Source organism: Echeneis naucrates, chromosome 18 (assembly GCF_900963305.1).
Source record: "Echeneis naucrates chromosome 18, fEcheNa1.1, whole genome shotgun sequence".
NCBI classification, from domain to species: Eukaryota; Metazoa; Chordata; class Actinopteri; order Carangiformes; family Echeneidae; genus Echeneis; species Echeneis naucrates.
This window is the reverse complement of record NC_042528.1, coordinates 5,142,505-5,422,249: the sequence shown is the minus strand read 5'-3', so window position 1 is coordinate 5,422,249 and position 279,745 is coordinate 5,142,505. Positions and strand designations below refer to the sequence as shown.

Below are 279,745 nucleotides of genomic sequence, written 5' to 3'. Positions count from 1 at the left end.
TTTACAAACACATCTCCATTTATAAACAGTGAAAAGATCATTTGGGAAAAGCATGTATGATTGGCTGAAGTTGGGTTAATGATGTTGTTGGCCCCCTCACCTCTGAATCCCTGACCAGGTTTGGGATCCTCCTGGGGCAGCATGTGCTGGGGTCAGTGTAGAAGACCTCAGCTGGGCAGATGGCATGGACTGGACAGAAGACAGGACAGCGTCAGTGAAGATGCACAGCAGGATGAGGCTGTAACACACGTGTGACAGGGATTTACCTGTCTGGCTGCTGTGTGCGTGCTGCAGCTCGGAGTCTGCAGCCAAGTACAGAGGCATGAAGGAGGGGTGCTGCAGGGTCCTGGTGGAGAGGGGGGGCCGGACCGCCTGCCTGGGTCTCTGTTCGAGCACAAACATGGGAGTTTTTCCCGACGACCACCACCACAGCTCGTTGTCAAAGGACAGTTTGAACCAAGAAACGAAAGTAAAAACTCACGGATAAATGTCCGCCCAGGTGGCTCATGGTCGACTTTTCCTTTCAGTTCTGCGGGTCGTTGGAGGTCAAAGGTTACTTCTAACCCACGTCGGTGTCAAAAACAAAAACAAAGGAAATCAGTAAAATCTGATGAAAAAATGTTGGACTTTACCTAAATGGACAAACGCGCTGACCAGCGCCGCCTGTTGGTTGACTTTCATTTCACTGAACTAAAAAACAAACAAAAACAACGTACATCCCCAACATCGAGGCATTTTAATGTAAACTCATTTAAACTCACCCATAATAGACCAGCTACCGATAATTAATACTAATTCAGAGTTTGGCCATGCAGGCAAACCACAAGTCTTCTAAAAATCCATTCAAAATAAAATACCGTCATATAGACAATAGGTCTCCCTCGAAAGATGAATATTTATGACTGTTGGACATAAAATGTGACATCTTTGGTTTTAAATCTAGTAAAGGATTGATTATCAAGCCTATAAAATTGTCTAATCTGGGGTTATGGAACATTTTATGAAAGCATATAAAGTTATCCAATATTCAAATACACTCAGATTAAGAGGATTTTGTTAAAAATCTCTAAAGTTGTCATCCCAACAGTAAAATGCAGTCACCACAGACAGGACACAGTCTCCCCTCACTAATGTTTGGCAGTGAAAACCTCAAAATGTCACCATCTCTTCCATTTGTCTGCATTTAGGCTTCAACATCAAATAGGTTTATCCTTCATATGAAGCACTTTGGGCCAAGACTAAAAGCTGGCCAGTTTAAAGCAGTTTGTTTTATGCATACTTTAGTTTTGCACAACAATGCACCTTCAGTGCTCAGTTTGGAAATTGGGATTAATATCTTGTTGCCTCTGGAACAGTCAAATAGCCTTTAAGCTTGTCAGACAAGTAAATGTGGACATTAGGTCCAAAAATAAATAAGTAAAATAGACCAACACTGAGCAGGCAGACTGATAAGCAGTACATTGACCCTTAAATCAGAGCAGATTTGATGTATAGTTAAATATGTTGCTATAAAGTCAACTACCAATTATAGTCATTCAGTGAAGCCATTTAAAAAAAAAAAATAAAAAAAAAGTAGAACATGTTGACAAATCAGTGAGACAAAATGTTAAAACAAGGTTTATTAAATTCTTTTTTTTTTCCCTCCCCTATAAAAATAATTCCTGGTCTTCACAGTTTGGCAGCATTTAGTTTGCTTTGAAATGTTCCTGCAGGTCCTGTGAAGAGATGCCAGAAGGTAAGACAAGACCTCACTTGCAGTAATTCTAATTTGACATTCTCACCTTCTTTCACACCATAACGGTTATAAACCCGTGTCACCCTTATGTAGCGGACTGGGGGGTGGACAGCAGTTGGGGAAGGTACAAGTTCTCTGGTAGTAGGTATGGTTTGAAGTGTTGTAGTAGGTTTAGTGGTGGGGATGATTGGCTCTACAGTACAGAAAAACCAATGCTCAGAAATGAAATAGAGTTACTGACCAAAGGAGGCCAACAGGTTAACCTTCCACTGTACCTGCTGTGGACACATTATGGATGATGTTTCCATAGCCGACTAAGTCAGACTCAAACCTATACTCTGAGAAGAGACTGAAGAGACCAGCGATGGGATATGTACACTGTACGGTCACCCTGCAAGACAAAAGCCAGTTTACTCAGTTGGAAAAGCAACTGCGATTGGAGGCTTAAGGAGATTATTTGAAGGACAATGGTAATACCTAGTGTGAGAATCAGAGGCTGCTTTGCTCACACCAAGGTACCTCTTGCTGTAGAAAATCTTGTTTTCATATGTCACATTTTCTTTGCCAAGCTACAGATTCAAAGAGGTTAAAAATAAATTAACCACCGACTTCAGCAACAGTCAGAATGAAAGGATTGTCCTGTGTTGTTAAATGGGAATCAGTCATACCTTCACTGTGGATCCACAGCTGTTGAGTGAGAAAGAGAAGAGAGCTCTGGTCTCGTCTACTTTTTTAGGTCTACAGGATTTGTCTATGAGGGTCGTTCTTGCAGGGATCCCTCCAGACACGTCAGCCACCACAGTCACCTTCCCATCTGTTGAACACACTGCAGAGCAAGTTTCAACTTCATATCCATTTAAAGTAGAAAAATCTGTCCACACAGTAAAGAAAAGGATGTTCTTACTGATCAGTTCAGTGCTGGTGAACGGACAGGTCTTGACAGTTGAGCTCTGGACCTCTGATGTCTCATGATCTCTCACAAGGATCTCAAAAGTACCAAGGAAGCCCTTCAGAGTAATGTCCTGCAAAAAAAAAAAAAAAAAAAAAAAAAAAAAAAAAAAACACCCACATGCTCTCATTTCCCATATTCAGACATGAGGCATCTACAGCTTAAGTTCACTTAGTGATTTTCTTCATCCTGCCTTGTATTTGTATCCATTAGTGTAGAGCGGCACGTCAAGCAGCAGACTCTGGCTGTCGTTGCTCATGATGTAGCCGTGCTGGGCAGCCAGCTCTGGTGTCAGCAGGTCAGAGCCGATAGTGATGTACCACAGGTAGTCAAAAGGCCGGTGGTCCAGTTTGAAGCTGATGCCAGACTCAGAGCAGACAGCAGCAAAGACTGGAGGAGCTGTTAGAGACGGTATAATTAATGATAGCTGCTCCAGGCAGAGCTGGCTTGACCAAGAACAAGCCAGCTAGTAGACATTTTGATGTCTTGAACTTACAAACATCAGCAAATGATGCAACAACAGTTGTGAGGTGGTGAAAAGTTGAATTTTCAGGGATAACCACCAATGTGTAATTGATGTTCAGCTTGTGGTGAAGAACTGCATCTGCTTTGGAGTACTACAACACAGAACATGATTAGGTCACTGATCCCATCTGGTAGAAAGGACGCTGTTAAAGTATGTATAAACCAAAAAACCTCAAACCTTTACCTGCTGTATGACTACTGGGTCATCAAAAGGAACTTTCAGAGTGTAGCCATGGGTGTTGTTGGGATGAACAACTGTAGTGATCATGTGGCTGCTTGTATTTGTAAATGGCACTTGACATTTATGTCCATTTAAATCAACAGCAGTCAGCTGAACATCTTCAGGGACGTTTCCCAGGTAGATGGTGAACAGTCGCTCTTCCAGGGCTGTTTGGTTAGCAGTGAAAATGTGGTGGGGCAGCAGAGGAGAGGCCAGTGTCCTGTGAAACCTGAGCCTCGTCTCAACATGGCCCGCATCCACCAAGATTTGCTCCAAGTACAAGTTAAAGCTGTAAAATTCATAGAGGCCATCCATCACAGAGCTCTGTTGGACACATTCAACTGCAGTCAGATTACAAGACATCTCACATGTTGACCAATACTTCAAAACCAACCAGCTTGTACTTTACAAGTCATCTAAAACGATAAGACAGCTTCCACCAGTGCTTTCTGACCTTCCTATAGCCTCCTTCAGCATTATAGGGGATGCTGATCTGGATTGTGGTGTTGTGATTTTCCACAGTGTAGCCTCTCTTCTCTGCAACTGGTTGCTCCATGAGTTCTCCATCCACACCAATTTGGACCCTCACATCATGCAGACCAGACAACAGCCGGTGCAGCACCTCAGGAGTCTCCCACACTATGGCTCCATTGTCATATGAGCCTTCATCTGTTTAGAAAATGGCCAGTATTACAAGTCCACCTGGTCATAAATGAAAGGTTAGTAGTAAAAAATAAAACTGACCCATGGAACAAGCAGTCACCAAGTCGACCATGACGACAACCCAGCGTTGTCTGGAGAACAGAGTCGCATGGACAACCTCTACTGGAACACCATTCACCTACACAAAGACAAGGAAACGAAAAAACCAAAGACATCAAGACATGTTTTGGACTAAATGCCGTGCCAACATTATGGATGAGCCCTTTACCTCAGTGCTGAATGAGTCAGGTTGTCCATACGGCATACGAAAAACAAGCCGCCCATGCGTGATGTCAAATATGTAACCCTGCTTACGAGCCTCAGAGAGCTTCATGGGCATCAGCTGCTCCTCTGCTCTCTGAAACATTACCTGCCAGTCTGATGTGGTGGAGCCATGTGCCTGGAAATCAATCAATCAAAAAGTGGCTACAGGATTGGACATTCAACATCCGTGTCTTTCAATTGACTGAGAACCTACATGTTTAACAACATCCCAGTCCTCTTCCTCAGTCCCAGATGGACATGGGATTTCACTCCTTACAGACACCTACAGAGAAATCATAGTTTAACATTCAAATGTCTCCTATGCATAAAATAATCCGAGATGTAACAAAGTTTACCTCCATGTAGTTCTCCTCACATGTGATCTCTCTCAGAGACCAGGGGAGAGCTATAGAACAGGTCTTGTTCAAGGCATAGGTCACCTCCTTTCCTTCATGCGTCACAATCAGTTTGAAGTTGAATGTGAACAATTCATCATCCTGAGATACAGACAAAATAACACAACTGCCGCTGTACCACAGAAAGCCTATAAACATTGTGCATTTGCATCTTCGTGCATACTTTGTTGTCAGTGTGACAGCTGAAGTAAGAGGCTCGGAGCACCACGAGGCCCTGAAGAGGGAGAACACTGACAGTGTAGCCACACTTTGCTGCATACGGCTCAGTGATGGGGTACACACCTGTTTCATCTGGGAGACAAATATCACATAACATTATGTACAAGTGCATTTCCTCAATTCAGACCAATGTAGGTGATTAAGTTGGTTATTCATTTTGGAGATGCTGCAGGTAAATGTACTCACCAACAGCCTCAAAGTGAGGTTCCTCTCCGATGAAGGAGAGATCAACGGCCATCATGAAGAAACGATCCCGACACGCCATATGAAGAACTCCTGTGTGACCAAGTTAAGCGCTCAATAACGATCACCTACAATTTACTGTCAGCCAATAAACAAAGAACATGTATTCACCATCGGGAATGTGTTCAGACTCTCCCGATAAGCACACTGACAGCAGCAGGGCCACACTGGAAGACAAAAGTAAAATCATTTGAAAGCAGATATGTTTAGTAGCCTGTTAATTTACCAGATGAACACCTCACCTAAGGGGAATCCCCAAAGCCATAAGCACTGATGTGTTGGCAGTGTCTAAAGCTAACTTAGCTGCTAGCAAACTACACCTGCGAACCAAAAAAAAAAAAAAAGAAGCATGAACCAAGCACTTGGGATATTGTGGCCACACTAATGCCATGTGCTGTGGGCTCCGGCAGCTTTTATAACATTTCTTCCTGAGCCATGAGGTTGGTGAAGGAGGGGGTGTCAAACCAAACCTCAGCAGGTGCAGCTAATTGAAAGCTTTGATTGCTAAAAAGCAACACATGTGGCTGAAGCGCCCGAAGGCCTCTGATCTGGCAGGGAATAAACTGCCTTATAAAAACTGGCGGAGGAACCCACACCACAGGGTATCAGTGTGAGCAGGATAGATTAAGCACAGAGGTGCGTCAGTGTGTCAGTCAGCAGGTGTCGTTTGCTAGAAGCCAGGCTAGCTTTAGACACTGCCAGCATATCAGTGACTATGGCTCATGTGTGTTGCCTTGGGTAAGGTGTTTTATGGCTCATTTAGTTTCAGCCTGTTGCTGGAGATTCTGGCTGATCCTTGGTCTTGTCTTGCAGTTTAGCCTTGCTCCTGTTTGTGTGGCCCACTGGAAACTGTGATCCTATTCCTGATGGTGAGAAACAAAAGTGGGCTGAAACAACAGTCTGCAGCTGCAAACAGGTTCATGACTAACTGGCTTGTTCATGCAGGAGTTCTTCATATGGAGTGTCGTGAGCGTTACTTCATGATAGCTGTTGATCTCTCATTCATTGGGAATGAGTCTCACTTCATGGCTGTGGGTGAGTGCTGCATCCTGTAATGGCTGCCTACAGTAGGAGTGGTGAGGAAAGTGCTGCACAAACAGAGCGCTCAGTTATAGTCAGCTGGGTCCTAAAGCTAGCTCCAACTGTGTAGGCTTGTAAATTTTGGCCACGATAACTGGTGTTTGTCTCCCAGATGGAACAGGTGTGTACCCCATCACTGAGCAGTATGCTGCTGAGTGTGGCTACACCGTCAGTGTTCTCCCTCTACGGGGCCAAATGGAGCTCAGAGCCTCTTACTTCAGCTGCCACACTGATAATAAAGTGCGTACTTTTTTTTTTTTTTTTTTTTTTTGTGTAACTTTATCCAGCAACTGGATTACTGAAGAGGTGACTCTCACTGCAGTTTAAACTGTAGCATTCTCTATTATTTCAGGATGATGACTTGTTCACATTCAAGTTTCAACTCATCGCAAACAATGGCGGGAATGAGGTTATCTATACCTTCAATGAGACCTGTACTCCCGCTCTACCGTGGTCTTACAGAGAGGTTACCTGTGAGGAGAATTATATGGAAGTAAGCTTGATTAGGGTTTTATAAATAAGTGATTACTTTAGTGCTGCTTGCTAACCCTGTTTTCTCTCTAGGTGTCTGTAAGCAGTGATGTTTCTTGCCCAAGTGGGATGGAGAGTGATGACTGGGATGCTGCTGTGGAAACTGTATGTTGGCTGGCTCTTGGGAGTGGGGTGGCTTAACCACTTGCATGTTTATGATGCATGTCTTTTTCTCTCTAGTCATACAAAGCAGCCACCTCAGACTGGCAGGTGATGTTCCAGAGGATGGAGCAAGCGTTGGTGCCCATGAACCTCTCTGAGGCTCAAAGGCAGGGCTACATATTTGACCTGACGACTGGAAGGCTTGTATTTCGTACTCCCTATGGACAGCCTGACTCCTTCACTACTGAGGTAACTGGCTGACTAGTATGTCTAGTTGAGCTCTCAATCCAGAGCATGTTTAATTGGAGTCTCTCTCCAGGTGAATGGTGTTCCAGTAGAGGTTGTCCATGCAACTCTGTTCTCCAGACAAAGCTGGGTTGTCCTCATGGTCGACTTGGTGACTGCTTGCTCAATCCGTTAGTATCTCAATTGCTTAATGCTATGACTGCCTTTTTTAAAAAAAAAAAAAACCCGAATAATCTTGTGGTGTAAAATCCACAGATGATGGTTCATATGATGATGGATACATAATGTGGGAGACTCCTGAAGTGCCCTTCCTGCTGGTGTCTGGATTACAAGACGTGCAGGTCAACATTGGTGTGAATGGTGAACTTCTGGAGCAGCCAGTGGCAGAGGAGAGAGGCTACACTGTGGAGAGGCACAACACCACAGTCCAGATCAGCATCCCTTACAATGCTGAAGGAGGATACAGGAAGGTTGGCTGACAAGACCCATAAGTCACTGGTCAGGTTTAGACAGGATGGCTTAACTTTTTCTCCCCTCCCCAGAGCTATGTGCTTGACGGTGAGCTGCTTGAGTCCTATGTCTTTCATCTCTACTTGGAGCAAATCTTGGCGGGTGAGGATCATATTGACACCAGGCTTCGTCTCCAGAGGACACTGTCCACTCCTCCACTCCTGCGCCCTGTTTTCACTGAAGACAGTAAGTCCAGTAAGACCCAGTTGCTGCCTTTTTTGTCTCAAACATCATAATGTAATGGCTCTTTATTTCAGGAACAGCTCAGGAGGAACTTGTGTTCACTGTCTATCTGGGAGACGTCCCTGCAGATGTTGAACTAGCTGCTGTTGAGTTGAATGGACACAAATTTCCAGTGCCATTTCCCAATGCTAGCAGCTTCACAATCACTAAAGCTGATCATCCCAACAACACCCATAGCTACACTCTGACGGTGCCCTTTAACAGCCCAGTTGTTGTCCAGCAGGTACTGTAAAGGTGTTGTAGCAGATGCCTTTAAATGTTCACCTGGTTTATCGCTCATCTTGGCTCAGTCAGAATCCCCCTCTTCTGTCTCCTAGTTCTCCAGTGAAGATGCTGTTATGCAGCACAGGCTGGACATTAACTACACACTGACAGTTCTGCCTGAAAATGAGCTGCACTACCACCCAACATCAGTCATGGCAGTAACAGATGTCTGTAAGTCAACAAGCCAGTATTTAGACTGGGTCAAGCCAGCTCTGCCTGGAGCAGCTATCATTAATTATACCATCTCTAACAGCTCCTCCAGTCTTTGCTGCTGTCTGCTCTGAGTCTGGCATCAGCTTCAAACTGGACCACCGGCCTTTTGACTACCTGTGGTACATCACTATCGGCTCTGACCTGCTGACACCAGAGCTGGCTGCCCAGCACGGCTACATCATGAGCAACGACAGCCAGAGTCTGCTGCTTGACGTGCCGCTCTACACTAATGGATACAAATACAAGGCAGGATGAAGAAAATCACTAAGTGAACTTAAGCTGTAGATGTGTCATGTCTGAATATGTGAATGAGAGCATGTGGGGTTTTTTGCAGGACATTACTCTGAAGGGCTTCCTTGGTACTTTTGAGATCCTTGTGAGGGATCATGAGACATCAGAGGTCCGGAGCTCAACTGTCAAGACCTGTCCGTTCACCAGCACTGAACTGATCAGTAAGAACATCCTTTTCTTTATTGTATGGATGATTGTTTCGAACATGTAGCTGACAAGTGACTTGTCCCTGCAGTGTGTTCAACTGATGGGAAGATGACTGTGGTGGCTGACTTGTCTCTGGCTGCCAAAAGTGGCTTGATCCCAGCTAGAGCCAACCTCGTAGACAAATACTGTGGCCCCAAAGAAGCAGATGACACCAGGGCTCTCTTCTCGTTCCCCTTCAACAGCTGTGGCTCCCTAGTCAAGGTAATGCTGCTCAACATACACACACATCCTTAGATTCACCTGTAACAACCAACTGCCACAAAAACAAATCCTTATTTTCCAGCTTGGCAAGGAGTATGTGACCTACGAAAATGAGATTATCTTCAGCAAGAAGTCACGCTCTTGGAAGAATCCAGGCTACAGCCAAGTGACTGAGCGGTAAAACACTTCAGCCTGCAAGTGTTTAGGTTACTTACCCTTTAACATTGTGATGGCTCAAGGTGTTTGTAATGTCTCACAGGGTCGTCATACAGTGCACATATCCTCTGGCTGGCCTCCACCGTCTGTTCTCAGCATACATGTTTGAGTCTGACACAGTTGGTGTGGGCCGGATCATCCATTCAGCAAACTCATCTCAAGGTATGAGTCTCACTGATCAGTCTCAACACTTGGTGAGTTGCTTGCTGATTTACTGTCTGTCCTTTAGATGTGCTGGGTCCCACTGTTGAGCCCCTCAAAGTACTTCAGACTCCAGTGCCAACCACCAGACTTGCTGTCAGACCTGGTTACCGTCCTCCAGTTCAGCTTATCAAAGTATCAAGCTATCTGAAGGATCTCTCCAAGAAGGGTTAGTATCTGTAAATCAAAGGTGGTGAAATTTCAAGATGTCCTTACATCCTTTTTCTCTTCACAGGAGCAAGAGCATCTTCACAAATCAAAATGAATCCTGCCATGCTTTGAGGGAATGTGACCTTGGTTTCATTTTAATGTCAAATCTCATTAAACTGTGTTTTTACCCAAAAAAAAAAACTTGGGCTTTTACTCAAACAATGACAAGTTGACCTCATTCAGGGTTAGTTGGACAGCAATTTGGGAGAAATGCTAAACATGTTATAGCATACCACTTGAGTGCTTTTTATTTTTTCAAATAGATATTCAACTTGACAAGTGTGGTGACATGACATGCTGAACTTGTAGATTGTTCCAGTTGACTCTTCCTGACTATGCATGGGCTTTGTGAGACACTCTCACCAGTAAAGGTGGTGATGACCACATGCTCAAGCTGGTGGGGCTCTAACATTTACCAGTGCAGTCACTAGGTATCTGCTTTGCAGCCACTGAGCCCCTCCTTGTCCTTAACTGTTCTGGAAAATGTAAAGCAACTCAACCCCTAGTACTCAGGTTTGCCATTAAGTGCTTTTGGGCGCACACAGCAAATGAAACTACAAAGTTTCAGTGCTGAGTGACCCCATGGAGTCAGAAGCTACTCAGTGATGCTTTGCTCTGAATAATCAAGGACTGAGGGGCCTCCTGTGCAGTCTGAGTCATGGAAGATTAACCTTGTATTTGTGAAGGTAATGACATGAAACAGCTGTTACCATTGACTACTGGGTCAGTTACATCTGGGGTTAGGTATATTGCAAGTTTAAATGTCATGGGGATTTAGGAGTTGTAACTTGAATTGTTGGCTGCAGAGATTAAGTTTAATAGAGCCCAGAACCAACAATGACTAGTTTTGATACATGTGAAATAAAGGAAGCAGAAGAGGGACCTGGTGTGTGCTGGCTCAGTGGTCTCAAGTGCACCTTGACTTTGTCATATAGCAAACTTCCAACATTAGACCTTTCCTGTTTATAGAAATATCCTTACATAGCTCATCCAGAGTCAGTTGCTGATATTAAGTCAGTTTCACACAACCAGATGCATCTTTTATAAGTCTGCCTGTCACCATTAAGGGCATAATTACAGCTACTCTGGCCCTGGACTGCAGTACAAATGGTTTAGGTACCTGCTCTAAATTTGGGGGGGGGTGCAACTTTAAAGGGGTGGTCTCCACATTATGAGTCCTACATTTGTTACATAGAAAACAGTATTTAAGTACACATAAGCTGATTTAAAATAATTCAAATTGAAAGGCAGTTAAATGTAACCTATTACACAGGTTGCAATTTTATGGTTGAGACATGAATGCTTGCCTCAACTAAGCATCACCTCAGCCATTAAGACATTTAGTGTCCACATAAGGGAGAGCTTGGAGTAGTAACATTAAGTTGCTGCATCCCTTGGTACAGTCTGAACTGTTCATCTAATGTTTTAAGAGAAAGTGATATTAAACTGCTGAAGTTGATTAAAGGAGCAGAGTCAAGTCATGTTCCAGAAGTTAAGATCACCATCCACAAGATCCAAAGAAGACTTAGTATTTGAAGAAACCAGTTTAATAAGATTGTTTTAAAATAAACAAGGGTCAAATCCATCAAGATAAGATAGCATTCATTTTGACTTGTGAAGAACCTCGAGCACCTGTGAAGAGAAAAAGGATGTAAGGACATCTTGAAATTTCACCACCTTTGATTTACGGATACTAACCCTTCTTGGAGAGATCCTTCAGATAGCTTGATACTTTGATAAGCTGAACTGGAGGACGGTAACCAGGTCTGACAGCAAGTCTGGTGGTTGGCACTGGAGTCTGAAGTACTTTAAGGGGCTCAACAGTGGGACCCAGCACATCTAAAGGACAGACAGTAAATCAGCAAGCAACTCACCAAGTGCTGAGACTGATCAGTGAGACTCATACCTTGAGACGAGTGTGCTGAATGGATGAGCCGGCCCACACCAACTGTGTCAGACTCAAACATGTATGCTGAGAACAGACGGTAGAGGCCAGCCAGAGGATATGTGCACTGTATGACGACCCTGTGAGACATTACAAACACCTTGAGCCTCACAATGTTAAAGGGTAAGTAACCTAAACACTTGCAGGCTGAAGTGTTTTACCGCTCAGTGACTTGGCTGTAGCCTGGATTCTTCCAAGAGCGTGACTTCTTGCTGAAGAAAATCTCATTTTCGTAGGTCACATACTCCTTGCCAAGCTGGAAAATAAGGATTTGTTTTTGTGGCAGTTGGTTGTTACAGGTGAATCTAAGGATGTGTGTGTATGTTGAGCAGCATTACCTTGACTAGGGAGCCACAGCTGTTGAGGGGGAACGAGAAGAGAGCCCTGGTGTCATCTGCTTCTTTGGGGCCACAGTATTTGTCTACAAGGTTGGCTCTAGCTGGGATCAAGCCACTTTTGGCAGCCAGAGACAAGTCAGCCACCACAGTCATCTTCCCATCAGTTGAACACACTGCAGGGACAAGTCACTTGTCAGCTACATGTTCGAAACAATCATCCATACAATAAAGAAAAGGATGTTCTTACTGATCAGTTCAGTGCTGGTGAACGGACAGGTCTTGACAGTTGAGCTCCGGACCTCTGATGTCTCATGATCCCTCACAAGGATCTCAAAAGTACCAAGGAAGCCCTTCAGAGTAATGTCCTGCAAAAAAAAAAAAAAAAAAAAAAACCCACATGCTCTCATTCAGACATGAGGCATCTACAGCTTAAGTTCACTTAGTGATTTTCTTCATCCTGCCTTGTATTTGTATCCATTAGTGTAGAGCGGCACATCGAGCAGCAGACTCTGGCTGTCGTTGCTCATGATGTAGCCGTGCTGGGCAGCCAGCTCTGGCGTCAGCAGGTCAGAGCCGATAGTGATGTACCACAGGTAGTCAAAAGGCCGGTGGTCCAGTTTAAAGCTGATGCCAGACTCAGAGCAGACAGCAGCAAAGACTGGAGGAGCTGTTAGAGACGGTATAATTAATGATAGCTGCTCCAGGCAAGCTGACTTGACCCAGTCTAAATACTGGCTTGTTGACTTACAGACATCTGTTACTGCCATGACTGATGTTGGGTGGTAGTGCAGCTCATTTTCAGGCAGAACTGTCAGTGTGTAGTTAATGTCCAGCCTGTGCTGCATAACAGCATCTTCACTGGAGAACTAGGAGACAGAAAAGGGGGATTCTGACTGAGCCAAGATGAGCGATAAACCAGGTGAACATTTAAAGGCATCTGCTACAACACCTTTACAGTACCTGCTGGACAACAACTGGGCTGTTAAAGGGCACCGTCAGAGTGTAGCTATGGGTGTTGTTGGGATGATCAGCTTTAGTGATTGTGAAGCTGCTAGCATTGGGAAATGGCACTGGAAATTTGTGTCCATTCAACTCAACAGCAGCTAGTTCAACATCTGCAGGGACGTCTCCCAGATAGACAGTGAACACAAGTTCCTCCTGAGCTGTTCCTGAAATAAAGAGCCATTACATGATGTTTGAGACAAAAAAGGCGGCAACTGGGTCTTACTGGACTTACTGTCTTCAGTGAAAACAGGGCGCAGGAGTGGAGGAGTGGACAGTGTCCTCTGGAGACGAAGCCTGGTGTCAATATGATCCTCACCCGCCAAGATTTGCTCCAAGTAGAGATGAAAGACATAGGACTCAAGCAGCTCACCGTCAAGCACATAGCTCTGGGGAGGGGAGAAAAAGTTAAGCCATCCTGTCTAAACCTGAACAGTGACTTATGGGTCTTGTCAGCCAACCTTCCTGTATCCTCCTTCAGCATTGTAAGGGATGCTGATCTGGACTGTGGTGTTGTGCCTCTCCACAGTGTAGCCTCTCTCCTCTGCCACTGGCTGCTCCAGAAGTTCACCATTCACACCAATGTTGACCTGCACGTCTTGTAATCCAGACACCAGCAGGAAGGGCACTTCAGGAGTCTCCCACATTATGTATCCATCATCATATGAAGCTTCATCTGTTGATTTTATGCCAAGTTACTCATTTGTCAAGGTCTTTTTAAAAAAAAAAAAAAAAAAAAAGTTATAGCATTAAAACAATTGATACTAACGCATGGAGCAAGCAGTCACCAAGTCGACCATGAGGACAACCCAGCTTTGTCTGGAGAACAGAGTTGCATGGACAACCTCTACTGGAACACCATTCACCTGGAGAGAGACTCCAATTAAACATGCTCTGCAAAAATGTTTTATTTAAAAAAAAAATAAAAACCAACATCTTTCTGCTGCCTAAAGCCACTCAGCCCTTACAGTTCTTGCAGATGCTGCCATGGTTTACCTCAGTGCTGAGTGAGTCAGGTTGTCCATATGGAGTACGAAAGACCAGCCTCCCATCTGTCACATCAAACACGTAGCCATGTTCACGAGCCTCAGAGAGGCTCACGGGCATCAATTGCACCTCGTCTCTCTGGAACACCACCTGCCAGTCTGAAGTGGCAGAGGAGTAGGCCTGAAAGAAAGTCGAATACTGCATTTTAACTTGTGCATTCTGTTAATGCAGCCACAGTAACAAGAATCAGTCACACTTACAGGCTTTAGAGCACTACCCCAGTCATCTTTCATTGTCTGCGATGGACAAGTGACTTCACTCTTCAGAGACACCTGAACAAGCCACAATTAGCAAGAACCTAAAACTGAACCATCATTACGAGATGTGACAAATCTTACCTCCATGTAGTTCTCCTCACAGGTAACCTCTCTGGGAGACCAGGGGAGAGCAGGAGAACAGGTCTTGTTCAAGGCATAGACAACCATGTCTTCATGGTTCACAATCAGGTTGAAGTTGAATGTAAACACGTCCGCATCCTGAGAGACCCAGAACGAGGCACAATTTAGAAAAAAATTAAAAATGCATCAAGTTCAAACTTAAGAAAACCTCTTTATGCCATTTGTACATACTTTGTCAGTGTGGCAGCTGAAGTAAGAGGCTCTGAGCTCCATTTGGCCCCGTAGAGGGAGAATACTGACGGTGTAGCCACACTCAGCAGCATACTGCTCAGTGATGGGGTACACACCTGTTTCATCTGAAAGACGATCATATTGACTGAGGCAAAACAGAGCAACTACATTGATTTGACACTTCAATTCATGCTTGGCAGTTTACAATGAAGCTCAGCAGGACTCACCAACAGCCTCAAAGTGAGGTTCCTCTCCCGCAAAGGAGAGATCAACAGCCATCATGAAGAAACGATCCCGACACTCCATATGAAGAACTCCTGTATGAACGAACAACAAGTCAGAATGGACCAAATATATCTGCAAGCCTGGAAGTTAAGATTTACTTTTTACCATGGGGAATGTCTTCACAGGTCACAGTTGCCAACACAGACAGCAGCAAGGCCACACTGAAAGACAAAAAAAAAAAAAAACACATAATTCAAGCAAAACGGCTGCATCAGGAGCAACAAACCACTGATGGAGCTTACCTGAAGCAAAACCCTAAAGCCATATTCACCAATGTGTTGGCAGTGTCTAAAGCTAGCCTAGCTGCTAGCAAACTACACCTGCAACCCAACACAAGCTATGAGCCACGACTTTGACCTATTGTCACACCAGCACCATGTGCTTTGGGGCCGCCCTGCCAGCTCTTATATTCCTGCCGAAGAAGCCAATACAGCCACATGTGCTGCTCATCAGCAATCAGAGCAAAGTGACGAGGAGCATGTATACCACTAAACCAGTGAAGATGACCCAGAATGCTCACTATGCAGGACCGGGACCGGGAATTAGACATTATTAATGCTACCAGTGATTTCTCCCGTGGTGTTTGATGAGTCGTGTGATTATGTTTATATTCATACAAAGTATTATGCATACATACATAATTTAATGATATCTGTAATAATATAAGCTATTTTCTTATGTCTTGGTATGTGATACGACTTCATTTGTCTACATCTTGCTTAAAATAAAACAAAAAGGACTGTACGTCTAAGTATTTTATCATAACAGTCTTAAATGAATGGAACACGAGAAAAGCTTTTTTTTCCCCCATTTCTTAAACATCATTGAAATAAAACTGATAAATAAAAATTATAGTGATATACTGAAGACATAAAATAATTTAAAACAAATAATGACAATAAAATTGTGTTCATTTGTTTAATTTACAGGTCCAATATGGCCAAATATGCAGGGCATGAGTCACAGCAGGTTGGAAATGTGTTCTTGTGATTCACACTGAAACTCCAGAAAAGAAGAGACAACAGATTAAAAACATTTTTTTCCTTCCTTAGATAAGTAAATATGCAATTATTCCTGATGTAACTTATTACCAATATTAGAAAAATCCATCCACCTTAGTTTGAAGAATGGACACAATTTTATAATGTTACTATAAGGATATTCTTGTGTTTCAAGAACCATCCATTTTGTTTAACCTGGGCATGACATATTTTTTATTTTCGCAGAAAACTATCACAACTTAGACGCAGTTTCAGCACACATACCTGTGTTTGCATCATCTCTGCGTGTGCGTTGAACTGGCATCGTGGGTGAAAGGTCAAGAGATGAGTACACAGGATGCTGGATACTAAGAATACTCGTGCCATTTGAAGGATAGCGACACCGGATTGTCAGTCTAAAAGAGACAAGACTTGTGTAGCTGCAGTTTGACTTTATTAAACGCAGTGCGAGTTCAGTGCAGTTCTCTGACCTGTACGGAGAATCCCTGTGTATAACAGGATCGTCCAAGGGCAGAAAATTCTGATTGTAGCTGATCTGGTTTTCATAAACAAGGAAATTTCCCTCAGCCTAAAGAAGTATGAGGAAATCAGACGATCAGAGCTGAATGTTTACTTTGTGTGTGGATTCTGGATAATCAAAGTTCCTCACAGTAACAACTGTCCCACAGGAGTCGACACTGAAGCTGAACAGAGCTCTGGCACTGTCTGTCTCAGTGGGAACACAGCTGGGGTCCAGCAGAGCAGTTTGGTTGGGGTGGGTGGGTGGGACAGTGTGTGTGGTGTCGACCACCACCACCATCCTCCCTTCTGGCGAACACACTGTCGCAGAAACACAAGGTCGTGAAGCACAACTAAAATATGGCAGTTGAAAATAACTATTACAGAATTTGAAGCTTTCACTGTTACCTAAGAGTTCTCTTGCAGGAAAGGTGCATTTATGGACAAGAGTGTCCTGTACTTTCAGAGACTCTGCTTCCACAACAGACACTTCGACTCCAGCAACAAGACCCTGCAATGTCAGCTCCTTCATAGGAAAAGTATGTATGTGTCAGTAGATACTGATGAGGTGTGATTTTAATTAGAGAGACATCAGGCTTTAGCTGAGTAAATTAACAATTTAAAGGAAAGCTACTAAAAACAGTTTAAATAAAATGATGCTGGTGATTGAGACAAAGACAATTGTGTGGATATTTTTAATTGACAGGTTCAAGAAAAGAAGAAGGGAAGATTGATCCACCTCATACTTCATCCCAGCGCTGTAGAGCGGGATCTCCACTGTTAAGTAATCCTCCTGAGCCTCCACCACAAAGTCAACCATCCCCACCAGGTCCCACTCCAGTTTACGGGCTCCGAGGAAGAGCTCCCACTGCAGCTCGCCCTGGTCCCCATTGGCCCCGTGGTACAGCAGCACCAGCACACTGCTCTCTGTGCACTTGCCCTCCAGCCTGGGGGAACGTGGAGCTGCAGCAGCATAGATGAAAACTCAAACAGATGAGTCAGTGGAAGTCTGATGTTTTCACTGTGCAGTGGAAACAAGTCAGCATTTCTTTATATTTATTTTCCACCATGTTTCAATGTTGATTAATTTGTTCTTCAATTACAACCACCATAACTAATTCTGTATCCAATGAGCTATTTATTAGAAATAGTCTATGTTAAAGATATATTTTATTGATCAATGAATTAGCCGCTGTTCATATCACAACAAAGTGAAATGAAAACAAACTGGAAAAACTGAACCAGTAACTCACCTGTGTACTCAGCACTATGCTCTATGGTGACTCGATGATAAAACTCCTCTTCGTTGGGTGAGATGTTCAGAGTAAAGGTGAAAGTGAGGCTGTACGTCACATAGCCAGCACCTATATACTGCAATTAGACAGCAGGTAGTCTCATATTTCTGCTCTTCTACACATGACGAGGCTGCTTAATAATTCCAATGCTCACCTTGGGGATTATTTTCGGGTGCGACAACAAAAAACTGAGCTGGTAGGAGAAGCTCCCATTAATGTGGGAGAGCCTGGACACCGCAAGATCTGTGTCAGTCTGCGTTTGGCGTCCTGGGGTCCAGGTTAAGAGGTCACCACCACCGTCTATTGTCACCTTCTTGAGGTGGACATCAGATGCAAAGGGGCCCAAAGTGACAGAAATTACTTCACCGGATGGGACCGTGTCTGTGGAGGGACATGGAAACATGGATGCTCCTTTTCAATGATTTTTGATTCTACGAAGTGAGGGATTGACATAAATCATTTTAATAAACCTCACTCTTGGTCAGGATAAGAGTTTGACGGATGGCAGGAGTCTTCAGCATCCGGAGGGAGCGATACTGTGTGAGAGGCCAGCGGTCATCACCCCACTGACTCATGAAGAACAGATCCACCGACATGGACTGGACGTACTGTCCCCTGACCACACCACTCTGGAGGAATAAAAATCAAACAGTCATATCGAAAATAAAAACGGATCCACGGCAGTTACAAATGCTCTTTGTTTTAATTATTTATTGCATTGTATTGTTTCTCAGATTTTTATTGCGAAGCACTTTGTGACATCTGATCTAGAAAACTGCTGTAAAATTTTACTTTAAATGAAGTTCAATTACATATCCACACTGCAGAATTAAGAAGAAGGGCTTAGTTATAAACCTTTATGTGTCCGCCGGGGGCTCCTGTAGGAATCCTGACCTCCACTTGCCCCTCCTGCAGTCTGATCTTGTAACGTCTCTTTTTAATCTCAGAATCAGCCAGAGCTTTACCGTTAACGCCGACCCACATGCCTCTGTCCCTGAACTTCCCATGAATTAGAGGGGAGAGAACAAACGGGACTGTCCACAGCAGGTCAGGCCCATCTGTTGTAGCCTTATCTGGGGGTAAGGGAGAGAAATTTCAGACATTTCACTCAGGTGCTTCTTAAATGGCTTAGTACCTTTAAACTGCACTAACTCTGGGCACAGGCAACAGTGGTGTCAACAGCTAGTAGGACGCTCTGGAGTCGGTACAGGACAGTTGCACTGACGACCTCCAAATCCATTCCACTTACCTGAGAAAAACAGAAACACTCACACACAGCACATTTTTATACAATTGAAACATGCAAGTCTAATCCTGAGTAAACAATGTTGCCTGTGCTTACCTTCATGAAGTATGAGAAAGGGGAGGAGTAGGGACAGCGGAGAATGAGACGCGAGTCACTCAGTGAGATGTGGAAGTGCAGAGCAGCAGCCTCTGCGAGGGACAACACCACCACATTTTCTCCCGTTTGATTGCCTCTCTGAAACATCACAGCCATGTCTGCACGACGGGATTCCTGCTAAATGACAAAAGGCATCGAATCAACCTATTTGACAAATATCTGTAAAGCCACGCAGCTGAACACTGGATAGAAACATCCCAATACCTTCTTGTCATTTTTGGATTTCACTGTTAGGAAAGGCAGCTGGATGGAGACCTAAAGAGGAAAGAAAATATACACATTGACAATCTCACACATTCCTGCAAATCCTCTTCTTGAGAACACAATGCTTCATTCATTATTACAAAATATATATTATTATTTTTACTTCTCAAGTTATTGTTCAGGAAATGTATTCTTTTACTTTATATTATGGGAAGAATTGGCATACCTCATAACTAGGCAGTAAGTTACACCAATGTCTTCCTGTTGTAATATCCACATATATTAATGGATAATCCAATCGACTTTGACATATACCATTTTTCAAAACAAGCGTTTTTTGTGGAACAAATAAAATCCAGGAAAGTCAAAAATAGCACTGAGTCAAATACCAAATTTAGGGCAATAAATCTCAAAGTTAGAAAGAGGAAAAGCTCATGTAAAAAGAGTCAGAGAATACACGTGATGAAGCATGCAGGTCAGTGATGCACCTCCATGTAGTTTTCCTCACACACAATCTCCCTGGTGCTCCATCGGCCCTGGAAAGAGCAGAAGAGCTGGAAAGGATACAGTCCCACCTTCCCATCTGCCTGCAGGTTCACTAACCACACACGCAGGTGATAGTCTGTGCCCATCTGCAGAGAACATGCGCAAAGTGAGCAGGGCACAAGTCCGCAGCATCTCAGAGCACAATGTGTCGGCCGGTCATACCTGAGTGTGGACATGACAGGCCAGAAAGGAGGCACGAAGCACCAGGTCTCCGACAGCACTGATCAGCACGGTGTAGCCACAGAGTACAGTCTCCTGGTCCGACAGGATGTGGTATCCATGCTGGTCTAGTCAAACAGAAAGCTACCATTAGAAAGAAAGGCATCGCCGGCATCAACGACAAAGAGGACTAAAAATTTTCTTTCCAAAATTAGGAAAAATACCTTCAAAGTCAAAACGAATCACTGAGCCCAAGAAGCTGGACTTGACAGAAAGCCAGAAATGACGCTCAAGGCATCTGGTCTGAAAAGCTGCTGAAGTTATCAATAAGAGCAACCAAGAGTGGCATCACAACACATTATGTGAAGGGCTTAGTGAACTGTAATGTGCATGAAACTGAGACTGTCTACACCAGGATTTACTGCTCAAATCAAATTTAATGTCCTGCCAAGATTTACATTACAATCAAAAATACACACACATATATATATATATATATATATATTGTAATGAGTTATCAAAATGAAGTTAAGCAAAATATAACATGAATATCTGCTGGTTTTATCTTACATATTTCCAATCCAAATATGGTGGGAGGGAAAAGTTTTCAGAGTAAACATATAAAGGTGTAGCATATTAACATTTGTCATCATGATAATGATCCAGGAGTGTTCTCCTCTTACCTGTGCAGGTGATACAGGGAGAAAAGGCGAGCAGCAACAACACACTGAAGCAAACACAGATTACAGACTTTCCTTGGGTCCACATGGAAATCACAATAACACTCACTGTCCAACCTACCTGCAAGAAACATGGGAGCGTGTTAAATTCATTCTGAAGGAGAAAACGCCAGTCGTGTTTACCTTCCAAACCGACGCCATTTTGTCTCACCTGTAAACAGAGAAGCCAATCAGCGCGTTTTCTTTGTGCGAGTCGTCTTTTTCTATTCACCGTCATAAACAGCTGCATTTTTATTTGAATGAGTGAAAGTTTGGTGTTGAATTAAAATGCGATCTCACAGTGACATCTACTGCTCAGTCTCAGTCTGGTATAAATTTACCTCTCAGTTTAATTTATTCGGTTAGCGAGAAACAAAAACCTAAAAGTTTATGACTTCAACCTATATATTCATCAAAATGACTCCAATTTGTAATCTAATTTTACGTGTTGTTAAAATGACATTCACTGTGCTAATCCAACTATTATGACTATTTTCAGTCATATATTTTAAATATACATTCTTTCACCTTTTCATTTCAAACTCTTGACACATGCAAACACTTTAGGAGCAAACTAGAATAGCATTTAGTTTTTTGTTTTTTTTTGGGGGGGGGGGATAAATAATCATTCAAACAGTAATGTAAGAAGATTGCCAGTATACATGACATGGCAGAGAAATGTGCATCTCAGTAAGACTGTATTTGCTGGATTATAGAAAGAAGGATCCTCTGAACTGCTGCCTCGTAATCCAAAATTGGAGACTTTTAATTATCCCTGACAAGCTGCTGACATTATTTTATATCATGTAGCAGCAGGTGTGAAATGTGTCATCATCACAGAGTTGGAGCCCTCTCCTCCAACATGGCTGGATGCCTGCAGTCACGACATCCTCATCCTCTTTGGTCCACTATGAAATGTTACTCCAAGTCCTGTGGAGAGGAAACAGGGAAACGCTGCTGCAGAGAAGGTCACTGTCTATTTAAAGGCTTAGTTAAAAATGTGATTGCTTAATGCCACTTTTTGGCACATTGCTTGGTGTGAAAAACACAGTTTTGAAAATGAATGTGGCTGATCGTATTATTTCCATTTATGATTTTATTTTAGATTAAAGTTCAAATTTGTGAGCAGAAACAGAAAATGAAGCGGAAAAATACGATCAAAATTGATGTTGCAGGTATTTTATATGCCACACATACTGCATCGAGGAGTGAGGAGAGATCTGATCAGGCCACTTCAAGTATATGAAGTACAAGCTCCTTCTGCAGAGACGTTTTCCCACAGATTATCATGTGCCCCACAGTTATTTTCTTCTGGACTAGTATAGTACCATTTCAAAGGTCCGAATCTGGCCCATGAACAACAGGATAGTCAGCTACATCCATATCTGGAACAATTCTGGCACCCAAACAGAAAATTTTATGTATTTCAATCTTGTGACCACCAGAATGTTCCCAGATGTGGAAGTACACAGACCAAACACGGGCCGAGCAAGAACCTGGGAATGTTTTGGACCGGAAGTTTAATTTTGCTATTGGACTTCCTGAGAGTAAAATTGACTTCCCCTTAGACTATATCAACCTTTCAAGTTGATCGATGGACCTCTTGGTGTTCCAAAGCTCATGGTGAAAACCACTGAGCTAAGTTTAATTGGTGTCCTGGTGGTGACCTGTGACCCTCCCCCCTTTTTCCACCTGCTTCTGAAGTGAAAAGTCTAAATAAAAGGATTAAAAACTACAATGTTCAATTAGAAATTGTTCTTGCTGAACGGACACAGCATCTATGTCAAGACTGCAAACAAAATACTTGGATCAAATATTTTATTTGCAGTCTAATATTCAGGTTCAAATGTTCCCTTTTTGTTTTGCATTGCCTCTAAGTGACAGCTTCCATGAAGCCTCATTAACATTTGAGTCACATTGTGTTATTAATAAAGCTGCACAGCGTGTAGGAACTCATGTGGTGCATGACACCTATAAGGCTGCTGCTGTTTGGTTATCAGATCATCAGCGCTGATTGGCCTAAAAGTCAGGTCTTGGAGGTTTATTTGATGTGTGAGGGAAGCTGTTTCATCCATGCTGTCATGGCTAATGATGTATTTATTCTTTCCAATGACACACCTTTTCACTCCCCTGCTGCTATTCTTCATCTCCACCAATCACATCCTCTGGTTGGTTTGGAAATGAGGAGGATTTGAGGATGAAGAGACTTATATATCAGCTCAACACCTCCAGCTCAGTGATAACAAACAGCTCATGCACTGCTGGTTGGTTGGTGGCTGTGTTATTTGAGCTTTTTTTTTTTTTGCCACCTTGCACATCATCTGTGTTGCAGCGAGAACCAGGAAACATCAGAGGAGGACTCTTTAGTTTGCTGTTTGAGGTGGAGATGCTCGGCTTTGAGGTGCAGGTTCTTCTGGTGGCTTTATTTTCCTCCGCCCTGCTGGTGCCGATCAGCGGTGCTCCAGGCAGAGACACGCAGACAGAATTAATGAGAGCAGACTTCGCAAACAACGAGGTAACTCACTGCTTTATTTCACATTGAAGACTGAACTGGTTCGAATAACAGAAATGTCTGATTATCAAATATGACCAAATTTGTTTAGGATCTGGTGATTTTTAATTTTCAGATTGAGTTAAAAGTTTCTTTGCTCCTTTAGGACTTTGATCACTCTCTCTTGTTGAAGTTCATGTCTGAACTGATGACAACACGAGCAGACCAGATGCTCCCCGAGCTGGAGGAGGAAGAGGTGGGAGTCAGAGCGCAGATGATGCGGCGACATCTTCCCCTTTCCCAAAGGGAGCGCAAAGCAGGCTGCCGTAACTTCTTTTGGAAGACATTTACTTCGTGTTAACACAAGACAAGACAAGCTTCAGTGTTTAATTTCAGGCTGTACATTAACCCATGTTTGCTTCACTTTGTTCTAACTGTGTCAATTACTGCAAGATGCCACATATATCCTAATTTCCGGTAAATAGGGCTGTATAATTTAAGGTTGGTGGCTGATGTAAAGTTTTTTGATTTAAATGAAGTTTATATGAAGACATCCAAGAAACAATTTCACACCAAATAGCAAAATGGTTCATTTAGTTGTCATGAAGCAACACAATGGGATCCACTCTGCATGCTGATTATCCAGCGATAACAGTGTATAGAAAATGACAAACACACCGATGAACTTGTTGACATTTTAATAATCAAATTATGCTTCTACAACCCATCTCATTACAATCCATCCCTGGGTTCACATGCTCTCACATTCCTGTAACTAAACATCATTTCTACTTCAATTATCTGTCTCTTCAGTACAAAACAGCCTGCTCCTCCTCAGTGTAAATCCATCAGCAGAATTAAGTCTGCTGCAGTACCGTGGGTTTTGACCTTAAGCTTCAATTCACATTATTTCACACTGTAAAGATGAAGAATTGATTGGAGATGACATGATTCGGGATAATAAAAATGGCAGCAAAAAAACAAAAACTGAATAGTGCTAACGCAGTATATACAATGGCAGATAAATTAGCAAGAGATGAAAACTGAACGATTTTAGCATGAGCACTAAAGAATTCACAGACAAATGCAGCTTCAAAAAAAAAAAAAGAAAAAAAAAAGAGAAAGATTATGAGACTGAATGACATCCTTGAGGTAAGGCTTTCAAATGTCTAGCCCTTGACGTTGCACATATACAAAATAAGCAAAATGAGGACGGAAAGACAACGGCTAAACACAATCATAACAAATACTGTAGCTCGAACGTCTCAGATAATGACAACTGTGCCCACGAGTGCAAAGAAGAACAAATACAAAATCCACATGTGAGGACTTGCAATGCAAAAAAAAAAAAATTACATTCCAATTTCATTGTAAAGGGAAAAGCATCAAATTAAACTCCACTTATTTCATCTAATGTAAAGTATAAACAATATGCAATATCCTTTAAATTTACCACAACTTTAGTTTCATAATTTCACCACATTTACAGATTCTTCACATGAGGCTCAAGATTAATTTAATAGGATGGTTTCAAGCCACAAACATAACCAACCCTGTTTTCCTTTAGACAGAGGAAATTATTTGACTTCATTGCACCATCGTCTTCAATGTAACAGTCAAGTATAAGCCAAACAAAAAATAAACAAAACCAAAGCAAAATTCTGTAAAGTAGACATTCCAAAATGTTATTCTGGGTTATGGCAAAAAAAACAAAACAAAACAACAACAACAACAACCCTGTAATGAGTTATAACTTATCAGCCTAACAACTTGGTATCATAATGTTTAAATGATGATATCTGTTCAAATATTGTACTAGCATTGAGAAAGTTGAAGAGAATTTTAAAAATGGTTTGTGGTTTGAAAAGTTACCTACACATTCCTTTCGTCTACATTTCTTGTCCTACAAGGCTACGCATCACAAAGATTTACTGCACTAAAGCCTACACGCTGTTCAAATCAGTTTCACTGTCAAACCAACACAGTCTCTCCTGTGCAGTCACAGTTGCTGCTTCTGAAATGTTTGTTTTGAGGCAGTTCTGCACTTCTAGACATCTACTGTACATGCCCCCACATTTAGACAGGTCTGCATGAGCTGCATTATCGTTTCTGCTGCTTCTCTACAAAAATATGCATTTTTAGGCATAAATCTGTCAAATCTCCACACTTGCATTGTCTTTATCAGTTCACAATTCATGTGATTATGTACAAGCTACTAGGTGGGAAGTACCGCTGTAAATAAACGGGAAGTGGAGCCCAAGCTGCCTGCAGGTCAGGCTACTGTCATACTAATATTGAGCTTAACGCAAAAAGCAGGGCAGCTCTTGAGAGTAACATTTGAGATTGGAAATTCTGTGGGACATCTAAATGAAATAAAATTAATGAGGTGGTGGCTCTAGTGCAACTCTCATTTAAACCAGTAACCTTAAAGAAATGTTCCTCGACAGATGAAATTATAGTTTCAGACCAAAGGGGGGAGCTAGACCAATGTTTGTCATGGTCAACTAATGATCAGAGCAACCACATAGAAAAACGTAAAATGTGATTCACTCGACAGAACGAAGCCGGGACGTATCTTGTCTGTGATGTTAGTCACATGTTTGTGAGCGTGCAGAAAAGGTGGCGTCGACACAGGAGCTGTTAGCAGTCGGTGGAGATTTTGGCTGACAGGTCCTGGATGCGTCGGGCACTACAGCTCTTACACAAGATGTGGCCGTCCAGCGGGTAACAGCCACGACCCTCTCCTTCAGACGACAGCAGAAGACCACATTCCTGACGAATACAGACACTTCAGTCAGTTCATCCGAACACTCATTTGGTCTTGCACAGCAAATATTTGTAGTAAGCACCACACTAAATCTTTACTTCTTACTGTGGAGAATATGCTAATATATGGTAATTTAATCCAACATTTTCCAGGCAAGTTCAGAATGTTTCCATAAATTAGTTTGAATCTTATGAACTTCTGAGGTACCTAAATAGTTTAAAAGAAGCTTCAACTAAAACTGAACATGTGCATGTTCAAATTGGCCCTTACAAAGCCTCACAAACACACGCTGGTGTTTCTGGTATTTTGTGACTAACCTCACAGACGTAACAATTGACATGGAAGCTGCGGTCCAGAGCCACTATCCTGACAGTCTCCTCCTGGCCTGGCTCAGGCATGATGGGCTCACTACACACTGAGCAGCGGGGTGCATATTTTCTGGAAGGGACAGCAAGTATCAAGGTTTTCACTTAGTGAAAGAAGAGTGGCCTGTGCTTTTGCTTTAAAGAAAATAAAAGGCATAGCATCAAAAACTATGTGAAGATTAGTGTACTGAATTTGCTTATACCTATGAAAGTCCTCTATGCAGTGTATCTGAGAGGTGGCGTCCACAGTGAAGGGCACTCCGTCCAAGCAGCAGTTACACACCACACATGTGAAACAGCGAGGATGGTAGGCTTTTCCCATGGCCCTCAGGATACGGTCCAGGATGGGCTTGGAGCACTTTGAACAGCGTTCCAGAGTACTCTGTACATAAAAATAAAAGTAAGAGCAGGATAACTGCAGCACTGATACAGCTACACTTAAACAAGTAGATTATACATTACTGTTGATAAGGAAAATGTATAATATAAAGCAACCAAATTTTTGATCAAGAAAGTGGAGCTGTGTGCAGTGCATGGGAATAAAATTCAATTCAGTTTAAATTTATGGGAAGCTCTCCAATTCTAGCAGCCAAAGCTTAAATATAATAATCTATAAATAAAATTAGGCCTTTGTCATACTGTAGCCTTTACACTTACAATGTAACAACTTTCACAGTAGCTCCTCTTATCTAGAGCGTAGAAGGGTTGCCCTCGGAGACGGGCGTGGCAAGTGATGCATGTGAAACACTCCACATGAAACACCTGCTCCATGGCGATGCAGCCACTTCCATCGCCGACCACGTTGTCACCACAGCGGGCACAGCGGCCTGAGAAAGGTATTTTTTGGTTAGCGCAGATTTTGCGTCGTCATAGGTCATTAATGTTATGAGATGGGACTTACTTACCAAAATACTCCTCTGTAGGTGGGTGGTTCATATCATACACCAACTTCTTGGTGAGTCGATCCAACTCCTCCTCAGGCCTTGTTGCTGTTATTCCCTGTGTAATACAGAGCGAATGGAAAATAAACATTCTCTTAAATAGAAGTGCACCTGTGGAAAGATCATAAGCCGTTTAAAATTAGCTCTTTCAAGTGTATTATTATTTTAATATTTGTCATACATAGGGATATGGTTTGACTAAAACGCACCAATACAGAGTAGGAAAGCCCTTTCAAAAATGTTTAAATCTCATTTAAAGCTCTCTTTTTATTTTAAAACAGACTATAGATGCAGGTTTGCACCCCTACCTTGCTGGACAGATAAGCAGGACTCTGTGAAGCTCCCGATTCAGGATTATTATTTTCCATTCCTCTCTTTGATATGGGACCCTGGTTGACTCTTCCTCCAGACCCTGAGCCACTCCCCTTGTATCCCATCTCAGAGTGCAAATCTTGAGCTTGTGAACTGGGGTGTGGAGTGTACCAGCCCTGAGGACTTGCCTGAGTCTGGGGTGGGGGGCGTGACACATGCTGGCGAGGAGGGGGGGGGGGTGTAGGCCTGTTCAGCCTGCCTCCCAGTCTGTGAGTAGGTGACAGGTTGTGCAGTCTTGACCTGGACGCTGAACCTTGGACCAGTGGGAGTTGATGCGGTGGTGTAGGAGGCTGGAACAGGTTGAGGGTAGGGTTTAGGGGTTGAAGAGGAAGAGTAGTAGTCCTGCTGGTGGGAGGTGGAGTACTGAGGTGTCTGGTGCTCGCTGGGATAAGGGGGAGCCGGGTGGTATTGGCTCTGCAGGTGAGGGGGGTAACCCATGGATGAACGACCCTGAGGAGGGACTGCGCTCTGGTGTGCAGGCTTATAGTGATCCGCTGTGAGGTATTTGTTGTAAGGCACATTGTCGTACAGCTGTGGGAAGAGAGTTTAATAATATAAGGATGTACAGCATAAAAAAAAATGACTTGTAAGCATGCAGTTTCTGCATTTTCCTACTTGCGTGCTGGAATCCTGTGGGTGGCTGTCCAGATCAGCGAGCATACTGGTTAGGGAGTCGATTTCAGCATCGATTTTAGAGTGATAGCTGACTGGCTTATCAGGTCCACGATGCTAACATCAAAACACCAGTAGAAACATGTTAGTACAGTGTGGTGAAATGTAAAAAAAAAACAAAAAACAAAAAAAATGTTCCAATGCTTCCCCCATTTCTCCACCATAGCTCACATGTGTACCTACCATCAGCTCATAGCTGTCCATGTGAGGGCTCCAGTTACGCTCTTCCTTGGGACCATGGGGAGGGGAGTAATAGCGCTCACCAGACGGATGATGGATGGGCCCACCTATTGATTAAAGGAAAAGACACTGCAAATATTTATCAAAAAGCATTGTAATCTTTTACAGAGACAACTACTGTCTAAAAAGACAACATCAGAAGGTAGGTCTTGTTTAAAATAATAGGATCACATTCTTTTAAGTCTGTCCTAAAGCAATATTGACATGCCTGCATGTGTATTTAAAGTATTATCAGTTACTGAACTCCTCCTGCTCACAAAGAGGTCTATTCTTAACACGTGTCCTGTTGATGTGATCCTCAGTTCTCATTCTGTGTATAAATAACTCCAAGTATCAGCCCAATCTAATAACAGCAGTCAGATAAAGAGGGTTTAATACGGACTCAATAACTAACATTTTAGGAAGTATGTGACAGAAGATAGACATTGCGCCGTTTTTTCTTTAGAATGATGATGTTTGAGGCTTACTGCTAAACTTTGTATATAGATTTACATTTCAGGCAGCGATTAGTAACTACATGATTTTCCAAATGTGTGTATTTCTGTGCAGTTTGAATAAGGCGGAGTGAATCCTACTAAGAGTGGGACTTCACCAAACGCTAAACATGTCAATTCTACAGTGATTCATTTGTATATTCAGAACAGTAAGTGCAATTCTGAAATATGAAATAATCCAAAAGTGATCTCAACAGATCCAAAGTTCCTGACTTCATGGAGCTATTATTTTGGACATACCTGTCGGCCCAGTAGCCATGTACCGATTGGCCATCTCTCCGCCTCCGCACCCTCCTCCTCCACCATTCTGGTCGTAGGGACTATATTTTGGCCTGAAGTCGGACACGCCCTTCTTGTTGGGGGCTCGGTAGATTGCTGACCCAGCAGAATGGGACATCTGGGGGATGGCTCGCTCCGGGCTGTCCAGAGTCCTCGGAGGAAGCCAGGTGGGACCAGACATAACAGGCTTCTGATATGAGAAGGAGGAATAAAGAGTTTGTATTATGTTCTGATCATAAGGTTTATTTTGTAAAATAACTGCTTATTGTAGTTCATTTGTAATCATAAAATACTATCTGATGGCCAATTAGTACTTCTGCATGTTGTCTCTTTTTTACTGAGAAACGGTTTCTGGAGTTTACACAACTTTGTTTTCAGCTTTCAGCCATAATTTACATAAACACAGCTGTATCTTTTGTGATATGTAACCAATAGAAACCAGGGGATGCCTCAGAGTATGTTTCCGATGGCAACAGGGTCACGCAGATTGAACAATAGGTTCCTAGTTGAGGAGCAGGAAGAGAGTGGCCACTCTGAAAGACATGGGGATTTCCAGCAGGCTCACACATTGCCCCAAAACGTTTGTGTGTGTTTGTCTGCTGTGAGCCACAAACACTCATGCAAAAAAAAAAAAAAAAATTAATCCAGAGAACACACACTACACACTCTCATATACAGATACACAAACAGGTGCAAGTTGCTGTCCTTTGCCTGATATCCTCCACAATGGTTATTGTCTTTGAGTATTTACACACCAGTATTATTGATTTCCAAATAAAGCGGCGACAAAAACAAGGCAGGAAATGTTGTGTAATGATATGCGTCTGTACACTTGTGAACACCTGGCTCATAACAATATAGTCTGTATTCTCAGTGGGATAAATAATAACACTGGACAACAGCTGAGCTTGAAAAGTGCTGACTTGTGCCTGAGAGGATAAATCCAACCAAAAAAAAAAGCATCTAATATATTGCATTGCATTTTATAAATGTTGAACCTTGAATAACAACGAGTTGGGGTCTTTGTGAATGGAAACAAAAAGGTCTTGAGTGTTTGGCAGCCAAATCCTTTTGATCATGGATTCTTCAGCGTACACATTTTTGAGAGGAAAACAAACACTGCCGTTATTGTAAGCAAGATGCCCTAGGAAGGCTTGGCGTTCTAGTTATCACTTCAAGAGTGACGGACTATACATGAATTGCGAATCCATGTACAAAGGAATCAAGTTTCATCAGAAACTTTGTGATTGAGACAATAACCAAGTGACAACAAACACAGAGACAGATAGAGTAAATCGGCATTGTCAGGGAGGAGAAATTAATAGCCCATTCCCATTTATTGTATGTGGTTTTATGGCAGACTTAAATCCTTGTTGATAAGAGGATTATAATGACGGATGAGAGGATGATGCAGCCAAACTGAAACACAGTGCTTGATCATGGGATTTAAGCTTTAGGCTTCTTTTAGACCTTTTATTCCTTTTTGAATTCTGTTCATTGGGTTCATTGCCAGTACCATTACACATTGACATGCCAGGATGGGCCTCAGTGACATACACACTCACTGTGTAGAGGAAAGAGTGGCCACCACCTCCACTGTCGACCTGAACTAAGCCTCTATCTGAATCCGGATAAGCACACACTCAAATCCGAGGATGTCTGGGCCAGGAAATGTATCTCAACTGCTTGTGTTCAAAGCCAATTGTGAGGTTTCTATGTGATTAAAAACACAAAGCTGAACCATTTGGGCAATTTATTATTCCAGCTGGATGCAAAGGAGGCGTAGCAACCCATGAAATGTCAAAGTTGATGAAGGCGACGAGACTCAAGCAAGAGGGTGTAAACAAAGAGGACATCCGGTGTTTTTTCTCATTTAAAAATAAAATGTCTCAACCCCACACGTATCAGGAATGAGGAAATCTGATCAAAATACACAAAGTATTTCCAAAATCTTGCCTCAACGGGAACATTGATGTCGGTCACCCTGTGTAATGACTATTTCCAATTTTAATCACAATATTTCTTATTCTGTAACAACCGGGCTTTTATTTTGAAGGCGAAAGACTATTATTAGCATTACACATTTGACATAATGAGGCTTAGAGTGGCAGTTAAAATAGACAAAACGACAAATATACAACATGCTTTGGGTCGATATGTGTGAGGAAATAATAAAGAAAAGGGATGTGACATTATCCCCGAACAGGATCTTTAACCGACATTAGCAACACATTAGCATCACATTAGCATTTCTTACCGTTTTACAGTAACCTACCTTTACAGTGACTCCCCTCTTCTCTGCGGTCTCATCTGGGGTTTGAGAACGACATAACAGGGGTCAAAATTAACACACCAAGACAAAAACAACAACAACAACAACTACAACAACAACAAAGAGTTACTTCATTTCCCTGATTTTAACGTTGGTTCCGCACAGCAAACAACGGACCGACAGAGACCGATTGTCCGGTGAGCTCGTCCAAATGTGTCCTTTTAGCACTCCCACACCTCTGTGCAGAAATATCGGGCCGTGATGGACGATAGTCACCGATAATCACCTTTAAATATCAGGCCGTGATGGACGACAGTCACCGATAATCAACTTTCAATAACGGCTTTGTTTACTTGTTTGTTAGCCTGTTCGGAGCTCGCGCACAGCTCGTGCCCCGGCTCGGGGCTAACTTCCCCCGCAGCCTCGGGAGGAACCGGACGAATAAAAACCGACACCTACCGCCTGAAACCGGCCGCACAAAGACAACCCGCAGCCCCGCATGGAAGTCCCAAGGTGGCCCGGAGTTTCTCCCAAATAACTTTCTCCCAGCTGCGCCGGCGTTCGCCGACTTTGTCACGGATCCGGAGGCCTCGACAGCAGCGGCTGCTCCTCAGCGCATTCCCGACGCCTGACGTAGCAGTTGGGGGGAGGGGGGGCGAGGTGTGTGTGTGTGTGTGTGTGTGTGTGTGTGTGTGGGGGGGGGGGGGGGGGGGGGGGGGGGGTTATCATTTAAGAATAATAATAATAAGAATAATAATTTAATAATTTAATCATGATATATCGTTTAGTAATAAAACCATTTCATATCATGCACATGCTGCCCTGTTGGGTTGTATTTGGAAAACTCAAATCCACAACTGTGGTAAAACTCACCCAATGAATAAATCAAAGTGGCACACAGAGGGAATTCCTCTCAGATCCTCAGTGCAGTGAAATAAACACTATCTAGACATAAAATGTTGACAAATAGTACAAAAGACAGAAAAGGCACAATAGCAGCAACTCAATGTAAAGTCAAGCCTACAAAAAGTTTATGCAGAAGCAAGCTGTCCCACAATTGTTTGTTTGTTTGTTTTTATTGTGTGTACCATTAGAATAACTTTTCTATTCTGTGCATTAAGAAAGAAAATAAAAATAAGCATCAAATCTAAGCCTAATAAAAATCTGATTATATTCAGAGGTGTACGGACTTATCCTAAGAAGGACAATAGATATATATTAAACATAACATAACAACATAACTTGAGCTGTTTATATGGATAACATTTAACTGTACTAAACCATAAACAATATGAAACTTTAAAAAGTTTATCAAGGTCAATATATATTATTGAAATTTTATGCAGGACCGAAGAAGCCCATTGTAGTTTTACGGTTAGGGTTTTGGGGAAAAATGCCACAAAAATAAATAGTCTCAGGAAACTAAGGATGCTGTCAAAATTTAATTCCTGTTATATGCGTTCATAAAACACAAATCAAATTTATACTTAGGGTTGTTTTAGTTGGGGATTTGGTTGTAAAAGTAACTTTTCACTGAACATGTAGGATTTCCATAAACCCACTTGTTTACCTCTCTTCCAGCAGCTTGATTATTTTGCGGTTCATGAGATTTGGGTCAACTGTTACCCCCACTCTGTCTCTCCTTCCTCCCATTCCTCCAAATACGATGTTGAATGACCACTGCATTCCCCAAAGTATGCCTTCACAGGAAGGGTTTGATAACTATCATTTATCTTTTTATTTCCTACTCTGTCTTTGCCAACAAGTGAACAAACAAACAAGGCTGCTCACTGGGATATCCCCACTTCCTCTTCCTGTTCCTCCTTCCAGTAGCTCTGTGCCGTTTGCCCTTATATGTCCTGAGTCCTCTGCAATTGCAGGAAGAAGCAGTTTAGGCAGATCTGTTATTGTAGCAGGAACCATCAACACTTTGGCACCAACGAGGGGATTTGAAGTCAAAGCATGGCTTCAGTCCATATATTATCAGATGAATGATATAGTTCTGTCTAGGCAACCAGGAACCCAAAAAACAAGGGGGAATCCCTGTCTTTGTTCTGTCACACGAGTGACAGCTATTAAATACATGTCGAGAATGTTACACATGCAATTTCCACCCTCAAAAAAGTCCAAGCTCATTAGTTTTCAATTTGACAGTTAAAAGGTTAATGTAATCTCAAACAAGGCCAGTGGGTCATTGATGGGCACTGACAGACAGGGTAAGAAGCAGGAAATCACAATGAGCATTGCCCAGCTTTGCCAGCGTGTTAGACTCAATGGTTTCCGTCCATTGCTGAACCTGTTTAGTAATGTTCTCACTTTTCCTCAACCGCCCCCCCCATCCGTTCTTCTCACAATGCCTGGAAGTAGCCGAGACCTACATCTCCCTCTCTGTTTTGTTAATTGTTGTTTTCCTTTATGGTTTTTCCTTTTTTTTTTGTCTTTTAACAAAGCACACACAGTTGAGCCAACCTCCATCCAAACAAATCAAAGCACAAGGACAAGCACGCGAGCGTTACACTCCATGCACTTCAACACTTCACTTCCGATTCACATTTTCAAAGGATTCACATCAAAATAAAAGCATGTTTGATTTTCACTTCACATTTTACGCATTAGCTGTTCAAAAAAACATACTGTTTCATAAAAGATAATTTAGTCTTTTACAAGTTGTTCGTTTTTTTTTTTTTTGATTACACAAAAATTATGGATTTTTTTAATTTTAATATTTTGAGGAAGATCCAGATCATTTGATCAGAATGTAATTTTTTTCTTCTGAAGTCTGGTGTATGTTGTTTGTCGTTGGCATTGGCACACGTTTATACTCTCTGAGAGCATTTTATAATTGGCATATTTTCATTCATTTGTTTTTAAACTTTTAATAATTCACTATTGGTATGCAGTTTTTTATAATCCACCTAAATTCTGAAATAAGACAAATCTAATTTGATATAGTATATTATTTTTCAGGGTCACCAGACACTGTTGCAAATAGAAGCACCATAAGTTGCAGCCCAAAATGAAATAAGGAACATTTATCTCAGAGTAAATATGAATGGCACGTACTCCTCGGTCTTATGAGGGACAATATTAGTGTGTTTGTTCATCAAGTGAGCACATTGGCCAGCTCCTCTGTGCATGAAGCACTTATCTAACCTCAGTCAACCTTGGATATTTCTCTCCTCCTTGTGCAAGGTTTTCTTCTGTGAAACACTTTGATGTGAAGGAAACACAGTTCATAGTTCACATTTGCAGTGCCTCAATTAACTGTCCCGTGCCGGCATGTCGATGAACCCAAGGCTGCTGAGGATGAGGTAACTTTCCGCTTGTTTTTGGTTCATTCATGACCTTTGGGTCCTTGTCCCTTCGCTCCGTAGACCCCTCCATCTCCATTTCTCCTCCCTCGCTTTATTGTTGACGGATGTCCTGCGCAGGCGTTTTCATCCATGTCTCTGAGCAGCTTTGCAGGATGCATTCAGAAAAGTGTGTGTGTGTGGAAAGAGGAGGGGGGTGGGGGGGGTTTAAGGGCAGTTCCTGCACATCTGTCGGTTACATTTCTCAGTCAGGGCGGGGTAAAGGTTGTTTTTCAGCACCACAAGAAGGTGTCTCCCATCTAGAACCATCGATTTTGTCTTGCTTCCTTCCTCTTCGTCCTCATAACACAACGCCTCTGCTCTCAGGCAGCAAGCCAGTAGCTTCCGGACACTGTTGTGGAGCATTCATTAATCCCCATTTACTTCAACTAGTTAACTCTGCAATGAAACAGTTTGTCTTTGAATACCACCGTTGTCTATATCTGAATAAAACTCAAGCAAATCCCAATTAAAAGTAAAGTCATGCACCAACATTTTCAAATATTCATTATATTTTCACAATGTTTTAGGGAGACAGAATCTCAGTGATGACACTGGCATAAGTTGTTTATCTAACAGTATGTTGGTCTTCCAGTTTCCTCTCCATTGGAGAGGGTTGTGAAGGGTAGGAAAGCGTTGGTGGGGGAAGCCTGATGTCCTCTGGCTTGCCCCTGGATAGCAGGCACGTACTGCAGCTCCCCAAGGGTCCTCATATGTATTTTTTCAATGTGGCACACAAACACACCATGCTTTCCTGCCATTACTTTGCTCAGAGCTATGGGGGTTTAGAAAAACTAATAGCCCACTAAAAATACTTGGAGTCCGGAGCCTGGGCCGGGACTTTTTTCCTGCACTGTTTCCAGTGTGAGCGTGGGCCATTGAGGAAGGAGGAAACAAGCAGCTCTGGTTGTACGGGGGCTTCCTGCACAACATTATAAAGAGTTCCCTCCCTTCAGCCACCCCTCACACTGTTAGTCAGAGCCGGTGGAAGCTGTGGGTGAGCCCCCTCTTCACGTCTTTGATTGTAGACTGAACACCAAGCCGAGGGAGTTTGACATCAGCGTGGTGCACGTTAGTTCTCGTCCCTGCTGGTCGGGGTGAGTTGGGAAAGATTTAGGAGATTTTTTTATGTGCTTTTGGTTAACAGCTTGCTTTGCTTGACTAATTAATTCTTTTAGATATATTTCTTGATTAAAGCTGCTAAATTATACATTTTCCGCTTTTAGTGTTTCAACAAGCTTAGTTTGCTGCCATTTGCAACTCCCTTCAATTGTGAATTCATATCAAAGTTAAATATTCATCTTTAAAATCAAATGGAGTAAACTGAAGTTTCTTCTGTTTCACCTTTTGCAGGTACGAGTAGGGAGCTGGTCTCACCTAACAGATGTGTCTGGGACATTCCAGTCTATTTATTCTATCAGTTATATATAGGTGGGTTCTGATTGTGGATCTTGTCATGCAAAGATATTCAATTTCAATTCATGCATTCTCACTGAATCATGCAGTGCATCGTTACTTATGTTGTCTAATTCCCTTTGATGAACACAGATAAACACAATGGAGTTATTGGGAGGATTCAGGGTCAACAGGGAGCAGGAGCTGAGGGCTGAGGGATACGTGAAGGAGTTCACGCGCCACTCCAACGATGTGCTGCTGAACCTGAACGAGCTCCGGCACCGCAACATCTTGACTGACACCACCCTGGTCGTTGGCAACGTGCACCTACAGGCGCACTATGCTGTGCTTGTGGCCTGCAGGTCAGCGCACAGACTGGGACATTACACAAAATAGTTCTTCTGCTTTCTTATGCTAGACAGGAGTTGGGCTCTTCTGCAATTGCTGCAATTTTCCTTGATGATGCTGCCTATTGTGTTTGGTGTAAATTAACAGTGTTTCCTCTTTGTTCCCTTGATGACACAGTCCTCTGTGATGTTGACTCATGTTGTTTGTCCAAATTCTATATTGTCTCCTTCACTTTTCCTGTTTTCTACTTAGGAGATATCCTTCCCTTGATCTCTATTTTTACCCCCCTTCAAAAACACATGTTGTCACTATTCTCAGATCATTCACAAATCTTACATAAAATATTGTTGCGTTCCTGTCTCTCCTTTCAGTGGGTTCTTCTACTCGCTGTATTCCCGCCGTGTGCTGCTTCAGGGGCGTGGTGGCAGCAGCGAGCAGCTGATGACTGTGTCTCTACCCAACACCTTAGACCCATCCAGTGTCTCCCTGTTGCTGGACTTCATGTACACCTCCCGTCTCCCTCTGACACCAAGTGTTGTCCCAGGCGTGCTCACTGCTGCAGCCTACCTGCAGATGGACCACGTGGCTGATACCTGCCGGGATTTCATGCACCTTCACTGGTGAGAGCCTGGAGAGAGCATTTTTAGTCAAACCAGGACAGATGCAGCTCAATGCTGTATGAGGCATCCACTGTATTTCAATTGGATGTTAAATATTCTTTAATCTTACACGACCTGAGTGATTTGATAGGTTATTTGTTTTTCAGCAGGGAGAATATGAGTGCAAGACACCTACAATTGGAGCTGGACTCCAGAGTGTCTGTAGCCTCTGTCGCCGCCAAAGGAGGTGACCTACCCTATCCAGGACCGATGACAGGGGCAACAAGGTAATAAAACAAAAGCAGCAACTTTCTCGTGCATTCAAAAGTTGATCTTGGCAAGTGGAGTATATCAACGTGTGTGAGGGTATGTTTACAGAATGCCACAAGTGTGTCTGCTGACGGTGTGTGTTTGTGTGCCTTTGTCTGTTGACAGATTTTAGCTCATTACAGCACTTCCTTTGTTTCTCCAGCAGGGTCCCTGGAGAGGGTGGAGGCTCTCTCAAGCAAGGGGCTTTCCCTTCCAGCCAGCCCAGGTCAAAGGAGCTAAAAGGAGAGCCTGAGTCTCCACTCACAGGCACCCCGACCCCATCTCCAGACAGCCCCGCCCGCTCCAGCTGCCAACCAAACTCACCAGCCGAGTCCAACACTTGTAACAAAAACCTTGTGGTAGGTAGATGTTGTTGATCACGCTGTTGAAAACTAATACCAGAAGGCATTAAAAATGTAATGTAATGTAATGTGAATGTCATCTGTCTTTTTTATTTCTCTAGAGTGACAGCAAAGCCACACCAGACCCAAAAGCCTGCAACTGGAAAAAATACAAGTATATTGTCCTCAACCCTCTCTGTGCTGTGACTACTGTGAAGGAAGAGGAGATGGAGGAACCCCAAACTCAAGCTTCGCCCATCATGGACAGGATGGATTTGACACCCAAAGCCCCAACAGAGGCGTGGTCTGGAGAAGTGCCTGGTCAGATTATTAGGTAAGAGCCTGGTATAAACTGGGATAGTATGGAATCTGAACCCTGGAGGCTCCAGGAGAAATAAAAACACATCTAAATTCATGAATGTCTCCATCAGACAGGGGCAGGCCTCCTGCTACGAGGGTTCTGGCCGAGCCCCTCCCCTCGGGCCACCCCCCTCTGTGCATCCCCTTACAGTGCACCCCGATCACAAGGAGGGAAGAGGTATAAAACAAATCACCTACACGCATCAGAAACTGAATATTTAAACACCTTATTCACATAATTTCTGCCAAAACATAGAATCCCAGTCAGTGCACAGGTGTGTTAAATGTCTTCTGGTTATATTCTGTGTCCCTCTCCAGCTTCACCCTGCACCATTTTCCCAAAACTGGATCCCACTGATAGAGAAGCTGCCAATAACAACAAGCATCCAATCAAGCATGAGAACTACTGCGTGCCCTACTGTTATTCTGGCAACCTTCAAGGAACCAAGACTGCCTGCTCAGGTAAGGTTTTGGAAAGAATCACCCCCCCTCCCATTCACTCTGTCTTTGTCCTGAGAAATTTAGAGCCGCTAACAGTAAGAATGACCTTTTGTCCTGACAGGTGAGAAGCCGTACCGCTGTAATGTGTGTGGTGCCCAATTTAACCGACCAGCCAACCTGAAGACTCACTCCCGCATCCACTCAGGGGAGAAACCGTACCGCTGTGACACCTGTGGCGCACGATTTGTTCAGGTGAAGGCTAACTCCTAATAACACAGATGTCATGTGAGCAAACATAATCATCTTCTCTCATACGACAATGCACGATGTGTTGTCTTGTAGAAATAACTGTAATTACAGGATTAGATAATAGATTCATTTCAAGATGTTACTTTCTCTGTGTGCAGAAAACATGTCATACCTGAAACCAAAGTGGGACTGTGGCATGATAATATTTTAAGATAGAAATCTTTCTTTAACCAGTTTGTGTGTGATTTGTCCATGTGCCATAGGTTGCCCACCTCAGGGCCCATGTCCTGATTCACACAGGTGAGAAGCCTTACCCCTGCCACACCTGTGGCACCCGCTTCCGCCACTTGCAGACCCTTAAGAGCCATCTGCGCATCCACACCGGAGAGAAGCCGTACACTGTGAGTCTGAACGCCGCCTGTTTCGGCAACGGCACCACATCATCGGAAGTTGTTCTGTCATAAATAACCTCTATCTACCCTGCTGATTGTTCCTCAGTGTGAGAAGTGTGACCTTCATTTCCGCCACAAGAGCCAGCTGCGTCTTCACCTGCGGCAGAAACATGGGGCCGTCACCAACACCAAGATCCGCTACAAGGTCCTGACTGAGCCCTATCAGCCAATACTGCAGGCCTGCTGAAGGCTCATCTGTCAGGACAAGCAGAATAACATCTACATTCTGTTTGAAATTGTGAAATTTGGTAATTGAATTGGCTCCTGCGTTTTCAGTACATTGTGATGATTTATACATTTGAATAATGCACTAGTTGGATGAGACCAAAATTGATTACAATCTCAAATAACGTTCAGCATAAGCATGTTGGTGGATGAGGTCTAAAGTTTGGAGCAAACATAGCACACCAAAATATTATTAGTGTGAAAATTATCAGTCCATTTGGAATCCTGGGTGGCTTTTGTGAAATTGAGATGATGTTATGAAAAGTGTTTTCGAAGGTTTGCGAAGGGAAAGAAAGAAGGGAGTGAGATATGGAAAGAAAGGATTTATGCTTCAGGTTGTGTGCACTGAATTTTGCAGAATTGTGGGTTTGTGAACAGTTTGAAAGAAGGATAAATAAAGTATTAAGAAGATTATGAGGAAGGAAGAGGCGGTGGATGTGGGAGTAAAGAGAAGCACTTACAGCAGTGTCAAGATACTGAGGTTTTCTTTTTAAACATGTATTTAACTCAGATATATCTTATCCTTGAGGCCTGGGGCCTGCGAGTTCTGCAGTGATATCTGATTTATGGTCCAAGCAGGCAAAGGACTTAGCTGTTAGTGAGAATAAAGTTTAGCAATGAAAAGATATGTGGTTCTTTTTTGTTTGTTTGTTTTGTTTTTTTTTTATGAGAAAGGAAAAATAAGGAAAGGATTATTAACAGTAATGCTAAATTTGTATGCATGTGAGCTCATTTGCTGGACAAAGATGGTTAAATTAAATCATTTTTATACCAATTGGACTTTTGGTGTTTGTGTCCCATTTATTTATTGTATACGGACATATGCGTATATGTATTGCATATATATGTATAGGAACAACAGAATATCCAGAAACAAAAAAAGATTCCAGATTGCTGATCAGACTGCTTGTATTTTCAGACTCTTGAAGCAAAACAATTTGCAGCAAAGCTCTCTTGTTTTAGTGTGCTTCCCCTCTTCAGCCCTTCTCCTCCCTGAACTTCCTTCCTCTCATTAACACAGTCTTTCTACCGATGAATCACATATTCTGTCCCGCCATATTTCTCAATTTAGTTTTTTTTTTAATGCTGGTGTGGAAACAATAAAGTACAAGGCACCTGTTTCCTTCAGGGTCCTAATACCCAGTACACATACTACCAGCCGGCAACACGTGTCCAACTCACTGGTGCTTCCTGAAGGTGAAGGGGGCGATTGTGGACGGGCTTCAGACTCCTGAACTCTCCCACCCTCTGTCATCCCAGTTTCCTGCTGCCTGATGAGTTGTGGCTAGTGGGGTTTTTTGTCCATGCTCGGCAGACAAATGTTGGAAGTTTGACGGGACTTTCCAACCTTCATCCCCCATTGGCTGCTAAAAAAAAGAAGAAAGAGAGCTTTGACATATATTTTTTTTATTAAATTGGGAACAATCACACCCTGTTAGACCTCAAATCGGTTCGCACAAGTTAGAGAGAGTTTGCCATAAATTAGGAAAAATCAGGAGGTGATTATTAGCTTGGAATTGAGTGCAACTCATTTCAACTTTGAGGGATTTTATTCAAACTAAATTAAAATATTAATCAGTTGTTTCCTCGGGGCACAGGAACAGGAATGAACTCCAACGGGCCAACAGCATTTCTGCAGTCAGCGTTTGTGTTTGTTTGTTTGTTTGTTTGTGTGTTTGCACAGAATTGAGTCCACCTACAATAAGCATGCCTACTTATGTCTGCGAGGTTGACATCTTTTGAGCTTGTGGCTGCCTCCCTCTAGTGTTTCTCTCCTGAACACTTCTGTTCTTGTTTCATGTCAGCTCGCTCTGTCTCAACTCATCTCCACCTCCACCCTCCAACATGAGTTATGAGGTTCATTTTCAAATAGCTGAGCAGGCTGGTAGAACTTGACTTGTTGTACGATCACCGTGGTTTTTTAAAACATGCATGTTTACGTGCGCACCAAAAACCTGTCTGACGCGTCAGAGTAGTTCATGGATAACTTTTATTTGTCTATTTCACTTTGTAAACTTGCAACTTGCCTGTCCCGTCCCTGCAGGTTGGCAGGGTTGGATCCTTAGGTATGTGGCATATCTGTTTTCATGAGCCTTCCATTGGCTCACTGCAGTTGAAGGTGGAAATGAACAGCCATGAGATTTCTATCAATAAAAGCATGCATATATAGATATACAAAAAGAATGTCATAAGAAAATATTAAGAATAATACATTTGAATAAAAAGAAGAAAACTCCACAAATACTTGTAGATGTTTGAGTTATTATTATCCAGTCCCATGTGCGCGTGACCATGGAGCTCGCGCATGCTTCCGGTTGAACTTAGCACTTTATTTCTGCGGGGAAGGCGCTTCACGTCCGGCAGCTCCTACCCGGTGAAGCCGCTGCCGATGGATCATGAGCCGACACACCGACCCGGGGCTGACGGTGAGTGGAGTCCGCACCGGGGTCGGAGTCTGCCGGTCTGGACTTTCACTTGGTCCCAACATGTGAATGAGTTCAGCTCGCACAGAAACTTAACCGGCCTCACTCACGCGCTTTCAGTAAAATACTCATTATAGAGAGAATCAGACTAAATTGTTGTGACCTACATTTGAGTTGTTGACTTATTATCGTGATAGACTCAGTCATATATTTCATTTTTGTTTTGTTTTCACAGCGTCCCCCTCAGGGTAGCAGCCAGTGCGCATGCGCCTTCTGGAGCGACGTCGATTCGCTGGAACTCGCAGCACAGTTTCCGGTGCGCGTTCACGATAGTCAGCTTATCCATGAGGTTCGGCTGTAATAAATTCACATGAGTGAAGGTCTATCCAGGTGAGTGGTCAATCCTACTGCTTTTGAAACAGTCGTTGATTCGCCAATGAACTGAAACATAATGACCTGTTTAGTTCATTAGTTAATTTATTGAGAATTTAAACGTTGTGGAAAGGTTACAGTTTTACTGAAAAACTGCTTAGACTAACTTATTTATGAATGACAGAATTTCGCTGGAATTTTTTAGGTCTCTTTAATAACTCAATGGGTTTGGGCTAGACCTTTGACCTCTTTATGTGAAGTACCACTACTATGATTTGGTGCTACATAGATAAATTTGATTTGAATTGCCCACATGACCACATTTATTCAATTTTTTTTTTTTTTTTTGGCGTCTGTGTGCAAGTACACTGACGTGAATGAAACATTGCCATAGCTTAAATTAACAACTGCCTTGATATCTCCACTGTATCGGTCTGATAAATGTCCTAATTGGAGGTTTCTGTATTGGAATGGGTGACAAAACACACTTCACCATCTTCAACTTAAGTGGTGAGGAGTTAGCTGCAGTTCCCGTATTGGTTTCTCAGAAAACAAAGATTTTCAGAGCATATGATAAACTGAATATGAAACATCACGTTCCACTGAAATTTGGTGTTAGAGAAGCTCCTTCATTTCTCGTGCTGTAACATTTTGGTTTCGCAATCAGCAGTCACGTTATTAACTGCACAGCCCACACAAATTTAGATATATACGCAATCTGGTATCAAACTTTTTTTTTTTTTTTACTACTAGTTTTTCTGATTGATGCACATCAAATTTAGAGAGCATGTTCATTCTTGTAGCATTGAGCAGGGTGACATTTCTCAGGAAAGGATTGGTTCACTGCTGTGCAAGCTACGAAGCAAACTTATGAAATAAAGAAATGGACAGGAATATTCTGTTCAATGAGCAGTGCAAGTAATCTTAGTTATTATTTTAACTTTACATAAATAACTGGGGCTCCAGCTCCCCCCGCAACTCGGAAACGGAAAAGCGGTAGAAGATGGATGAGATGGATTAATACCTAGTAATGAAAAATGAATTGTAAATGTTATAACTGCTTACAGTATGATACAATCTTTTTTTACTTTTTGCAGTGAAGTTTTTGACACTTCAACCACGACCACCAAAGTTAGCCAAAGTGGGAATAAGGCTCACAGAGTTGTTACTTTGTTACTTCTTAGAAACCAGCAAATGCATGTGAGTGGATGGATAAATGAGCCGTGCATTAGATTTCTCTTTTATTAGCCCAAATCCGTATGTCAACAGACTGACGAATCTAGCAAACCATAACCTGAGATATTTAGTCTTGTGATACTTTTAGATGTCATCATCAAACCAAATACAGAAGCTTTTGCTGTGGGGAAGGGCACATCTGCTGAAAATCCCTAAAGATTTGTGCTAACACTGTTCATTCACTCCCACCAACCTTCATTTCTTCCTCCAATATCAGTGACCTTCTGATCCCAGTAACACTTCTCTAACTTAGAGTACACAGCTGTCACACCGTACGAATTCCCAGTTAACTGAAACACATAAAAATGCTAACGGACCTCATAAATCATTAATTAACCTTGTGTCAAAGGCTGAAAGACAGATGTGTGCTTGCTTAGTGAACTACATGTGACAAATTCTGCACAATGTGGTTATCCTCATATGTGAAAAGAAGCATATTGTGTCATTACTGGATTGAATTCTACGTTCATACAGAGGACTTTGACAATGTGAACTGACCAGTGACGAGAAACCTTCAGCAGAAAACTGCGGAAGTAACTCTGGTCATGTATCCCTGTTTTCTGTGGCATTGCCTGTTCTAAGGCAAAAAAAAGTGTAGTGAAAGTTGACTACTTTTTTTTTTCCTCTATCAGTAGTTATCCATGCACTCTCACAAGAGTCACACTTATATGACACCACCAGGAAACGTATTGGCCTGTGTGAAGTTAATGACGGTGGCTTTTGGCAGCCATTGAGGGGCTCTAAGAGCACTATTGCTAAAGGTGATCTCACTCTCTGCTGGTCTACTCCACCTTCCACCGGCCTGGATTTTACGTTACCTTCACAGGTCCTGTCTCAGACATGACTGACCACAAGCCCAAAGCAGAGAGCAGGAGCGATGAGGCTAAGGGCCAAGATAAAGCCTGGGGCTGGGTGCTGGTCGCCGCTTTGTTCATCAGTACAAGCCTTGTGTTCGGCCTGATGCGGAGCCTGGGGGTCTTCTTTGTGGAGTTTGTCCACTACTTTGAGGAAAGCGCTCAGGCCATCTCCTGGATCTCTTCAACGGGCCTGGCAGCGCAGCAGTTCTTTAGTGAGTACAAAAGAGTTTGTGCAAACAGAGTCACACTCTGAAGTCAGACTTTATTTTTTTTTATTCCAGGGTGGATTACAAACCTGGTAAAGTGCAGCGCAGCCATAAAACATGGACTGTGTCACCCAGTATCAATGTCATTTGCTTTTGTTAGAGCCAAAATAAGCTCATACAGTTATATATGACGGCAACTTTATTGCCACTCCTGGTGAAACAAGCAGAGAGCTCGTCATTAGGGATGAAAATGTCACAGGCTCAGTACAACAATGAGCATCAACAGAAGACTAAAGCAAAACTCACTGTATTTTGTGGGTTTGCTGCAATTGTTTATTTGTGTCTTTCTGCAGGTCCTCTGGGCGCAGCACTGTGTAATGCCTATGATACCCGGGCTGTGGTGATGACGGGGGGCTTTCTCGCTGGACTCGGTCTCATACTTGCCTCACAGGCTACCTGCCTTGTCCATCTCTACCTCACCATGGGGGTCATTTCAGGTTAACTATTTTAAAGTCTGACACCAACAACGTCTTTCGTTTAGAATAAATCAACCTCCCACCTTCCCTCTGTTATCCTCCAGGTTTAGGCTGGGGGCTCATCTTCACTCCCATGGTGGCCACTGTTATGGCTAACTTCACACAGCGGCGCACTCTGGCCTTGGGAGTGGCGTTCTCCAGCATTGGCATCTCCTCCTTTGCTTTCAACCCGCTCTTCCAGCTTCTGGTGGAGATATACACTTGGCGCGGGGCCCTGTTAATTCTGGGGGCCCTCAGCCTCAACATTGTGGCCTGCGGGGCTCTCGTCCGTCCACAGAAACGTGTCAAAGTCAAACAAAAGGTCACTGCTCACATTTCAAAATCTTTCAGTAATCACATAACTCTGATCATGTGCTCAGGATTTATAGTTTGGTTATGATTTCCTCACTTTTTTTAAACCCCAGACGGATTCAGAGGGCAGGACGTCATGTGCTGCCATGCTGCAGCGAGTCTCCTCCTACTTGGAGCTGCCGCTGCTCTTGGAGAGGCCATATCTCACCTACACCGCAGCCATCACTCTAATTAACGTCGGCTACTTTGTTCCGTATTTCCACCTGGTGGCCCACAGCCGCCAAGTCGGCTTCTCAGAGTACCAGTCTGCTTTTGTCATGTCTGCTGCTGGAGCCACAGACATCCTGGGCCGCGTAGCATCGGGCTGGTTTGCCGACCTGGGACACTTCCGTCTGATCCACCTGCTGAGTTTATGGACAACTCTGGCGGGAACGTTCATAATTCTGCTGCCAGTGAGCTCTTTGTCTGGCTCTTATGCTGCACTGATGGTCATCAGCCTGCTCTATGGCTTCTGCTCCGGAGCTTTGACCTCTTTGGTTTTTGCGGTGGTGCCCTTGATTGTGGGTGTCAAGCGGATGATGGGTGGCCTGGGGCTGCTGCAGCTCATCGAGAGTGGTGCAGGACTGCTGGGGACACCTCTGTCAGGTAGGAACACACTGAGAGCCAGAGGGATCAAGTCTTAAAGGAGTTACAGGATTTTACAGGCTTTCTTTGCAGCCTCATGAAAAATGTTATTTCCTACACTTGCCACACAACGTTTGCTTTACCGTATTTATTTTATTGTCTCTCTTGCCCAAAGGGTTTCTGAAGGACGTCACGGGTAACTATATGGCCTCGTTCATGGTAGCTGGCAGTTTCCCCATCCTTGGTACGTTGACCTTGGCCACTCTTCCTCACTACTTCTCATGCACAGAACCATCAACTTTCCAAAGATGCGCACATGATGACAAAGATAAAAATCTACATTCAGAGTTGGAACAGATCAGTAGTTCACCTTCTGATGCAAATCTTGGAGGAGCTCGGTAATGGATGGATTTGCTCTTGCATATCTTAACATTATATATTTAGTTAGTGCTTAAATATTGCCATATTCACTGTGAAGGGACAATGTGAGGAATACCACTGAGTTTGCACGTAACTGACTTGACTTCAGAAATGGAGATGGATCTGTTGAATTTTATTGCTGACTTATTCCGCACTGCTCATAGTTAACACTGATTTGTTCAGAGCACACCAATATTTCCAAAAGTGCCATAGACCAGCTCTTCTTCTCTGCCTAGGGAGTTTCCCTTCCCATATTTGCTGTGCAGAAACAATAGACTGTTATTTTCTCAAGTGTGTTTTTTGGTGGCACATGACTGAGCATAACAACTTTACACTTCAAAATAAGAACAGCTGACTCAGCTTTTGGAGGCAAGCCATGACTGGGTCATTATGACCTGCCGGTTAGTAGCCTGCTCTTATCGCGGCTCTCTCAGTGCAAAAAAAAACTAAGCCAGGCCATACTTCATCCTGCTGGCAGCTATTGAGCATTGGAGCTTCAGTAATTGTTGACTTTACCCTCAAATCAAAACTCATAAATGTTATCTTGGCCTTGTTTTGATTAAAAAACATTTTATTTTTTGTTAATGGACTGTCTTCACTTTGAGTTATTTTTCATGTGTCTCCTGTTTTCGGTGATAATATCAATAACCAGCCACAGAAGCTCATCATAAAATAATGGCTCCCTCTTCTGGGGATTTCTACAATCACATCTAAACTGTGACTGTTCCTAATCTGTCCAATCAACTGTTTAGTTAATGAATTGCAAAAAAAAATAAAATAAAATCAAAGACAGTGACATTCGATAACCTTAAAGGAATGTTGCAAAAACAATGTTCAAGAAAGATTACTAAAGGTTGCAAAAAATTTAACTTAAACATCAACTAAATTGTATGAATGTGTTAATGAAATGAAATGAAAAGTGACCATTTTCAGCTGAGCATATACAACTAACTTGTCTCTTACAACATAAAACAGGAAGAAGATAAGAATAACAATTATATTGAGAGTGTGTCAAGAGTATTTAAGGCCTTTAATACTGAAACTCACCTCATCATAAATTTTGTATCGTGTTTTATTGGATCCTGATACAAATTTAAAGTACCTCAAAGAATAGATTTGAAACACTGTGTGAAAATGTTCCAGTAGTAAAAAAACAAAACAAAAACAACTCAACTGATGTTAGATTTCATTTTTTTTTTTTGCCAAAAATATATCCATTTCCAACTGACATCTTTATTTTCATGTACCAGGTCAGTGAAAATGTCTGGGGAAGATAAAAACAGCCCCCTTTTAGGTAAAAAAAAAAAAAAAAAAAGAAACATAAAAATAAAAAACAATAGATTTGCTGGATTTAATTAGGAAATCTTGGCAGAGTGATGGCGTTACCCTCTGCTAGACATAAAGACACCCCATGCTGGTCTCATAAAACTGTTCCAGTGTTTCCACTTGGACACAATTGTTCTGCTCTGACGTGTTTTCACAAAGAATTCACTGTGGGGAGCGTTCATCCCTCTGAAGTCAACACCAGCTGATCTATGACTTAACATGTGGCAGGTAGCCAGAGAAAGTGTGTGTGTGTGTGTGTGCGTGTGAGAAGAGAGAGTTGATTACTAGGATATATGTGTTTCTAAGTATGTCTGGCTGAAGTGTGAAATGTAGCACAACAGTTAGAGGAGCGGCTGGTTAAGATTTGGGGTCTGCACTGCGCCGTTTGAGTTTCTCTGGGTTGTTGGACGCCATGTGTGAAAAGTCTCTGAAGATGTCCTGGTAGGTTTCATCACCTGGAAAAGACCACAGAAAAAGACATGAGTCTTGAAGCCTGACATTTTCTGACATTCTTAAAAGCTGTTGATTTTCATAGCCCACTCTCACATTAATACTATTGTCCTTGCTTAATTTGCGGCTCAGTGTCCCTTTCTCTCTGGACACATCCTTTATTTTAATGAGGCACAGATGTGTTTGAAACAACATCTTTCCTCAAGAGTTACAGTTTTCACAGCGACATGTTCAATTTTAATGACTAACTCCTAACTATTTCCTGAGCACATTTAGCTGAAGCCCTAAAGCGACGAGCATGCAACTGGACAAACAAACACACATGGGGGCATGCACATGCACTTTACCTCTTAGGTTTCAGTAGGTGGCACACTGCACAAGCAGTTGAGACCAGCTTGACATCTCAGCAGGCAGAAGGCAAAGGCACATGAGTGCACACAACAAAGACACACAACAATAAAGCACAGCACGTCAAATACTGACCAGCAGTCATTTCAGGCAGACAAAGGCTTCACATTTCCATTCATTCATCAGTGGAAAACTGAATACAGTTCACACTGGAAACTTCACAAAAGCCTTGAGGACATTCATGAAAAGAATGGACTTTGCAGCTTGAAAAGGAGCTTGGTGACAAAATGCAAAGAAAACCCACTGTTGACCTTAAGCTCAAAGCTACAGCATAGAATTTTTTCAGATCATATATACAAACAGTTTAAAAGCTCAAACTGCGTCACTATTCACAGAATAGCAGGAGAAATTTGTCCTAGAGAACCAAACCCAACTCTGAATTCACCTTACAAAACTGGAAATAAAAGCCCGAAAGAAATTAGGATATAAAAGAGGACATCTGATGAAGTCAGCACATGTACATGGTGTTTGTCAAAATAATACATATTTACAATATCTAAAAAAAAATAATAATAATAAAAAAAAAAAAACAGTCTGACATAAGTGTATTATATATACACATTTCCTTGAACCCCAGTTACATAACAGCAACATCGGAAGCACCCACATGAGACTCTATTGACGAGCTATTTGGAGATTTTGTGCGTTTCAAAGTGCAGGATGATGTGTAATTCAAAGTGCATGTGGACTCGGGGATGAATGTTTCACAGTGACTGTCACTGGGCGAAAAATCCGTTTTCTTTTATGCCCTGTGTACTTCATACTGTCGTACCCAGTGATCTGGCTTTTTCTCGGGCTAAAAGACCTGGAAATTATGATTTCTGAGTGAATGCATATTTAATTTAAGACATGAGTAGCACCGATGATTAGATCGGCAATACTTCATAAAAACATTTTGAAAATGTTCCTTTACTTTTTAGCTTACGCCTAAAAACAAGCCCAAACCAGGACTGACTTTAATCCCCACTAATCATTCTGCTGCCCTCCCAGAGCCCAGCCACTTATATGGTTCTTTATAGCCTGCAGACTCTTCCTGGTGTGGGCCAGCCCACCTCCACTCCCGCCCAATATCCACCCAGATCCCTGACCCCCTGAGAGACCTGATTGGCCAAATGCTCCGTCCATCTCCCGCATCTCCTTGTTCATTTTGGCAATCCGCAGCCTGAAAGAGACACAAGCAGTTAGAGGAGCCTCTGTTGTTAACCGTTTCCACGTCAAAGCAGAGATTTCTCTTCACGAAAACCACTCACAAAGTCACGATGTCGGCGTTGGCATTGTCCACAGCGATTGTGATTGGGTCTTTCTGGTTCTTGTCTCTGGCGTTGTAGTCCGCGCCTCGCTTCAGGAACAGACACACCAACCTGGGGAAAGAATGCAAACACATTAAATGCCAAGCAATCTCAGTAAATAGTCAAAACAACACAATGTGCATGCTGTGTCATTTGCTGATGCGTGAATATTGCATTTCTTGCAATTGAGTTGTCTCGGTCAGTACTGTTTCTTTTTTTTCTTGAATGCACAGTCATGTTCAAAGCATGTTTTCCACCTCAGCAGCACTGAGCACTCTGAGAAGGTCAGAGTAGATTGGAGCCAGATTTAGCCATAACCTTCTGATAACAAATCAAATCCTCGACTCTGTTACCTACGCTCATTAAAGATTTGGAGAAATGTTGCTGTAAAAATTACAAAGAATGCCGCTTTGAAATGAAACTGATACAGCATAAATCGTGAACTTCTCAGTTCTGCCGTGCTTTAAGAGAAAGAATAGATTAGAAAGCTCAATTAAAAGTCTCAAATTAGTGCATGTGAGCTCTGTAAGAGCTTCTTTTAACTCACCACCATATACACAGATGTATATCGTCTGGTAAAACAGGGTGAATCTCTTTCACACTGTTAGTGGCTTTGGGCACTAATAAAGTAATCTGTTTATTTGCCTGGACTCATGTTTCTGTCTGATAAACCAAACTGTCTCTGAGCTTAAGAGATAAAAATGTTGTTCACATTGGATGAGTAATTTTGTTTTGACTTATTTTCAGGTATGTGATTATCCCTCATTCTCAGTCTGATGAGCCTCCTGAATTACATGTTTTGTGAATTGAACCGAAACATTCACTTTTTGTTGTTGTTCACTTGCACCTGAGGAGCCTCCTCTGACTTTAGTGTTTCTTCAGTTTTAAATGTGAATTTAACACGACACGTATGTCTGTGAGTGTGTCCACCCGTCGTACCCCGTGTGACCCAGGATGGTGGCGTGGTGCAGCGGCCCTCTCCCGTTGCTGTCCACCTGGTTGACGTTGGCACCATTCTGCAGCAGGAACTCACAGGCAGCCAGAGCGTTCTGGTCCAAACACGAGCACAGAGACGATAATTGGATTTCTATTCACACAAAACCTACAAGATGCTTTCTAAACATCTTCTTACCATCATCTTATCCAAACAAATCAACACGAAGAGACCGCAATGATAAAACTCTCTTAGTGGCACTCAACCAACATCAACAGAATTCATCTTCTGGAGACGTTAAATATTCACAACAAATGTCATATTTTGTTGTCAATTTTGTAAGAAAGCTTTTCATGCACATTGACGTTAAAGCAAAGACTGGCCTGCAGCTGTTACTGGTGAAAAGGTCACGGGGTGGCACTCTGCATACTATAAATACTCTCGTAATATCTGATGTGCTCTGGCTCACCGCTGTGACGGCTTGTATCAGCGGAGTGCTGGTCTCCTCAGCCATATTGACCCAGTTGACATCTGCGCCATGAGCCAGAGCGTCAGCCATGACAGGGAAGTTCTGCAGCGCAGCTGATCGGTATAATAACGCACCAGGGTGAAGTGTGCTTAGATCCTCTTCCTCCTCTGCTACATCTGAGGGAGGAAGACAGTTAATTTTTCTTCTTTTCAAAAGGAAAATTATATTAAAGCCCATATTGCAGCCTTTTTTAACATTTATTCTCCTTTTACAACATAGTTTGATACTTTTAATGACATTCTATGTTTACAGGCCATAATAAGCACCTTTCCCCAGTGCATTATTGCATGTGTGTGTTTTATCTTACCTTTGTAAGAGCTTGTATTGTTCTTTTGGACAAGGTCACTGGGGCTCAGCCCTGAGGAAAGAGAGCAAGAGAGATTGTGCGTGTTTAGGAGAGAGAGCCATGATTACTGGTTTATTCTGCTGACTGCTGCAACAACCGCAAACACAGCCACACACACACACAAATACAGCTGATGGACTTTCAGCTTTTGCTGGATCACCAAGTTTGGGTGTGAGTGCCTGTGTGTTCCTGTTTTGTTATCATCAGCAGGTTTAAGTGAGTGAACAACTAGACAACCGGCTGAGTTATGAAATTTTGAACAGGGTTTCTAGCTCTCTCTCGTCTTTCCTGTCTTCCAAGGTTCACCTGTGACCCGAGGCAGAGTGGCTCGGTTTGGTTTGGGTTTGAGGGGCGGCCGCTTGATGGTCTGGTCCTGGGTCCCTGAACGGTTCCTCCTGGCGCTGGACCGCCTCAGCGGGGGGTTTCGTCCCGTCTCTGGCAGCTTGTGGATGAACTTCTTTTCAACATACTTTGATCGAATCCATGACTCTTTGTCTCCCCTGAGTTACAGGAATGACAGAGAGAGAGAGAAATGTATGCAAATTACTGATGACGGCACATTTCTCCAGAAACCTGTCACATCCTAAAGGACACTGTTTGTCAGAGTGCTTCTGAAGCCACTTGCTCTTGGTTTGACTCCATAACCCGCTTAAACAGCTGTGCATCATAAAAGCTGAACAGATGCCTCATAAGCAATTGGTGGTTTTCAATTTAGTGATTAATTAGGTAAAAATATTTACGGCATTCTTTTATCCCAGCACAAACTTTATAGAGCTTAAAATACATCCAAGTCCATATTTATCAGTATTTGTCCTGTCCTTATGTGTCGAAAAAAAAAACAAAACAAAACAAAACAAAACAAAACATTAACAGCGCAAAAAAATTCACATTTGAGCATGGCGCTAAAACTACCAAACAAGGACAAATGACAAGACTTCAAGCTCATGCTGCAGAAAGCATGCATCCGGACATTTTCGTCACAATGTTAACCATCTGTACCTGGGGCACTTCCTGTCTGCTGTGACACAAGAGAGGAGAGAAGAGGAAGTCAAAAAATAAGTCGAAAGAGAGTTGTTGGCTGCTGCTCCAATCATTTGGAAACCACACAGATCTTTGCAGAGAGAGCTTTTTCTTCTTTTTTTTTTTTTTTAAGTCGGCCATGGAGTCACTGAGTCGTGCAGAGTTGAAACGGTCTGCTCACGATATGCCGTGCAGAGCCACATTCATGTGACGCAGGAAGGGATGATGAGCGTGTTGTAACAGCATCGTAAATTACACTGAATCAATCGAAAAATACTTTTTTATAGTACAAGTTTATTTTATATGAAATAAATACCTCATTATATGTTGGATCATTCATAATTAAATTAATCATTTATGTGTGTAATTTAACACATTATTTCCGTTTGTTTTCAACATTAGGATTTCATTTCCTAGGACAGCAGATTTGAGTTTTCAATTCATTGTCATCTTTTCCTTGAGACTGGTATTGGTCAAACCACCATGTTTTTTTTTTTTTTTTTACAACTGTGGTCTGCCATACTGGGGAGACCATCACATCGGATTTAGCACTTGTTCTCTTCACAACATCATTGTGATGTGCACTTCTTTCACCGAGGCCTGACAACCCTACTGCTAATATTTCAACTGCAATTAGCATTTGGATGAAATAAATTGTAAATTCAGGCATTGTGCATGGAAACACTAAGTCTGTCTCTCATGCTTGACATTGGAGAGTATTAATTATTGTTACCTGGGACTGGAGGGATGTGGCTTCTTGATGGTGATCTCATCAATCCGGGCCTCATAGATTCTATTGATCACTGTGTTTCCTAGTTCACACATCAACTACAGAAACAGAAACAAACAAACAAACAAATTATTTATTTCAGTGCAAATGATTCTATTAGAAGAGTTTAGTATCAGCGGGCTGTTACATTGTGCATGGTTATCCACATACTCCAGAAAAGGAAATAATGAGGCTGTGTAGCTGTTGTAGCTAAACAGTTGAATTACCTTAATGAGCTCTGGCTCCCAGGAGTCGAGTGTGAGGGAGCGGACTTTGGAGAAATGGACTCCCAAGCTCCTGTTAGAAGGAAAATTATTCAAGCCAAGTGTGTGTGTGTGAAAGTATTTGTGTGTGTGTGTGTGTGTGTGTGTGTGTATACCTGTGTATCCCCGAGCAGACAATACAAAGCGTAATGCCCAGGTTAATGGAGGCCCAATCAGGACCGGGTTCTCCACAGTCACAGCACTGCCGGTTTCCCGGGATAGCCTGAACCTCCTCCAGAGCCTTGCAGCCCTCGTTCTCCTGATCCGCGCTGCCTCCTCCTCCCCCGCTTGCCAAACTGCTCGTCGACACCGAGCTACAGCGTTGTCTCTAAGAAAAACACACGCACAAATGCAGGAATGTGGAAACATGCAAAGGAACAACTTTTTCTCCTCCTTGTAAAGGTTATAAAAGTGTGTGTGTGTGGAGGTGTGTATTCTCACTGGACTATGTGTGTCCTCTCTGCGCTCCTGAAAAGCTGAAGCGATGCTGTTTTGAACAGCACTGATCCATGCCTGCTGCTGCCTTTCTGAGTCCGCCTGCAACAGACAAGACCTACACACACACACACACACTGATCACCTATTTTCTTACTATGTGATTAATAAAAATAGACAACTTTTCACAAACCCACTTTGCAGGATATACCACCCCTGCAAAACACATTCATGCACATAACTCACTTAGACGGAGACACCACTTCAAAGCAGAATCGTCTCTCGTTATCAGTGCTGGGCTTGACTGTGCAAAGACGCAAATCCTCCACGACAACTGTTGGCTGGTCCTGAGAGTGACACAGACAGGAAAAACATGCAGGTCACACCAAATACGTGTCTATGAGCACATCTGTGTTAGAACAATAAAAATCATTGCTCAATGCCTGGTTAGCATCCTTTAAAGATATCATTCGTTTAAAACTGGTGCCTGTTTTTGAAAGTATACCTTGAATTTCTTTTGATAAACCAGCTGATTTTTCTGGATTGAAAACCAGCGTCTAGAGAGGAGAAAGAAAATGAAAACGCACATAAAGTCAAGGAATTCTTTGTTGCTCAAGCACTGAAAGAAAAGACAAACAGTGGGCACACAGATAGATTACACAACGTAGCTTCCAAACTGCTTTTCATTACAGTGGACTTCAGAGCAATGAAACCAAGTGAGGGAGAAAAGTGAGTGAGCTTGTACCTGCTCCAGGTCTTAAAGGCATTGCTGGCTCTCTTATAGAGATATCCTTCCATGGCAATCCCATTAGCCGCATCAGCATTGAAATCCATGATGGAGTCATCGTAGGACACATCCTAGAAGTATTTCAGAAAGGCAACTTATTATGTGTTGGTGAAATTACAAGGAAGGAACTGGTGGACTTTAGCTTTACAGCAGAATCTTTATCAAGGTTAAGAAATGTAATTTCTTTTTATTTTTATTTTTGGTCTTTATTTGAAAGGACAGCTTGAAGAGTGACAGGAAATTGGAGAGCGAGAGAGCTGGGAATGTTTATTGGGTGCACACGATTCCACTACTCCACCAGCACCCCAAAAATTTAAAATGAATCAGTGGGCTATATCCAAAGGTGCACCTTTAAATGTGAAGCAATCCAAATTGATTACCTTTTTCTTGATTGCAGCATGTCTTTGCTCCATATCCCTCTTCTCTCTGGCTGAGTTTAGGACAAATTGAGTGTGCTGTGGACAGAAAGGAAGAGGTCACCTTCCAGGCGCTGCTACTGAAATGATATATATATATATATTATATTACTGAACTCATATGAATCCTCATAATGCTTTCGAGATGTAAGCATGGAGAGTTTTAAAGAGCTCTTCTGTTTAACTGTTTTAAAAGTTTTATGTTACATTTACTGAACTGCACTTTCAGTCACATCAGCAAATAATTCAGTTCTGAGTCAGTGCTTTGCCGAGAGACGCATCTGTTGGCTGAATACAAACAGAAGGGTAAAAACCAAGATAGAAAAAATTAGAAGAGTCTTAGAAGAGTTTTATTTGTGCCTGATTGTTCTGAGAAGCTGTAAAATCTGTATTGAATTAATTGCATGAACCCTTTTCCGTGAGAAAATCAGAAACGGAGAGAGATCGGCAGGTTTTTTTGGCCGGTTATCACTCCCGCTTTCTCTTCAGGAAACAGGAATTAGGAAGTGTTGAACATCCTGTTCCAAAGTGAGGAACAAACCTTGTGATTTCTCTTGTGAGAAACCTATTTATTCTAGTAGCTTTGCCTGTCTTTTCATCTCATCTGCTGCTTCCCGTCATTTCCTGTTTCTAATTCTTTTCATGGAAAAAACCCTCAATCATAATAATAATCATCATCACCACCGTCATCACTGGTCCAACTTTTTAACTTTTCAGTCCCCCAAAAAAAGGTCAAACCGTCAAATACAAGTAAAACAAGCCCATACATATACACTCAGACACACAGACATGTGAAATATTTCCTGTTGTTGCTCTCTTTTTCCTGTCGCTAGACAAGTGTGATGTCAACTTGTGACTCCTCTGCCTCGCGGCCTGAGAAAGATGCCAAAAGCCGTCTGACGTAGCATAACAACAATTTGGAGTCCAGCAGTAAAGATAGCATGTTTGTTGTACAGAAACATAGTTTTGTTGTATTCAACTTGTTTTACCGATAAGTTTTATATTTCTCAGCCAAAATAAGCATTTCGAGTCCATTTCCTGCCTCACGAACCAGCTGCAAAGGATTTTTTTTATAAATCTACAATCAATTAATCAGATTGTAGCGACTGAGACTGTTTCATTTGAATAATTGCTGGGAGGCACACAAACATTTCACAGGAAACGGCAAAGCTGAGAGAAATATGAAAAGAGAAAGAATTGCGTGCTGCAGAGTTTTTGTTTTTCCATGCTGGTGTATCCCATAATTATCTGAGTGGACCTTGAATTTATCTTGCAATCCATCAGGTGGGTCCAAAATCCCAAGTTGAGAGCTGCAGATGTAAAACTCGGCAGTCTCAGCCAGGTATTATTCTGATCTGTGCATAAACATCTCTTCTACAAGATGAGAGATCACCTACTCTGCTTCTGCGATGTTCATAGCACTTCGCACAACGAGTAACATATTTTTTGCGTAGAGACAGCTTCTGCGCGCGATCATCACGTCGGCACGCAACACAACATGAGCTCGAAGGAAATGATCAATTATCAAGAAAGTAAATCTATATCAGCTGGGCTCTAGACAAGCACTTACCTCTTTGTTCAGCTTTTCTCGATAGTCTTCCAGTTCTGACAGAGACTGATGGCCTATTTGGAAGAACTGGGCCTGGGCCTCCATCAGGGACAGCATCTTAAAGGAAGCACAAGAAAGAATTTGCAAGATTTACTTTCCCTTTCTTTTTTTTTTTCCTCCTCAAACTCAACAAAAACAGATGCATGAAATACATGTACAGGAAAAAAAAACATGTTTAAAGACAGAGAAGCAATATGACAACAAAAAAACAAAACAAAACACAAGATGGACTTAAAATGGGTCAACGTGAACTCACTGCCATCAGAATGTCCATCTTCTTCTTGGCCTCAATGACATTAATCTGAAACAGAAGGAAGACTTGGGTTGGTAAACTTCATGTTTCCATAACCAAAAACTCAGCAGCCAGTGAAACCACAGGGAGCAACAACCACAAGCCTGGAGGAAAGCCCTGAGGTGAACTTGTTATGATCACTGAAAACAACTAAAGACATGTAATTGTGTATTTTTTAGGCTGTTATTTGGGATCCTGCATATTTACACACACAAACAGTAATGAGAGATGAAACGGAATAATTGTGATAAAACAAGCAGATTTTCTTTCATCCATTCTTTCTCACCTCTAGGACGTAGTCCAAGGCTCCAGCACGAAAGGCCCTGCGTGCGTTAAGCAGAGCGTTACTTGCCTCCTCCACTTCATGCTGCTTCCCCCGAGGGGCCTGAGCGTTCCTCACCAGCGCCCCCTCCAGGGTTTCACTGTTGCGCTCAAACTCTTTGCGCACATCTTTAAACCGGCGAACATCTCTGGTGGACAAGAAGGGGGAAAAGAGAGAAATTGAGCTGTTACGGAAATTGCAGTTGAGCTTTCCCCTTTAAAGTTTGTTCTCTTCGGTGCTGCAAGTCTGGACCGAAAAGTGAACTACTGGGACTCTCAGTTTTGAGGGGAGTGGTGAAGGATGCTTTACAAGTCATATCAGATTTAAAAGCTATTTTGAGAGGAAGGTTTGTCTCTGTTTTCCAGAATATCTGTCTGCAGATTTGAATAGCAAGACCCCTAATATTACACAGTTTTCACATTTGACTTTGTTTTTTCTGGATTGTTTCATTTCTACATAAACATTTGGTGTGCTTTTTTAACGGCCACAATATTTTATTGTATAATATTGTGCCAAATTATATTGGCATTGCAACTTTCATCAAGCATTCACAGACTGAGTGTGCGGGAATTGGTGATAAATGCAGCGATGTGATGTGTTTTTTTTTTAAATGCTTTTATTGTTTCATTTCAATAAAGTGTATGTGAAGAAAGCATTTGATTGAAATTGGATGAAATTAGAGACCTGCTAATAGCTCAAGTGTGATTGACTAAAACATTCAGATCGTGCTCTATCGTCGCATCCACACACTGTATCATTTCCACTAAAGACCAAGTATGAGTAGAAGGGAATTTAAGCATCATAAGCCTCAAATATTCTTCTCATACAGTGAAGTAATAGTTAAACAGGGGAGTGACTCAGCCCGAAAAAAGAAATTAAATTAAACAAACAGAAAATGATGCTGAAGCAGCCCACTCACTCTTTCACAAAGTTCTGCAGCTTTGTCTTGACTGACTTCTGTGTGGTCTCAATCACTTCCTAGTAAGAAAAAGGAGACAGAGTGTCATCTACCACAGAGACTCTTGAATGTAAAATGTAACGCCGGGCGCTGCAGCCTTGCTTGACCACATACTGAAGCTGATAAGCATTGTGACTGCAGTGGAAAGCCTAGACAGACACACTCACCCCCTGTGCGTCCAAAATAACATGCAGCTTTTTGGAGAACGTGTCCAAACATTCCTGGAGGGCAGAAATCTTCTATTAGATGCTGCATTTCAGCGTCACTTAACACAGTTGTGCATTTTGGTAATTTAAGAACCCAAATGTCACAGTCTTAGTGGGATACTGACAGTTTAACACCACATAAGAGATAACAGGAGCGTATAAATAGCTTCCTGATGACTGGTACGATATGCTGGTATGCTCCTCTCACCGCCATCATCTTGTCCCCAGAGCACTGGGGTCCCAGCTCCCGCAGGCCGTTTATAAAGCTCTTGCTGGTTTGGCAGTAGACTTTGCCTGCCTCCAGCATGGCCTGGCATTGTTTGACAAGCTGCAGGACACAGATACACAGCACCACAGTCAAATATCACACTCATCCTGGATAGAAGCACTTGAGGTGACTCGCAGCCAGTCATGATCAGTATGAATAATTCACTGATAATGAGGACTTGTTCCAGGAGATCACACATTAAAACAATGAAACAGTCAGAGTGAGAAGCTACTCTAGTTTAGTTGAATCACTGTGAATACTGAATATTAAGACCCAGAGCCAGCACAGGCTGGAATTTAGCCACGTTTGCTGAATATTCAGGTCAAGATTTCTATTTGTTTCATTATAATTTTTTTTTTTTTTCATATGAAGAAATACAAAATGACTGCACATATCGATGCAGAGTAGGCTTACAATAAAATTCCATATTATATTAAGGAATTCACTTTTGAGGCCAAAAAAACAGAAAACACAACACAATGTAAGCATGCCTCCTAAAGTCATTGCTAACATGTTAGCTAACATCCACCAGGCATAGGGCAATGTCAGCTTTTATTTGTTCAGTGGTGCAAACAGGAAAAGTTAACTGAATATTATTATTAGCTCCCCTTGGTCTCCACCAACTCCTGAGGAAAAAAACTGACTGTGACACTGCTTTTAAGGTTACGCTGTCTATTTTGAAAGGGCCAATTACACACCCTTCCTATTGCATATGTTAAACTGACTCATTATGTCATAAAATGGATGCACTCGGCCTGCCATTGGTTAAGGATGCTTATGTTAGCAAACTGTAGATATTGCTCTGTGACTGACATTTCTCAGTCATTACAGTCCACTTCTTGTGCTTTTGTTATGCTACCTTATCCTTAAAGTGCCTCTGTCTTCCTCCAGTCACATTTACCATTTTTTTTTTAATATAACTTAAACATTTATAACATCTCTCGCTACGCTGAGCTCCAGAATCAATTGGAAATAACAGGAGGTGTCAGTATTTTGTCTTATACTGGCATGAGTCAGTATATAACACGTCAGTCACTCTCTTTTAGCCACATCAAGCTAAAACTATTTGACTTTGATACAGCAGCCCTCTGACAAAACCTGCCTTTGATTATAATGTTCAGTTTCTAAAAAGGTTGGCTCATCGGAGGTGTCGTACCAAAGTTAACAGCTGCAAACAGGATAAAAGTTTCAGATAAAAGTTTTACATGCTCAGGGTGAGACGTGCTTAGAAAATATGACAACTTGTTGAAGTTAAACACTTCAGCGGCTCACTAGCTCAACCTAGAACTCGATATATTCTTATAATAGTCAAAATATCTTAAACAAAACTTTGTGGTGAGTGTTATTTTGAATATTTTGAATGCAATTTCTCTCCTAACTAGTCAGTTTTTACATTTCCGTCAACAGGAATAACTTTATTCAAACGTTATGTTTTTATCTGTCGTGAGATCAGACCGTTCACAGCATGATATGTGATTTTAGCTAATCTCACAATAATAACGTCTGGCTCTCATTCAAGTGGGGAAATTCTTCTCACTGTTTCTTGGACAGTAAGGTCAGTGTTCAGCTTTATAATAACAAGAGTGGAGCCAATATAATTAGGTTTTTTTTTTTTTTTTTTTTTTTGCTCAGGAGATAAAATTTGCTTGAGGGGCTTAAACCCAGTTAGTCTAGTTTTTTTAAATGACCCTGCTGAGACACATCATTCAGTCACGACACGTATGAAGGTTTGTAGTGAAACTTAGAAAAGAAAAAAACAAAACAAATACTTTGCTTAGGACTTTATTCTCTTTATGTTCCTGAATTGTCTATTCAGTATATTCAGGGAACAGAAACGCTGCATGTGACCTCTGAATATATTAGATATGAAACTATAACATGGTTGAGCATAAATAAGACAAAAGGGAATATGTCCATTTGTGTCAAAGCAGAACAAGCTGTAGTTCTCTCTGCTGCAGGACAATATGATGGGGAACCCACACCTGGAGTTACTTCCTGCTCCATGCCAGGTAAATGACACTGAAACCACTGCAGCCCACCGCTCACTTCACTGCCTCTTCGGTGTGTGTGTGTGTGTTGGAGAGAAGTAGCAGTGTGTAGGTGTAATGGAGGATGTATCTCACCTTGTCCAAACGCGTCTCAAGTTCGCTCACATCACTTTGGACGACTTCGATATCCGCTCTGAAACAGAAGAATACGCTGTCACACACAGGATCTTTGTTTCAAAGGTCACAATAAATTCACTTTCCTGAGCACAGCAGCGCTAATACTCTAACTGTTGAGCACATATATACACAATAAATACACACATAAATTGATTGCTTGCATTTTTTTTTCTGCTAAAAGATACTGTAGTAGTCATACAACCCTGATTGTGTTGTTGGTTTTATGCTTGAATGAAGCTTACAGCTTTGATTCAGTATTCAGTGCTGTGATTCTGGACGCCACCTTCAAGTCATGTGCATATTTTTATACTAACTTCATTTTAACTTGGCTTGACATATCTGGTATTTTTCGCAACTTTGTGACTTTAAGCAGAGTTTAATTGGGCTTGCCAGCAGACAAAACCTCCAATCTTTATTACTCCGGAGCATCCAATTGTAAAAGTTTGGTTTTGAATACAAAGCTAGCCTCCTTCGGCAGCTTACATCTACACAAAAGTGCCTCAGACGTCTTGTGTGTGGTTAGTTTGTCGGTTATTGCTGTGACAGTCAGTATCTCCTTCTGCCTCTTGTCTCTACACATACCAGCAGCTCAACCATGTGGTTTCCGCTGCCTTCCACCAACAGTACAGAGACACAGAGAAAGAGAGAGATCGAGTAAGAAAAAAAAAAAAAAACTGAGTGGAGCAAGAAGAGAGAGGAGGGCCGAGGAACACAGTAACTGTTTGTGTTTCTGTGTTTGTTCGTGCAGGGATATTTGAATCAACGCCTGATGTCATGCCTTCTTGTAATATGACCAAATGACGAGTCAGCTAAGGAAAGAGGGAAGGATGAAAACAGGCCAGGAAGAGGAGGAGGGTGAAAAGATTCCTTCCTCAAAGAGACGCCTCCTTTTCTTTCCTCCCTTAATTAGTGTCACAGTTTTTGGAGACAGATGGTAACAGAGAAAAATGAAGACAGAGGTGAGGCAGAGTTTCCGCCGTGGCTCTCCCCACAGAAAACACATTTCCTGTCTCTCCTGTTGATCACCTCAGCACATCTCGCCTCACTTCCTGTTGCCCTCCCACCGCGCCGTTACCAAGCAACAGGAAGCAGAACATGTAAGTGGCCGTCCCGCAGTGTCGGTGCCGCTTTCTGTCCTCTGTTCTCCCTCATTCCAGGCTGTTTATCTTGTTTGACTGACTGTGTTTACATGTGTGATAAGTTGGGCCTCCTCTTTGCCACTTTCCCTTTCTGCTGTTCCTTCCCCCTGCTTCTCGGCCCTGACACGACACCTCACCACTGCAGCTGCCACAGCTAAAACTTTCCACCACTTTGCATGCAAGCATCAGGAATTTAAAAAAGGGGCAACAAAGAGAGAGTGAAGCCGGGGCCAGGACTAAAATATACCAAATCAGCCGGAGGAGACGACACAAGCCACTGTGCCTCAGGCAGGATGCCAGAAACTATAAGGGCACACCCAAATACTGTCAAATTCTCTCAAGCTGCTTGCAAAACCAAAAGAGTGGCACTTCCCTTTCACCTACAGTAGAAGCTGATTCTGTGTTGAAAGAGCTCTGATAGACGATGGCTGACGTGCTGTCCTCTCAGTTAGGAACTTTCATGAGCTGAACACAGACAATTGCATCTCTACGACTTTACGCGGTTCTACTTAAATATACTGAATTTCATTGCATTTCCGGGGTAAACACGAGCTGCCTGTGGTCCACTGACACATCAGACCTTATTAGAGATCAGCGTTTTCAGATCTGCCATCTTACATTTCTCATTCCTCTCATTTGACGGCCGAGCCATGACCTGACCTCAGACCCTGAGGGGCTGATGATGTTGAGCATCAGGGCATCAAAATAAAGTCAAAGCTTTTGGGCCACTGAAGCCAAATCACTGGAGACTTTTGAGCATGTTAAAGTGTCGAACATGAAACAGAGAGACTTTAGTGGGATGTCTGTTACTCAGCTGAGTGAGTGAAGTGAAAAGGGTGAAACTCTTACCTGAAGCGTGGGGAGTCTTTCAAACACTCCTCAAAGTCCAGCTTGACTGTCATCCCTCCGTTTGACCACACACACACTGCTGAAACTCTTCAAATCGGCTGGAAAGACTAAAAGTTCTCGGGTTGGACGTCGGCAGCCTGGATCGTCCTTCTTACACCGGTGTCTCTGGTAATCCCGCACATCTCCGTTTATGAATGAACGCAGATGCCAGATTGCTTTATGCCCATCCTGTCCGTCAAATCGAGCTCGAGACAGGATGCGGCTGAGAGCACGAGGCTTGCGATGAAGGAAAAATCTCAGAGTTGTCCGGTAATCCCGGAGGAATCAGACGAAATAAAGAGTCGGCCAGAGGATCGGATGTGAAGTTATTCCCACTGGTCTCTGCTGGAGTGATACTCTGTGTCTCTCTCTCTCTCTCTCTCTCTCTCTCTCCGCTCACAAGGTCCAACCCCCCCTACACACACACACACACACGCACGCACACTACTTCCGGGTTTCGAACTACAGCAGAGTGTGCTTATTTCTATGATAATATTAGTCAATAATAACCTGCAGGGAAGCTGCCTACCCGGTCTCGTCGTGTAGAAATGAGACGTGAATGACCTTTAATTTGATATCAGCTGTCCATGTGGAGACAGTTCGGTCCCTCCAGCTGCTGTTGGTGTATTCCACTCATCCGTGAGCTTCACATGCTCAGGACTGGGTGTGTATTCTTGTCTGACAACATTGGCTGTTTTGTTTTTTCTTGCCCTTTTCTCTTTGGATGCCACTGTCAGACCTCCACTGCAAACAAATACCGCGTATGAAATATTAGGTTAAAGAAAGAAAAGAGTAAACGACAGTAGATGAACTTCTAAATAATAAAAACAATCCAGAATTGTCTGAAGCAGTCTAAATTATATAACAGAATCGAAATAATTTTATTAAAATAAATGTAAAAATTGGTGTGTTAAAATACAAATTAGAAAACTCTTTCAGAGTCTATAAAGTTATAAAATAACAGTTAAAATGTTAAAATATGCTGAAATATAGGGTCAAACTGTGGCTAAGTGTGATATATCAAGTCAAAATTACCCCTTACTTGGTACAAATGTCAAATTCCTCACTTATTTTGTTAAAAAATATCAGATATTACAGTATGAGACACAAAACTCTGAAGCCAACTTTATATTTTTCTCAGGCACTGCGAGCTTTCTATACTTCACAGGTGTCACAAAAACAAACTATTTGAGCCTGTTGGGCAACTGCAAATAAGCAACTACACTTTACTTTATCAGCAGCACAACAAGCTGGTGTAATCAGACAAGACTGAAGCCTGTGGTTGGACAGCCAGACAAAAAACAGACACGTTTAATTACAGTGGGGCAACACGGCTCTTTTTTTTTTCCTTGTTGGAATGCACAACAATAAAGCCCGCAGATCAATGAATGAATGAATGAATGAATCCATCCATCCATCTAATTATCTATTATCTATCTATCTGTCTGATGGTGTGTGCGGCCCCCCCTGCTGATCACACACAGTCACTACGGCCTTAAAGAAATACCTGCTGTGAAAGCAGCATGCCTGATGTGATGTCTGTCTTCCTTTATTTCGCTTCATGTTACATATGAGCCCAGAGCCGTGGTGCCTTCACTGACCTCTGCTGCTCTGACTGTTTCTGTGTCGTCCAGTGAGAGAAAACCTCACATATGTCTTCAGACGTCACGGAAAGGACGTAGGTGGGTCCCTGGTGTTGCTAAGTTGCCTCTTCAAAATAAATAGTCCGGAGATGTTCTCTCTCTGCCATTCAGTGATTCATAGTGTTATTTCACAGAAAAAAAAACAGGTTTAAAAAATGATATTATTAATTCAAGGGGTTGGCAAACAACTTTTTTATGAATTTTAATTTAAAAAAGAAACATGCTTTGCTGTTTCTTTTCCTTCTTCAGCTGTCATTAAACGAGTCCCTTCAAATTATAATGATGATGATGATGATGATGATGATGATGGTAATAATATAAAGAATATATATAAGATATCATATATAATATATATATATTCTTATATATAAAGAAGAAATCAAACGGTTATCGGACGATGTCAAACTTGGCTGGTCGACAGGTTCTTATTTGTCTCTGACAGGAGATCCCCTACGAATCTGTCCAATTGTCAAGTCAGACAATGTTCACTATATCACATCCGGTGGTTTTTAAGAGTAATAGCCCTGCTTGTATAATTGGCCTGTTTAAAATCCAGTGGAGCTGTTTAAATAAAATAAGTCCCTTTTGTTACCACTTAGATAAGAGACACATTTGTTTAGGAATGTGCACCAAACGGACTGGAGTGCTTCTACAATAGTAAAGGTATCAGAGGCAGAGTGTGGTGATAATCTGGTGATGTAGGGGTTAAAGTGCTGAATAAATAGTTCAGGTCCAGCCAAAGACCTTTGATAAATGTTATTATTTACCCTTCCCCCCTCCGTTCCTGACATCTCTCCACCGTCAGGTTGTATTGTTTATTTAAAAGAAATAGATTTTAACACAGTTATTCTCCTGACAGTGATTGTAAGAGCAATTTGGGCTTATTTTATTGAAATTAAAAAGTGTGACAGATGATATGGGTTCTTTAATATTTCTTTACCTTGACCATCCTTTAAAGTAAAACTGCACAATGCACAAAGATAGAGTTCATTTGAAAACCCCAAACACATATTCTCTTTCATCTGGGTCAGGTCTGTAGAAATCATGAGTCGTTAGTAAGAGACTTTATTTCAGATTTGATATAGCATAAATTAGGTTCCTCTGATTACAAACAGCCCTGTATTTCAGTAAATGCATCGATCCAACCACCATATTATCTCAACACAGGCTCTATCATCAGCAGGTGAAAGTTTATGTTTAAAAACTTTAAAACCAAACGACATAAAGGCCTCAAAATGCTCCAAGTGTGGAAATACAAACACCTGCAACCTCCAACAGAACTGAGCAAGTCCACCTGAAGATTATAGGACATCATCAGAAATAAAGAAATAAAGAGTCACTGTGCAGAGATTGTTGAGTAAACAGCTTTATTTTTCTGATGAATTCAGCATCAGACTGAGATGACATGAAATGACACACAGAGAATAACCTGAAAGCAGCTGAATCACAGAATACACATGGAAAATACCTTGACCTACTAACAGTTTTGATGAAATAACCAGCAGTTATATGGCAGCATTTTTTTTTTTTTTTAAAGAAACAGGCAAATGAGAAGTGGAGTTGTTGTTGTTGCGCTAGGGCGTGGCTTTTACTGTGAAGGGAACCTGCGGCGGTTCCGGTTCGGCAGCAGCTGGCTGGGTCTGCCTTGACGCGCCTCTCCTCTGTGTGCGGCCGTGCGTCGGAGCGGAGCCGCATAAAAGCGCTTCCATGACGCGGGCGTGAGCGGCGCGTTACCGGCCTCACACCGAGCCCCGTCGGCCGGTCGCACCGGAGAGAGAGAGAGAGTAAAATGTCGAACCGAAAACACCGGGACAACCAGGAGATCTGCGCCCGCAAGGTCCGGGAGCTGGCCCAGTCCGGAGTAAACAAACACTGCTTCGAGTGCAACCAGCCCGGGGTGACTTACACCGACATCACGGTGGGCAGCTTCGTCTGCACGTCGTGCTCCGGAATGCTGTGAGTAACAAACAAACCCTCCCCCCTCCACAGGCCGGCCCTGCGGGGCTTATTTATTTGTTTACCGCACATTTTGGCACCAGCGTGGAGCAGTCGGACGGACCGTGATGGAGTTAAAAAAAAAAAAAAAAAAAAAAGAAAAAGTAAAGGCCTGAGATTAGACCGGGGCCAGACTGACAGCGTGTTGTGTTATTTTTCCGCCTATAAAGGGGGTGTTGGCGTGGTGCAACAGCCCCGGTTGTGTACACACATTAATTTACGCAGTGTCTGTCTACCTCTCTCTCCCCTCTCTCCCTCTCATGCGTGTCTCCCAGCAGCTCCATAAGCGACAGACCTCTAGTTGGTCATTTTCCAGCTCTGAGTTACGTTTCATTTCGTCATGGTGCAGGTTTGACACTACCTCTCTCTCTCTCTCTCTCTCTCTCTCTCTCTCTCTCTCTCTCTCTCTCTCTCTCTCTCTCCGTCCAGGCTCCTCTCCGGTGTGTGGGCGTGGACATGTGTGTGTGTGTGTGCGTGTGCTGTCACATTTTGTTCTGCATGTTCAGCCTAGTCCCAACACTCCCCCGGAAGACCGTTTCAGCACTTTAAGTGAGCGTTATTGGGCAATCTGGCACACCTAGACCCGTTTCCCACTTTGTGTCCCCAGCATGAATCGGAAACAATAACCCCCCCCCCTCTCTCCAAAAACCCAAAGCAGATTGGTTCTGGTTGCTCCAAACATCACTCAGCGGAGTGTGGCACCTTTTTTCACAACACAGTCACGTGTGTAGTACTTCCTCCTCCACCTGTTCTGCCCCACTGTTGTCTCAGAGACCAGAAGAGACGCAGCTTTCATCTTTTTTCTCTGTGTGGTTTTTGCTCTGAATCTCGCTCTCTCCATCTCTCCTTCCGTGTCCCAGGAGAGGCCTCAACCCGCCTCATAGAGTCAAGTCTATCTCCATGACAACCTTCTCCCAACAGGAAGTTGAATTCCTCCAGAACCATGGCAACGAGGTGAGTGATGTCCCACCTGGGGCTTTAGGTGGACGGAGGACTTATTCACAAGTAAGAGGTCGTCCAAGGTCACGGTGTTTACCAGTCTGAGTCCAATCTTAAAACCAACGTGTCTCTTGATATGAAATATGAAATGTCCGTCATGATGACCCGTTGAACCAGCCTCTGTGGTCGAGCTGTTTTTGGGAGGAATGTTAGTTCTGGACTCGCAGACTTCCAAGAAGCAAAATGACCTGCAGTGTTTGTTCTGACCAAACCACAGTCTATTTCTCTGCTGGGTGTTTGTGGGTCCAAACTTTGTTTTGTTTTTTTTTTTTTTTTAAAGTAGTACACCCATTAAGATTTGTTTTCTGTTCAAGTACACATTTTAATTCAGATAAGTAAATCTTGTTTAAAGGATCCTTATCAGATTATCTCCCCTTTGATTAAATAATGTGTTGATGTATAAAAATAACGACAGGCAGACGAAAGCTTACAGTGAAATTTCAGTACTGGTTAACTAAGTGGTTGTTGTTTTTCAAGTAAGAGTTTGGTCATAAAATATGAGATTACGCAAGATTGAGATAAAAAAAACAAAAACAAAACAACTACCATAACCATGCAGCAAAATCCAGAAATCCTGCTCAATAAATCCATTATAACTCAAACTAAATTTACGTTGGCATGACAACCAGTAACACTTGGTCTTCATGTGGAACATTTGTCACCCTTTGTAATATTCACATTTTTATTTTTATCGAGTATTTCTTCAGTTTGAAAGCTTAAATGTAAAATATACTAAAGTGTGAGCTGCCTTAATGTGGTGATATGGTGAAACTGAGGCCCCAATACCCCCCCCCCCCATTCTGGGAGCCACTGGTGTGGGCAGCTTATATCACACATGTAAAAGGTGAAGTGTTTCAGGCTGTTGAGAGCTGTCTGTTTTTATTAGCTCGCTGTTGGCCAGGATATGCGCCTTTGTGAGTCAAGTATAATGTGAGGCGAGGTAGAGGTGTGTATCATCCAGCATTGACTCCTTGTCCTCCTCTGAGGAGCGATCCAGCCAATCATTTGCAGGCAGTAATATTTGCAGGGCTGTAAATTGAATCACCGATGACAATAAAAAAAAAGTTATTGTGGTTTGATTTTACGCTCCAGCAATTAGACACAGTCGGGCCCTTCTCATGCTGCATGACCTGCCAAAGCCGTCTGATTTTGAGTGTTTGTTTGTTTGTTTGTTTTCTGCAAAATGTGTGTGTTCAGGTTGGGAGGAGGACTTGGCTGTGTGTGTTTGACCCAAAGACAGACGGCTGCTCCGACATGAAGGACTCCCAGAAGTTCAAAGAGTTCCTCCAGGACAAATACGAAAAGAAAAAATGGTGAGGATTTTTCATTTCAAGTACTTCAGATTAACTTTCTGTCTGTTGATTAAGGGATTGCATGTAATGCTTTCAGGTCTTGAAGTGAAAGGGTATGAAAGGGCAAAATTAGATTCCAACATCCAACAGTGATGTTTGTTCCAAAATTAGACACCCACAGATGGAGATGGAGACTCCTACTCAAGAAAATTTCTTTCAGCGCGTGGATGAAAAAAATAGATCCTGTTTTGGTTTAGCTTCGAGCTGTTGAAATGTTCTTAGCAGAGATATTTGTTAAACAGAGTATTTATTGTGCCATGTCTATTTGCAGGCATTTTTCCAAAAGTAAGAACAGGAGGGATGTGGAGGGTCCTTGGAGCCCAGGGGTCCAGGCTGTGCCCCCGTCCCACGGTCCCCTAGCGAGCCAGGCCCCCACTCATAACATGCCTCCCAACGCCAGATCTGCAAGGCCACTGGTAAGAGGCCTAACGTAGGCGGGTGTGGTTGAGAAATAGGATGTGAAAGATACAGGTAGTTCAAAAAGTGCCAGAAAAGAAAACAATAGCAGGTAAAGGAACAACCTGGTTTCACTTCCACACTGCAGCAGAGACACAGACTGACGGGTTGGACATTGAGAGGACCAGGTAATCCCGACATCAAAGCTGCTGCTTATAAATTATTGAGAAAGCATGAAACAGAGTCATTTCGTCATCCTTTGTATCTCTCTTTCCACCTGTCATCTTTTTCTTCTTCTCTCCTTATCCCGTGTCATCTAGTCTCAGTCCCAGCTGCCGTCGTGGGACCGAGCGCCTGTGATCTCGCCTGCTGACATGCGGACTGACGTGTTCACCGCTCGGCCATCGCGCTCCCAGAGCTTCAGAGACCCCCCACTGAAAGGTCAGCGGCTGGTCTTTGTTTGATGGGTGGATATATTTTTGGATGAATGCGATCGATTTCTTCACTTTTTTGTCCTCTGTCTCTGCGATACAGATCCCACCCTGTGTGGGATAGAACGTCAGCGGCCAGGCTCTCTGTCGTCAGCCATAGGAGCTCAGAGCCACGCCCCTTCGTTCCCCGCCCTCCCACGACCATCAGGTGTGTCCGCCGCTGGATAATTTGGCTTCTTTCCTCTCTGACTCCAGTAAAACAATATATTTATGATTAATTTCAGCTCAGACAGACCTTCACACTGCCACATTAACCAATAAATATTCTTAAATAAATGATACAATTATATATCAATACACATCCAGATTTCCACAGAATCTTGATTAGCTCTCCGGTCGGGGTCTGGGTGGTGTGTGTGAGTTTGGACAGGCCTCAGCCTCAGCAGGACAAGTGATAAGTCAATATATGTCCTCTTAGATTATATACATTTATATATAATATAAATAATCTGCTGACAAAACACTGTTAATCTCCGGTTTAAGTAGTTGTTTGAAATAGAAATAATTGAGCAGGACAGTTTTATAGCGGTGTTCGATTTTATGCGGTGATGATTCAACTTGTTGGATTAAAAAAAAAAAAAAAACAGACTTGATGTTCTGGTTATTTTAACCTTAAAGCCACTCTGATGTATGTAGAGTAAACATGAAGTCACATCCAGCAGCTGGTTATGTTTAGTTTAACAGGAAGCCCTGGCACGGGGAAATAACCAGCACGGTAAGAAAACCTGCATTGGCTATGAAACATTATAAACAGCAGTTTGTACTTTTAGTGTCCACAACATCACATAATATGTGACAAAAAACATAAATTGTCATGAAAATATTAGTTACGTAATCCACTTAAATCGTGGACTAACATGTAGTTTAGCTCTGCACCGTCATTATAACACTAAACGTGTATTAATCCCAACTGAAAATAGTCCCCAGCAAATGCACCCTTTCTGCTCTGTTAGAGTATTACTTGGTGGAAACTACCTTGACACACACTGTTTTCAGGATATGAAAATGAAACTAAATACTGATGATAAGATTTCCACTCTCTGTGACACAAAGCCCTTTGTTTTTACTGAGTATACAGACCACAAAGTACACAGACCACCACTGTGATGGCTTTGTTTTGGCCGTGGGATTTATTAATAACAGAAGCCAAATGTCTTTAAGCAGCTTTCATCCATTCTCTGGCAGTAAACGGGAAAATGACAGTTAGACGAGGCCTCAACTGTAGTAGCCTGACTGATGCATGTTAATGATGAAGCTTTAGTTCTATTTTTAAATCCGGTTCTTCTACCTATTTTATCTTGATATGGTCGAAGAGTGACGATATGATCATACGGATTATTTTATCAATGTGCACTTCACGCCCTTTACTGCTCTTTTCTTTGAGCCGTACTCCAAAATAAATTGCCAAAGAGAAGTGTCAGTGTGTTGTGCGGTAGGATATTTTCATCGCCCTTCTGTGATGATGGGGTCCACGCAGGACCAATGTGGGGAAAATAGAAGAGTCGTCGTTTTCAGCATGACAGGGTGATTCACCACATTAGTTGGGTTTAATATAGAGCATGCCATCATCTTAATATACTGGTTTGCCTTTTGCAATTACCAAAATTCAACAGACTGCTGAGCTGGCCACAGCTGGCAGCAAGTATATCAGTTTCAAAATGATGTCAGTGACACTTTCTCCCCCCTTTTTGTTCCCTGCTCCCTCTATTTAACCCTCTTTCTTTTCTGTCTCTGTCTATCTTCTCTCACTCTCCTCTCTCCCCCAACCTCATAGCCAGTAGCTCTTTCAAAAACCACTTCACTTTAGGTAAGACACAGCATCTGAGTGTGCGCTGAATGCCTGCGATCAATAACTTTCTTCACGCTCTGTCATTTAGAATAGCTGGCCGAGCTGTGCTGTGCTGATGCCAACAATGCCTGGCATGCGTGTATATATGACTTTATTTCAGAGCAGTTTGAGAGGAGAGAGGACTCCACATTCATTTAGCCATCCAAGTCACGGCCGGCCAGCGTCACATGCTGCAACCGGGCCTGATACTTTTCTTCAGCAGTCAGGCTTCTCACTTGGAAGCTCAGATCTGAAGGCTGAGAGGGTCAAGGAGACACACGCACACACACGCTTCCCCAGAGGAAGAAGAACAAGTTTAAAGTAACGCTATTTTTGGGACATAGCTGCTTCTGCCCCCGGTCTGCACAGGGATGCTGATATTTCGCTCTAGGTTGGTGTTGAAGCACTTAAAAACTATGTAGGACACAGCTGGAGCCTCACAACATGTGCTGTTTTAACATCACAAACAGGTATTTTAGGAAGCTCAGGTATGTCCCCAGAGACGGGCAGTTATCTCCAGACTCTCCTGGAGTGTGTCATAGTTTCCCAGAAACATGCAGCTTTGCTCTTGCATGCTTTACATCTGCAGATAATCTGTATAATGTCAAGTCTAGTCTGGTCTGTGTCTCTGGTTTGTTTCCTGACAGAGGAAAACATGCTGTGTTTGTATTTGAGTCCCCATGCTAACATTACTAACATGCCTGTGGCTAATGTTTGTGGAAAGCTTGCTACATAGACAGATGTTAATCATAATTTCCTGCCTTTGTTGCTGTCGAACAATTGTACTTTTTCCTTTTGTTTGAAGCTTTGAAAATTTTCCAAGACCTTGTTGGCTCACTGCTCTGCCTTGTTACTGTTTGTCGAAGCTGAACTGTGATGACAGTAAATGCTACTTGATGTCAAGCTTGTCTTTCACAAGCCTCAGCATGTGAACGCAGCATGAGATCGTTTGCTCTTACAGGTTGTTTTATGTGGCCTGATTCTCTTTTTAACATACGGTATGTGTATATATAATATATTTTCAAAATTAGTAAAAAAGTGCAGATCGCACTGATTTCCAGGAATTGACGAGGAACTTCTATATCTTCAACAATATCCCTCACTTTGTTTATACCTTTTAAAAAAAACTAAACAAAAATGAACAACAGTTAGTGGCTGCTCTGGAGCTTTTGATTTTATCCCAGCAACCCTCTCGGCCATTTGGAGTTTAGTTGTACAAATATGGCGGGCCAAGGCTCCAGGTTAAAAACTCAATGGAGCCTGTTGTGCAATTGTTATGTTGACTGTTGTGAGTGAACTTTAAACCTCAGATATTTTGCCAAATAAAAGAAATGTCACTAAAAGGCTCGGTGAAAATATAGGAGCAAATATAAAAGTGAAAAGTCAGTAAGCTGGTGAAGATCATGTGACGGAGCAGCCACTAAACTCAGCCTCCAGGAGGATTTTTGTGATAAGGCTCTTATTGAGATGGTTGATCCATTTAGTCGCCGTTCTGGAGCTTTTGACCATATGCCATGATCATCTTTAGCAGATGGAGTTGTTACATTTTCTTACATTTTCTTGGCAAACTGTCCACTGGTGATGGAAAGTTGCAGAGACTGTTACTAAATGGACCTTTATTGTACATTTGCCTCTTTGGATTGGTATCAATGCAAATGCAGTGAAAGGTGAAAATGTTCGCCTTTTCAACATTTGAAATATGATCAAGTGAATTTTCATTCAACTGCTCAGTCACAGGCATTTGTAAGCCTGCTCTTTCTCTTTTTGCTCAGCCCTTTTAAATGCAGCTGTAAAGCCTGTCAGTGTCGATCTGCTGCTTTGTACTGAGTCTCAGTCTTGCTCTCTTGCTTTCAGGTCGCACAGTATCGGCCTCGGGGGCCGCCGGTCCCTTTAGAGCCTTTCCTAAGTCTCTAAGCGTGGACTTTGGAGGTCTAAGCCATCCTCAGCCACAGCCCCTACCCCAGTCTCTGTCACAGCAGCAGCAGCAGCAGCAGCAGCGGTCTGCCAGCGTCGGACAGACAACACCCCCGGTGAGCAGCTCCAACGCCCAGGACAGGTATGCTGCTGTGTCACAGCTTGACAGCGTCTTCTCTGAAACATCATCGGCGACAGGTAGGAAACTGTAACATGATGTGTTTAATGTTCATGTTACCAAATGTGAAAGTGTGTCTGCCTAAACCAGCTACAGCAGTAAAATGCTTTATTACTACATTTGATTGTCTGTTTCAACAATTTCACAACACATTAAATATTGTTAGATCAGCCATAAGGCCCATTATCTGCAGCTACTCAACTGGATTTAATGGCACAGTTGTTTCGTATAGTTTGATCATTTTTACATGTATTGCTACTTTTGCTTAACTGAAGTACCTGAATGGCACCATGGTGCAATAGACAGATATAGAGGCAGAGGCAGTGTTCCAGTGTGCATGTGATATAGATTGTAATGGCCGGCTCAGCTACGTTGCATAACACACTTACTCCAAATGCCAAGTCTTTTAGCAGCTGAATTATCCCCATTGTGTTTGCTCTGGATCCTGCAGAACCCTACTCAAGACAAAGTGTTGACTCCTTTTAAAATCAGCGTTATTTGTCTAATAACCAAGATGCATAGGGTTCATGTGAGAGCGCCTCAAGCTTTCTACAAGAAGCTTTGTTGTGTTCCTCCTTCATCACATCCTCCCCTGCCTGGCAGAGCCAGGAGGTTATTGATTTTCTGCCCCAGCTCCCCTTGATTCATACCAAGCCGAACACAGACCATATTTTATTCAGTGTGTTTGTAGCGCTTTTGTTTTCTGATGACTTACACACATCAGTTTAACAGTTTGAATTTTTTTGTGAGATATTTACTCCCACTTCAACACATTAGCAGCACCTGATTTCTTAAATTAGTGCTCATTAGAGCCGGGGCTGATGTCTGGTCTGTGTGAAATGCTTGTTTGCAGCGCCCCCTGGTGGCCCTCCACAGTACAGTGCCCTCTTTGGCAGCAGGCTTTCATCCAGCTCAACTCCTGCCAGGTTGGGAAAAAAAAATCTCATCTTGTCAAATCAGCTTTTGTTTCACTTGGCAGCGCTTTAAATTTCCTGTGTGTGGAGCCCTTTACGGGTCATTTTCTGATCGATCTTCCATTTTTCTACTTTTCCCCCAGTTCCCCTGGTGTCGATACAGTTTCCAGCTCTCAAACCTTTGCAAGTAGGTACCAAGCTTGCACATCATTGATCCTTCTTGCTGGCCTGCACTGTATTGATACGCAGCTCCTTCATCTTTTAGAGCCACCTAACACCCGTAATTAGGATGCATCTGTGTGACTCAGAGCAGTGTTGGTTTGAATAGTCAGGAATTTACCCTGTTAACCTCACACACTGTGAATTATCTCCCCCTCTGTGTCTCAGATTTCCCCAACCCGTTCAGTTCCAGTTCCAGTTCCAGCTCTGCCTCCCAGCAGCCTGTTGCCCTCTCCCCCAGTAACCCCTTCAGCAATGCCTCAGGAGGTGAGTCTTGCCCCTTCAGACTGTTTTAAGTCAGAAGAATAATGTACATTCTGTTATGTTTATTTGGTCTTCAAGTAGGAATTTTTGGGACGAGTTCCAAAGAAACTGCTTCAAAATAGTTCATTAATTCCTATAGCCGATTGTCATTGTTTTTCTAGTTCATTCATTCATTCGTTGATCTTTTACCACCTATCCGTTTCTGGGTCCGGGTGCTTGAGCCAGTCCCAGTTTATTATGGGCCAGCATGGGGTACGCCCTGGACAGATCAGACAGACAGACTCACACTCATACTCAGACCTATGAACAATTTAGAGTCACCAGTTAACCCAAACATGCATGTCTCTGGACACAAGCACGGAGAGAACATGAAAACTTGACACAGAAAGGGTATCAAACCTGGGAACAGAACCTGCGACCTTCTTGTTGTGGGGCAACAGCGCTAACCACTACACCACAATGCTTCCCCTCAGTGTCCAGCCAATTTAGTTTAATTATTCAGCTATGTTATATGTGGCTGTATTCGTCAGGTAGCTCATTATTCCTCTGCAGAATATGTAAGAGCCACTTTTCTGTCAGTTTCATTTTTGAAATACAGCCAACAACAGTTTCATTGTCTGTCTGTCTGTCTGCCGTTCTTTCTTTTTCTTTCTTTCGTCAGGTGACTCCAGTCCGTTTGTCACCTCACCCACCTCTGTGTTCCCGCCGTCTGCCTCCTTCCCAGCACCTTCCAACCAGAATGCATTTACTCACGAGTCAGCCAGCAGCCAGGAAGCCAACGGTAATGTTTATTTTATTTTGTGTTGTATATATTTTTGTTATAGTGGGGCTTTATCATTTGTCATGCATATATGGCCGTTCACGACGTCAAAAAGATGTCAAAATAATCATCCATCCACAAGGACCCACCATAGTTTATTAAGAAATAAGAATATGAAAAATATGACCCATAATTCATTGCCTGATCCAAAATAAACTTCTGTCACACAACAAGGGACGCGTTTGATCTTCAAGGAAATAATTAACAGGAAACAGTCTACCTGTAGCTGCTACAGCTGAAGAAAACGCATAGAGATCTGATTGTATGTGTAATTATTATTTTTTTTATGAGAAAACATTTTAAATACTTTGGTTTGTAACAAAAAATCATTGCGGATGTTGAACAGAAGGAAGAGTTTGTACTGAGCCGCACAGACATTACACTGGAATCTGCTCTGAAGGATGAAAAATAAAGAGAATTGTGTTCATAGATTGAAGGTGAAAATGAAAACCTGCACACGTTCTGTAGCATTGGCTGCCTCTGTGACACCGACTGTATGTGCGTTGACTGCAGATCAAACACAGAGAGGCTGCAAATGTTTCATTATTTCAAAAGTGACCCGCAGCAACAGTCCAGGAATACCAATTCATACAGCCAGTGCTGAGCTGCTGCTGCTGCTGCTGCTGCTGGCGCTTGTTCTTATCCGGGGTTTCTGGTTTCAGTGCCGTCTCTGCGCCACATGTTATTTTCTGTCATGTCATGTGTGCATCACGTTGCAGGTTTTGCCTCCTTCCCTGTGTCCGACTCTCAGCCCAAAGTCCCTCGGCCAATGTCGGTGAATCCATTTACTGTGAGTTCACGTTCACTGCCTGGCAATTGAGTGCACTAGAGGGGATAAAGAGAAAAGGGGTGGGGGGCTAATTGGTATTTTTTCCAAGTTCTCCTTTTCTGCTACAGGAAGTGTAGTAAAAGGCCTTGCTGCTCATTCTCACCCCGTGTCTCTTGTCTTTCAGGGAAATGTTTACCCCAGTCGAGGGACATCGCGAAATCCTTTCATCTGATACCCCCCCACCTTCTCGCTCTCCTTGCTTCTCCCACCCATCCATCTCTGGGAACTGAGGGAGAAGTGAACTTGAGGAGTTGCTGCCATTTGAAAGCCTCCGAAGTATTTTCACCCTCTGAGGGAGGGTGTGTGTGTCTCTGTGGAACACCCCCCCTCCCCCTCCCCTCTCCCTTTTCTGTGTTTACGTGTTTGTGGAGGAAAAAAAAATGTGTGAATGTAATTATGAAATTTGTGTATGTATGAGAGTTTTGGCTTGCTGTCTTTGTACCACAAGACAAATGTCAAATGGTGTTTGTGTGCCAGTAGACGCCACCTCAGGGCTCTGTGGGAGTCACGAGTAAAAGACACCTCTATGATTTTTGCAGAAACACACACTTACTTACACACACACATATTACAGAAATGTTACTGCTGCTGCTATTAAGCTTTCATCTCCTGCTGAAAAGTGCAAAAAAAAAAAAAAGAAAAGGATAAAAAAATCTCAGCCCACCAGTGAACACCTCAGTGTTGTCTTCTGCTTTAAAAAATTTTTCAAGTCTCTCATTCGTCCAGAGGAAAGGCCTGCTGGGACTCTGACGCTGCATTATGAGTTTCTGCAGATGGTTAAAGACGCCTTAACAGTCTCCTGATGCATGTGAATAGCATCGAAAAATAAGACAGGCTTTCCTCTATAATGGGTGCGTGGAAAATGTCTGCATTCGTCACTGTTTTGTGTCAGGTTCCCTTTGAAGGATAATCTATGTTTCCCACTCTCAGGCTGCATGCGCTTAGAGGGCTAAAAGGAGATGCTACTGAATGTAAAAGCAATTTCAGAATAACTTGCGTATGTAAATGTGTATGATGACTTCATTGCTTCATGTACCGGACCAAAATGTTCTCTCACAGTTTTTTCGGTTGACATTGGAAATTTAATTTCCCTTATTTTGCCCAAAAAAGAAAGGCAGAAAAAAGATTCATGTAACAACGTCTTTGTAATTACCAGTATTCATGTTCATAAAATCAGTTTGTTGCTTCTTAAGTCAGCTTGTGTCTGGGTGTTCCTTTCTCATTTATATGGAAATATGTTGAAATAATCTCATAAACAAATACAAGCGTAAAATGGAATTGAGAGTAATAATAGAAACTTGTTTTTAAAGGCTGTAATGCGCAATTGTAACAGGAGGGGGCACCTGGCATCCACTTTTCTTTGACCTCATGCACAAGGTTACTTTTGGATGCATGTTGCATAACTGCATCCATACTGCATAAGCATACAGGGCAAACATAGAATCCCCTAAAAGCCAGAATGACTAATATCAGACCAGTGTGAATCATTTATTGTGGTCTTAATCTCAGCACATTAGTAATCCCTGTTTCTCTTTTGAGATTTATCACAGTGAGGGATCGAGGTTTTCTCAGCCAGTCTAGACAGATAAAAACACTGTGTACCGACAGTCTGAGTGGGAGCAATAACATGTCTCAAAATAGATTGTCCAATTATAGAAAAATTAATCTGCTGTTTTTCAGATATTTGCCCGAAAACACAATTGAAGTAACTGATCTTTGATTGTTTTTTATACATACATATGTTAATATAACATATCACTGTATTGATTAATGATAGCATTTAGTGAATGTATCGGTTGCATAATGCCCAGAGTGTTGGAAGAAAAAAAAAAAAAAAATCGCGTTTATATGAGCACATTACTACGGGACTGAAGGGGATTTTCACAATAAATAGAACAGGATGGACTCATGGAAGCGCCAACACTGAAATCTTACTCCAAGCAAACTGGAGCTGCCGCTGCGTTCAGGTGCTGTGGGAAGTCCTAAAGTTAGAGTGGAATGAACCACGGACAAACTGATCCTCTGTTATTTTATTCTTAAACTTGAATTTTGCTCTCTGCAGTGATCAAGTATTCCTGCAGAAAAAAATGGCAGTTTTCATTCTGCAGCTCTGTCACTGTGTACTAACAAATGCTAACGTTGCAAATATGCAGACTATTTACAGTGTTCTCGTAATCCAGATCAATTTCTAGTTCGGATTTAAGGCATTTGTTTTGTTTGTTTTATATTAACTTGTATCAATAAAATGGTCTATCACGACAAAGCAGCGTGGGGATGCGCACACACACACACACACACACACAAAAAGTTGACTTGCATGTCGGGATGTCCGATGTCCGAGCTATGTCCGGGTCATGAACGCACCTTGCTCCTAGTACTAGTACCCCGGTGAGTGACAGTCCCGGTCCACGGTAGCTGCTCCGCTGCTCTCCGCGCCGCAGCCACAGACCAGGGCAGGGTGGGGGCCACGGAGGGGGGGGCACCGGGACTCTGTGATGTGCGGTGGACTGGATTAAACCGCTCAGCATCAGCCGCGGTCGTGTGGAGTGGACGGAGCTCCGCGCTGAGCTCCGCCGCATGTGCTCGTCCGTGTGCGCCTGGGAAACAACAACCGAGGGGAGAGAGGCGGAAACTTCACCGGAGCCGCAGCCGCCAATAAAAACCCCGGGCTCGGGTTTTACCTCCGGGACTCGCAGTCGCCTGCAAGCCGACCTCTGCCTCCCCTCTCACATGCCTGCGTTGATGGGGGAGAGAGAGAGAGAGGGGAGCGGAGCCGGGGGATGTTTGAATTGAACCTCGCCAAACTTGCAGAAATACAAGAGAAATTGGAAAGTTGAGTGGGTGTTGCTTTTTTTTTTTTTGTTGTTGTTGTTGTTGTTTTGTTTTTGTTGAGGGAGTTAAGAGGACATAGCGGGTGTCATGGACAGCCAAGCTGGAGAGCCCCACAGCTGCGAGGACGTGCGGAAGAGCGGCTACCTCCGCAAGCAGAAGTCCATGCACCGGCGGTACTTCGTGCTCCGGGCCGCCTCGGAGCGCGGCCCGGCCCGCCTGGAGTACTATGAGAGCGAGAAGAAATTCCGCGGAAAGGCCCCCGTCCCGAAGAAAGCGGTGGCGCTGGAGACCTGCTTCAACATCAACAAGCGGGCCGACTCCAAGAACAAGCACATGATCGTGCTCTACACCCGAGCCGAGAGTTTCGCCATCGCCGCGGACAACGAGTCGGACCAGGACGACTGGTACCAGGCCATGGTGGACCTGCAGTGCAAAAGTAAGCAAAAGTCCGACACGCTCACATGCATGCACACACACACACACACACACTAGTTGGTGCACGAGGCTCCGCTCGCGAGGAGAAACGTGGCAGCGTCAAACGCACGGGGCATGTTCGAGCCCAGTGTTTTGGACGCTGTGCGGAGATTATTTAAAAACCATCACAGCCTGCCAAGAAGTTTACACAGCTGCTGTCTGGTTAGCTGCTTGTAACGATCGGGATTTCAGTCTCGGTGGTGTCCGCTTTTTTTTTTTTTTTTCTTTCCTTTTCTTAACTTTTAAAGCAGGTCGGGGTTATTTACAAACGTCCTCTGACAGGAGTGTCTGTGTGTAAACAGCAGCGCGGAGGAGCTCATCCTCCTCTCCGCTCCCTCTCACACTGCTGTCAGGATTTGGTCTGTGTGGGGCTTCAAGCTGTTGTATACTTCTCCTTCCCGAGTCGACTGCTCAAACACACCCTGGCCTCTTGTTTACTTTGCCTGCTCTGCTTTTTTCTGCTGACACTGCGATATTACATCAGGCATTGATCCCATAAGAGGAGAAGAAAGTGATGCAAAAGTAGTCAGGGGGAGAAGCCATTGATGTGTGTCTGAAGTCACTGAGCTTGCACAGGATTTGCTGCCTTATTGTGCAAATTGTCTCAAATGCCCCCCCACCCTCTCAAAAAAAAAATCACCCTTGTAGCTTTTTTTTTTTTTTTTCTTATATGGTGTCTATCAGCCACAGTGTAAACACAGCTGTTAGAGCAATAAGTGGTGAGCACAGCAACATCAAATCACCTGCTCACCCCCCCCACACCCACCGACCTACCTCCCTGAGAGAGGCCAGACGGGCCACAAGGGACACATGACGCAATCTTAGCAAACTAAGACTGGAGTTCAAGGCGCTTCTCTTACACATGACCTGCTGCTCTGTTACATAAAGCCAGCTGAAGGGTGATGGTGCAGACGTAAAGCACCTGAGGACAGAGAATGATGCCAGTCTGCGCTGATGCTGATACATCGTCTTTAATATTCCAGTTTTCATTTGGAACCACAGAGAGAAAGTTGTTTCAACAGATCTGTCTGATTTATAAGCCCCAGAAAGGTTGCAGGCTGCCAGTAGGTGCATTAGGGGAATCTAGCGTAACCCCCGCAGATTTGGAGTTGGTGTCAACATTCTGGCTCACACACACCCTTCTGTTGCCTTAGCACAACTGTGGCTGTGTGTTTGTGCGTGTGTGTGTACGAACACACTCTTCTTAAGTATTTCACGAGCTTCTGCGAGACAAGAAACTGAATAGACAGATGTTGGAGCAGACTCTCCAGCTCCGGGTCTAATAAGATGCTGACTTCGCCACCTTTTCCATGCTGACTTTTTTTTTTTTTTTTTTTTCTTCCCAAGCACACTTCCAACCAAAGGACACCTCAAGAGTGCAAACAAGCAGCTCTACAGTTGTTAAGTGTGTGTCTGTGAAGGTCAGATGTAGACAAGTCCTTGTTTGTCAGAGGCAGCAGCTCTGCAGGTGAAGGAACGCGATCTTCCAAAGGAATCTGCCATGCAGCCGCGTCCACCATTGTCGAAATTACAGGTCCTGCTTTGCAGAGCCGTGCTGCACTTTCTTGTCTCCTCTCCCTTTGTTGCTTCAAGTGTAGGGTTTCTACTGTAGATCACCATCACTGGCAATGACAAAAACAAACCCAACAACACACACACACAAAAACAGGGCAGCGGCTGCACTGCTGTGTAAACTCGCATGCTGGCAGGCATTTCCTTGTGGTATGTGCTGCAGTTCTCAGTTACTACTTGAACATAAAGGAAAAATGAGGCCACATAGACCCCCCCCCCCAAACACACACACACACACAGGGTCATGGGGGGTGGGGATTATGTGACAGAAAGAACAGGGGGGTTGTCAGGTTGTGGGGTAACAGCCAATTGCGATCTAAACCATCATGTGTGAAAGTTTGAAATCTCCACTGTGTGTCCACCTTGGACACACACATTGCCACTCCTCTGCGACTGTCAGCACACTGAAGTATGTGTCTTCCACTCGTCCCTGCGGACTGAGAGCAGGGCAGCACCGGGGGGGGGCACAGAGCCAAGAGATGCTGCACTATCCATCTCACATAGCTTACTTGGGACCACTCCCTGGATGTGATACCTGTGTAGCTGCTCACATCGCCGCTTTCATGCTCTGTCAGTTGCCGCGGGCGGTAGGCTTCTCAGCAGCATGCCTCAGCTGGAGGCTGTATCAAAGCTTTTTTCTTTTTTCTTTTTTACAGGTTGACTCTTTTTTAAATAATTTGAATCTGCAAAGCCAGACGTTCCCCAACCTACGGGATGGCAAACATGCATACAGTGCTGCTGTAAAGCACAGCTCGCTCCATCCTGTGCTTCAGGCCTGGGAAACTCACCTAAAGCAGCCCAGGACCAGTCCACTATCGCACAGCTTCCCGCTGGAGCCGGCAGTAATTGCACTAACACGAGCCAGCTGCCGTGCAGGGAGATATTAGGATCCTAGTTATTTATTCAGCTGAGTCCAGTAAGACCCTTTCGGCCAGCGAGTACAGTATCAGGCTTGAGGGCAGCTATTTGCTCAACTATTAGGAGTCAGTGGAGTGTGTAAAGGCTTAACCTAGATGAAACGGGTGGAGAAACGGCCCACGACTGCTAGTTTGCCAGGAATGGTGTCCTTCAGTTCAGACACCACCTCAGGAATTGTTGTTGACCTCAATAAAACAACACGGCAGAATCAAAAATTGGGCAAGGCGGCACCAAACAAGAGAGATGCATAATCTACAAACACACACAATGAATACGTAAATATACACAATGTGGATCAGCTACATGTTTAACAGCAGCAAAATAAAAACAAAATCAAGGATCAGATAAAGACTAACAAAGTCAAAATTGCCAACCGATCAAAAGCTTTTGTTTTTTTTAAAGGGGCCATTCATCCAAAATCATAATGATGTAACTTTTATTCTGGAAAAAAATAACTCAAGGTGATTCCAGCCAAACTTTCTCCCTGATGAAGGCCTTTTTAAGATGTGGTTAAAAGCTGAAGGAAAAAAGCCAGTTAGAGTTCCTTGAGTTCACTTCAGTTTTATTTTCGTGAGTTCAAGGTTTAGAATGACTCACATTTTTCCAATTCTTATATGTATTGATCAGTCATTTTATCACTACTCATCAGTTTGATGAGTAGTTTCAATTCAGTTCAATCCAAATTCATCCATCCAGCATATTTTAGTCAAGTTCTGATTTTCCCCGCTCTGTCATTTATGAATCCAGCTGAATATCTTTGGGTTGTGGGCTGTCAGTCGGACATTTTAAGGCCGCTACTGTTTACTGTACGTACAAGTTTCAACGAAGGTTTTGTTGTGACCTGAAAGGGGTGTAGACTTCTGTGCTGCACAGTAAATTGCCGTGGAATTCTGTTTTCCATGTTTAAAGCTCTGACATACAAAAAAAAAAAAGTGAATCACTGAAAAGCAACATCTGTTTTCAGATTTGATGACATGGTTATTGATGCTAATCCACAGACGTAGATGTGAACAGTTTTTCTTTCATTGTAAATCTGTTTTCAGTTGTGCCTGTGGATAATTGTGATGTTAATTTTGACGCTTAAAGTACCACAAAACACATGTATGATTGAAAACCAGACTCACTCTAAGCAGTGGCTAATATTTCCAGATCACTTTGAAGGGAAAATGTTGTATTTTTTCATTTTGTGTCTGTGTCTGTGTGAACTAGAAAGACTGTTGGTCTGGCTTCTCTGGCCAATGAGATGTTGATCACACCAGCGGCTCTTTGAGCAGGCCGATTAAATGCTAAGCCGCACTTAAGCACTGCTCATCTCCCTAATTAGGCAGTAATTGTTGTCTCGAGGGTCGGCCGCCGGTAGCACAGTAGATGCTGTGTGCCATTGAAGTCAGAGGATGCGGGTTGAAAGCTGTCGTCGGCTGAAGATAGATTTTTGAATAAAAAAAGTCCATCAGCCATTTGTGCTACCAGGTCCACCTTTTCTCCTGTTTCCTCCCCTGCAGTGGAGCAAGGACTGAGCTCCAGCCTAAAACTGAAGAGCGGTGAGCTGCCACTGGGTATTTCCTCTGCATAAATAGTTTGTGCATGTTAACACCCTGTAATTTAATTTAACACGACAAGCTGGACAGCCTGGCCAGCTCTGGCCCATTGCATCACAGTTACAGCGAAGCACTGTAGGCTGTCCACGAGTCCGAAATGGCCCAGAGCTCACCTCTAATGTCTCTCCCATCTTGCACCAGGAGGGCGGGGTGCGGTAGGGGTGTGACGGCCTCGCTGCTGAAGCAGACTGTCAATTAAGTGCTGGGTTTGATCGACAGGGGAAGCAAGGCTAGAGGGCGACATGATGAGCAGCCATGTGGGCTTTAAGTGCATAGTAACCTTTAACATTACGCTGTATTGATCACTGCAGGTTGATACTAGCACATCGTTGCAGTCATGATGGGGTCAGGAAGTTCAGGAGTTATCCGCCGGATGCTCAGTACATTAGATGGCAGCGAGGAATTACTGAAAAAAACCTTCCACCACAACTGGTGTGCTTTCCCTTAATGTATGATCCTACATTGTTTGGGTGCACTATTTTATGTGCTCTTATTCTCAAAAAGCCACAAATGTGAAAAACATGCTACACAAAGAATGTAAAGAAAAAAAAATCTCTTGTATGTTACTTTTGGGAATGTAATAAAATCCGGGAATTCTTAGGTAAGAGTGGGATGAAATATTTGGTTGAGCATGTTGGCTTAGAGATGTGAAAACAAAATACTGGAGGAATGGCGAGTTTCCCCGTTTTCTTTCTTTTCTGTACATAACTCTGTTAGCTGTATGTTGTGAGTGAAGACAGGAAAATGCTTCTTCAGCATTAATAGTTGAAGTAAACGGACATACACTCGGGTGCCTGCATGTTTCTAAGGAATAAATAGACAATGGACTGTATGATATGTGAACCAACCTTGATCTTCTTGTCGTATAGCTTTTTTATTTTTGTTTTCATATTTACTATCTGTCTGTTGTTGGTGTCAATTGATCTGCACTTATTTTTTTTTCCCCCTCTTTCTTTCATTTCATGGAGAATAAAAGAAACCTGGAGTAAGAACCTGTATAGATGGCCAGAAAGAATTCCTGTAAGCTTCAATCCCAAAAATTATCCACATTGGAACATTTGCACAAGTTCAGTTTCTGTTTTGTTAAGCAGCTTAATAGTTTGGATTTAAGGCCTTAAAATGACACTGGATTGTTATAGTAGCTCATATGTACAGTTAACTCTCTCCAAAAGCTTCCCGTCTGACTTGATATAACAGACAGTATGTTTACTAACTGCGAGCCAGGCTGTGCCGCAAAGTCCAAGATGGTTGCCAATTTTTTTGAGGGCGTCTGAGGTGGTTTTGTGAGATCTTCAGCTCCAACAGAGCCTTTTTTATTTTTATTTTTTTATTTTCTTTTTTCATGTCTTGTCAGGGGACAACAAGTTTTGGATGCATCACCAGAAATTTCATGCACTTGTGTATGTGTGCGCACGTGCACTTCTGGTTAACACAAACCACATGTGAAATTAACCTTAGGCAGATGCTGGTGTTGGGGAAGCATTGTGTCCCTGAGTGTGGGCCCAGATAGGGGGATTTCAGATGGTAGAGATGGATGCAGAGATAGGAAACAGAGTTGAAAAATGGGGAAATGGTACACATGGCAGCCAGCGATTAGACCTGAAGTGTTTCTAGTTCTGGGCGGCTCACTCTTCTGTCGCTTTTAGATACATGCTGGGACAGAATGTCACAGCTGCATCCTATATGTCCTCGCTGGTAACTTGGTATGGCGAAGGGGGTGGTGTATGAGCACAGTAGCTGGGGTAGTGTGTAGAAAATGGGGCTCAGTCCTCAGAAGTTTCTGCACAGTTTTTTTTTTTTTTTTTTTGTGCAGCACGGCATGCTGGGGCAATGAGGTCAGAAACTTGAAACAGAATCTAGTGAAAGCCAGCCGGTTCATTGCCAGAGTAGTTTTCCCTGATTTACAGGCTGCATTAGCTAACGAAGACCGAGGATTTTATTCTGATTTCACTATAAATTTCAGTCTTTTTCTTTTAGTTTTCAAAGAAAACGTTTAATGAAGGTTGTTGCTTGACTGATACTGAAAGCTGGGACATTGCAATGCATATTGTAGGTCACAGGTTGTAGGTCTGTGTGTTGTTTAGTGTGCACCTTATGCATTTTAAAACTCAATTTCACATAGAATCCCAGGAATCCTAGCCAGTGTCATTGTGTCTCAATCACAGCCCCCCCCCCCCCCCATTCTGGCTCAGGACCCTTACAGAAGACCTACTTCCTGAGTAATGTAATAACCATAACAATAATCAGCCTGTCACTCAGTGAAGAGCTGTCAGTATCCCAGCAGGCATCTGGTGGCCCCAGGGGTAAATATTGCACTTTACCCACCAGAGCCCCCCCACCCCACCCCAAGCACACACTCGTTTATAGCACCATGGCAATAAGAAAGTGTAGGACACAGCGCAGGCTCAGTGCCAATCACACAGCTCGTATTTAAAATCTCAGTTTGAGAAAATTGGGTTATATTTGGTCTCGTTATGTACAGTTTATGATCTCAGGGGAGGCATTTCAGCCATAGCAAATAAATTGGTATGAATAGACGATAGTGTTGCCCATGTAGGTTGCCATTCTCCAGCCACACGTCAAGGCTGCGAGGCTCATGTGTGGTCATGGCAGATATGAAGTAAACAGTTGGCGCGTCAATAAGCCAGTGTAAGTTGTTTTTTTTTGTTTTTGTTTTTTTTTCAGGTTGGTTAAACGGGGAACACTATGCTGCAACTTTTAGATAAAACCAGTCCCCTCATAGAAACTCTTTGACCCCTGTGTGCGCACGCTCTGTAAAGGTTGTAGTGATGGCGGCTGAATGTTGTTTGGTATGCTTTGCCCTCATTCAGCCAGCAGGCCTAAGCCAGGTGCTTCATTAACCCCAGGTGTAGTTTGCTTTCATGTCCATCCGGCTTTAGTCCTGAGGTTCATCTCTTGCTGAGGGCCATTTTTTTTTGTGTTTCTCTGAAGGATCATTATGGTGTATAGGGGTTAGATTGTGCTGCACAGAAGCTGACCGGCTGATAACCTCTCTGTAAAAAGTGTGGTTTTTTTGGGTGGGGGGGGAACCTGTACTCTCAATACTGAGCACCACACACTACCATGAAGGGTCCCCCAGAGGGAAGCCAGGAGCGATCTATAATTGATACTACTCCATGTAGCAGCAATCCCAACTTTATGTAACCGCGGAGAAAGGTCTGTGATGTTGGATGGGGTTGGATCTTTCTGCGCCTGTGCAGGATGCTGACAAAACCTCTTAAAGGTTTTTAGTGCTTTTAAGAGTTGTCGATAAGAGTACGCAGCTGGAGTGGCCCTGAGATCAAGGGTGTTTTGTGTGTGTAAGTGCTGTTGAGGGCACAGCTGAGGTTTAAGGCTGCACTGTACTCAAAACAAACAACACACTTGTGTGCTCTCCTCAAGACATGTTTAAATGGACTCTTGAAAGGGTACAGATACTCTTTGAGGAATATGCAGTACTGCAAGCTGAGATGATCTCAACAAGTTGATGATCTCAACAAGCAGCCAAATGAAAAGTTAAATGTTTGAACAAATAAAGCCACTAATTACATTTTTTTTTTCTTAATCCAAGCAATCTCAAAATATTTTCCTCCTTTGCAAAAAGTCTTTATTTCCGTCTGTAATGGCTCCCTGATATCTCTTTGCAATCTCTCACAGTCCCACAGTCCCTCATTCCCTTAGTCCCCACTGAAAAATCCCCAAACCACCTCTTCCTGTTGTAAATCTAAATCGAGGAGGCAAACAGCTCCTCGCACATGGAGAGGAAAGCAGTACATGAAACAGCCATGCATGGCCTTGAATGAGTCATCTAATGTAGGGGGAGTGCCTTCACACACACACACACACACACACACACATACACAGCCACGAAGCCACAGCCTCCATGCCTTTCAACAAAACATCTATTCTGAGTTTCTTTCAAGTTCAGAGGAATTGTCCAACTTTAGGGAAATGATCCGATAGAGGACACAGGATTGCAAACTTCTTTTGCAATCACGTTTTGGGGAAGAGGATCGGGGTAAAATTTGTCATAACGGGAGCTCGGTTTACACGGCATCCACTGTGCACGCCGGGCCTTCTTGTCTACATATGGTTGTCATTGTAGGATTTGCAGGAGGCGGCATGGGAAAAGAAGAACAAACACATGCAGACATACAATCATACATTTGTGGTCAGGATGCACTGTGTTTAGCCAGACTGAGCCAAAATCATTGCTTAAAGTAGAATACCACACAGGCTTTTGTGAAAATTTGATGTTTCACTCAGTTACTTGTCACAAAAATCGCTTGTCACATCAGGGCATTAATGTATCAGGTGTGGAAGGCTAATAAGGCAGGTGCCTGTGGCCCCTGTTACTGTACAAAGAACATCCTGTTCCCGTGAAGGGAACAGGTGAACGTCTTCGTGGAGTTTGTTGCATCAACTTTGTCATGAAGTTCATTGGCTGTGTTGTAGATGGCTGGTTGTCATGCTCAGGCATATCCCACCTGGCACTTCAACAGAGAGAATGAAGAAATATGGGGGGGGGGTGGGTAGGCGTGTTTAAGGAACATTTAAGGGCGGATCCTTAAAGTAGAACAAGAATCCACCACAAAACATGAGTCACATCATGGTGTCCCTGTAATCCCAGGCTTTTTAGTCAACAGATGTGAGGTCCCTTTTTGGCTGGGAAAAAAAAAAACACAGCTTAGAGGTAAATCTGTGATACATTCAAGGGCAGTTTTTAGTTGCTGACAATAAGCTGCACAGAATAATTTTTTTTTTTTTTTGCGATAATGAGTACATTTCCTGCTTCAGAACTTTGAAACACCAAACAGGTGGCCAAATATTAAGTGCTTAAATCTCCCTGCGTCGACCTTACCGTCACAAATCTCACCAACAGCTTTCCCTCCTGTGTTTCATCGCCTCAGTAATTCCTTACTGTCCAAATACAAAACACATAACACAAAGGGTGAATGGACTGCCTGTTCTCCAGATAAGAGACTGTGTTTTATTAGTTTACAAAGCCAGTTTAATTGTCATGAGAGCAGCACCAGAGGGGTGTTCTTAAGCAGTGTATTGTAAGCTGTGTCTTGGGTTTCCGTTGGTATCTGTTGGCATCATTTGCTTAGGTTTTGGAGAAGATTCACTTCTTAAGCACTTTCCATGTGTGTTAGCTTATGTCTTTCCATGACAGTTGCTTAACTTTCATAGTCATCATTCTTGTGCAAGGCTTCAGTTGTCAACTGTTTTTAATTTTTTCCATACTGGTGTGTGTGTGTGTGTGTGTGTGTGTGCGCGCGTGCGTGTGTGTGTGTGTGTGTGTGTGTGTGTGTGGGTGTGCGCGCATGTGTCAGAATATCTGTGTGCTTGACAAATGAGACCCGAGTGTATGGAGCCTGCAGGTATAGTGAGCTGGTCTCACAAGCTGCTGCATGCACTATTTCAACCCAAATCTGGTTTAAAAATCAGCTAAAAGACTAATATCAGCACAGCTAGCATAATAAAAGCACTCTGCTCTCCAATAACAGGTAAATAGTGGTGGTTTCACCTGGCGTTCTCTTTGTTCACAGATGCATGAAGGTCATATCAGTGCTTCGTTGCAGCACTTAGCGCTGCTTCATAAATCATCCTCTGTAAAACTGAATAACCTCTTCCAATCTTACTGTCACATCGTTTTACTTTTCACTCCAGTAATATTAAAACTCTCTGTGCTTCTCCTGTCATTAAAGGTAAGAATCCCACTGATAGTGGGGCTTCGGGGGACTATGGCATTCCCAATCCTGGGCCCGCGTTCAAAGAGGTTTGGCAGGTGAAGGTGTGGCCCAAAGGCCTGGGTCAGGCCAAGAACTTGGTGGGCATCTACCGGCTTTGCCTGACTGACAAGACGGTCAATTTTGTCAAGCTCAACTCTGACGCTGCTGCCGTGGTGCTACAGCTGATGAATGTCCGACGCTGCGGCCATTCAGAAAACTTCTTCTTCGTGGAGGTTGGACGGTCTGCCGTGACAGGCCCAGGCGAGTTCTGGATGCAGGTGAGCCTATAATCTGCAACCCCCTTTATGGTGACAGTTTTACCCTACAATCCCTCATAAATGCAAAGAACCTATAATCAACTGAGTGAAAGAAACTGCACGGTTAACCATGGATAAGGTTAGTGTTTATGTAACCATACATTATGGTCCTATTCAGGTTTTTGCAGATGTAGTTGTCACAAATAAAAGGCAAGAAGCCAGCAACAGTATTTTAACTGTCCCAATGGAAAGATAAATACATCTAAAATAGATAAGATGAAATCCAAAGGTATTTTTCATTAGAATTAGAAATTTAAAATAAGTATATACAGCTTAAAGTCTTAGACAAATTAATGTAGAAATATATTGAGAACCTCCCAGAATTGGGATTTGCTAGAGTGAGTTTTTGTGTTGCACCTAGGTGGATGATTCGGTGGTGGCCCAGAACATGCATGAAACCTTGCTTGAGGCCATGAAAGCACTGAGTGAGGAGTTCCGCCAGCGCAGCAAATCTCAGTCAAACTCCGGGCCTGGGGGCGGTGCCACTGCCTCCAACCCCATCAGTGTTCCCTCTCGCCGCCACCACCCAAACCCCCCTCCCAGTCAGGTGGGCTTCACACGCCGCCCGCGAACTGAACCCCCTGGAGGTGCCAATGGTGCAGCAGGGGGCAGCAGTGCCAATGCCTCTCCCACCCCACGACACAGTTTCCCAAGATCCCGCACTGCCAGCGATGGAGGGAAAGGTGAGGATGGGATAGCAGGCACCACCCTACTCCAAGGGCCAAGTTCCAGCCCCTCCACCAACGGTTCCTGCTCCACCACCCCAATCCTCAGGTCAAAGTCTGTTCGTTCCACCCCCACCACAACTGCTAAAACTCCTCTTGGGTTGATGCGCTCCGTCTCAACCCCAGCACCATCCCCATCCCCAGCCCCAAGCCTATCTTCTAGCTCTGGTCATGGCTCTGAGTTTGGAGGTGTAGCATCTTCTGTTGGTGCTGGTCCAGGCTCTGGTACCTACAGTCGTGTCCCCTCACATCGCGCCTCTGTCTCAGGCTCTCCAAGTGACTATGGCTCCTCGGACGAGTATGGCTCTAGTCCTGGGGATCAGACACTTCTACCCTCCCCGAGCCTCCCTGGAAGCTCTGTTGGTAGTGTCAGCAGCCAGTCTCTTAGTGAGGAGGGAGCTAATTACATCCTGATGAGCCAGCGCAGTGGTGATAGCGCTGGAGGTAATCAAGGAAGCTTGACTTCCAGCTCCCTGCCAACACCAGGAACATCAACCTGCGGCTCCCAGCTCCAGACCAGGAGAGTCCTACGTCGCTCCTCAAGCCGTGAATGTGAAGCCGAGCGTAGGCTGCTGAGCAAGCGAGCTTCTTTGCCTCCGATGACCCTGGAAAGGCTGGCCCCACGTCAGCGTAGAGCTGAGGAACCAGCAGACGATGATTCGGCTGATTATGCCATCATGTCCAGGAGCACCAGCCGAGAGTCGTTTGCTTCAATTTCCTCATCCACTCAGAGGGATGCTGGCATGGGTGCTGGGTCAGCTGGTGGAGGAGGAGGATACTTGGATGTGGCAGGGGAGTTCAAAAGTGAAGGGAGTGGAGGGGCAGGTTGTAGTGTAGATTTAGGCGTGGACAATGGGTACATGTCCATGCTCCCTGGTGTCACTCAGCCCCCGGTGTCACTGGCCCAGTCATTGGCCGTCTCTGTCCCAGACTCAGATTCCAAACCTACTGATGATTATATGGCCATGACTCCGAACAACAGCGTGTCTCCTCCACAGCAGATCCGCCCTCCACCAACTTCTGATGGATATATGATAATGTCCCCCAATAGCAGCTGCTCCCCTGACCAGCGTGGCGGTCTCTCTGGAGGGGCTTGGGTGGACAGTGGCAGTGCAGATAGCAGGCCAGGCAGTGACTATATGAACATGTCACCAATCAGTGCACGTTCTGTAAATGGCAGCCCCCCTCCACCTGACCATACTAGTCATTTGGAGACCAGCTCCCAACAGCAAACTCCAAAAATGGTGTATTCTTATTATTCTCTTCCGCGTTCATACAAACATAATCCATCTTCTGGACACTTTGATGATGGGCCTGGACGAGGCAGAAGGCCCAACGGGAGTTGTAGTCGAGGTGGAGGTAGGGCTATTGGAGGGCGCCAGGAGCAAGCAGCTGGATGCAACACAGTGGTTGGACGCCACCTGTCACTCTCTTCTTCCTCATACTCCTCCAGTTCAGCCAGCAGTGAAAGCCTTGGGGAGACTGAAGATCGAGCTACTCCGACTGTCAGCACCACAGCTGGGGGCACTCAGTCCAAAGACGGGAGTAAGCTCCATCAGAGACGGGGGTCAGGCGGGTTGTCCAAGCAAGGTAGCCATACTAGAAGTAGACCAGTGAGCTTGTTTGTTGATGTATCCAAAGCTAATACACTTCCTCGAGTCCGTGAGAACCCCCTGCCCCCAGAGCCTAAAAGCCCTGGGGAGTACGTAAGCATTGAGTTTAAGGGGGAGAAGTGCAGCCAGGCTCTAGTTGGAGGAGGCCGTGGCAGGGGTCTCAGGCATGGCTTATCCCTGCCTCACTGCTCAAGTAGCCAGCATCCTCAGCACAGGCCAACTTTTTGCTTAAGTAATTTTGTCGCTCTCTCCTGTAGCCCTTCTGCCCCCATCACCCCCCCAGCTGCCTCTGAGTATGTCAACATGGACCTGGGCCCTTCTCCGTCCCCATCACCGCTTTCCCTTACCCCACTGGTTTTTCCATCTTTCCACACCCCTCCCACGCCTCCAACTCTTGCTCATGCCCCAAAAACTTGTGATGAAGTTACCACTAGCCCTCGTGAAGACAGGGCCGAAGTGGCAGAGGGCCCACTTAGGCAAAACAGAGAAATTGCTCCATCGGTTACGGAGTCTGAGTCTCCCACAGAATACACAGAGATGGCCTACAGCTTGAATAACAACACCGTCCCTAGTGTCTCCCCCAAAGCCCCTTCCCCCACCCGGACTGATCCTTCTGTTCCAGTACATTCACGGGGTCTGGACTTTCCCTTACCCAAACCAGGACTCAACCCCGACCACGGGGCTAAAGTTATCCGGGCTGACCTCCAAGGACGTAGACGGCATTGCTCAGAAACCTTCCTTGCTTCGCCCTCCCTCCCCGCATCTACCTCTACTTCCTCTTCCTCCACTGCATCACTATTTCCGGAGCACGCCCAAGCTGTGGCCCGTCGGCTGGGCTTTGAAAGCATGCTGTGGGGAAATGGTGCTGTGACTGATACCCCAACTCAGTGCCCCCTCCCTCTACAGCAGTCCCTTCCAACAAACACTCAGACATCATCCACAGAGCAAGGTCTCAACTACATTGACTTGGACTTGGTCAACAAAGAGAGTCCCCACTTGGGCCTGGATGGACCCTCCAGCAGCCAGGCCCCGTCTCGCCTCTTCTCTGTCCTGGGGGGAGGTTCTGGGATTGGGGGAGGGGGCGCAGCTGTCAGCAGCAGCAGCACTAGCGGTAGCTCCAACCTCAACACTTATGCCAGCATTGACTTCTACAAATCAGAAGAGCTGCGGACACATCAAAATGGAAACAAAGAGGGAACAGGTAAGAGCAGCCTTTTTTTTTTCTTAGAAAAAACACACACTGTGATTTTTCTAGAAACGACTGCTTTTCAATGTGTGCTGTCCTCCCCCTCTTATCTTCCTGCTTGTGCTCTGTCACATTTTTCAGATGTTAAAAGAATACTATTTCAGGCTAATCCAATGGAGCAGAGCCTCCTTTTCCATCTATGCTAGTAATCAAACGTCACCTGGCGCCATATTAGGTCGGCCTCAGTCTGATGTGCACCACTGTCCACATAATTTACAATGTGAGAGGTGGAATGGCTGCAGTAACAATTCAGAAATTGATTTCCTTGTCTGGGGGTTAAAGGCGTGTGCACAGTTTTTAGTTGAAGACAACCTATTGCAATATCAATGGATGTCAATATTTCTGGAAATAGCTATTGATCCTGTCAAGGGCTCTTGGATGTTAGGCTGGCATTTTTACTCCTGTACCTCCTCGATTCAGGTTTGGCTTCAGATTCAGGAGGGGTTTTGTACATGTATTTGTCAAGAAGAATTCCACTGCTGCAGTGCTGCCGTTAGCAAAGGAAACCAATCAGCCTTACTGAAGAAATTTTCTACATCAAGTTCAATAAAATTGGACTTTGACCCCCTTCTCTATTGACCAGTAAAATCAGGGTCCTCCAGTTTGATATCACAAAAGAGATAAATTATACTTCTATCGATCACGTTTAAGATTTTATTTAATAACAATGGTGTTATGAAGGACAGTGTATAAAATGTGCTTGCCCGATTTTTAGATGTGCTTAAATGAATATCGTTTATCATGTTTAAAATGATATAGTAAAAGAAGAAAGAAAATTTTGTAATGTACCCCACTACAATGTTTCATGATTATGTTAACAATGGATTTATTAGTGTGGTGGTAACAGTGAGCCACATGTGTACAATATGCATTATATACTGTGTCCACAGCGCTGTAACTGCTGTGTTATCACACTCTTTTGTGCTTGAAGGGGAGGTCATTGAGGGCAGATGATGAATTTTCATTGTATTTACATTTCTTCCTCCTGTGGGGGGCAATTTTCTGGCTGTGGGGTACCACCACGGGTAAACAATGCCTCAACTAGGTCACTGTGAGACGTCTCCTCATAGAAAAACGTTCTCTTTGAGCCACTGTCTGCACCAAATTGGCCCGTTAAGAAATAGACGCCTGCCGTTTAAGCAGATAGAGCAGTATTTAAATGGAGATGTGGATTTATATGCATCAGTAAAACACTCAGTAGTCTTACTTAACCTTCCACAGTGGGGTCCTTGTGATGAATGCATGCTGCCAAGCATTGCTGTTTATGCAGTGCTGCTTTCCTCCACATGATTTGTGCCGTAAACTGTGTTAGACTGAAAGCTCTTGTTTTTTTTTTTTATTATTATTTAATTAATGATTTAATGAAGAATTCAAGACATTTGCAAAAAAAAAAAAAAAAAAAAAACCCTCATCATGGGATTTTGCAGTCAGTGTGGGGTGGCTGAGCTCAACAGTTGGTTTTTGTGGATTCCACGGATGGAAATGAACCATCAGCCTACATCCATATGTCGCTGTGTTAGTTTTATGGGGAAGTGGAGGCCGTGCTGGTGGAACCAGCGCTGATGTTGGCTGTTTTTTAAATAGGAGTGCTAGCAGGCTACCACAGTGGGACCATATGGGCTCTGGCTGCTGAGTACGTCAGCGGGGCAGCATGGGGGAGAAAGTTACACATTGGCTGTGAATGTTGAGATGGGGCCAGTGCTTCATTCACACAGCTCTCAAATGCCTCTGTACAGTGTCCCCCTCCTTTCATCCCTCCATTTCGCCTCCCCCTCTTTCCTCCTTCAATAAATGATCCTTTTGTTTGAGTGTTTTTACCACGGTGGGCTGGCGGGCCTCAGCAGGGCCAGGCCCAGGACTACTGGACTCTCCTGAAACTGTTTTTCCCTGTAGTCTATAATTTCTATGCTGCTGTTTTTATTTTCTCGTACATTATTTTCCTCTTTATTGCCTTGTCTTTGTATCTTTTTCAGTTGTATGTGTTCCAGTTTGATTAACTCTCCCCACACTTGTTCATTCTTCACAATCTTTATCCTCATTCGACATCTAGGCAGATGGATATTTGAAATTCCTTTCCTCCCTTCTGTTCATGGCACATACTATTGTTCAGCTTTTCTTCCCCACCAAAACCTCTCTTTCGTCTTCCTCCCTTTGCACATTGTCTTTCCCGCCATCCTGAATGTTTGCAGTGGCGCTTAAATAGCTTTTAGTGTTGCACTGAGACGTAGCTGTAGCTGTAGAGCGGTCAGAAAACAAAGAGAGAGGTTAAAACCAAAATGGAAAGTGACTATACCGAAATTGCACATGACAATAAATTTACCCATTACTACCAACAAAAATACAATTTAGAAACAATTAATTAGCTTGTCTCCATAGATCCTGTTTGCTTTATTTTCTTCTGATTTGCTGTAATTACAGGGGATTTTTTTTCCCAAACGGCAGCAGCAAGTATAGGAAAGGAGTGTGAATGTCTCAGGGGTATGTAGTTTTGGCACAGGGGGTGGCAAAGGCTAAACTGGAACATCAGTTGTGGGACATGTGCCAGAAACAGGCCTGTAGGACAGTGGTTATGTAATATGTAATGTGTAAAAATAACCTCATTATTTAGATAATGAGGGAAAGCAGGGCGAACTATTTCCTCCAAATAACCTCTTTTAGAGACAAAATCAAATTAAAAGGAATGAACTCCAACAAATGTGTCTCTGTGTGTGTCCTTTTCTCCCCCCTCAGGACACATTTTAAACACTGTGTGTGAGGCTGTATGGAGCAAATGTAAGTGTCTGCTTTTTATGTGCATCTAGTTCAGCTAAAGAGTCGGCAACAGTGACTGAAACGAGTGTATTTCAGAAAAGAGTCATGACCTCCAGCAGAGCACATCCCATTTATGAAGTGCAAAGTTATTCTCAGGACAAAATGTTAATTCAAATTAAATCAGACCACACTGCTCCAATCTCCCCCAAGGAAACCACATGAGACAATTTCATTCCAGCTCTGCCGTCCCAGTCAATTATTTACCACCTCCCTCATCAGGAGAGCTGCACACATGTATCTATATAATTTAGTCCAGATGCATAAAATGTAAAGTCAGTAATAGAAAGCCAGACTTATTTAATCTCTAAATATTATGGTCATAATACAGTATACGCCATACGTTTCTGAATCACATTAACGTTCTTGCTGTTCTTATTGACAGTAGACAGAGACCCTTTACATTTGTTTATTGTTGCGCAATTGGGCCAAATTGTCTCCATGTGTCTAGATGTTAGCATTTATCACAGATAACCATTAGAGACTTTATGGAGTCCTCCTTTCGTGTGAGGAAATAAGTAAACCATTGTGTAGTTGTGAGGATGTGATTGTTTGGTGATTAGTTGGGTTTTAGAGTTTAGAGTTGTAGAGACATGTTTTATGGTGTAGTTTTTACACAGTGATTTCCTCATGATAGTCACTATCAAATAAATCTGTCAAATCAAGATATTTGAGTTGATTGATGCAACGGTACTGAAAATATGACAATATTTCTAACATAATTCGTGAAATGCTGTAACTCTGTGAACAAAGTCAGGAATTAAACCCCTCCCCGTCCCTATACATGTCATTTTTGCTTAGCTGAGCATTTCTCTCTGTGGTGAACGGGACGACAAGAAGCATGAGCTGTCAGCTGATCAGACAAACTGCAAAGGAGCCAACACCTTATCTCAGACATGTTATTTGGAAGCAACATTGGAAATGTCAATAAAAACCATCATTGCCCCGCAAACCTGTGATAAGTGTTGCAGGTCCAAGTTAAGGCAGGAAGACACACGACCAGCTTTACACCTTATTTCCTTTCACCCCTCCAGGATGAATTTGCCCTGGCTGTTTTGTTTAGTTTTTTTTACTTGCTTGTGTTTCCTTTAGGAGCTTCCAAGCTATCAGAAATCTCAAAATCCTTAAATTATTAATCATTAAGCCATTAAACTGATTAACATTAAATACTCTTCTGCACACTACACACTTCTGATGGCAGACTGAGGGTGTAATCCAGGCCAGCACTATGTGAGACTAACAGCACTAGTAGTGTTATGTAAAACACAACCACGTGGCCGGGACATGACCCCCAAAGAGGGTGAGGCTCAGGGCACATGAGTATGTGTGTGTGTGTGTGGGGGGGGGTGTATGTGTAATGTGTGTGCACTCAGTTGTTTATCTGTTGTGTTTCTTTAACCTCATTTGTTCTTTGTGCTGCAGGCGGGCCAAGCTCCCGTCTGTTAGGGTTGACACACGTTTCTGCTCACATTTTTCTGAAAGGTGTGTAGAAGAAGATTGTGAAAGTCTAAATAGCAGGAGGGGACAAAACCAAGATTGATATTTGACTGAAATAAAATACTCCTATACCTTGCCAGTCACATTTGCAGTTTTTCCAGATTTCATTTGTATTTTAACATTTTCAGCAGCCTTTACATATTTAATGTGCCACTTTTTATCATCGAGGTGAAGACCAAAGGCAGAGCGTTTTGTTCCAGCAATTTAAAAATATCAGATTTTTTTCTCCTAATTTGCCTCCCAGGCTTTTGGTTCTTCCATATTTGAATGTTGTGTAACTGTTCGTATGAATATGAAAAACAGGATGAGGTGGGAGGGACACCCCTGGATGCATAATATTAAGCTTAAATTTCTCTGCAGCGAAATTCTGCTTTCCTTCATTAGTCTAATTACATCATTGCACCACTGATTTGCCCCCCTTGGAAGATGCAGAGCAACCTGCATGGTTACATGTGGGCGGCAGAAAAGCCGTTCATTTGCCTTTCTGGTTGACTAAACAAAAGTTATGTCGTATTTGTTTAAAATTTGCCCAAATGTTTTTTGATTAATATGAAATTGAATTTTTTCAGGGGGAGGGGGCTGTTTTTGTTAAAATCAAGGACATTTAGTGGCCTGAAGTCCAGTTGGTTTTGTTTGGGTTTCCTTGAAGGTTGTGTGTCCGTCTAAATGTGTGCACAGTGTATTTGAGCGCAGCGTTTTCTTTTTTCTTTTTTTTAACTCCTCCGCAGACCATGTGTGTTGTCATCTGCACCCCAGCAGCAGCAGCGTCTCATTACAGGCCCTCATCTTTGTCCAATTTGCCAAATCAGAGGGTTAGGGGACTAATCCAAGTTGAATACACACACACACAATCACAGACATTTACACCTTTGTGATGGATGATCACACCTTGACAATCACACCACTGCACACAGTGCAGAGGTCAGCAGTCCGGAGTCTGAGTTTAGATATGCAAATGTCTACAAGTAACAATCTGCGTCACACATCAGGCATCACAAATCTTTTTGCCATTACATCTGGAGCCATCATGGAGTTTCTGGAGTGCGCAAAAAAAGTGCTAAATATATAACAGCCACTGAACAACAGCACTGACACCTGGAGACCAGGTGCTGCAGGGTAAGTTCAGGTCAGCCCGTAATGATACGAGCCAGAATGTACCAGCATGTTTTCTTCAGGAGATTAAACAAAGGGCCATAAGGAATTTCATGAGAATTTATTTTGACTAGAAGGAATAGAGGGAACAAAGGGATCTTCTGATTGGAGGCTTTGATTGGAGATGGTCAGGCATCCATGGTTGAAGTGGTGAAGGCTTGTGCTGAAAAGCAGCAGAGATTATCTAACTGTTGTGATCAGACGGAGGCGTCCGTTAGCCTGTGGAGCTCAGAGATGGTGGGACTCCATTTTCCTAACTTTTTGCAGGTGTGCGTTTCTCCTGCCTTTGATATTGTATAGATGCTGATAGGCGTTTGGGCAGTTTCTCATGCATTCTCACTTTGACCTAGTCTTACGGTCAGCCGTACTAACAGGTCAGCTGAGATGTAATGTAATTGTACCACCTACTTTAAAAACACTGATGTTGGCAGCCAGTACCACTCCTGAAAGTGCGGTTAGAAATTTGTGACGACACCCACTGTGATGTCACAAGAGTGCTGCAGGAAAGTGAGAAGCGAAACAGCATCTAAAGATTTTCCGCTGGTGAGTTTCCAGTTAAATGGCTCATATGGAAAACGCTGGCGCTGCATTGGTGCTGCAGGTGAAATGTTTCATGATAATTTAGCTAAAAACGAAACGCTGCAGAGAAGGCAGAGCTGCAGGTGAAGAGAAGAAACTTTGAACGTCACCACACAAAGTTTCCCAGCAGGAGGGTGTCAGAAGGGTGCCACTTAAATATGACAGTCAGTGACGGATGACACCACCTCAGCCTTCAACACAAAATCAATCAGCTGTGTATCTGGGGGATATCAGTGTCCCGATGCCAGACGGACCGGCTTTATGTTTAGTAACACAATCGGCTGCTCACTTCAGCTGAGGTCCCCCAGTCGACTAAAAAAGAACAGAACAATTTAATCAATCTTCTTGATAGCTTATTGATTATGGGGCATTAATTGTGCCATTGAAAGGAAAGGGATCTCTAGACTTTTATTTCCGTACGACAGGGAAGGTTGGACAAGTCTCTTCACTAATCTTCCATTGACTTCAGAGTCGAGGAAATGAGGGGATTTAGCTCTGTAGGATGAATAGATGCTAAATCTCTCCTCTGCCGGTTGGATATTTCAGTCACCTCACGCCTCCCACCCTCCACTGAGCACTTGTTGTACCAACAGACGGCCTGCCCCTTCAGTATCATATCGCTTCGTCACGTCTTTGTCACAGCTGTAAATTGGAATGGAAAATTTTCTGGTTTCGCAGATTGCGCAAGTGCATCGCTGCTATTTACTATTCCTGCAACATATTTGCTTTCATACGTTGACCATTTACCTCGTTTGACAAGACATCAAAAGGCCTTTTCACGCAGCGCTGTTGATTCTCAGGAAGGCAAAGAGAATGGATGAGGATGCTTTTCACAGCTCTTTCAAGAGGAGAGTGAGAGCGAGGGTAGATGGATTTTTTTGAGAATAAAAGAGCATAGGAAGGTATTGAAAGAAAAGATTGGAAAACATTTGAGATTGATAGATGCAGAAAAAAGAGCTGAGGTAAATTTACATAAAGGAACCAGTTACTCATTGTCCCACTCATTTTCTGCATAAACAAAGCAGATGACTAACGTTTCCAAAGCTTAGAAAAGTCAATATTACACGTGATTTTACATTCAAGTAAGGGAAAAAGTAAGTCTAAAGCAAAGCATGAAGTTCCCTTTTATGAGCTGCAGAAATTAAACATCTTCATCATCTTTCAGCTTCACATGCTGATAAAATAAATTCAGCTTCTTCAATCAGTCTTTGTTTTCTGGGTCTGTTTGTTTAGGCTACAAGTGCTCTAATTCCGATTTTCATCTCTGACCGGCTTCTTGTCCGCAGCAGCGATGGTTTTAGGCTCCTGAGTGTCTACCATGCCAAAGAGAAGGCTTTACCATAAAATCAGTTTAAATGATCCAAACTGGTGGTTTCAATATAAACGTGGTAGTATGCAGTCATCAGAAGACTCCTGTGTTTATATGTTTAGGAACATCAATAAAGTAGTTGGTAAAATCTATGAACTGTAAAATACAAAAAGGCTCATACCATTCTATTTTTTTTGTCAGGTGTGCAGGGGATTGAATGCTGAATGGTTCTTTATGTAATGAAGAGAAATTCATATTAAAAGAGTGAACAGAGCAAAGGTGTGATTCATGCGCTTGTTGCCTTGGTGATTACCGGTGAAGAAAACTCATTCATCCGTCGGCTGTGACGTGAATCAGTCTTATTCACTCCCTCGCTGTGCTTTGCTCCCACCCAGTTTTGTTTTCAGTCGCTCATCTTCCCAAGACCTTGACCAGGCTGTGATGTCCCCCCAGTCATGTTATTTTTTTTCTAATACACGTGTACACACACACACACACACATGCACTAAGCTCTTTCTGCTTGGTGAGAGCTTGCTGATAGCGACAGGAAAGTAATGTGTGTGAGTGACTTTGAAGGCATATTTACGAGATCAGGGTGAGGCCATCAGACCTGAGGGGCTTCATTCTTCTTTCTTATCACACGAAGCTTGAAAAGAGGCAGATCAGCTCATAGGGCGAGTTGTGTGCGTTTCAGACATGTTTGTGTATGATTCCAGTGATTCCACTCATCCATTGAGGGTCAGATCACGTTTCCAGGCCTTGAGTTAACGCACATCCATTGCGCTGCTTTTTGGCAGTGGCTAGCCATCAAGAGAAACGAGGTAAGGAGTTTTTAAAACATACCAATCAGAACAATCCCACAATCGCAGTGATATCTACTAACTGACTTCTGTCCCATAAATGATCCGATTCTGCTTGTTTCCACTCATCTTATAATTTATTGCTGCAGTGGGATATTATCTCTGAAGGTGAGCTTGACTTCCAGCTGCTATATAGTTTTTCAAGAGATTTTCAGACACTTTGGGCGTCCAAAAAGCTGAATCTAGCAACTAGTAAAATCTGTCTCAGGGTAAGTGCGACTGTGCTTGCACACAAGAAAATGACTTCACCAGTCTTTTCTACATGTGGAAAAAGGAGGAGCTGGAGTCTGTGGTGGAGTGGCTTTTGATGAAGAGGAGCCTTGACAGATATTGAATTTAATTTAAGGTTGAGGCAACAAGAAAATACAGGATTCAGTCATTTCCAGTCAATGGCGAATATAATATTAACATAAAAGTAACTTTTGAATATTTTTCCTGTAAACTGCACATTTTTGCTGTCAGTTCAAACTATAACATTTGTTAAGCCAGGAAGGAGTGACTTAAGATGGTGTTCAGTCCTCAAGAAGTGTCTGACTTTTGATTCATGCGCGCATCAATCTGACCAGACGTGCACAATAACACACGATTCACTTAAAAAAAAAAAAACAAAAAAAAAAAAAAGTAAACTTCTGGAGGATAAAATTCTCAAGTTCATGCCCTTTTAGAATATGCTGAATGTTACAGGAGAAAAAGAAAAGAATCAATTTTTAAGACTTGCTTTTGTTAGAGGCACAAGTTTGAGACACATTTCACTCTACTGCAATGTAAAAAAAATCTAACATGAAAAATGTCATAGTTTTTATTAGATATTATTGTAGTTATTATACTTTTTTGAGCCAATTTATACACTGAGGCACTGCTGTTTCTCAGCAACACCCACGTGCACTGAAATGTCTAGTTCAGGGTTAAACACATTGCTTAAAGGCAGGAACTCAGTTGTGGCTCTTTCTGTGTGTGTGTGCATGTGTGTGTATTTCTGGTGAGCTGCCTGGCTGACCGAATGTTAATTAGGTAGTAAAACCTCTGCTAATGTTTCAGTACTCTAGTCATGTTTTGACTGACTAGTGCCTTATTCACATGTATTTGGCACACACACACGCTCACACGCATATACAACAACACAGCGGCAGGGGAATGAATTGTATTGGCAGCCTGGTCAGTCAAACAGGCGCCGCTGGACAGACCAAGTGTGTGAGTGAGAAAGTGTTGGTGTGTATTCGTGTCCTAAGGACTTGCCATTAGATGTGACGGAAAAGCTTTTGAAATGCCACACCTGTATATGCTAGCTTTGCTATTCACAGCTTTTTAGTTACTATGCAAAGTCCTGATTTGTTTGGCTTGCACACACATACACACACTGTCTGAACTGAACTGCTTCTCTTAATAGGAGAAGCTGAGACAGATCATCTAAGCCAATCACCTTTCAGGAAGCAGGGATCAGCCAAAAGCTCCTCAGCTAATGGCCACAGTGACCTTCACTGACCTGCCCCTGGCCTACCCCAGCAACACACACATACACACCTCCTGTCTCTTTTGTCCATACTGTTTTTGCTCATTCTGTTTTGAACAAAGCCTCCGTGCCCCACCATGCCTGCCTCCTCCACTCTCCAGACCTCTCCTCTTCCTGTTTTTTCTTCTTTTTCCCTGTGGACTCTTTGTTTTCTCTTTTTATTATTTTCACATCAGAGTTTTTTTTTTTTTTTTCTTTCCCACACAAGTTCCACAGATTGAGGAGATTTAAGATGGGTGTGTGTGAGATGTTTGGCTTGAATGAATGAATTATGTACTGTACATTGTTGACTAGAGGCCATCCATCTAATAGAATATACACAACATGATTTGATTTACTCAGATCAGAGGAAAGAGTCCAGAAATTCCCAGAGCCTGCCTGCATTGGGAAAGCGCTGCCCAATATCTTATTTTATCTTTTTTTTGTTTTTTTTTTGGGCGCCTCAGTTAAGGTGAGGCACCTGCCAAAGCACATTCTCTTTGTGTCTATATCTGAATGCAACCAACATTATGACTCCACTCTGTTGCATAATACGCACTTGATGTGCTCATGTCACAGTTCAAATGCTTGTTCATGCGTCTGTGCATTTATCTTATGTGCATTCTCTCTGAGCGTTCATTTGGCGGTAAAATATGATGCTACGACAGAAAGCTTAGCTTAGCTTGGATACTACTCATAAACTGATCTTCTCATCTAAATAAAGCATGTTTTCCAAAATGCTGCTCCAATCTTCTTAAAGGTTGGTAATTTCGTTTGATAAACCCGAAAAACAATCAAACAAAAATTGAAACTTCTCTGACCTCTGTTGCTTGGATTAACTTGGACTTACCTGCACCTCTATTTTAATGTGGGACTGTACAAAAAAGCTGTTTTTTGCAAGATTGCACACTTTATTCAAACTATATTCTGCTCTTTAGACTGAAAAACCAATCAACTTTCAGAACATTTGTAGTTGAACGCTTCTATTGAGGTGTTACATAGACACTTCCGTGTATGTGTATGTGTATATGTAAATGCCTTTGAGTGTGAGTTTGTGTGTGTTTGCTTGGCAGCCTGCCAGCTCCCTGTACAACCGTGATCCTGGCTACAGAGCGCTGATTGTGCGCTGTGGTATGGGATGTATGCCGGGTCTAGAGAGCGTTGGGTGCTGCCTAAAAGAGCCGAGCTGCCACCCACCAACCCACTGAGGTTACTGAGTGCACTGGCGGAGGAGGAGTAGAAGGAGGGAGTGTTTCCCTCCTTTCACACTCCTTATTTGTCTCCCTCCCTTCTCACACTCTCCCAGGAAAATGTTTCAGCTTTGAGTTTTGTGCTTTCTTCTCACCAAGCTTGGTCCGTGGCCCCCCCCCCCCGCCCCTTTTTTTCCCCTCCGTCTGTCTCCTTCTGCCATATAAATTTCTTTTTTCCCTACACACACTCGTCACAGGTGATTGTCTTGATGTCAACACCGCTGCAGTGTTTCTCCCCATGTCTCCACAATGATCTGTGTGTGTTTGTGCGTCTCGCTGGATCCAGAGCCATGGCATCTATCAGCTCCTACTTCTCTAACTGGGTTCGTCTGTAAAGAGCTTAGTGCCGGTGGGCGTTTGGAGAGCACTAAGCTGATTACCGTCAGCTAACGAGACACTTCTCACATGGAGCCAGTGTGTGCGTTCGGTTGCCCGTGTGTACATACTTCTGGCTGGCAATATAATTATTTGTTTATGTGGCTGTGTGTGTGGTTTTAGCGCATTTGTTAGTGTGTATGTGTTGTATCCTGAGCTGTGCCGGGGCCGGAAGGATCAGGTGCAGGAGGTTCGGGGGATGAGAGGAGGTCAGAGTTGATCACAGGGTGAGCTGAGGTGCTGACGGAGACAACAGGGTGGGACTCCCAGTTCAGACTCCTGCGGTGGGGGTCAAGTTGTTCGCAGAGGAGCTGCCACTTGAGCTTTGCCAGTGAAGTCTTGATCTGCCTAGACTGTTTGACTTGGGTCCAACTAAGGCCTTTTAGACAACAGTTTTAGAGTCACAGCTGGCAGAGGGGGGCACCACGCTGGGACTTTTTCCTTCAAATGTGCAGCAGCTCCTTCATTTTGTTAACTGTTGTTTTTTTTCCTGTGCTGCTGTTGTATCATTAGAATGATATTCATGGCTTCTGCCTGTCAACCCCCTCCAGACCTTTAAAGGCCCACATTATACTGTTGTCTTATATTATGTGGAATTTTTTTGATTTGCACTTTAAAAGAAAAAACATAATTTGTCAGAATTGGAGCAGCTCAAAATCAAATCATGAATATTTTCTCACCTTTTGTACTTCTGCTTCTAACAGTTCCAAATTTTTCAAAGCACACAGTTTGTTGTGATGTTGTGGTGCAAATGTTATTTATATTAGTTTTACATTTGGTGTGAATTCAGCTCACAAACTTTCTTGTTACTGGAGAAAATTTCAACTTGAAGACTGATTAACTTCACTTTGTTAAGACTTTGTCAACAAATGTATAAATATTTCAAAAAAGCTGCCTTTTACAGAGAGTTCACTTGCAGACAATCATAATTACTAGTCGTGGTGGTTGAAGGTCAGATGTTGAAGGTTTTATGACAGCAGTAAGTCAGAGCGAAAATGCAGATTCCTTTGTTGAGTTTAAAAATATCAAGTATAACTTGAAGATGCAAATGTGCTTTTATGCATTCCTACAAAATGGCCTGTGGATGGTTTTTCAAAAGTTGAGGTTTAGTGTTCCACCTAGCTGAGAGCTGATGATCATGGGACCAGCGAGGCCATCTTTCAGTTTCATACCGGTTGCCCAACTCTGACTGCCTGGAGGGAAACCATAGGCTAAACACACATAGCCTGCATTTCAGTTACCTAATCCTGAAACATCGACCAGGGTCCAAGTTCTCTGCAGTCCTGTTCAAATTGATAAAGAGTAAAAAATGTGCTTTCGTGTCAGTGAATCAGAACATTCTCCAATCTGGACACATGGACAGAGAGTTTTTAGATCTACCCCCCAGCTGTGCCCCTCACACACACAAGCACACACTTCTTCTTCCCATCTACATGTATGAACAGAACTCAGCATTCACCCCCCAACGCCTCCCTCCCTCTGAGCATTTTCCTCTGCTATGATCATTGAATTTGTCTATAAGGTGATTGAGAGAAAGAACAAACAGTCCCTCACACAGCCTTATGTAACTCATCAGTGTAGATCGAATGAAGGATTGTTTGCTCACCGATGCCATTATTGGCCTGGGAACGGTCATTAACCTTTAGAGTGCCGCCTCACCCCCACGTCACCTCAGCGTCAGCACCACAGCTAGGCCTCAGTGGCAGAACTAACAGCTCCCTCTGTTCTGCACAGTTTTATTTATTAAATTACACCGATTGCTGGGGGGCACATAGTGTGTGTGTCTGTGTGTTACACATGGATTTTCTGACTGGGAGTAGTGTTTTTAAGATGCTGAAGTTAAAGTGATTTCTTGCATTTGGAAACAAGTCTGTTCTTTGAAGTGCTGAAACATGTAGTCAATACCTGATTAACATACTATCAATTATTAAGAAATCAAGTCAGACATTTGAAGAAGTGAATTTTATTTTTTCTTGATATCAGGATTTTGAGTCTAAAGACAACTAGAGACTAAATTATTATCCAAAGAATTTCTGATATGGATATTATAGTTTGTTATCATTCACAGTATAACGTATGCATGCAGATTTACAAATATCACACTTATTAGAGGTGCATGTCATACACACCGTCAACACCTTAATTACTAAGAGCTGGTGACAATTTTTGCATGCAAACCAATTATGTACAACTTTGGAAGGCATTTCAGCAATTAATTTTCAAAACATCTCAGCACATAAAGAACAGGCAAAACAGAGCAAAATAAATTATTGGATGAATCTGTGTTTCATGAATTAAAACAGAGTTAATGGTTGGTTGAGATGGAAGAGCACGCTCTACTTTGTCTTTGCAAACATTCTGAAGTAGCAGCTGAGTGCTGCAGCAGAGATTAACTTTGAATCCTGATCAGTTGATAATCAAACCCTTGCAGGTAGTGCAGGTAAATCTGTGGTGATAGTCATAGCGGAGGATACAAAAGGTTATTTATGCCTTTTACACTGTTTGTATTTAATTAAGGACACATTTGGATTGTATCTTAGAACAACCTTCAGGTGTTGGTTCCAAGAAAACACTTTTTTTTTTTTTTTTTTTTTTTGCCAAGGCCATCATGTATTCCAGGATTTGTTTCCTTGCCACTCGCTGTGTGATTGTCTGCTCCCCCATATGAGCATCATCCACATCTTTCCAGGTGTGTTTGGCTGCAGTGAGGACTCCTGGAGTGTGTGCTGTCGTCGGCTGGTGTCTCTGTGCAGCATTCATGTGCATCTAAAACATCCTTATCTTTTCACGCCTTGCAGGAACTCAGTGTTCTGCTTCTGTTTCCCAGACAGAAACCATCTCAGGAATCTACAATTAAAGCATCGATCACCTTCCTCCGCCCCCATACACCTCTCTCCACAGCCGCTAACACAATGTTCTCCGCTGCGGACGTCACAGTACCTGCCCAGTGCATTAAAAGCCTTAAATCGGCGGCGGAGAGGAAATTACATGTGCTCAACTTGCCTGTTTACTCATTAGTCATACCTGGTCAAGAACAAACAAGTAGAAATTGCACATGGAAGAGCTGGAGGGTCAGGAAGGTGTGAGGAAAGTGGATGAGCGAGGGATGATTGAGAGGTGGCACACTGTTTATGTTCTTGCTGAATTTCATTTACCATTAATGAAATTGTTTGTATTCATGACCAGTTGTCATCCAGGGGAGCTGAGAGAAACGTGACATGAGCTTTGGTTTGCACATGCACGTCTGGGCGATTGCATCTCTAGTAAGCGCGTCCGAGCGATGTGGTGACGGCGTGTTTCTTTCCACTGCTGCGACTCAATGGTGGTAGACCTGAACAGCTTTTTGGAGTCCGGCAGAATCTGAATATGAATCATCACCTCCAGTCGAAAACAACACATCAACACATCAACACACACAGAACTTGTGGCAGAGCGTGCGTCATCACACTGCTCATTTATATGATGTGGTGACTTCATGTCCGCAGGGATATCATTGATATGTGTGTGTGAGAGAAAGAGTATGGTTATGGTTTAAAAAATACCATCTTGCTGTACTTAAGTTCTTTTGTATGATGTGTCTGTTTGTTGATCTGCTGTGTGTGTGTTTGTGTGTATATAATTCATGTTCAGACTTAAGCTGTAGCAATATGCTTGTGCAACCTTGGCCCAGGCAGTCACCATCGTCACATTGCTGCCCAACACAACTCTCCACACACAAACACACACACACACACATATTGCTCATATACTCATTTCCAAATAGCTTGCGGTCACTGACTCACACATTACACACATGACCTGCGTGTGCTACACATATGTCCATGTCGCCATTTGTATTGCTTTAGCTACTGTTTCTTCTTTTTTTCCCCACCCGTGAGGTTTTTGTTTTATTTAACTTGCCATTATTCACTTCCAGCTAAAACGGACGACAAACTCTATTTACTACCAACCTCAGTGTAAACCATGTTTGTCCTTCTTAAGGATTTGGTTTTTTCTTTCTTTCTTTTGGTCATTCCAATGAGCCATTGACTCCCATTCATTTCTACACAAAAAACCAGTTTGCTGACTTTTGACGGGTTTGCTTTAGTGTCCAGGTCATATAATCTCTGAGCTGTGGATTCATTTGAACTGGCGGCAGTGCATCGCTGCTGATTTCACTTTTTGTGCTGTCTGGAAATGACTGGAAACCAATGGCTACCTGAAACCAGTCGGAAAATTGGCACCGTTCTTTGAGTTGGATTGGAAATGAAATGACTGTGAGGGTTCAGTGGGGACTTTCGGCTTTAATTTTAGGGTGTTTACATCCATTTTGGTTTAACAGTGCGGCCGTGTGGAAGCCCTGTCATTTTCTTGCTGCGATGATCCAAATCTGACATAAATGGACTGTGACTCCTACAGCACCTACAGCACACTGTCCATCTGAAGTGCTGTAGATGTGAACAAACAGCATTAAAGCTACTCTAATTAATTTCTTCAGCTACCCGGGGACTCAGAGACTCTAGAGCAAACTAATTGACAGACAGCACTGCCATATTATCACCTTATAAATATTTTAGGCAAGCAGTTGCCTGTTTGCACACTCAGCAGAAATAGTGGGTTATGTTTCTGCTCATCTGATGCATATTCATCCTCCTTTTAGCTCTGGCCTCCTCTCCAGCTATAGGATTTTGCTGGAGTTTCATTCCTACGGGCAGCTTCTGTCACATTACATCTGGTCAGTTTTGACACAAAAATATTGATTAGCATAATTTTTCACTGTCATCCAATCTGCTGGAGCAGAGCCAGAACAGTATAAAATGTTAAGTCCCGAGCCAATGTGAAAAAGTAAATGTACTAAATGCTGTGGACAGATGAAGTATATAGCGGGGCGAGAAGAAAAGATTTTTGTACCCCCCCCTCCCTGTGGAGACGAGGAGAAGGCAAGAAGCATGTGAGTGCTGCGGCCTCCAGAAGGTTCGTAAATAAATATTTGCAGTGTGTGCTAGCCAAGTCTGGCTGTTGACTCACAGTCAAACCCAACACACACACACCAACTCCTGTACGTGTACATACAGATGCTCATCCACGCCGAAACACAAATGTGTCTGCACAGTCAGCCACAGGCACCGTTTGCACACTTTGATGTATACAAACATAGTTCTATTTACTAAATGCAAATAATGGCTGCCTTTAATATAATGGCATGTAGAAACTTAATACCGGAGGAAGAGTTTCTCTTGTGTGTGTTTGTACTGTTGCACTATGAAGCAGCTCTATTAATAATTACACAATTCATAATCAGACTGGAACAGAGTCCTTCAGATGGCATGTGGACACACACACACACACACACAGTGAAACACAGATGGGCATCAGTTTCTAAACACAGGGGACAGGAGCTTACTACACAATCCAGATTCCACATTGTCAGCCCCTCATCATTTTAATGAACCAAAGGTTTTTCATTTATTCCCTCTGTTTTCTGGAACTGTAAAAGTAGAGACAGTCGGTAGGAAGCTTTGGTTTCATGAGGTCTGACTGTAATTGTATCAATCTGTTTGGAGGTCTGTCCTGTTGTATAATATCCCCTGTTGATGTGAGGCGACAGTTTTGTTTTTTGTTCCTCTTTATTATGTTGGATCACATGGTGAGATTTTAACGTTCACAATATTATCTTAAAAGCCAACTACATTAGACTATATTTGATCCTGCACAGTTATCTCAAAAGTGTTTGTTTTTCTTAAAAACAGCTGTTGATGTCCAACTCGTTATTTGTTTCTATTAATAATCCTTTTTGCACCTTTGTGTGCAGTTCATTGAAAAATTCCATAATAATATCTGGACTATTGGTTTTCACTTTTTTTTACTTTTTTAGTCTCATTTACAACAAGAGAGTTTCAGTGTTTTACCAAGAGGGAGGTCATGCATCGCATTTCAGATGAACCAGCAGAGAATCCTGTCATGTCAAGGTCTTCCATAAAATGTTTACCTTCACGTTTGCAAACTGCTCTGATAAGACAGACAGAGCAATTATTCTGCTGACTGTTATTTTAATTGTGCTGATGTGGCAGAGCTCACAGTGAGGCAAGAAAAGACACAAATATCTCAACAGCAGCCCCGTCTCCTTTCTTAGAGATGGTGCAAGAGCGTCTTGTGTTTCACTTCAGTTGTCGGCCCACGTCAGAGAGCCAGAGCAAGCCGGCCACTGACATCCTGGGGAAAGCCATACGACTCAAGAGAGTGAAGACCCCACCTGCTTATGCTATCACACTATATATCACTCCCACACCGCCGCCAAGTGTGTGTCAGTGTGAGTTTGTACGAGTGTTGGCAGAAAGTAGCAGAACTGGTGGAGTGACATGACGTGCACAGACAGAGAAACTGGTGGTCCGAGTCAGCAAACAGTAAAAATGTTTCTAAGTGTGAGGGCGAGAGTGAATGAGATAACAATCCCCACAACCCTTTAGTCCTGTTGGCTTTCACTCTGTGTGTCCTGTCCAGGGACAGGACGTCCCATGTCAGATTTCAATACAGATGCCAGTTTCTGTTACACAAGGACAACCACATTTTAAACGCTGCTTTAACAACCACAAAAGGAAGCTTTTGCTGAGGATTCAACTTTAAAGAATTTAGTTTTTTAAACCATTCAGTCCTCAATTACAAAACCCCGAACCAAATATTTGAAGTTTGGTCTTAAAGTTGAATCATTTACCCAGTTTATACGTTTCTACTCTGGCGCAGCTACCATTGGGCTTCATTTCTGATTCATTTGCAGCCAAATTTTCAGTAAGAAGACAACAGAAGCACTTAAAAATAGACCAATATAGATTCCCAGAGTCCAAGCTGACATGTTGAAATGACTTGTTTTCCACCAACAGTCTAACACACAGATGTTCTGCTTTATAATAATGAAAACAGAAAATATCTCCTCAGGAACTGAGCGTGTTGCTGTTTTTCTTTTCTGAACTCTCTCCGCTGACTGACAAAAACTTGCTGATGATACCTGCAGACAACACTTCACTGTACTCTGTAGGCTGTCCACTGCAAACATCCCAGTGCGCGCACATTCTCTCTTCAGCCAATGTGGAATTCAGTCAAGTGGTGTCAAGCAGCTTCCTTTAATGTTCCTCAAAATTGCACAACCCCTCATCTCTTATTATTTAGAACTTCCATCCAGCTAAAGGCTGACATGTTAATGCAATGCCCTGGAAGTTCAGATATTGTTTAAGAATGATCCAAATAAGCTGCACATGGGCCAGCAAATGTGGTTCCCTCACCACAAATGCAACCCCCCCCCCACTCACCACCGCTGCTCTGTCTGTCTCTTCCTGTCCCCACACATTCCAGCTCTTCTGTGTGCCATAACACACCCACTCAGTCTCTCCCACTGTGTATAACGAAAAACAAAACCTGAGCCCTTGTCCTGTTTTTATTATTATTATTATTATTATTATTATTTAATCATCACACAATCATGTAAAAAAAAAAAAACTAAAAAAATTATTGACAAAACACAAATGGAAAGTGCATTTAATGAGTCAAAGCCATTTCATACATAATGGAAGAAAATTGGCCGTTCTCCACCTCTCCATATTTCATAACACATTGTCATATACACTTGATGAAAAGCTTGTTACATAGCCGATGTGTCTGATGTGGGTGTGATTGTCAGCAGCAGAGTTAAAGGCAGTGTAGTGTGTGTGTGTGTGTGTGTGTGAGAGAGAGAGAGAGAGAGGGTCTGAATGTGCAATAAGCACACACAGCAATAGTCTTTCAACACACACCCTGCTCTCTGCCGCCAATTGCGTAGTGTAACCTATAGAAATTTACAGCTGAACATGAGGGGAAATGTGCTGCGTTCACTGTTCTCATAATGGGCTGTTTTAAAAACAATCAAAAGCTTCCATTGGGATAATTGATTGCTGGCATTTGGGTACTTTGTTGTGTAGTTAGCAAGGGCATTTTTAATAAAAGACAACATTACTGAAGTGGTGATGTTGTCACTCAAGCGTTGGGAGCTTTACTGTGACGACTTTATTGTTTTTGGCTCTGGTGAAGATAGATCCTCGTCTCTTTTTGTATTCATGTGCTGCTGGTGTTTCTGCAAATACAAAAGCCCTCCCTGGTCGAAGACTTTTCCAGACAGAGGCGTGTCCAATGCAGCAAATCCAAGAAATCTTAAAGCTTGGAAGAATTGTAGTATTTTTTGTAGCAATTATAGGAAAAAGTGTTTTGCAAATTTGTATGTAGGTATGTATTAATCCTCTCCACTACAACTACAGATCATTGACTATCAATGTGGACATATAATCCAAAAAAATCGCAGCAATTTTTCTATTGCTCCTCCTGATCTTAACATTTCCAACCTAACAGCAGAAATAAACATGTTTTGTGGCAGAAATTGTTTCAGCAACTCTATTTTATAATCTCCATTCATGGCAAATACACGGCCGGCATTTTTTATATATTCCAAGGTGGCTTCAAAGCGCTTTAGAAACCTTTTTTTTTTCTTTTTACAGTAGATTGTAATAATCAAGTTTCACAGCAAAAGAAACTCACACATGACTCTTTCAATTGGTTGGTAACAGAGTAAAAAGGACTTCAATGTCTTGCTCAGGCACTTTTTTTTTTTCTTTTTGAATTCCATCACATTTCATTCTGTTGAAACACTATACAAGCATTTGACAGAATTCTCGAGAACTGTAGTCTGTGTAAAACATTATTGAGTCTTAATGCTTCAGTTATGACCCTTGGGGTACTTTTACATTTATACAACACGCTGTTTGTTGAACTAGTTCATATCAGTCATACCCCAGCCTTTTACTTCCCCTGACCCATGAATGAGCTTGGTTTAATGCCCAAGACCAGTGGAAGAGTCTTGGGGGTTGCTGATGTTTGCATAAATGAAGTTACATGCTTGCTCACGAGCTATAGAAGTTTATGAATGAGTGTAAGATTGGAGCTGGCATCTTTGAAGACACGACGGAGGTAATGTATGGACAACCAAGAAGGGGATTATGTTGCAAGGGCTGTTTACAAGTTCCTACTTTTTGTTTCACCATGAAATTGGGTTGCCATAGCAATCTGCTGCAACCAAGTACAGCGGATTACCCTTCCCCAACTCTGAAGAAGCCATATCGAAGTCTTTAAAATCACTTTTGAACCCCACAGGTGGAATGTATTCAGTAGTATTCAGGCAGATTTTAGATTCCAGTATCACTTCTACCCCATCGTCGTCCAGCGATGTGATGGATTCATGTCTAACGAATAAGAACTGTGAAATCAGACACACTGTGGTCAGGGAGCGAACATTATAGCTTCATAACTGGCAGACTTTCTGGCGTCATTGGAAGAAATTAAATGAGGTGACACAGGAGCTATCCTGCTGCCTCCGTCTGCCAGTGTTCATTCCTTGTACTTGCAGCTGTCTTGACGCTGGATCCCAGCTCATGTTGCGCCGTTGTAACTCTTACCCACTTTGCCCACTTGCATGGTAGATGATTTAATGGAAGTATAATAACAGTACTGAAGAATTGCGAGAGCTAAGAACACTGGCGCAAGAAATTGCTGCCATTGTGGAAAAACAGTTTGAGTGGGATTGTGGGGATTTTCACATCCTTATATTAATGTAATTCCTAAATGATTTCCAGCAGAAGGCTCTTAGTTCTCCTTAGGGTGTAGGTTAAAGGTCAGGGGCTGGCTACACTTGGGAGTTGGAAGGAATTTTATATCTTGAATGAGGATATCGCTGCAGTTTGAACGCTTGCTGAGATGGAACTAGAACAATGGTAGAGATGGAGGTGAAATGGGGAGATAAACCCTTCAAACCACAGAATTTTTTTGTTTCGCTTGAATGCAAGGCACAGACTGACGCATCCAAGACGTTGCCCTTGTAAAAAGATGAGACAGAGTAATAAACCAAATGGGGATTTCCAGTGATTCTCATTCATCTTTTGCCATATGAAGTTCATAGAGCTTACCATAGACTCATGCTTCTCTGCTCAGTGTTGTTTTTGATGGCCAATGACATCCAACAATACTGATGTTTCCTGCTGTTTTAGTATTTTTTCCTTCCTTTTGTCTCCCTCTGTTTTCATTTATCACAACCATATGATGGTCTCCAGCAGCTCTAATGTACATCTGTGTGCTTTCCTTGTATATAAGATATGATTTAATCCAAACCGACTGAGTGACCCGTGAACTCGGTGACTCACATCACGTTGCAAAGACTGGCTCCGCATCTTGTGGGAGCCGGGGCAGCATGAAAATGACAGACTGACACACTCAATTTACGACCAGAGAACAGGGTGGCTTTTCAATTTTAGGCAGCCCTCGATTGAGACATCACATAGACCCAGACTCTCCTAATTACACACACAGAAACGCACTCACACACACACACACAGGCAGCTAGAGTAAAGTTACTGGCTAGACACAAACTGCGGAGGCAGATAGCCTTGTCTAACCTCTTGATTTAAACAGTCTGGCAGCGGAAGGGAAAAAGAAACACGCACACGCTCACACAATCGCTACCACAGTCATTATTAGATCGATTTTCCCACAAATGGGGAAACGATGCAAGGAAATGAACGAGATCAATAGACAAACCACCAGGGGAGCGTCAAATCAGCTCAGGGAAAGTAAGAAGACAATATTTGATTCGTGTGGCCAGAAGAAGGAAACATTTCCTTGTAGTTGCACATAAGTATCTGTGTACACTCATGAGGCAGTGGACTGTTGTTAGGCATGTTTCTGTGTATAATTTTCCGTGTCTGTGTTTGGAGAAAGGTCATCATTAAGTGAATGTCATCCGCATTATTATAGTATCTTCCTCCGGTGTTGCTTTGTGCGCCTTGTTTCTTGACAGTTTGCATGTGTGTGTTCATGGCAGTGCACCAGTGCGTGTCTGGCCTGTCTCCTCTAGTCCCCTTGGTTGGCTGGTTTGATTGTTTGTGTTGCTGTTTTCGAACTGGCTGCCTGAATGAGGGAGCTGCTCCTCTATGCTCTGCTCTGCTTCAGGCCACCATGGCTTGGCTGGCTGGCAGGCACTGTCTGTGCTGAGGGAGACTAAATATAGCTCACTGCACCAGGAAGAAGACAAACTAGAGAAAGAGAAGGAGGGGGAGTAAGTGTAGAGTACCCTCCTGCAATTAGAAAGTCGAGCTCTGTTGGGAAATTTTAGAGAAAGAGACAGAGGGAACTCTCTCTGAGGCTGTTCTCTTTACGAGCTTGTGGAGTTGTTATTTTGGCTGATGGCTGCTCGAGTGCCTTTTGTGTGAGTCATCAGATTTGACAGAAAGTAACCCAGTTTAAAGGGCACTCACTAATCTTTATAGTAGCTCATTGCAATCTCAAGCACCCAGTGTTTAGCATTGTACATTCACTCTTTAATTAAATCGTTGTGGCATACATGTGGCATTGTGGCCAAATGAGTCACAGAGCAATTACAATTCATGCTTTGAACCATAATTATTCTCCAATATATTAATCCAAACTACAACATAAGGCTGTCATTGATTTAAGGGTCATGCGCACTGTGATAACAGCAGTAGGTTAATTGCAAGTCAAATTGGGTTTAACAGGTCTATAAACATCTGTGTCAGAGATTATGATATCAGGTGTGGTAGTCCAGTCAGCCAGTGCTTATGTGTTTTCATTATGTTTCACTCCACATTGTGGTTCATTAGTGTCAAAGCTGGGGATCATAGCAATAATCACACTGTGACAATTTGGTGCTGAATCTTTGATTGGTTGTGTTTCTGAATTTGGCCTGGGTCAGATTGAGTGATCAAAGACGGACCTCCTCCTGCATTGCTCATATCTATACCGTTGTGTGCGTACTGGTGGGCCTCAGGCTTTTTGTTGAGACAATGTCCGTTGTTATTATCATTAGTTTACTGCACATATATCAGTGTGCCGCAAATACAGACATTTGAAAGCATCCCTTTTTTTCACCAAAGAGCACTGCCATGGTTATTTCTCAATCAAAAAAGAGCCTGTTCAGGAACCTTAAAGCAAACAGATGGCTGTGTGGCGCCAGGCGATTCTTTTCCACTTTGGATCATAGTTATCATCAAGTCTTTTTATCCTATCAACTGTGCAAACAAGGCCAGGTCAGTGTCATATGTGTTGGTGTGATGTGAGATTTTGAAGCACTGCAGTCCTGACATTTTCTTGATGCCGCCTACCTGTGCTTTCATTTGTCTAATGTCATGTGAAGGACTAAAGCTGCCAGTAAAATCTTAAATGTTTTCTGTATCTCTTTTTTTTTACTCATGCTGGCACACACACACACACACACACACACACACGGCCCTGTGCCTGCAGCAATCAGTGCCCTCCCTCTCTCCTTCCCCGCTGGTCTTTTTATCATTTTCATCCTGTCTGAGTCTTTTTCAGGGGTGTTTGGCTGTATTGTATATTTCTGTTCGCTGTAGGGTCACTGTGTTCCAAGGCCGATAAGCAGACGCTGATATCTTATGCTGGATATTATAATTAACCAGATAAGCAACAGACACTGTATATACATGTCATAATATTTATTTCACCTTCATATCAGAGTTATTGTTTACCCTGCATCTAACCAAACCATTTCCCCTTCTTTGTGTGACTTTTTTTCTTCTTCCAGAGTGCTGATGTCAATGCGGCGTCCTTGGGGAAACAATCTGGTATCGCTCAAAGAGCTTCAAAGTCCCGCCTGCTTCTTCTTGTGACTACCAATCACATCTAGAGAAAAGCTGCATTGGACACACCCCTGAAGCACTTTCACAGAGACTGACAGAAAAAGTTTCTCTCCCCCCCCCTCCCGCCCCCCGCTTTCATCTTGTTGGTTGTGGAAACCAACAGGGATGTGCCAAATGACATTCTTGAAAAGATATTTGCTGCTCTCATTCCTTGAGTGAAAGCCAATCAGAGAAGCGTAGAAAAAGATGGAGAATGATGAGTTTTGTTTTGTTTTTTTTTTCTTTCTTTCTCTTGTTGTTGTTGTTATTTTTGTTTGTTTGTTTTGTTTTCTTCCAAGTGAAAAACTTTTATCATTAAGAGTACAGTGGTGGCTGACTATTAAGTGTATGAAAAAGAAAACAGATAGAAATGTATGTCTGCTCAAAAAGTGCCTCATTTTCAAACTGTAGCTGTTTTACAAAGAACTTTAACTCAGCCCGGACTGACTGAAGCTTTGGGTTCTTTTATTTTTATTTTATTTTCGCCATTAATTTGATGTAGTTACATAAAAAAAAAAAATTGCAGCAGAAGATATCAATTAAAGTGGGTAGCACTGGCGTGAGCTTTCGCCGCTTTCATGTCATACGGGATGGATGGTAGAGACTGGGCAGGTTGTCGTGTGAAGGTTTAAAACAACTTTGCATGGTCAATTTGATACAGTAAATTTTGTTGAATGGGGAAATGTGGCTGATGAGAGGCATTTATTTTTTATAAATTATAGGCACCTCTGTGCAATTCAGAGCCAAATTATTTATAAAAATATCATTCCTCATTAACAATTAGGACTTAAAAGTCAACGTGAATGTTACAGTAAATAATAAATCCATTATGACGTGAACGCGGCATTGTGGCTAACATAAATGAGGATGATGGTACTGGCGATCTGCTGGCCTTCCTGTCTACTGTGAGAAATATTAGCATAGCTGCTGTTGACTTACTGCTCATTATAACTCATGGATGTCTCTTTTACTCTATCGATTTCTCGTTTTCTTTTTCCCTCCTAACCTTTTTAACAGAGCCATACACCGGAAGTATTGAAACACACAGGCCTGAAACAAAAGGCACTTACAGCAGGGGAAATAGCAGCTCGCTACCTGGCTACAGCCAGCTAGGTCAGATTAACATATTAGCATCATGCCAGGACATAAATTGACCATCCTGCTGACTGCGGCTCAGGGAGAGACCCCTGACAAAGTGATAAGCAATCCCATTAGTGCTATTAGCTCCAGACACTTGTGTCTCACTTAATCCCCCTTCATCTCAGGATCCTAAACAACATACGGTACATACAGCTGAGGATAGAGTCTCTATCAATAGCCAAGCTAATGCTAGCTTTGTAGCGGTCAGCATACTGCTTTTAGCACCAGAAAGGGGGTCAAAGGTTATTCAAACACTTTCACTATGAAAACTGCTCATTTTTTTGTCACTTATTTCATATATTAAGGTACCAAACATTTTAAGGGTAAAGTTTTTACACTTTTAAACTGGTTAAAATGAAAGTGCTTTGACCTTAAATCCGTGATTAAGACTCTCTTTCTATCTCCTTCCCTCCCTCGTCTAAGTCTTTTGCTTAGCTCTTACTTTAATCTCTGCTATGCATCAGCACTTAAGTGCCTGTCTGTCTCTCTGCCCCATTTTAGCAGCTAGCACTCATAGGGCTGTCCTAGCAGAATATATCAAGTCTATTTTATGGGTGTCTTTTTTCTTTGTCTCTTTTGGCTGTACAGTTCTCATGAAATAACTTGTTCATGTTTGCTTGGTGTGACATTGATCTATCAGACGACTTGACCGACAGCCATGGTCCTATTTGGAGGAGTTTTGGACTGTTTCATATTGTTGGAAATGGAGGACAACCATTGCAGGGCCATCAGTGCCAAATGACATCAACGACAGACTAAGCTGTTCTCCTCACCAACAGCACCTCAAGAAACAACCTTTTAGCTCTCAAGTCTGGGCGTATTGCTTTGTTTTCCTTAATAATGTAACCTTTTTGTGTTTCGCCGTTGTTTTCTTTTGCAGCGGGGGGGACGAACTGTGACATATCTCGCCTCGCAGTCTGCTGATGTGACTCCTGGAGATAAAGGTCATTGTGTAGACTTGCGTATGCTTTAACCTTGAATTTTCCTATGACTTTGACCCGAGCATTATGAAGAAATGCATGAAGAGAAAGAAAAGGCCACCGTGAAAAACAGCAACAAGAAAATATATAAATGTCTGAATACATGTTCATCTACATAACACCAAATTGTACTCATGTGTTTGCCTGTCTGCTTTGGGAAGTTCATGAACTTTCTCACTCTGGTCACATGACTGTTGGGGGTAAGGGGGGACGAGAGTCTAACAATGCAGCTTTAGTATGAGCAGATTGGGATCTGTGGTTGGAATTGCCCCTAATATCAGTTACTAACTGGGGAAAAACCATTTAGACTTCGAAGCAGGTTGGACACATGAAGCCAAGGCATTTGCATCCAAGCAGACTCTCAGGCAAGCACATGAGGGCAAGTTGAAATGTCTCGTATATTTTGGAGGTGTTCTTGTACTGACATTGAGCAATTTTCCGCCACAACAGATATGCTTGAAGGTACATGTAGTGTAGAAAGAAAGCGTACAGACTTGCTTTCAGTCCTGACTAGCAGACATTATTATCCTGCCATTTAGAGTCCCCTTCCAGCTCTGAGCATCTCATGAACTTTTCCGTGAACCACATTTTTACTGTCAAACTGCCTACAGTCCTGAAAATGTTTTGCAGTGACGGCCTGTAGCTAAGTCCTCAATGGTCGCAGTCACATATCGTGATTAAAGTTCCTTTGGGAGAGCTCAGACGAATGGGGGGTTCAACGATTTAAGTGGCTGCATGATTTCATTCATTGCTTTGTTGGGTGTTTGAGGTATTCATAAAACGTGCAGGAAAAGTGCTGCTGCTGATCTAAATTGTTTTATCCCTTACTCCTGTTCCCCTAAGGGATGGTACTGAATGGAAATATTGTGAGATTTGCCATTGATGTAGGCAGTTTTACTTCTGTTGCTTGAGGAAAAAAAATCTGACTAAAAGTCAAAACAAGAAAAGGACTTCTGGCTTCTTTTGTTTCTGTGAGCAGCTGCTGAGTTTCCTATTCACTGATGTAATAGGGACGATTGTTCAAAAGTGGCAGGCAGAAACGCAGAAAAACAACAGTGCTACTGATCTACGGCGGGGAAGAAGAGAAGCAGAGGATGTGACAATTTACTGGCTGAGGCGAGTGTGAACATCTGCACGAAATGCCACAGACACAAGCTGGCTCATGCCCCTCACACACACACTCACTCTTTGACTCACACACAGTCGCTCATAGAGGCTGCGACCACAGCGCAGATGTCACACTTTATTGTGGAAAAGAAAACAGCCTGATTGTTAATCCACAAAGCCTTTTTAGCCACACTAGACACACTCACAGTTCCCATTGATAAGATCATTTGCACTCAAGTTTGGCAGGTTGCCAGCTGAGTCAATCACTCGTCTTACCGGTAATTTGACCAACGTCTTGTTTAGTAAGTGAGCTGTCAAACCTCCTTTTCTCTCCTTTGAAATTGCAGTTCTCTGATCACTTAGTTTAATGAAGTAAGCTTCTTTTAGCCATCGTGAATCTGTGCCTTTCTCTTGTTATTGTTAACATGTATGGGGTCTTGTATCATCCTTGTCCACAGATGGCCGAGCAATTTGACTACAGCCGGGTGTGACTGGGGCTCCGTAGGAATTAATAGAATGGGAACACACACATACAGATCACACTAGCACCTGCAAAAGCTCTCAATTTTTTTACTGAGGAAAAATGGTGTTCGACAATAACTGTCTCGGTAATACCTGCATGAAAAGATAAGCTCTCGCACTCACATTGAGAGCATGACTGAAACTGACACTGTGGCCTATGTCCTATTGGTTCTCTTTACAGCTCCTGTTCCCCCTTTTGTTCACTTGCATCTGAAGTAGTGATGCCCACAGGGGGTATTCCTACCTCAGCTTTGCTAGCTTGAAAGATATTTCGCCTTTCCCATGATGCACTTGCACAAGCATTGTTTCTGTTCAGTATTAATTTTTTTCACCATGACAAGAGAATGTTCCCCATGATGCACTTTCTCAAAAAAGCCAGGGCTTTCATGAATGAATGGTCACCGTTCTTTTGACAGAAAGCCAAGGAGAGCATCACTCAGAAAGTTTTCACTCTCCTTCAGTTCTTAGGTCGATGTGAGGAGACAGATGAGTTCAGTTCTGACCCACATTCTTATTCCCAGGGATGTTTGTGTGGATAAACAGAGCAAGATGAAAATGTAGAGCACTATCAGCACAGCTCGGATAAGGAGGAGTTGAGGCGGGCAAATGGGCACAGCTGCCATCTGGTTGTCGTGGCGACAAGCAATCAATTCCTCCCGCCGCTACAGTGGCAAACCTCTCTGGCCATGACGAGAGAGGAGGAGGGATACTGGACGCTAGCCAAGTGAAGAGGACACTGAGTTCAGTCACAAAGAGGTGCTCTGGCCAGAAGCCAACAGGTAGACCTGTTGAGTCTGAGCGGGCGATGTATCATGTCTTCTTTGTGTGCATGTGTGTGATGTTTGTGATCATCTTCCAGCGCAGCTTACAGTTACATTAGATGGGCCTATCAGACAACAACAGCAGAAATAGACCCGCTAAGCGTTGAGCATTGATTACAGTGCTTGCTTACACACTGCAGGATGTTACAGGAATGTTTGTACTGTGTCAGAAAATCTCTCACACAAAAACCACAAGACCTATTTGGTTGCTGTTCTGGGGCTTTTAATTACCTCACGTGAAATTTTAAAGAGCAAACTTCCATCTGTTGATGAAGGTTGTGTGAATTTGGAGAAATTGCTTTGAAGCTTAGGTCAGTGTCCCAATAATTCACAGACTTTTAAGACCATCTCATTTAACTTGGGCGTGATGTGAAGATGCTGTTGACTATTTTCAGGGCCCCATCGTGATTAAATTCTTATGAAATAGTCGGTAACCATCTCTCCAATGTCTTTCAAATTAAACAGTGAGCTTTACAATACTTTTTGTAACTCATGTCCAGACTTGCGACACGCTTTAATATTCACCACAGCAGAGGTGGCTGCCTGCCCCACTCCTGATGCTTTGTGTCTCATGATAAATTTGGTTAGTCAAGCCCAGAGCAACAATCACACTCATTAAAAATGTCCCAATTTCTATGTGAAGCAGGCCTTTGTCCTCCTTCCCAGACAGTGTCATATGTTGATGTGACTGTTTATGTAACCAGTTACTAATGTTTACACCAAAAGCAATCTAAAATATAAATTAAGCATGTGAAAAATACATAAATGAGGAACCCTCCCTCACAAAAAAAGTCTGACTACCTTGTTGTAGGCTGAAAGACAACTTGATATAACTCAATGTCTGATCCCTTCTCCCCTTCAATGGTTCTCCCATAATCCTGAAGTGGATGTGTTCTACTTCAGTCAAAAGTCACTGTATAAATCTGCTCAGCACTTTCTCAAACCTGTCAGCAGTCTGATATAAAGGAGGGGCACAAACCTCCACTCTGATGTATGTCCAGGCCTCTTTAATAGAGCCGAGATTGCTATTTTTATGGTGTTTACATCATTGGTACTTGGCCTTGTGGATCACATTCAGTCCATACTGCTGTATGTTGGCAACAATACAGGAAGTCTTCCTGTCTTTATGACTTCCTCCACAGGAACCACGCTGGATAAAGGACACGGAAATGGCTTTTGCCCCCATAGCAGATGTGGGAATGTTCATGTCAGCACAGTTTCATGATCCCAGGGGTGTATCTGTAGATATTTATGTTTTTTTGTTATATAATTCCACCACACAAGTTCTATCATAGGTAAACCGACTGTATGTATGTTGACCCAGCCCATAAAGCCCTGGATTATAATCAGTGCACTGCAAGATGCTTCCCTTAATCCCTCCTCAACTTTCCTCTCCACGGCACTTCATATAGGTTTTAGGGCAAAGTGAATCACTGTATACTCAATAAAGTTAGCTTACAGACACAGTCATGGTCAAACTCAGTGGCTCCGATGGTCGGGTCCATCTGCTGCATGGCATGTGAGGTAATCTGATCCACAAATGCCACAGCCGACGCCACCATTTTCTAATGTATTTCCAGCTCTCTTTTCGTTGCCGCCCCCTCTTTCACATAGTGTACTTAGCCAAACAAAAAGCCTTTCTCTGTCTTTCTCTCCCTCCCTTCCCCTTCCCTGCCTCTTCACCACCACCATCGAACGCTCACCCACTCTATCCATCGCCCTCTCTCGCTTCACGAGGGAGTGTTTGCCCTGGTCATGGATTTATCTTTATCACGGGATGCATAAGAAATTACCTTTGTCACTACATAGCTGCTGGCTGAGAAAAGGGAAGTTGACTAAGAAAAAGTGCCACATGGAGTGAGAGTTCGGGAGGGAAAAGGAGTAGCGGAAGAAAGAGGAGGGCGTTTTGGGGGGAGTGGTGGTGACTGTGCGGCCCCTGTGCTATATTTTCCTTGAAAGCTCCCTGAAAACCACAGACACATGGTACAGAATTCCCATCACAGTAGGAGAGGGGGGTGGGATGGAGGTGGGGGGCAGCTTTTGCAAGAGAACACCACACTGTGATCAACACACACACACACACACACAGCACTTTTATACATGAGTAGACACACTAGGAAAAGAAGGGAGTGTGTGAACCAGATCCACAAACACTCAGCTGCACAAAAGGCAGCGGAGAAAAAGGGGCAGACTTTGAAGGTGCCGGCAGGCCAACGCCTTGACATGCCAGCACACAGAAACCTCAAAACATCATCTCACCTTAATACCTTTCGGCTCTGTGGGAAGATGGACGGGCTCACTTTCCACGGGTATTGGGAGGTGGTGGTCGGTGGGGGTGGCATTAATCCAATGTACAATGTATTTAACTTTGACTGGCAGATCCCTCCACCCTCTCCTCACTTTGGGGCCCCTTCTAGCAGCAGATTGGGTACAAGAGTAGAGCTGGTATTTAGGTGGAGCTGGCTGACTGGGAAAAGGTGAAGGGTTGGGTGGTGTGAATGGGCCTGTTAGGAGCTGTGATCTTGACTTAGCGTGGACCCAATGCCCCCTGAAGGCTGAACACCCAATGGGCTGATTGATAATGATGTAAGTGTAAACATCAATTTTGCTTCTAACTGTTCGTTTGTTTTATTTTAATCTTAGACAAACCAGAATCCATAACAGTAATTGTGTGATTTATCTTGTCTTCTTCAGCTTGTTTTGTAAATTCCTCTTGCTTTAAAGTTATGAACAGCCACCGCAGCACAAGGACCGCAACAACCTCAACTTCAGGTCACATGTTGGATTGTTAAATGGGCGAATGTTGCCATCTCGTGGAAGATTTGAAACTTCCAAACTGATTAACCGTGCAAGTTATTTAACCATCTGCATCCATAGGGGTGTTTCCTCAAACCCAATCGGCTCATCTTAAATGGGCAGTTAGTATTAACAACATAGATAGCATTAGAAAAAGCACCTTTGTGTGAAAACAGCCAAAAATATTTGTCTTGAAGCCAAAATCTACTGGAACAAATCAAATAATGACTCACTCTTTGTATTAATGGTTTGGCTGAGCAACGGAAAGACCCTCTTATAATACGAAGGCTAAATTTTTCCATCTAGTAGTATGTTAAACGAGTTGTTAGAGACCAGCATGCTGAAACAAAGCTGAGATGGAAAATCTGTGTCAGCAGCACAGTGAGTAGCTGCTGCCTGCCTGGGAATGAGGACAAAGGGATTGGGAATACAATCAATTTATAAAAAGCCTTGAGTATGACCTCCCTGTGCTTTCCCTCTTCATACTTCAAATTACATGATGCAAAATATTTGACAAATGAGGCAAATGTAATTTTTTTTTTAAATTCAGTATTTTCAAATAATTCACAGCATTCCCTGTTTTCTTTTCGTCAGGCTGAGTGAAATAATGAACGAAACAGGAAGCAGTTGGTTTGGTGATTGATAAAAAATGAACCACAGAGCTGTAGAAATTGACTTTCATCAGTGAATAACCTCCCAATCAAACTATTATCACTCATTATTTTTTTGCACCGCAACCTTGTGGGTTATATTATGCTGCTGAGAGCACCATCTGTTACAATTTTTAATGCCTTCTGTTTTTTCAGTATGGTAAGTCTTTCAATATTTTTTCTTTTACCCACTGGGCCCTTTTCCCTGTGTCCTGTCACTTAAATCAACCTTGTATGACAAAAAAATGTATTTTAAAAAAGCCATCTTTTTCTTGGCCACTCACCGCTAGACTATAAAAAGGTCCCTCTCTAAAGGGAATGCTCTCCCATATAATGGATTAATAAAATATTTTTAACTACTTTGACTATTTGTCCATTTTTAGCACAAACCACCACATACTTCAGACTTTTCTGACATTTTCTAAATAGCCAAGAACCAAAAAAAAGAGACTTTTCCTGCTTTTATTGGACCTTCTGGTGCACATAACATCATTTCTCATTATGAGCCAGCTGCATTGACTTGAAACAGATATTCCCAGTTGATATTCGTAAATAATCTAGCTCTAACAAATCCTTGTTTAGTCCCTGACTCCTTATGGTATCGGTTGACAAAACATCAGACAGATTAAAAATACCACTGCCACTTTCTTGGTTATCCAGCAAAGCATCAAATGTTTTCATTTCACTGGCGTTTGCTCTGATTTTAAAATCCAGCGTTTTTTTCTCAGCGCTGCTGAAATCCACCACTTCATCCTCAGCGTTCGCATCAGGACTTCTGCTTGTATTTCCCCTGCTATCCACTCCATCATCAGGGTTTAAGGTCCAGTGCCCCGGCTCTTCCTCCGGCTTGGTCACGGCTGTAGTATTCAGAAAATAATCTTTTTCAGTCAGTGCAGTTGGTGTCTGGGGTGTAGCTCTGACACTGTTGAATGAAGCACTTCCAAGAATATCATCATATAGGACAGCTTTGAACCTGGACAGCCGTGTGGGCAGCCTGACAATGGCTGCATTTACAGTACCATTAATCAGAGGAGTAAAGTCCTTGAACTTTCTGCTGTTAATGTATGTTGTTTTCACAAGTTTCCCTCTCAGTGGGCTGCTGGTGGAGGTGTTGGACAGACTCTCCCTCATCACAGCTTTGGATCTGTTGGCCGGTCTTAGCTCAGATGTTGGTCTGGATTCAACCTTGAGGATCCCTGCTGATCTGAGATGAGCTGAAGAGACCCTGGGGGTCGGTGATGTAGCAGTTGGATTTTGTTCAATGTGTTTCCCGTTTGTTTTCACAGGTGCATTTCCAATTCTGTCTTGAGCGGACTGAAGTCCCAGAAAAGGGAAGAGTTTCCTGTCCTTTCTGTACACGTCTGGTATGAGCGGGCCGGTTTTCACTGATTTGGGACCTCCTGTGCTCTGTAGAAGAGGTCCAGTATCTTTTTTGCTTGGCTCATTTAGCTCGTTTCTCCTCTGTGCTGCTCTGTCTGTGGTTTCTGTTTGTTTTTCAGCTGTTTGGTTGTACCTTCTGATGATCATGCTGCCTTTGGGTTGGAAGATCTGTGAGCTCCCAAGTTGAATGCCTTGCTGACCTGTAGCGGACATGTGTGGGTTTCTAACTAAAGTTTTGGCTCCCTCACGTGGTTGAAAACCTTTGAGACCATCTGTTTTTTCATAGACTGGGACTTGTCTGTGATCTCGCCTGCTGTCTTTTCTGGCATCAGCCGGCAGAGTGTGGGCATCCTTGAATCCTGATGAGAACAGCCTTGACGTAGAAACAGTTTGGATTAGAGCTGAAGAGTCAGAATAAGAAGTGGAATAATCTGTAGATGTGCTCTGACGTTTTGCTGGCACTAAAGAAGGTGGTCTTCTCTGGCCAAAACTATATTTTGATGACAAAGGGGACTGTAAATTTGCTGTTTTAAAGTTATAGTTCTTTCCTTTGTCAAAGCTGTGTCGTTGAGAGTTTTCACTGGAGGAGGAAATAGATTGCCTTTTAATAGCTGGTGACGGAAATTCTTCAAACCTGATACTGTGACTGCTTTGCATGGACTGTCCTGGTTTGTAAACATGAGATGAACCTCCCGTTGTTATATTTCCAAGAGATTTCTCGCTGCTAGTAGCAAAGCTATCCTGTCGAACTACATGAGAAATGGGACTAAAGCCTTCGTTAGTCCTGCCTTTCCCAGAGGCAAAATGGAGTTGAGTGGCAGGATGCATGCCAGGGACAAGTTGTTCTGTGGTGAAAGTATTAAGATACCGTGGCTTGGCAACATCTTCCTTGGTTGGATCTTCTTTGTGCAATTGTTGGAAATTTGAAGTAAATCCCCTGTAAATTTGTGCATTAGAGGTTTTCTGCCTGTGTGGCACTGTGGTGAAACCATTTGAAGCTTGTTGCACACCATCTGTTGCTTTATCAGCTGAGGTCTGGGAGTCCTTGAAGAGATAGGACTGCACCTTTCCGTGTCTCAATGCCTCACCACTGGTCATTAAGCTTGGCCTCTGAGAGAAATCTGTAATGAATGGTGTCAGTTTTTCTGGTCTGTGCTTGTCTTTGATAACAGATGCTTCTATGCTATCGCTGATTGATGGTCCAGGAGAGACTGTTTTACCTGCAAAGCTGAGAAATTTTCTTGATTGAATCCCACCCGATGTACTCCGTGCTCGAACCGCAGGGAGCTCATTTGTCCCTTTATAGCCACTGTTATGTCCTCTAGGAGTCGGCACTGAAGCACTCCAGTATTCACCAGCCCTTAATGGCCAGGCTGTTTTAAATGTAGACAACTTTGGAGAAACATTTTTCGGGGCTTGTCCTATGCTGTGGGATTTCTCAACATCTTTGTGGTCCCAAACTTGTGATAAACCAAGGCTCTGTTTAAAGAGGCCACCACCTTCTTTTTGAGATGGTTTTCCATTAATCAGTGGGTGTGAATTTAGTCTGGATGTTAGCTTTTCAAACCTCTGTCCCTCCTGCTGAGAATGACGAGTGAAAGTGCTGCCTGCTGGCTTGACTCCACTAGTGCTGCGACCTCTCTGTATTCGGACCAGTGTGTTATCTGGGCTGTTTTCACTGTAATTCAAACTCCCTCCTTGAAACCATAAATTGTTTGACCGATGATCATTGATTGACAGCACAGCTCTAGATTTCCCAATCCTCTCCATTTCACTCCCTTTAAGAGTTTGGAGTCCAGTTTCAGTTGACAGAGTTCCAGCAGAGAGGGGACGGTGTGAGCTGAATGGAGTAAACGGTGATCTCAGGACAACGTACTTGACTCCAGTGTCCACTTGGTTTGTCATGGGACTGGCTACAAGTAGAAAAGAATAAGTAAATAACAAAACCCAGTAAACAGGGATTCATACATCACAAGATAGTGTTAGCTACAAAGACACCCCAATCAACTAAATGTTCTTATATTCACCAACTTTTTTAATGTTTATTCATATTCATTTATATCATGTTTAGCACTTTTAGTTTAAAAAGATCTAATGGGCTTTCAAACTTGTTTACTAAAGCGATTTCCCCCACAACCAATACAGCTTTGCATCTTGACATTATTCAGAGAGCCACCAGAATAAAATACTAGATCACTGAAACTACAGACTGTGCAGCGTTGCCCTACAGACACCCACCTCTTGCAGCACCTGAACACATGAAAATCAACAGGACGGCTACATGGATGGGCAGGGAGAGAAACATGACTCTGCAGAGGGAGTAAGCAAAAACGCTCAAAGAAGTATTGGTGCCATTTATGCAAATCCTGTTTGTGCGCATTCCGAAAAAACACCACACTCAAACTTCAGCTTACCTCAAGCAGAGAGTAAATTTATCTGACATGGCAGAGATCTTCTTCCCAGGTTTGTAGGATAGTCAAAAGATAAACCCAAAGTATGTTGTGCTGGTGTTGGCAATCCCAATATTTACCTTTTGAAACACACAAGAGGAACATTGAGGAGATTTGCTGCTCTGCTGCAGGTTGAGACTAATTGGAAGCAATAAAGTTCACCTGGTTCATGAAAGGTCACTTCCTGGAACTGTCTGAGTGGCCGTTTCCCTACTGAAGCCCATTCTTACTCACTGCCAGTGATGTGTCTTTAGTGAACGATTTGGTCATTTTGAACTAATCTTTTGTATGAGTCGGGAGTAACAATCATCTCAGCGGGTGATTTGTTCTTTTTTCCCTGGTCCGCACATGAACGCAGGCGCAGATTTGTCTTTCTGCCGCATATTCTCTGTGAAGGAATGAGTGATTCGTTCACAACTCATACCTAGAGGTTTTCTGGTCTTTCCTTCATTATTCACGTGGTTACAGCAGTAACATGACCAATGCTGCTGTGAGGAGAGCTATCTGACCTTTGCGTGAAAGTTAGTGTTAGCTATGTAGCTATGGCCTTCCCGTTGGAACTAATTCATACGCTACGGATCTTCAGGTTGACTAAAGTGAATAGCCATCATAGAATGTGAACTTTTGAATAGGCAGAGCGCTCTCCTACCAGCAAATGAAGTAATCAGTAATTTCAACTTCAGTAGGCTATGTGTATGTGTATTGTATGCCAAGTGAAGCAAAATGTTGCTCTTCAGTGTTTGAAATCTGTGCTTTTTCTGTCATTACTCAAATGACAGCTACAGCGCCACACTGGTTCCGATGAACGAAATGAACAAAAGACTTAAAAAAAGATTAATTCATTTTACTGGATGAGATTAAAAGACCTGAGTCAGTAAAAAGATCCGAACTTCTCATCACTCCTCACTGCAGTTTCTTCTATCTCTTCCTCAATTTCTGTAGTTGCTCTTCCCTCTCTTTGAAAATTTGCTTCTCACGTGAATTTCACGTTCATTTTAACGAGGTACACCCAAATTCCTGTCCCAACACTGAACAAAAGAAGCCACAGGAAGTCTCAAAGTAAAGAAAAGGCAGAATTCTTTTATTTTGCCTTAAATATGTAAAAGCCATTAAAAAAATAAATACATTCACAGAAAAGAATAAATATCAAATACTTTTGTGCATTAGTGCATCCATAAAAAGGAGCGCTCTTATACAGTAGCTCACTATTGGTCTCTTTTTGTTTTCCCTCTTATTTCAGCTTCTTAGTGATGGTCCTCTTCCTCATCATCATCATGTTGGGGGGGCTTTGTCAATAAATACAGTAGCACATTATCCAGGGTCTCTGGGGCTGGTGGCAGCTCAAAACATGTAGCAGGCCATCAGGGTGAAGTTCCTCAGGTCATCCCGGTCCATACAGTCTGTTGAAGGAAAAACAAGACACATTAGAAAAATGAAAAAGTTTGGTTCACTAGTTTAAAAAATGGCTTATTTAAGTCTTCTAGAAATCAGCAGTAAAAAATAAAATGGGGCACAATTTACACAGAAGATAAGCCTGAGACTGAAATGAGCCATGTCATTTGTGGCCTACCATCTGTAATTTATTGATATTTACTTATTTATATTCATAGGTTTATTTATTTATTGGCATTTCATAAAAATAAAAGCCGTAGTTAGGACCCCCCCAAATACAAACCCATCCCTTCTTTGTTTACTCAGACTTGTAAGAACTTGCCCGTATTTATGAGACAAACACAATCTACTCACTTTCTCTGTTGTTTGAGCTCTTCCCGCTGATGATCCGCCAAATTTTCTTCCATGACAGCCCGAGCTTCCGAGCAGCGGATCGCCCGGAGGGGTCCCGGTCCCGGTCCCGGTCCCGGTCCTGGGCCTGAGTATCGGGAAGCGCCTCCTCCCGATCGAGCAACCCAGCGGCCCAAAGCCGCTCCAGGACCGTCTCATCCACCCTGAGCTCGGCTCTCATCTTCCCCTCTGCGGAGATGGGTGTGATCTGCCGGCACAGCGGGCAGACGATGGCCAGCCCCGCTCCGGGACTCGGCTCCTCGGCTCCCGGGGCCCGGGACAGGGCCAGCAGGCAGCTCTCACAGAAGCTGTGCTCGCAGAGCAGCTCCCTCGGACACCGCCGACCGGCGTCGTAGGTCCAGTAGCAAATCCCGCACTCGAACTCTGAACACATGTTGCTGCGTGTCGACGGCACTGGGCTCCTGGTCTGGATGGCTCCAGCGGAGGGCTGCCCTGATTTATACCGACGCTGAGGAAGTGCGTAGGACGAGGAGGAACTCTGATCAGCTGGCAGCAGCGGAGGTTGGAGCTAAATAAACACACAAAAAAATGACTCACCCAGCTGTCCCGAAACCAGAGGACTGTCACACACACACACCCACACACAGATGTGTGGGATGTTGAACATATGCGTGTTGTTGGTTTACACTTGTTAATCCATACACACACAGTGTAGTCACCAATTATAGTCAGGTAAAAACGGATCCAACTCATTCAACATGTTCTGGTTGTGAATACACTGAACGCAGATTTGGGTGTTTTATTCAAAATGAAGGGTGTCCATTGTTCTTTTGGCCATAAAATGCCATTATCTCAGTCGGTTTCACTCCACTTTATCAGGGTGTGTGTGTGCTTGCCTGTGTGACGTGAAGTCAGCTTTCCCTCTCCATGGTAATTCCCAAACATATCACCTCCTATCAGATGTTCCTCCCTCAAGTCCTTTCATGGTGATTTCCGCTGAAATCTTGGCCAGCACTCAAATGCTCTGTCACTCGCTCTCTCTCTCTCCCTCCACCTTAGTTGTCTTTTCTGCTTGTTTGTTTAACAATCTCTTGATCATCTTTTTAGGGCCTCCCTGCTTTTTTTTCCCCTGCCTGCTTACTGTAAGGATGTTTGGTCTTGCCAAATCACACATTTTAACCCAAATTACAGTAAAATGAAGCATTTTGTGAAGTCAAATGAGGACAACCAAAGCAGCTTCAGTAAAAACTCACATTAATGATTTACTTAACTGTTAGACAATGGCTAATTTTGTGTTTGTTTTTTTTCTTTTTAAAGCAAGGCTTTGTAGTTGTTAATTTAGTTTCAGCAGGCTATTCGTTGTTACTGAAGATAATTCATTCAATCATTCCCAGTAGTGTTTGTTTTTGTTCAGCGCTGTGGTGAATCAAATGCAGTTGGTGTGTTTTACGGTAGCCTGCTGCAGCTCTGGCTTATAATAGACCTCTGAATTGATGTGTCACAACAGTGAACAACATGTCATTATCACTCAACAGGATGAAATAAAGTTCAGAGGTCATGTTGCCATCTTTGGCATTTTTTCCTAGTAATTAGTGATTCTAGTAATTTAATAAAATCGAAAGTAAAAATGAAGCAATAGGTCAATTTTTTTATTATTATTATTCAACCTTCAGGGATTTTTCACTGAGTTTTATTTGTTACCAGCAGGCCTTTTTCAAACAAAAGCTTGTACATGTCAGAGCAGGAAAGTTTTGGGCGAAAATAAAACTGCCTTGGCTCACTGAGAGCCATTTGCAGAAACATCTTCAGTGCTTTCAGTAACGTGGACTTTTTCTGTGATGACAAGTTCAAAGTCTGTTGCTGTCCCGTAAAACCAAAAACCAAAAGACCTGCCTTTGTTTTGGCTCTGCGAAAATGTATTTTTCATATATCCCTTTTATCCAATGGTTTTGACACCCTGCTGGTCAGTGGCTTAGGGCCATCCATTTTGACTAAGAATGGAAAATCCCTAAACGTGTCCAGACATTCACAGTCCCCAGAGGATGATTCTCAACATTTTGTGGATACATTACTGTAAATGTTAGTTCAGATATCCGTGAACAACACAACTTCTGTATTAAGTAACAGTTCTCCTTTCTCAGAATATAGTGGTCAAATTTAGGTGTCACAAAAGTCAATCCCGTAGCATAACAAATAATTTTATCTAAAATTACAGAAGAAGTTGCATAACATGTCTGCACAAGTCTCAGATAGATACATAAAAATAATCCAGGGTGTGACTTTGACAGGTGAGTAATGTGACTATTTATGTCAATAATTCACCTGTTGCCACTTCAACAGAACATGAAAAGCACTTATGCATTAATTATCCTGTCCCTGTGGCTCATTTACTGGCACCCACTAAACTTAAAAACATGTACTCATGATAATTTTTATTTATTATAAATGAATTGTTTTTGTAGATATTTCCAATGAAAACCCCACCTTAAACCAAAAAAAATATACACAAATTCACACTTTGCAGTTTTACAGTTCAAACACGCTGAATGTGCAACAGCATAATGACATAAAATACAAGCAGACTATGATTTAAAGGAATTGAGACTCTAATCTGTCATTTTCTGTCTCTTGTGCCCTGGTTACCATCCCATCGCCAAGGGTTTCATTACTGCTCAGCAAACCACAGAGAGGCATCAGGGGAGAAGAGACAGGGAGACCAGGATGAGCAGAACCAGGTGAGACAGCACAAAAAACAAAAGGCTGCTGGAGAGCCAAGCTGAGACATGCAGGTACAGACTATAAAGACGAATATTTGAGTGGCTAATGTGTACACCGAAGAAGGAGGAAGACACTGTGCCAGGATCAGATGTGTGCCAACACGCCAAGAAGTATGAATTGTGTGTGCGGCAGCTCTGGGGTTGGAGCTGGGTATTAAAGTGTGCTCTGATCAAAGGGCTTTGTGTGGTTGGTAAGTGGCTTTCTTATATATGTCTTAGTTTGTAATGATGGTACACTGTCAGTTGGTAATAATGGGGCAATTCCAGTTTTTCCTTTGGTACAATCATAGTGAAACTGGTTGCAGGCATATATCACCATTGTTTCCTTTCTGCATTTTGTTGGCCATTGTGTTGCGTTTTTTTTTTTTTTTTCCCCTGAAACAAAATACTTATTGTTGATGGCAATCCTATTTTACCCACTATTTTAATTCTGATTGCCTGAATATGAAGTTTACTTTTAAAAGAAAAGGTTTCAGGCAGTGTGTTTCTATGGACAAATTCAGATGAGACCTCACCTGCTAAGCAACTATTCCCCAGCTGCCTTCTTGTTGCTCCCTGTGAGCAACAAACAGGAACAAAAGAGTGTTGGCAAAGTAAAGCAAAATCAAGTTGAGGTTCGTATGAAGTTCAAATGTGTTTCATGTGGCTATGGAAAAGCTGACGCACCAAAACAACATTAGACCAGAGGACTGTACTTAGTGAAACAGTTGAGAATCAGATGAGAGTATTGACACCGTTGTCATGTGTGTTTTTCAGTGGTGCACAATAAAGAAATTACATCTCCCTGCAGTTTACGCTCATTCAATGAACCAGGTCCCTGCTGGTGTCATTTTAAATGCTTCTTAATGTTAAATGTGTTTTTGCTGACATCAGCGTGGCGCTGTGGAGTGACTTATTACTTCCATTCACAGCTCTTCTGTTGTTTTCCTTGTATTTTGTTCCCCAACATCCCGGACACACTCTGGGTGTGTCATGCAAGCCCGCACGCAGCTCTATCGAGCAGGGGTGATTGTGAGTTCAGGGGGGTGAGCGGTTAGATGTCTGAGTAGTTCAGTGCGTGAATGCTATGACTCATGGGCTGTGGAATCTGTTCATAAAACTCAGAGGGAACAAAGCAGCATCCCTGTGGGAGCAGATGCTTGTCTTTAAATGCTTCATAACCTTCTGGATTTCTTTTTGTCTCACAGAAGTAGACTTGAGTTTGATCTTGTTTCCCCTTTACAGATTTGACTGTCTTCTGTTAAGGATTCACAGACATCTTGTTCCCACACCAGCTCCAGCACCCCTCCCTCCCACTATGTCAGGTGATGTTGTCCCAGCTCCGCAGCAGGGAGACTCAGATGCTGCAGCACTCACCCCCGGGGAGCCCATGGATGTGGAGTGTCCCGTCTGTTACCAGGAGTACGACCAGTCCAACAAATGCCCCCGGATGCTGGAGTGCCTCCATGTTTTTTGTTCTGAGTGCCTCCAGAAAATCCAACTGTGCAGCTTTGAGCCGCCCGACCCCCACAGCCCACCAGCCATCCCCTGCCCCCTGTGCCGCCACCTCACACCCTTAGAAACAGGGGATGCCCTTTCCTTACCATGTAACTCCCGCATCCTGGCCAGGCTGCCCCCCATGGCCTTCCGCCTCCCTGTGACCATGGCAACACGCCTGGCTACAGTCACTCAGAGAGTGGTTCTCTCCCTGGAGGGCGACAACAGGGACACCCGCTTCATCATCTTGCCCACTGTCAGCCTACGTGTGCAGCAGATGCACCCGAACAGGCCTTATGGTGCGGCGCCGGGCCTTGTGGGCGAAGAGGAAGTTATACAGCAGAGCAAGAAGACACTGTTCTATGTGCAGCTGCTGGCTGTCATATTTTGGGTTCTGTTTGTGATCATCTGTGTGGTTGGAGTTGTGTTTGGGCCACATATTTTGAACAAAAGAATTTTATAGAACAGAGGTAGTGCCCCCCCTCCACTTTTTTTTTTACAGCAGATATAGTTCTTGACATGGAGTCATGTAAAAAAAACTGTTTTTAGCGCACATAAGAAGAAATAGTTTTTCTTCCTATTTTTATGAATATATTTTTTCCACTGTGGTTGCTAGGACCAGCATATATTAGCACCGATCCTTCTTCACTGTTCTGCGTAGCGGCCCTTCTTTTATTAATAATAGACTGATGAAGAGTTCCCTCTAGTGGTTTGTGTGAAGCTGGATGAACTGACCTCACATCTCGAATATTTAATCATGTTAAATATTTAAAAACATACTCCTCTGAGGTATTGTCATTTATCATTCATATCTATGCTGTTTCCAGTTTTTCCCTGCCCATCTTTGTGCATGCATATATGTGTGTTCAGCATTTTAAAAAGATCAGTGCGTCCACAGTTGTTCTGTATATCTTATCTGTGTGCTATCTATTGTAGTATTATCTTTAATAATGGAATTCAACAGTGATTGCAGGGCTAATGTTTTTTACTCTGTCGGTATTAGTGTACATTTTTCAGATTGTGTTTGATGGATTCAATTATACCACCCTGTTGGTGATTTTTTTAAGATGATATGACTCAGATGATAATGTTTGGATATCATTGTGAATCTGATTTGTCATGAATATTAGCGTTACTGAACGTGAGTAGACCTCATGGAGCACAACTCGATGATGAAATTACAATTACAGATGAGGACATGTTAGAAAAAGAAAAAAAAAAGATGATATTTTCTGCGAATGAGCTCCATGTAAGTTTTAATACAGGAGACCTTACCAAGACAGTTAAGATTGTTGTTAACTATTTACCACCTGTGACCTTTATTATTTTAAATGAAATTATGATTTGGTTGCGTATAAACCCAGTTAAATGTTCCGTTCATCAGAGTAAAGTGACCTTTGGGGCCTCAGTTTGCTTGGTTGTTGATCCATCCCTGCAGTCAAAAAGAATTTAAATAAATCATGTTTTAACCTGTCAGTTATTGTTTTTACTCCAATTGTCAGAATTAACAGCCACATAACGTGAATGAAAACAACACAAACACTTATCCAACTTTATGCTGCAAACACAGGACTTCATTTCATTCCTACTTATTAATGATTTAGTGTTATTAGCTTGTGTTTCAACAAACTCAGAATGAAAACAGTTCATAGATGTAGATAAGTTTTTTTTTTTTTTTAATTATTATGTTTTTCTGTAATAATAAAATGTTGGAGGGGTGGGGGGGGGTGGGGGTGCAGAGGACGTAAAAGAAAGGGGGGGGGGGGTGCGTGTTTACGTCACACGCCGCGTTGGCTCGCTCAAAGTGGAGAAAAGTTTTCGGACCCCCTCCCCTGGATGTTTTTGTTGGGGGAAAAGTTGTTGGTCGTCAGGTCGTGTGAATGTAGCCTGTCCGTCGTTTTTATTTTGTGTTTTTTCTTCGCCTCCTCTCTTCTTCCCCCCCCCCCCCTCCGCCCCCAACTGTAGGAGGGGGAATGTGAGTGTTTAGCCGTGTAAAGTCGGAGTTTTTCAGCAGGTTTTTGAAGGCTTTACGTCCTCCGGCTCGGACTGAAAATCTCAGTGGCCATCATCGTTTCACCTCTGCCGTCTCGTTAGCCACCTAGCTAGCTCCACCGCTAGCTAACTCCCCTACAAAGTTAACGCTACCTCGGCTCTTTAGTGTGTGTTTCTTTTTCTTTTTGTTGTGGTAACTTCCAGCTTTGGAGGGAGGAAAAAGAAAAAGCCACCGCAGAGATGGCGGAAACCAAAATAATTTATCATATCGACGAAGAGGAGACGCCGTATTTAGTGAAGATACCCATCGCTGCCGAAAATATCACTTTGCTGGATTTTAAACAGGTCTTGAACAAGCCGAACTACAAATTCTTCTTCAAGTCCATGGACCAGGACTTCGGGTGAGTCTCTTTTGTCTTTAGCAGAGAGGAGCTGTGTGGTTTTTGCATGCAAAATGAGGGGGTGATAAAAGCTTGAACACGTTAAGTAAACACCCCATGCAAGGTAAATGTGACAAAAGGTGGAGAACGATGCGTTCATGTGCCGTTGTTTTCTACGTGGTTTTCATTTCTCCCAGTGCACGGACAGCCTGGCGAGAAGAAAGAGAAAATGCATGTTTGTTTGCGTGTGTAAAAGGCATGCAATCTTATCTTATGACCGGCTGTAGCATATTTCCCTAATAACCTTTGGAAATAACACGAGGTATAGGCAGAGTGAACTTGAATAAAGCCAGCCAGGTCACCATTCAACCAACACATCCCTAATCAGAAACTGCCAAGTTATAATGACTGCTGATGAATATCTAAGTGCTTCTATAAATACTAAGGGTATGTAGGCAGGGACATTTCTCAGAAAACATCATCATTACAATGGGAGGCATTCCCTGTCCCTGCTGCTTTTCTTTACCATAATCCTCATCCCTCCCTCCCTCCTCCAGTCCATCATCTTGTGAAATCCTCGCCTTTTCTTTCTTTCGGGACTGAAGCCAAGGTTTTGTCTCCCCTCTTTAACACTTTGGCCTGCCAGCCATCCTTTCATTCCCCTGCTTCCTCCCGTCCGCTCCCCTTTCTCTCAACTCAATCCTCTAGAAAGAGCTGTCTCCTCTCCTCTATCAATTAATCTTTTTTTTTCTGTGTGGCTGCTGTGCATTTTCCTGCAGAGGAATGCATGTTTGTGGTTTATTCACCCAGTGAGACCCTTAGGGCTCCTGTTAAATGCATTGTAGTCTTGGATGAGCGTTAAGGCTGGGCTATTTGCCTCTTTTCCTCTTTGGATGGCATCACCACAGCATGTGCCAGGGGAGCTGCAATATCAAGTCCAGCAACAAGATAAAATGCCTTTTCATTAGGTCTTGCTGAGCTGAATATTAATAGCAGCAACATCAATAACTGACTATTAGAGATTTTAGTTTCAGAACCTCAGTGGTAAGTACCTTTTTGAATACAGATCTGCTTTTGCATCCTTGAAATTCATAACTAGAATGTGCTGACAACCATTTAAATCATTTTAGTTATATTTCAAGTAAAAACACAGTTTCCCAAATGAGCTGCATCATTATAAATGATGCTTTGTCTCTTTTGGCTCTGGGGAGCTGTGGTCGGCATCTACATTAATTGTGGAAAATTACAGATTCAGTTACTATTTCATTCTGGAAAATGGGTGATAGATAGTAAAAGTAATCCGTTCTCTTGTCTATATTGAGTTCTTTTGCATAAACTGTTTACAGAGGATCTTGTGTAAGTGAATAAAAAATTGAATTTTTTTGTGCTTGCACAAAACTGCAAATGGAGATATTGATGATCTGCAGATTATTTTATGAATTTGTTGTTTGTCTTAACTTTTAGACAATTATAGAAAATATACATTTTAAGTTTTATGATAAAATAACATTGGTTCAATCAACAGTGGAAATCTTGAGATTAAGTCTAAGTCAGATTTTTTTCAATGCCCTCACTTGTCAAAATAATTGCCTTTTCATTAAATTCTAATAGTTTTGATTATTTTAACTTGACAAGCCTTACCACAATCCTTGGGGTAATTTCTCAGCTAGCCATCGGAAATGGTCCCTGTGTAACAGTACAGGACATTATTAAGTTTAGGCCTTGTGTAGTTGCAAGTGAACACACAATGTTAGTAGTTTTCCAAAGGCAAAATGTCCTCATCTGAAAAGAACTGCCCATGACAAACCCTGTCCGCAGAGTGAGGATAGTCATGGCCAAAAATATTCCCCATCATTAAGCTTAAATTGCACACCGTAGCATCACACGCATTCGTTCGAATATCTCCAACTGAGTTTGGATAAAAAATTTCAAACAGCTCTAAGTCAGCTGTCCAATCGAAGCGGGGATACCCCCCCTCCTCTCCAGCCTAGGAGAGGAGTGCGTAACAGTATGTTTTCATTTGCCCTGGTACGAGGCCAGCTGTCGACCAGCGCTCTGTGTGTGTGTGGCAGTGGGGGAGATCCATGGAGCAGAGCAGGCCAGGCCCGGTGCTGGGAACCTGGGGCTGGACGGAGGCCATTTGCTGGGTTTCTGTTGTCCACAGGGAGAAGGAAGGGGAGAAAGAGTGGGGTGGAGTTATTGGATATTCTGCTACGTTCGTGGGCAGTAAAAGGGATCAGGGAGCTGTTTCAGCAAGATTAATTGTTAGAAAAAAGATGCCGTGTAGAGTGTGAGGAATTTAATGGTAACAAGGGACTGAAGAAAATAGCGAAGCGGGGATGAAAATCTTGGAAAAAAAATCAGAGACCCAACATATTTCAGTGTTGTCTGTGCATTATTCAAAGTATTTTAGAGTGTGTGTGACATGACTTGACTGTGGTTGCTTGTTTGTTTGTATGGCAGAGGAATGAGGACAATTACACTCTCAGCAGAAGAATGCTGCATCAGTTCATCGGCTGTGTGGAGGCAGTTGCTCACAGAACATGAGGAGGAAATGTTAAATAAATCAGACAGAGGAAATATTTGTCAACTAACATTGAGTAACCATACATACAGCTCTCAAAACCAAAGGCTTCTTGCAACAGCTCCTCACCAGTACCCACAACAATCTGGCCGTATGCTAACACCCACAAAACCAGCTCTCAACAGCTGCTTACGAAAGCCCAGTGGAGCCTGACCAAGTCTCACATAAGAGGAGGCAAACTGGCAGATAAAGTTGGAAAAAGGAAACTTTTGATGAGGTTTGATGTAGACAAGTGTCCCTCCCTGTGTCACATGCAGCCAGCCCCTGTCCCGGCCAACTACTTTAATAATGTAATGGCATTCTGCTGGGGGGGAAATTACACAGCTGAAGCCGAATGTTTGCATTTCTGACAAACATGGAGGAACAGTATGGAGGAGGGAGCCAGATGGATGTGTTGCCTTTGAGGAGCTTTGGCTATGTGGAGTCTGAGCTCTGACACTGGCTGTTTGAGACAGCACTGTTGTTCTGTTTACATGCAAATATAGTGACCGTGTTGTGCAATTTGCAAGGAGGCACAAAAGCAGCAAGAGTGTGTGTTTAACTCATCACTGTGACAGAAGAAATTCCACGGTGTCTCTCACTTGCAGGAGAAAGGGAGTTTGTTTCATTTGCTTTTTTCTTTATATCTGTTGTACTGCATCGTAGTTTAAGGCATGGGGGTATTTGGTAGCAATATTAGATCTGAGTAATAGTTGTATGGACAATTAATGATTACTTTTGTATGTACATTTTATTCAGAAAGGTGAATTTCCTTTTAATCAAAAATATTACAGAATAATATGGGAAAATGTAAAAAAATAATGTCCATCTCTGGCATGGACTAAAGTATACAAACACTTCAAATCAACTGTCCTTTTTAGTGCCGCTTTGCTTTTTGGTGATATTATGTGATTTGAGCTGAAACGCTTCTCTATTAGAGCTGCTGCAGTCTTTTGTGTCAGCCGCAGACTAGTCCCAAAAACAATTGGTGCCATGGAATAAAGATATAAAGCGAACAGGCCTGTTGTGTGATTAAGTTCAGCCATGTCGTTATTGTAGCCTAATAATTCTTATGCAATTTGTCAGTGCTGTAAACTATTGCATGCTGTCTCCCTGTCTTTATGACTAGACTTAAGCCATGCCATGATTTTCATTCTGGTGTACCGTCCAGGTGCCACATACCATCCTATGAGGATCAGAACAATTTATATCTCCCCTTGATTCTTACTCTCTGTGTTTTTCAGGGTGGTGAAAGAAGAGATTTCTGATGACAGTGCCAAGTTACCATGTTTCAATGGCAGAGTGGTGTCCTGGGTAAGAAATAATGAACATGTTACATATTTCTAATCCAAGTTGGGTTGGGAGCTGTTCATATTTCACTGCTAACCATTGTTCCAAGATATTAAGTGACCTAATTCTAACAATTTCCTACTGAGGTTTGTCTGAAAATGTGAAGACTTCTGTTTTATCTCAGAAGTAAGCCAAGATTTTCAGCCAGAGGCTCTTTTCAGAAACCATTGTTTCCTTTCCTGTGCTTTCCCCCTGACCTCCCACAGACTAACAATCTTGTCGCACAGTCAGCAATAAAATTGGTGATTAAAGTTTAGATTTCAGACATTACATTTGCATAGCTGTGTATCTTATTGGCACATACTTTTCCACTGTAGTTAAGGCCTGTGCTTGTGAGGCTGGTGCAAAATATTTATCTGCTTGATTTTACATATACATGTATATGTAATTTTTTTTTATAGCTTTTTGTATTTATTCCCATACAAATGGCTGTCAGTTATTTCCATTATCATGCCCGTCCACTTCATTAACCCATGGAAGTTTATTTATAAGCTGGTTTTTGGTAATTGTGTTTTCGCAGAAAGGCAGGTGAAGTCAAATATTTAGACCACATTTACAACTGAACTATGACTGCACTGCCATAGAAATAAAATTTTCATCTCTCATCATCTAAATTTTAGACGTTATTTTTGTTACTCTCATTGAGGGTTTTTAATTGAATGACTGCATTATATTCAGGCTTTTCTAATATTTTCATTGATGTGACTAGGGAAGATTGAAAGTAGAAGCACAGCTGAATACCGTACAGCTAAACACAGTTCACATATGTGTTGATGCCACCACAAAACAGATGTTATAAACATGGTAAAAGTAGAATTTATGGCAGAGCAGAAATGTTGAATTGTAATAGGTTTTACAGTTGTTTCCTATAAAAATACTCACTGTACATTCAACCTAATGCCAGAGGGTTTTTTGATAGATGACAGAATGCAGTAAATCGGGACATTATTAATAATCATTATGATAATTTGAAGATGCAATGTGCAAAGTCAAGTGTCTTTTCAGTTTGAGGAAATCTTTAGGAAAGCATAATTTTTCTCTCAATCAGTTTTTAAGCTTGCTAGTTACAAACTGCACAGCTTGTTACCATATAGAAAATAGTGCTGGGTCCAGTTTTCATGCTTTCCATTTCTCCAGCAGAGAAGGCCCAGTCGTTGTACCCCACCCAGCAGGTTGCATTAGAATACAGACAAAACATGGGGACTTGGCCCAGATAAGCAGGTTTTAGGCCACAGCATCTGTTAAGTGCATAAGAAGGAGGGAAGGCATTAAAAGAGAGGGGAACAAAGCTCATAGACCAGAGGGACTGATATGCGATCTGCATGCCAAGAAGGATGAAGGGATCTCAGAAAACTAGTGCTTCATAGTCACATAGTCATTAGTAGGAAAGGAAAAGAAGGGAGGGAATCAGTAAAGAGGTTGAACGTCAGTCTTTTGGGGCTGATAGGCCTCATTTGGTTAAATTGTTTTGAGGGGGAATGCTAAGCTTGCTTATCTGAACTCCATAAATGCATCAAGCCTCCAAAGGAATGGATGAAGAGTTTATATGCAGACACGTGCTCTGCAGTGATTTTTTTTTTTTTTTTTTTTTTTTTTTTGGTGCTGAAATCCATCATTATCATCTCCAACATCAGCAGACAATATATATATATATTTATATTTTCTTTAATTTATTTTGGTCAACTGGACCTATCTACATTTTATTCCCATCTGTAATTGGATGCTGTATGACATTTATCCTAACAGGAGATGTGCCTTATAATGTGTGTGTATGTGTGTGTATGCATTTGTGGGCACTTTTGTAGTATAATGAAGAGAGACAGCTTAAGTGTAGGATAGCATTTCAGTATGCCCCTGAGACACCAAACTGAAAAGAGTACAGTGTCTGTGTGTCAAAGTAATTGACATTTTACCCATTATCCCTCCCTGTGCTCCACCTCCTCTTTACTTCTCCTTTGTTTCCTCATTTTCTTACTTTCTTCTCACTGCCCTTTCTCAATTTCTATAATGTATTTAGTGCCAATTTCACAACATGCACATGCTTCTTTTTTCCACATTTTATTCTGTTTCTCTTTACTTTGTATACTTTTTTTCTCTCTTAGTCTCTGAATATTGTTTTTCTTTCTATTAGTTGGTATCTTCAGATACTCCAGCAGCAGAGCCTCCAGTGGCTGTGGTTCCTCCCGTGGAAACAATTACGCAGCCTTCGCCACCTCCACCGCCCTTGCCACCTCCACCTGCAGAGAGGACTGGGGGTATTGGGGACTCCAGACCACCCTCTTTTCAGTAAGCTTACGTACTATACTTTATGTTTACCCAGGGAGGAGGGGTTTGCAAGTCCAAAAGCCTTCTCAAACCCAGTACATTTAACCTGCACTTAAGAACATAAACATTTGTGCTTCTCACTCAGCTACAATGATCATACTGTATTTGTTCCTGAATATCTCACACACTCCCAGTCTCAGGTTACAACAAGAATAGCAAGAACAGTACAGCTCACTTGAACCTGATCTTAGCTGAAGCAGCCTTATTGATGTTAAAAGCTCTTAAAAAAAACTGAATACAAGCACTGTGATTTTAAAATGTTCTTAGCTTAAGTTTAAACCTGTTTTATTTGCTGAATTTTAAATCAAAAGTGTATATATATTAGAATATTTGAGAGCCCATGCAAATTTGGTTAACCTCTCTAATCAAGGTTGAAACAGGCCTTGAGTTTGTTTTAAATTAGCATTAAACCTGTAATAGTAGATTTAGTTTTCCAATAAGATGTACACACAGCATTGACTTATTGTTCTGACTTCATTAAATAAAGCTGGACAATGTTTGGGTCATCATTGGGCCATCACTTTACATATAATGTAAAGAAACCATTAATGTAAATTACACAGAACAAAACAGTCATTTTAATGCCTTGCTGTAGAACTTCCTAAAGAATATGTCTCGAATACTTTGTGTTTGGCTGAGGGGTCAAGTGGAGCTCAGACCAGACCATCAGCACAAACTCTCATTATGGCTGCCCTGCACTCATTTAGTATGTTTGGTCTTGTCTATCTGCTTTGGGTTGGTTCAGGTCGGTAGCCTGATGGTTTTTTTTAATCCAATTTCAAATTAAGCAATAACTTTACCAAACATTCGGTTGCAGACAGTGGTGGATTAACCTTGTTAGTTATGTCTTTCCATGCTGTCTTTGGACCAGGATCAACCCCATTGCCAACATTTTTTTTACATTGTGGGTTCTCTGGGAATGAAAAAATCTCTTCAACTTGCTACTGTCATGACCAAATATTTTCTCAATCTGTATGTTTGATGTGTGCATATGCTGGTATGTACAATAAGTTCACTTTATAGAGAAGCCATCACATGTGTGGTCCCAGAGTGTGAAGGCAAAATTGTTAAAAAGGAAAAAAACAATCTGGAGCTGCATTTCATCTTCCTCTGTTGCAATCCGCTTGAGGTCAGCAATTTAAGGCTGTATTAACCGCTGGTAACATAACAGACCTGAATCATGGACTGAAAGTCTGTGGTCTAGTTGTAATGTAAAAAAAATAAAGCAGGTTTTGAGAAGGGAAAAGAATATGTGGAATATAATGGTATCTCTGGTTATATTTTTGAAACTGAATTGGACAATGTCAATGGGTTATTATGTATTATAATTATAATGATAATATTAGATTAGGAAAACCAGCTTCGCTGATCACATTGGCAATTTTTTACGGCAAACTGGTAAATATTGAAATCTCTAAAGCTCTAAAGCTCTAATACCCACTGTGCTTGTTCTTATTTTACAGTCCCAATGCAACAGGCAGTGTGGAGACGTTGGATGACCAGACTGAGACAGAGTCTGTAGTTTCTTTTAGGAGAGAGCGACCTCGTCACAGAGAGAGCATGGAGCAACACGGTAAGGCACAACATCACAGTGCTGATGAAAAACGGTCCTTTTTGGATGGTGTGCCATCAAGACCTGGCACGCTCTCAGCATCCAAACACTAAATAGGGTGTGATATAATCAAGGAATGCTGGGAAGTGAGGAATCTTTTCTCTATAGAAAAAATGGTAAACACTGACTTGAGTAAACATGAAAGCTCACAGAGTCTGCTGTCTTGTATTTCGTGTTTTGTCTGTGGTGTCCCAGGGCCTCGTATGAATGGCCAGAGTCGACTGGAGCGCCACCTAGCAGGCTATGAGAGCTCCAGCACAGTAATGAGCAGTGAGCTAGAAACAACAAGCTTTTGTGATTCTGAGGACGATGACACCATGAGCAGGTGAGGCTGTTGAAAGAAGGCTTCAGTCTCCTGAAAGTTTGTGCAACACAAGGGGGTGTTATGTTTTTAATCAAAAGTGGATGAGTTAGATAATTGATCATGGTAAATTAATAAATAATAAGCTTCCCCGTTATTCTGGTGGGTTTCAGACATAATGAATGATACAAAAAAAAGATGGGTACAAACCTATAAAAAGTTTGTCTGACCTTTGAACTTGTAGGTTCAGCAGTGCAACAGAGCAAAGCACAGCCTCCAGGCTTTTGAAACGGCACCGTCGACGTAGGAAACAGCGCCCCCCACGTCTAGAGAGGGTATGCCAAGATCTCTTTGACAACTCTTTACATAGTTTAACTTCAGCATTTGCAGGATTGCCCCTGCAGAACCTTCATAACATGGACCCAGCTCTGTATGACAAATAATTTGTAAGCAAACATCATCAATAAATGTTGTGATTTTTCAACTCTAGGCATCCTCCTTCAGCAGTGTGACAGACTCCACGATGTCCCTGAACATTATCACCGTCACCCTCAACATGGGTTTGTAAAGCCATTTTCTTTGAACATCAGCGCTACAATACATGCCACAGTACAGCCATGTATGCCAGGTGCTGCATCACATTCTCCTGGCAAATGGGATTAGTGTTCACAGTATTCCTATTTCTTGACAATGCAGAGAAGTACAATTTTCTGGGCATCAGCATTGTTGGTCAGAGCAACGAAAGGGGTGATGGGGGCATCTACATTGGCTCCATCATGAAAGGAGGAGCTGTGGCTGCAGATGGACGCATCGAACCTGGTGACATGCTGCTGCAGGTGAGCAGGGATAAAGGCTTACTCTGAAATCTAAGCCAGGGTATTTATCCTTTTCTGTTCCTTGACTGTATCCTTGACTGTTTTGATGAGTGTTGGTTTGAGACAGAGGCTTTTTTCAGGGTTTCATGTTTTATTCATTTCACACGTCTGTTTTTAAACACAAATAGAAAACGGACGCTTTTGTGTTTGAGTATAATCTTGTTCTACTTATATATTTATCAAGGTGAACGACATCAACTTTGAGAACATGAGTAATGATGATGCAGTGAGAGTACTGAGGGAGATTGTACACAAGCCAGGGTGAGTCACTGTTCCCCTTTTATTTTAAATATTACCAGACACCAGTGATTATAGCAAAGGTTTTTTGTAAACAGATTTTCAATAATAATGCTTTCTCCTTCTTTTGGTGTTTGGCAGGCCCATCATCCTAACAGTGGCCAAGTGCTGGGACCCCTCTCCTCAGGGCTATTTCACTCTTCCTCGCAGTCAGTGATCAGACTGCCTCACACCCACTCATAGACCAGTTTGTCTGTTATTGATGTCGAACTTAATCATAATTTCTTTTCAACTTGTGCAGATGAACCGATCCGACCCATCGACCCAGCGGCATGGGTCAGCCACTCTGTGGCTATGACCGGGGCGTACCCTCCCTACCCTGGCAGCTCCTCTCTCAGCACCATCACCTCTTCCTCCTCCGTCACTGAGACCGAACGTGAGAGCTTGTTTCCTTATGCATCTCACTTTCCGTAACTGACCTCTCGTCTTTATTCTCAGCTCATTCATATCCACAAGATCGTCTCATAAAACTGTATCCACTAAACCTTAAACCTTAGCCAGTGTCTTTGTCTGTTGATATTTTATCATAAAATATGACTTTTCTGTGACAGTTTTTGTCTGACTTTCTTTTCTAATGACACTGGCACTGGAATCATATTTCCCATCTGACTGTGCCTTTTCCTCTGCTGTTGTTATATTCTGTGATAAATGATGTCTGCAACTTTGCTGTCTTTGATCTCCTCTTCAAAGTTCTTCTCTCGCTCTTTTTTTTTTTTTTTTTTTTTTTTTTTTTTGAGCCAGTTGTGATTTAATCTCACAATCATTCATTCTTTGCATGTCTCCACTTCTTCCACTTCAGATTTCCTAAAGTGCTCCTCTGTGTTTCTTTTTCCAGGTTTTGATGACTTCAATTTATCACTACACTCTGACATGGCATCAGTTGCAAAGGCCATGGCTTCACCGGAGTCTGGTCTGGAAGTCAGGGACCGTATGTGGCTTAAAATTACCATCCCCAACGCTTTCCTTGGTAAGACAAAAAAGGAGATGAAACTAGGCACAAGAACAAAAAGTTAGTAGTTTCATGAACTTTCTTTACCTCCACAGGATTTTACAGGGCAGCCATTATGTTCACAGAATTAAAACCGTGTGACTTGCGGGAGGGAAAAAAAAATCTTAGAGCACGAGTGTGCCTGTTTTGACTAGAAACATCTGTTTAATTGGAATCATCTGCAACAGAATCACAAGGAGTAATTACATAAACTATATGTTTTCCCATTTTATTAAAAATGAAACGCTTATGCAGTTTTTGTTCTTAGTTTTTTGTTGTTTTTTTTTTTTTTTTTTTTTTTTTACTTTAATTTTCATTGTTAATATGGTAAAGATCCAGGCTATCACATGGGCACCATTTTGGTGGCGCTTTTGTTTGATGTCAGAGTTGTTAATTCAGTTTGGTCATTTGAGGCAATGTTTAGTTGTGTTCCTTTTTACAATTACAGTTTATTGGTATAGAGTAATGTGTATATGGGCTGCATAGGAAATATTTGTCAAATCTAACTTGTACTGTTACTTATTGATGAATTACGTCAATGGTCCTGCTTACCACAAACCACTAGCTATGATAACAACCATTATGATTGTTCCTTTGGATATTAACATTTGCTGTTGTAATTTATCTATTTCTTGTAATTCTGATTGAATGTGTCTACCGAAGGCAGTCTACTGCTATCCAGTGCTGTACCTTTTTGGGTGTGTGGGGGGGCTCATCTGCTAGTTGTAGTGCCAGTAGATGTTTTTCCTTATTAATGTGGAATTTTATTTTGTCAGAAAAATATTGAAATATTGATTTTTTTTTTTTTTTTTTATTGCAAATATTGCACATCACATTGTGGCTTATCTTCTCGTCGAAACATCCAACTCCAGGCTCAGATGTAGTGGAGTGGCTGTTCCACCACATTGAGGGATTCCAGGACCGTCGTGAAGCCAGGAAGTATGCAAGCAATCTGCTGAAGGCTGGCTTCATTCGACACACTGTCAATAAGATCACCTTCTCTGAGCAGTGCTACTATGTATTCGGGGACTTGAGCGACTGTGAGAACTGTAAGTTACTGGTAAACACTTGAAATATAAGACTGACTTAGATCTGGTATAATCTGTTATAATCACAGTTTACACACTGGTCTTTTGTGGACACGCTTGATGTTTCATGAGTAAACGTAAGATTTCAGTCATAGAAGGATTTCTTGAATGTCACTGCTAAACTTAGAATCTATAAAAAGAACATGTACAAGGAAAAACGGTCCACAACTGCAGCAGCTACTGTAAGTCTTGTTATTGCAACATGTCTTTTTAAAGGTTAACATTGTAGAAAAACAAATCTGATAAACAAGTGTAACCCTGTCATCTAAGCACATACAGAAGTAACATGATTTGTTGAAGTTATCCAGTTTGTTGAAATTCTTCCTCATCTCCCACCCAGACATGGCCAATCTGTCCTTGAATGACAACGATGGCTCCAGTGGGGCCTCAGACCAAGACACTTTGGCCCCACTGCCTCTCCCTGGGGCCTCGCCGTGGCCCATGATGCACACCTTCCCTTATCAGCCCTACCCTACACATCCCTACTCCAGCCAGCCACCTCCGTACCACGAGCTCACCAGCTACAGTTACGCCCCCGGCAGCACCGGCAGCCAGCACAGTGAAGGTGAGCAGTCAGTGATCAAACATTGCCCTCCTAAAGATTCAAATCACCTTATCACCATGTTGGTGTTCTTACATTTATGAGCTCCTTAACCATGTATACCACTGCCAATCTGTTATCTGTGTAGTTTTTGGATTCTATTGAGGTTACTTCTCTCTAATGATGTCTTCTATGGCTGTGGATGATGACATGCAGTTTATAAATAAGGACTAAAGACCTTCTTTATAGAAATGATAGGTTCATATTCCACACTAAAAAGTAAAGTTAACATATTTCAGTGTCTGATTTTTATCTCTCTATTACTTGTTTACTTATTTTTTTCATCCAAACAAATTTGTCTCTTGTTCGTCTCTGTGAAAGTTGAATCTAGGGCAGCTGGACTAAGTTGTAGATTCTTGAATACATTTCACCTCATCCAAGAGCCTTCTTAAATTCAGAACTGATTTAGGACTCTTGGATGAGGTGAAACGTCTTCAATAATCTCCAGCTAAATCAGAGTGAACTTTCTTTGTGATCTGTGACTTGGATGACTGGGAACCTACCCAGACCTCCTGTTTGTCATCCATCTTTAGAGGAATGCACTATTAATTTCCTATAATGCACCTTTAAGGGTGCTCAAACATCTTTGAATAACAGCTTCCAAGAGTGTTGCATTTTTGAAGCATTACAAAAGGTGGTTTATTTATATATATATATATATAGATATAGATATATAGAAAGTTGCAGCTGTCTGGAAAGTAGAGGGTTAGTGTAAACTGTATTTTCTCTCTGACTGCAGGGAGCCGAAGCAGCGGATCAACGAGAAGCGAGGGTGAGCGAAGACGCAGCAGTAAAGGTCCTGGCAGCACTGTGGGTGGAGGGGAGAAGTCCCCCTCTGGTGGGGGTGGAGAGGGAGGCGGGGCTGACTCGCGCTCCGGTAGCGGCAGCGAATCAGAATACTCCACCCGCAGCAGCCTGCGGCGTGGTCACGGTTCTGCTGCCCCCAGTGAGCACAGCCACGCCTCCTCCCAGCGCTCTCATCATCACCGCATGCCACAACCACCCCATATGTCTCCCTACCCACCAGGTATCCTGCCGTACAACCCCATGATGGTGATGATGGTGCCTCAGCACCCACACCCGGCCATGGCAGCTGCCCATGGTCTTCCTCACACGCAGCAGCTTCCCACAGCCCCCATGCACCCAGCTTTACCTCCACCCCCTTCTTCCACTCCGGGGGGACCTCCTGGCGCCCCACCCACCCGTGACCTGGGCTCGGTTCCCCCAGAGCTGACTGCATCTCGCCAGTCATTCCATCTGGCCATGGGCAACCCCAGCGAGTTCTTTGTGGATGTCATGTAGTTTTCCAGCCTTGGTGTTGAGTGACCATTCATGTGAAGTTAGTGTACGGTTCCCATGTTTTGACGAGAATCTGGGGGTAGCTTGTTGAGCTCAAGTGCCTATTGGATTGAGGGCACTTGTTACAAATTTGGTGAGAACAGGGTTTAACATTGACAAAGAAAATATGACAAAACTAAAACATAATCAATGTGGAATATAGGTCTGACCAAATGTGTCCACAGTCTAGTTTATTCCAATTAAAATTCTTTTATAGCTCATTGTTGAAGCCTAAATCCTTATCTCTAGAAAACGTGTTTGTTTTTCTCAAAAGACAAACTGTTACGTTTTGAGTACCTATCAGAGTTTCTCAGAGGTGTACTCAAAATAAAAACAATATTTCCGCAAGTCAGCCATTTATCTCAGAGCTGCCCACCCAGGAAGCACACAGACCACAGTTTAACACTAGAGGGTACCAGGTACACTGTGTACTTGAAAAGGATACAATCCTGTACATGTATCTGGATCATCATGCCAGATTTGTTGGCGGCACAGGAATATATCAAGTGCCTTACTCTTTGCATTTTTAGAGACATTTTCACACTCCAAAGTACCTAATAAAAATAATAATAATAATAATATTAATAATAAAACAAATCTCATCTTTTTCCAGCATTGTTTGACAATGAACGTTTCTGTATATATCTACTATTCCTATGTAAATGCAATAATACAGAATCTCAAACTCTAATGTGAAAAGAAAATAGGTCCAAATATATCAGGTGAACTTGTGTTTAGTAATCACTGTCTAGGCCTAGTTGTCACACAAACTCGTGAGGAGTACCATGGTTTTGGTATGGGACTGTAGAGGCTGAGCGGTACTTGTCCGTGGAAATCAAAAATTGAAAGCGGTACTTATTGATTACATGCAGTGTATATCTTAAGTTACTGTGAGCCCCAGCTCCCCATGCTTATTTTTATGTTACTGACTCGCATTATTCACCTATTTCATTTTTGTATGAGTGACTATATAAATCATGTGTAACCCAACTGTTAAGGTGCTAAATGAAGAGTCAACATTTCAAAAAGAATGACTGACAGTGTCACATTTTTTGATTTCATATTGCCACCTTTTGTTTGTGTACTTGAGAATAAATTTGATACTTAAATACTTTTCAGACTTGATTATGTTAGTGATGGACAAAAGTTCTTGAATGCCAACCTGCCTCTGGTGAAGCTATTTTCCAAAGACACATTGCTTTTAAAAAGGAAATTGCTGTTGTTTTTTTTTAATTCATTCAAAAATTAAAATAAGTAAATTTTACAACCCAAGGTATTGAAATTATCAATTTTAACTGGTATTGTAATTTATGCCAATTAAAATTGGAGGTTAGGGTCTATATACATACAGAAAGACCTGTACTCTAGTATCTAGGATCTGGCCTTTCTCAAACAGCTTCAGTTAGTCATCTCATGGATTCCACAAGATGTTGGAAACTTTCCTTTGAATCCTCTTCTTTGTTTATATTTTCTCTCACAATCTCTGCAAGCTTTTCAGTCGCAAATCTCCAATTCTAGGAGATACTCCAAGGAAACCAGCTTGGTGTGTGCACATTCACATTTTCATGACTATATATATGTAGATGTGTGTGGATAGATTTCAAGTTTTACCCCTTTTTATAAGCTAAGCATTTCCAGGGACTTTCTTCTCATTTCCTCTTTGGAAAGCCTTCACCCTGATAGAATAGAACCACATGTCCCATGATGCACCGCGGCAAGGAAAACAAGAGAAGGGGAAAAAAATTGTGCTCAGTGGGAGACTCGTCTCACAGCCGCTCTCCGGACGTTTGGGACGTATTTCAAGACAACTTGCACAGGTATTTGAGAAATATTTCAGTTTTTTTCGACACAAGAACTAAAAAAAAAATAATTAAAGTGCAGTTTGTTAGGTTTTTTTTCCCCCGTGAGGAAGTAAAAAACCGTGACGTAGCGATAGGTGCCTGCTATAGCATAACCGTTAGCATAACCTCCGAGCAGAGCAACTGTATGTATTTACCATTTTTCTGTTAACTCTGTTTTTTCCCCTCCATTTTAGATCAAAATATAACCATGCTGCTTCGCAAAGTGAGCCAATCTTCAGCTCTATGTAGCGCCATTCTCAGGTTTCCTCCCGTCCTGTCTGGGTAGGTCACTTTTAGAGCTCCACAAAAATGAAATGTTATGAAATCCTAATTACTCTTTCAGCATAAAAAAAAAACGAAACAAACAATGTTGAAATGTCACACGGGTTCTTGTCTGTCCCACAGAGGTCAGCTGCATACCAGGGCTGTAATTGCTGCGCCAAGCTCTCGTCTCTACGCAAGTCAAGCAGCACAGGTAAAATAAAATATAATATAATAACCCTCAATATGATTCACGTTTCCTCTGATTTGGCAGTAAGGTTTTGTTGCATTTTAGAGGGTCAGGCTATGATTACGAAGATCGCTGTACAATTGCCTGATGACATAACATCGGCATCTCCGCCACTGGAAGTGGGTGAAGGTTCACCGGTCACATGACCGACTGATAAAGGTGACAGTTAATGTGATAGGAACTGCAGCTATCCAGGTCCCAGCTGTCAGCAGGCCTGCCATGACAATGCAACACATTATTATTTATTTAAAAACCACTGTCAAATGTCACACTCCTTACAGCAGAATCATAGCATTTTCTAAGTGAGGACAATGTGACAGGAGCTCTAAATGATAGAAGCAATGGATTTGATTTGTTTTGGCAAAATGTAAACAGGAATTTATACACATTTAAGACAATAATCTAAACTGCTCTAATGACTGAATAAATCTGTGCGCTCTGTTTTTATTGGGGTTTTTTTTTTTTTTTTTAGATCCAAATACAAATTGAGCTTAACTTTCCTATAGAGGCAGTTTAGCTTGTTTGCTTTTACCAGTTAAATATTTTATGCTCTTTTTGTGTTTTCTTCTGTCTGTGACTTTTTCCTCTTCAGGCGGTGCTGGAGAAGCCAGCAGCAGTCAGCAGTGATGCCGCCAGTAAAGTGGAGAAGAAGGCTGTTGTTGAGGTATGTCCACGCAAAAATCTGCAGTGCCAATTACCATCATGGCTACACCCAAGTTACACAGCCATTTGAAGGTTAAATGTAATCTTAAACTCAGTTGTGGGATATTCTGTGTTGTCATAGACTTAACTATGTTTATTCAAATTTTTCACAGGAATCCAAATCATTTGCTGTCAACATTTTCAAAGGGAAAATTGCGACTTCCCAAGTATTTCCCTACCCATCAGGTAAATCAGAGTTCATTCAACTGTTTTAAAAGAAATTCTTTTTACCACTCTAGTACTTGGAAAAAAAAAAAGTTCATTCTTCTCTGTGCCATAGTCCTCAATGAGGAGCAGGAACAATTCCTGCGAGAGCTTGTGGGTCCTGTAAGCAAATTTTTTGAGGTAATTTGAAACTTCTTGAAGCTCATTGATAAATTTGCCAGATCTCATCCTAACGGTTCCTTATTACCAACTTAATCAACCCTCATCTTTAGTGTTTCTGTGTCCTGTAAACAGGAAGTGAATGATTCTGCCAAGAATGATGTCCTAGAGAAGGTGGAGGATCACACCATGGAGGGCCTGAAGGAAATGGGTGCCTTTGGCCTACAGGTACCGGCTGACCTGGGTGGCCTCGGACTCTCAAACACACAGGTACATCTACTTGATTGCACTACCTCCAGTATACACAAAGTAGTGAGCAATGCTAAGTTGCTAATTGTCATATACAGCTATGTGAACATGTGGGTGAGGCAAGGGTATCGTGATATTATGTCTTTCTTACAGTACGCTCGGTTGGTTGAGATCGTGGGCAGTCATGACCTGGGAGTTGGCATCACCCTTGGTGCACATCAGTCCATTGGCTTTAAGGGCATCTTGCTTTTTGGGAATGCAGCTCAGAAGGAGAAGTACCTGCCAAAGCTTGCCTCAGGTATAATGACCAACTTTTGACATTGCACTAGTAGGATCTTTGTTTGGATAAATACTTAGTTGTAGGATGAGGCCAGTGATGATCCTACTTTTGTTATTGTCAGCAAATCCAACGAATAGCTCAAAATCATTAATATGTTAGTTTGTTCAAAGTTTTTAATGATTTAGTCCACTTTTCAAAACTGGCTAATCATTTCCTAAAATAAAATTAAGCTGTATCTTTTAGGTTACTCGCAGTGGACTAAAGTCAAATATCAACATTAATCCAGTATAATTTGGGCTGTGCATGTGTTTGTCCCTGTAGGTGAACATATAGCTGCTTTCTGTCTGACTGAACCGGCCAGTGGCTCTGATGCTGCCTCTATCAAGACTACAGCTGTTTTGTCCCCCTGTGGCCAGTATTACACTCTTAATGGAAGCAAGATCTGGATCAGGTAAGGACACAGCACAAATGTATTTTCATTTGTTATTGTTTCCACAAGGAGGCAGCACTGTATAGTATATCCAGTAACAGTGTTATGATGAGAAGCTGCTTGGATGATTTACTAAGTCTCTATCCTTTCAGCAATGGAGGTCTTGCAGAGATCTTCACAGTATTTGCCAAGACACCCATGAAGGATCCTAAGACTGGGGAGATAAAGGACAAGATCACAGCCTTTGTGGTGGAGAGGAGCTTTGGAGGAGTGACACAGTGAGCCCCCTTTCTCCTTTATACTGAGTGTTTGTTACTAAACTGTAATGTTTTTCAGCATTACTTAAGCATTTTTGTTAAATTTCAAAGCCTGTTTCAGGTTGAATTTTTTTTCTTTATGGGCTTGTTAAATTCCTTTTGCACAATGTTCTTACTTGCAGTGGCCCTCCAGAGAAGAAGATGGGCATCAAGGCATCCAACACGGCTGAGGTCTACTTTGATAATGTTCGTGTGCCAGCAGATTGTGTGCTGGGAGAAGTGGGTGGAGGCTTCAAAGTTGCCATGAACATCCTGAACAACGGTCGCTTTGGTATGGCGGCCGCCCTTTCTGGCACCATGAAGGGAGTCATCACCAAAGCTGTGAGTGAATCACCTACTGGACAAAGAAATTGCATATCAAGCTGGTATGAATAGTGACAGTTTCAGATGAGTTCTCGTCAAATAAACCTTTATCTACATTTCCAAATTTCACATAACTTTTTGAATTGTTATGTTTCCCACCTGTTGAGAGGGCCGGTATATCTATTGTTTAGGTAAAATGTCTGTCAGCGCTATATTTCTTTCATTGTGGGTTTGTGGGAAATTCCCCATTTAGTATTTCTGCACGGTCTGTTTCTGTAATGCAACTTCCTGCTTAAGAGACAGTCGCTGTTGAATGAAATAGGCTCTGGTCATGTGTGTTATTTTTCTCAAGCATGGTTCTAGGTGGAGTGGGTTTACACAAAGAGTCTAAATGTGATAACTTTTCTCTTCACATCTATTACTGTACTGCACAGACAGCATTTTAATATATGATAGAAACAAAAGATGAAAACACTCCTTTCTGTGTTGTGGATGGCACAGAAGGTAAAGATGCACTGATAAATGGATCATTGGAGCATAGTTACTGCTTCAATGCCAATTTTTGTTTGTTCATGTGCAGTTAATGGAAAATGCTCAACAAGAGCATTTTAGAGAACAGTTAGTCATCACTAGACTTGTTTTTGGGGTGCGCAATATTTTAAAAAGACTCTGATTTGGAGTTTGGAGTTATTTTTTATGTTTAGAATATTTATATATATATAAATAAATCTGAGGGAGGGAGAGACAGAGATATGTTATAGCTTACAATGTATAATTATTTTGCTTATAAATCTGCTGTCATGTTCTCTATTGTAAGAGGAATGAGTAATTCAGACAATTAATACTCCTTCTATAACTCTGGATTAACATGAGACAATGATCTTAATTTCTTCTTTTTATCAGGTGGATCACGCAACCAACAGAACTCAGTTTGGGAGCAAAATCCACAACTATGGAGTAATCCAGGAGAAGATGGCACGTATGGCGATGATGCAATATGTCACTGAGGTGAGGACTATTTATTCCACCTGTACCCCAGTCTGATTCATATTTATCTCAGCAGTTTTGAAACTTTCTTTTATGCCTTCAAAAAGTAAGTTAAACCAATTATTGCCACTGTTTCTCAGCATCAGGTGTCATTTCCTGTTTTACCCACAAAAATTTCCCTGCATATGCATAATCCACACATTGAAAATCTATTGTTGTGGCACATAGGTAGTTTATATTTACCATAAAGCATGTGTTTGTAAAGCATCAAAAACCCTGCGAAACCCTTCTCATTTGCTTAGCAAAAATATTTCAAGCATGAATGTTCATACAGTCTTGTATACTGGTGTTCTACAGTTCTTCTGTAAAGAATATATATATATATATATATATATATATATATATATATATATATATATATATGTGTGTGTGTGTGTGTGTGTGTGTGTGTGAGATGATTTTAAATGTGTCAGAGACTTTGCATCTCTTGTGTACTTTCTTAGTCAATGGCCTACATGATCAGTGGAAACATGGACAGCGGTGCGACAGAGTTCCAGATAGAAGCTGCCATCAGCAAAATTTTCGCCTCAGTAAGAACACAACCATCTAACAGACAAACCATAGGTGCTAATAGTTCCCATAGTCCATGGAAACTGCATAATGTCTTACTTTGTGTGTACTCTGTTGACAATTTTTTCACAAGCTAATGCTTACTATCACTACGATGTTTATGATGTTCCTTATTCTGTGGAAAGCTGAGTACACATTGGTTTGAGGGAAGTAGATTTCTCAAGACTCATGACTTATTTTAAATGATTGTTGATTGTTTGTTGTCTTCTGCCTTCCAAATTGTGACAGGAAGCGGCGTGGAGCGTGACCGATGAGTGTATACAGGTTATGGGCGGCATGGGTTTCATGAAAGTGAGTACTCAGTCAACATCCTGTACAAACCAGATGATGGTCGATATGCTATCTGTGAGAAATATGGGCGAGGAGTTAGTTTTCTCTTGCTGATAACTGCTTTCTATCCTGGTGAAAGCGTATGTTACAATCAACTATTTTAACAATGCAAATTCGGATTATCCAGAACCAGTGATAATGAGTCAACCGCTGAATTTGAGGCCTTTTTTTTTTTTAACAAAATCCTGGAATTCCTGTAGGAGCTCAAAAACCTGACCAGGGTCTTTGCTGCACCAGCCACGGTCAGAATATTCTGCATTGCTGTTTATATTGGTGCCAGTTTAGAATCCTGGTAACTTTAAAACAGATTAACCATGTCTGGGATTCACCTGTGTTTTGTTAACAATTTGGAAATAGCAGGAAAGTTTCCAGACGCTGTTGAGAAATTTGGAAACATAACTTGCATTTCCTATTCTAGTTCCTCACTGCAAAGAAAACTGCTGTAGGGAAAGAATTCTTGCCAACTTCTAAACTATTAGATAGTAGTTCAGATGCTGCTCTACCTTGTACACGTGTCATTCTACAACTTGTTAATACTGCCAGGAACAACGCACCAGCACTGTCAACATTGAAGTCCTTGGTGGATTCATTGACTCTTTATTAATATAGATTGATGAAGGAGTAGACATCTTGAATGAGAAGTACGACCACACTTAGTAGTTGTTACAAGGCTGTAATGTTTCTCTTGTTTTAAACAATGCCTGGATTTCTTTATTTTTTGTTGGTCTATTTGCTTAATTGTTTGCTGTCACTTCTTCAGCAACAGTGGAAAGACAAACAGGGATGTTTAATAAGTTGTCCTGATGTTCCTCACTTACTTTCACTGTTGACTGTAGAAGGAACTCTTGCTGCTGCTTTTTTGCAAAACGTTGTGTACTAAGTTGACTTTCAGAACATTATTGTTCCTTAATTTGCAGGAGTGCAAAAATGTTTTGTGTTTGCAATATTCAGTCAATCACAGTGCCAACACACAAAGACACACAGAGACAAACAACCACTCACACTCGCATTCAGACCTACAGTCCATTAAGAGTCAGCAGTTAACCTAGACATGCATGTCTTTGGACCCGAGACCTTCTTATTGTGGGGTGACAGTGCTAACCACTATGCTGCCATGCTGCAAACCTTGTCCAGTACAAGCCAATTGAGAAAATGGGGGATGAACAATTTGCTAATCATGTTTCTATTCTTAAAATAAATCATCTAAGGCCACAGATGGTGCAAAATTTGCTCTGCAAGCACTTACATGGAGTGGTCAAAATAACTTGTACAATTTCATGCAGTTTACAATTCCAGATGATCCCACTGCATTCACCAAAAAAGAAATTGCATATATAAAAGGTGAGGAAATGTAAGAAGTTACTATTTTGTTTTGGTACATTGTACACTGTGTCATTTTTTACATTTCCTTCAGGTTTCTTCAATTTGAGGGGGAATACACTGAAATAACAGGCTTTGGTTAATTTTGTGCACAGTGTGCATTTTGACACAGTGTTTCAATTCATTGAGGAAGTTAAAGGAGAAGTGGTCCATGCCCCATTTTCATTTCTTCTCCTCTGCCCAGAATGTTTAAACTGCACCTACTTATTTTACCAAGGCTCTAACTGTGTTGCAGGTGTACGTGCAAAATAAAATGTGAAGATAAACATCCTAGCTCATCAGAGCTATTCTGAATAAAAATTATATTCAGTGCATTGTTTGCAGGAAAGAATATTTTCTATGTGATTTAGATGTGAAAGTCCTCATTTGCCTTTATCTGTTTTTGCAGGACTCTGGAGTGGAGAGGGTAATGAGGGATCTGAGGATTTTCCGAATCTTTGAGGGCACCAATGACATCCTGAGGCTCTTTGTGGCCCTCAATGGTTTCCAGGTATAATCAACACCCTTTGACTTGTTCCTCAGAATCAACTGTGGTGATCTGATAATGGAAAAGTACAAATGTTCTGTGAAGAGGAAGTGATCTTTGCTTGCTTTTTGAAACTTGTAACAGTACTTTCTAAGCAGCTTTCACGGCTATATTTTTTATGTTTTTAAAAATGGAAAATCAAGAACCAACTTTTATTTCTCAATGTTCTGTTCCTAACACTTGCCAATCTTTTGTTTTCTGTTCAGTAAAGACTTGATACAGAAATTCTTTATTATTTGAAGGAGATGAATGGCCAGATCAAGAAAATTGTGGTGGTGTGCAACTCTCCAAAAAGATGATTTGATAAATATCAGCAACAAAGTAACAGCAGAAAAATAAAACTGATTCATAATTTTATATTCGGGCCATTGGCTGGTTCATGTTCATTCAGACCAATCCAGGGGTCCATGTACTAATGCACATGCATTATTTTAATCAAAACCGATTTTTCAATTCAATTTGGTTGTTTGTTACACCCCTAGTTTTTAGTTGTCCTTATCATTGATGCATCATGTTCATCTCTCTGGTCTCCATCCAGAATGCTGGCAACCAGTTGAAGGGTTTGCAGAAGGCCCTGAAGAACCCACTCGGAAATGCTGGGCTGCTTGCAGGAGAAATCACGAAGAGAGCCAAAAGGTTTCATCAGATACACACACCCACACAGTTTCCCTTATAGGGTACAATGAAAAGCCATTTTAACTAAGAGTGGTGGATGGAGACTTCCCCTACATTACTTGATGGATGCAGTTACTTCACTTGGTTTCACAATCAGTTGCATCTTTCATCAAGTATCTTTCATCAAGTTATCTTGTGTATGAACAAGGATTCCAGGATTTAGTTACATTTTATAGTCACCTATAGTTTACAGTCGCCTCTTTCTTTCTCAGAAAGAGGCGACTTCCAAAGTGCTGCTGTTTTTGTTTTGCCTTCTCGTCAAACACCAGCATGTCTGGGTTTCCTTTCAAGTAACTCTAAGAATTTCATACATGAAAAACTGCTGCCATCCTCATACAGCCTTCTGTCATACTGTTAAAATCTAAGCTTCCCCCACTTTTTAACTCTTTAACTTGTTGAACTTCTGACATCACCACTATTTACCCATATTCCTATATGTTGATAATTTCAACCCCGATTGCTGACTTTCAATCTCTTAATTGTATATTTTCAGATCTGGTATGAACAACTTTGCTCTTTACTGTCTGCAACACTGTGCATCGAATAGGCTGTATGAATCATGGGGTGCCTTGTGCTTCACTTGCTTCCCTTTCACTTATATCAACAACAAAGCCACTCATTAGGCTCTATATGTTTCTATGAGGTTGAATGGCCACATAAGTGTGTTGTTATATTTGTGGGCATTTTTTTAAGTGCCCAGTAGTACAGTGGCTGCACAGATTATGGGTAGAAGCTAATACAAAGGTTACTGTTGATGAGCAGTGTTCATGCCTGTCACTTCCAGTGGGTATTTTATTTTCCCTTCCTCAGCCATGTTGAAGTAACAATGTCCTTTTGTTGGCTTTGTAGGAAGGCAGGTCTGGGCACAGGGCTGTCACTGCAGGGATCTGTACATCCTGAGCTGGCACATAGTGGTGAACTGGTATGTTACTTTCTCAGGCTTTTATTTAAAGGGCTTCCCCAAAGAAAATTGGCTGAGTGATTGGGTGTGTAAATGACATCTTGACAGGGCACATTTTTTAAGATGTTTTCCTTCAATAATTGGCCAAGTAACCTCAAGTCATCCAATTTTTATGTATTTATTTTTTCTATGTTAGACAGTTAAAGCTATCGAACAGTTCGGAGCAGTCATTGAGGAACTGCTGATAAAACATGGCAAGAAGATCATTGGTAAGTGTGTGTAAGTTTGTGAACAAATGTCTGATGAGAAAATCCCCAATTGGACTTTTTTAGGCTAGTCATTTCACACATTTGTGTTTCGCTCATTGAAGCCTTAAATAGAGAAGAATCATGATTTATCCCAATGTCGTACCCAATTTTTTCAGATTTATTGGTAAAAAGGACAAATCCTAATGTCCTACAGTTTAAGAAGTTTATGTTAAGTCTTCTTCATGAGCACTGTTGTGTTTCAGATGAACAGTTTGTGCTGAAGAGAGTTGCAGACTGTGCCATTGACATCTATGCCATGGTGGTTGTCCTGTCCAGGTATGCAAACTGCCAAATTAGGGTTAAAGTCAGTCGTAAAGTCAGTTTTTGTGTATATAACACCTTTCACTAAGTCTCCGTTTCATTCTTTCACTCGTCTTCTTTTGCTATGAATGTATGTTCTCTCTGGCCCTTGTTTCCACATACACTCCTACACCACCTCAAGATACATTTCTTATTTCATTTTCCTCTTCTCTGTAGGGCTTCACGCTCTCTGACTCAGGGCCTTGCCTCAGCTCACCACGAAAAGATTCTGTGTGAGACCTGGTGTGTGGAGGTGAGACACACAATAGCCTGAATTTATTTATCCTATATGCATTTAAATGAGTATTGTTTAATAAAATTGAATTTATTATTACTTATATATTAATGGGGCTTAATTTGTTTAGGCCTATGAAAGGGTTACAAATGATATCAAGACTCTGCACTCCAGTGACTCCAGAAAGCTCTTCAAGAACCTGCGCTCCATATCCACAGCCATGGTGGATAACGGAGGAGTGGTCGCCCCTCACCCTCTGGGTTTCTGAATGCTCTATTTTTAAAGGTTTTGGGGGTTTTTTTTTTTGTTTGTTTGCTTTTCCTTTCTATCCATCTTCCACCATATTCTGTGTCACCTCAGCCCCTCAGATTTGAGATTTTATTATCATTATTGCTCCATCATATAACAGGGGTAAGTGGTTAAATGGTTGCATTTTGTAGTGCTGTTATCTGAAGCACTTTGCAAATTGCCTCTCAAACACCTGTTTCCACACATGCACACTCACTCACTCACACACACATACACACACACAACAAAGTTGCACAAAAATCTCATGCAAATAGGCTCTTGAAATTTGGGGTTCACTGTCTTTCCCGAGGACACTGTGACAGGTTTAAGATGGTCCATATAGCCCCTTTTAGTCGAGACAAAAAACTTGCTCACACATCTGGCCTTTGTTGTCAAGTGTAAAATGGTTCACTCAGCATTTACAATTCAGTGTTCACAGCTATTCTTGGCGCCAGCTCTGATAAACAGCGATATAATCATGAGACACAGGAAATGCACAACATTTTCATCCCTTTTTCTGCACAGTGGTGTCTTTTGGGGATTTAAAGTTAGGCATTTGTGCAGTAAGTTGCATTTTCAACCTTATGCAAGAGTCTTAATTTAAAGGAAATTGGTTTATAATAATGTGTTTTCTTGATTATTAGCAGCTTCAATTTCCTTTTCTCTTATTAAGTTATTAGATTTTGATTAATTACCTCAAAAAATTGGACTGATTTCAGTTTAATGAAAAATAATGACTGAGTTGATAAAAAAACAAAACAAACAAACAAACCAACCATAACTCAAGATTTGCACCTGCAGATGTTAATCACTGATGAACAAATGTGTGCATGGAGCTTTTGAATGCACCATTTCCTTTTAAATCTGCTATCATAGATGACGAGTGAAATCTGCCAAGACGAGAATATGGTGTTCCCTTTACCTGATGACTAAAAATCTGTACTAGAACAGCAATGCAACTTTATGATTAGAGAACAGTTAATAGAAGAGGTTTCAAAACGAACTGGTTTTACGCTGTTTAATTTATATGGAAGTGATTGAAAGGACAGATGTTGCCTTTGAATTTTTACACTTATCTGCATTGTGCTCAGCTGTATATATAATGGTGTGGAGTAAATGTACTTCAATGTTTTTCTGTGTGTCAGTTCAGCTCACTTGGTGCTTATCACAGAAGCATTAATGTCAGGAGCAAAGCCTTTGCCTTACAAACGAGTCCACAGATGCTGTCTCAAGTTCCTGGTGCGTCTTGAGTCAAAAAAAAAAAAAAGTTTCGTTCTTTCCTGTTTACTAATGACCATCACATTAGTCATGAAAGGGTGAACGTTGACTTCTCAACTAGTTGTAGCTGGTGCCATTAACTGTAAATAGATGTTTGCTGCGGTGTGAACTGTGGCTTGAAAACTGACTGCACAACATTAATAAAATGTCTAAAGATCGCAGATACTTTTGCCTTCTTTTAGTGTGATTGAGACAAACTGCTGCTGTTGAATTTGATGACATTCTCTGGTGCTCTGGCGGCGTTGCAATGTTTGATCTACTTTGGGCTTTTTGGTTTAACACATCTCTATTTGGCTGGGTGTTAATCTAATGAGATGTCCTTATCAGTTTGTTCTGCTTCCATTAGGGCTTTGCTTGAACAGAAGTGTTGTAAACAGTTATTGTTGTGAAGTATAATGTCCAGGTTCTTGTTCCATTTTTTTTTCAGTTAATGTTTTAAACAAGCCAAACTTTTTTTATATGATCTTTTGTAACCGATTGAATATTGAAGCTCAGCAGAAAAGAAAAACATCCGATCAAAGCAATATTTTAACCGCTTTCCTGCCAGACTTACTTCCTATTCCTGTTTTATTATTATAATCTGCAAAGTTGCTTTCACTTCTGCCGCCCTTACTCTTCAAGTGTAGCTGCTGTTTACAGAAATTCCAATAAGCACTTTGCCACCACATGGCTTGTCAGGCAGCGGTGCTGTTGTATAATAAAAACAGGAACCATTTCCTGTTCTTAGATGCTGCCTTGACAAGTGTAACTACTGTGGGGGTGAATCTAGAAATGATGAGGGCTGTAGCACCGCTTCATGAGCCATGTGGTTAAAAACGTTGAGAATTCCCCTGGCGTGTGTGCCTCCATTTGGGTTGACAAAAAAAAAAAAACCTGACAAATTGAGCCCGCCCAGAACTCTACCAAGAATGCTGTCTTTTCTCTCCTGTAGATCCCCGCTGATTATGTAGCTCCAAAATGAGGAAGAATTTGAAGTTGCTTTGAGAAAGTTTTGAGTTTTCGATCTATTCTTCCTTAAAGACCTGTTTCCTAATTTAGGGTAATGCCAAATTAAATCCTAAACTTATATTTAAACTTTACTGGCTTTGCTCTGCTGTGGATAATTGGGTAAGATGTAATGCATTTAGAGATGCCAACAATCTAATGGTTTCAGGCTTTGGTCCAATACCACGTAACACCATGGCCAGGATCAATACTCATGATAATACCGTTTCATTATTAAATGATTTATGACATCTTACTAATTACTGCTAAAGTAATAATGACATTTCTTTATACACTATCAATAGTGAAATAACATCAATGTTAAAAAAAGTTAGGCTATTTAATCACAAAGGGTTATTGTGTTGAGAGCAGCAAAGAGTGCAGGAGGTGGGCTAAAAAAGAACAGCTTATACATCTAGTGGGAGAACTCACTTGAAAAAGGTCATTATTCTTAGTATTGATTGTTTTGCCATTAGATTTGATATTCAAATCAACATAGTCTCTACTAAAACTGCTGGAAGTAAATTTCCCCAAATATGAGCTGACAGACTGATACTTAAAACAATGACACTATGATGTTGAATGTATGTGAGCTTTCCTCTTCCTTTTTTTGTTTTCATGGCGCTGGAAACATTCAAGCGGATCAAGACCATTAAATTTACATTTTTTTTATATCCAACACGTAAACGTGAACACACGTAAGGCACATCAACCAGACGATATCTGGGGTTGTATCCACCATAGCAGTTATTTTAATCCCAAATGATGCAGCCATGTTTGTAGTCAACAGCTCAGAGAAGTTGGCTTGCAATTTTAGGAGAAATAGCTTAAATCCCTGGAGCAGAAAAACCTACAGTCAAAGACCTCCCACCTCTTCTGAGGCGGCTGTTTGTCCGTCACTGACCAGCTTTACTGTCAATCTGTATGACTGAGAAAAGAGGACAAATGAAATCCAAGGAGATCCCTCAAGTTCCTCTGAAGCCTGAGTTATATATCCCCCACTGTGTCACGACGAGTCACCAGCATTTTTTTTTCCAGTCAGACATCACTTGCATCACTTTGACATGACTGTGAGTTCTGTGAGGGACTCCGAGCTTCCTCTTCCTGTGCTGGGACTTGTGAGACCTCTAGAGAGATGATGGTCTGGGCTGTGAGTGTTCGCTCCCTGAGGGGGGGAAAGAGAAAACCAGAAAATGACGACAGAGTTTCAGAATTTAACTTGACCTTTTCTGTGGTGTTTTTTTTTTTTGGCCCACAAAATCAAAAAAGAGAAATGCTTAATTTATTTTACTTACTCATTCAGTCATTACACTGACAACGGTGGTCAGACTGATACCCTTATGTAAATTAGTTCGCTTTGCACGTTTCTTTCAATCAAGTGACTATTCATAATGAACCCACAATATTTAAATTTTAACATTTGAATGTAGAATTTCTATGGCCCAAAAAGAAAACCCCTCAAATTTAAATTTCTTTTTATTTTCTTTTAATATATTTCTCTTTTAATTTCTTTTTATTTTAAGATTTACAAACCAAATTGGATGTTGAAGAAATTGTTTTTGGAACTAACTCTTATTTATAGAGAGTGACTCACAGATTGCTTCGTGTCTGTGTTAGAAGGGTTAATGGTTTAATGACTGGGCTTTAGAAATGCATAGGAGTTTACTATCTTCAAACAGATCTACGCCAGTCTACCTCTTTCCCTGTGTTTGTTCCGTTGTCAATGCCAAGCTAAGCTACGTCTGGTTGGTGCTTCATTTTATCATACTGTCACGAAAGGGGTTTCTTTCCTGTTCTCTAATTTTCAGTGTGGTAAATAAATGAAAAAAAAAAATCCCCTTAGCAATTCTTGATATGGCCATGAAACATTCCATCTCTCAAAGTGGGAGCCCAAAATGAATAATGTACTGCTACAGCCCTGCTTCTCTATTAGACATATTGCTAAAAAACAAACAAATAAAGGCTGTAGATCATATTTACTAAGGGTGAGTGTTTCTTATATGTATTATAAAAACTCATGTGACTTCATGTGACAGGGCTTACTTTAGGGTTGGAAACAGCATACACCCACCTCCATCCACAGTGGTTTTTTCCATCTACAAATGTAAACTAATTATAAAAAAATGATGGAGGGGAGGAATATTTTTCTAAATTTAAGTCACACTCTGGCATAGTTAAGTAAAGGCTTATTTAATAGTTAACATGATGCAGCATACTGAAGCGTCATTGATCAGATATAACTGAGCTGTCACAACTCTACCTCGTGCCTTATTTCCTCCATCAGCACACAGGCTTTGTCATTTAGGGCCTGTGACCTCTGACCTCTGGAGCAGCTTCAGCTCAAAACTTAATTCACGTAAATGAAGGAGATGTCCACCTCTAAGGGGGACACACCTGTGAAGGCAGTGGAGCTGCCTCACCGGGTGACTACTCTGAATGAGATCACAACCTGGAAGCCCTGATGTCTGCGGTCTTTTAGGGGGGGGGGGGGTGAGCAAATGAGCTCATCCCTGGGACATACCGTGTTCTGTGATGGGGCCTGGGCCAGCGGGCTCTCACAGTCCAGCCGAGGATGCTCTTCAAGTATCTGGAACAGCAGGGGAATCTGTGACTCAGCTGCTCCTTCAGTTCCTCTTTGCGCAATCCGTAAATAACCGGCGCAACGCACTGCGCCAAGCTGAAGAAGGCGAAGATAACCACTGCGGACAGCTCTTTGGTTTCCGCCAGGATGAACCCGTGATCGTACATCTTCGTCAGCACGAAGCTCACAAAGTTTGGGAGGATGTAAACGGCCAGCTGGGTGCCGTGGAGGGCGATCGTCCGACACCCGGCCTTGTTGCGCCGATTGAGCACCCCCAACCTCCGGCCCTCCATCAGTATCCTCACATAACTGTACAGAATCAGCGCCGTGCACAAAATGATGAAGAGCACCTTCGGCAGCCTGCCGATCCTCAGCTGCTCCGAGCCGCACTCTCCGTGATACTGGGCCGTGCTGGCCGGGGAGTCCGGCTGGAGGAGGAGGGTGAGCGGGATGACCAGGGCCACCAGCCAGGTGAGCACCCCCACCAGCCAGGGCCAGTGGCCCGCCGTGCAGGTGGCGCTGTAGCGCATCGGGTGGCACACGGCGCAGTACCGGTCCAGCGCCATGACGGTGAGCGTCAGGAGGATGTTGGACGCGCTGCTGATCAGGACGGTGATCATGACCATGCAGCCGCTGCGCCCCGGCCGTGCGTCCAGGTGGATCTGGTAGTAGAAGACGCTGCTCATGCCCAGGTGGACCAGCGCCGACACCAGCAGGTGGAAGACCAGCACGAAGCGGGCGTGAGTCCGGAGCCGCTCCTCACGGACGATGGTCCAGTTGATGAAGAGGTTGAAGAGGAAGAGCACCGAGAAGGACACGGTGGACACGTAGAAGCGCACACAGTGGTAGTCCCTCAACTCCGTGCTGTTGGCCGCTGACATCTTTCCTCAGCTGGGCTTGGCTGGATTTAATGGGCGATGATGAAGATGATGAAAGTAAAGTTGGTGAGAGAAAGCTTAGACGCTGCATGATCCTCTCTCATCGCTGTCTGACTGGGGAATGACTCAGTAACACAGCAGCTCGAGTTTCTCTCTCTCTCTCTCTCTCTCTCTCTCTCTCTCTCTCTCTCTCTCTCTCTCTCTCTCTCTCTCTCTCTCTCTCTCTCTTCCTCTGATACAGACGTACACAGTCATTTTACAAAGTGCTTGTGAGGACCTTAATATATTCCTCACCTTTGACCCCAAATCTAAAAATCTGATTTTAATAATATTTGTTGTTAAACCAACATTTTTCATTGCAAAATGTATATTATGAAAACTGGCCATGTATTTACTGTTGAGTTCGCACCCTGGTAAATGTTGAATGTGAGGCGTTAGGAGTCAGCAAAGCAGCCAGGGCTGCACCTCAGCAGAAGTGGGTGAAAGCAAAGTGCAAATCACCCTGCAGCAATGGCTGAGGAAAGGAAGGTGAACTGATGGTGAGAAGATAAACTGATAGTCAATCCACCAAATGCACCTTAGACTCCTCTATGGCTCCTACAGTACCTAAATCGTAAAGTCAGCTTTTCAGTGAAACTGGCATTGACTGAGGTTGTAGGTGGGTCACAGGATTCCCACTGACTACAAATCAAAAAGGTGAAAGTGGGGGCATCAGGTTTAGATTTCAAATGTTCATCAGCTTCCCCACTATCTAAACTCTGGTGCCCTCTTGTTGAAGTTTACAGAAGTTCCGTTGCAATAACAAATTCCTCGCTTTGAATGTCACTCCAGCAGTTGATACTGGCCTTGAAAGTTTCTTAGTCCCGGTTTGTCTTCTTGTTACACATTCATGACAATGTTTTCTCAGTAATGTGTTATTTTCCCTTTTTTGTGCATGATAACATAGACATAGAGAGTAAAGTTTGGACTTAACCTCAAGGTGAGTGAAAATTCATGCTGCTCTTTAGGTTCCAGGTTTCTTGCAAAGTCTAGAGTAAAGATAATGAAACTCCTCCATCTGATATTAACATTAAGCGTTTCCCTCATATTGATTTTTCTATCTAAAGCTTAAAAAACAGAAATATTATTTTGTTCTTGTTAACTATCGTGATTAAATGTATACATTCACAAATATTATCTGTTTAATTACTGAAAAATGCAACAAATGTATTCCCCTCAGCATAAACTTATTTTATAGTACAGTAATTGTGTTCTTTATTCTCTATATACACAAACCTGCAGGTGGTGCTGTTATACTGTACTAAAGAACAGCCAGCTACATATTATGATTATTTTACAATGACTGCGAATTCTCATTTACAAACATCACCTGGCCAAGAGGCCCCAGTAGGAAAAAAAACATAAACAGAGATAAAAACATACTCAGCACGCAAAAAAAGAGGATGAGAAAAAAAAAAAACACAGTTGCAAGGATGTAAAATAATAAGAACGATATAAGGGAGCGAGCAATAACAGGAAAGAGAGGAGAAGTGATGTGTATATGTGACTGAGGAAATGGGATGAAGTAGAGGAGAGAACAGACTAGATTTCACGTGATCAGCAACAGAAACAGTCAGCTGTTATCTGATGGAGTTTGAACTGATTATTTAAACCAGACATTACTTGAATGCAGCATTTACACTTGAGTTTCACTTTGTGTTAGTGTTACAGCGCATGCGTGTTTTCATTCAGCTCCATATCAAAGGTCACGTTTAACAAAATTTATTCCCTTCTGCTTTCTGTTGGCCTGGCCGGTTTGCACACGGTAGTCTAATCATCAGTACACTTTTTTTTAAATGCTACTTCCATTTTTTTATTAATTTTTTTTGTTGTTGAGTTGTTGCGGCTGTGCCATTTGTTATTACTTTCCCAAAGTACAGCCGCAGAACCGGCTGTGCTCTGTGGGAAAGTGGGCTGGTTTTACCGAGAAACAGAAAGTAGTGTTTTTGTGTGTGTGTGGTTTGTGTGTGTGGTTTGTGTTTGCATAGGCAGGCTGCTGTTGGAGCAGACACACACACACACACACTGTTGGCACCACACCTGGTCACCGAGCACACGGCGTGTTCAGAAAAAAAAAAAACCCCAAAAAGACCTAATTTAACCCAAAACTAAAAAGAGCAAAAGAAAAGGTAAGCTAATGTTTTTGTTTTGTTTTTCTTTGGAAAAGTGGGACCTGCAGTCTAAACGTGAGGAGGTTAAAATCAGCCTTTAAAAAAATAGTTCATTGCCGTTAACGTGATGAAGAAAAAGATGCAGTGAGCTTTAGCACGTGTCCTGATAACTCCTGCAGAAAAAAATTCAACTAAAATGTGTTCAATCCAACCCTCAAACTTCATGTTTATCACTGAATGAGATTCATTTTGACAAAAGTTGGCTCTTCGGTCAAATTCAATTAATGACAAGGCTAAATCTCAAACACATGTGTTACTGATGCTAATGCTAATACCGGCTCAAAATTAGCTGCATCCTAATTAACTTGATGGCTAATTACAACTTTAATTAATTACTGTTGAACTTAAAACATATTTATGTTGTGTGGTAAGATGTGTAATTACACAGTAGATTTGTAAAAAAAAACAAACAAACAAACAAAAAAAACCTTCCAGTATCTTACACATATCTGCTGGTTTTGTACTTATCTTGCAAAGTGTTTGGTTGATATATTTATTTCTATGTTTTTGTAATGCCTCTTGCTGTATTCTTTCTCTCATGTGTTGGATGCTGCTGTAGCATGCAAATTTCCCCATTGCCGGAAAATAAAGGATTATCTTATCTGATCTTATTTAGAATTTACATTTTTTTTATTCAAATGAGCAAAACAAAAAGTCAGGACAGCTCATGAAGATGATTGCATCACTTTTGATAGAGAAATTTAAAAGTTGCCAGTAGGAAGTGCTGCTCAGACATCCGCCATATAACACTCAGTGGCTTTATGTACCCACAAAGACCTAAACGGAAAATTGTAAAAGTTGCAATGGTCCAACATTGGAAGCCAAGTCCTCGTGCATAAGGTAGATTAATATTGTGTAACACCTGCGTCTTGTGCCAGTTCTCACTATAATCACCATATAATTGTCAGGAAGGTTCAGATCACGTGATTTTCCTGTTTATGCAGAGCGTTCTGATTGTGGTTGAAGTTAGTAGCATTGATATGATTTGACAAAGTGAAATGTGAAAGTGGGGTTTTAATAGCCATTGGGACTGCGTGTAGAGAAGCTACCAGCCCCTCACAAGTATGGCTTTAATATAACAAGTTATCTTACATGAACATAAAAACACTCAGCTACAGTAAATGTTTCATAGCAGTACTGTAATAATAATAGCTTTAAACCAGTTCTTGAATTTCTTTCACATCTGTGTGGAACAAATCATTCACTTCCTCCCTTAATTTCCATCTTGTATCCGTCAGGCATGACTGACCACCAGCCACCACCATATGCGCCCGGCTTCCAGCAGCCACCCAACGCCCCCGTGTACCAGCAGCCTGGCTACCAGCCTGGCTACCAGCCTGGCTATCAGCCTGGCTATCAGCCCGGCATGCCCGTCCAACAGCAGCCACCACGGGTGATGACAGTGACTACTACCACCAACCAAACCATTGGTTCTTGGAGCACTGACCTTTGTGATTGCTTCTCTGATATGGAAACCTGTAAGTCTCCCTAACAAAGACCAATAACCACCTTTTCTGTTCTTCACAAACGTGCAGCATTCATCACTGTAGACTTGGATTCCAGGCTACAGTGTATAAAAAATGTTCCCTCATGAAGGGAGCGACAGTGCTCGAAAAATATTGATGTTTATAAGTTGATAATAGAAAGATTTCGATTTCCATTCTGAAAGGGACTATTTCGCACTATGTACACCAGCAGACCGAGTTTAGCCACTTGACATAAAAATGTAGATGTTTAAATTTACATTTTGGCAATGGTTGGTAGAAAAGCTGAGGCTCAAAGTTCATTATTGATTTAGGAAACAGAGAAAACAAGAAAAATAAATAAGCTGATAGTGATTTTTGTTGAACACTGATGCATAACTAGCTGAGACTGAAATGCACACCTTTCCCTGTCTGTGACTACATTTGCCTAATCATTTGACTGAAAAGCTTCTAGTGTGTAGCAGTCAAAACTTTTTATCTAACCTTTGCCTCTCAGGTAGCAAGGCACTGACTACAGCAAAGGAAGACCTGTAAAAACTACTAAACACTACTTAAGTTTTTACTTACCAAGTGTCAGTTATCTGTAAAGAAATTAAAAGGGACAAAGCATTAATGAATCATTTTCTGCTATACCACACTTAGACTCTCATCAGGGTTTTATCATCAGACCTGACAGAGCTCCTCTATATCCAAACTGCTTTCACGGGATGAGATCTGACACACCTAGCTCACATTTTCTATTTTCTCCCATTTTCTCCCAGGTTGCTGTGGTCTTTGGTGTTTCCCCTGCATGCAGTGTCAGACAGCTAGCATGAATGGCTGGTGTTGCTGCCTGCCGTGCTTGGACGTCTGCTGTGTGGTGTCCTGCCTACTGCGATCCAGCATTAGAGAGCGCCATGGCATCCCTGTAAGGCTGGTTTGGGGAGGGAGGGGGGCATCCCTGGGTATTATGTGTACATTAGTTTTTTCCTTTGTATATTTTTATTTAATAAGATTTATATTTAAGATAAGATTGATGTTATATGAGCTGCAAAGTACAGCCAGAGACCACCATAAGGTAAAAGTTGTACTTTAGTTGCGTTTCCCCTTGGGAAACCTACTAAGTATTATTTTTAAGATTGGCGTGCAGCTGTGAGAAGCAACATTTCCTCAATTTTCTCAATCAAAACATTACAAAGCAATACAAGCTATTCTGAAAATGCTATAGTAGAGAAAATCTTTAAGGATGTACTAATGTAGCACTTTTCATTAATTGATGATATTTCTAAAAAGTGTGTTTTGGTCATCTTAATTGAATCATATAATGATGACAGACAAACTTTTCAAAGCACAATGTGACAGTAAATTCTTGGCCTACACTCACTTCTTGTTAGCACGAACAGCTGTTTAGTTACCAGTTTAGAAGCAAGGCGGTAAGCTCAAACTTACTTTCTTTACTCCTCAACAGCTGTGTCTTTGACTGAAGTTAGTGTGCCAACCAGCACTTAATGTCGTCACTTTATACTAACCTTTTTCAACAGACTTGCCACTGGAAAGAACAACTTAGAATATACAATTTAGAAATGTATTCATGGTTCTCAATGTGCGATAGGTGACCATTGAAAATGCCACTCTTGAGATTTCTTTGAAAGATGATCTTATTGAACAGATATGATCCATCATACATGAACTATGGAGAAGTTTTCTTTTACAGTGACAGATTCCTCATGTTGCTCAAAACTCTTAAAATGATCTACTTAATTTCACACCTATCTGTATTGACTGCCAAGTTCTTGAGTCTTGGGAATAATGCAGCATAAATGTGCTTCACTAATGACCCCAGCTATTTTTTAATGTGTACAATAGCTAATAGTAGTAGCCATGGCTTAATGGAAATAAATGAAGCTGCTACCCATTAGTTCAAGCAGTCTTGTCTCGAGGCCTACTGAAATACAGGAGATGGCTGATAATGGAGATTGATAGTTTAGTTAACTGCTTGTGATTGCTCCAAGAAGCAATGGTCTGTGGAAACAGTATTTTTGAGTTCAGCAGTTTTTCTCTCAGCAAAGAAGTCTGTCATCAACTGACCGCAGCAGCGGTGGAAGATGCAGCTTTCCCACCGATCACTGCTTTGGTTGAGGCAATAAACGTAACTGTTGGTTCATTCTCATTGAGTCATTGGTCATCTGTGCAAAGCCTTTCCATAACCAGCAGAAAGTTAGCAACTAGCTGATGAGCACAGTGGAGCACCTTTGATAGTTGAGGGTAAGAAATCAGTGAAGTCAGTTTAGTTGCAACCATGTTTACTCATTGACAAAATTTCCTTTCGCTGCCAAATATCCTGCAAGATACTGAATTATTTTCTGTTGCAGATATTCTTATTAGATAAGTCTACTTCCATTATTCATCCGATGGAGTCATTCCTTCTCTCCCTCTGCCCTCTCCCCGTCCTGCAGGGTTCAGGATGTGAAGACTGCTGCATGTTTTACTGGTGTTTTGTGTGCGCCTGGTGCCAGATGAATCGCGAGCTGAAGATCAGGCGCAGAGCAGTGTCCACTACTGCAGTGGTCACACAGGTTGTCACTAGTTAGTAGGCAACCATTTTGCTTGAGAGAGTCTAACTTGCTTGACAATAATAGCTTCTTAATTTTTTTCTTGTAACCACTTTAAGGAGCATTTCAGATTTTGTTCTTTTACCAATCAATAATTTTTTGGAGGAAGAAAGATATAAACAAAAAAATTTTGCTTAAAACTCAATTTGTATCCTCTTGCACGTTATATATGCTGCAGCTGGCACTTATTATTCTCTTACTTAGTATAATTAGTAGTAGAGCTTTGCTGTTTGTAACACCTGCTGTGTTGTTTACTTAGGTTTGCTGTTCAGTCCCTAAGATATGTCATGCCAGGTTATTGTTTGATTCCCCGCCTGCAGACAGGGTTAAGGTTAAACCCATGTAAAAAGAAAAGGTAACCATGCACATGCTATATTATCTCAATATATCAATAACCTATATGTGTGCAAACTTTCCAAACTTAAAATGTTCTTTAAACAAAACTGCAGCTAAATTACTGCATGTTATCAAAGCTGAATCTGCATTTCACCGAGTCTCAGATTTCAGCATTTCAAACGTTCTTACTTCTGTCTTTCATGATGTTAGACGTGAATAAAATGTTTCCTATAATAAACAATCAAGATATATGATTAGTGGCGTTTGTATGGGTTTCATTGCTGCATTCACACCACGGGACAGATAAAATTGTTGAACAACTTGCCACATGATTTGGATGAATAGTTGGATGAACATAGAAGTGAACAGCTTCCTCACAAAGTGCTCTGTTACTGTATACTGCAGCTAATGAGGTGTGATTGATTTGCATTGCATGATTACATACTACTGTTAATGAATCCATTTCTTTCTGAACACGCTAAGATGGTGTTAAACACAGCAAATTTATAATCCCTATGGAGAAAACTAAAATTCAATTTATTTTTTTTCCAAATGCTTCTTTTTATCAACACATATGACGAAGAGTCTAAATGCTGATAGGAATTGCAGATTTAGTATGAACACCTGGAAAGGGGATATAAGGCTGCATCAAACCTGCCACTGAAATGCAAAGTGATTGAATGTTTTGAAAGTTGTGAATCCGTATTACCAAAGCAGATCGTCACAGGCAGACCCGCCCAGACAGTTGTGCAGTGAATATGCAATGTGTGTTGAAAACAGAATCTTGGCCAACGTGTCTTCACTTCACCGACGTGTTGAAGTGAAGACTTTTCATGGCTTTTGGCATCGAACGTGAATGACAGTAGAGATGTGAGCCCTAACGTGCAATAGAGACCACATCCTGGCAAACACCTAAAGTCAAGAACAATTGAGAGAAACAGTTCTGTACTCATCTTTCATATCCACCACCCACACATGCCAGTTGAGGTGTATGACTAATGTTCATCAGTATGCAATGAAATTATTCCTTTCACTAACCGGCTTCAAACTCCCTTGTTGACTTTCGATTTCACAACTTTACAGCATGACAATCATTTTCTAAAACATTTCAAGTTGTTTCAAGTTGTTTTTTTTAACTACAACACAAAGTAGGATTAAGAATTGGAGGAGTCCCTGCTTTTAATGTTTTACTTTAAGTATTAAACTGACACTCAGCCAGGGCACAAACTAAATGGAAAGTTTCTAAAACTGACGCTACTGTCTGTGGCTGCAGAAGAGTGACAAATTTGACTCAGAGAGCTCTAAATAATTTCCCTATCTATTGGTTATGATTTCCTCCAACATATATTTCCTCAATCATTCGGTTCAGATCATCGTTACTAGAAAAGTGGAACATTTCAAACAAGTCACTTCAGGAAAGTTTACATTTCCAGTTTCCGTTTCTGTGGAGTATCTGATTTTGCCCGTTTATGACTCATCGTGTGATTAGCTGATTTAAAAGTGTTGATTCTATCTCAGTGCAGCAATAAAATAATGAAGTTGAAATGGAGCAGCTCCTTGAAGTTTTATTTGCAATTAATTCCAGATAAGGTCAGGAAATGATCAATAAACCACAGCCCAATAAAACTGTGACCTTAATTTGAAATTTCCTATCACTTAATGATAGTCAGCCAGATCCCAATTGTATTTATGTCTCCGAGGTTTCCAAAGGTGATTAAATACCAAACTAAGAGCTTTAAAACTCTTGACATTGTCACTTTTCATTCAACTGAGAAACTTTTTCTATAGCTGTAATTTGAGCTGTGTACAGTAAGGGGTGTTCTTCTCCTATATTTCCTGTCTTTTCCAGTTTAGGCTCATTTTCCATGGCTAATCGTAGATGAAGTGAAAGAGCCAGGCTGTGGTTACGAGGAGTCGGAGTGTGGCAGAGTGATGAATGCATTTCAATGACCTTAAGGGATGTTTCTGTGAACTTTGAAATGCAACTCCCTCTCCAGGAGGAGCAATCCAGTCATAGTTAGGTTGCCTTCAAGTGCTGTCAGAATTATTGTATTTCTGAACATACAAGAGAACTAGAAGTGGTATTTATTTATTAGACACAAGCCGCTAGGGGGAGAAAAGAACAACAGCTTGCTGACGCTCATGAACTGACATCTCTTGATGAACAACACAGAAATGCCAGAAAGCATTGTTGCCTTCGTCCACCTCGTGTCTGTTCATCTGCCTATATTATTATTATATTATTGGATTTAAAAAAGTAAAACATTTGATGGGGAAAGGCACAAAATGTGAGCAAACTGATTAATGTGTGAAAAATGACAGATTGAGTCTTTGAAACAACTGCACACAACCGTTCTTTGATATTCCTAAAGCAGCAGTGAACAAACACATGATGAAACAAACTACAACCAACAGTGGCCGAATATTGCTGCTCCAGTGAATGTTTGAGAGCCTCAGTGCTGTTACAGTCACCATGTCAGCAGGTGGAGCACAAAACAAAGGCCTCTGCACTCTGTCAACACTCCCCATGAGACAACAGCATGCGTGAGAGGTTTTGAAGATGTGCTTTCAGTTTTTTTCCCACAGATGGCAGTGTTGGATTAATAAAAACAACTCTCAGCTCTTCCTGGTTGATGCAGCGGCTTTCTACTGAGGAACAGACCTGCTACTGCTGCTTTGATTCCACATGTTCCAACATTGTTACATGTAAAATTCAAACGTGTTAAATTTGTATATGTAGCAGTGCACTTATCTTTATGCTCTGTTTGAATGGTTTTATTTGTTAGTATTATTGAAGATGTTTATCTCAAGACTTGTAGAACTATACCTGGTAATGATGTGCCAACTATACAAGATGATCATAGTGTCACCTTGAATAGAAATGTACAACTAAAGTTAAGATATTTATCATTCGTATAGTTGAAAGGTGAAATTTTCGATAGTCAAGCTCATAATAATGAAAGTAACGCATGTGCAGGAAGTGCAACTGCGGGAATGAAGCATACTGTTCACTCATACAGGAAGCTGTATTTTCCACTTTTGTGCATCCTTAACAGAAAGAGGAAGTTTTCTGTTGCCAGCTGTGCGTCTTCAGTGCTGCATCTTCAGTGCGAAGTGAGGAGAGCAGATGATGGATCTCTACCAGGAGGCTGTTCATTATCTGGAGTCACAACATGTACCAGGTGAGCGTCAGGGACACTGTGACTTCTTATGTTAAATGTAAAAAATATAACGTTGATTTATTGCCTTTGTCTTTTTTCTTTTGTCTATCCAGCTGTGGATAACTTTGAATAAAACAGAAAAGGTCCAATTTGAGTGGAAGTGTCAGTTCAAATGCAATTGCTGTATATATATATACAAATATATAAACCTTTTTAATTTAAAAGCACTACTATTTATAGCTTTTTAAAAATTAAAGAAGACCTTATCTTTTGCAACCACAACAAATGTGAACACATGAGATGGAAGTACATATACGAGCTTTTTTTTTTTTTTTATTACATTGATTGATATAATATAATATGTATCTGTGTGTTTTAGTGGAAACAGAAACCGATGTCTTGGAGGAGGACGTGTTCCACGAAGAGGCTGTGTCCTGTTTGCTCTCCCCTCTCCAAGTAGAAAGTATCGACTTGCCCGACACCCCTGTGAGTTCACATTTCATCCACAACACCAAATGTTCATTGCATAGCTCACCAGACTCTCTGCAGCTCCTCTTGTGGGTCGGTCTGCTCTTTAAAAGCATTTTTGTTTTCATGATCCCAGGAGGAAAACAGAACAAAGTAGCCGCTTCCTAAAAACTTTCAATACTTTCACTTATCTCCTGCTTCTCCCACCTACTGGCTGTTCATTCACTTTTATTTTATTGAATTTTAGGCTATGCAAAAGAAAAAAAAAAAAAAAAGACAAGTTCATGTTACTTTGAGTGATACTGACATGTCAGGATGCTGATTTGTAGTCGGACTTGGTGAAGTTTTTGTTGACTGTTGATTCAGACGTCATGCAGCCCAGAGGAAATGTTGGAGAAGAGGCTTGTGGTCCTAAAGGGCATCCTGGAGAGTGAGGAGCTTTATCTCCGAGAGCTGGAGGCACTGCTGATGGTATCATCAACACATGCACACACACAAACACAAACAGAAGCTTTTTAATAATTTAATTCATATCAATATTTCCTATGTGATCTGATATGTTGGTACAGTCTTAGTGTTCCTTATCAAGATTTATAGGCTAATGTGTCAATATGGTTGTTCTTTGAGTTTAATCATATTTTCAAAATTTTCTGTTCTACCATCACTACACTTAATATGATTAATTTTTACGTTCTATGAGCACACAAGAGTTAACCATCTTTGGAGCAACCGCTATGTTTATCATTCTGTCATGTAAAATTATATGCAGCACTCATATCTTTGTTGTTCAACTTCCTTCTTTGACCACAAGTTAAACGTCCAATAGAAACCGAGTTCCCCTTTTTCTCAATCGGTACAACCTGTATATTTGCAGTTGTGTGTGTGACGCTCCTGACCATAAACACGGAGAAACAGCTTTGGTTTTATTCTATTCAAATTTAAAAGATAATATAATTCACATACAGGCACATTTAAAGCCAACACTAAACACAACACCTTCCATCTCATTTGTTTAATTGGCACACTGAAAAATCTAAACAAAACAAAACACCAATTTATCCTTTTTATGAAGGATTCAGTGAGCTCTTTGTCTCTTTGAAACCAAGAAACACTGGATTATAGCTAACAGAAGCTAATGCTAACCCTGCAGACAAACAGTTTGCACACAAACACTTTCTTTTATAGATTAAACAAACAGTATAGATTATATAAAGTAATAATGTCAGACAAAAAGATCTAATCTTTTGGATTTGGTTAGTGAAGGAGGAGTTAGTCTATTTCTTCTTTCTTTTCTGTGTTATAAAAAGCAACAGTAACTCCCTATTTCCTCATTCTAATTCAAGATATGAATCATTTTAGCTACAAAAACATGGATGCGATCGAATAAATCACAAACTCAGTGTTTCCTTTGGAATTGTTTATGTACTTGTGGCTTGTATTTTTCATGAATACACTGAGTAATGTTTTGAGAAATGTGTACCAATGGGTTAAATGGAGAGATGCGTGTGAGGTCTGATATTATTATGTGACGAGTGAGCCGTTTCCGCATGATAGTTTCCCCACAAGCACTTTTTTTTTTTATCTGTCCATCAAACAGCAGCGTGTTCTTCTCCCCAACCCTGTTAACTCTATGCATGTGTACATTTTCTGTGTGTAGCCCATGAAGGCTCTGTGGGCCTCAGCCGGGACCTCCCAGCCTGTTCTGTCCAGTCAGCAGGTCCAGATTGTCTTCTATCAGGTGCCTGAGCTCAGAGACATGCACCAAACGTTCTACTCCAGCTTGAAGACGCGACTGAGCGGTCACTGCCAGACAGATCCGGGCCCGGGTGAGGAAAGACAGATGAAACACACAGGCCACGAGCTGATGGTGGGAGACCTGTTTCTAAAAATGGTGCGTTCTCTCTTTAGTGTTTGTATCATGAGTTCTCAGTAAAAACAGCCCTGTTAAACTCACCACACATGGCCTGGACAGTATCAAACGGCAGAGAAACTAAGTCAGGGTGAACTTAGTGAATCACTGAACAGCTAAAATTCCTGATACCTTCCTCAGGAGTTGGTGGAGACCAAAGAAAAGCTAAAAAGGGAGTGAACATTCTTACTTCCATTCATCAGTGTGGCTCAGACTCAACTTCAAAGACTGTAAATACCGCTAACATGGCCAGGCACGTCGATTTTTACATTTAATTTCACTCAAGCAGCCTGTCTGACAGATGATATATATGTTCTGTGTCACGCCCACTTATGTGATACTTATCTTGTGGTCATTTGTTTAATTAAAGAGCTTTTTTTTTTTTTTAAATGCTTCATCATTAAATTAAAATATTTCAAGATTTTATCAATTTCTTCTTTCTCATTTCCTGCTTTGAACAGCTTCCCCATGTATGTTGCACTTTTATGCTTAAAACATTGCCTGTTTCTAAATATTTATATCTCTATTGAGCTTGTTTTTGACTTAGGGTTAGGGTTATATTCAGCTCTGATACCCTACTGATTGTTTTGTTTGTCATGCTTTATATTTTTCCACCTCAATATGTTTCTTACAAAAAACAAAACCAAACAGAATTGCTATTCAAGTGGAGCCATGCTGGGAACAAACACACCAGCATTGATGGTTTTGTTATTTGTTTCACCTGCTGAGTATCCTAAAGGACAAAATTGGAACACGGTCAGAGTGAATGTCTGATCCTCATTGGGTACACCTGGCTGCTGGACCGGGCCCTAATGTGAACCTATAAAACACCTGAGCACAGGCAGCACTCTTGATAAATCTTCTGGCTCAGTGTGCAGCAGATGAGCTGGGGGAAATGAGGGACGGTGCAACTAGATGGAAAAAAAGCTCTTTCACGCATGATTGTGGTGGCAAAAACGCGCTCAGTGTTCTCAGTTTATGGTCTGAACAGAACTATAGCTGGGATTTTAGCTATTCTGAAATCCCTGAAGCGACTTAAACCCCGTCTGCCTCCCCAGAAAAGTTTGACAAGGCTTTAAAGCTGTCACTGTAGCTCTCTAACAAGTTATATTTACTGCCCGAAAGATGCCAAAGTTTCATTCATTTTAAAAACTGATAACTACTCTGGGGAATACAAGTGGAGTTTCAATTCAATTAAAATGATTTCACTGAACATCTCCTCTGTCCCCTCTCACCTGCCATTTTACCCACACAGGTGAACCAGATTGGTCTGTATGGTGGTTTCATTGAAAACTATGAGAAAGCAGTTGAAGTTGTCCGCATGTGCACACAATCAGAGCCTCGCTTCCGAACTCTGGCAGAGGTACCACCAAGTGTACTTTCAGAGGAATGGAGAGAATTTAATAATCAGCGCTTTAAAAAGCTGTATCAGAATAATCGCTGTAGTCTCACTTTATTTCTTGTCTTTTCAGAGCATGATGTTTAACAACGGTGCAGACAAAGCTCGGACCAAATACACATTTGAGGGTAAAAATGCTAATTTTTTTTCTTTACAAGTGATTCGTTGGCTTTTTGTGTCTGATTACTGCCTGTCCGTCTGCAGCTCTACTGTATAAGCCCCTGGACAGAGTGACCAAGACCACACTAGTGCTGCGTGTGAGGAAAATCCTGGATTATTCATTTCATGAATTCATCTCCTCGTTTTTAACATCATTTCAAATCTTGACCCCACTTGGCATTTTCTGACTGAACAACCTGTGTGGGATCTTGTAGGATCTCTTGAAGACGACACCAGAAGAGCATGGGGATTACGCTACCCTACAGGAAGCTCTGAGGTTGTCTCGTAGCTTCTTGTCTGGTGTCAACGAGAGTTCACAGTGCAAACGAGAGGTCATGCTGAGTCACGGCATGGTGGGGCTTGTGTATACTAAATCTGGGCAAGATGAACACAAAGACATGTTTATCGCAAGTTCACATGTGCCCGCATCCTCACATATTCTCACACTCTTGACACTGGACACTTGCATCCCAGAGCATCATGTACCCATGTGTGTTTGTGTCTGTCCCAGAGACGTAAGCTGATGCGTGACGGCTTTGTGGTGGATGTGAGTGAAGGGGAACGTAGCCTGCGTCACCTCTTCCTTTACACCGACCTCCTGCTGTGCACTAGAGTCAAACAAGCAACTAGAGGGTAAGTGAAGCATGAGTAATCACCTGGGGCTCATGGGTAATTTGGTCTACATATTGGGCTATTTATTTGTACCTAGAGAGGCGCTTTGCAGTTGAACTAATTGTGATTATTATTTGACTACAGATTGATGCCAATCAAAGTTTAGCAATATCTCAAATATGATCAAGAGGAATGAGACACGTGCATTTCCTGTTTGGGCAAATTTTTATAAACTCTTTCTACAGTTCAGTTTTTCTGTTTCTGTCATTATGGTGCATTGCATGTGGACTGAAGATGGATTTCTGTGAAATGCGAAAAAAGTGAAGGGGTCTGAACACTTTCTGAATGCATAGTACAGTGTGTGTGTGTGTGTGTGAATTTCTAGGAAGCAGGATCAGTACAGGTTCTGCTGGTATCTGCCTCTCGCTGCTCTCAAAGTACGCTGGGTTGCTGATCAGGAAAAATCAGACCACACACACCTCCGCTTACACGCCTTAAGAACAAAGATGTTCATTCTTCGACAGCAGCTACAGCAACAGGCAGTATGTTTATGCAAAGACAGTCCAATATAGTAAGAGTGTGTCTTTTTTCTTTTCTTTTTTTTTTTTTTAAAGCATTAATGTCATACAAAATGTGTTTGTTTGTGAAGAAGGGAGCCAGAGGTCTGTATTTATCACGCAGCAGAAAGAAACTGGAGCAAATGGAGCTGATGTTGCTCACACTCTCCCCTGTTTATAGACTGGAGCTGCACAGCCTTAGTGGCAAGGTGCATTCACACACACACACACACACACACACGTCCAAATATTTTCAAGACTACGTGTTAATATCGGCCATTTCTACTAAAACATATTTTGTCTCACTAGAGTCACACTCTGCTCTTCACCTCCTTGTATGAGCTTGAAGAATGGAGAGAAGCCATCCACCAACTCACCACAGAGAGTAAGTTGACATTACGGCAAAACTGGAGGCCATTAAAAGGATTATCAGATTATTAGGAAAATGACGTAGCTCATTTCATTGAAGGGTGGATCCGCACAAACAGAACTGGTTATAACACTTTAAAATGAGCATGACTTCATTTTAAAAATCAAATCACCTTAACTCAAATGACATGAAAACATATTCACTTCAAGTCGGGTTGCTAAACTTTAAAGTGGTTTACTTTTTGCCCACAGATGACTGAATGCTAAAATGATTTGGTGGGTGAGAAACTTGAAATGCGTCATGTGACCACAAAACCTTTCTGAAAGGCCAATTCTCCAAGATCAATTTCTAATAAAACCAATGACTTCATTAGTTTTAAGCTTGAGCTTATTGTCTCTTGTCACTGAATTTCATGATACCTTTTGTTTCGTTTTTCTTTTAGACCTTTGTGGTTGTGTGAGCTGATGGCTGACTATTCTTGTCATGTTGTGTTTTTCAGACATAGAAACTGTCCCACCAGACTTGCTCACTCTCACAAGTGCATGTGTGAAACTGAGAATGACACAGCAGCCACCACTACAAAGCTCCAACATCGGTACCACCACCATTTTTCTGACCTCTGTCTTTTCACACGTTTCACACAGGTTCAGGATGTTTCAGTCTATTTTTTTCTGTCTCTCACCAGGAGAGTCACTGTGTGGGACTCTGAGTGTGGCCATTCACTCTGCGTGTGAACTCCAACAACCAAGCTGTAGGTTTTTAATGTTGACTGTTTTCATATCACACTAAAAAGTTTCATTTCAATCAATGCCAAACATTCTTTGCCTCCAACTGTTGTGAAAAAGGTGTTGGTGGCCTCCTGGGTCATTTCTCTCTTTCAGGTGTTTATGTGTGTGTGGAAGTGGATGGCTATCAATTTTATGATACACAGGCCCAAACTCACTCTTCAGTCCACACCCTCAACCCCCACTGGGACCAGGTTAGACTTTGAAATAATAAAATAACTCAATTAACTTTGGTCTGAAAACGTCAACAGAAGAGGTTATTTATAAGGTTAGAAACTGATACTGTGGCCGGCTCTCTCATGGGCCCGTGGATCTGACACAGTTGGTCGATGGTTTACCAGTCAGCCCATGTTGCTGAGTGACATCTTCATGTCTAGACTACATCCGACATGATATCAGACCTCAGCTGAATTCACGGGGGATTATAAAGTCTGCAGTGTGGCTGGCTTTAAACATGATCAGTGGCAGTGAAGTCTGCTCTAAATCCAACTGGTAGCCAGGATCCAAAGGCTTAGGCTGAGGCTTTTGGACACTGAGGTGTCCAGTGTCAGTGTTAATGACATCTTCTTTATTTCCAACAGGAACTGTCTTTCCAGGTGGACGGGGCTCAGAACCTGCGGGTGCTCTGTGTGGGTCAGTCTGACGGGCAGGACGACACTGTCCTGGGAAAAAGTACTTTGACGGTATGATGAGACTTTAGCTTTTAAACACAGAAGTACCAATCACAGTGAACAACAAAAAAAGTGTCAAACCCGAGAGGAGACTTAAACATTACAGCTGCTCTTCTTGATGCTCTTAAATTATCAGTGAATCGGAACATTTCACTGTCTTACGCTTTACGCTGGATTTTTCTGGACACAGCTTTAATGTTTTGGTTGTTGTTTTCAGTAAGCATATTCAGTATATGCTGATAGCTGAGCTACCTGCTCAACAAACTCAGCATTTTACAGTTAAAAGATGAAGGAGTTGGCAGAGACTAGAAATTAGGCTTAAAGGACAGTGCATGGCATGTTGGCTTTTTCAGTATTTGAATTTAATCAAGTGGCCAAAAACATCACTTCAAGTAAAGGCTAATATAGAGCCATGTCTCCTGAGTGTGTAACAAAAAATAATTCAGACTGCTTTAAAGATGTTAAAAATGAAAAAGAAAATGTAATATTGCTGACAGAGACTTAACCTATAATTAGCACCATGCTCAATGTGTGCATGTGGTATGGTTTTATTTTCGTTCCCCCCCCCCTTTGCATCAAACCCAAATAGTTGTTTTGATGCAACATACACATTTTGACATGTCCTCTTGTGCAAGTCCTGTAGTTTTTAAAATTTGGACATATGTGTGTTTATCAGCTGGAATCGAAATCCCTGACTCAGCGATGGAGAAGACAGACACTACAGCTTGGCCAGGTTAAGGTGACACTGTCCCTTAAATACAACCCCCACCCATCTGAAGCACCCAGCTGCACAGCTCAACAGCGGCCTGTCTTCTGTGTCCACATTGAAACTGTGTCTCAGTAAGTTTCTCAGTCTTTTTTCACAATCTGACATCTAAAACACTTGAAACTGAGAGCTTCACATCACACTGGGATTTTATTTCCCTTTTGTACAGCCAGTTTCAGGAAGTGAGGCGGTTTATTTTATGGCCAAAGAGAAGCAGAAATGTGGCAAGAATGAAGTTTGAAATGAGGTGAACTCATTTTGAGGAGGGTTTTTTTTTTTTTTTTTTTTCCCCTAACACTTTGAATTCCCTGCCAGGCAGGAGGGAGTGCTGGTGCCCCACGTGGTGCGATGCTGTGTGCAGGAGGTGGAGAGGAGAGGGATGGATGAGGTGGGAATATACCGGATCTCAGGAACCGCCAGTGAAATCAGCACACTCAAAGCTGCGTTCAACACCAGTAAGAAAACACACAGCAGAACTTTCATTTTCCTGTTGGCACGTTTCGAAAGTTGAACTCAGACAGGGCAATTAATTATGTATTCCCAAACTGCTCGAAACAAGAGGAGCTGTTTGTGAGAGAAATCAGTATTTGGACTGATTACATGAACGAAGACTTAGCATCAAAATTTCATGTTAGGGCAAGAACAACGGAGCAGAATAAAATGCATCATGAAATTTACAACAAAACGAAAACAACTTGCAAAGACAGGTATGAGAGCATAAAAGTGTTTGGGAAATAGATTTACTAGCTCAGTATATGCTTTTCTGAAGCATCTGTGGTCTTCAAGTCTTATTGTTTTTTAATTTTACCACAAAATAATAGACGAAAAGGATGAGACAAAGCTTGAATCAGTCTTACAACCTTGTTAACGCTCATTAGGCTTCAGGCCGGGAGTTTCAGGAAAATGCTTTGCCTTTACAATATTATCACGAACAGGGATCTCTTTAGTCGTGCTGATCTTGGATGTCATTACTCCGCTTAGATCTGCGTGAAGCAGTAACCAGGCTCAGAAGTGCAGAGGTGAACGCCGTCTCTGGTGTTCTCAAACTCTACTTCAGAGAGCTGCCACGACCTCTGATACCTACTGAGCTGTTTCAGAGTCTGGCCACAGCGCTGGGTAAGAGGAAGGCATCAGAAACACACAGACATATTTTAGAGATCATTAATTCAACATGTGGCTTGCAACGCCGCTAAAACATTCTTGAAGTCAGCTCAACTGCATGTGAACTGTTTCTTCTCCAGATATCCCGGACATAAAATCACGGAGTGTGTCCTTGCTGTCTCTGCTGCAGTCCTGTCCTGCCGCCAACAGACACACCTTCCTCTACATCCTGCACCACCTCCAGCGGTCTGAATCCAAGCACACAGCACCACCAGCTCCTGTGGAGAAGTTTAACTGATAAAAACATAATCTCTTAAGTCGTGAACACCCACAACAGTGATGTTTCCACCTTCCTGAAACTCAAATTTCTCCTTTTTTTTTCCTACCCAGAGTTTCTAAGAAAGAAGACATCAACAAGATGTCTCTGATGAACCTGGCCACAGTGTTCGGACCGAGCCTCATACGCCCCCCTGTGGCTGGACTGGGTCACAATGGGCCCTCCGTGGACATCTCTCAGGAGGTGGTGGTGCAGGTGGGCGGAAACAGAGAAAAAATGTTGCTGAGTATTGAGAGAAAATATTTCGTTGAGAAAATTTACTCAGGCGACTGTCCTGTAATTATTTTTGAAGGCTCCAGGAATTATGCCAGAGAAACACTGAATCCTTTTTTGGCCAAAAAAAATAATGAAAATGTTTTAAATCTACAGTATAATACTGATAAAAAAGAAACAGACTATAAATGTTAGTTTTGGAGTCAATTTTTAGGTTATTAGAACCCCAAAATATCAATTAATAATGGAAGACAAGTTACAGAAATATTTTTCTTTTTTCTTTATATTTTTAATGCAGTCCTTTAGACAATAATTCTTTCATTTCAATGACCAACTATTAAGTCTGCCATGAAATGCTTTGAAAGGAACTAAGCAAAGAATTAGTTGAGTAAATAGCTAAAACATAAACGTCTTTTAATGCCATTTTGTGTAGAAATTGATATTTTTCATATATTATCTTTACTTTTAATTAAATGATCCCTCAATTGTACAATATTTACAAGTTTGAGTGCTAAACATGACAGTGACAACTGTAAATTCAGCTGTGCTGTGTGGTTGTACATACTGTGTGTGTCCCCGTTTGTGTTTCAGGTCCAGGTGGTTTTCTGGTACCTGCAGTGCAACAACCTCCCTGAAGCCCAGATCTCTGTGGCACATGACACAGACACAGACACTGACGATGAGACCACCCACATGTGAGACCACCAGCAAAGTCACAGCTGACAGACAGCTACATGCAGGCGGGTTAAAAAAAACAAACAAAAAAAACTACTTTAACACAATAAATGTATTTATTAATATAAATGTGGCTTCTGTTTGTGGTTATTTTTTCAACACTTCTGTCACACAAATGTAATAACTTATAAAATGTAGAACAACATATAAACACATACATGTGAAACATGTTAACATGATATATATCAAATTACACTACACTTAGAGGCCCATTAAATACCTATGGAGCTTTCAATTATATCACATTTTCAAAAACAAAGGGAGTTTCCAGTGGTCAGAACATAAAATGTTGACATTGTATTTATTTTTTGATTTGTATCTTCCTGACATTTTATTTTTTTTTTTCGATCTGTCTTCTTATGGGCTTCATTTATCACCTGAAGTCAGCCTCTAATAAATCAGTCATCTTGCTGAACATTTAGTGTATTATTAATTCTAAAATTTAACAAATTAAACAAATCTAAATAACTTACTGTGAGAGTTTCTCCTGTGGTTTTAATATATGTGCCCAGCACTCCATTATGGAGCAGATGGACTTGATGGCACAGAGTAATGTGAAGCTGAAATGTGGTTGAGGAAAAATCAGGAGTGCACATGTTGTAAAAAGGTTGGAGGTCACCTCCCTGACCCTGAAATCCAATCAGTTACGGTTCAAATCCAACTAGACGGAGTTCACCACGAAGTGTACGCCTCATAAAAGTCATGCACACACGTACACACACATGTACGGCCCATGTTCGACCCATCCACACCACAGATGGGAGTCCCTTTTCAACCACACCACCTGGGCACGCCGGGTTAGTGTTACCTCTAACCTTCTACCCCAAACCCCCCTCATTCTTTTGATCACTAATCCTGGACCCCCAGTCCAGCTCTCCCAGTCCTTCCACACTGAGAGACGTGTACGGACACCATAACAACATCCAGAACAAGACTCACACTCCGAAAAAAAAACTGAGCGCCATAAATCACCTGTCCCCTCTAACACGGTGGCTGCCAAAATAAGGTTCTACTTGACGACTACAAAGACAAAAACGCGGTTCCCATTGCAGACTACAAAGCCGAGGAAGGCCTGAGACGCCCCAGACGTTTGTGACTAAAGACTGGACCAGATGACTGGTCAACACCTGGGACTGGTGGGAACATTTTTACTGGAGAAGTCAGATTCTGGACTTGTTCCATGCAGCTTGTTTCACGCTCAGACTTACCACCTTCCTAACTTCATTTCTGCTGAATCTATGCACTATGTTGGCTGTTGTCATCTGTATGGACCTGTTTTGACTTTATTGTTAAAGTCAGGAAACATTTTTTCTCCCTGCAGACCATGTATTTTTTGAGTTCCCAGGTTTTTTTTTTTCCCCAATCAAACCGAGGAGGTGCCGTTAATTTGACAATGACACTTACAATCCTGCAGCTGCTGTAAACAAACTCGCAGGTTTCAGCCACGCTAATTCTTCAAATTACAAAGTAATCTCCCTCATTTAAAAACATTATCTCATTGATTCTGACATATTTCTGCATTTATTTTACTTTTCCAGCCTTCAAGTTTTTGTAGCATTGCCTTTTTTCAAATGCTCAAATTGTCTAAGGTTCATATATAAATAGACATTGTCTTACCTGTTCCTCAAGTAGTGGAGTAGTCTTTGCGGCCACACATCAGTGCTTTTGACACACAACCAGCCGGACGAGGCCTCCTGTCCTCCGTTTGACCATAAAATCAAACAGCTGGTAAAATGACATCACCCCATTGATAATCAATGATTATTTGGGATCCACTCAATCCACAGTGACCACTCATGTAACAGAGAGACCTGGATGATGGAAAAAAAAAACAAACAAGAACATGCACAATTGAGTAAGACGATGAATAAGTGAGATCATTTGTGAAATTACTTTAAATGATACTGGATCGCACTTTCGTACAGAGGGTTGGCTTTTTTTCTTTTTTGTTAAATCTTGAGCCAAAAAGAGTGAAAGAAAAATGTGGCGTCTCATTAGCTGTCCTCGTTATGAGGACACCTGATGAGGTGCCCCATTTTCCTTGCTTGAAATACTTGAAAATAGCTTCACTTTCATCACCTTTAGCAGGAATCCAGAGGAAATTCAAAACAGCAAAAGCTCCCAGTGCGAACCTGTTTGTCTATGCTGTAGGTGTGTGTGTGTGTCATGGGGTTTCTCTGCCATGCTTGATTAGTCCTAATCTAGCTGGGAGACAGGTTGCTGTGTCGGCGGCGTGTCTGAATGGAAGGCATGCAGGCTGCGGATCACAGGGATTGACCCACTGCCTCTCAGGTTAACAGAAGCTGTGTATCTGTGCGTGTATGTCCTGAAAACTGTATGGCGGCAAAACTTGCTGAACTTGTACTTCTGTTCTGAGTGTGTCAGGAAGGGAGACAAGCTAGGAGAAGCTACGGTGAAATTTGAAGTGTGTGTGTTTGTGTCAAGGGAAATGAGAGGATAAAAATAAGAATGAGTGTGTGCAGCCGAGGGGTCTAGTTGAACTTTGGCACTGGCTGCAGTGCAGGAGGAGTCACCCCTCGTAAAACCTCCCCTCAGCAGGTTGTAAACATAGTACCCCCCACTCACAAATACACACCCTGAAAAAAAGATGAGCCCTGTTTTCTATGCATTACCAAAAACTGTAGAACCGGTCTGGCTTGCAGCGCCTCAGGAAAGTGTGTGTTGTCAGTTAAACGTGAACCAAGCGGCATGCAGCTTGCCCCCCTCCTGCAGCAGAGAGGGTGTGAGCTTAAGTTGTCTTTTAGTGTCTGTGTAAGTGTGTGTGCGTTTGGGGAGTTTTGGGATCAAACCCTCATGTCGACAGAGGCTGCACTGACGAGACAACCGCTGACAGGTGTTTCCTGCAGTAAGGCAGCAGGTGCTTTGCATTCACCCACACTCAGCCTGTCCTCTCCTAACACACATAGTTCTGTCTTATTCTTCTTAAACATGTGTAAATGTACTATTGCAGCTTTTGCTGGTTTATCCTGGCTCTCCCAAATGAATGCTTACGTCAGCTGCAAAAGTCACACAATCATCTGTAAAATGCTAAAATGCTGCAGCGAGCTGAGGGACACTGCAGGGTGTACCTACACGTGCTAAATCTCTGAGGGTTAGACGCTACAAGCAACTTCTTTCAATTGATCCATTGTTAATACAAAGACACTGATTACAGCTGCTTTAAGTTCACACATCGTGCTCTGCCTTTACAAGCTGGTCTTAATCAAGCGTCACTCTGCTTCACATGCAGCAAAATCACACTGCGCAAACAAAACACTGGCCTTCTGGTCCATTTTCAAATCAGACTTTGGAAAATGTCTCAGTAACAGTATAAAGCTGGCGGTCAAATGTGACCCGAGGACAGAAATGAATCTATGTATTTCTCTGAACAACAAACACTAGGCCAATAAAATAACCCAAAAGATGCCGTAGCTAAAAAAGTATCTGCGTTTTGAAAAGTTGCCCCGAGCTCAAATTGTACATGAAACTACAAACTTCTTTTGTTGTTTTGTGAGGGGGCTGTGCGTGTGGAGCCCATAAGAGAACACAAAGAAGCCAAAACACACTCCCTTCCTATCGCTGCACTGTATGATGAATCACACCGAGTGATCATCAGTCACCAAGTCTATTTTTCTCCTTTTATTTTCAATCGCTGGCTCCAGCACAGCGGCACAACTAATCACTGACACGGCCACCACAGAAACAATGTAGCTGCTCAACAAATAGGAGCCCTCCCATCTGTCTTGATACACCCCCGACCTCCACCTCCACCATCTCCCCGGGGCTATGACGCCATATCTCCCTCATGCAAACTGAAGTCATGACGACAGGTTGGGCCGATGCTTTTTAGATCCATATCAAAGCTGCTGACTGTCGATCTGAGGATTCCTACATGGTTAGGAAATGAGGCCGAGGTTAGTTTGGTCTGTGTGTCAGCTGTCCAGATTGTAGATAGTATCAATTTTCCCAAATATTGTGCAGAATGAATCCAAGATGTGAGTGTGTGTTTGTGTGTGAGAGAAACTTGGCGTTTGCTTTTTTTTATCCTAATTCCTGAAAATGACTGCGTGCGTTTTTTGTTTTTAGAGCAAACTATTTCTCTGATTTAATAAACGCTGACTGCAATCCATGTTTAGATTTCGATAAATCAAACAGTGTTTATGTCATTTCCTAATTTCAATGCGCAAATCAAGACGAACAAAGTTACCAATATTGCATTGGCCTTGCCCACTTTACTTAAGTAGCTTAAGTTTCCCTTATTGTAAACAGCTGTCACTTTAATGTGTGTTTGTGTGTGTTACTTAAAATAATCAAATAAATATAATTCTGACAGTAGCACAAAAATACTGCATGGCCTTTCATAGTCATAGTTTAGTCAAACTTTAATTTTCAAAAGTATTTTTGGTAGAAAATAATAAAATTCTCGATAATATTTCACATAGCACCACTTTTGTCCTAGTGGGTTTTTGTGTGATATTTTGTGTGTAGACGTTGTGAATTTGACCCTTTATCTTCGAAAAGACTCAACCGCCAACAGTCACATGAGGAAACACGTGTTTGTTCACATTTTTAGACCAGTATTTGAACATCACATAACAGCTGTGTATGCGCTTGTGTGTGTTTTGGGGTTTCTCTGTTCAGTCACTCCTGCTTTTCCTGTAACCTTCAGAAAAAGAAAAAAGAAGTCTGAAAAAGCACTTTCTTCTTCTTTTTATAGTAGCTGTCTTTTTGCGACGCGTCCTGAGGGATGGCGGATGGAAGTGTGAATCTTTTTTCTCCTTGTTTATTAACGTAATTGTTCTTCCTCCAGACTGTGAGTAGAACAAATGAGGGCAGGTGTAGTGGGTGGGGGGGGGGTCGTCACTGTGGATCTGACCTCAGTGTGGGTGTGTGTGTGCGGCACAACTGTGTTTTCAGTCTCTTCCCTTTGAACTTTTTTATTATTCACACTGTCGGGGTCTTTCTCCCGCAGGTGAGGGGGGACATATCCAGACTGAGGTTTCGAGAGCTCCTTGTGGTGGCTGTTGGGGGATTTTGGAGGGCAACGGCCCCTCTTGTCCTGCCCCCGGAAGCCCCTGAGTTTGGGGCTCCAGTGTTCCCGCCACTGGAGGGCCAGAGTAGAGCGGTCCGCCACTAGGCGACTCTCCTCCGGGCCCCACCCTCGCTCTCCTTCCTCCGCGCCAATCAGGAGGTATGTCCGGCCCACATGGAGGGCGGGGCAGCCGCAGCTGAGGTCACGGTCGGGGACCCAGATGGAGTGGGGGCCCCTGCGAACGCGGGAGGTGGATCCTGTGCGGAAAACTGTCTGGATTAAGATGGAGAACTGCCACCAGGGACCTGAACGCACCATCCCTCTCACCTGCACCTTCAGCACTGAGAATGACAAAATAGGTTCAAAATAAACATTTTTAATTACATCGTTTTATTTGTTCTGATCATTTTAGTCTGTAATATTCTGAAATGTGATTTTTAGTAACAGGTAAAATTATAATCAATAAGGAAACATGACACCAACCGTAGTCCTTGAGACAATAGGTCTCCAAGTTCATCCTGACTTTAACCTGAGACGGCTGGCAGTAAGAAACACACTCCTCCGCTAGGGGGGAGAGAGAGTTGAGAGAAAGAGAGGAGGGAGAAAGAATGCATCAAATGAGAGGGTATCATTTCACAGCAAGCATATCAGCACATGTCTTTTCCCCTAATTACAATATGGCTGCTTCTATTTGTCATCACAGTATCCTGTGACTAACAGATGACCCGAGTGCAGCAGGTGGGACGTTCCCCGAGCCGCCACCAGGAGGAGGTGCTCAGCCACTGGAGCCACGGCTCCGGGACTGTTCCGACTCAATGTCCCTTCTGTTCAAAAATGTGACTTGTGGCAAGACTTCAGAGACGATTTCTTTTTTGAAATGTGACCCCATAGAAGAGCCAAAATCTGTGTTACACATGTGACATCAGTGAGTTTAAATGCTTATGTCTGGAGAACAAAAACAGAACAACTGATGTGTTGCAATAGATTTGGAATAGAAAGATTATATCTGTCACACAGATTTCATTACAACTTCAAGCTTCAAATCTTATCTCAGACTAAATGAAAATGCACATTTTATTCTAAGTTGGCTTAAAGAAATAATAAACAGCCAGAGTGAGTGTTGATATAAACATATGTAGCATTCATATCACACTGAAAATGTAAAATTGTGATGCAGCACACACTTTATCACACTGTCACTGATAGTGTACCACTTTACTCACAATAAGTAAAGACATTTGGAGATATTAGGATACAAACACATCTTCACAACAGAACAGATCACTGCGAACCGTTTTTCACAGAACATGTGCATGAAAAGACTGCACCTACTCACCGATGTTGTACTGAGGCTGGTACACTGGGGTCGGAGCGACTTCTTGAATCCCTGCAAACATAAACACTGTTTCAGACAGGTGACAGCAGCAGATACACAGACAAGTTCTCGCGGGACTTTGCTTGAATGCCTCTCAGTACATGACGCGTGGCTGCGCAGAAGATAAGCAAGTGTCATGCTGACTGTTTGTGTGGTCCATTTATGGGCTAGAAACACACAAAGATGTAAACTTTACTTTCAGTCATTTAATGAGGTCAAGCCGTCACTTCTTGTACGGCTTTGTCTCAAACTGAATCTTGTAAAATTCACTTGACTGTATGCGTGTGCGTCTTTGTGAACTTGGATGGTAAATGAACCTTTTGGGCTTTACGTACATTATCCAGGCCTCTTGTAAAAGTGTGTGTGTGTGACAGTGCAGCCATATGTTACCAAGCTCACACTCTGTCCCCCTGTCCATGTCCTGTCGTCTCTGACACAACTGGGCCAGTGACACCCTACACCTGCACCCAGCTGACTGTCCCCCCACTTTTAAAAGACAGGAAGTGACTGTGTGTTTGTGGATGTGCACACTCTATAGGTGAGAGGTCATTCTGCGGCAGCTGAGGGAGCCTGCGTGAGCCGAAACTATATTGTTTTCAATGTTGTCTTTTTTTAATTAAATCTTCTCTGTATATGAGGAGTTATACAGAAACGGTATAATATAGAATAAAATGCCTGATCAAAGAATAAATAAAAAAGACATGATCGAAAATTTATGAAAACTAAAAAACAGAGAGGTGTGAAGGTAAACAGATCTTAGAAAATGACTGTAATATCCTAATTCATTTTTCTCTTTTTACCTACATGCTCCTTATTCATCTGCTAAAAACGACCAAAAATACTTTAACCCAAATAAATGAAAAATCCATTTGATTGATAACATTATTTTTATTTTTAATATGATACATTAATGGGGGCACATTCTGATATCACGTTTGAGGAAAGAAAAAAATTCTAATTATTTAAACATCATAGTTCTAGTCAAATATAACTAATTTCCTAAGTGTCCTACATTATGTCTTATTATTTACTATCTATTTTATTTAGATATATTATTTAAAAGCAGCTAAAGGTGCATGAATTCCTCTTGAGTCGAGAGCTGAGATTTACAGCTGCTAAGCTAGTTGAATTAGCATGATCTCTTTGTTTGAACCATCATTTTTTCATTTGCAGATAGCAGGAAGTGAATCACTCTTTTTTCAAATATATATTTAACAGTGAACTTGCTGAGCTGCTGGAGGAACATTTCAGTGGGAGCTAACTTTAAGTTTAGCCTGGCTGCTGCGTGACTTTTGCTCTGTCCTATGAGAGAAGGGACGGAGGTGTTGGATGTGCTGTTGGGCGAGGGGGGGTAAGAGATGCTATACATAGCCTGAGATGGCCTGGCAGAAAAAACAAACAAGGTTTTTCTTTCACTCACTCCTTTCACTGAGAGTTATGAGTCTGGGTTCTCTGAGCTGCACAACTGGTGTGAAGCTCGTCGCCACTGGCTCCCTATGTCACCTGATTGGGGCTTACATGGCGTTACTGCCTGTGTATTTGTTGGCACTTGTGCGATTAGCTGGGAGAGTGCACGTGGATTAGCGCTTATTGCTGAAGTTCGGTGCTGGTCAAGAGCAAAGATATGAGTCGAGCTCATCCCAGATCAGCTGGAGATGAGGTTTCCCTGCAGTGGTCAGCTCATGTTCACGCTGCTATGGAAACCGTCTCCAGGGATGATGAAAAGGGGACACGCTGGGATATTGGGTCAAATTGGTCCGGACACCAGCGGCCCCTTTTATATTGAGCTACTATTTGATAAAGGCTTAGAGCTCTTGATAGAAGGTTTAATCCATTTAGGCCTCAACCAAATGAGATTGAATGAGAATCTAAAGAGGTCACTTTGTCATTGATGACAAGAAACTATTAAAAGGCTGTGATTTATTTGAGAAGGGCAGCAAATGTAGAGTGCGAGTCCCTGTAGCTAAACAGCAAAAGATCTTCCATGATCTGATCTGAAGCCAAAAAACAGCCACATGACTGTTTTTCGACATAAACTTTCATGACAAAATTTTGGTGTATCAAGAAAAAAAAATAATATTGGACTCCCCAAATACAACATGCTACTAAAACCTTTTCCATTATTCTCACACCCATACGCTTCAGTTCTAAACATAAAATCTGGCGCTCAACTTACGTATGCAGGGCTGAAGAGGGGACTTGCCCTGTTTGTATCCCTGAGCACAGCGGTTGCACCTGAGGCCGGTCACCCCTTGTCGGCACAGACACTGACCTGATGTCTGGTTGCACCAGCGACCCACTGCTCCCAAGGGATGGCACTGGCATGCTGGAGAAGAGAAGGAAAAATGAGATTTGTTTTATATTTTCTGCAGCCCAAAGGCAAAAAACAAAACAATGAGCTTAAAGATGCTGAAGGTTGAACAGCTGAGTCTGAGGAGAGAACTATCTCTGGATTCTTTGTGCCAACACAGACATGAAGCCAACTCAAGTTTCCCTGCTGCGGTGGGGAAGACAGCACTCGGAGGGAAATGGGGGATATTTTAAGCAAAAATGTGTCAAAATCTGTGGCTACTGAACAAGAAACAGACTGTGTGCAACAGACAGGATTAAGATGAACATCCATCAACGGCAGAGCTCAGGTTTAATCCTGCATGACGACGAGCATCTGTCCGAAGGGAGTGTCCTTGAGCAAAACACAAGACCTTCGATGACACAAGGGAAGAGATTCTTTAGCTGCCCTGACACATAAACAGACAAATTCCTCCATTGGTGCATCAACTGAATATCACATTGCTGTTTAGTAACATGGACAAATTTGTCAGTGATAGATGGACAAAGTCCTTGATTTAGTTCCATCGCTTTTTTCCTCCGCTTTTAGCCCACAAACCCCACTAAGCTGCAGACCAATCCTGTCCTTTTGGGATGCTGTATAATGATTACTAGCTGGATTTGGCACAGTTTACACTGCAAAGCTTTTAATTTATCTCTCCTATCACTGGATAAGACCCAGTGAAAGAAGACAGATAGAGAAAGGAAGCCACACTTGAGCATCTCTGTTCACTCTCTACTAATGTTTACACAAGTCCTTACAGCACGAGACAAGCAGAGAGGCAAAATGACTGATTCACACCACAGGCCCCTGAATATGTAACTCAGTGAAATATAGCATCAATAAATCAAAGCTGGCATCAAAGACTGTGAGGGGTGAGATGTGAATTTTGCAGTTTCAAACATAAAAAAAAAAAAGCACAGGGAGATGTTTAATTGTGGCTCATTTTTTCATTCCTGTGCATGTGTCAAGCTCAAAGAGAGCCCATTAGCTTTGGATATATTAGGCCCGTGGTCAGACTTCCACATGTGCATGCCAGAGTGTCACAGTCACTTAGAACATGTGACCAGTCAAAGGTCAGGGGTCACAGCAGATGCCAATCGGTGGTAACGATGGAGATACAGGTGGCAGCTCGGTGGGGTTTTTGTGCGCAGCCCCAACAGGAATAGCTATTCACTGTCACAGTGTAACCACCCTGTAAACACTTCTGTAAGCCCAGACACAGACGGGACATGTAAACATATATGAGACGTGCATTCAGACGTAAACCCTGTCTCTCACACTATTATTTGCCTTGCATCTTCCAGGAATCGGTAACAGTTACATGTTATGACCCCGTGCACACACACAAACACACAAACAAGAGTGCACTTTAATTTTTCCCACAAACACAACAGTAACTGACGTTGGCAGGCCTTGCGGTGGTTCAGGGGCTTGCTGTGGTCGCGGGTGTAGCCATTCTGGCAGTACTGGCAGTGGCGTCCGGCTGTGTGATGGCGACACTTCTGACACACGCCGCCGCTCCGTCGGCCCGACTGCTGAAAAACCTCCATGCTGAAGCGACACTTGTTTGAATGGCCATTGCATTCGCAGGCTGGACATTGGACAAAGAGGGAAAACTAAAAACGGGTTACAGTACTGATGTGAATGGCAAAATCTGCATATCTGGGTTGTACCTAAGTGACCTCAATTAAATATTTTAGATTAGTCTTTGTAAAATTTAACAATGAAGACTTCTCAGAAATAAGGCTGAATTAGAATTAAACCTTTAGAGTATAACTGTAGTTTCATTTAGAATAACAAAAGATAAATGAAGGAATATTTACACCTTTCTTTCACATTTTTACTACTACAGTTACTCCCCTACAACTGGCATTTGTTTGTTGTGTGTCATTGCTGTAGCATGTGACTGTATGTTTTGCGATCAAAACATTTCTTCCCAGAAGTGACAGACTCACCAACACAGGGGTTTGGGTGTGTGGGTGTAGCCCGATGCCACGGTCTGTCAAGGTAGAAATCCTCGCACACATCACAGTCTGGCCCCGCCGTGTGATGCTCGCACACACACACCGCCCGGCCTGTGTCGTCACGGCGACACTTGGAGGCGTGTCCATTGCATTTGCACCTGCCTCCGACCTGCAGGTCAGAGAGGGCCAGAGGAAGCTGGGCAAGAGAGATAAAAGCAGGAGGAGGAGCCACCTGCAGATTCCTGGCACTTTGTCTTGTGTTGAGATTGTTGTTCCTCCTTTTCCTCAGCTCCCGCCCTTTGTTGCTCCTGCTTCGCCCCTCCACTGTCCAATCACAGCCACCAATTGGGCAAGAAAGCCAATGAATTTGCTCCTTCTTGTGAACACGCCCTCTACCTCTCCCACCTTTCTTTGAAGAAATGAGAGCATCTGTGCCAAAACTATCCCCCCCTTCTTTGCTGGTTACGTTGTGTCCATCTTCATCTTGACCTGAGCCTTTATTGTGACCCTTCCGCCCATGTTTGTCCACTTTCTCTCCTCTGTTCTTCCCCCTTATTTCGGACGTCTTTGTCTCCTTGTCGAAAAATGCCAGTGTATTTTCCGTGTTAAACTTGTGGCCCGATCTCTGCCTCAGAAGCACGGTCCCTCTGTCATCTCCAATCTCATCACGCCACCTTGCTTCTTCCTTTTTATCCATGCTGCTGGCCTTGACGACTTTAGACACCTGATGGAAAACCACTCGTATGTCTGTGGCCGTCACCCAGTCCTGGAGGGTGGGGCTGTGGTCAAAATCGGGAGAGGATGGTCGTCCATCCAGGGTTGAGAATGCCAGCACCATGCCGCCCCTCTGCTTTTGCAGGGGGCGAGGATCTGAGCAGAGAGGTTCTGTCTCCTGATGCCTGGTCTGAGCTACAGTCTGGGAGGGCAGCCCAAAGTCTCCGAGGCAGTCACTGGAGTAGTGCTGCATTGGCCTCCATGTGCGCCCATAGTCCATTGACTTAAGGATGGAGATGGAGATAGGATCTGAAGGTTCCCCCTGGTGGCAGAACTGCAAACTTATGTATGTGATCTCAAAGCGACGGCCCAATGGTATGGTGAGGACCCATTCCCCCGTGTCAGTACCTCTGTGAGCCATCCAGCAGGTGATGTTGTGAGGGTTGTGGAGGTCTGTCAGGGTGATGACGTTGCTGTCATAGTCGGGCCCTTGTTGTGAGTGACTAGCATTGACTGGGACCCCATAGGCGGCGTTGATAAACTCCGACAAACAGTGTCGTGGGCGGCCGTCGAGGTGATAGCAGGGGTCATGAGGTGACGTCCAGCTCAGTGGGGTGTGGGAAAGGGAGGAGGTGAAAAGGGATGGAGGGAGGAAAAGGAGGAGAAGAAGGAAAACAGGGAAGAGAGAGGTTGAGGGGGGAGGGGAAAAGGGTAGGAACATCATGTCATCGAGCCTGGGGGGGGGGAGGGAGAGATTATTTTTAAGAGAAATCCATTGGAGTTAGATCATAAAAGAAAACATTAACTGATGGATTTATAGGAGTTGCATTTAAAGCCAAAGGCAGAAATCTAAGATCGACCACCTGTGCCTTTATTGAAAACACACAATACCAGCTCACCAATCCCTTCAACTCCACCTTATTGGCTTTCGGTAGAGCCCAGTAAAGATCCCATCGCATAAAAATGTAATCTTCGATCTTCGCGGCAGTGTCAGCCACCGATTTGAACCCGTGACCTTGACAGCCTTTAACAACGTGTTTGTCTTAAAACTCCTCTCAGCCCCAAAGAGGGTGGATGAGTGGGGGTGAAGAAGGGCGCGCACCCAGCGGATCTGTCTGAAATGACAAAAAACATGCCCGACAGCTGGGGCTAAACCCTGAGCTGGACCACATCCATCACGTTTATGGCTGTCCTTTTCAAATCACTTTACCGTTGGTCAGTGTTATAGGCGAGCGAAGGGGCTGAGCATGACTGGTGTGAAGGGTTACTGCGCCGAAAAGAGTATGAGAAAATAGACGGAAACAAAAGAGGGGAGGGAATAAGAGAGGTTGGGGCTTAGTGTTAAGGATGGTAGAAAATGATTTATAGATTGAAATGTGTGTTCGCCTTGGATACTTCCTGGTAAAGACATACATGGACTAGTGTATGTCCACAGTGTGAACAAATCCCTTCCCGTCTCTTACAACTGTTAATGGCAGTAATTTATACTTCTGTCAAGATTTGATGCGCCACAACATTATGGCATGTGGGCACAACTAACAATGAATTGACTCTCTCCAGAACCAGAGATTTATTGATACCAACTCACACGAAACCACAGAAGCAAATTCCCTATGAGCGTGTCTTCTGCTGTTAAAAAACACTTTCTACTTTCGGGTCATTCTTGTTTCTGTCCATCTTCAGAGGATTGTTGTTGTTTTCCCCAATAACTACCTTCCACTCGCCTTTTCAAACTACTTTCTCCCTGCTCTTCCGTCCCCCTGTGCTTTTATCACCTGCCCCCTTCATTCTGGTCTGGGAATATTCTTAACTGCTGTGAGATTGATGATGTCCTAACAAGCGTTTGACACTGACAGCAAAGTCAGCAGGGCTGCATAAACCAAACCCGTAGGAGAGGATGGGTCAGAGAGCCTCTCCGGCCTCGTCATTGTGCTCAATTAGCCAACAAACGAAATATGAAGCTTCCCTCAGGGACCACACAGCTCTGAGGGGCCAGCAAGGAGGCCACAGTCCACCCTCTGATGTCCTGGACAACCTGCTCTATTCTTGACCTTCAAAACTGAAGACATGCCAATGTCCCTAATTTGATAGACCGGGTTAATAAAGCAGAAGATCAGGTCGATTAGGTAAGTCCGTTTTTGAGGTGATGGTGATCAGCGATGAGTGGTGTAACTGGGAGTCTGGTGCCACCGAGCTACATTCCTGGGGTCCAGAATTCCTTGGCTGGTCATTCCTAGCGGGTCGAGACATGCCCCACGGGAATCTGAATGCACTGATAAAAAGCTGGACTTATAAATTTATCGGATGATTAATTAGCTCTCCGGTTTCATTCGGTGTCAATGTCTTGACTGAATGGGAAGGGAAGAGAGTGTCAAAAGGGATTAAATGCAGGCCAGAGGTTATAAGAGGATTCAGGGAAGCGGTGGAGCGTTGGGAGCATACTAAAGAATTCATTCTGGATGGGGAATGACGAGTGAGCGTAGGCGGGTGGGGTTTCAGGGTTGGGGTGAGTGAAACACATGAGGCTGGAAGAGAAAGGGGGTGGTTGTTTAACATTCCCATGACATGCACTTGTTCTTGTCTTTGTCACATTACATGACTAATTAAACATTGGCCCATTACAACCACTTTGATAAATGGATGCTCATCTCAGAGAGGGCCCCTGAGGTTTTTAATGCGCCCCACTAGGCCAAATCCAGAGTCTCTCTTCATCCGAAACCAGATCATCTGTCTGGCACCGCCACCCAAAACCACCGGATATGGTTTCAACGGTTTTTCTCTGACGCTTTCCATAAATTCACACGGCAGGGGTGTTGGAACGACACGTTGAAGACAAGCGGCACTTCCTGTAAAGTGCATTTTAATAAGCATTGAATGATAGTTAAAACTGCAGATCAGGATTTTAAACCGCTTATGTTTTTTTTTATTTTTTTTTTTTACTACGAATAGCACGAGTGTGAACGAGGCCATCGCCCCTCACCCTCTCTCCAGGAAATCTCAAATTTAAGTCTGAATTACGAAAAAAGACAAAACACAAATACGTTTTGGAGACAATAAGTTTCAGTGAAAGACTTTTCAAATAACTTGGCAGCAATCCCCATCTTTAAAAAAAAAAATAAAAAAGCTTATACAGCCAAATAGTGGTATGATGAGATCAACAACTTCTCCGGCGGGTGATCTTTAGAAGCAGCTATGCTTGGCTGGCAAGGGGCTGGAAAAATACTTGCTGACAACCTGGGGGCATGTTTACAGCATAGTCGAACAGAAGAGAGCGAGGAGACTGCCGCTCATGTTCGTGCTCGACTCTGCAGCAAGGAGCTACAAGTCCATATTGATTTCCTCATGTGAATCTCTTTCATTCATTATTTGTTTTGCAGAAATGCAATTTAAGTGTCTCATGAAGCTGATCGAGAAAAATATTGGACGAGGAAAGAAAGGAAATGTTTTTGCGGTTAGGGTTGTAAAATGAATTGTCCTTGAGCGTTTTCATGTTTTATTGTCGTACAGCTTTGAAGAGATTTAAATGTTGGTGAAGAGAAAAATGCTAAAGGAAACAGATTTCTACAGAATACTTCTTTGCATAAGTCTTCGACCCATTAAAGTGAAAGTTTAATGGGCTTACCGGAAGGAGAAGTTTGTCTGTTGTACAATAAAAGAGCAATAATGATCTTTTTAGAGAAGACTCAATGGGAACCATTAAAACTTTTTACATTCATGGAGCTCCTACCTTCAAATCTGATTGATTTTTAGGCTGGGCAGGGAATTTTTACTTGGATTTTAGAGGTGGGGATATGGCAGGAAACAAGGACTTTAAACGGATAAATAGCGTCGAAACCTCTGGTGTGTGGTATTTTCTCTTACTACCTGTTAACTTGCGTTGGCCTGTTCACACATTGGAGCTGTGGGCCGGTCTGGGACTGGAGCAGTTCTGTGGAGCAGATGAGCTGGATTTGGCCTGTCTCACACATTTTAACATTCCTCGTCATGGGCAGAAGTTTCGTCCAGCCACGAGCGGAGTAAGAAGGAGACAAATATTTTAAATCCAAATTGCTCTGCTGCTCCGAGAAGATACTCGAAAGGCTAAATATCGTTAGTTAGCGTCAACACAAGGCTGAGCGGTTTAAGAAGTTTCATTTGAGGCCGATAGTCACAGAGTGGTTTATCAGGGTTCTACGTTGCAGCCTTGCTTCAAGACATGGGGCCTTTAAATAAATATGATCAATTATATAAGCTTTCTCTCATAGCCTCCATGTCTGAAGCCGGACCAAGGCACCTGTTGGCCCATGTTACTACACTGACACCTTTGTTAATTTGCAATTGTCCTCAGCCGCTCGGAAATACAACCCTGGGCTCTGGGTGAGAAGAGAGAGGCTACGTATGAGGTCTGTATTCCCAAACTGCATTCCTGCCTGCACAGTTGAAGCCCATGTGTGTGTTATTCCACACGGAGTGGATTCCAGGAGCTCTGTTTTAGGTGTAATAATCTAATTTTAGTGGGGCAGCCCAGGAGGTGGAAGCAACAGTCAGCAAAATGGATTGTCACTGCTTGTATCTTTAGCTAAAGGCCTGTGTCCTTCATACTTGCATCGCCAACAAACTGCCAATCTGCTGCATGTGTGGGGCCCTCGGGGGCCAACTGTGCCCCTGCAGACGACACAGAGGGCTCCTCTGCTCCTCCGTTGACCCCTGAGCTCTGCTTAATGCAGTTTTTGAATAAGAAAACACATGTCACCCATTTGATATTTAAGTTTCCTGTCAATCCTTACCCCCCCTTTACAGCCTCATACAAGTTGGCAAGAGGCTTTCTGTAAAGCTCCAGCTTCACAAGTTGATATTGAAAAACAGATGGAAATGAAATCATTGTGATTCTATGTTGCAGTCATGCCAAAGACAACCTCAGGCATGATGGAAATAAAAGTGAGGCCTCTGAATGTCAATTAAATCCACAAGGTGTCATATTGTTAATAATGAAGAGCAGGCGGTTAAATAAAGCAAAACACTGCAGGGCTGCAGCCTTTCTGTGCAAAACAAAGCAAATAAAAAGCTCTTGAATGGTTTCTTGGATCATTCAAAATAAATGCGAAATTCAGATTATAAAAGGAAGTGGACAACAGTTTGTTTTGATTAATTTTTACAGCTGGCCAAAATTTCATTCAAAGAGTTATTTGTAAGAGTGACCTTAATTTAAGACAATATTTCCTTAAAAAAAAAAGAAGTAAATAAATAAATAAAAAAAAAAGAGGAACAATGTGTCCATGTGTGTATTAAGAGAAAAATATATTTTCTACTACAAGAGCTGCAACGGGAATTGAGGAAAATTCGCCACAGATGGACCTTGAAAATGCTCACAGCCTGCAGTCAAAGGCAGGTTGATTTAATGGAGCTGAAAATTATGATTCACTTGCTCACGGTTCATTAAACCTGCATGTTTGTCATGTCCAGTCTGATGACTTTGGCAAGAGCTGAGAGTAAAACCCGCAGCCTGATTATACCCATTCTGCAGAGCTAATTGCCCTTGTTAGGCAGAAATTGGCCGCAGTCAATTAACTTTATCTTCCAGAGAGGAATAATAATATTTACAGAGTGAAACTATCAAAGCTTGATCAAACAACTTCATTCAGATTTTTTTTTTAACTCTTGAAAATTAGTTGCACGTGTTTTGTATTTAGAGTAAATCCTCTAAATTTGGTCCAACTAATTCAAAACAATGATATAATCGTGCTATGTTCATATTTGATGTTTTGATATTGTGCTGTTCATTTGATCTCTTACAGGAAAGCACAGTGATAAAAATCTAACCTAAACGCTTAAATCTGCTCTTCATTATCAAATGTTATTGTCCGGCGGCAACATGAAGTTATATCTGTGGGAGAAAGCTTAGAGGGAAAAAAAAGAAAGCAAAAAAGAAATAGAAAATTAAATCTGAGTTTTTTAAGTAAAAATGTAAACTTTGGATTTATTATTGAATGAGTTCTAAGGAAAATCATTAAGGTAATTTCATTTAAAACTTTAAAACGGACCCACTTGGCCGTTCGTTGCAGTAAAATAAACTTGAATATCCGAAGTGCCTGTATTGAGAGTTTTATTATAATGATGATAGTAAATAATATTTTTTAAATGTCTGAATTAGTTGCAGTAATATGAACCGAATATATTCCTTATATTTAATCTGTTAAAAGACGTGATACTTTACAACAGGAAGTATAAGACAGGGTTAAATGCCAAATGCTCTCATATAATTTTAAAGCTTTTTTTTTTGATTAGTTATTGATCATTTCGATTCTTAGTGACAAATTTAAAAAAAAAAAATCCACATCAGACTTGTCGCTGCTCCGCTCTCTTTGCGCGCGTCTTCATTAGAGAAAATCATCAAACATCCGATCTGAAGAGTCTGAGTCTGTAAACATTTAGAGAGAGCTTGGAATAAATCTGTGCTCACCATGTGCGTCCCAGAGACTCTCCTTCTCTCCGCTTCTCCAGCTCCTCCGGAGGCTCCTGGTCATGAAGAGGAGCGCACCAAGTTTCCGGACATCCAGCTCCAGCTCTTCTGCAGAGGAGCAGGGAGGGAAGACGGATCTGCCGAGAGGGGGCAATGCGTCGGGTACTGGAGGGAAGGAGGGAGGGAGGGAGGCAGGGGGAGAAGGGGGGAGGCAAATTAACGGGATCAGCTGGGAGGTGTCTCTTCTTATAGTAACTGACCTGAGCCAAGAGCACATCCTGCCTGACGCACAGACGCAGCCTGCGGCGCATCCATCACACTCCAACGAGGACGTTATGAAACTGGGCTCACTCTCATGATGGGTAGTAACTTTTGAGTGGATAATCCAAATGTCAGTCTGTGTTCCATTTGCTTCATGAGAGCCCATTTTATGTATATTATCTTTAAGGGATATCCAGACTCCAACAGATCAGGAAAAAGAAAATATGTGATGAGTCTGAAAGTCGTTGAACTTCATTGTGACACCATATAAAGCCAAAGGATATTAACCATTTTCACTCAAGCCAGTTAAATACAAATTGGACGCATTTATTATTTTCATTTGCGCTTTCTCAACTATGTTCACACTGCTCTGCAATTTGAAGGGAAACATTTGACTTTCTGCTCCAGGACATTTTTCTGACAGCTGTACTTGTCACTTTTCTGATCAAGAGTTTGGACGTGAAACACACGATCCGCTTGTAAAATGCATTCAGGGCCCATTTCTATAAGAATTATGACTTATGCTTGCAACGCAGGGCTTTCATTTAGGAGTATTTCCAGATTCATCTATTGTAATTTTTAAAAATACTTCCTATACTACAGTTTGTTACACTTGAAACTTGCTTCAGTAAAAACGATGTATCACTCTCAAAGGGACTGAATATGTTGATGTTGTGGCTTTTTGAAAGTATTCTTGCTTTTATTTAAAACGCCTGAAAGTGCAGGTCAAATCAAGTATCTCTCTACCACATGAAATATAATAAAAAACAATCCGATTGTAACATTAATTCCAGATATTTTTGAAGGTACATGAGCACACTTTGCTTTTAAAATGATGTTTCCTCATTGAAAAGTCCACGGTTAATAAATAAACTTTTAAAGATAAGTTCAACGGCTGGATAAAGTGAAGCGGGCTTTCTCAGTGTGTGTACAACACTCGTGTCAGGTTTCCACATCACACTTGTGGGAATCAAATCATTCTCTGAGGTACAAACTGGAAACTCTGATTTAAAGTGAACACAGACGTTAATTCAGCTGATGAAGGAGAAACGTTTCTTACTCTAAACACACATTGTTCTATACAGTAAGGGTCTGTACAATGACAAGAATGATAACACAATTTTGATTGTTTGGAATAAAAGCTATTGAGAGTTAAATTTAAACAAGCTAATCTTATTAATAAGGATAACAGCCTGCCATTATAAGTAAACAATAGCCTCTATCAACACATTTTGATTTAACTGTTGTTGAATCCTAAATGGTGCATGAAAAATAACTTACCTCATGTTTTCCTACCAGAGCCCCACCCAGTTAAATACAGACACACAAATACAAAAATATCTCAATATGAAATAACACAAGTGTCCTTGCTTGATCCCACCGTTCATATTGAGACACTAATTGAGGAAACATGTTTCCAGAATCATTAAATGAAGGACGTGATTTCATTACAGTCACTTGTTGCTAAGATAAGTATCAGTTTTCACTGTATTTATTGTTATAAGTGCTGGAGAGAATACTAAACTACAAATAAAAGTTGCTGAAACAGGTTTATCTGCATCAGACATGTCAGTGTAGGATTGTTAACACTGTGCAGACCCTCCACCTCAAGTTTATAAAGGTTGGCGGGAAAATTGAAGCCACAGAGAGAAGCAAGTTGCGGTAGCCTTATCTCTTATTGTCCAGGCATCCCACCCTCCAGTTTGCACCAATTATCCCTCAGCAGAATAGGAAGAACGGCCGAAGCTAATTGGCAGGAGAGGATCGTTCTCAGATGTGAAACAAAACTGATACAGATGGAAATATAAGACAGAGAACCAAGGCGGAGGGAGAGAGGGAAGACGGTTGATTGGAGAGGAGGAAACTTTCCCAGAGAAAGCCATAAAACTGATTGATGACTTCCCTCGAGGAATGTTTCCCCAGGTGTGCTTTGTGTATGTGTGTGTGACTGTGTGTGTGTGTGTGTGACTGTGTGTGTCAAGCGGTTACACTGCACTGAAGAAATGCTATCCTTGGATGCAGGACAAGTGCAATAAAGTAAATTGAGGGGTAAAATGGCACGTTTACGTGTCAATATTGCACTTTGGCAGCATAAACACGAAGACACAAGAGACTTCACTGAGTGGAGATGGAGGTGGAGGTAAATTGCTGCCATTATTGAATGATTTAAATAACATAAATGCTAATTCATAACAGGAATCATCCTGAAAATGAAATACGAACATGTTTAACAGTTTAATAAAACACTTCAGGTGATCTTTGACGGGTGCGCTGCGCTGCCAATGTTTGAACCCTGCAGCAAAGAGTGTGCTCTAAGACTCATATCATAATAAACAAAATACCACTGAGGTGTAATTATAAAAGTCAACATTAAACCAGACTGACAGAATAAGAGCAGATTTCACAATACAGGGCTTTACGGTATTTGATAGATTAGCTGTTAAAACTTTTAAATGCTACAATATGGCACTGTTGGGCACTAGGATGCAAAAAAATTATTCTAGCTTTGTTTTTTTTTTTATTTATTTATTTATTTAGGGGATGGGGGGTTAAACATGCACAGCTGATATTTCTTTAGGATACTAGAAACACAGTGACCTCACAAAAACTCACCAGCATTTTTCAATTAAATTTAAATGCATCCTCAGAAATGGTTTACTTTAGATCAGAAATCCAGCAAATGTATTTATGATGAATGATGAAGACAAAAGTTAACGGTAAATTAATCCGGAAGAATACTGATAGTTTTTCAAGAAGGGAATCGTGTCTATTTAATCTTCAGAATAAAGGATAGGAGCATGGAAAAAAATTATCTCAAGACATTGGGTGTACCTCAAAGATCCATGTTAGGTCCTCTGATATGCAGTCTTCTGAACAATACACTCCTGCAACAGTACAAATAGATATAGTAGTGAATGTATGCTGATGACTAATTACTGCTCGAGAAGGCATTCTAAAAAAAACCCAAAACAAAACAAACAAAAAAAAACAAAACTGGTAAGACAAGGGATATGTTTCTGACCGGAACAAACATATCAACCCCTGATTTAGACACAACGTCATCAAGACTGCCAAAGTTTATAGTGATGAACTGAATTATGTAAATATAATCCTGGATACTGGAGGAAAAAATGTCTGTGCTTTGAGAAATTAATCTGGTACACGGCTGCAGAGGCACTTTTATGCTGTTGTGTCATTGTCTGCCTGTTTTAATTGTGACCTACCAAAGCACTGCAGACAGAAAACTCAAAGAGCTAAGGAAGGTTTCAGCGGTAGGAAGAGGAGGGGAATGATAGACAGGCATGCAAAGTTTCTCTTTCTAGCATTGACCTGGAAATTCACCTCAGCACTGAACGCTTGCCTTAAAAACACAAAAACTGACATCCTTTGTCTGCAGAAAGCAAATCGTTGATCATGAGGTTGTTCCATTTTTATACAAGAAATACATGTCTTTTAAAACAAGGACCTGATTGAGCTGGTTGGCTCTTAAACATGGTTGGCAAACAGAGCAGAGTGGAAAATGATCCTGGCTGCCATGAATCCAAATGCAATGTTTTTTTGTTTTTGCTCGTCTCCCTGCGTTTGTCTCTGGCAGGAGTGTTGAAAGGTGCTGGATGGAGATGTTGTTCTGCACTGAAGAAAAAGTCACCAATAAACCGCAAGCTAACCTGCTGCGTTCAAGGATCAATAGTCAGGAGAAGAGACCACAGACAACAGTCCATGGTGGTTTATATTCTGCTTTTAATAATATAACAACACTTTGTCCTTGAGTGGAAGCAGATGACAGAAAGCTGGTGCAGAAATTCTTTCAACAAATATTTATCATTGTGGCCTCGGGGATGTGATCAGGGATGTTTGTAGCCTGTAAATCTACCAGTGATGGTTCTCTCCCTGTCACATCCTGACTGGATGCTGTCCAACAAATTCAAAATTGCCACACAATGTACGTGGAAAACAAGCATTTGTCATTTTGTCTCTATGCAAAAACATCTTTTTGGGATAAAGGCAAAAACTGATTCTGAAGATTTAGTTAAAATATGTTAAATCTGCTGAGAGTGTTGTTTAATCTTTCTCACAGTGCAAAATAAGTTGTGGTGCAAGTCAGCGCAGTTATAATAATTTTAATTTTGGTACTTGACTTCAGGAATGTCCCTAAAAAAAGAGAAAGACAGAACTAGTTTGTCCGACAAAAGAAATGTAAAAACAAAATCCTTAAACATGAGGCACTCAGCGACACGAACCTGCCTATGTAAGATCAGCAAAATGTGTACGTTCTTATAGAGGTGTCTAATGTGATGGGACACAAGATCACATCGCTTAGATTTCTTGAAGCACACGGCACAGTATTTACCAGCTGTCTGTCAACCACCCACATCAACCTGAGGCTAGTCATAAAAAGTACTTCTAATGAGCTTTTCTAAAAACAGATCTGAGCATGTGAGTTTTCGGAGATGATGCTTTTCTGTGATGCTCATCGTTCCATCTGGAAACTATCAATTTACTGTTGGTTTTAAACTGAACAGTGCAAATACTCTGATATCCAGGGAGATTACGTCACACTGCTGGATTAAATGAAGAAGACAAAGCACGTTGGTATTTCAAATGCATGTGGAGGTTTTTCTGGGTCAAAAGTCCAACGCTAAGACATTTGGCTTATGACCTTCATCAAATTCAAGAAATATATAAAAAAAAAAAAGCCAAACAACTCACAGGTGCTTTGGATTTTTTAAACGTTTTTTTAAAAGTTTTACTTAATTACTTAAACGCAAACCCTTACCCTAAACACAGAAGTTATAGGTTTATTATAGTTAAAAACTTTTATTTCATGATCTAATCGTAAATTGCCTGTTTTATATATTCAGCGATAAATATTACCCAACTAGTGTATGGATAAGACACAATTTCATTTTGTCTTTGTCTAGCTCCCCAGTGTCCTCCTCTGGCTGGATTTGGCACTGCTGCTCTATTTCTCTCTTGAGCCCTCACATTTTCATTAGCGGGCAGAGAGAAGAGGAGAAAGCAGGAAACTGTCCTCCCACTCATGCAGGAGCTGATGTTTTTCACTGCGCTCTTGTCAGAAATGGACTCTGCCTCCAGGTGACAGTGCATGATTAATGTCAGAGTGCAGACAAGATTATTTTTGGTTGACAGTAAAAATGCTAATTTATTGATGCTGTGCTGAGACTGTGTGTGTGTGTGGTCCTGGCACGGGAGAAAAGTTTCGAGCTGAATTTCGAAGACTTTGTGCAGGAAACAAGAGCTGAAACATCTGCAAAGAACACTCACGTCCTTATCAGATTACCTTCTGCCTCCAGCATTTAACATATCAGTAATTTGGGTGCATTTATAATAATGGGATTGAGGAAGTGGATGGATTTATGTGGACCACCAAACTGTGATGAGAGGAAGTAGTTTTAGTTTGGAAAATGAATTAGAGGAACTCCTGCAGACATTAAAGAGCAGCCAGAAATGAGCTTACATACAGATGCTGAGGAAGATGATGATAATAATGATGACTTCTTCACCCTGGAACTGATCCAATGCCTTTTTCCTCACTGCTAGTCACCTGAACAGAGAACATACAGAAAAAAATATTTTAACATTAAATTATTTACAGATTTGAACAGTTAATCCAGCTTTTTAAAATGTGTTGACATGACTGAGATCAGGCTGCGTTCAGAGGCTCCTCTTCTTACTGTGCACCTCCTGCAGGGGGAGAAAGGGACTGAAATCTTGAGACCATCGCAACTTCACTCATTTACTAATTGATGAAGATCAAATAAACCCATCCCACGGTGCATGACATGATTGAAATGTGTTCAAAAGAACAATTGTATTGAAAGGTTGTTGTACAGCTCCGCACTTCTTGCTGAACTTGAGAAAGAGTGAAACGTAAAACCACTAGATGGCAGCATTATGCAACTATGATCAAGTTTTAATCGGTTTTGTTGCAAACAGGACATTTTCTTACTGTTCTCCAGACTGAAGATAGTATCTGAAACAGACAGAATTTTAATTCTTACATGATGGACCCTCGCTTAGTCTCCACAGCTTTAATAAGATAAACATGACATTGTTATATAAAACACATTTTATTTAACATGGAAAACTATACATATTGCATTTAGAGACAACAATTTGGGGTAACAATAATAAGTGATATGTACCATAAAGAGTTGGCAAAAGGAGAATTGTAACAGCAGTAACATGATTTAACACTGACAGTCTCAAACATTCATGTTAAAGGATTCAAACATCAATCAAAATAATTGAATGTTTTAAAATGTGCAAGTTTATAAAAGGCAGACCTCATTACTAGAAGGATAACAGGAGAAAAATACTCTTAAAGTGAATAAACCATCATCACCACATCATGGAAAATCTCATTGTATACTATAACATCATTTGGCACCAAAAATAGTATTGAATCTTCCGTTAAGAAGCTACAACAGTTAAAATTGTGTAAATATATTTGACCTCTCTTAGTTAAAAACATGTCTCAGTACAAAATTTCGATTACCGTCTAAAGCTGAGGTTTTGTGTTGCTTTCTACATTTGCCTTTTCAGTAAGTGCTTTCACAGCTCCTCAGCATCATGGCTCTTTCCTTTCTCTTCCTTTGTGTTGTCATTCACTCTTTCTTCTTCAGCACTATTGCTCGTAGCCTCATCGGCCTCTCCTTCACTCCCCATGTCTCCTTTCCACACCTCTTTAAGGCACTCTGAGAGTGGGAGAGAAAAACAACATGAGGAGGAGGAGCTTTCAGACACACAGTTTGTTTTCTACAGATGGAAGACAGAAGGTTGAGATGTTTAGAATTTAGTCACTTCATGCGCAAAATGTAGAATTGGCGTTTCTTACCGGCATTGTTTGAGCATTCAAGAACAATTTTTTCAGCAGAAGTGTGGGCCGGGACTTTACCAGACATGTTTTTGAGCTGAAATTATATGATAACAAACAAAGCAACAACGAGCCAGCACCACTTTCCCACCTTGGTCTGATGTCTTGAGCACGTGGTCCCCACAGAGGAAGTTCTCCAGTCGCTGGTCCTGATGATGGAAGTACCATTCCTCCACCACCTCTTCATACTCCTCCAGCATCTTCTCACACTGCACAGCAGACGTTTAGGTTAAATTGAGATCTCTGAGGTTCAGCTTTCCTTTTCCCACTCCAGTGAGCAGCAGGAAGACACAAACACATTCCCGACCTGCTTTTTCATGTCCGACACCTCCACAGACGGCTCATCCCACAGTTCATACGGCATGCCCAGGTCTACCTTGACTCCTTTATTGACCAGGTTCTTCAGAGTGGACATGGTCTGACTGGTACCCTGCCGTTACAAAAACACAAGTGACAAAAATGTTTGAAAATGACACAAAACAGACGAGGTGTTATCTTTGAAAGGAATGTAGCTTTTAATATAGAGTTCTGATGGAGTTTATGAGATGATAACTCCTGGACTGATGAAACACTCATAATTTGGAATAGTCTTCCTGAACATTTTTCGGGTTGGATGAAATCTGCTAAAATAATAACAATCCCAACTCTGAACTTTACCTTAGCGTAACGAAGGCTGCCAGCCCTCTCTGCGTGGACGTTGTACTGCAGGATGCCCTCACATATGTTGTCCAATGCCTCAGTCAGCCGAGTTTCCCTGAAAACAACACACATTTAAAAACTGCCCTCTTACAGACACACACAAAGATATTATATATATCCTATGGTGTTTCCTTACTCTACAGACTTGCCAAATAAAGCCTGTGGTGGGAAATTAACTATTCTTGAGGATGTTTAGAAAACAATCAAGTGTGATGTGGGCTGAGTTTAACTGAGTACAACTTACGACATGTTGTATTTGATCTTTCCTCTCCTCTTGCCTGAATCCAGCACCTCTCCCACCTCCAGGACTTCTTTGGAGCGGCCGCTTTTCTCCAGAGCTTCCTGCAGCTCCACCGTCAGAAACTTACACACTGGCACACACAAAGGCAAACAAGTGAACAAAAATAAATAAAATAAAAATAAAACTGTTTTGCCAAGATGCCACATGAATAAACAAACAGCACCGGGGCCGTTAGCCCTCAGCTAGCTAGCTGTAACTTTCCTTACCTTCGCATTTATTTGGCAGCCGCTCGTCTTCTTCCGCCGCGACGAAGCCGCAGAAACACAACAGAGCCAGCCTGAAAAGCTTCATGGCCGCAGTTTGCTGTAAATCCAACCGAAGAGATGAAATTTCAATGTTTCTGCAGCCACATCGGCAGTATGGGACGGCGCCCCCCCCGACTACGCATGCGCGGTGGATGCCGAGTCTTCGATTCCAGGGGAGATAATCGATAGTCGCAAAACCCGGGTCTTAAAAAAGCGCATGAAATTGTAATTCTATTTATTTATTATTTTTTTATTTCTAAAATCATAAAAAAAAAAAAAAAATTATGACACCCTGCTGATTTCACTATGATATGATAATTAAAAAAACTAACAGCTTAGTGAGAAGCTCACATTGATGATAACCCTGCCAATAATAAATATCCACATATTTTACTAGAATACACTGAATACATACATGTTGCTGCACATGATTTAATTTAGGTGTAACTCAATATTAATTAAACTATAAACAACATTTCATGCCATTTTAGTTTTGTTCCTTTAAAATTTATTATGTACAGTAAAGTGTATATTCTATTACACACAGGTCAAGGCAAAACAAAACTTCACAATAAGGCTGCAGTATCTAATTAAATAAAAAAAAAAAAAGAAAATTATATATTATATAAATAATATTTATTTAATTAGTATCTTTAGTTGAAATCTAACATCTATATAAAGTTATTATGATAGTTTAATGTATTTTGACTAACACTTGATCTGAGAAGAGAGGAAAAAAAACTGAGTTTGAAATCCACTAGTTTGATGAATTATTTATATATCTATGCCTCATATAGCTGCGCCTGTGTAAGAGTTGGACTCAAGGAAAGCAGAGGTTGGGTTTTGGTTGTAAAGGTGCAGACCACGTTTTGCCTTTCATTGTTAGATCTTTGCTTTTTGGCGACTTGATATCTTCATCATGTCATATCTTCAAAAAGTTTGATGTAAAATGAACAACAAAAAAACAAAAAGAAAACTGTATTAAGACTTAATAAATTCATCAGCAGCGTGCTGTTGTATTTGTGCTATTGCATATATAGGAATGAGTGTTAGTTGGCCAAATATGTGGCAGTGAAGCAGTTAAAATAGAAGGCACTTGTCTCTCGGTTTCTCAGGTGTCAGGGGAAACACACTGCAGCAACAAATACTCCAGGAGTCCATATGGGAGAAGACAGAGAGAAGAAGAGAGGAGACTGGAGAGATAAGAGGAAGAAAATGGGAGGAGAGAGCGTCATAGACTGTGCGAAAATAATCAAAAGAGGTTAGAAACTGGGTGATCAATCAATGTCCAATCATTGTAGCAGCAGCAGCAAGCAAGAGATGCACACACTCTTGGAAAACACATTTCTTATGTGATCAGCAGCACAACAGCTCGCACAAAGGTCTGAGCGGATCTACTGTTCATCTTCAGTGTTTGTAACTCAGGAGTAACCACAGTAAGTGGAGTATTTTACTGGTGTGAGCGTTTCCACAGTGACAATTGTGCGTTATGTCACTTTGTGTGGCGATTGTCTGAGTGGAGGGAGATAAAGTTACACTACGGCTTCAGCAGCAGTGTCACACTGCACTGTGTGTCATGGCTATATGCACATGGACACACACACTCGTGCATCAACACTAGAGGTTGTTACATTTCCAGACACACAGACACACACACACACACACACGATACAGAGTCATAAGAGATGGTATCAGAGAACCTGTACTCATATCAAGCTGCACGTTTGTGCTGCAGCATCACAGAGCGGTTACTTCCTGTATTTTCTGTTGCGTCATTAAAAAATTGTGTTTATTTTTATTCTTAATTTAGATCCAGTGAACACAAACCTTAAATGACTTCCAAGGGGAAATGATTCAAGCACTCCTGGGAGAGTTGGAGGAAAGAAGAAGAGGAAGAAGGTGTTTTGGCAGCAGTCAGCCGCTTTTTAACAGCCAAAGAACAAGAAGAGGAAGCAGACGTTTTCTGGTTGCATGATTGTCTCTTAAAAAAAAAAACAGGGTTTCCCGAAGGATTTCCCAAATGACCAAAGAAGATATTCCCCTGGAGCCAGTGCTGGGGCTTAAGGAATAATCTCATCTCAAGAAGTGGATAAACTTCTAATCTGAGTCAAAGGTAAAATTCCTGCACACAAAAAAAAAAAAGTGAACAAAAGGCTCATCTCACCACCAGCACTGACGGGACAAGAGCCTGTTCTATCTGAGGACTGAATCACTTCAGCTGATGACAGCTCTTTTAATACAAACACACACAAACATAAACACTGTGCAACTGTTATATTCCGTCTAATGTTATCTGATGCCGCAAAATGTCATTTCAGTAAAGATTGTTGAGGAAACAGACTTAGTCTATTTTTCGTTTTGATTAATTAGTTAATCAACTGATTTCATTGCAATTGATATAATCATGATCTTTTGTGCTGTGTGAATAGTCAGTATCTCATAGTTCAGTTGTGGTTAAATTCATTAATCAGATGTAATTCTAATTCTAATTCTTTAGCTGTTTTAGCTGTTTTTTTGTGATCATGCATCACTGCTCTGTTTTTGGATTTGCATGTTCCAAACACACTCAAACAGACACATCCAGCAGCAAAAAGAGATTCAAAAAGAGCAGTTTTATTTGTGTCACACATTAGCAGCAGCAATGAGCAAAATCTATAGATGAGAAAAAACTATAGTGGAAATTAAATAAACGGGGGATTATATCCGAGTGGCATGGCTCCTCTGCAAATGATCTGATTTAAAGGTGTGAATCTGCTGCACCTGGCTGTGCATGAGGACACTTACATCCTCACTGTAACAGGAGCAGAAGCCATGCAAACCCGATCACACACGAGTGCTGGTGACATTATTATATAACTTTAAAGTTTGCTGAGACAGAGTCAAGTTAAACCAACTCAACTCAAAATCGCAAACCAAAGGGCACTTCTGGTTTATTTCAACAAGGCGTCGTCAAACTAGTGGAAGAACTGAGAGGAAGGAGTGGATGATAAATCTCCATCTATGACACGACGAGTCGTGGATTGGTGAATAACAGGTTCAGATGAATGCTGGGGAAAAAATAAACAGATGAAGTGCAGGGTTATTTCAAGATAAAGGGGAAATTCCCAACTGCTCCACAGGAAACCTTACCAAGCTGCAACACTAAAGTCTTATACACATTAATGAAACAATGGCCGAAATGTGTGTTATTGGGAAACTGAGGACTTTCATATTTATTTTTATCTCAAAGTTGTAGCTGTGACACAATCAACAGGAGATTTTTTGTCCATAAAATGAGATTAATTCTTAGTTTAGCGTACCTGTTTCCTGCTGTTTGTGACTCTGCATAAATCTGATACAAGAAAAATCAAACCTCACTGATAATTGATAACACTGACCTGAGTGGTATCTGCACACCCAAGCAAAACGCACACACAAGCGCACATATGTACACACTGCACCTGGCATACTATCTGTGACGCAGAATCATACCACTTCGCACATAACAGTTGATATCCGCACACACATATTCACAGGCGCACACACGTAAAGAGCTGACTAAGGCTCTCCAGTAGTTCATATCACTGATGACTAAAACGGTACTATTACCTTACTGCTGTCCTCACCCTATCCCTTCACCCCAACAAACACACACACACATACACAAACCAACACACGCACACACTCTGATCCCGCAGGATCTTCAGCCTCCTGTGCTGCTACAGACTTATTTAGAATAATAATCAATGTAAACCAAGGGATGCTTACATTGGCTATAAATTACACGATAATGGTAAAAAGAAGGGGGCAAACATATTTGCTGTTTTTTCATGAATGTTCATTCTTTGCTGTCACAGAAGACTTTTACCATTTAATGTGGTACAGTTTAGAAGAAGCAGTTTATAACTGGACGTTGAATTCCCTGCTTCAAGTCTTAATGTTAAAAAATATATCAACACTTAGCAATGACTATTTTCTCTTGCTGACAGCTCTCACATAGTGTAAGCTTTAAATAGACGAAGTCAGCAGCCCGTATGATTGAACAACAGCACAATGTGATGAATGAACTTCAAAAAAAAAAAAAAGCCGAACTGTTCAGTGATTTTATAGACTTTATGGATATTAAACACAAGTCTACTAACCATGCTGTCAGTGTAATCCTACACCACCTCAGTGGAGCATGGCTTAGTAGCTCAGATTGCTCACATTTGACCCCTGCGGTTATTTTTCTTTTTCCATAAATCTGTCACATTTCTCCTCCGCAGGCCTCGTCCGTTAAGCTAGTATGCCCGAACGAGTGGGCGACTTCCAGGGTCAGAGCTTTCACAAGCTGAGGAGGGACTGCCTTCGCCGGGGTGTGCTCTTCAAAGACCCCCTGTTCCCCCCCACTGCACAGTCCCTGTTTTATAAAAGGGAGCCCCCGCTGGGACTGACCTGGAAGAGGCCGGGGGTGAGTCTGAGGAAAAAGGAGGGTGGGGATATGGGATGGAGGAATCTGACAACTCTTGGGGAAAAAGAAAAACAAAACATTTTCCGTCTCATTCACTTGCAGGAAAGCACGTTAAGTTACAGATTCTTGACATGCTTTTTCTGCATCAAGGCATTCAGACTACTACGAAGAGATTGTACACATCAAAACTGAGCGCCTGGCTCAGCGCGTCACGTTTCCATCAGATTGGGTTAATTAAAGCACTTTCTATTATAGGTAAGGCGTCAGGCAGTGAAACCTTAGTACTCAGGGGGCAAATGGCCTGTGCTGCTTACGTACTGCTATATTAGTGTGTGTGCGTACCATTGAGTTAAGAAAATGTAGCAACTAGTTTAAATAGCCCAGGTGTTTTTAGCAGTGCCGGGGTGGGTGTAGGGTGTGGAAGTGTTTATTGTGGATACAGCAGGCCTCTTAGTATTTAATGGGAGTGTAACACAATGAAATAAGAGGTTAGCATCAAGGGCAAATTATTTACTGCTAACGGACTCATATAAGGCCACAAGTAACAGTGCAAAGACTTATACGGGAATGATTTAAGCGTGCCGAAAAGAAATTATTTTTGTATTGCAAAGAATAGGTTTTTATTTTTACAGAACGGCAGGAGGAAGGGTGAGAAAGGATTCAAAATACACAGGAGATGGCGATGGCTTTCCAAATGTCAACTTCTTCATCTTTGGACTTGGTACTTCTAAAACTGACAATAAGGGCTGCAATTATTAATTAAGTATATGAATTTCTAGACTTTTCACACTTATCACTTATCACTTATCACTTATCACAGGTCTGCCAGTATTTCTTTGCTGTTTATGACAACAATCACACACATTCTGAAAATTGATGTATGGATGGCTTAACCGATCAAAAATAATTCTTGTCAAAGAACTTCCTTCTTTATAGCGTCCATTCTTTTGAGGACACTAGTTTGTATGAATATTGAAGATCCTTATTCACCAGTGAGCCACATAATGCTGAATAAAATCTTCATAAATTTACTGAGAAAATAAAAAAACCCTAACCTTTTAATTACGGTTTTAGGGCTAAGATTTCAGATTTTAAACCCGCTATAGTAATTAGTATGCTGATTTAGGGTGGAAGAGCAAGGGTTATTTCCTAATGCTCCATCGAGGTATGCTGAGTGTGTATCAACAGGGAGCTGGATGATACTGTGACATATCACACACGCTCACACACACACACACACACACACACACACACACACACAGACAACGTCTTTGGCTGTCATAACAGTCCACTGGTTGTCTCATGTGCTCATCTGCACTTGTTATGACCTCGATATCATCTTAGAGGTTTAGATCTGGTCTTGAGTTACATTTAAGGTTATGACCACTGTGTGTGTATCTTTCCGCTCATGTGCGTCCAGCAGCAGTTCTACTGTTACCTGACCCTGTCCAAACTGAGATCAACAGGTCCACTCAGCAGTGCTCTGACACTGACTGAATCAGTACCGAGGATCCCATAAAACACTGTGATGCTAACTGCTGCACCGTTAAGCACAAAGCTTAGCCTGCATTACTGTGACTTCATTTCAAGCTGCAACAAAATTAATATTTCATACTCACAGAGGATCAAATGACCACATGAAATAGGAAATGGGTTGCCTGTGGTGAATTAATCTACTGATTATAATCAGAAATTTCCATTTTATGTTGCATTTTAGCGTTGTTCAGCTCAGTCCCGTGACTATTGTGTGTCTGTAAAAGCTCCAGGCAGAAGCTCAAAAGCTAAAAAAAAAAAAAAAAAAAGCCAAAGCGCCACATCATCCGTCTCTTTTTCACTGCAGGAAATTTGTAAGGACCCTCGTCTGTTTGTTGATGGCATCAGCACCCGTGACTTGCACCAAGGTAGTCTGGGTAACTGCTGGATGATGGCAGCCATTTCTTGCCTGGCCTCAGAGCCATTTCTGTGGAAGAAGGTTCAGTACTTATGTTCCCTCCCCCAGACCCTCTTTGCTACCAACTGCCCTTTATTCATTTATTTTTGAGTATTTCTTTCTTTGCGCGCTCTTTTTTCCCTTCTGAATCTCCTGTTCCTGTCCTCCCAGGTCATCCCTGACCACGTGGAACAGGAGTGGAACCCAAAACGCCCCGACTTGTATGCAGGAATCTTCCATTTCCGGTTCTGGCGGTTTGGATGTTGGATGGACGTTGTTGTGGACGACCGTTTGCCGGTCAGCAGGGACGGTGTCCTGCTCTTCTGCCGCTCAGCTACGCCGCAAGAGTTTTGGAGTGCACTGTTGGAGAAAGCCTACGCCAAGTGAGTGGAAATGGGACAGATTGTTTAAATACTGTTGCTCCAGGACGCCATCTATCCTTCTTTCTGGAGCCACTGAGGGCGCCACAGTTGTCACATACAGAAACTATTGAGGGCATGAAATATAAATAAATGGAATTAGACATATGAAATCCTTCTCTTGTGTGGCAGTGGTGGCATAAACACAGCACTACCACTTGTCAAAAATCATCATCTAAACACCATTGCCATCTTTTAACATCAGAAAACCTGCAAAGCAGCACCTCAAAAAATATTTTATCACTAAGTCTAGCAATAAAATTCTACTCTTGAGGTCAAAGCCTTTTTGTGGGAGCTGAATTAGTAAATGAGTCCACTTTTGACTGATGTCTAGGCTCAATGGCTGCTATGAGGCCCTGGAGGGAGGAAACACCGCTGAGGCCCTGATTGACTTCACTGGGGGAGTTTCTGAGCCCCTCAGTCTGGATCGGGAGGCTCTCACCCTGAACAGTGACCGTAGGCGGCTGCTGTTTCAGATGTTAGCCAAGGCACACGCATGCAAAGCCCTCATCACCTGCTCCATAAGGGTGCGGCCCTTTATCGGGTAAATCAGAGAACCTCCAGCGTTTCCAGACTGGAGAATAAACTAAAATATATTTTACATTTATCAGCCAGCAGATGGGGAAACAGTGGAGTTGGTGTTAGACTGTGGCTTGGTACAAGGACATGCGTATGGGATCACAGCGGTGAGGAAGATGAGGCTGGGGGAGAAGTTCCTGGATTCGGGCAGGTTGTCCAAACTGTTCATGGTGCGCATGAGGAACCCGTGGGGGACCACAGACTGGACCGGTGCCTGGAGTCAGAGGTCAGGGCACTTTACTGACTTCATCTGCCACATGTCTGACTGCTTAGTACATACATTTACAGGAACTCTGGGAGTTAAACCTCTGATGGCATTTAACAGTGTCAGACTTTTACAACGTTTTACAACGCCACTGGAACTTTTTTGGACAACGTCTGACGTTTTACAATAGTTTTGGAATTGTTTCATTAACAGACATCTGCCAGTTTCATTATGGAAGTCTGAGAAACTCTTGAAATGGCCAAAATAGGCCAATAAAGGTTTCCAGAAGTTGAACGTGTCTGCTTATAAGCCGTTCCCATTGTGTTGAACCGTGCAGCTTTGCATGTTTTCTTTTTTTTCTGCTGCCTTTGACTTTATTGGCCTTGCACGCCCCCTGCAGGTCTCAGCAGTGGCAGCAGATGAGTCGTGCAGAGAGGGATAAGATGGGCCTCATTGTGAGAGACGTTGGGGAGTTCTGGTACATTGGTTTTTATTATTTACATTTTTTTTTATAGCTCATAGTTACATGGCCTCCGCTTTGATTTAAGTGTATATAACATGTATTCCTGATAGACATTATCTGTTAAACTTATATGGACTTCTCACTCAGGATGGATTTCGAGGATTTCTGCAAACACTTCACAGATGTGGTGGTGTGCCGGCTGGCGGAGAGAGCCCTGCTGTGGCCCAGCTCTCACTGGAGAGAGGTGCGCTGCTACGGGGAGTGGGCTCCGGCTCCCTCCACCCCTGGATCGCCTCCATCCACTGTCCTCCACAGCAAGTATGCACTGCAGCCTGCAGGGACCAAGCAGAGGGGGAATCGAAAAGAGGCTCGACTTGGGGAGAGTCAGCAAGAGGGGCGGAAACAAGGAGGGTGTGAGCGAAGTAAAGCTGTGAAGAAAACGATGAGGGAAGGTGACGGTGGAGAGGGGAGTGGAGGGTGGGAGGCACAGCTGGATAAAAGGAGTCGATGTGGAGGATGTATCAACCATAGAGAGACTTTCCTGCACAATCCACAGGTAAAACTCACGTGGAAGTCTTTGGATGAGTGCAGGAACTATGAGCAACAACACCGTTTTTTCCCTGATAGTTTATGTTTGAGGTGAGAGGCAGCGAGGAGGAGGTGATGATCTGTCTGCAGCAGGAGGACAGGAGGATACGGAGGAAAGATGGAGGAGGAGAGAATCTGCCTATTGGCTTTGAGGTGCTAAAGGTGAGGAGGTCATGCACCAAAATGTAAACGCAACTGCAGTTCCAAAAATCATTTCGCCGTCGTTGTTTTCCTCCCCCAGGTGGAGGTGAACCGCTGCAGCCGGGTGCAGTGTGTGGTGGAGCAGGCGGCCAGCTCCGTCTACATGGACTCCCGCAGCGTAACACTGAGGGCCACCCTGGCTCCTGGCCGCTACGTTGCTCTGCCCACCACCTTCCGGCCGGGCGCGATCGGCCACTTCCTGCTCCGACTCTTCTCCCGTTCCCACGTCAGACTCAGGTGTGAAAAGTCTTTAAAAATCATCATACATATTAAACATAAATGTCCCAAAAATGAACGAATGGAAAAGCTGGTTTTTAAAATATATGCTGTATATATTAAAAAAAGAAGCTCCACAAATGGAAAATTTTTGGTAAGAAAAGGTTGATTTCTAGCATGTTTAACTGAGACCGTACAAAAAATATTGGAATCCACATTTCTGACCTTTATAGTATACAATGTTAGTATTTACACTAAACTTACCCTCAGATTTCCACATCTCTTGTTCCTCTCCAATCTCGACACTTTTTCTGTCTCTTAGGGAACTCAGGGAGGATTTGCCGTCTCCCTCTGGCTTCCAGTGTTTTCTACCTCAGCCAACAGTGGTGACCACAGTTCATCTCTGCAGGGCATCGGGACTCAGCCTCCCCAAACAGACAGGTCACTCTGGGCACCGTCACCCTTCAGCACAGTTACAGATAGAGATCAGAACACTTTCTTCTCTGTAGCTTTCTTACAAAACTAGATAGTGTACATTTAATTATGTACAGTGAAGATTTTTGACAGTTTATTCATTATGTCAGATAACAGAAAGCTCCCATTATTTCATTCATTCCCATGTTACTGTTTCTTCCTTACACCTTCTGATATTGTTGTTTGTGACCACAGCTCCGGATGTTTATGCCACAGTGCGATGTGAGAACAACACCATCAGGACACGAGTGGTTAGGGCGGAGGGAAACCCTGAATTCAACCTCCGAACCATCTTCTACAGGAGATATCCTGACGCACACATCTCTATCAAGGTACGCACATTCCCCTTCACCCATACTAATAATGGTCGCACACTATCAGTCCTGACCTGACTTTGTTGTGCAGCTGTGGAGCCGAGGCCTGCTCTGGGACTCGCTGCTTGGCGTGGCTCCACTCCAGACGTCAGAGTCAGAGAGGAATCGGAGCCTCGTGGTCGAGCTACGAGGCCACAGATCAGCACGCTCAGCACAACGAGGTCGCATCTATGTGGAGACGTCTTCCAGCGTCTGCCTCTCAGACTTGTGACAGCATCATCTGGTTGCCCTGGTAACTACATAAAGCCGTAGCAACCGCTCTCCTCCCAGGTGGAGGCTTGAAAATATTGAACAACGATACAAATTATAAATAAAATTGATATTATTTTACAGATGATCTTTTGTATGTGCTGGTCAGATGGGCATCCTTCATGACTTCAGCAGTTTAATAAAGATAAATAAAACTGCTGCCAAAATTAGTTTCATTGTGGGCTCTTGTATTATAAATCATACTTCTTATTGTTGTCTTGCTTTGTTGCGGTCATATTTATTTTTGCCATAATTCCTGTTCATTTTTATCAAATATTTGGCAGGGTGTGTTTTTCATATTTATATCTAGAAATAGTGATGAATATCATTGTCTTTATTAGACTGTAAATAAACTAAATAAAGCTACAGATTGTCTTCAGCACAGAGAGGCTTGCATTCCTACATGTTTGTTTAGCCACTTCTGCTGACTTCTCGCGCCTCCCATCTTCCAGTGATTAGGAAGAGAGAGTAGCGGTTCAGATATACAAAGCAGGTTTTGTGCCAGTACAAACAGCAATAGAAAGTCCCAACTTTGCATTTTTCATTTGCAGCTAATGGTCGTATCCCGAGACACTGTTTTAGTTAACACTTTGGCACCCACTGGGTGACAAAAAGCCAGTAAAATACAAAATATGTTCATGTTTGCTACAGCCTTGCATTCACTTTTAGTAATCCGGTGGTTGCATCATTCACTCTGAGGCCTGAGCGAAGTCCCCACCTGTTTCTAAGCAAACCACCAGAGTTTCATATAAAAGGCGAGGCCTCTCTTTACTGCTATCTGCGCTGACTTGGCAGCATTTGACTATCAGGACGCTCAGCGTTGCTGCATATCTACGTTAGTTAGGGATCTAAAAGGACCGTCAGGCCTTTGAGTTGCTCTAAGGTGAAGTTTGAGTCACTATCAGGTGTGATGCTTCACGTCACCATCCATTTATTCTACTGCTGTTTTTACGAGCGTGGGTTTAAGCAGTAGAATCACAAAATTAATTTTTTTTTCTTTCTTTTTTGAGATGACAGTATCCGTTTTTTTGAGTCACTTTAGGGCCTGTTAGTGAGTCACAGTGTTGACGCTTTCCTGTCTGATGTGTAGCAGCCTGTCACAACTTAACTTTCGATCAGCTGACCTCGTGAACGCCCCCCCACCTCGCCCCTCTGAACAAGCGCGCTCCCGAGAGGCGGGGTGCAGAGCAGCGGGCGCGGCCGTCAGTCCGCCACTGGAGACTGGAGAGACGCACTGAAGGTAAGAGTTGGACAAAAACAACAACAACAACACGATCCAGGCTTCAAGCTGACAGCAGGCTTTGTGTCTGGACTTTTTCTATCAGCTGATGTTTGGTGCTGTCTGTCTGTCCCGTGTGAGCAGATTGTCTCTCAGGCTCACCATGTTGTTGGCTGAGTCCTTAAAAACCGGCCCAACTGTTGATTTCTGCGCTTTGTGATGCGCACAGGTTTGTTCTTGTCCTTTCTGCTGCGACCTCAGTCAGACTGGCTTTAGGGAATGCAGTCAGACCTCTCGGTGTTAAAAATGGTAAAGAGACATTATCCACGGTTGTCGCTGTAGGTGGGTGTGTGTGTGTGTGTGTGTGTGGGTGGGTGGGTGTGTGTGTGGGTGTGTGCACACAGTCTCACACTGACCGCAGTTTGAAACAGACTTATTTCCTGACCACTCATTGAAGTTCTACTCATTGAACTTTACTGACTGCTGACTTCATGTAATAATAGTTTCTAGCAGAACAAATGTCCTCTTCATGTTTAATGCAATGAGAGTTAAATGTAGAACTAATTTCATCAGGCTCCGGTAGTTTTGGGGCTTGAGCTGTTGAGCTAAATTGTCTTACTTGGGTGTGGGCTGCTTGGATTTTGACCTTTCATGTTAAATCTGTCTCTTGTTAGTTTCTGTTGAGTCTTGGAGTTGATATGAATTGGTGGAGTAGCCCTTTAAGATTGCATTTGCATGTATTTTTTTGTTGGTGTTTTCTTTTTCTTTCTTTTTTTTTTTTTTTAAATCTCTTTAAAACTTCCTCTAAAAACGAGGATTCATTGTTAAAGATGACTCTACATCTGGTCTGGTTTGGTTTTTCTTTGAGGGAGTACTGAGGGAGAGTCATTGTTTTAGTATCCATACATTTAGGAGTGAACTGGGATTATGGCTGCATCATTTTCCATCATTCTCATACCTGAAGAAAATGTTTTGACTTAAATTGCTGTTGGTTGTGAAACATTATCTCATGAAAGAATGATGAAAGAAAAACTTGTTCTTGTGACAGCTGCTCATAAAAATCAGGTCAACCAAGAGTTTTTTTTTCTTCTTCTTCTTCTTCTTGCTCTGCAGGTTAGACCCCACACTACTGACAAAATGTCCCGCGCTGGTATTGTTCAGCGCATCGCCAGGCCCCCACAACCGTCACCACCAATACTAGGTGAGCTCAGATGGTCGCACGTGTTTGTGTCTCAGTTTACCAAAATCACATTAGGTTCATAAAACAGTGTTTCAAGTGTGCGCTGAATTGTATTTATTTTTTTCTTCATGCAGGATGTTCAAAGTTGTTCATGTGCATCCTGCCTGCAGCTGAGATTGCGATTGGTAAGTGAGTGGTGCACATTTTTCTTCCAGGAATTTTCTCTGGTCGTGAAGCGTCTCTCTGCCGCTGTCATCTCTGTGTTCAACAGGATCAGTGTACCTGCATGACTGTCCACGGCAGCACTACATCCCCATCTATTTGATTGTGGCGGGGGTTTTCAGCCTGGTGCTGGTGTTGCTCTCTTGCCTGCCCTGCGCTCAGGAGACCGAAGAGGGCCCCCCCAACCGGCTCAGTCAAGTCTGCAGGACCTGGAACTCATTGACAAGTTTCTTCCTCTTTTGCTGGTTCATAGCTGGTGAGTTTGGAGGATCTATTGTGTTGGACTGCAATAGTTTCCCCCCAGTCAACCTGATGAATGACAAACTGCACGGAACACACAACACACTGTAGTGACACGTATGAGCCACTAGATGTCCAACTTACATTTCCATTAAGATCCAAAACTAACAGCTAATGTCTTTGCACAATCACCCAGCTGCACACAGACTCCTTATATTGATGTTTTAATGTAATAAATAGTGAGATTTCCTCTGATTTGGAACGATACACAGGTTCAACTAACTTTCTAGCTTGACCTAACATTATATTCTAACATTGTATTCACCTTTGCAGTTGGGTGATTCATAGTAAAACCTGCTGCTCTAATAAATAATGCTCTTGAAAGACATGGATGATGCAGCAGTGGATATTTTACGCGCCGAAAACAATTTGTGTGTGACATGTATGTCGCATACATGGTGGTTAGTGCTGCTGCCACACACTAACCAAGTGGTGGGTGTGGTTCCTGGCCCGGGGCCTTTCTGTGTGGAGTTTGTATGTTCTCCCTGTGCCTGCGTGGGTTTTCCCCCACCATCCAAAGACATCACGTTTAGGTTAACTGACATCTAAAAAACATCTATCTTTTTTATTCTAGGTAATGTTTGGATCTACTCTATATACCAGCCCAACTACAACAAGAACACAACAAGCTTGGACCCTTACTGCCATAAGACGCTGTACTTGTTTGCCTTCTGGACCACGACATTCGTCTACATCTGTATGGCAGCGTTTCTGCTCGGTGGCTGCTGCTATCTCGTATGTTTATTCCTGTTGGGCCGTGCCGACCCTGACGACAACGTCTAGAGGCGCTTCTCAGACCCGCCGAGCGGAGACAGCATTGTCCCGGGAAGAAGCTGCGCTGTGCACACCGCATTTGTTGCCGAGGCTGTTAGTTTTTCTGTTGCATTTGTGCAAACAAAGGCAGCAGCGTTTAGCCTCGAGCATATTGGAAGCTCAATAAAGTGATTTCTCTCCATCAAACACAAAGTGCAACTCAAGAGTGATGTTGCATTTTAACGCGAATCATTTATTGCAATGGCACTTTTTTGTCCCACAATCAACAGATAAATGCAAATCTTAAAGAATTTATTCTAACAGTGATTATAAATAATATTTTCTGATTGCAGAAATGTGTGTACGTCTGTTTGTAGGAAAGATATGAGATGGATTGTTTGGTCAGAGATTGGGCTCAGTCTATCTCTCTGTTCCCAGTACAGGATTATGCATGTAGTTAAATGTTTGCTGTTTTTTTTATTTTATTTTATTTTTTTTTTGGGTTGATTGCTCATATTTGTTGATTAAGTTGTGTTGGGTAGAAGACAAGACCTAAAGATATTACCAGGAAGCTTTGTCTTCAGGAAGCATTTACACTGGCTGTCCGTTCTACCTCTCCATCCATAGGTGTAAATTAAATAGGAATAATTGACTGGAAATGCCAGCGTAGCCACAAGATGGGTTTTGCCTTGACTGTCGAATGAAATTAAACTTTTTAAAACTAAAATAACTCTTAAAAGCATTTCCATAGATGCCTATAGCAAATAATGAAAAAAATATGAATTTTTTATCTGATTGATTCTGAAACATGACAAAGAAAATAATAAAGAGTCCACGTGATAGCTGGTGAAGTGTGGAATTGAGTGTGATGTGCTGATCAACACTGGCAGCTTGTACAAACTCGTACCAGAGCGTTCCGTGGAGCCAACCTGCGTCACCTCAACGGTCCAGACTGGTGGTGGTTGTGTAATGGCTTGGAGAATGTGTGCTTGACACTTTTGTCCCCAGGGTTGTCCTCAGTTGTGTTGCTGATAGTTTCCATGATAGTGCACCGTGCCACAAAGCAAAAGGTATCTCAGACCAGTTACGTGAACTTCCTGTTAACTGTCCACATCTTCAAAAATGGCGGAGTTCAGTGTGATTGTGATGGCCAGCCCTGAGTCACAGAAAGGTCTTAATGTGGGAAACCTGTTTCCCTGCTAACAAGCGAGACTAACACGCACTCACATTCACATTTACGCCTACAGACAATTTAGAGTCACCAGTCAGCCTAAACATGCAACGTTCTTTTCCAACATTTTCCAACATCCTTCTTCCTTCTCTGCTGGTAAATGGCTTTTTTTTTTTTTTTTTTCAGAGGGAAGCTTCAGACTTTTTTGAGAGGGGGGTTAGTTATTTCAGTCCCTGTATAGCATTTCCTCTTTCACTTTCATTTTACATTGAAATCTTTACAAAATTTAATTAAGACACACCATCTAAACTACATCTTGTTTTATGTTCTCCCTTTTATTCTTTAATTAAGTAAAACTAACAGTGCTGTGAGGAACTCTTGTAAGAACCTGTCACGCCGATGTTTTTGGCTATATTTGAAGTTAAAGACATTTTTTAGGGGGACATTAATAATGGGTCAGTTATTAAAATCACCCCAAGCACCAAAATCACAGTTTATTAATCTGACTGATGATGTTTTACACAAATATTATAATTTACATACAAAATACAAAACATAATATTGTTGGTATAATCTTTAAAATGTAAATTAGTTTAAAGTGTTCTATGCAAAAATTATATTCAGAATATTCATAATATATTCAGTCTTTATGTGAAGTTACATGTTTTTAAGAAATAATGAAGGATGTGATGTGATTGGCCAATTCAGCTGCGATGTCAGCATGATTTGCGAGAAAGGGTGGCCAGTGTTTTATCATGAACGGGCTTGTACTGGAGAATGAAGCTGGAGGGGCTGAGATGGCCGTTGCCTTGTGTGTCGGTTTTTCCCATCAACACGTAGTTCAGGCCTGGAAAAGAGAGCGGCAGAAAAATAATGTCAGAATAGGAATATATCAAAAACCACGTTGTGCTCATCTGGAGCCACTGGGCTATATCAAGGAGCAAATATATGGTATTTTTATATAATCGTTTTTCAAAATAGCATTCTATACTTGGTTTGTAATCAGACACACTGATCTGTTATTGTTGCAATTAAAAAACATAAAGAATCACATTGTGTGCATACACTGGGAGGTTGTACACTATCTGTCCTTGTATTTCTGTCAACAGTCAAATAAGAGTTTGAAGATAATTGAAAAATTTTTTTTTATTTAATTCTGGTAGAAATGAAATGTTTTGAAGTTGTGGCCTCTATTCAATGCAAAGTGTAAATGCTTGACACATTTCAGTTCATATTTCAAAAGGAAAGCTTGATTTCCAATCCTGTATCTATGGTTTATATTGTACCTTTGGTTAACCCGGGACACTTCTTGCAGGTGGAGGTCAGTGTGACTGACATGGCAGGTCCTGACTTGTTGATGTTGAGGCGTCCTGTCTTGTAGGACTTGATGAGGGACACCTCGACTGTCGCTGAGCCCCTTGGACCAGCCGTCACAGATGTGATCTTACCTGTAATCACTGCAAGAGAGACCGAAATGTAGGTGAGACGTGAGGACGGTTAGGGGTCACTGAGGGACACAAGTTAAAAAGTTTTACAGATAGAAAATATGATCAGTGTTGAGTAAGGACAGGAACAGGAATCTTGGAAAGGATCCGAGAAGATCCACGGCCTCGCTGATGTTGTGCCTCACCAAAGTCATGAGGGCAGAAGCTGGACTGGAGAGTTCCGGTCCTCTTACAGGGTTGTGTACACAGTGGGTTCATCGGTAAGGCTAAACACACACAGCAACAAACATTAAGCACATATGGTTGTATCCAACTACAAGTGTGCTCAAATACACATAGAGGCAAAGAGCAGGCCGTACATTTTGAATTCGGTAAAACTACTCACGTTTCTTCGTCACAATGGGCTTCTTCGTCACAGACTTACTTAGTCCAGGTTTTGGTGTTGCTTTAGGTTTGATTGTTGGTTTAACTTTACTCTTGAGGATTGGCTTCACTGGTTTGACAGCAGGTTTCAAGGTGGGTTTGGTCTTCAGCGTAGGTTTACGCGTGGGTTTGGGCTTGATGCTTGGTTTGACTATTGGCTTGATAACTTTAGGTTTGGCTGTGGGTTTAACACCTGGTTTAGGTGCTGGCTTCTTCACAGGAGCCTTTGGCGTCGGTTTAACTGGTTTGGGTTTGGTTGTGGGTTTGATTGGAGGCTTGGCGATAGGTTTGCGTAGTGGAGGCTTCTTCACCAGCGGTCCCTTGGTAGGTTTGGGCTGGGGACCAGGTCTAGGTTTGGGGGTTGGTTTGATAGGTTTGCTCGGCTTCTGGACTTTTTGTGGCACCACTGTCGTCTGAGGGCTGAAGATGAAGTCTCCTCCAGCGGTGGGTCTTCGGGACCCACGGGGTACGCTGGAGTAGTGGGCCATGAAGCCATCGGATGTCACGCTGAGGTCAGAGACAAACTGGACAAGGAGCTCATTCCCATTAGTCACTATAATTCTATTTAAAAAACAAAAAAAAAAAACAAAACAAGGAAGGTAGGAGGTGAGTGAATGAAAGTCAGCTTTTACTTGTTATTCAGCCTCTTATGATCAGTAATCTCACCCTGGTGGCCTGTCTCCACAGAATTTTCCAATCCTTCTTGAGTTGTCCTTCTCTCCTCCGTTAAACAACGCCACGTAGTCGTAACGACAGTACATATCAGGCTCCAGGTCCAGCTTCACAAACTTCACCTCAATCACCTGGAAACAAGGTGTCAACGTAGAGAACGAAGGATGTGAGCTGCGCTAGTACAGCGCAGTTGTAGAGGACGAGGTGGTGATGGAGGGGAAGGGCCCGAGCTCAGAAATACAGAAGGGCATTTACTCCCTCTCTCTTTCCTTACGTTCAATCTCTTGGCACACATGAGCGCGTCTGCAGGCTTTCAATGAAGTCTTTCATTTGAACTTCGTCACAAGGCTGCTGTCACACTCACACACAAACACGACGCACACATGCATAAAGACTGAACCTGAGGCCCCTTCACTACTTTTTTTAATTCCTCTATACCCTCCAGCTCCAACACACCTTATTTAACACATCTAGCTGCAACTAAAGTTTGTATTCTTTCAAGTTTATTTCTAGAAAAATTCAATGTCTTAGGCACAAGACTGATAGGAAATACAAAGTGCAATATGATAGGCTTACATTGCTTGGTTCCACGGTGATGTGCCAGGAGCAGCTGATGCCTGCTGGGTAATTAGAGTTGGGCCAGTTGGGTGTCTTGACAGAGCCCTGTTCTTTGGTCAGCCGTCCCCCGCAGAACTGATTCTCTATGGAACCAAAAGGGGAAAATATTCATATTCTAGACTTAAATTTCCTTCAAATGAAGGAAGGAAGCCCGACCAGAGGAAAGGTAAATCAGGTTTGGTGATTTGTTTTTCTAAGGATTGTGAGAGGATTGTGTTGGTTCCACACCTTCCACGTGTGGCTTCCCTGCAGCAAAGGAAGCCAGGAAGCCTCGTCCCCCGGTGCTGCCATCGGACACCATGTCCAACATCATGGTGTTGGAGGTGGAGATGAGGGCGCCGGGCCTGAACGTCCCACAGAAGCGGCCCAGCTTCTGCACCAAGCGTGAGTGACCGTTGTAGACGTCCAGGTAGTCATAGCGACAGGTGGGGTCGGCCTCCATGTCGAAGAGGCGGAAAGAAAGCATGACCACGTGACCCTCAGGGACCTAAAGAGGAACAGATGATATTTTTCAGAGAGAGGAAGAGGGAAGTGATGCATTTGACAGCAATTTCTGGAAGGGGGTTAGGGTGAGGATAAGGATAAAGGTCCTCTTTGATTAGCTTAAACCTCACACAACAACAGTGGTTTGATTCAATAATTACATTACCTGTCATTTTGCAACATTAGAAATCTCTGTTTTGGTAAATCTTTGCAACTTCAAGTTCCAAAGTTCGGTAAGTTCCAGGTTACCAAAGCCCACAAATACGTGGAAGTTGTTTCAACTCATCTGCTGATTGTTTGTTTGTTTGTTTCTCAGTAGAATAACACAAAAAGTACTGAAGCAATTTGCAGCAGAGATGGGGGTTTGGGAGGAAAGATCCAATAAATTCTGTTTAAAATATAATTACAGTGTATCCAGAAGTGTTTTTTGTCACTTTCTCCATCATTGCATTCTGCATCACTGTTTTCATCTGTTGGAGTGTTCTGAGAGCTATTTTAGTGTTCAATTTTTTTGAGTTTAATGCTTTTATTCATCTTAAATAATTTCTTGGTTTAGACATGTAACCAGTCATGCTGCACTAAGTTTTTATCTGTAAAGAGTACAATTTTGGTTTGTTTGTTTGTGACATCTGTGCAGTTCTGCATTAGTGAAAGTGAAATCAGGTGAGTGTCATCAGGTCGTTTGGGCAGCTGGTGACACTGTCAAGTTGTGGGAAAAGGGGTAAAACTGCGTGGCAGTAAATTACTTTGTGTGAAACTTAATAGATGTTAATGTGTGTGTATTAAAATCGGTAAGAGAACGTATAGTATAGTAATTTATTTTTAGAAATATTTGCTCACCCTGCATCACCTGAGAAGATGGTTCATGTTCCAGCTGAGGCTACAAAAGGCCGGAAAATGGCTTTGAAATGGGGGAGAGTGTGTGTGGGGGGCATTGTTGCTGTTGTCCCCCCTCCAAATGTTTGTTTCCTGAAGTTCACGCTGGCTAATTATTATTTTTTTTCTGTCTGCTGTCCCCTCTCTGACATAGACTCCTGCCTGCAGATCTCTTTCTTTTAACGCACCCATTCAGGTTTTCAGAAAGTGCGTTCAAGTCATTTCTGACTCCAGTGAGTGGTTTCTCTGATGAAATACAACACATATTCTGTACTCCTTCCATTGTGGGGACAGCGAGTTGCTCTGTGCGTGTGTGTATATGGAGAATAAACTGCATACTTCAATAAAATGGTGCAGGATAATTATAGTGCACCATATAGCACATAGTGAGTGATCCTGGATACAGACTTCCCTCTCAAAAGGCCTTGCCCACTTATAATGAGGAATGCACGATGTCAATTAACTCTATTTGCTAACAGGTGCAACATAGATTGTTAAACTTCTCTGTAAAGCTGAGAAGTCCAATAAACTGGGGGCTTTATTGGGGTTCACTCATTTTCCAAATGAAGCACTTTTTTTCTTTTTCATCTATGATCTACTTGAAAGATGCTTTACATAGTAAAACAAATTCTGACTCAAACTGGAGATGTCGTGGCCACCGGGCATCAGCCTGGACTCGGCATCATGGTGCACTGATTTTTCTCAGATGACTCACAGTGATGTACCAGGTGCATTTACTGTTGGGTTTGTACGGACTGGGGAAACCTTCGCTGGCCACAATTCCTGAGTCTATGACCAGGTGGCCTCCACAGAGGAAGGTAGGCCTGAAGGAGAGAGGGAGAGAAGGTCAGACTGTAGATCAGCTTAACTTGACGTGCTGCACAGGAAGAAAACACAAGCGTACTGAGGCAGAGCGCTGCAGAAATGCACACACGTTTACATACGTGCTGAAAACCACAGCAGCACAGTCTGACTCTGTTCTCCAAATCCGGGGAGGTTCCCAATGAAATCTCCTGGTTTGTTTGCGTTTGTGGATTTACTTTTATTTATTTTTTTCATGAGTCAAGCCAAGCCATCAATATACAGAATATGCGCCGTGAGCTTTCTCCACACACTTACTGCAACACAAGTAATGTCGGTAGACGTAATGCATACTTAACTTCAGCAGATCGGCAGCACAACGGCCGACTCACACATGGAGTTTGGTGACACACACCCGCTCTTTCACGCTCAAAACACACATCAAAGCAGGACGAACCTCAACCTTTAATTCTCTAGCATGCTGCAGCCCAAGACTCATTTTTAGATTTTTAGATGTTGGCTTCCTCAATCAGACTGCTCCTGAAAGTTTATAGCTGTTACCGTCTTTATCATGAAACTTAAAATAAATAAATAAATATGGGATTTATGGGGGAATTGCCTAAATTGATCATCTTAATGTAAGCAGAAGGTTGTGTGTCTGTGATCATCAACGCTGCGTGCATTATGTGTCTACTGGGGCACTTGAAAGTCATATTTAGGCCAAAAAAATCCCCCTCTGGATCTGAACAGCCCACAGGAATTTGTTTGTCTTCTGTTCAATTTACACCCTGTGTGCATGCGTGTGTGTTTGTGTGTGCTTTCAGCCCACACCAGATTCAGTAAGCATGTCAAGAAAAATAAACTTGAAATGTGAAATCAGAGCTCAGGACTCTGAAGACATGAGGACAAGCTATAATACATTTGCCCAGTTAAATCACTACAGCATTTACAGTATGCTGTCATTTGTGTCCGCCTTCCTGTCTGTGTGTTTATGGGATGCCAACCACATCTTGCCAACACTGCAAACCCTATATTTCTACTGCACTTTGTGTAATCATACTACAGCAGCCAGGAGGGGGAAAAATAAAGTAAATGATCCAGACAGATGTGGCAGTGAAATGCCACATGGACACACAGAAGATGGAGCGGAGGAAACAGAGGCACATTGACACCTATGGGGAATGTTTTAAACCTGTTACACACACACACACACACACACACACACGCACAGCTTACCTGGTGAAGTTCGTCTGACTCTGAGCCTCTGTCCATCCCACACCCCAAATCACAAAAAGACACAAAGTCCACACCCTGTCCTCCATCCTGCTGTCCTCCCAGATTAAGAGAGAAGGGAGAAGAGGAAGAGGGAGAAAAGTCAAGTAGAGGCGTGGAGAAATTTAAGGTTTGAAAAGGGGGGAGGAGGGAGGTGGATGTGATGGGTGGGAAGGTGGTTTGTTATGGAGGGAAGGAGAAGAAAGGAAAAGGTGGATGAATGTGATATTCCAGGGGACAGAGGGCTGTTTGAGGCAGATGAAGAAGGAAAACATTAATTACACTGTACAGCTCAGAGTACAGAGCTTCTTATATGTTGGCTGCGTTGTTGTTGTTTTATAGCTAAAGCAATGAAATAAATGAGCAATGTGTTTCTGCAGCTGTGTGTAATGATAACTTGACTATACCACACAGCGACAAGCCAGACTTGTGCGCCACACACGCACCACGACATCTATGTTTGGCAGTGCTGGCTCGCTCGTCCACCACTTTGGTTTAGAATAAAATGTCTCAACAAATTCTGGGCTGATGTGTGATTTAGTGGATATTCCCTGTTTTTTTTTTTTTTCCCTTTTAGCGCCATCAATATCCTGTGAAATCGCCCAACAACTACCAGACGGATTGGGAGACATTAAGGTTCCCAGAGGATGAACCCTAAATAAATACAGTTGGAATCCTGGAGTGTTGACTGTACGCTGAAAATGTCCAGTGACAAAATGAAACAAACGAGACAAAACACATCACTCAGTCACACTGCTACAGTCAGGACGTCATTTGCCTCAACCTTTGACCCCTCAAGTGCCACCATGAGGCACATGTGAACCTATTGATCCAAAAATCTGATCATTTTAAATAAACGACAAATAAGAGCAGAGAAGAACTTTGTCTTGTCAAGATTCATCGGTGTGGTTTCTTATGCTCACCAGCTATAACAGGTTTTGTTGTTTGTGTTTCCAACAATAGAGAAAGCCAAAGTAATTAAAAAATGTAAAGATAAAATAACAGCGAAATTGAAAGAACTTAAAAACTGGATCCTCGCTGTATTTGAAACAAACCTGAGCTGCCAAGCGAAATGGAGACAGTGGATTAGGAAGATTAAATTCCTTTCCACATATTTCATGGCAGTGGGTACTACGTGGACGTTTGTTTAAATGCAGGGAGGAATGAAAAGTGCAGTGACCAAAATAGCAGTCAGACAGGATACTTAAAAGTAAATGCAGATACAGCAGAAATGCTTTGCTTGGAGCAGAGGCCCATTGTAAAATAAGTTGCTCTTAATACACATAGTGTGACTTTAAATAAGCTTTAGTTCATTAACATCAACATTTCTCACAAAATGAGCCGCATTTACAATCATTGTCGTCATTGTTATGATCATAACACACAATGAAGTCAACTTTGCGTTTGGCAGAATGAGGGCATGCCTTTTGTCTTTTTTAAGCTGCGGTGACCACTCTGGGTAGAAACCACAGCTGAATAAAAGGAGACTGTGGTTCAGTGAGGCGAGCAGCTGCCCGAACTGCTCACCAGTTCACTCTGGACACTAGTTGAGTATCCAGGCCAACTATTGCAAAACAGCCACCAACAAAAACAGACTGCAAAGAGATGCAATCTCTGCGCTGGAGGGGGAACAAATATACATCAGACTCTACATTTAAAGGCCTTTCAAGTGAATTTTATTGTCTTTTTTTTTTGTACAAAGAATTTCACAAAAAATATTAAGAAACTGTCGCAGACACCACTGACGCTGTAAAGAATAGCATATCACATGACCAGAACAGTACCACAGAGGATAAAGAGAGAATGAGGGACAGAGGAAAAGAGAAGATGGTAAACACTGTCCCAACTCTGGACTTGAGCAGTACACGTCCAACTTTTTCAAAAAGCCTCTCAGCCTCACGAGCAAGCACTGGCAACACTAAATGACCTCCCCCCGCTTAAGGCAGAGAAGGGAATAATGTCTGTGACGTTTTTGTTGCGTGAGAATCGGCTCTCTTGAGATGCATTGTTCATTTCTCACTGCGGCGCAACAACATGAACGCAGCCCGCTTTCAAGTCCGGGCTAGTCTGCTGGAGATTTACCACACTGCCCCATGACTGTACATCGCACTGGACTGTAGTGTCTTTGTTTGAGACTGATCTGATAGTTGTTTTATTTTTTTCTTTGTCTCTAAATTCATTGCACAATTTTCACATCCACTTTTTATTGTGCAGATACTCTTTTGGCCAATTTTCCTTTATTCGAAGTGGATGAAAGTATAAAAATATACACACTGTTTACAAAATAACCTCACTGTACAGTTTCTCTATTAGGTGAAAGTCACTATTTCTTTGAACTGGGGCAGCAATTTTACATTTAAAAATAAACAATACCAGACATGATCTAAACATGTGCAGGATCCCAGACAACCTGGGAAACATTCCACAAGAAGAAAAGTCTCCCTTCTTTTCTCATGAGCTGAACCCCAAATAGGAGTGATGAAAACATCAAGGAGGACACTGTGGTGAAGCACATCCATCTTTATGTAAAGCATTTTTTTTCTTTCACTGTAACACATTCACCTTAGTCCTCTGGTTATTTTACAACTTAAATAATTATAGTGGGAACAACAAGAACAGCTGAGAGGAAAGAGTCCTAATTCACTCTCTAAAACTGAGTGTGCTTGTGTCCTGTGGTTCCCGAAGCATTGACTATGCAGTCATACAACTTGCCTGGTGTGCTGTCATCAAAGTCAGTGAAGAATTTACTGGGCTAAGTGTTCTGCCTGACCTATCACACAATAAATGGCAGTTGTCTGGATCAATATGCACCTCGAGCCGTCTTAACACCTTACACCCTATGTAATAATGTCACGGCTACAAAGTTCAGGAAGGTGCACATTTTCTGCATATCAGTGGAAAAATGTCATGACCTTTATCTTAGGCCACCTACTCAGTCAGTCATGTCAGACTCAGGGAGCTGAGCCTTTGCTTTTCCAACCACAGCTTTTGAGGTCGCCGGCTGTTTCTGTGCTGTTATGTCCTGGTTGCTGTCGTCTGTTTTGGTTCCTTTCTCCTCTGCCTCTTCTTCATCTTCTGGGAGAGCTTCATCCATGGACGTTTCAGCGAGACCTTTCTTGCCACTGCTGATGCCCTCTTCCTGAGCTTTCAGCACATTACACAGCTCCATCTCGTGGATCTCCACATCGAATGGAGCAGCTGGGAGCACAGAGGGGGGGGACTTGCAGCCTGTGCAGCCCTGAATTTGGGGAGAAACATGATCTCTATACTTAACAAATGGATTCTGTTTGCTTGAACCTTTTATTCTTGCCTTGGTGGTGTAGTGTAGTTTACTCACGGAGATGTTGATAGCTCGTGGCAGACGTCCTGTGCGAATCCAGGGGTGAACTTGGCTCAACTCCCTCTTCTGATCCTCTGTGAAGCGTGGCTGATGTTTCTGCATACTCCTCAAGGCCTCACGATCTTCTTGTAAGACTGTCTCCATGTCCCTGTTTATACACAGAGGAAAATATAATCACTGTAAATCTGTTGAAATAAACTTTAGAGCATTGCTCAAGTCAACATACTCCAAGGATGCAATTCAAGAGGTAAAGGTGTTTTATTAAACTACTAATAGATGCATCAGTGGAGGTTTCTCAGATAGTCTGGTCCCCGTACGGTACCTGACAGGCAGCTGGTAGGTCATCATGACCTTGTCGTCTGTGTTAGCCATCAGTAGCCAGATGGGGTCCTGGAGGACGCACTTGATAAACTGCTCCTCACCACCATCGCCCCCAGTGCTGCTGCTGCCCCCTGCTGGTTGTTTGCGTGAATGGTCGTTCTCTGAAGAGTCAATGCTGCCAAAGTACTTGCTAGTGTGGCTTCCCTGACTGCTGCCTGTATGAACAAGAAAGTTAAAAATTTACAATACAGGTTCGAAGCTATACTGATGATGATACTACATCATACAATCGTTAATATACTAATACTCAATATACTAACTGGTGCCACTGGTGCCAGACATGCTGCAGCCGTTAGAGCCAGAGCCTGAACCCGAGGACCTTGTCCCAGAGAACCCTGAGCCTGAAGCAGCTGAGCCAGTGCCTGAGCGAGAGTCCTCCTGCAGCAACAGGTCCAGCAGGTCACTAGAGGTGGACATCGCATCATGATTGGACTCATTAGCTTCACCCTGATGGGAAAATGAGCAATGGGCAAAAAATTCATTTTCAGAATTGTTCCAAAAACTTTGGAATTTTGAAAATACCACACACTTTGAACCTTTCTGCACTCACATTCTCATTCTCCTTGGAGGTATCATCAGAGCTCCTCTGATTGGCCGAGCTCTGCCCCCCAGCTGCACCACCTTGTGCAGAGGGCGTGACTTGCTGTGATGCTGCCAATGCTGTGGCACCTTCCAGACGATTGCTTGGTGATTCCTCCAACTGCAGCAAGTTGAGGGGGGAGGAGCATCGGGACTGAAAGAGGGGGGACTCTGCACCTTCACGGTCAGCAGGTGTCTGACTGTAGGACTGCGGGGTGCTGCTACGAGATGGGGCGCAGGTGCCCGGGATGGGCACAGGATTTGAGACAACATTGGGGACAGAGCCTTGGGGGGCAGCAGGGTACACAATGTTAGGATTGTAAAAGTTTCCGGGGGTGGCACCTGGCTGAGAGATGGGTGCTCCCATCTGGGGAAACATGTAATTGGGCAGAACCAGAGCCATCATGGGAGGAACTATCTGGGTTGGAGGGAAACGGGATGGATCTGGGATGGATAAAGGCTGAGTGAACGGTGGGTACAAAGGGTAGATCGGAAGCATACCAGGAGCAAAAGGACCTGTGGGAATGCTGGCCTGGGAGCCTACAGAGGGCCAGGAGGAGGAGTTTGTTTGGGGTCCAAGAGGCATATTGAGGGGCAGGGGAGCTGTGGTGTTTCTTGGGTCTCGGCGGCTCCCATTGATACCCAGAGAGCTGTGCTGGTCAGATGACTCCTGATGCTTGAGTCTCTTTCCTCCACGTCCACGTCTGTGACTGGTGCTGCCACCTGCACCTGGGTAGTCACGGGAACAACGCACTCCTGGGACAAAGTATGGGGGACAGAGTTAGGTGTTGATCATCAATTGTCCTGCTTCTCCACAGATTCAGCATTGAAATTATTGGAAGCATAAAACAATCATAGCGTAGACCGTGGTTTGCATGAATGTGTGTGCATATGTGGAATAGGAGGAGGGTTCTCCCACCTCGTGACAAAGGGTTGCCTGCTGGAGTGTGGCATCGCACAGTTGAGGATGCCGTCTGATCAAACACACGCAGCTTGCTGAGGTCCTTAAAGCGGTCAAGGAAGGCCTGCTCCTCCTGTTGGGTGTGGGCGGAAAGCACCTCTTTTGTGAGACCCAGCCGGCCTCCTCCGACACTTCCACTTCTCCGGCTGTCCCTCTCTGGCTGGCTGGCTTGTGGATAAGGTGGCAGGGGAGGGGGTGGCAGAAGAGGAGGAGGAGGTGGTGGTGGAGGAATGACAGCTGCGTTTGCAGCAGTTACTGGCTCGCTGGTGGGAGGGGTTGGTGTCACTGTAGGAGGAGCCAGTGCAGGAATTATAGGAGCCTCCTCCATGACAATGTCTGTGAGAACAAACAAAAAAAAAAAGGAATGTGGGGTTTGAGAGACACTGCCATAGGAGCATCACAGAAGAAACGATTCCAATCGATTTATTCTTTCTCATGGAATTAAAGCTCAATACGCTCATCAGTTTTGTGCCTCAATTAGTTTGGCATTACCAGCAGCTAGTGGCAGCTGAAAAACAAACTTCACATGCAGACAGTGGTAGACAAGCAGTCCTGTGTTAGGTTGTTAAATTATACAGTTATGTAACATTATCCAACAAAGGTTAGTCTGCATTTTGAAAGACTCTGAAAAAGATGAGAAGAAAAGATAAAGAATAAACTTTGATAACAAAAGGCATTAATTAATCGATATGCATTTTGTGGTTTTATCATGTGGCTCCAGGTTTGGGGGGGTTACGGTTAGGTTTTGAGCATTTCAAAGCCAGTCTTAAAGAACTGCTCATAACACCTCATAGGAACCTGCTGAGTGAAAAACTGTACAGTACCGACGACTGTTGTTGATGCCCACCTGACTCCGGAGGCTTCTTGTCTCCAACATGCACGATGGTGCTGCTGAAGCTACACTGGGATGTGACTGAGGCTACACTTTCTGCCTTTGTGGCCATGGTCAGAGGTGGCAGAGGAGGTGGTTCACCTACAAGGCTAACTGAACCACCTGTAGAAAGCAAAACACCAACAAAAATTAGTGAGTGGACACTGAACCAGACACAGGAACAAGCCAGTCTGTCAGTAGTGAAATAAACTCAGAGGCTGCAGAAGCCTCCAAAAAAACCTGTCAAAGCGAGACACACAAATATAATGGCAATACAGTATCAACAGGGCTTTCAGAAATGCAAATGCAGCTACAGTGTAACAAAACAAACACTTAGAAATTCCTTCTAGCCATATTAACTGCAATACACTCCACAACAACTACTGCTGGTCATTATTAAAAAGTACCTTTGTTGTTGCCGCTGGCTTCCTGCTGTCTGTCATCATCAGACGTGGAGGAGGCAGTGTAGGAGGAGGAGCCACACTTCCTTTTAACTGTGTTGGGAATGTTACAGCTCTCCAAGTACCTGTATGAAAACAACATATTTTTGGTTATTGATAAGTGATCACCCAATAAATGATAAGCTGGTGTTTATGGCTTCAGGCACACACCTAATGATGCTGTCCAGACAGTTGATCTGCTGGTAGGAGTACGCAGTCGGGGGCTCTTTCTGTATAAGCGGTGCAGGGACCAAAGTTTTGGGTGGTTTTGTCATGTCTGCTATCAAACTTCTGATTGGATCACCGCTGATGGCTCTGAAACTTGCTGCACCTGGATGAAGAATAAAGAGAGTTGAAATTAAAGCTTTTGCTTTTTACAGCTACCCAGTAACAGATGATTCAATCTGTAACAGTGTAACAGTAACAATGTTTTGCAACATTTATGCTTTGATTGGTGGTCTATTACATCACCCTGCTAGCTTACTATAATGTTTAATAACATCAGTCTGGAGAATCAGTGGCACCTACTGTTTAGCTGGATAACGGTGCTCAAAGATTCACTTCATTTCAAACACACTCACATCAGTCAACTGTCAGTACACTTCCTTTACCTGTGCTGGCATTTTTTCTTGGGGGTGGCCGGTTACGGGACTCTATGAAAACCTGCTGTCCGTTCGTCTTGACCATGTGAACGTCTTTGCACATCTGCTGGAACGTCATCTGGGAACACATCACAGGATCAGACTCAGTTAACAAAACATGGCATGATCTGGCATTACGGATTATTTGCCATTTTCCTCATGTTGGATCAGCATGAAAACTGCAATAAATTATGATATGAATTGATAAGGGAAGAAATTACTTTCCCCTTATGTGTGCATTTCCGAGAAGATGACTCGGATTCTGTTTTGATTCATGTTGTGCCTTTTAGACAAAATCTTGTGTGTCTGAGTTTATACCCAAAAATTTTCTAGATTTGCAATAATTAAAACAAAGGATCCATCCTCTGCTGTATTAATCGGCATCTCACTTTCATGTTGCTGTTGTATGTCATAGTTCAGACTTACAGGTTTGTGCAGAGCAACAGCCGCAGCAGCTTCATCCATGGCGGGGCCATTGCTGTCGCTTGATGAGGCGGCTGAGGCACTGAGGTGCTGTTGATGTGAACGGTGGGAGCCCCGTGAGCCACTGGACCCCAGTGAGCTGTAGCCTTGAGAGCTGCCGCTGTGCACTGGCTGCACCAGGACCCGGTGAATCTGCTCGCTCAGCTGCACAACATCAGGGGTAGTAACCCTGCTCTCACAACCCTGCTGCGTTGTGAACACGTCTTCATTCAGAGGGCTCCTAGAAACAGATGGAAAGGAAAAAAAGTTTCACAAAGTTCCTCCAGCTGTTTTTATTTTAAATACCTCAACGATATGTGCTCTGGCACCATTTGTTTTTAAGTGAGAGAAACAATAAACTTACGTTCTGACTTTGTGGCGCCCTACAATGAATGCCACCTTCCGGCTCCATGGGTTGACAAATGAAGACCAGCTGGTATCAATGGTCAGGTACTCCCCATTACGGGCACACATCCTCATAGGTGAATAGTCAAATGGCTGCCCCGCAAACTGAAAGACTAAAGAGGGACAACAGACAGAAAATTTTAAAATTTGTTAAAATCCCAACATTTCAGTTGGAAAGTCACTTGAGAAGCTAACAAAAAAATCTGAGATTCAGATGCAGAGATTATTCATAATTATAATTATACTATAATTATTCAGTAGTTGATGTCTGAGTACAGTAGGGACAGCTAAAGACAAGACTTAAATGTTTGATTGACTCACTCTTCTCATGTATGGCCACCATCATGGGCCTGTCCTCTGGGTGGATGTTGAGCAGGATAGGGGTTCCCACCAAGTCTTGCGGCAGGTAGCCCAACAACGGCACTGCCCTGGAAACACATTGTATTTACACACTGGTATGGTCATAGTCATGTTACTGTTCTTCATCTGTAAATAGACCATTTTACAACTAAATAATGAAAGAAGTGACAAGCTATTATAGCAGCAAAAATAAAAATGAAATTTTTTACAAAAATGTTTTAGGTTGGGCTTGCTGAATTCAAGAGCAACTGAAAAGTAAGTATCAATTACACTGAAGTTCTGAGCCCAAAAAATTTTGATGTTAATGAAGTTGCGTAATTTCATTTGACTATAAGAATTAGGGACGACAAATACTTTGGCTAAAAGACTATTTTTTAAAGTAAAATTCTATTTCATCATTAAGAATAAAAAATAAAAAATTACTTCATTACCTACAAAAGGTAAATCTTAGTACTTTTCTGTCAGCCATTACTCTGGTGCTATTAATCCAGATCCTATGAACAGAAGGCATCAATAGCTGGGCAACTAACCTCTCGTCCACCTCCTGAAAGAGGCAGCTGGGAGTATGACTTGTGGTGAAGATCCTCTTGTCTGGAGGGATGCGAGGAGCTGGAAGGCAGAGAGGACATAGAGGCCTCAGGTGAAAAGTTGAGCACAGTCTGAAATCTTATCACTCAGTGTCTGATATGATCCATATTCAGGGATATGGTATACCAACACAAATAAGTGAGACAATCTACTACCTGTCTCTTGGTATAACAGACACACAAACACACACAGCTCAATTTGAGTATGTTACACTTTGTATGATTGACTGATTTTAAATTATGCAGTTAATAATGACGATTTAAGTTCATGGCCAGTATTTCAGAGAGCTGCTCTATTGAGCCAAATTACATCTGTGTGCAACAGAGACCACATTTACATGCAAGATGGATGTGATCATGAACCTAAAATATGTTAAATCAGATTTTTTTTGTCAAAACATTGAAATATTAAACCTTGAGAGAGCTGATAATCAAACAGTATTTGTGGGTTACTCTGACATAACATCACCAATCCTGCACAGCCACAATAAGAACATGCTGATAAGCACTGCTCAGCACTAGTACTGAGATCATTGTTTCAATATTCTTGTATTACTCAATGTATTACAAATTACCCCATGGCGACATTAAAGATTTACTCTACAATTTACGCGATTATGTCACGTTGCAACATCAATCTAAGGAAATCTTGGTCACTATCTCTGACTGTGCAATATGAAAATGCCAAAGAAGCACATCATCAGCTTACATTTGGTTGGCTGTAGCCATAAACTATCTGAATGTTGTACTGGCTTGGCCTCGAGTCAGTTAATGCGTCTGTTTTGGATTAAACCAAAAATTTTTGTATGAAATGACTTGTTATCTTAGACAGCTCAAAATCCTATAGTGTAAACAAAGTTAAATCACATTTATTACATTTAACATAATTTTTTTATAATTTAGTTTAACAGTACAAATATAGTGATTCTAAATCCTGATCTGATTTTACTTGGACAGCTTTTGTTGAAATTTTGTGATTGTGACGCAATACCCTCCATGTCACATGATATCAAGTCAATTAAATGACCTTTAATTCAGAAAAGTGTCATGACACATACATACTTTACACCTCTCTTGTCTCTTTCATAAAACAAACCAGTATAGCGTAACATACCCTCATATCCAGAGTGAACCCGCTCTGCGATAAGAAGGCAGCAGGGCTGTGGCTCAGCAACATCTGAGTCTCTAAGCGTGAGCTGGTATGGTGTCAGGCGGAACGGATAGTAACGCATCTCGCTGCCCTGTGTACGGTCAGCGCTGATCCGGCAGAACATGGATTTCTCCTGAGTGCAATCAACTGGAGGTGAGGCTGAGAGAAGATAGTGAGATAGTCAGTCCATATTGGATACGGAACCATGACATTCAATATAAATGGCACATTATCCTGATTGGATAAGTGGGGAAAAATTTCATCAATTATTTATTGCCATCATCCTGGCCTATGCCTACGCCCCCATTGCCAAAGAAAAACTCTGCTTAATATGACCTACACCAAACCACTTTTTTTTGTTTCAACCTATCTCCAATTTCCCTATGTATCAACTCACCAGATCCAATGCAGGAGGCCCAGGGAGGCAGGCGGCAGGGTGCTGTGCCGCTGTAGAAAGTGCTGACATCCTGTGGGGCCAAAAGGTCCGAAAACATTGTCCCTTGGAGAAACTCAGGCTTACAGCGCAACAGGGATGAACCCTGGGGTGATACGTACACAACCTTCCCTGACAAGAAAGACACAGCCATGGAGAACGTGTCCTGGCAAAAAGGAAGGGATTAATTTAGGAAGGCATGTTATGACTTCCACAGCAATTTGACAATTATTTTTATCTTTAGGTGGAGTATCTGGCAGCTTAGTTGCATCCACACTTTTAGTGCATTAAAGGGCATAAGAAATGTTGTTTAAGAACTTGAGCCAAGCAAAACTTCCCTGGAAAAAGTAAACTAAACTCTCTATTATATGCCAAATACCAGTCAGGAGCAAATCTTGATATCTCAATCCAAAACCCATATAATTCCTGATTTCCGATGATCTTTGTAATGACCATCTCCTCTATTTACTAAAAGAAGGAAGAAACTATCTAGGCAAGAAATTATCCAAATGCAATAACAGCTACTGTTATACAATTCACATCTTATAGTATGTATGGATCTTAGGGGTTTTATGTGAGGTACATTTTTCTGTTTACCTAATGGTTCTGTGTTGTACCCTCCGATTTGCTGTGTTTGGTCTACAGCCACAAAGAAGTATGACAACAACAACCATGTATCTGTGGTGTCTCCAGCTGTCTGTGTGCACGCCCACAAAGGGGTATTATTGAGGCCTAAGCCTCTAATTTTACTCTCTGCCATGTTTTCCCCATTAGGGAGCTGTTAATGTAGTCCATTATTTTGAAAGATGTACAAGGAAATGTTTAGTGGCATGTGGAGAAAGAGAAGCATTTCCTTGAGGTAGAAGAAAGAAATGGCTAAAGAATAGGCAAGAGCAATATTGTAGATGCACTTGAGTTTGAAATTTAACACAACCAGTTTTCTTGATACATTGTTTGGAATTTGAGGCAATGTGACTAAACCAATTTTCCTTCCAATGCATTTTCTTTGCACAACTAGGGTACGAAACAGTCATGAAAAAATAATCCATGGCTCACTCCCCATCAATAAGACATACTTGTAGAAATTGAAAGGAACAAATGAAGAACTCCAAACTTACTGTGTTTTTGAGGGTGTACTCTGAGGTGATATTATCAATCTCCTCAATTGTGAAGGTGGACAAGTCCAGACTGCAGCCATGACACTCTTCTACACTCCACTGGTGATAGTACTCCTTGTTGGCTGTAAAAGTTATTTGGCTCTCAGTCAGGATGTGAACTCACGTGAAAGACAGAACTACAGAGTGGAGTGTGCATTTTGTATGCAGGCAAATAAAAGCAAGATTTAAGAAAAAGGGCAGTTGCTCAAAATCAATTAAATTGGAAAAAGAATCTTCACAGACAGTTCCACTTTCTGGGACAGAAAAGAGGGTAGAAACAAAAGCAGACCTACCTCTGACTTGTCTAACACACTGAAGTGCATATTTGAGTGCATTTAGAGTGCTGGAGTGGCCCTTGGTCCTGCGCTCAGCTGGCAGGCGGAGTTTTAGCTCCTTGATGGCCTTCATTAGCTCTTTCTGGCTCTGGACCCTTGCTGACTGGTCACTGCTACAGCCAGAGGTGGAAGGGGGATCGTGCTCCGAGCTGGTCAACATCAGGCTGTAGGCCAGGGAGCCGCTGGGAGGTGAGAGGCTCTGGGAGTTGGAGCTGGCAAAGGGGCAGATTGGTCTGAATGTGTCTACATGTTGCTGTGTTGACACCTTAGCATGTGCAGTAGCATTTGCATGGTTATCCTTAATGAGACAAAAATGAAGTCACATAATAAAATAATTGCGTGTGTGAGTTCATCGCATATTGCCAGGGTGTCTATAAACATCTAATGGTTGTACAGCCGAGAAATTATACACAGCTGAACTCAAAAAGTAGATCTCAGCATTTCCTGAATGCAAATAAACCCAAACAGCAGACAGCAGTGACATCTAATAATGTTTGACATGCTATCAGGATGGATTAACAAGTGATGTAAAAACATTTTTTTAAATTCAAGAGACAGTTACTCTCTTTGCTTCTCTGCTACATTTGATCAATCCAACAGTATAATCCAAAAAAGGCTGTTGGTCTTCATTGGAAAATGCTTTTTGAAATTAAAGCGCTGAAACAATAATTTCTGAAATTGTCTTTTCTCACGTTTGTCTCCTGTTTCAATTTGATGGAAAAAGTGAAATCACACATTTGTGTACCAATCAGGACAAAGCAACATGTGATGACAATAACTGAAATGTGAATTCCTGCCTCCTTTTATTCGCTTACCTTTTGTTGCTCTCTGTGGTTTCCAGCAGCATGCCAGAATCCTTGCCATTTGAAGAGCTGTGGGAGCTCAGTGTGGATTGCCGTCCACGTGACCCAGTCTCCCTCTCCATCCCACCTTCACTTTCTCTCTCCCCAGAGTCATTCCCGCTGGAGAGACCGTCCATATCATCTGAGTTGGGTCCCCTTTGGTCTCCTGACAAATGTCCAGATCCCGATCCTCCGCTGGGGGACGAGCCGGAGGAGCCTCCATTTCTTTGCTCCCGTGATGCGACATTGGCACTGGGCTGACCACTGCTGCTGCTTTTTGGGGAGTTTAACCCTTCTGACTCTGCTTCCTGGTCATTGTCTTTCTCGTCGGCCCTTGCCACTCGCCCCCGAGTGCTGCTGCTGGGCGTTGATTTAGAGTTGTCATAACTCATAATAGAGTAGAATGAGGTTGGTACAGCTTGATTCAGGTGTCAGCCGAGGACAATAAAATTAATATGTTCAGTTTAAGTGGGATTGCTAAGTATCCACAGGTGAATCATAGTTGTTGGCTTTTAGTTAAAAGAACTAAGGTGAGAAATTCATTTTATCCCTTGCCGAATATTTGTGAAATTAGAGTTTTCTGTAGTGAATCCCTTGTTGATGGTTTTTGAAAAGTTTAAATCTTACAACAAAGGCTGCGTTTCCAAAAAAAACAAAACAAAACAATAATAATAATGGTGAATTATCTTCTAACTAGTTTATGAAAGTGTCAATCAAAGAAATGTAGACAAGAGATGAGTCTCTGCTTATGTAACAGCCTTGGCGTAACTGTTCCGACAGATGGGATGAGAGGTTGTGAGGGAGAGTGAGAAAAACAGCTCTTGGAGGGAGCTGAAAAAATTATTTTCACTCTTTATCTGGTCCTCTCGTCTCTTCAGAAATGTGTTGCTCTAGGTGCTAAAGGCCACCTAAGACAGAAAAACAGAGAATGAGAGTGAATAATATGAGCATTAGGATTGCAAAAGTCTCAGTATTGCCAGTACTTCTCAAGGACTACAACTATGAAAGGACAAAAGGAAGAATGCTTATCATTAGTTTATGTCGGCACTTCATAGAAGATTCAAGCATGGCCATGAGACATTTTCCCTGTCTCATGGCACACACTCAGTTTTGTTTGTAGGAGAGTTTCACAGTTTGAGTGTGTGGATGTTGGGTGTCCATCTGTTAGCTTCATCTTGAACATACAATGAAAATAATCTCATGCTCCTATTTTCATGCAGCAAGTGCGTATGCATCTGAATAGAGATCTAATGAACATGGGCTAATACCTTAAGCACAGGGGACATTTGTTAGTCGTCATAGTCTCCTTTTACCCAGAGGATGACCAAAACAAATAAAACACCAGGAGGAGAGAATTAAGAGTTTGTTTCTCAAGAGTACCTCAAAGTGTATATATATGGCCACCACCTACGCAAGTAAAAGTCTAGTGCTATTTATTCCTTAGGTGGATACACCACATAATCCTTTAAATCCTGCAGACGCAACCAGAAGGTAACACAGGCCAGTCTTCAGTCGTCATTCCTGTCAATTTTATACACCAGGCTATCCCACAACCCTCTTTACCTTCCTCTTGCAGGTGTGCACTGACGCTTTTGCACACACACTTTGTTCAGTACGGGTTTAAGTATGTTCCTGCACTGACAGCTCATCTCTCTGTCCTGACGCAATAGCCCAATTCGACTGAGCATACAGAAGCAGCCACAACCAGCTAGAAATTGCTTGTTAGTCCTGACAAGAAGATAAATGATATGGACAGCTAATGAAAGTTATAACTCATTACATAAAAATGACTAAAAGAAACTTGGATCCGAAAGAAGTGATCAGCTGCACGCAGAATTGTTTTTGACAAAATCATATAACGCTGTAATGATGCAACTAAGCTGCTTTGTTCAAAGCCATGGAATGCTAATCAGCATTATGTTTGGCCAGATGGATGATTCACACTTGCACATGACAAAGTGTGTGTCGCTACATCCAAATTGGGGTGGGGAAGAAGCAATTATGATCTGGAAATGTGCATTCACGGTGTGAGTGGGTGTTGAGGGAATTGGCAACCAAGCATACTTCCACTGGTGATAGCAAAGACATACAGTGAAGAGTAGAGATAGATGGCGGTGGTGGTCGTGGTGAACTGTGCTCAAACTACTAGAAAGCCTTGAGCCTGTAGGGAACAATTTGAAAGGTACATCTCTTAATTTAATGCATTTTATTACAACACTGCTTGAGCCACATATATGACAAAAGGACTAAAGAACAGACACAACAGTCACAGTAAAAACTCCACCGACAGACAATTTAGACTTCCCAGTCCACCTACTCATTGTGTCTTCAGACTATGGGAGGAAACCTCAGCAACCCATACACACATGTTGTGAACATGTGAACTCCACACAGCAAGGACTGAAATGGCCAGAGCAGGTTTAAACCAATGACTGAGATAACAATGCAGACCACTGAGCCAGTATGGTGCCCACCCACTTCAATTATTCACAGGAAATGCATTCAGTAAGGCCAACCTGATTATGAAAGGTAGTACCTCTGTTAAAGTGGGAAGAGGATATCTACAAAGCCTTTTTGGCTATAAGATGGTCAATAATAGGGTGCCTTGGTATGCAAACACTTAAAGTCGTAATTACAATATTCATGGTTTGAGTCCAACTTGAGAGTCTTGTATGTCACACCCCATCACTTTCCTTTGTTTGTTCTCTTCCCAGACCAAATTATAAAGGGCTGAAGAATATCTAAATAGAGCATATGTGCATGCTACTTTTTAAATGCTAGAATTTTTAATAAAGTCAACAAAAACATGAGCAATCAGGGAACAGATGCCTTGGTTATAGAGGTGACCAAGACCCTGATGTCACTTTGGCTGAGCTTCAGAGATCCTGTGTGGGGAAGAGAGAAACCTCCAGAAGGACAACCATCATGGCAGCACTACACTGATCTGTGCTTTATACTGAGCGGCCAGACAGAAGCTTCTCCTCAGTAAAAGGCGCTTGACAGCAGTTCAGGGCTTGCAAAAAAAAAAAAAAAAAGAGAAAGAAAACACCTAAAGGGCTTTCAGATCATGAGAAACTAGATACTCTGGTCTGGTTTTACCTTAACTTTTAGCATCATGTCTTGCAAAGCCTGGCAATTGCTCATCACCTGCCCAATCCCTTGAGGTAAAGCAGTGCTTCTCAATTATTTTCTGTTACGCCCCCCCCAGTAGGAAGAAGAAAATATTTCATCCCTCCCACCCTCCGCCGTGACTATAAATAGTATCATTTGTCTATAAACTTGTTATAAGTACACCTCTGCATAACATTGTACTCTTATTATCATTAAAGAAAACAAAAAAAGAAAAAAGAAAGGAATATAGATCACACTTTATTCTAGTACGGCTAAAAAAGCATGTTCCGCGTGGTCACACATGCCACTCCCCCCACCCTGCCCCCCACGGGGGCGCGCACCACTATTTGAGAAACACTGAGGTAAAGCATGGTGGCAGCAGCAACCTGCTGTGTAAGTGTTTTTCAGTGGCAGGCAGTGGGAGTGTGGTCAGGCTTGTAAGAAACCAAAAATACTGAATGAACCAAGTACTAAGGGCCTGAATATTTATGGCAATGTGATATATCAAATTTTGGAATAATTATTTTCATGGATTTCAATTAATCCATAGTTTACAGGTCAAGGTAGAGAGTGTCAGGGTGACACAGCAATGGGTCTCTGAAACATTGACTGTAACTTAAGTCAGGCTGAGGCAATCTCTCTTTCTCTGGACTTGCAGGTCATAATTCAGTTTAACTAAACTTTACCACACCAATTGGCAGAATTGCTGCAGTTCAGTAAAATTCTCTAATTCTCTTTTAAATATTCATCTGGTTATTTCTGGGATTTGGTATATTTATAGACAATATTATTATGATTGTGATATGTGAATGACATAGTAAATATTTGCTATTAATGAATCATTAATGCAAATAGTCATGAGCTACTGCATTACTCAATATTTATTGATAATTACATCAGAACTGTAACATAAATGCAGAACAGTTTGGCTAAACAGAAGGTTAATGTGACTGTATCTTCAGTGTAAATTTAACTACATATTCTACGCTCCAGGTAAAATGTCATCTGGATAAAAGTGGCTGGGCGCTGGGCACATGGTAGTCAATACACCATCTCCATGACAACCTTGAATGCTGGCGGCAACAAGAATCGCACTATGTTTGGAGATTAGAGAACTGACTGCTGCCAACATCACATTGCCTTTTAAAGTGATAACACATGTAACACATTAAAAACAAAAGCATCAGTGTAATTGTAAAGAAGATGTGGGAGACACCCTGGAATTAAGCACAGTCATGCTGCCAGTGAAACAGCACTTCTCTCAGGCTCTGTGGCAACAGTTGGCCACAAATCTGCTCACTATGATAGAATGAGAAACTAGTGTCTATCTGATACAAATACTGTGCACACAGGAGGCATTGACTAACACTAACACTGTAATCAGTGTACTTAATTAATTACAAGATGAATTGATATGGTCAACCTTAAAAAGGTCCAAAAAGAGGACATAGACAAACCCTCTGCTGACCAAAGAAAATCTATTTATTCTAGCTGTTTACCTGTGCAGAACAAGCCTGGACGATGCAGTTAGATATTTAACAGTCAGTTGAATTTACAGATTTATTTATTTATTTTAAATACGTCCAAGAAAGGGACAGAACTTACGACATGTACCTGCTGAGATGTATAAGTTTTTCAAGATGGTGAAATGAATGGTGTTTAGAACTGCTGGTCATACATCACTATTTCTGGCATCACTTTGTAAATGCAAGTATTCACCAGCTGAATCAATATAGAAATAATAAAAATTGCTGTCCTTCTTTCAGCAGATATAACAGACGGTTACAAAGAGCCATTGTGCGTGTGGTACTGTAGATACTGTAAACAGTATGGGAAGACATGCCACAAACATTGCTTGTCTATATAAAAACGACAAATAGTGATTTTTCACACAAATAGCGAAAGGAGCACATTGTCAGAATAAGAACAGAACAATAGTCACCTGAAACAAACTCAAAAGCAACATGACACACTTCCCTGCTGCAATGTGCAGATGGAGACTGCAGGAAGGCGTGGCGCGGATCCGTGCATAAACATGTGTGAACTTCTCCGCTAGTGTGACAGACACGGCTCAGTATCGCTCCACCAGAGCGCCGACATATCTCAATATCCGCCGAGCACAATCAAAAACACCTTCCTGAGCATCCGTAGAGTGAACGCACGCCGCACCGCCAGTCATTCAAGTCAGTGTCCAGCACTCACAGGACTCAAACCGCGGCTCCGGCCCGCCCGCCTTTCCTGTGTACACACCGCACGTGTACGCGGCGGTGCTTTCCGCAGGCCCCGCCGGCTGCTGATTGGTCGCCTCGCTGGACCAATGAGGCTGAGCGCCCCGCAGAGGCCGGGCTGCTGATAGACAGGTCTGCCAGACACTGGTCTCAGCTCCGCCTTCAAGCCTGTCTGCTACATGAGCGAAGCAAAGGGCAGACAACACAGCTGATTCGGGATCAGCGACCGAGGCGGAATGAGCGCTGTACATTATGTACAATTGAAGACAAAGAGACACGCGCCTTATAGGAAAAGAGAGGCATCATGATTTCTTAAAGTAACATGAATTAATTCACTAAATTTCAAATCATTTTATTCATACATATTACATTACTTTAGTTTTACTTTGCTGAGGCTTTGCTGCCATTTTGAATGGATTATTGTCCTCAAATGTTATTACTTAGTTATTACTAAATTTATATTTATATAGATAGAGAGCGATTAATTATAGCATAATCTTTGTTATGAATGAAAGCTCAGTTTGCACTGAGGTCAGGCAAACCTGGTCTATCAGATAATGCTGATTACTTGATTGATAAGTGGAGTCAAGATTTTGAGCTACTGCACAATTTCACATGAAGATATGAGCGAACACTCAAGCACTTGCAGCACTTTCAATGTAATCCAAGTTGTTTAAAACCTACAAAACAACCCAGAATGAACACACTATAGTTGTTCTGAAACAGTGGCTGAAAGAGGAAAGGTCGAAGCACCCTCTGAAGTAACAACTATTCAGTATATGCACAGTCCTGTCCAATTATTTTTTTGTATGCAATCAGCTGCTGATATTTGTTCTAAAAGTCATCTGTCGTTAATGGTTTTGGCTCAAATTACCTAACCACAAAACAAATGGATGCTGTGTGTTCCAGTGGTAATGGAAATATTATGGTGGAAGTCACATAAAGACACTCATGCTGAGTCTGAGGGTTAACATGGAGAACCTTGCATGGTGGGGCCAAACAAATTTCTTATGACTGTGCCAAAGTAGCTGTTTGGCTTCACAAGTTTTCAGGGTGTGTCAATCTTTGATAACTGTGTTCAATCCATAACGTCTGCAATATATGTAATCACACCAACTGTGTTAAAACAATCCAACACCAAATATAATATAATAATTTTAAGAGTAACCACTATGAAATATAGCTCTTAAAGCTGAAACAACCCCTATTGGGTGGCGTAAGTATCAAACGCCAAGCACAGAGAGTTGTAATAATTCTAAAATGAACACGAAACAAGATAACACTACCAATTGCCATCCAAATCCAAAGGAGGATCCAGTCAGCTTTTTCCTGGTTGTGTCTTGATTGTTTTCTGAGAACATGGAGGACGGGTACACTCCCTTCTCTACGTAAGGTCTGTCCTCAGATCCCTTTCTCCATCCTTGCCATTATGTTTTTGTTTTTCGCCATTTCAATGCGATTTAGTTCCGTTTATAGCAGTAGGAAACAATGTCACTTTATGTCACCAGGCAGGGTACAAACAATGCTCTTGAAGCCAGAACAGGGTGAACATTGTGTTGCTGCTCTGTTACTTCACCCATCAGGGTTCAAACTCCTGCTGCTGAATCGCCAAGTATCAGTTTTAAGTGTCACTGTGAGGGCAGCTGCAGTCTGTTTACTTGTCTGGTGTGTTACATGTGATCAAATAGTTTAAAAGTGTATAGCACCACTTCTGCAACAGTCTGTCATCTCACCTCTTTTGCCTACAATGCAAAATGTGTGCTGCTGGTGTCAGAGCTGTCAGCTTTGTGCCTTATGCATACACTGGAGAAACCATAATTTAATGTGCCCACTCATTTAAAGGGTTGGCCAGAAAGTTAGAAACTTAGAGTTAGAAACTTTCCATCATATGCAAGGTTAGTTTGTAGGATCCTAAACACGACAGGACGATTGAAACCGTAACACTGCGTTTGAGCCGATGACTCCAAGGAGTCAAGGATACATTGATATGATTGCACAGTTTAGTGCACAACTATATAAATCAAAATTTGTTCATACAATAGCTGTTTCACCGCTAATTTAAACATGTTAAATGGAAGCTAGCTAACGCCATTTCATTGATAATTTAAAAGTGCAACTTTAATGCTGTTTCCTCTGCCTTCTGCTAGCCGGTTTTCTGTTATCAGGAAGAATGTAGATTTGATTTTTGATTTGGCATGCTGACTGAGGAGTGTTCATCTATTCATCAAGCCTATTTCTATTCATCTATCAACCATCACCTGTTAAGTATTTTAATATTTTTTTTATAATTTTTATTGTAATTTTTGAACTAACTGACTATATATATATATATATATATATATATATATGTGTGTGTATGTGTATGTGCATGGCCTGATATAAGCTTTTACAAGAATTTTTTTGATTAGTTTCCAAATTGTAAATTCATAAATAAAAACTTTAAAACTCAAAATGTCCATAATTCTCTAAATTTACAAAGAAATGGCCACCTTCTTGCCACCACTTTTTTTTTTTTTACAAGTTCAAATTGATTAACACTTGGCTTGTATGAACCATTTGGATATTTATGTTCAACTGCTTTCCACACTCTGGCACTTAACAGGATAAGATATTCACAAGAACTGGGGTTGTATCATTGCTAATTCATGTGCATCTCTTTCCACATATGTCAAACCATAACAAACCTGTTTGATTACAGAATTATCAACATTATTACTAGCAAGCTAAGCAGAACAAATGTAATCATGCTCAACATGCTTGCCTTCAATAAGTACCTTATGTTCACTTTATAAATATAGAATAATTCGAATTTTAATCGGTGTAATGAAAAATGCAGTGCAAAACAATTAGTGTTGCTTCAATTGCTGAGTAAAATTTTTATATCAAAAACTATTGCTAAAATATTAAAGGGGGTGACCATGGATGAAATCACTCCTAATAGTGTAGAAACGCTTGAGTGGCATTGAAAAATGAATGCGTTATCATATTCATATGTAGGAGCAGGCAGTCCATTGCTGGTATTGCACAAAAATTATGAGTTGCACAGACAGGATGGCTGATAAGTAAGTGCTCAGTAATCAGCCACAGCAAATTGTCGTTACTGTCAAACATCCGTAACAAATGCAACCCAGCACAATCACAGTAGAGCATTAGGCAGCCCCGACACTAAATTGTGCAACGTCCAGATCTGTGTCCACCCCACAGACCGTAAAACTGACAGGGCCACGTAGGTTCAACGAAAATAGTCCGCACATCTGCCATCATACATGGAGTCTCTTATTAGTTAGTTATATTGGCTTCTTATACTTTATCACATGCAATACTAACATGTTGATGCCCGTTTAGATGAGTGGAGGTGAAAAGAAAAGAACACGTTTATGAACACTGATTATGGAGAGTTACATATAAATGGTAGTTATAATGTGTTGTGATATAAACTGGATTAAACAAAGTCTACAGTTTTGTACAGCAGGCGACCGTTAGCCCGAAGTGACAGCTAATATGCTAGCTACAACGGCTCGGAACGGTAAGGCGTTATTACAACCCAGCCCGACCAACTCACCTCATGTACGGGTCAAAACGACGCCACAAGGTTTCATATTCCACGGTGAGGTGTTGTAGAAATGTCGGCGGCTGTCGTTGTTTGGTGTGTGTGTTTGTATTAGCTCTCCGGACATTTCAGCTCTTCCCTCCTCTGACTGTAGTTTACACGCAGGGATGCACGTGCCGGTCCATGGTCTCCCAAGTAATATGAAAAGGCGCCGCTCTGATTGGATGCGGAGAGGCGGAGGCCCCGCCCAAACGCGCCCTGGGATTTGTTTTGATTGGCCGAGGGGGGCGGGGCCGGCGGCACGGGGCTCGGCGGTCACGTTGCGCAGTGACGGGTCCTGAGTTCGTCTCCAAACACAGGAACATGGGGGGGCGTTCCCGCGCCCACACTGAGCGTAATGCCGCTAAGAGCACCGCAATCTGTCATGATCGGACACGATTTTGCATCGACAGATTATCCAGAGAGGCTGTTGCCCTTTCTGCTGTGTGGCTTTGCAAATAAAATCCACTCTATTACTATTTGTTTTTTATCTAAGTTAAAACGTGAGAGGAGGTAGACGTTAGTGTTATTTATTTCTGTGCTCTTTAATGTTTGATTTCAGAAGTCACTTTGACCAAACGGCAAACAACAAAATGCCAGATGATTGCAGTCTTTTTCTTGGTTTATTTTAATTTTTTATTCACCTTCTGGATGTTATGTTCACACTGACAGGATTGTCACAAGTTTTTTTTTTTTTTTTTTAATACTTTTCAGTGTGCAGGGAGCATCCCAATGACCCAAAAACATCAGCCCGACACATGACTGTTTGTGCTGCGCCTTTGCGCCTGCAGTTACGGCTGCGGCAAAGCCTCGCATGCACATTTCAACGTGCTCTCAGCCCCATGACGTCATTTGTTCTTCTTGCCCTCTCTGAAGGCACGCGGCCGAAGGGGTGGTTTGTGAGTGGCTGTAAACAGACCAAATGTAGGGCACATGGCAGCTTGTAAAAAACCATTTTAAGAACATCGCTCTCTGTAGTTAAACTGGGACAGATTTATTACGAGTAGAGGCCATCAGAATGATTTCAGGATGAGCTTTTCTAATATCAGTTGGTAATTCAGTTAATATTTGGTCATAAGAAAATTGGGATGCACACAATATTAATTTAGGTGCAAGTTTAGTTTAAAAAGTATCACAAATCAAAGAATTATATCCACAGTAGTTAATTTTTTTGTGCATGCAGTAGTATATTATTTGGGTCAGGAATCTCAGGAATCACTTGACTACCTGTTCCTTGATTTGTTGGTTGGTAGGTTGCACTAAGCTCGCCTGAGTGTCTTGCCTGAGATGACAGTGAAGCTACTGACGCTACAAATCTTGAGCATTCACCTAAAAGCTGCATGGAGCTGCACAATTCTGTGTGACCTACCAGGAGGCCTGGAACATATCAGTGAAATGATTTTAATAGTTTGGAATTACAGCATTTCATTAGTTCAGCTGCACAAAGCCAACTGCTCGAAAAGTTGGTCCACATGACTGGGAGAAGATACAAACATGTACTTGTGTCCACTTCCCTCTACAGAAATCAGTAGCCAGTTTCCTCCTCTGACATGTTGACCACACTGCATGTAACTTCAAGCAAATAAGCAGGATATACAATATACAATCAATGCAACAGGTAACTTCTTTAACAAATGTGCTTGATATACTTCAAAAAGATTAAAAAGGAACTTACATGGGACCATTAATATTTTTTTGTAAATTTTTATTGAATTTTTTTTTTTTGCAATACACAAAGGGACAATATATATATATGTGTATAGTAGTCTTGAAACTATGTACATCCATTCATCCATCTTCAACCGCTTTTCCCGTTTCCGGGTCACAGGGCTACTGGAGCCAATCCCAGCTCACATCGGGCAAGGGCCGAGGTACACCCTGGACCAGTCACCAGTCCAGCACAGGGCCAACACGCAAAGATGAGCAACCATTCACGCTCACATTCACACCGACAGTCAACTTAGAGTCACCAGTTAACCGTGTTTTTGGACGGTGGGAGGAAACCGGAGTACCTGGAGGGAACCTATGCAGACATGCGGAGAACATGTAAACTCCACACAGAAAGGAACCAGGCCAGGAAATTAACCCATGACCATTAAGCCGCTATGCTGCCCAAATATATATATATATGTAAAAAAATATATAAATATAAAAAATAAAAATCTATGTATAAAATATATTAATCTCAACTATATGCATAATTATAAAAAATATATTACTCTCTAAACTATATACATGTTTGTAAAAATATATTACGCTCTAAACTAGATACATATTTAAAAAAATATAAATTAATCTCTGGGGCAGCACAGCGGCATAGTGGTACTCTGGTTTCCTCCCGCCGTCCAAAAACATGGTTAACTGGTGACTCTAAGTTGACAGTAGGTGTGAATGTGAGTGTGAGTGGTTGTTCGTCTTTGTGTGTTGGCCCTGTGCTGGACTGGTGACTGGTCCAGGGCGCACCTCGGCCCTCGCCCGATGCGAGCTGGGGTTGGCTCCAGCAGCCCCGTGACCCAGTAATGGGAAAAGCGGTTGAAGATGATGGGTGGATGGACATTAATCTCAAAACTATATACACATATATATATATATACATATAAACACAAACAATAACAGTTAATAACAAAAATGGACAGCATTTGTGGGGCTGATGTCCTTTGCTTTCTGCCCCATGACGCCTTTCTTTCCTTCTATTGCTGTAAATCCAAACACACGTGAGCACAGTGTTAGAGTTTTTGTTAGAGTTCTGGTCAAGGGGCAACTTGACGTGTATGGACATGTTCACTTACCTGTTTTTCATAAAAGAGAAGGTAGGCAGTCTTTTTTCTCTGTTTAAGGACCTTACTAATTTTTGTGTGCTTCACTTTTTTGTCATTGTATGTCAACCAAATGTCTGTCAAATCTCCAACTGTTGTTCTGCAGATACCGTCACAGATGTAATGGCCTGAGAAAGGAGAGGGCATACTTTATGGCACTAAGCTAAAGGTAGTGGATTTATAAATGTTGAGACTTGATTAAACTTAAACTTGAGTGTCTTCCAAACTTACCAGATCCTGCATCAGACCCCAAATGGTTGACGATACTCACTAGGGAGTATTGAGCTGAAGTCTATAAAAGAGCACAATTACTGACAGTTAGTTTCAATTTGCATGGTTGGTTAAAGTAAAGCAGATGCAGAGCAAATAAAATGTAGCATATTTTAAGTGAAACTGCATCTTTACCTGTTCTGACCCCAGATTGACCTCCAGGTTTTTTGACAAAGCCACAGGACTGGTCACTTTTATAAGGTCTGTGGCTTCATTGTATTCAAATCTTTTGAGCTGTAGAATCAATACACTAATGACAAAAAAAGAGAGTGAAAGAGAGAAGAAGAGGATTAGATCACAGAGGGGTACACACCGGACTCCCCTGTGGTCACATTTTAGGCCCTCTGTGATGGATGTGATGTTACTTACTTTGGCAGGGTCAAGAATGAATACTGCTGTGTGGATGTTTGAGTTCCACAGTGACATTTAAACTCCAACTGGTATTCCTGCGGCAGGAAACAGGAGGAAGAAGCAGGTTTTAATTTAAATTTCCTCAGCAATGACACTAATGACACAAACAACGAATTTTGTGTTCTGAGGTTGAGATCACACGAGACTGAAAGTAAACATTTAACACTTACCTTGAGGTATTGTTGTAGACATTGGTCCAGAGAACCTCCAGGCACCATGTCAAGTGAAAGGTTGACAAAGTCCTCCTCCCTTATAGATTGGTCACCACATCTGGACAAAAAATGAAAAAATCCAATTAAAGCAATAAAATCCTAACTCAGAGGTACTAATTATACATGTAATTTCAACAGCTTGAACATAAAAATATGACTATACCATACATACCCTAAACAGGTTCTAGTGGCCAACATCTGGAAGAGAATATGAGCTTGGACGGGGCAGGTGTACTTAATGCCCATGTCACCTGCTGCTGTGTGAAGATCAAAGGTCAGAGATCTCATCATATCAAGAACACAGTTGATAAACTCGTGTGCATCCTGCATACAAAAAGAGAAAAGAAAGTTTTAAAGAAGAGCATCCCAAGAAAATGTGAAATATGCTTTAAAAAGGTCAGTGTGACTCTTAAATGAGTGCTGCAACTAAAAATTTGGACTTGCTTTCTGACTGTCGTCTGAAAACTCTGAGGAATGCTCGGCGACAGCGTTTTTAAAGTTATGGATAACAAATTTCTTGTCCTTTTTGCTGTCGTTGCGGCGGCAGCGTGCAACCTCCATAAAGTGTCTGTAAACAGAAGAAATCAAGAAAAGAGGATGCTTTTTATTGTTTTTGTTTTTAGTTAATATCTATTGTTAATGGACAAACCAAACCATGATAGGCTGAATGTGTGATTATGTGCACGGTGCTATACTTCAACAAATCAGCTTGTGGATGATTTTGCCACACTCCCTCCTGCTTGCAAATGTCATCAATAAAGTAAGGGAGCGTCAGGAGCCCTTGTAGTGAAGAGTTCAAGTAACAAGTTTGTGACAAGTTTGGGAACCTTAAACATAAGACAGAGGACAAAAGTCAGAATGGAGCTCTTTTTCATCTCCATATGCATAATACGAGCTATAGTACATATACAAAAGGCAAGCGGTTTTAGTGATTGGTCCTGAAGGCCAGAGGGAGAAACTTTTATCAAAACTACAAGATTTTAAATCCTCACAATATGTAAAGAACCTTGGCGTTATTTTTGACTCTGAGCTTTCTTGTGTTCCACACATAAAAAATATTATGAAGATAGGTTTTTACCATCTTAAGAATGTAGCCCTTGTTCGCCCTTTTCTCTCTCAGGCTAGCATGGAGGTGCTGATGCATGCTTTTATCGCCTGTGGATTAGATTATTGTTGCCCTGCTCTCTGGTCTACCCAAAAAGAGTATTAATAATCTACAAATAGTCTACACGTGCTGAAGAGGACCAGAGGGTGGGAGCACATTACACCAGTTTTTAAAATCGCTGCATTGCCTTCCTGTCCGCTTCAGGATCAATTTTAAGTGCTCTTATTAGTTTTTAAATGTCTTAACAGTCTTGGGCCTTCCTATCTATCTGACCTGCTTTTATCATATCAGCCCTCGAGGACCCTGAGGTCATCTGGCACCAGCCTTTTAATCATACCACAAGTTAAAACAAAAACCCACAGTGAGGCTGCATTCAACCATATGGCCCTTACCTGTGGAACGACCTCCCAGAGAACCTCAGGGCTGCAGAGACCGGTGATATTTGTAGGAGGAAGCTCAAGACTCACCTTTTTAATTTGGCTTTTAACTGATTTCTTTTACGGTCTTATTTCTGTTATTTTACTATTCTTATCATTATCGCCTGTTTTCATGCCAACATCTTAATCTTATAGTTTTTAGCTCCAGTGTCTCTAGTGTCTCCTCATGGGAGTGTTGTGTCCAGTCTGCCCACAGAGACATCGTCCTGCAGAATCCTCAGACCTGGGTGACTTGGGGGGTTCTGCAGTTGTTGTGGAGTCTGCCCTGGTCTGCCCAGGCTGGAGGGGTTCTCTGCTCCGGTGCTCCCTGTGGCTGCAGACTGTGGTGCCTCTCTGTGTGGATGGCCACCCATAGGTGGCTTCTCCTTACCTGGACCCTCAGTGCCATGCCATCATCAGTCTTTATTTTGTGTGTGTGTGTGTGTGGGAGGGCTGGGCTTTCACTTATTATTGTTGTATGTTTTATATGCTGTTTCTTATTTATTCTGTGAAGCACTTCATATGCATGAAAAGTGCTTTATAAAAAGCTAAACTATTTGGTTCTGTAGCACTTACCCAAGGCATTTGCGCTTCTTTCTGGAGAGGCATTGGAATTCATTTTTTTGTTGTAATACGGCTGTCATTAGTCCGATCTCGGAGAGGACATTTCCACCGTGAACAATTGAAGATGAAGCCACTCTCACAGCATCTTCACTTTTTTTCTGTTCCTCGGTGCCTTTGGTGTCATCGACAGTGTCGTCTGGTGTTGTCTGAACCTCTTCATCTTTGATGATTGGTGTCTCCTTTTTGTTCTGGGAACAAGTAAAAAAAAGAAAGTTGAGTTTTGCATCACATGCAAATGTCCCATATTACTGTAATCGCTGGCCTGTATATAATACAAATAAGATTCTGCTCTAGGGGACATACTTTGCGTCGAAATGAAAACAAGCGACACCACCAAGGTTTCTTCTTTTTCTTTTCAAGGGTAGGTGAAGCCTCCTGTACTTTTCCATTCTCACTTTTCTCTGAGTTGCTCACACTATTGAAAAAACACAACAATGGTTATGCTACTGTATCATCTTGACATAGAACAACTCAAATAGACTGGAAACATTTTTCTTACATATTTTCTGTTGTAGCATGTGGTGGTGGTGTTTCCTCGTGTTCTGTTGTCAGCTGCACTTCAGTTACAGCTGGAGTATGGGGAGTGAGTGAAGCTTCTGCTGGAATAAATACCTCGCTCTTTTCCACCTCTTCTAAGATGCTAAAACTACTGCTAAAAAGACATAACAATGTTTATATTACAGTATAAAGCCAGGCTGTGTAGCAGTTACAGTATACACCATCAGCTCAGTCCAAAAATTTAGTTTACAAGTGAGCATGGAAAACTATTACAAGAAACACTAAAACACAGAACAAGTATTTCATACCTGCTTTCTGTAGAAGAGGATGTCTCACTTGAATCGTCTGTTTCATCTTCGCTCAAAGGTAGCTCAGATACAATTGGGGCAATCCCGTCATAAGAGGCAGATGCCTCCTCCTGGATAAATACTCCACTGCTCTCAAACTCCTCTGAAACACTGATGCTAATGATAAAGGGACACAAAGTTTGTTATTCTACTGTACGAAACCAAGAAAATCTGTGGAGCAGCTAAAATAACCACATGTGCAGTACCAAAGTAAAATTTACACAGAACAAGTATCTCATACCTGCTTTCTGTAGAAGATGATGTCTCGCTTGAATTGTCTGTTTCGTCTTCACTCAAAGGTAGCTCAGATACAACTGGGGCAATCCCGTCATAAGAGGCAGATGCCTCCTCCTGGATAAATACTCCACTGCTCTCAAACTCCTCTGAAACACTGATGCTAATGATAAAGGGACACAAAGTTTGTTATTCTACTGTACGAAACCAAGAAAATCTGTGGAGCAGCTAAAATAACCACATGTGCAGTACGAAAGTAAAATTTACACAGGACAAGTATCTCATACCTGCTTTCTGTAGAAGATGATGTCTCGCTTGAATTGTCTGTTTCGTCTTCACTCAAAGGTAGCTCAGATACAACTGGGGCAATCCCGTCATAAGAGGCAGATGCCTCCTCCTGGATAAATACTCCACTGCTCTCAAACTCCTCTGAAACACTGATGCTAATGATAAAGGGACACAAAGTTTGTTATTCTACTGTACGAAACCAAGAAAATCTGTGGAGCAGTTACAGTATGCACCATCAGCTCAGTGCAAAAATTAAGTTTACAAGTGAGCATGGAAAACAACAAATTACAAGAAACACTAAGACAAAGAACAAGTATCTCATACCTGCTTTCTGTTGAAGATGTCTGGGTTGAGTTGTCTGCTTCATCTTCGCTCAAAGGTAGCTCAGGTGAAGCTGGGGCTATCCTGTCATAGGTGGCAGATGCCTCCTCCTGGATAAATGCTCCACTGCTCTCAAATTCCTTCGAAGTGATGAGGCTAATGATAAAGGGACACGGAGGTGGTTATTTGACTATACATTGACTAGTCAATATAATATAACTGACAATAAAATTGCGTTGAATGAGCTAAAACAGGATAAGACATGAAAAACATCTCATACATCTTTTCTGATGGGATACTTCCTCTCCTCACCCTCCCTCTCATTCTCAATTTTGACTGTCTGTTGGATACAAGTAAATAAATCCAGTTAAATTTAAGTGTGACAAATACAAACGGCTGCAACATTTTGTTCAATAGTTCACATTTAAACATACCTTCTTACGCCTACAACACCTTCGCCACCAGGAAGCCTTCTTGGTTTTTGGCCGTGCGGTCTCAGTTGGAGGTGAGACTGCGGTAGCAGAAGTGGCTGGGCCGCGGGGGACCACAGTTTCTTGTGGATCCTCCTTGACATTAACACTGGCAATGTCTTCAATTTTTGGATGTTTCTTGTTTTTTTAAAATAATAAATCATACTTGGTTACATATGACAGTAATGTCATCAGCTGTTTTACAGAGAAATATCAACTATAAAAACTTGAAGATGCAACTGCAGTCTCAGTTCACAAAGAAAAATTAACACTTTAGATAGAAATAAATCAGATGTATTACCTTTTGTCGCTTGCGTCCGCAGCAAAACATCCTTACAAGTGGTGTTCTTGTTGTTGTTGAACAAAAATTTTACTTTTTAAAAAGTTTGGGAGCTTCGAACAAATGCGTCTGTACCCGGTCGCTTTGTAAGAAAGAATGATGAACCTGGACTTACTGTATGAGGTCAACATTCTAAGAATTCTATGTTCATTATGTGTCATAAAGCAAGGATCAAAGAACAAGGATCAAAGCCAATAGAATCTATAGTATGTGTGTGTGTGTGTGTGTGTGGATATATCAAAGATATTAATGATATTGATGTCTTTAACAATCACTGTGTATTGACTGTACGTAATAATTTGTCATCACATCTCATCCACCGTCAGCTCCCAAATTTTGTTTTTATTTCAGCCAGTTTATTTTCATTTCATCCCACTGTATAGATACATATTATGCACATGTTATATTGTTGCTAATCCCCCATATTAAAGTTTTTCTGTTGTTGTCCTGAACGTAAGCAATGTGATAGAAGGAGGTTTTGGTTGTGAACTTCTGCCTGGATCCTTGTATTTCTCCAGTACAGATACAATCAAATCAAATCAAATCAAGTCACATCAAGGCACTTTACATATAGAGCAGATTTAGACCAAAAACTTAATGAAGTTGTTAAAGAGACAGAGCAAAGGAAAACTTATTTTTTAGTACAGTACAGGTCTGAAATTACATTTTGGACAACTATCGGCGAGTATGACAGGTGCTTAATGACTGCAGACAGACCCCTATACAAGTGACAACTCTTCATCCAGGTTTTGTTTAAGAAGATAACAGCATTATCTCATGAACTTTACATTATCTCATCTGCTTCGGTAAAGCAGATGAGAGACAAATTGCCAAGAGTCAATTTGAGCTTATCACTGATGTGTTGATAAACACATCATTTACTCATCCAAGATCTTTCAAATACATTTGACTCTTTGGCCCTGGATGAACATCAGGGTCATCAGTGTGATGTGTCATGGCCTCTTCTCAACGGCAGGCAGTTTTCAGGGAGCTACTGTGTAAAGTGAAAAACAGTATGCTGTTCTAAGTTGTAACGGTGTTGTGCAATGAAAAGACAGGAAAAAATATATATAAATAAATAAATAAATGAATGAACTACCTCTTAAATTTTTCTATAGCTGTATATATGATATTGGCATGGACACTTGACTTACTAACCTTGCCTCTGAATAAATAAGGTACCTATCTATCCATCCATCCATCCATCCATTCACCTGTCTATCAAGAGTGGAGTAAAACTTTATTCATCCCCTCAAGGGAAATTCAAAGCTCATCACAAAGGAACAGATCACAGCCACACCTCCAATTCATCCAAAAGAGCACAAACAAACATAGAGCATAGACAGCACAAGAACATATCATAAAATAAGTTCAAATAAATGAAACTGCAAGTGCAAATTTTAAAATTTGTTAAAACGAATCTTTAAATTGCAGAGGGTGTGTATGTGTATGTGTTTACATGTGCACGTGCACGTGTAAATGAATGAGGATGACTGTATGTGCGCAGGTGCGTGTGTGCCTGAACTAAATTAAATTTAAATTCAGGAGGGTGGGTAGTTGAACAGACAAAGGAGCTCCTGAAACGGTCAGTTCGACAGGGCAGTGAGAGAAGCCGATCGCTGCGGCTGCTCCTCTGCTGCTCTCAGAGGGTGTGGAGATGGTGTCTGCTGTTGTTCATAATAGCTTCCAGTTTGTTGACTGTGCCCTCTCTCCACCACAGTTCTTCACAGCTTCCCTCCCAGCACTGAGCCGGCTTTTTTAACCAGCTTGTGACCAGCTTAGTGTTCTCATCTGTCAGCTTACCCCCATAAAACATGGCCAGCATCTCCACACACACATCAAAAGAGCTGAGTGTCCGCAGGAAGAACAGTCGACTTTGCCCCTTCCTGTAGAGAGCCTCGGTGCCTATCATCCAAGAGGACCCGCAGATGTTTACAGGTGGGCACCATCTCAGTGTCCTCCCCCTGGACCGAGATTAGTTGAAGTCAACCACCATCTCTTTGGTTTTGATTGTATTCAGGTGGAGACAGCACGTACCCCTCTGGTAAAAGCCACAATAGCTGAGTATTTTTGTATGTGACAGGTCTGGGTGTTGTATTGAAAGTCTGCCGTGTGTTAGTGTAAACAGGAACGGTGCTGAGACTGTCGCCTGCAGGGCACCTGTCCTACTCCCGACCGTCCCAGAGACACAGCTCCCCAGCTTAACAAACTGAGGCCGCTCTGTCAGATAGTCCGTTATCCAGGCGGTCAGAGAGTGATCTACACCCATTCCCTTCAGACTGTCTGTCAGTAAGAGGGCCTGGATAGTACAAAACATCCAGGCCTCCTCCTCCAGACCAGCAAAAATGGCATCTTCCACCTGTAGTGGATCCGCTGCCTCGGTGACCTCTGACCTCAGGAAACTAAGAACGCTCCAGGGTCTAATCTTATGTATTTCTGACATTTTTATACAATAAGGAGTTTTCATGCAGATGTGTATTTCATCATATCAGTCAATCAAGCCAGTGTTACAAACTATTCAACCGAGGTTAATTTTTTCACAGTTTTTGAATTATTATGCCAATAAAAGGTTGAAAACGCCTTTTTTAAGCATAACAAAGCGAAGTGGGAAGTAGGAGGCTTTGAATCCTCTCGCTCTCCGTCCTATGCACTGCTCTTTCGCGGGGGTGGGGCCGTTTAACAGGAGGGCGTGTCCGCCGTCTGGGAACCCGGAAGTACGTGCATGTGTATATATCTCGACTAAATGTTGCTGCCCACCGGCCACACGTCCTTCGGCCGCCTGTCACAAGCTTCTCCGGCTGTCCATCGGCCAGCCCCGGACCCGTCCCTCCATGGCCAACTCAACCGTCGTACCTCGTAAGTTTCAATGTTGATTTGATTTTTGTTGTTGTTGCGTTTCCCCTCTTTCGTTGTCGTCCCCCGTTTGGGCCTTAAAGTGTGCTTTGGCACCGCTGTCCGGTCACAGTCGTCCATATTTCTTGTTTCCAATCTCTTCCTCAGGAAAAGTTAGCGGGTTTTTTATACTTCAAAGTTGCTAGTAAAATCAAAGAGAGGATGTAGCTAACAGCTAGCCTAGCTTGTAGCTTGTAGCTTGTAGCTAGGCTAGCTTTTAGAAAGGTTATTGCTTTAGCAAAGTAAGTAAATGTAAAAAAGAAAAATGCACAAAGGCTAGATTTTAACCTTGTCTGCAGCCCGCGGAGACGCTGGAGGAAAGGAGCTGAAGAAAAATAAAAAGATTGTGGTTACATATGAGAACTTCGAGCTGCCATTGCAAACATGAAGTGTCAGAAAGCTTTTACATGATCTCCTTTTCTTCTTCTTTCCTCAAACAATTTGGGGTTGTGTGTCCAGAGGCCAGTTTTAAATTATTATTTTTATTTATTTTTTTCAGTAGGAATATTGACTCAGTCAGTCAGTCCTGGTTTATTTATTTTGGCCCTTAAGGCTACAGCTGATGCTTCAGCATATGTTTCTGTATTAGCTCATTTTTCATTTTTCACAGTTTTAATGCGATGGATCCTGTTGAAGCAGAAAAGGGGTTATTGGTACATTGTTACTTCACAAAAATCCTGAAGTAAATCTCTGTTAAACTCTCAAATTCACCCACAACAGAATTTAAAGTGCGCTTTGCAACCTAACAACTGTTATTTGTCTTCATGAGAGATCCAAAATCTACGTTGTAAACCTATTGACATTTTCCAGAGGTTGAATTTGAACTCATTACCTTTAGTTAGCTCTCAAACTGAAAAACATCAATCCTACTTTATATCTGTTCATTTATATTAGTGACTTTCAGTTTTAAAAAGTGCATTGATAAGGCACTTATTGGATGTATCTAATATAGATTAGTACAGTTATGTGGTATACTTCAATAGTGCTCTGGTAAAAGAGCACAATTGAGCCTATGGGAAAATATTTATAAAATAAAAAAAAATATTTTTTGTATTAGTTTAGTGTAAAAGCATTTGTACAAAACCCAGTTCAAACATGTCTATAAGACTGTTGAAGATGTCTCAGAAGCAACAAAGGATTTTTTTTTTTTCGCAGAAGTTGGCAGTGGGTGGTGCCTTTTGAAAATAAGATGTAAAGCACCGGTGGTCAAGTGGTTTAGAGTGCGTGCCGTGCAATTGCAGTTATGGTTGAATCCAGTCAGGGAAACTTGCTGCAGATCATTCTCACTGTCTGTTTCCTGTTTGCCTCTGACTAAAATGAAGGCATGAAAGCCCGAAGTTGAATGTTTAAAAAAATGTAGTCAGGACTATTTATGTGCCAAAGTTGACAACTGTATATGTGTGTGTATCAAGAAAAGCTCAGACAAGCTCAGACACTTACAGACCAGACTCGTGCCCCACTCTTTGGTTTTCTTCATGAACTTTAAAATGCTGTTTCCATTTTCCATGGAGGGTCTGTGGTCTTATAATGGCCAGGACTGAATCTTAATTTTTATTCAATTACACAAGTCATTCAGTATGTTGGTTAGGAAATTAGAGTACACACAGAATGTGAATTGTACAAGAATGCTGAATGTCTTGGATAGTTAAAACCCTCTTCATGGCTTCATGCTATGCTGACTTTGTCATCTAGGTCAGAGGCTCCAAACCTGTGGGTTCCTCAAGATAAAAGTGATGGGTTACAAGCTGATTAGAGCAATAAGAAAGGATATAAAAACATGAAATGATATTTATTCAATTCCCAGGGTTTTTTTTATGTTAATTTAATACATTTGAGTATTAAATTCACAAAGCTTCTCAGGGTTTGCACTAAGCTCGCCTGAGTGTCTTGCCTGAGATGACAGTGAAGCCATGAGAAGCCATGAGACACAGCTACTGACGCTACAAATCTTGAGCATTCACCTAAAAGCTGCATGGAGCTGCACAATTCTGTGTGACCTACCAGGAGGCCTGGAACATATCAGTGAAATGATTTTAATAGTTTGGAATTACAGCATTTCATTAGTTCAGCTGCACAAAGCCAACTGCTCGAAAAGTTGGTCCACATGACTGGGAGAAGATACAAACATGTACTTGTGTCCACTTCCCTCTACAGAAATCAGTAGCCAGTTTCCTCCTCTGACATGTTGACCACACTGCATGTAACTTCAAGCAAATAAGCAGGATATACAATATACAATCAATGCAACAGGTAACTTCTTTAACAAATGTGCTTGATATACTTCAAAAAGATTAAAAAGGAACTTACATGGGACCATTAATATTTTTTTGTAAATTTTTATTGAATTTTTTTTTTTTTGCAATACACAAAGGGACAATATATATATATGTGTATAGTAGTCTTGAAACTATGTACATCCATTCATCCATCTTCAACCGCTTTTCCCGTTTCCGGGTCACAGGGCTACTGGAGCCAATCCCAGCTCACATCGGGCAAGGGCCGAGGTACACCCTGGACCAGTCACCAGTCCAGCACAGGGCCAACACGCAAAGATGAGCAACCATTCACGCTCACATTCACACCGACAGTCAACTTAGAGTCACCAGTTAACCGTGTTTTTGGACGGTGGGAGGAAACCGGAGTACCTGGAGGGAACCTATGCAGACATGCGGAGAACATGTAAACTCCACACAGAAAGGAACCAGGCCAGGAAATTAACCCATGACCATTAAGCCGCTGTGCTGCCCAAATATATATATATATGTAAAAAAATATATAAATATAAAAAATAAAAATCTATGTATAAAATATATTAATCTCAACTATATGCATAATTATAAAAAATATATTACTCTCTAAACTATATACATGTTTGTAAAAATATATTACGCTCTAAACTAGATACATATTTAAAAAAATATAAATTAATCTCTGGGGCAGCACAGCGGCATAGTGGTACTCTGGTTTCCTCCCGCCGTCCAAAAACATGGTTAACTGGTGACTCTAAGTTGACAGTAGGTGTGAATGTGAGTGTGAGTGGTTGTTCGTCTTTGTGTGTTGGCCCTGTGCTGGACTGGTGACTGGTCCAGGGCGCACCTCGGCCCTCGCCCGATGCGAGCTGGGGTTGGCTCCAGCAGCCCCGTGACCCAGTAATGGGAAAAGCGGTTGAAGATGATGGGTGGATGGACATTAATCTCAAAACTATATACACATATATATATATATACATATAAACACAAACAATAACAGTTAATAACAAAAATGGACAGCATTTGTGGGGCAGACAGCTGATGTCCTTTGCTTTCTGCCCCATGACGCCTTTCTTTCCTTCTATTGCTGTAAATCCAAACACACGTGAGCACAGTGTTAGAGTTTTTGTTAGAGTTCTGGTCAAGGGGCAACTTGACGTGTATGGACATGTTCACTTACCTGTTTTTCATAAAAGAGAAGGTAGGCAGTCTTTTTTCTCTGTTTAAGGACCTTACTAATTTTTGTGTGCTTCACTTTTTTGTCATTGTATGTCAACCAAATGTCTGTCAAATCTCCAACTGTTGTTCTGCAGATACCGTCACAGATGTAATGGCCTGAGAAAGGAGAGGGCATACTTTATGGCACTAAGCTAAAGGTAGTGGATTTATAAATGTTGAGACTTGATTAAACTTAAACTTGAGTGTCTTCCAAACTTACCAGATCCTGCATCAGACCCCAAATGGTTGACGATACTCACTAGGGAGTATTGAGCTGAAGTCTATAAAAGAGCACAATTACTGACAGTTAGTTTCAATTTGCATGGTTGGTTAAAGTAAAGCAGATGCAGAGCAAATAAAATGTAGCATATTTTAAGTGAAACTGCATCTTTACCTGTTCTGACCCCAGATTGACCTCCAGGTTTTTTGACAAAGCCACAGGACTGGTCACTTTTATAAGGTCTGTGGCTTCATTGTATTCAAATCTTTTGAGCTGTAGAATCAATACACTAATGACAAAAAAAGAGAGTGAAAGAGAGAAGAAGAGGATTAGATCACAGAGGGGTACACACCGGACTCCCCTGTGGTCAGATTTTAGGCCCTCTGTGATGGATGTGATGTTACTTACTTTGGCAGGGTCAAGAATGAATACTGCTGTGTGGATGTTTGAGTTCCACAGTGACATTTAAACTCCAACTGGTATTCCTGCGGCAGGAAACAGGAGGAAGAAGCAGGTTTTAATTTAAATTTCCTCAGCAATGACACTAATGACACAAACAACGAATTTTGTGTTCTGAGGTTGAGATCACACGAGACTGAAAGTAAACATTTAACACTTACCTTGAGGTATTGTTGTAGACATTGGTCCAGAGAACCTCCAGGCACCATGTCAAGTGAAAGGTTGACAAAGTCCTCCTCCCTTATAGATTGGTCACCACATCTGGACAAAAAATGAAAAAATCGAATTAAAGCAATAAAATCCTAACTCAGAGGTACTAATTATACATGTAATTTCAACAGCTTGAACATAAAAATATGACTATACCATACATACCCTAAACAGGTTCTAGTGGCCAACATCTGGAAGAGAATATGAGCTTGGACGGGGCAGGTGTACTTAATGCCCATGTCACCTGCTGCTGTGTGAAGATCAAAGGTCAGAGATCTCATCATATCAAGAACACAGTTGATAAACTCGTGTGCATCCTGCATACAAAAAGAGAAAAGAAAGTTTTAAAGAAGAGCATCCCAAGAAAATGTGAAATATGCTTTAAAAAGGTCAGTGTGACTCTTAAATGAGTGCTGCAACTAAAAATTTGGACTTGCTTTCTGACTGTCGTCTGAAAACTCTGAGGAATGCTCGGCGACAGCGTTTTTAAAGTTATGGATAACAAATTTCTTGTCCTTTTTGCTGTCGTTGCGGCGGCAGCGTGCAACCTCCATAAAGTGTCTGTAAACAGAAGAAATCAAGAAAAGAGGATGCTTTTTATTGTTTTTGTTTTTAGTTAATATCTATTGTTAATGGACAAACCAAACCATGATAGGCTGAATGTGTGATTATGTGCACGGTGCTATACTTCAACAAATCAGCTTGTGGATGATTTTGCCACACTCCCTCCTGCTTGCAAATGTCATCAATAAAGTAAGGGAGCGTCAGGAGCCCTTGTAGTGAAGAGTTCAAGTAACAAGTTTGTGACAAGTTTGGGAACCTTAAACATAAGACAGAGGACAAAAGTCAGAATGGAGCTCTTTTTCATCTCCATATGCATAATACGAGCTATAGTACATATACAAAAGGCAAGCGGTTTTAGTGATTGGTCCTGAAGGCCAGAGGGAGAAACTTTTATCAAAACTACAAGATTTTAAATCCTCACAATATGTAAAGAACCTTGGCGTTATTTTTGACTCTGAGCTTTCTTGTGTTCCACACATAAAAAATATTATGAAGATAGGTTTTTACCATCTTAAGAATGTAGCCCTTGTTCGCCCTTTTCTCTCTCAGGCTAGCATGGAGGTGCTGATGCATGCTTTTATCGCCTGTGGATTAGATTATTGTTGCCCTGCTCTCTGGTCTACCCAAAAAGAGTATTAATAATCTACAAATAGTCTACACGTGCTGAAGAGGACCAGAGGGTGGGAGCACATTACACCAGTTTTTAAAATCGCTGCATTGCCTTCCTGTCCGCTTCAGGATCAATTTTAAGTGCTCTTATTAGTTTTTAAATGTCTTAACAGTCTTGGGCCTTCCTATCTATCTGACCTGCTTTTATCATATCAGCCCTCGAGGACCCTGAGGTCATCTGGCACCAGCCTTTTAATCATACCACAAGTTAAAACAAAAACCCACAGTGAGGCTGCATTCAACCATTATGGCCCTTACCTGTGGAACGACCTCCCAGAGAACCTCAGGGCTGCAGAGACCGGTGATATTTGTAGGAGGAAGCTCAAGACTCACCTTTTTAATTTGGCTTTTAACTGATTTCTTTTACGGTCTTATTTCTGTTATTTTACTATTCTTATCATTATCGCCTGTTTTCATGCCAACATCTTAATCTTATAGTTTTTAGCTCCAGTGTCTCTAGTGTCTCCTCATGGGAGTGTTGTGTCCAGTCTGCCCACAGAGACATCGTCCTGCAGAATCCTCAGACCTGGGTGACTTGGGGGGTTCTGCAGTTGTTGTGGAGTCTGCCCTGGTCTGCCCAGGCTGGAGGGGTTCTCTGCTCCGGTGCTCCCTGTGGCTGCAGACTGTGGTGCCTCTCTGTGTGGATGGCCACCCATAGGTGGCTTCTCCTTACCTGGACCCTCAGTGCCATGCCATCATCAGTCTTTATTTTGTGTGTGTGTGTGTGTGGGAGGGCTGGGCTTTCACTTATTATTGTTGTATGTTTTATATGCTGTTTCTTATTTATTCTGTGAAGCACTTCATATGCATGAAAAGTGCTTTATAAAAAGCTAAACTATTTGGTTCTGTAGCACTTACCCAAGGCATTTGCGCTTCTTTCTGGAGAGGCATTGGAATTCATTTTTTTGTTGTAATACGGCTGTCATTAGTCCGATCTCGGAGAGGACATTTCCACCGTGAACAATTGAAGATGAAGCCACTCTCACAGCATCTTCACTTTTTTTCTGTTCCTCGGTGCCTTTGGTGTCATCGACAGTGTCGTCTGGTGTTGTCTGAACCTCTTCATCTTTGATGATTGGTGTCTCCTTTTTGTTCTGGGAACAAGTAAAAAAAAGAAAGTTGAGTTTTGCATCACATGCAAATGTCCCATATTACTGTAATCGCTGGCCTGTATATAATACAAATAAGATTCTGCTCTAGGGGACATACTTTGCGTCGAAATGAAAACAAGCGACACCACCAAGGTTTCTTCTTTTTCTTTTCAAGGGTAGGTGAAGCCTCCTGTACTTTTCCATTCTCACTTTTCTCTGAGTTGCTCACACTATTGAAAAAACACAACAATGGTTATGCTACTGTATCATCTTGACATAGAACAACTCAAATAGACTGGAAACATTTTTCTTACATATTTTCTGTTGTAGCATGTGGTGGTGGTGTTTCCTCGTGTTCTGTTGTCAGCTGCACTTCAGTTACAGCTGGAGTATGGGGAGTGAGTGAAGCTTCTGCTGGAATAAATACCTCGCTCTTTTCCACCTCTTCTAAGATGCTAAAACTACTGCTAAAAAGACATAACAATGTTTATATTACAGTATAAAGCCAGGCTGTGTAGCAGTTACAGTATACACCATCAGCTCAGTCCAAAAATTTAGTTTACAAGTGAGCATGGAAAACTATTACAAGAAACACTAAAACACAGAACAAGTATTTCATACCTGCTTTCTGTAGAAGAGGATGTCTCACTTGAATCGTCTGTTTCATCTTCGCTCAAAGGTAGCTCAGATACAATTGGGGCAATCCCGTCATAAGAGGCAGATGCCTCCTCCTGGATAAATACTCCACTGCTCTCAAACTCCTCTGAAACACTGATGCTAATGATAAAGGGACACAAAGTTTGTTATTCTACTGTACGAAACCAAGAAAATCTGTGGAGCAGCTAAAATAACCACATGTGCAGTACCAAAGTAAAATTTACACAGAACAAGTATTTCATACCTGCTTTCTGTAGAAGATGATGTCTCGCTTGAATTGTCTGTTTCGTTTTCACTCAAAGGTAGCTCAGATACAACTGGGGCAATCCCGTCATAAGAGGCAGATGCCTCCTCCTGGATAAATACTCCACTGCTCTCAAACTCCTCTGAAACACTGATGCTAATGATAAAGGGACACAAAGTTTGTTATTCTACTGTACGAAACCAAGAAAATCTGTGGAGCAGCTAAAATAACCACATGTGCAGTACCAAAGTAAAATTTACACAGGACAAGTATCTCATACCTGCTTTCTGTAGAAGATGATGTCTCGCTTGAATTGTCTGTTTCGTCTTCACTCAAAGGTAGCTCAGATACAACTGGGGCAATCCCGTCATAAGAGGCAGATGCCTCCTCCTGGATAAATACTCCACTGCTCTCAAACTCCTCTGAAACACTGATGCTAATGATAAAGGGACACAAAGTTTGTTATTCTACTGTACGAAACCAAGAAAATCTGTGGAGCAGTTACAGTATGCACCATCAGCTCAGTGCAAAAATTAAGTTTACAAGTGAGCATGGAAAACAACAAATTACAAGAAACACTAAGACAAAGAACAAGTATCTCATACCTGCTTTCTGTTGAAGATGTCTGGGTTGAGTTGTCTGCTTCATCTTCGCTCAAAGGTAGCTCAGGTGAAGCTGGGGCTATCCTGTCATAGGTGGCAGATGCCTCCTCCTGGATAAATGCTCCACTGCTCTCAAATTCCTTCGAAGTGATGAGGCTAATGATAAAGGGACACGGAGGTGGTTATTTGACTATACATTGACTAGTCAATATAATATAACTGACAATAAAATTGCGTTGAATGAGCTAAAACAGGATAAGACATGAAAAACATCTCATACATCTTTTCTGATGGGATACTTCTCTCCTCACCCTCCCTCTCATTCTCAATTTTGACTGTCTGTTGGATACAAGTAAATAAATCCAGTTAAATTTAAGTGTGACAAATACAAACGGCTGCAACATTTTGTTCAATAGTTCACATTTAAACATACCTTCTTACGCCTACAACACCTTCGCCACCAGGAAGCCTTCTTGGTTTTTGGCCGTGCGGTCTCAGTTGGAGGTGAGACTGCGGTAGCAGAAGTGGCTGGGCCGCGGGGGACCACAGTTTCTTGTGGATCCTCCTTGACATTAACACTGGCAATGTCTTCAATTTTTGGATGTTTCTTGTTTTTTTAAAATAATAAATCATACTTGGTTACATATGACAGTAATGTCATCAGCTGTTTTACAGAGAAATATCAACTATAAAAACTTGAAGATGCAACTGCAGTCTCAGTTCACAAAGAAAAATTAACACTTTAGATAGAAATAAATCAGATGTATTACCTTTTGTCGCTTGCGTCCGCAGCAAAACATCCTTACAAGTGGTGTTCTTGTTGTTGTTGAACAAAAATTTTACTTTTTAAAAAGTTTGGGAGCTTCGAACAAATGCGTCTGTACCCGGTCGCTTTGTAAGAAAGAATGATGAACCTGGACTTACTGTATGAGGTCAACATTCTAAGAATTCTATGTTCATTATGTGTCATAAAGCAAGGATCAAAGAACAAGGATCAAAGCCAATAGAATCTATAGTATGTGTGTGTGTGTGTGTGTGTGGATATATCAAAGATATTAATGATATTGATGTCTTTAACAATCACTGTGTATTGACTGTACGTAATAATTTGTCATCACATCTCATCCACCGTCAGCTCCCAAATTTTGTTTTTATTTCAGCCAGTTTATTTTCATTTCATCCCACTGTATAGATACATATTATGCACATGTTATATTGTTGCTAATCCCCCATATTAAAGTTTTTCTGTTGTTGTCCTGAACGTAAGCAATGTGATAGAAGGAGGTTTTGGTTGTGAACTTCTGCCTGGATCCTTGTATTTCTCCAGTACAGATACAATCAAATCAAATCAAATCAAGTCACATCAAGGCACTTTACATATAGAGCAGATTTAGACCAAAAACTTAATGAAGTTGTTAAAGAGACAGAGCAAAGGAAAACTTATTTTTTAGTACAGTACAGGTCTGAAATTACATTTTGGACAACTATCGGCGAGTATGACAGGTGCTTAATGACTGCAGACAGACCCCTATAC

The 279,745-nt window shown here is 42.1% G+C and overlaps 22 protein-coding genes across 31 annotated transcripts in view; 12 read left to right on the top strand and 10 right to left on the bottom strand.

Annotated features, from left to right (window-relative positions):
- Window positions 1–5,295, bottom strand: part of LOC115059280 (uncharacterized) — a 6,658-nt gene extending 1,363 nt beyond the window's left edge. The window contains exons 1-17 of the mRNA XM_029526941.1: window positions 5,217–5,295; window positions 4,975–5,102; window positions 4,752–4,892; window positions 4,610–4,678; window positions 4,361–4,531; window positions 4,174–4,270; window positions 3,884–4,098; window positions 3,394–3,753; window positions 3,181–3,301; window positions 2,878–3,083; window positions 2,640–2,757; window positions 2,404–2,561; window positions 2,213–2,304; window positions 2,011–2,126; window positions 1,753–1,928; window positions 267–384; window positions 101–189 (exon numbers count right to left, since the gene is read on the bottom strand). Coding sequence (XP_029382801.1) covers window positions 101–189; window positions 267–384; window positions 1,753–1,928; window positions 2,011–2,126; window positions 2,213–2,304; window positions 2,404–2,561; window positions 2,640–2,757; window positions 2,878–3,083; window positions 3,181–3,301; window positions 3,394–3,753; window positions 3,884–4,098; window positions 4,174–4,270; window positions 4,361–4,531; window positions 4,610–4,678; window positions 4,752–4,892; window positions 4,975–5,102; window positions 5,217–5,295 — 2,454 coding nt within the window. The remainder of the gene's footprint in view (window positions 1–100; window positions 190–266; window positions 385–1,752; window positions 1,929–2,010; window positions 2,127–2,212; window positions 2,305–2,403; window positions 2,562–2,639; window positions 2,758–2,877; window positions 3,084–3,180; window positions 3,302–3,393; window positions 3,754–3,883; window positions 4,099–4,173; window positions 4,271–4,360; window positions 4,532–4,609; window positions 4,679–4,751; window positions 4,893–4,974; window positions 5,103–5,216) is intronic.
- A 97-nt stretch (window positions 5,296–5,392) lies between these two features.
- On the top strand, window positions 5,393–9,752 carry zpax4 (zona pellucida protein AX 4). Its single transcript, XM_029526940.1, has 16 exons — window positions 5,393–5,453; window positions 6,466–6,593; window positions 6,706–6,846; window positions 6,918–6,989; window positions 7,065–7,235; window positions 7,306–7,402; window positions 7,488–7,702; window positions 7,775–7,928; window positions 8,000–8,208; window positions 8,303–8,420; window positions 8,503–8,708; window positions 8,797–8,914; window positions 8,989–9,161; window positions 9,244–9,338; window positions 9,421–9,539; window positions 9,607–9,752. The coding sequence occupies exons 1-16, from the start codon at window positions 5,393–5,395 to the stop codon at window positions 9,750–9,752; spliced, it is 2,223 nt and encodes a 740-aa protein (XP_029382800.1).
- Window positions 9,753–11,390: 1,638 nt separating this feature from the next.
- Window positions 11,391–20,960, bottom strand: LOC115059278 (uncharacterized). The gene is made up of 31 exons (XM_029526939.1): window positions 20,943–20,960; window positions 20,083–20,202; window positions 19,863–20,006; window positions 19,375–19,425; window positions 19,111–19,284; window positions 18,921–19,017; window positions 18,624–18,841; window positions 18,244–18,397; window positions 17,923–18,149; window positions 17,727–17,844; window positions 17,213–17,436; window positions 16,934–16,999; window positions 16,625–16,747; window positions 16,446–16,543; window positions 16,240–16,370; window positions 14,917–15,006; window positions 14,690–14,814; window positions 14,459–14,596; window positions 14,321–14,392; window positions 14,070–14,240; window positions 13,843–13,939; window positions 13,535–13,749; window positions 13,309–13,462; window positions 13,032–13,240; window positions 12,820–12,937; window positions 12,533–12,738; window positions 12,319–12,436; window positions 12,072–12,244; window positions 11,895–11,989; window positions 11,663–11,813; window positions 11,391–11,420 (listed from the first exon to the last, which is right to left on the bottom strand). Exons 1-31 carry the CDS (start codon window positions 20,958–20,960, stop codon window positions 11,391–11,393), a joined length of 4,125 nt encoding a protein of 1,374 aa, XP_029382799.1.
- Window positions 20,961–23,184: 2,224 nt separating this feature from the next.
- Window positions 23,185–23,650, top strand: sst5 (somatostatin 5). Its single transcript, XM_029526938.1, has 2 exons — window positions 23,185–23,313; window positions 23,456–23,650. The coding sequence occupies exons 1-2, from the start codon at window positions 23,185–23,187 to the stop codon at window positions 23,648–23,650; spliced, it is 324 nt and encodes a 107-aa protein (XP_029382798.1).
- Window positions 23,651–23,976: 326 nt separating this feature from the next.
- trip6 (thyroid hormone receptor interactor 6) lies at window positions 23,977–32,307 on the bottom strand. Its single transcript, XM_029526860.1, is given in 12 exon segments — window positions 23,977–26,061; window positions 26,374–26,494; window positions 26,625–26,803; window positions 27,079–27,248; window positions 27,327–27,420; window positions 27,671–27,910; window positions 27,912–28,265; window positions 28,350–28,463; window positions 28,590–28,693; window positions 29,381–29,609; window positions 31,695–31,729; window positions 32,151–32,307. Coding segments are annotated over 10 exon segments (1,728 nt in total). The 5' UTR covers window positions 29,601–29,609; window positions 31,695–31,729; window positions 32,151–32,307; the 3' UTR covers window positions 23,977–25,929.
- Window positions 32,308–36,015: 3,708 nt separating this feature from the next.
- Window positions 36,016–40,540, top strand: bcl6b (BCL6B transcription repressor). Of its 2 annotated transcripts, none has more exons than XM_029526605.1 (12): window positions 36,016–36,138; window positions 36,395–36,472; window positions 36,590–36,798; window positions 37,156–37,404; window positions 37,551–37,670; window positions 37,859–38,051; window positions 38,156–38,367; window positions 38,465–38,571; window positions 38,712–38,855; window positions 38,956–39,086; window positions 39,347–39,484; window positions 39,582–40,540. In XM_029526605.1, exons 3-12 carry the CDS (start codon window positions 36,599–36,601, stop codon window positions 39,720–39,722), a joined length of 1,635 nt encoding a protein of 544 aa, XP_029382465.1. In that variant the 5' UTR covers window positions 36,016–36,138; window positions 36,395–36,472; window positions 36,590–36,598; the 3' UTR covers window positions 39,723–40,540. The 2 variants fall into 2 exon arrangements, with proteins under 2 accessions (XP_029382465.1, XP_029382464.1); XM_029526604.1 differs by having other exon boundaries at window positions 37,856–38,051.
- Window positions 40,541–42,016: 1,476 nt separating this feature from the next.
- slc16a13 (solute carrier family 16 member 13) lies at window positions 42,017–47,446 on the top strand. Of its 2 annotated transcripts, XM_029525836.1 has the most exons (7): window positions 42,017–42,186; window positions 42,419–42,573; window positions 44,618–44,860; window positions 45,208–45,351; window positions 45,435–45,691; window positions 45,795–46,326; window positions 46,481–47,445. In XM_029525836.1, exons 3-7 carry the CDS (start codon window positions 44,632–44,634, stop codon window positions 46,705–46,707), a joined length of 1,389 nt encoding a protein of 462 aa, XP_029381696.1. In that variant the 5' UTR covers window positions 42,017–42,186; window positions 42,419–42,573; window positions 44,618–44,631; the 3' UTR covers window positions 46,708–47,445. The 2 variants fall into 2 exon arrangements, with proteins under 2 accessions (XP_029381696.1, XP_029381697.1); XM_029525837.1 differs by lacking the exons at window positions 42,017–42,186; window positions 42,419–42,573 and having other exon boundaries at window positions 42,589–44,860; window positions 46,481–47,446.
- Window positions 47,447–47,779: 333 nt separating this feature from the next.
- On the bottom strand, window positions 47,780–64,166 carry acap1 (ArfGAP with coiled-coil, ankyrin repeat and PH domains 1). Its single transcript, XM_029525835.1, has 23 exons — window positions 63,506–64,166; window positions 61,476–61,533; window positions 59,293–59,412; window positions 59,046–59,099; window positions 58,840–58,898; window positions 57,885–58,068; window positions 57,563–57,607; window positions 57,268–57,363; window positions 55,662–55,736; window positions 55,240–55,352; window positions 55,000–55,051; window positions 54,741–54,841; window positions 54,501–54,612; window positions 54,176–54,387; window positions 54,024–54,093; window positions 53,761–53,855; window positions 52,314–52,507; window positions 51,969–52,019; window positions 51,602–51,777; window positions 51,138–51,247; window positions 50,160–50,270; window positions 50,010–50,071; window positions 47,780–48,506 (listed from the first exon to the last, which is right to left on the bottom strand). Exons 1-23 carry the CDS (start codon window positions 63,556–63,558, stop codon window positions 48,409–48,411), a joined length of 2,301 nt encoding a protein of 766 aa, XP_029381695.1. The 5' UTR covers window positions 63,559–64,166; the 3' UTR covers window positions 47,780–48,408.
- Window positions 64,167–66,818: 2,652 nt separating this feature from the next.
- agfg2 (ArfGAP with FG repeats 2) lies at window positions 66,819–78,079 on the top strand. Of its 2 annotated transcripts, XM_029526512.1 has the most exons (14): window positions 66,819–67,143; window positions 68,043–68,136; window positions 69,379–69,494; window positions 69,805–69,949; window positions 70,250–70,370; window positions 70,464–70,568; window positions 72,195–72,227; window positions 74,103–74,360; window positions 75,194–75,266; window positions 75,398–75,441; window positions 75,642–75,740; window positions 76,399–76,518; window positions 77,277–77,347; window positions 77,511–78,079. In XM_029526512.1, exons 1-14 carry the CDS (start codon window positions 66,977–66,979, stop codon window positions 77,556–77,558), a joined length of 1,494 nt encoding a protein of 497 aa, XP_029382372.1. In that variant the 5' UTR covers window positions 66,819–66,976; the 3' UTR covers window positions 77,559–78,079. The 2 variants fall into 2 exon arrangements, with proteins under 2 accessions (XP_029382372.1, XP_029382373.1); XM_029526513.1 differs by lacking the exon at window positions 72,195–72,227.
- A 1,755-nt stretch (window positions 78,080–79,834) lies between these two features.
- On the top strand, window positions 79,835–121,506 carry LOC115058829 (insulin receptor substrate 1-B). Its single transcript, XM_029526365.1, has 5 exons — window positions 79,835–80,654; window positions 90,492–90,793; window positions 91,194–91,986; window positions 92,044–94,371; window positions 118,343–121,506. Exons 1-5 carry the CDS (start codon window positions 80,306–80,308, stop codon window positions 118,348–118,350), a joined length of 3,780 nt encoding a protein of 1,259 aa, XP_029382225.1. The 5' UTR covers window positions 79,835–80,305; the 3' UTR covers window positions 118,351–121,506.
- A 9,836-nt stretch (window positions 121,507–131,342) lies between these two features.
- Window positions 131,343–132,583, bottom strand: LOC115059123 (RING finger protein 223). Its single transcript, XM_029526732.1, has 2 exons — window positions 132,029–132,583; window positions 131,343–131,682 (listed from the first exon to the last, which is right to left on the bottom strand). The coding sequence occupies exons 1-2, from the start codon at window positions 132,456–132,458 to the stop codon at window positions 131,624–131,626; spliced, it is 489 nt and encodes a 162-aa protein (XP_029382592.1). The 5' UTR covers window positions 132,459–132,583; the 3' UTR covers window positions 131,343–131,623.
- Window positions 132,584–134,739: 2,156 nt separating this feature from the next.
- On the top strand, window positions 134,740–136,741 carry LOC115059276 (E3 ubiquitin-protein ligase RNF152). The gene is made up of 2 exons (XM_029526937.1): window positions 134,740–134,760; window positions 136,027–136,741. Exons 1-2 carry the CDS (start codon window positions 134,747–134,749, stop codon window positions 136,739–136,741), a joined length of 729 nt encoding a protein of 242 aa, XP_029382797.1. The 5' UTR covers window positions 134,740–134,746.
- Window positions 136,742–138,099: 1,358 nt separating this feature from the next.
- Window positions 138,100–153,093, top strand: dvl2 (dishevelled segment polarity protein 2). Of its 3 annotated transcripts, none has more exons than XM_029526164.1 (15): window positions 138,100–138,671; window positions 142,458–142,527; window positions 144,725–144,849; window positions 146,352–146,509; window positions 146,738–146,825; window positions 147,046–147,136; window positions 147,292–147,361; window positions 147,498–147,637; window positions 147,861–147,937; window positions 148,055–148,122; window positions 148,215–148,298; window positions 148,809–148,940; window positions 149,834–150,001; window positions 150,390–150,614; window positions 151,390–153,093. In XM_029526164.1, the coding sequence occupies exons 1-15, from the start codon at window positions 138,511–138,513 to the stop codon at window positions 151,950–151,952; spliced, it is 2,220 nt and encodes a 739-aa protein (XP_029382024.1). In that variant the 5' UTR covers window positions 138,100–138,510; the 3' UTR covers window positions 151,953–153,093. The 3 variants fall into 3 exon arrangements, with proteins under 3 accessions (XP_029382024.1, XP_029382023.1, XP_029382022.1); XM_029526163.1 differs by having other exon boundaries at window positions 148,215–148,333; window positions 148,784–148,940; XM_029526162.1 differs by having other exon boundaries at window positions 138,511–138,671; window positions 144,695–144,849; window positions 146,352–146,461; ... (1 more) ...; window positions 148,215–148,349; window positions 149,834–150,010.
- Window positions 153,094–153,706: 613 nt separating this feature from the next.
- Window positions 153,707–164,822, top strand: acadvl (acyl-CoA dehydrogenase very long chain). Of its 2 annotated transcripts, XM_029526186.1 has the most exons (21): window positions 153,707–153,805; window positions 154,024–154,111; window positions 154,235–154,304; window positions 154,933–155,004; window positions 155,156–155,228; window positions 155,323–155,387; window positions 155,502–155,636; window positions 155,769–155,913; window positions 156,217–156,346; window positions 156,478–156,603; window positions 156,765–156,963; window positions 157,849–157,953; window positions 158,436–158,522; window positions 158,791–158,853; window positions 160,661–160,762; window positions 161,337–161,434; window positions 162,323–162,395; window positions 162,571–162,643; window positions 162,886–162,958; window positions 163,160–163,235; window positions 163,348–163,485. In XM_029526186.1, the coding sequence occupies exons 2-21, from the start codon at window positions 154,038–154,040 to the stop codon at window positions 163,483–163,485; spliced, it is 1,977 nt and encodes a 658-aa protein (XP_029382046.1). In that variant the 5' UTR covers window positions 153,707–153,805; window positions 154,024–154,037. The 2 variants fall into 2 exon arrangements, with proteins under 2 accessions (XP_029382046.1, XP_029382047.1); XM_029526187.1 differs by lacking the exon at window positions 153,707–153,805 and having other exon boundaries at window positions 154,038–154,111; window positions 163,348–164,822.
- LOC115058717 (olfactory receptor 11A1) lies at window positions 162,652–169,332 on the bottom strand. The gene is made up of 2 exons (XM_029526188.1): window positions 168,289–169,332; window positions 162,652–166,932 (listed from the first exon to the last, which is right to left on the bottom strand). The coding sequence occupies exons 1-2, from the start codon at window positions 169,227–169,229 to the stop codon at window positions 166,806–166,808; spliced, it is 1,068 nt and encodes a 355-aa protein (XP_029382048.1). The 5' UTR covers window positions 169,230–169,332; the 3' UTR covers window positions 162,652–166,805.
- Window positions 169,333–171,259: 1,927 nt separating this feature from the next.
- ponzr1 (plac8 onzin related protein 1) lies at window positions 171,260–176,098 on the top strand. The gene is made up of 4 exons (XM_029526539.1): window positions 171,260–171,394; window positions 172,675–172,914; window positions 173,682–173,827; window positions 175,356–176,098. Exons 2-4 carry the CDS (start codon window positions 172,677–172,679, stop codon window positions 175,488–175,490), a joined length of 519 nt encoding a protein of 172 aa, XP_029382399.1. The 5' UTR covers window positions 171,260–171,394; window positions 172,675–172,676; the 3' UTR covers window positions 175,491–176,098.
- A 2,802-nt stretch (window positions 176,099–178,900) lies between these two features.
- LOC115059254 (breakpoint cluster region protein) lies at window positions 178,901–189,137 on the top strand. 2 transcript variants are annotated; one of them, XM_029526917.1, is made up of 22 exons: window positions 178,901–179,029; window positions 179,388–179,494; window positions 179,843–179,947; window positions 181,134–181,367; window positions 182,641–182,748; window positions 182,858–182,912; window positions 182,989–183,041; window positions 183,159–183,296; window positions 183,455–183,576; window positions 183,941–184,097; window positions 184,208–184,321; window positions 184,422–184,497; window positions 184,982–185,103; window positions 185,173–185,233; window positions 185,364–185,461; window positions 185,849–185,950; window positions 186,615–186,778; window positions 187,020–187,159; window positions 187,686–187,820; window positions 187,946–188,051; window positions 188,196–188,337; window positions 188,947–189,137. In XM_029526917.1, exons 1-22 carry the CDS (start codon window positions 178,975–178,977, stop codon window positions 189,052–189,054), a joined length of 2,502 nt encoding a protein of 833 aa, XP_029382777.1. In that variant the 5' UTR covers window positions 178,901–178,974; the 3' UTR covers window positions 189,055–189,137. The 2 variants fall into 2 exon arrangements, with proteins under 2 accessions (XP_029382777.1, XP_029382776.1); XM_029526916.1 differs by having other exon boundaries at window positions 184,205–184,321; window positions 184,982–185,077; window positions 185,168–185,233.
- A 4,317-nt stretch (window positions 189,138–193,454) lies between these two features.
- On the bottom strand, window positions 193,455–212,734 carry ntn5 (netrin 5). 3 transcript variants are annotated; one of them, XM_029526285.1, is made up of 9 exons: window positions 212,691–212,734; window positions 210,040–210,092; window positions 206,947–207,111; window positions 199,785–201,241; window positions 199,232–199,420; window positions 197,674–197,823; window positions 195,459–195,509; window positions 194,606–194,686; window positions 193,455–194,463 (listed from the first exon to the last, which is right to left on the bottom strand). In XM_029526285.1, the coding sequence occupies exons 4-9, from the start codon at window positions 201,229–201,231 to the stop codon at window positions 193,877–193,879; spliced, it is 2,505 nt and encodes an 834-aa protein (XP_029382145.1). In that variant the 5' UTR covers window positions 201,232–201,241; window positions 206,947–207,111; window positions 210,040–210,092; window positions 212,691–212,734; the 3' UTR covers window positions 193,455–193,876. The 3 variants fall into 3 exon arrangements, with proteins under 3 accessions (XP_029382145.1, XP_029382144.1, XP_029382146.1); XM_029526284.1 differs by lacking the exons at window positions 210,040–210,092; window positions 212,691–212,734 and having other exon boundaries at window positions 206,947–207,238; XM_029526286.1 differs by lacking the exons at window positions 206,947–207,111; window positions 210,040–210,092; window positions 212,691–212,734 and having other exon boundaries at window positions 199,785–200,829; window positions 200,916–201,017.
- A 456-nt stretch (window positions 212,735–213,190) lies between these two features.
- cnpy4 (canopy FGF signaling regulator 4) lies at window positions 213,191–215,478 on the bottom strand. The gene is made up of 6 exons (XM_029526658.1): window positions 215,312–215,478; window positions 215,049–215,175; window positions 214,763–214,859; window positions 214,413–214,535; window positions 214,197–214,314; window positions 213,191–213,926 (listed from the first exon to the last, which is right to left on the bottom strand). Exons 1-6 carry the CDS (start codon window positions 215,394–215,396, stop codon window positions 213,784–213,786), a joined length of 693 nt encoding a protein of 230 aa, XP_029382518.1. The 5' UTR covers window positions 215,397–215,478; the 3' UTR covers window positions 213,191–213,783.
- Window positions 215,479–216,526: 1,048 nt separating this feature from the next.
- Window positions 216,527–225,654, top strand: LOC115059007 (calpain-5). The gene is made up of 14 exons (XM_029526591.1): window positions 216,527–216,611; window positions 217,161–217,463; window positions 219,595–219,779; window positions 221,620–221,751; window positions 221,881–222,092; window positions 222,463–222,655; window positions 222,740–222,933; window positions 223,313–223,390; window positions 223,523–223,931; window positions 224,003–224,125; window positions 224,205–224,401; window positions 224,703–224,821; window positions 225,050–225,186; window positions 225,260–225,654. The coding sequence occupies exons 3-14, from the start codon at window positions 219,615–219,617 to the stop codon at window positions 225,437–225,439; spliced, it is 2,139 nt and encodes a 712-aa protein (XP_029382451.1). The 5' UTR covers window positions 216,527–216,611; window positions 217,161–217,463; window positions 219,595–219,614; the 3' UTR covers window positions 225,440–225,654.
- Window positions 225,655–230,832: 5,178 nt separating this feature from the next.
- Window positions 230,833–236,989, bottom strand: pcolceb (procollagen C-endopeptidase enhancer b). The gene is made up of 9 exons (XM_029526788.1): window positions 236,877–236,989; window positions 235,555–235,663; window positions 233,709–233,967; window positions 233,439–233,563; window positions 232,857–232,993; window positions 232,153–232,751; window positions 231,953–232,033; window positions 231,609–231,779; window positions 230,833–231,169 (listed from the first exon to the last, which is right to left on the bottom strand). The coding sequence occupies exons 1-9, from the start codon at window positions 236,960–236,962 to the stop codon at window positions 231,039–231,041; spliced, it is 1,698 nt and encodes a 565-aa protein (XP_029382648.1). The 5' UTR covers window positions 236,963–236,989; the 3' UTR covers window positions 230,833–231,038.
- Window positions 236,990–238,571: 1,582 nt separating this feature from the next.
- per1b (period circadian clock 1b) lies at window positions 238,572–258,893 on the bottom strand. Its single transcript, XM_029526022.1, has 20 exons — window positions 258,758–258,893; window positions 249,830–250,764; window positions 248,973–249,226; window positions 248,641–248,762; window positions 247,487–247,688; window positions 247,054–247,248; window positions 245,883–245,961; window positions 245,314–245,420; window positions 244,952–245,105; window positions 244,552–244,828; window positions 244,096–244,204; window positions 243,656–243,815; window positions 243,452–243,570; window positions 243,021–243,167; window positions 242,132–242,509; window positions 241,184–241,968; window positions 240,894–241,080; window positions 240,575–240,788; window positions 240,250–240,400; window positions 238,572–240,150 (listed from the first exon to the last, which is right to left on the bottom strand). Exons 2-20 carry the CDS (start codon window positions 250,246–250,248, stop codon window positions 239,845–239,847), a joined length of 4,365 nt encoding a protein of 1,454 aa, XP_029381882.1. The 5' UTR covers window positions 250,249–250,764; window positions 258,758–258,893; the 3' UTR covers window positions 238,572–239,844.
- Window positions 258,894–279,745: the final 20,852 nt, after the last annotated feature.

What these genes read in the sequence shown, in the direction of transcription:
- ntn5 (XM_029526285.1), bottom strand. Translation starts at nt 201,231, where the DNA reads ATGATGTTCCTACCCTTTTCCCCTCCCCCCTCAACCTCTCTCTTCCCT. An exon ending in ACACCCAAACCCCTGTGTTG is followed by an intron (nt 199,421 to 199,784) that starts GTGAGTCTGTCA and finishes TCCAATGTCCAG; the next exon opens with CCTGCGAATGCAATGGCCAT. An exon ending in CCACCGCAAGGCCTGCCAAC is followed by an intron (nt 197,824 to 199,231) that starts GTCAGTTACTGT and finishes TCTCTTCTCCAG; the next exon opens with CATGCCAGTGCCATCCCTTG.
- LOC115059254 (XM_029526917.1), top strand. Translation starts at nt 178,975, where the DNA reads ATGATGGATCTCTACCAGGAGGCTGTTCATTATCTGGAGTCACAACAT. An exon ending in CAAAGCTGCGTTCAACACCA is followed by an intron (nt 187,160 to 187,685) that starts GTAAGAAAACAC and finishes TACTCCGCTTAG; the next exon opens with ATCTGCGTGAAGCAGTAACC. An exon ending in GAGTCTGGCCACAGCGCTGG is followed by an intron (nt 187,821 to 187,945) that starts GTAAGAGGAAGG and finishes TTTCTTCTCCAG; the next exon opens with ATATCCCGGACATAAAATCA.
- zpax4 (XM_029526940.1), top strand. Translation starts at nt 5,393, where the DNA reads ATGTGTTCAGACTCTCCCGATAAGCACACTGACAGCAGCAGGGCCACA. An exon ending in CTGAAGGAGGATACAGGAAG is followed by an intron (nt 7,703 to 7,774) that starts GTTGGCTGACAA and finishes TCCCCTCCCCAG; the next exon opens with AGCTATGTGCTTGACGGTGA. An exon ending in GCCCAGTTGTTGTCCAGCAG is followed by an intron (nt 8,209 to 8,302) that starts GTACTGTAAAGG and finishes TCTGTCTCCTAG; the next exon opens with TTCTCCAGTGAAGATGCTGT.
- per1b (XM_029526022.1), bottom strand. Translation starts at nt 250,248, where the DNA reads ATGAGTTATGACAACTCTAAATCAACGCCCAGCAGCAGCACTCGGGGG. An exon ending in GGCCTCCTGCATTGGATCTG is followed by an intron (nt 247,249 to 247,486) that starts GTGAGTTGATAC and finishes ATCTTCTCTCAG; the next exon opens with CCTCACCTCCAGTTGATTGC. An exon ending in TTTCAGGAGGTGGACGAGAG is followed by an intron (nt 245,421 to 245,882) that starts GTTAGTTGCCCA and finishes ATGTGTTTCCAG; the next exon opens with GGCAGTGCCGTTGTTGGGCT.
- agfg2 (XM_029526512.1), top strand. Translation starts at nt 66,977, where the DNA reads ATGTCGAACCGAAAACACCGGGACAACCAGGAGATCTGCGCCCGCAAG. An exon ending in CAAAAACCACTTCACTTTAG is followed by an intron (nt 72,228 to 74,102) that starts GTAAGACACAGC and finishes TCTTGCTTTCAG; the next exon opens with GTCGCACAGTATCGGCCTCG. An exon ending in CTTCAGCAATGCCTCAGGAG is followed by an intron (nt 75,741 to 76,398) that starts GTGAGTCTTGCC and finishes TTCTTTCGTCAG; the next exon opens with GTGACTCCAGTCCGTTTGTC.
- LOC115059123 (XM_029526732.1), bottom strand. Translation starts at nt 132,458, where the DNA reads ATGTGTTCAGAGTTCGAGTGCGGGATTTGCTACTGGACCTACGACGCC. An exon ending in GAGCTCAAACAACAGAGAAA is followed by an intron (nt 131,683 to 132,028) that starts GTGAGTAGATTG and finishes TTCCTTCAACAG; the next exon opens with ACTGTATGGACCGGGATGAC.
- dvl2 (XM_029526162.1), top strand. Translation starts at nt 138,511, where the DNA reads ATGGCGGAAACCAAAATAATTTATCATATCGACGAAGAGGAGACGCCG. An exon ending in GCCCCCCACGTCTAGAGAGG is followed by an intron (nt 147,137 to 147,291) that starts GTATGCCAAGAT and finishes TTTCAACTCTAG; the next exon opens with GCATCCTCCTTCAGCAGTGT. An exon ending in CGGCAGCCAGCACAGTGAAG is followed by an intron (nt 150,615 to 151,389) that starts GTGAGCAGTCAG and finishes CTCTGACTGCAG; the next exon opens with GGAGCCGAAGCAGCGGATCA.
- cnpy4 (XM_029526658.1), bottom strand. Translation starts at nt 215,396, where the DNA reads ATGAAGCTTTTCAGGCTGGCTCTGTTGTGTTTCTGCGGCTTCGTCGCG. An exon ending in GCTGCCAAATAAATGCGAAG is followed by an intron (nt 215,176 to 215,311) that starts GTAAGGAAAGTT and finishes TGTGTGTGCCAG; the next exon opens with TGTGTAAGTTTCTGACGGTG. An exon ending in TGTCGGACATGAAAAAGCAG is followed by an intron (nt 214,315 to 214,412) that starts GTCGGGAATGTG and finishes TCTGCTGTGCAG; the next exon opens with TGTGAGAAGATGCTGGAGGA.
- sst5 (XM_029526938.1), top strand. Translation starts at nt 23,185, where the DNA reads ATGCTCGGCTTTGAGGTGCAGGTTCTTCTGGTGGCTTTATTTTCCTCC. An exon ending in CAGACTTCGCAAACAACGAG is followed by an intron (nt 23,314 to 23,455) that starts GTAACTCACTGC and finishes TTGCTCCTTTAG; the next exon opens with GACTTTGATCACTCTCTCTT.
- LOC115059007 (XM_029526591.1), top strand. Translation starts at nt 219,615, where the DNA reads ATGCCCGAACGAGTGGGCGACTTCCAGGGTCAGAGCTTTCACAAGCTG. An exon ending in AGAGACGTTGGGGAGTTCTG is followed by an intron (nt 223,391 to 223,522) that starts GTACATTGGTTT and finishes CTTCTCACTCAG; the next exon opens with GATGGATTTCGAGGATTTCT. An exon ending in TTGGCTTTGAGGTGCTAAAG is followed by an intron (nt 224,126 to 224,204) that starts GTGAGGAGGTCA and finishes TTCCTCCCCCAG; the next exon opens with GTGGAGGTGAACCGCTGCAG.
- ponzr1 (XM_029526539.1), top strand. Translation starts at nt 172,677, where the DNA reads ATGACTGACCACCAGCCACCACCATATGCGCCCGGCTTCCAGCAGCCA. An exon ending in CTTCTCTGATATGGAAACCT is followed by an intron (nt 172,915 to 173,681) that starts GTAAGTCTCCCT and finishes ATTTTCTCCCAG; the next exon opens with GTTGCTGTGGTCTTTGGTGT. An exon ending in GAGAGCGCCATGGCATCCCT is followed by an intron (nt 173,828 to 175,355) that starts GTAAGGCTGGTT and finishes CCCGTCCTGCAG; the next exon opens with GGTTCAGGATGTGAAGACTG.
- acadvl (XM_029526187.1), top strand. Translation starts at nt 154,038, where the DNA reads ATGCTGCTTCGCAAAGTGAGCCAATCTTCAGCTCTATGTAGCGCCATT. An exon ending in CCTGCCAAAGCTTGCCTCAG is followed by an intron (nt 155,914 to 156,216) that starts GTATAATGACCA and finishes TTGTCCCTGTAG; the next exon opens with GTGAACATATAGCTGCTTTC. An exon ending in AGCTTTGGAGGAGTGACACA is followed by an intron (nt 156,604 to 156,764) that starts GTGAGCCCCCTT and finishes TCTTACTTGCAG; the next exon opens with TGGCCCTCCAGAGAAGAAGA.
- bcl6b (XM_029526604.1), top strand. Translation starts at nt 36,599, where the DNA reads ATGGAGTTATTGGGAGGATTCAGGGTCAACAGGGAGCAGGAGCTGAGG. An exon ending in CTTGTAACAAAAACCTTGTG is followed by an intron (nt 38,052 to 38,155) that starts GTAGGTAGATGT and finishes TTATTTCTCTAG; the next exon opens with AGTGACAGCAAAGCCACACC. An exon ending in GTGCCTGGTCAGATTATTAG is followed by an intron (nt 38,368 to 38,464) that starts GTAAGAGCCTGG and finishes TGTCTCCATCAG; the next exon opens with ACAGGGGCAGGCCTCCTGCT.
- slc16a13 (XM_029525837.1), top strand. Translation starts at nt 44,632, where the DNA reads ATGACTGACCACAAGCCCAAAGCAGAGAGCAGGAGCGATGAGGCTAAG. An exon ending in GGCAGCGCAGCAGTTCTTTA is followed by an intron (nt 44,861 to 45,207) that starts GTGAGTACAAAA and finishes GTCTTTCTGCAG; the next exon opens with GTCCTCTGGGCGCAGCACTG. An exon ending in CACCATGGGGGTCATTTCAG is followed by an intron (nt 45,352 to 45,434) that starts GTTAACTATTTT and finishes GTTATCCTCCAG; the next exon opens with GTTTAGGCTGGGGGCTCATC.
- LOC115058829 (XM_029526365.1), top strand. Translation starts at nt 80,306, where the DNA reads ATGGACAGCCAAGCTGGAGAGCCCCACAGCTGCGAGGACGTGCGGAAG. An exon ending in CAGGCGAGTTCTGGATGCAG is followed by an intron (nt 90,794 to 91,193) that starts GTGAGCCTATAA and finishes TGTTGCACCTAG; the next exon opens with GTGGATGATTCGGTGGTGGC. An exon ending in CCTGATGAGCCAGCGCAGTG is followed by an intron (nt 91,987 to 92,043) that starts GTGATAGCGCTG and finishes TGCCAACACCAG; the next exon opens with GAACATCAACCTGCGGCTCC.
- LOC115059278 (XM_029526939.1), bottom strand. An exon ending in CCCCCGGCGGACACATAAAG is followed by an intron (nt 18,398 to 18,623) that starts GTTTATAACTAA and finishes TTATTCCTCCAG; the next exon opens with AGTGGTGTGGTCAGGGGACA. An exon ending in CTGACTCACTCAGCACTGAG is followed by an intron (nt 13,940 to 14,069) that starts GTAAACCATGGC and finishes GTCTCTCTCCAG; the next exon opens with GTGAATGGTGTTCCAGTAGA.
- pcolceb (XM_029526788.1), bottom strand. Translation starts at nt 236,962, where the DNA reads ATGGAGGACAGGGTGTGGACTTTGTGTCTTTTTGTGATTTGGGGTGTG. An exon ending in CTTCTGCCCTCATGACTTTG is followed by an intron (nt 231,780 to 231,952) that starts GTGAGGCACAAC and finishes TCTCTCTTGCAG; the next exon opens with TGATTACAGGTAAGATCACA. An exon ending in GTGTCCCGGGTTAACCAAAG is followed by an intron (nt 231,170 to 231,608) that starts GTACAATATAAA and finishes TCTCTTTTCCAG; the next exon opens with GCCTGAACTACGTGTTGATG.
- acap1 (XM_029525835.1), bottom strand. Translation starts at nt 63,558, where the DNA reads ATGACAGTCAAGCTGGACTTTGAGGAGTGTTTGAAAGACTCCCCACGC. An exon ending in AGATGGACATTCTGATGGCA is followed by an intron (nt 57,364 to 57,562) that starts GTGAGTTCACGT and finishes GCTTCCTTTAAG; the next exon opens with ATGCTGTCCCTGATGGAGGC. An exon ending in CACTCTGCCTCGGGTCACAG is followed by an intron (nt 52,020 to 52,313) that starts GTGAACCTTGGA and finishes CTCTTTCCTCAG; the next exon opens with GGCTGAGCCCCAGTGACCTT.
- LOC115058717 (XM_029526188.1), bottom strand. Translation starts at nt 169,229, where the DNA reads ATGTCAGCGGCCAACAGCACGGAGTTGAGGGACTACCACTGTGTGCGC. An exon ending in AGGCCCCATCACAGAACACG is followed by an intron (nt 166,933 to 168,288) that starts GTATGTCCCAGG and finishes TCCCCCCCTCAG; the next exon opens with GGAGCGAACACTCACAGCCC.